The following is a 288,358-nucleotide window of genomic DNA, read 5'->3' on the forward strand; positions in this document are numbered from 1 at the left end:
AAGGAGAAGGGAAAACTTTGGAACCGTAACTCATGTTCCCTACAACAGCCTCCAAATTTTACAAATATGCTCCAAGCATTAAAAAAGGTGTTACGACAGGCGGAACCTCATTATACCCGCAATTAACTCCTTATGACACTCCCAGGTCTTGGAAAAATAGCCCAACATTGTTTTTCCTGATGAAGTAATAGGTGGAAAACATGGTGGTAGTGATGTTTTAAGTATCTGTTTTTGTCAGCCAGGGTTTGATTGTCTATTATAATTTCACTAATACTTACCGTTTAGATATGAAGTATCCTCCTGGTTTTAAGGTAAGCAGTAGATGAATCAAGAACCACTAGAGACCATGTTAATACACAAGGAATACTTTATTATTAAGTTTTGGTTACCGGTATACACATCACAATGTACTTATTCTCAAATTGACTGCATCCTGATTAATATTGCATTTCCTAGGTTAAAAAAATGCATCATCATCACACATTGCATCACTAAGCATCTATTTCCCAAAATGCATTTCTCTCACATACTCACACATGAATCAAAAGCAGTTCAATAATTATCACTTTTAAAATCAGTGTGCCTCATTCATGAAATAATCTGTTGAAAATAGGATACTTGCGAGTGAAATCGCACTCAAGTCCCCATTCGTCGATTCATGGAACACAATGAGCGAGACTTACTGTGGATATGCAAGGAATCCACGCCTGTACACCATGTCACTGCGACCCGACGACCGCCTTGCGCAAGACTCCAAGAGAAGCTCTGGCTGTGACTGAACAGCCACCTAAAAAGGGTGCAGAACACATGGAATGAGGAAAAACAAGCAAAATATATGAGCGTTACGAGGGACGTTCCACCATCAAACAATGGCACCACCCATAGGCGCGCAAGTCAACCTTATTCATGGAATTGAACAGGAAACGCAAGGTCGTGAAACAGTATGTGCAAATCCAGAAAGACCTACGCCATGTGATAGCAGGCGTAAAGGTCAACGCGCACCCTAACAAATGCATATAAAGCAGGCACACTCCAACAAACGTACAGATACTGCCATGATGAATGCACCATTTGTTGCAACAATCATCCAGGGACACAACAGGTGGAGAAGGATGGTCAGGGCCCGGATCATCCACCCAAGTTCAGGCTTTTTTGGGATGCCTGATGACCAGGTCTATGGCAGGTATAAGTCTCCCCCATATCATCCTAGACCTGGTCACAGAGTGGGAAGATAACCTCTCATCACCGACCATGTGCTCCCAAGCACTGAACCCTTTGCAAAAGGTGCTCACTGCTCTGCATTTTTTGGCCACACGATCATTCCAGCGGACCACCGCTATAGTAGGTGGCATCTCCCAGGCCATGCAGTCTTGCTGCTTACACCAGGTGCTGGCAATCATAACTGCACATCTGTCTGTCTGGCGGCACATCTATATGCCCAGAACATCGGCAAAAAGGAAATCAGTGGTCCTGGATTTTTATGGGGTGGAACACTTCCCAAAAGTCTAGGTGCCATTGATTGCACCCCTGTTGTTCTACGTCCACCTAGAGCAACAGCGCACCACAACCAGAACCATTGGCACGCCATCAATGTTCAGGTTGTGTGTGATGCCAAGAGCACCATTACTGAAGTGTATGTCAACTATCCTGGTAGCACACATGATAGTTACATCTTCAGGATGTCCCCACTACATCGGGCCCTGGAAGCTGGGAAGCATGGCACACATGGCTAATTGATTAGTATCAATGTCCATGCAATGCATGCATGTTGGACACAGAACAATAGACACTATCAACACATGACAATGACAACAATTCTAACCTCTACAGGGGACAGTGCCTACCCTCTGAGCACATACATGATGAAGCTCATACGCAACCCCAACACACCTGCCAAGGTAAAGGTACAACACAGCTCATATTGCAACTTGGCGTCTAGTGGAGAGCACAATCAGAGTGTTCAAGTCATGTCTCCTCCCCCTTGACCACTGTGGTGGTGTTCTGCAGAATCATTGTGGCAGCATGTGTCCTGCACAATGTTTCAATACAGTGTAGCATCCCAGTGGACATGGTGGTTGCACACCATCCACACCCACAGGCACACTGCTTGAGTATGGCTGGCCAAAAGGCACATGCAGAGGCTGCACGTACCCAGCTTGTGCAATCTTTTTTCACCTAAAATCCTTCCCCTGTGGAGTGCACATGATCCCGCCAAATGCCAGGTGCCATTCAATGATGACAATAGGCCAATCCACTGTTCCCACAAAACCACCCTGAGAAAGTGCCTGTGGAAGTACAAATTTGTGTGCATCCCTTACAACTAAAAAGTAATATCATTTTGTGTTTCCCAAAGAAACACATTGAAGAGAGAGGACACCACTACCACCATGCCAACAATGTAATGAAATCAGCCCTTTGGCACCAAAAACTTCCCATATGACTATCTAACATACCTGGCAAATGTGTAAACAGCGATAAATCCTGAAACATGTCTGAGAAGCAAGCCATACTTTGCCTCAAAAATTACATGGACACAAAATACAAGCACAAAGCATATTGCTGCACATATGTCCTAGAATTTGCATGATGCGCACAAACATGTACCTATTGTGGGGTGTAGAAAAGCAGTGCATTATCAATCCACATGTCACAAAATCTAGCAACATGACCACAATAAACCCCATCGCAAAAACAAATATTAACAAGAGGTAATTGAAAATTGTGACAAAGAGGGTGATGCATCAGAATGGATACATCTAGACATGCGGCAACTAATGTTGCCATTCCATAACGATAAAGATAAATGCACATCTTACCTGTCCCCTTTGCATGCAGTCGACAGTCAAATTTCGTCCATGAAATAACCATCATTTCCTGACGGAAGGATCTGCCGACAAAGAACACAATTAAACAGAGTGAAGCTAACACATCCTTGCACCCAAAAAACTCAAGACGTATGGGCCCCCCTCAGTGACAAACAACACATGCAAACAACTCACAAGAAAACCATCAACATGTGTCCCAGCACACATGCAGCAACACCTGCACACTGCATGTAAGCCAAACACACAAAACACCCACACTGATAAATAGCAACAACCCCAGCACTGCCTGTCCCGCTGAATGGAATGCAGCAAATGTGCATATCACAAATCCCCATTCAAAAGACAATGACACATACACAATGCAAGCATCAGTCAACATGCTGCATGAACATGAGAAGACATCACATAGGAAGATAATTCAGCCCCCAAAAAAGCAGGGACACCCCTGGAAGTCTAACAATGACATGACAAGGCATGCCATCACCTGCATAGTATTGGGACAGTGCACTGAACACGGTGATGGGAGGCCATGATGAAAAGCACAAGAATACAAGTACACAAATACCCACCTCTTGCACTCCAGGCAGGATTGTGCTTGACACAACAATTTACAGAGGCCGATGTCAGACTGAAAGGCTGACCACTGAGGCAACTGCCATGGGAGACATAAGCAGACAAGACAAAGCTGTGTGACACTGCAAGGATAAATGCATGCTAAACGTGGGACGCAAAGTAAAAGTGCAAGGTTAATGAATTTCATTGTGACAGAATACAATTGGTCCAAGTGTGCATTCAATTGAATGCAGCAGTACCATGCACCCAGCTGTGGCCAACTTGAAGCTGCGAGCACCATGGTGCAGCATGCATGGGACATGCACATGAAAACACCAACACAGCACAATGTAATGTGCTGGTTCACAACATATCATCCCAAAAATGTGCATAACTGGTTCCTTGGTTGTGGCTCGTAACTCGGGATGCACACCATAATTTTACGAACTCTATGCAAATGAGGCCAAATGTGCCGTAGAACCATTATCCCACATACAATGCAAGGCATGTAAAGTGTCACTCAGTACACATAGTCAAAGCGCAATGAGACAAACACCAGCACAACCATCAGCACCAGTCACAGGCTACAAACAGCTGGCCCTGCCACCCACTCCCAACCACGCAAGAAAGGCCCACACAGTTGGAAATCCCACTATTTTGAATATGACACCAGTGGCCCCAGCAATCCATAGAAACAACACCATGCCCAGACCTATCACCAGAACCACACCCTGTGAAACATGCACCCATGTAGTAGTACTGGTGGATCACATGACAAGTCAATTCAAAGTGATCACACACAGTGCAAGACTCCCAGGCAAACACCACACAAGCATCTGAAAGTGCCCTTCACTTACCTGAACAGGGTACCCACCTGCCTTGCATACGGTGCAACACATCGGGAGAGACACATCCCCTAAATGCAATGCAATGCATAGTAACAGAAAAAACATACTCATCATTGACAACACATGGATGGATCTGAAAATATGCAGAGCGCACCCACTGCAGAAGCACCACAGGGTGCAAGAGGGTGACAGGACACAGATTATGATCTGCCCATGAGTGCAGCGCAGCACAACAGAGAGAGGGAGAGAGAGTGACAGTGAGAGGGAAGGCCAAGGTAACCACACCTCAAAGTGTACACTACCTGGATTGGAGATGGACAATGATATGCACTACACCACAGTAGGTGCGGGCATAGATGGGTTGACCAAGGGAGGTAACACAGTGACATCAGTACCACGTAAAAAAAACATCCTGGCATGGTAGCATGCAAAGCACATATAAGTAAAGTTACAGATGCAGCAAACATGAGGAACAATGATGCATGCTCAACATGCAAGACAGTGCTCATGTTTACCCGCTGACTGCACCGGCATGGTGTGAATCCCGCATCACCTTCACCAGGAACTGTGTCTCCGAATTAGTGACAGGAGGGCCAGTGCCTGGTGGAGGGCATGGGGAGTATGAACGTCAAAGGGTGCAGGGTGTCTCCCCCAGGACAGCAGTCACCACCACATCATGGATTACTGAAACAACATGGGAGGAGACATCATAACGGGCACAGTGAAGTACCATTCACAGAGCACACATGTGCGAGGATACACTGAACCCATAGTTACTTGCACATGCCATACTGCGCACCACCATGCGGACATGCAAGTTGACCTCACTATACATGCCTGCATGTCCACCACTGCAAAGGGCATGGCCTTTCGAGGACAACTGCACAACTCAAGTTTAAAAAAATACATATATATAAAACTTGGAAAGAGCAACTCAGAAATAAGATGCCAACATCCAGGCCTGGGGTCTACAAAAGTATCAAACAATTACAAAAAAAAATAAAAATAAAAAATGTCCATCATGAACAGGGGTTCGGGGCAGCCCAACCAGGAGAGAGGAGGGGTAGGGTGCATGTCAACATCCACATGGATGGACATAATAAATAGATAAATAAATAATACCCCTCCACGGGCTCACGGATCACATGACTATGGTGGACTGGGAGGCATGTCTGTGTTGGCAGCCCCATCCTGTGTTGAATCTGAAAGTGGAAGTGGTGCTGGAGGCTCACCATGCAGTGACCTGACCTGGTCCTCAGTGGCAGCCACCATGCATGACACTGATGAATGCACCAGCAGACTGAGTGCTTGGAGGTCACTGTACACAACCTCATGGGTTGCACAGAGTTCCTCTGAGATTGTCTGCCTCAATGATAACATCTTCTGGTGGAAATCTTCTGCTGGCTGCCTCTTGTTCATGGCTTGCAGCTCTGTGGGACAACAACTCACACATCAGGGTATCCCTGTGTGCCTGACCCTCTGCAAGCAGGGATGCCTGCAGACACTGCAGATCTAAAGTAAATGTTAGGGCACCTGGCAATGCCCTGAAAAACCCAGGTGGGCGTAGTTGAGTAACAAAACACAACTTCAGGGTGAGAGGTCACACCAGTCCAACATTTTGACACATATGAAAAGTCAATAGCAGCACATGTTTTTGACTAAATGTATTTAATAACATATGGATAACAACAGAGTGGGGATAGAGCCCCCATGGATATTTGAAGACAATACAGGTAAGTATAATCCAGTGAAAAGGACTGGATTCAAATGAATAACAAACAAAATCTGCTGATATTGGTCAACATTTTCGGTTGTGCAGTTACAAAATGAACCAAAAACACAATTCTATGGACATATAACAAAGGACAAAGCAGGGCATAAACTGCGCACTGTACATGTGGTGTAATCATTGACGATTACACCACATGTACAGTACACTGTTGGACTGGTGTGACCTCTCACCCTGAAATTGTGTTTTTTTTACTCAACACTGCAGATCTGCCTGTCAGCCCCTGAATTTTGGCATCCATGCGCATCCTGTGGGAACGGCATGTGGACCACATGACGAGCAGCTGTTGCTCCACCTGTGTTGCTGGAGTGATCATGGAAGTGGCCACCCTATCCATGCCCTCAGCCAAACTCTCATAGGCAGCATCCTGTCGGTGTGCAGAAAGCAATGCCTGCTGCTCCCACTCTGTCTTCCAAGTCTGCACACGTACCCCACGTGTGCACGGCCCACGCCTGCCTGATCCAAGGGAGCATGGCCCTTGATGTGTTTCTCCTGTCCTTGGCTGCAGGACTGCAACACTCCCTTGGACATCTGTCCCAGTACCAGAAACCATTACATGACTGTGTGTCCTTGCAGACGTAACCACCAAAAACGGGCGTGCCACTACTGACAGGCCTTGTGAAGGCACCTCACCCCCTGCAGACTCATGGGCCCCAACTGCTCCACTCATTGGTTTACTCACCTCCACCAGCATTGAGGACTGCACATCCAGTTCAACATCAGAGCCAGTTGAGTCCAAAGAGTCAGAAGTGTCTGCAGCATGGCTCAGGATACTCTATAGCACCAGTGGGTTCTCGCAGCCTGCCACGCCACATCCTCCACTGGTGGTCTGCAGCACCAGAGACCCTTCTTGATCCTCTTCCTCCTCCTCTGCATCTGATGCCTCCTCACCTGCACATGAACAGAAAACGATATGTGGAGTCATGTACAATGTGTCTACAGTAAACAACTGTCTCATTTTGCTGTCATGCAAGAAAATGCAGGGCATGTCTCCATAAGAAACACAGTGTCCACACACTATGGACAAAAAGCTATCTGAGCATGGCATATGCATACTGGCAACACAATTCCCTGCTCAAGGGCATGCTGCCAGTGGACACATTGCCAACATCAGGGTTGTTAAGAAGCACATTATGGCCCCATGACACCGCAAACTGTTGACTAATACCTGTGAAATGGGCATGGACATGTGGCTCTGTGATGTGCAATTATCTCACATGGCAACAGGCAGACACACATATAGGCTTCCAAGACCGTATCCATCACATGTCACACCAATGTTGTCCTGGTACAGGGACTGTACACAATGGGAATATGCCGTAAGTCTGGGGAAAAGGAAACAGTCCAAGTTGATGTGTGGCTATAGGAGTACCACCTAGGCAAGGTCTGTGAAGTGTAGAGAGTAAGTCAATGGAGTTGTAGATAGGAACAAGGTACAGTGACCCACAAGAGGGGGATGGGCATGGACCCATGGAGTGTGGGCTGAGTGTGGGAGGGTAACAGGGAGCATGCCTCACAACGATTTGCCTTTGGGGTCATTGCCATTGGGGCAGCAGGGATGTGCACAGTCTAGACATATGCACAGTCACTCAGGGCATGACATAAGGCGTTTTGGTTGTTATCTTGTATGTTCTATGTAGCATGGAAGTACATACATACATGTGTGAACAGAGATTCTATAATCTGCAGGGCATGAAGTGCAAAAGTATTTCAGACACACGTACATGTCTAGCAGAGCAGAGTTACTGACATCAAGAATGCAGCAAACAACTGTGCAAGTTGTGGTATCATGTTGAAGATGTTGTGAGGGTATGCTTGTGGGGGGTGAGTACTATCACACAGACATGGTCAACTGATGTACAACACATGGTTTGTATCCACTTTTGTGTACACTGGACAGGAGTCGGTACACCACATGACATGGTTCACCCGGGGCATTCATTCCAATGCAGCCAGCTGTGCACCACAATTATACATCTTGGCGGATGTTTTACTTCACGTACTCCTCAGGATGCACAATGTTGGGCACTCACTGGACTCGTAATTTTCCAGACCTCCCACGGCTTGCATGTGTTCCAGTAGAATGAATTTGCTCATAGCCTCTTCATGCTCGCTCAGCTCCTATTCCTCTGGTGACACTCCTCCAGTTATCAGAGCAGTGGCTAGGCTGGCACCCAGCTTTGACTGGTGTGACAGGTGAGATCATTCCAGCACTTTGCTACCTGTGCAGCAGTGCACTTCTCAAACATTGATTTCATCTGTGACATGCTGTCAATGCACCATACACTGAGCTGGTGTATGTGTGCTCCCTGGTTACTGGTGGTGAATGGTCACATAGTCCATGGAGTTCTTCACCATGGAAGTTCTTCTTCCTCAAAGTGCTAGTGTGCTGTGCCATGTCATGGGGTTGAGCCTGTTCCTGCTGTGCAGGCTTTTCCTTCTTGCCGTTGGTGTTGGTGCCACCCCTGTGTGGCTGGGACCACTCTGGGGTCCAGATACTGGACTACAGGTGGGCTGGGGCATGGTATTACCCCCTTGGGCTGGGGAATCTGCTTCCACAGCATGTCCCTTAGCCTTTCAGGCTGGAGCAGTTGCTTCCACAGCATGTCCCTTAGCCTTTCGGGCTGGGACAGCTGCTTCCACAGCAAGTAACTTAGCCTTTTCGGCTGGGACAGCTGCTTATACAGCATGTTCCTTAGCCTTTCGGGCTGGGACAGCCGCTTCCACAACACGTCCCGGAACCCCTGGCGTTGGGACAGCTGCTCCCACAGCATGTCCCTGACACTTGCCCCTTCTCCCCCCTTTACCTTTTGGGGCCTTTCCACTCATGTTCCATGTGTAACGGAAATATGGAAGGCACACCAAGTAATTGCCCTGGTCAATTTGAGTGAGGGGTGAGTCTACGTGATGGAAGAGGTAGTTCTGTGGTCCAGCAAGGCTCAATTGTACCCCAGGTGTAGAAAATATGGTATGCATAACGCACAGGTACCCAAAATAGAAATAAATGTGGATGCTATAAGGGATAGATTCCTAAATAAGAAATAAGCAGTATGCGAAACACAGTGGTACCAGCAATACAAAAAATGTGTATGCGAACCTCAGAAAGATACCAGAAAGGTAAGAATAGTGGTACGCGATACACAGGGGCACTCAGAATTGGAAAAAAATGCATACACGACTCACCGTTAGACTTGCAAAAATCAAAATTAGATGCGCCAAGGCAAATCCTCCACTAAAATAAGACGTGTGTACGGTCCCTGCAGTGAAAGGATTGCGTGGCACACCAAAATATGCAATATCACACTTGTCCATCTCCCCCCTTGCATGCACGTTCAGAGTTGCTTCTACACATACTAATGTATCCCCGTCTATGGTGTGCTCAACGTCTGCATGCATCGCGTGTCATGTAAATTATATGATGAGTGCCTTTCCTCTGACACGTACACGCTTTTCTCATTTTTTATGCGCAAATTCCCTTCACTCTGTTCACGACTGCCATCATTGCGAGACACGGAAAACCCACGCTCCTGCCTCCATGTCATTTTACATGCCTCCCCCAGCCCTGTGCTGCCTCCAACGTTGCCATCTGCTGCTTCCTGTACAGTGTGTCTGCCTGCTGCCCACCTGCACTGCATTTGGAGTGCCTGCTGTCCAGCTATTGCCTGAGCTCCTGTCTCCGGCCCTGTGACCACCTAAGCTACTTTTTTGGCCTCCCACCATGCCATTCCACCACCACTGCTCCACAGTCCAGCTCTTGACCACCTTGCCCACCCACACATGCATCAGGGTTGCCATGTATGTATCATCATCCTCAGACCAGAGTGGCAACCCCTTTGCAGCGAGGCAGACGGCTGTCAACGTCAGCACCAGGGAAGTTGACAAACTGGTGTCGAAGGTCCAGGAGCATTTTGATGCCATCTTCAACCCTGTGATGCAACACAGCAAGGGCAGATGTCAGCAGATCTGGGAAGGGAATCACCGTTGCCAACAAAACAGAGGGGTTGGCAGTATGTTCCTTCAAGACCATGCACAAGCGCTGGGAGGATCTTAAATCTAGGACCCACGGTAAGGCCATGCATTTCATCCAGGCCGGTGCGACCGCAGAGGGGCACTGTGCGTGCAGGTTCCAGATTTCCAGGAACAACATGCAGGTCCTGGAGAGGTTTTACCAGGTGCTGCATACCCAGGTCTGCGAATTACGCCAACGTCTGGAGTCGACTGGTGAGCAGCCATGTGGTGCACTGCTGTACGATGTATGTGTGTTGTGCATGTGCCAGCATATTGTTTGCAGCGAGTATGCTTCTGAGACAGATGTCTGCTTGCATGTTCCAGACATTGCTCTCCATGTGTGAGACATCTTTGGAATTCAAATGTGCTCCTACTTGCATTGTGTGTTGTAGTGCTGTCTTGCAGACTGTGCACATGCATTTTTACTTGTGTCTGCGACATTCCAGGATGGCAAGTGTGCCAGTTGAGCTAGTGTTGCCCATGTCATGTGCATGCATGCTGCTCATGTGTATGTGCCGAAAATGGAATCACTCACACCTGGATGCAACACATGCATTTTGATGCCTGGTTTAGTCATATTGAGGCATTACAGTTCACTGTACTCTCATGTGATTGGCCATGGCACTGCTTGGGCCCTCTGAGTTGATGTGTGTGCATGACACGTGTATGTTCTGGTTGAGATGAAATGCTCACATGTGCATGTGCAATTATGGCATACACAATAGATTGGTTGTGACAGTGGCATGTAGTTTGATGTGATCTTGTGGAGTGATGGCCAGGCAGGTGTATGCCTGGATGTGCATTGCATGTAAGTGTGTGTGGGTGTAGAGGTTTATGATTGTTCCATTGAAAAGTCATGTTTCTGTGAATGTTGGTGATGCCACGCTGGCTTTGGTGCAGTACACTGATGTTGCTGTTCTGTGTCTCCTGTTCCACAGTTGCATCTGATAAAGAGTGCGGAAGCAGTGCTGTGGAGCAGGTATGCCTCCACCAGGCAGAGGCGCAGGCCACGGACACGCACCCATGACAACTCATCTTCGGGGAGCAATGTGGCTGTGGCAGCACCGGTGACATCAGGCATGACTGCTGGGGTTAAGTCCAAGAAGTTGAAGGTGGGAGTGGACTCCTCGGCAGTGGTGGAGCCAGGTGATGTTATCCATGGCGGAAGACGCCCCATAGTCATCTAGGTTGACAGAGGAGGAGGTGGAGGCGGTGGCTGTTGAATCTCAGCCCATGATGTCAGTAGGGGGTGTTAACGTGGGCGTGCATACTGCAGTCCTGTCGCACGGGAATGAGGATGGGGAGGCCACCACAGAGGTGCCTGTGCAATATCCTGTCCCTGGGCCATCAAATGCAGCAGTGTGCCTGTGCAATATCCTGTCCCTGGGCCTCCCCCATTGTTGGCTGGTGTGTCTAACCAGACCGACACCCCCTTACCATGTGATGTGTACATGTGGAATTATGTGCTTCCCGGGTTGATGAGGCGGACAGGTGTCATTCGTGATGATTGGCAGGCTGCTCGTATTCTGCTTGCACATCATTACAGTGATCTATACCACTTAGTGTCCTAGCTTGCAAAATGCATGTGTTGTGTTCTACTCCTTGGGATGTTCCCTGCTGCGACCACCTCCTTGTTTTCCTCCTCCCAGCCCAGGTACCAGCAGGGCAGCCTGTGCACCATTCCCACCCACAATGCCCCGTCTGGTAGAAATCACATCCCTGCCCACATTGGGAGTAGTCCACAACAGCTGAGATGGCCACCATACCTACCCAGGCACCCACAGGGGCACAGGCAATGGACAGACAGCAGTCACCCATGAACCGTGCAGGTGCCATACATTCTGGGTATCGTCATCAGCTCAGAGGGCGTACCAACGTAGCAGGCACCGGGCACTGGACCAGCAGGTGGCAATGAGGAGGAGGTGGTTTTTGCTGAGCTGACCACCCAAAGGAGGCAGTGGCAAGAGTGAGGCAGGGGGCATGCATGAGGCACAGATTGTCTTCCATGTTACGGCGATATGACAGGCAGCTCAAGGGAAAGAGCCAGCGGGAGCAGGAAGCAGGAGTGGTGATGGCCCGGGCTGGGATTGTGCTACGTCGTGCACACAGGCGGGCTGCCATCCTGGAAGCCACTTACAGGGACGCGCCAGTGATAGAGACATGGATGCTAGATGACCTGCAAGCCCTCCAGGTAACAATGGAGGCCCACCTGAGGGGGGAGACGTGGCATGGGACCCATCCCTGGGGGAAAGACTGATTGAGATCGTTGAGGGGGACTAGCCCACAGACTTTGTAAATAGTTATTTAGATGTAGGTTTCCTTTTTTAGCTATTATTTTCCCTGTATATTTGTATCTGTTTCATGTATATAGTTAGTTAGTTAGTTAATTAGTTAGTTAGGCGCTGGTTTTTATTTCTTTTCTTGTTTTCCCCTGGACTGCTTTCAGCTTCATTCCCCATTTTAATAGTAAATATGTATAGTCAATACATATTTGATTTTGCTACATTCCAGGCTTCATGCAGTTAATTTTTGTGTCAGCAACTTTGATAGTTCACTTTTGAGCCAATACATCTCTCCATGGCAAGTCATGTGTCTTGTGGCGTGCATGCATGCGTGTTGTTGTTGCTGTGGTGGTTGCAGCTAGATACATGTGCCTGACATGCGGGGGAAGGTACATCAGACTGTTGGGTCTGCACTGTATGTTTTCATTTGCTTCTAGCTGTGCAGCATCACTGTGTGTTTGCCATCAGTGTGGTTGGGCCGGAGGTAGGTGGGTTCACTGTGGAGTTTTTCCATGGTCCCATTAATGTACTTTTGTTTGTCATTGCTGTGTTAAACTCATGTTATGCGAACACACCCACCAGTATGTGCCTTCTCTCATGTATTGCTCCACCTCGGACACTGGAACGCAGTAGTGAGCACCTTTGCTCTTTTGCAGTGGCAGCACAATTCTCCATTCTCTGTGACTCATGCACTCTCTCTCTGACTGCCCTCCCATCACTCATGCATGGCTCTGTCATGTTATTGTTATTGTGGCAGCACAATTCTCAGTTCTCTGTGGCTCATGCACTCTCTCACTCATGTATGGCCCTGTCATGTTATTGTTCCCTGTCTGGTAATTTGACACCTTTTCCACCCGGGTCGCAGCTGCTCAGGCAGTGACACACATGGCCATTGTTTGTGTATATTTCATATTTATTAGTATGTTTACTTCTGTTTTGGGCACACATTCAGGTAGTGTGCTTTGATGCCTTGGCAATGTGCCATGGCCAACATGCACATCCCACTTGCCATTGCATACACTTTAACATGTGTATTGGGGGGATGGTCTTGAAGGGTGTTTCAGCAGATGCTCCAGTCCTGGATAGATCTCTGGTGTTTCCTGTTGATCATGTTTATGGTGGACATAAAAGTGTTCCACTTCATGGAGCTAGCAGACCATGGAGGTTCAGGTAAGCTGCAGACATGCATTGCACTGGAATTGTGGGAGACTGTCAGGGTGCTGCCTGGGGGTATCTCCAGTCTATTGAGGGCTGCCTGGGGGGGTGGGCTCCAGTCTGGAGAGGTCTGCCTGGGGGGCTGTCCAATCTGGAGGGGGCTGCCTGGAGGGGTGTCACAGGTGAGGGGGGCTGTGAGGTGGTGTCCAGTCTGGAGGGGGCTGCCTGGGGGCTGTCCAGTCTGAAGTGGGATGCCTGGGAGGTTATCAGTCTGGAGAGGGCTGCCTGGGGGGGGTCACAGGTGAGGGGGCTGAGGGTGGTATCCAGTCTGGAGGGTGCTGCTTGGGGGGTGTGCAGTATGGAGTGGGCTGCCTGGGGGTTGTCCAGTCTGGAGAGGACTGCCTGTGGGGGTTTCTCAGGTGAGGGGGCTGGGGAGTGGTGTCCAGTCTGGAGGGGGCTGCCTGGGGTGGTGTGCCGTCCAGAGTGGGCTGCCTTGTGGGGTTTCACAGGTGAGGGGGGATGTGGGGTGGTGTCCAGTCTGGAGGGCCTGCCTGGGGGGATGTCCAGTCTGGAGTGGGCTGCCTGGGGGGATCCCAGTCTGGAGTGGGCTGCCTGGGGGCGTGTCCAGTCTGGAGGGGACTGCCTGGGGGGGGTCACAGGTGAGGGGGGTTGTGGGGTGATGTCCAGTCCTCAGAGGGCTGCAAAGGGGATGCTCAGTCTGGAGTGGGCTGCCTGAGAGGGTGTCCAGTCTGGATGGGGCTGCCTGGGGGTGTACCGCAGACGAGGGGACTGTGGAGTGGTGTCCAGTCTGGAGGTGGTTACCTGGGGGGGTGTCCAGTCTGGAGGGGGCTGCCTGGGGGGTATCACAGGTGAGTGGGGCAGGGGGTGGTATCCAGTCTGGAGGGAATGCCTGGGGGGTGTCCAGTCTGGAGTGGGCTGCCTGGGGGGGGTCACAGGTGAGGAGTTGTAGGGGGTGGTGTCCAGTCTGGAGGTGCCTGCCTGCCTGGGGTGCTGTTCAGTCTGTAGTGGCCTGCCTGGGGCAGTGTCACAGGTGAGGGGGCTGTGGGGTGGTGTCCAGTCCGCAGGGGCTGCCTGGGGGGTGTCCAGTCTAGAGTGGGCTGCCTGGGGGGGTCCAGTCTGGAGGGGGCTGCCTGGGGGTATCATAGGTGAGGGGGGCTGTGGGGTGGTCTCCAGTCTGGAGGGGATTGCCTGGCGGTGTGTCATATGTGAGGGGGGCTGGGGATGGTGTCCAGTCTGGAGGGGGCTGCCTGGGGGGTGTCCAGTCTGGAGTGGGCTGCCTGAGGGGGTGTCACAGGTGAGGGGCTGGGGGTGGTGTCCAGTCTGGTGGGTGCAGCCTGGGCTTGCAAGGGAGGACCTGCGTTTTGTCTGGGGTGCAGTCTGGGCTTGCGAGGTGAGGACTGCGATTTTGCTGGGGTGCAATCTGGCTTTGCGAGGGGGGCCCATGTTTTTGCAGGGGTACAGTCTGGCTTTACGAGGGGGCCTTGCGTTTTCGGACTGAGGCAGTGCTGACATTCCTTATCGGGGGAGAACCAAGCAAGAGAGTTTTCCACGGTCAGCTGTGTCATGAATCTCACCAATTTCTAGGTAAATATGGTTCTTAAGTGAGCATGTGCTGCATGAATGCATGGAACGTAGCCAGGGAGGGTTAGTAGACTGTTTTCATGATTAATGGTTATTAATTTTTAAAAACATATCTCTTCAAATGTTCATTTAATAAAAAGTTGCTTTGCTGTTGTGATTTTCACTTACTCAAACTGCATTTCCTGCCAATTTCTCTGCATACAAGTACATTGGGTAAGATAATGTTTGGGGAGCCTTTAATGGGTGCAACTTTGTAATGTAAAATATAATCTTTTATGTTTTTCTTTTGTACACATGGCTTATACCGCATAGTGTATTTTATCAGACTAACTCTGAACATCATTAGCATATAAAACCAGAAACTGAAAACTTATTGAGTTGGGTTTCAATGCATGACTGCACTCATTAGCACAGAGACTGAGAGTTCACATGGGGTAGCCCAATTTTACTTTAGGTGGTAATTCATTTTACCACAGGTGATAAAAATGGGAAGTGAGCTTTTGGTTTTGCTAGTTAGTTTAGAAGTGTATGATGTGTGTGTATCCAATCACCTGTTTATAATGTGATATGTTTTGCACTTTGGCTGCGATACTGTCACATACTAAGTGTAATAAGTGTAATAAGTCTAGTATCTGACATTTGTAGGCGATATTGTCACATACTAAGTGTAATAAGTGTAATAAGTCTAGTAGCTGACATTTGTAGGCACACTCCCCGTCTTATACGCTCAAAATATAAAGAAATAAAACAAACCCCCGTGGGGAATGAGGCCTGGAGGACAGGGTGCAAGAGTTGATCTTTTATATAAGAGATGGCATCCAGAGAACTCTGCTGCCCGAGAGCACTCTGGCAAACATTACAAAGGTGGCAGCTTAGGTAAGAATATTGCGTCATAAGTGACATCATTGCATAGGGTCCTACATAGACACAGGATTGGATAAAGCAGTTAGATACATATACAATGTGTGATGTTGCTCCCGCTGGATTGGTTGTTCAGTTGGCGGGAGGGTTCGTACCACGAGGTTCAGCTGCCTGTGTCCGGGTGGGGTGAGGGTTAGGTCACGATGAAGCTGGGCGGGCCCTAGCTAATCTAACATAACATATTGTTTCAAGCATGCACTAAATAACAGTTACTGAGGCTCCTTTGAGCAAATCATTATACTCTATAAATTCTAAGATTACAACAACATCATTATTTACTGGAGTCTTAGTGGGTTTATCACAACTTGGGAGGGCTCAGTCCATGTGGGATCATTGATCATAGGGTAGGTCTAAATGCATCAAAGAGACTAGTGGGCATGCTGACATTTGTTAGTATTGCGGTGCAATATACTGTGACAGAGGTTGGCTTTTATTAGTCGTGGCACACTGGGGAGGGCATCGCACTGGGGTTACGTATCTGGCACATCAAGAGAATACCTATCGGGACCATGGGGTTGCGTTGGCAGTAATTTTCCAGTGCCGAGGATGAGACGGACAGAGGTGGGTTTTGTGGAGATGGATGTGTTTGCAAGGCATGGTTTGAGCCAGTTCACGCACAGGATAGTGATCTCAGAGGAAGGGTGAGGCGTTACATTTATATTGTTGCAATTACCTCCGGCTCAGGCGTGAGAACGGGGCTGCAGAGCCTCCAGAGACAGGGAGAAAAAGGTGGGGGCCTTTTGAGAGCCCTGTGCGTGGCGCTCCAGAGGGGAGAAAAGCTTTCTCATAGTATCGCGGTGAGGCCTAATCCAAAGATGGAGTCAGAGGTGTCCAAGATGGATGCCGAGTGTATCTACAACAGCCCCTCCTGTGTTGTCATCAGCACAGGGACTATTTATGTACACAGGGGCAAAAAGGAGGCGTCCCCCACTGTTGGTCGAGCATGTGGCATATACCTTAGACTGAATGAGTGAGGGGGCCTGATTGGCCCTGCCACTCACACACATATTATAGAAACCAGGGGTAAAAAGGACATTTGTTAGAATATAGTCTGAGGAGAGTGCCAACACTATAAAAAGGGGTTTACCAAAAGAGGTGCTATGCTACAATAAATACCACTATTTACCACCATAATAAGCTACCACAGAATTAGGTGTAAATCCTCCAGAAAATATATCTAACATATTCGGTGCGTTGGCCTTTGGGAACTTTAAAATAGTTACTAGGCATGGCATTGCATTAGGCATGGACATTCTGTGCACTTAAAAAGGAATTAGTGCTGTGAAGTGATAGTGCAGCATTGTGTTCAGTGTCACCATGTCCCAAGTTGAAGCAGATTTTTCTGAACTGGTGTTTAGTCTTCAGAAAATGCAACCCTGTGGAAAGACAGGATATGCAGGGAAGTGGAGAAAGAGTTACTTTGGGATATTTTTGAGGATGGGAGCAATGTACAATTATGCCCCATGAGACTGTTTAAAGCTCCAGACCGGAAGGGGGAGAAGGATTGTATCATACGGCTATGTGTAAAATTATGGTTTCTCTTACACCAGTCTTTGAAAGTGCAAGGAAATGATTCTGAGAAAATAAGTAAATTGCAGGCCAGTTTGGATGATGCAGTTGATCAAATAAAGTGTCTAAAAGCGGAATTAGAGCAGTCTAATACAGAGTTGTAGTCTAAATGTAACAATATGGATACTCAATTGACTCAGAAGGAAAAACAATTTAATGAGAGTGAGCAAGATTTGATGCACTTAAAGGAGATTTTAGATGCAATAAGACAAGACAAAGATGAAGTTCAGAATTACAAACACTTTGAAAGAATAACATGGAGCAAGACAAGGAATTCCCTGCTGTAGACCAAGAAATAGTTAAATTGTTGTAGGAAAATGACAGGAAAGACAGAGCGTTTGACCAGTGCCAGGTGCAAATAAATGAGCTGCTAGCCGTGATCGATAAAATTAGGGATGAGAATTCTAATCTTTGTCAGGAGGCAGAACGGCTTCATGGACAATGCAAGAATCTAGAACAGCAAATATTTAATCTTAAATCTCAGGAAAGGCTACAAGGCACTACATTCAAGAGTTGAGGTTAACCACAGCTCTGCCCAAGGGAACAGTGTTAACAATAGCTATTTCTGTGGCCAGACCTGATTATAGCCCACTTGTGTGGTATGAATCACCAGCCAGGGGTTACAATCATCCCTGCCCACCAGAGAACAGGAATGAGCGACATAATGATGCACGCCAAAATACACACCGAAATGCACCATGTAGCCCTATCAAAATCACAAAGACAATCAAATCTTTGATTAAAACATTCAAAAAGGGAGGAGATTGTTGCATGGGAGACCATTTAGAAACCATCCATGACATATTCAAAGTCCTCCAGATACCTAGGGAACAGAATAGACAGTACTTTCACCTAACGCTTGATCCAGCAGCACCTAGTGTCATTCAGGGTCGCAATGAGCAGGAAAACTTGTCATGGGAGAACTTTGAAAAAGAGGTTACACATGAATTTTCACCTTATCAGTCGGTAGAAGAGGTAAAAAAAGGCAGCTTATACAATGACTGCAAGGCCAGTTATGTCCCCTCGCCAGTTCCTCCAAGATTTAAAAAGAGCATGTTCACGCTTTGATGTGTCCTTTAATCCAAATTCTGTAGAGTTTAAGACTGCATACTTTTATGGTCTCCAAAAATACATTGCATCACAATTAATTTGTGAACTTGACAGGAAAATCATTAGAATGGATAAAAGAACAGGGGACCAAACTATATGAAGTAAGCTATTGTCAGAGAGAAGAAGGGTCTAAGATTAAAGAGACAAAATTGAAGTCTAAAGAATCCACACTAGTAATAATGGAGATAAAATCTGCAAAAATGCCATTTGAATCAGCCCAGATCCAGGCAAGAAATAAAATGACACCTAATCAGAGGGGCATACAACCACAGAGGACACCATCCCAAACTCCTATGTTCCAATCTGTTGATCCGGGCAACAGAGAGTCTTATATAAGTCCTAGGATTTTGCCCCGAAATGTCTGGCATGAATAACAATCAAAATCAAATGTACAATTGCCCGATCCAGACACTTGGGGAGCAGAACAGATTTAACCCTAATACAATGGTATATGGTCACCAAGAAAGACCACAGTATGTGGATATATTCATTGAAAATGGAAGCCAGCACAGGGGACAATTCACACCAAATAAAAGAAAAAATATGAACTATGTTCCGCGCCATAATAAACAATCACCACCACCAGTCGACCACGGTCAAAGGATGGTCACTCTGTGTTCCCCACCGCCTATGACCCATGCGTTCAGAAATAACACAAATAGAAATCAATCTCATGAGAGGTACTAGAATAGGCCCCATCAGGGTAAGTTTAACCAATACAGACCCAGGCTACAAAGAGAAGAATCCAGGCACATGGACAAGTTTCAATGCCTAGAGGCCCAAGACAAAATGTTGCCTGAACAAATAGGAAAACTCTGTGTTTTTCAAAAACAGCAGCCAAGTGAAGGTGCAGAATGGCATGTGAGCGATCTTGTGCATTCTGACAACAAGTGACTATGTAAAAGTACCTGCACAAATCAAAACTCAGAAAAGTATGAATCATCTTTGTATAACGGTCCTGAATTGCTTCCTGATTCAAAATTGGGGTGGGTGCAGATGAAGAACAAAAAAGTGAAAATGAAAAAGAAAAACCTAAAGAACAGAGAGACAGATTTAAAAAGAGCACCCAATGTGAAAATAAAACACCAGGTGAAGAGGTCGGATTAGTTGTTAGAATATCCTCCTTTTATTAGTCAGAATACTGTGGAGCTCCAGACAGAAAAAAACGGTAGCTCAAAATCAGGGTGCAGGTCAGTCACCTGAGGAGTATTTTGAATCTCAAATATTCCAATAGACAGGAAGGACAGAAACCATGCAAAACACAGATAAGTGTCATGAGCCGGAAAATGCCAGTCTGGCACGTGACATTAGGGAACATTTTCAGTCAAAAAGCTGCAGTGTGAACACTGGTAGTCCCAGGTCAAAGGGGCAGTCAGTGGCTACACTCCAGATGCGTTCTGAGCCCAGAAAAATAGATAAAGAAATCCCCAAAAAAGTGGCCAAAAATGGAGGGAAAAATATCGTTTTACATGCCCTTGTGTATAGTAAGGAGTGAAAAAGGGCTAAGAAAGGTGACCCGTGAAATCAGCAAAAACTCACACTCTTTGTGTGTGCTAGATAAAGTTGAAGACAGGTACTATGCTCCTATCACTGTGGACAAAAAATATAATGCATTTGCAATGATTGACAAGGGTGCCGAGGCCATGATAATGTCCAAGGATTTGTTAAAAAATATAAATGAAGGGATATCCCCACAAAATCAAATAAAGTGAGACAAAATGAAGCCCCTGGGCACAACTTCAATGGTGTGGAAATACCAATCGAAGGTGTCACTGAGGTTGACATAAAGATAGGGAAGCATCAGATGAGACAGGAAATATTGATCACATCCATCAGTGAAATACCTTTCCTCATGGGGACCAACTGCCTGAAGAGGTTGCCGCCCCTCATTGATGGGGTAAATGGGGTTTTATGGGCAGTAGCCAAAAAACCATTGCGGCCTAAGAAAGTGATGACACAAAAAAAAATGTAATGCTGTGGCTTAGTCCACAAGTGCATTGGAAGCATATCTTCAGAATGGCTGTGTGCCTAGTGTCACTGTCATTCTCCTGTGTCTGGATGAAATGTGGGGTGAAAAAGAGAAGCAGTCTATGGAAATTTATTTGGACCCCAAGAACAAATGGCAAACAGAAATAGATTAAAACACATTGCGATTTTATTTAAAGGAAGAGAAATGCAAGTCAAATGGCACTCCAGAGATAAACACAGAAAAACACATTTCAACCCTTTCTGAAATGCACATGGGAGATGGGCAGCCATGGATCCCTATCCATGTAAATGGACATTCTGAAATGATAGAAGCCACTTTAGCACTTGAGCATGAAACAGGTTTAATTAATGAGAACGTACTCCAGCAGATAATTGACAGGCAGAAGATCCCAACATTCAGAATAAAGAACCAACACATTTTTGGGTTGGATGATTCGGAGTCAGGACAAAGGGTTGCAGGAAGATGCATGTTAAATATTACAATTGGTCCTCAGAGTATCCATCACAATGTGTGGGTCATGAGTAAGGACCCACAATACATTTTACTTGGGAAATGATATCATGCACAGAATGGCCCTCATTCCGAGGTTGGTGATAGTCATGGTGCTATTAGCGCCATGACTAGCACCAATACCGGCACCGCCACCGACTAGGTGGTATGGGGACTTACTGGTCTTTTCCAACCATTGCGGGACCGGTAAGTCCCCATTTGAAAAGCCATTCCCCATTCCCATTTGAGCCTCCATAGGGCTCAATGGGAAGGCGTCAATAATGGTACCGTGAATAGCGGTACCGTTATTGACCCCGGTATCCCTTTGCGGGTCCCGTCCGTAATGCCTGGTAAAACCAGGCGTTAAGGGAGGGACCCGCAAAGGGACCTCGGAATAGGGCACAAAGGGATTACCGGCACCGGTGTCATTACCGGTGTCCTGTATCCCTTTGCGCCCAGGTCGTAATGACCGCCAATGTGTGTGGTGTTAGACTTCTATTAAATAATCCAGAACAATCAGGGTGAGAGATCACACACAAAGTCCTTTCATATGCTCCTACACAAAAACAAAATGCAACTTTTAATGTTAGGTCATAACATTTTTGACCCTGTGTTATTTATTAAACATACCTATTTTTTGTAAGTAAAAACCAAAACCAAACAGGACACTGTGTAGCTTTCAAATTTGTAGTACAGATGTGTACCATCCAATCAAATAACAAGGATTAAACACATACAAGACATGTTTCTTTCATATTCAATGACATATTTACAACAAAACATGTGCCATCCACAACGTTGTGCATTTCTGGAGTACAAAAAAACAGTGTGACACTGAATAATGAATATGACAAAAGGAGATCATTGACACTATAGTGTTTCGGCCAGATAAGGCTAATTGTTGGAGCTTATGTAGGATAGGCCTTCTTCAGGACCGGGGATGATGTGTTGTGGGAGGGACTGCGCCTGTATTTGAGGATAAAAGACAACCTTATCATTGCGGGCAGATGGCCCCATATGCAGTTCAATGACAGGTGAGAAAGGATATTACCATCCCGCATTCCCCAGGAAGGTTCAAATAGCGCTAAAGTACAGAAAGGGACACCAGTTAAAAGATGCTGATGCATTTGTATGCCTAAATGAATCCATGAGGCAGCAAGGGCTAAAATGTGATTATACACCACTGATAGAACTTGGGGATGGACCCATTAAAATTCTGGTAGACAATAAAGGATGCTAGGACATTCATTTAGATGGGAATTCAGTGATAGGGATGGCAATACAAATATCTTATTTTACTGCAGACTTCAGTAATGCAGTGATTGGGAACATCCCTGAAAGTTATCTGTCTGCACAGGGTGAGTTGCCAGAATCTTTGGAATTTCTACCTAAAGGAATATTTAGTTCAGTCTGTGTATCCTAATGAGTCAAGTGAAATAGTGTGCTATCATCAAGATGATTGCATCCTATTTGATTTATATGAGAAGAAATCTGAAGCAGCATATTGAAATGGAAGTCAATATGCCAAAGTATTTAAACGTGTTGACACTTTTTTTGATATTTTTTTATTTTATTGTTATAGCTGAAAATCAAATTTGTTTTTTATTTAATTTTTTATTTGTTTTTGGTACAATGCACCTTTACAAATATTTGATGAGAAAACATTAAAACATGTATAAAAAAAGAACAAAAAAATACATACAACATAAAACCTGTCATTAAATGTGCATAGAAGTAAATTGCCTAATAAAAATCACATTTAAACATAAAACATCACTTAATCACGAGTATTACTCTACACAAGTCACAAACCGTCTCAACATATTTATCCAAGGTCTAGTGTTCTTTGCTCTATTACTGCAATAAAGGGTGTTAAGGCTATTATTAATCTTTGAGATTTTCCCCACATGCATAGGCTCCACAACAATTCTCTAGAGGATGCCAAATTACCATTGTAGAATTGGCCCATATAGAAATTACAATTAATTTCAAATTCAGTACAATATATCACAAGATGTTTTAGTGACTCTGAGGTTTCTTACTATTACAGAATCTACAAAGTATCCCTTCTTTAAAGTCATAGGTTTTGGACCAGTACTTAGTTCTTTCTCCTGTGTTGATGACATTTAACTTAAATCTCAGGTAAACATTTCTGGCTTTTGGACACGGCAAAATAAGTAAATATTGCATTTTTGGCAATTGTTTATGAAAGACAACTGTATATTGTTCATATAGATCCTTATGGTCCATGGCAATGGAGGATAGAAGATCTTCAATTTTTCTCACATAGCGTTTTATAGATGTAGGATATTGATTTTTGACCATTGCGCAAAAGTCTTGATATAATGAATTTGGAGGCGGATACAACATTTTACCATAGGTCGTTATCTTGCGCCACCAACATTTCGAGGCTAAAGAGTTCAACCCAAATTCATGTATTATAATAGAGTTAGGATATGATTTTGGAATATTCAAGCCACTCTTTCATATGTTACCTTGGATCTTGTTGAGAATAGTAGATAAATCCAAAATACACAAATCGAGACCATAGAATAACACAGGTTCCACTTTCAGGATGTAAAATTCAAACAATGGTTTAAGAGAAAACTTACAGGGTAATTCATAGAATTTCGCAGAAAAGTGTCGCAAGCGGCTGGCGCAGAGTGTCCGCGTGCGATTGACTGCGCCAGGCACGTGCGCTAAAACCGATTTCCGCGCACAGCGTATTCATGGATTTCAGGCTCCCAAACCAGCCGTGGCGCAGAGTATCGCAGCGACCCTGCAGCAGCGCCAGTAACGCCCCCAAGAACGCCCTCCCGCAAGGAAAAGCCATCAAAATCGCTAAATCATCGCAAAGGGCAGCGCTAACCCTGGACCAGTCCACAGGGCTGCCAAACAAGGAACGCAAAGCGGGTAACGTGCATATCAGGGGTACGCGTGAAGTTTTACACGCGATTAGCCAGGGCACGTGTATCACAGGGGTACGCAGGAATTATCACACGCGATTTGGCTGGGTACGTATATTACAGGGGTGCGCGGGAATTATCACACGCGATTTGGCTGGGTACGTGTATTCCAGGGGTGCGCGGGAATTATCACACGCGATTTGGCTGGGTACGTGTATTCCAGGGGTGCGCGGGAATTATCACACGCGATTTGGCTGGGTAGGTGTATTACAGGGGTACACAGGAAGTTCTACACGCGATTCGGCTGGGTACGTGTATTACAGGGGTGCGCGGGAATTCTCACATGCGATTTGGCCAGGTACGTGTATTACAGGGGTGCGTGGGAATTATCACACGCGATTTGGCTGGGTAGGTGTATTACAGGGGTACACGGGAAGTTCTACACGCGATTCGGCTGGGTACGTGTATTACAGGGGTGCGCGGGAATTCTCACATGCGATTTGGCCAGGTACGTGTATTACAGGGGTGCGTGGGAATTATCACACGCGATTTGGCTTGGTACGTGTATTACAGGGGTGCGTGGGAAGTTCTACACGTGATTGGCCAGGGTACGTGTATTACAGGGGTATTTGGGAATTATCACACGCGATTTGGCTGGGTACGTGCATTACAGGGGTACACGGGAAGTTCTACACGCGATTCGGCTGGGTACGTGTATTACAGGGGTGCGCGGGAATTTTCACATGCGATTTGGCCAGGTACGTGTATTACAGGGGTGCGTGGGAATTATCACACGTGATTTGGCTTGGTACGTGTATTACAGGGGTGCGTGGGAAGTTCTACACGCGATTGGCCAGGGTACGTGTATTACAGGGGTATGTGCGAATTCTCACATGCGATTTGGCCAGGTACGTGTATTACAGGGGTGTGCGGGAATTATCACACGCAATTAGGCTGGGTGGGTCCTCACAGGTGTTCCCTGTACACCCTCCACAGCCCCTGCAGGCAGCCCACAAAACAGGGGACTACCCTGCACACCTGCTCATGTCCCCCTGCACCCCCACCCCCCAGCAGTGCAGGGGCAGCCTCCACCAGGCCCCCACTCATGTCACCCACCACCCCCACCCCCCAGCCACCAGGGTCACCCTCCACCAGGCCCCCACTCATGTCTCCCACCACCCCCACCCCCCAGCAGTGCAGGGGCAGCCTCCACCAGGCCCCCACTCATGTCCCCTATCACCCCCACCCCCCCGCCACCAGGGGCACCCTCCACCAGGCCCCCACTCATGTCTCCCACCACCCCCACCCCCCAGCAGTGCAGGGGCAGCCTCCACCAGGCCCCCACTCATGTCTCCCACCACCCCCACAAAAGTGCGTGTACACGCGATTGGCCTATGTACGTGTATATGAGGTGTGCGCGGACACTTACACACGCAAGTACGTCAGCGCACCTGTATCCCGGTGTACGGCCATTTCCACCAATCACACGCGATGAGACTCTGACGTGCAGTCTTTCCACGTGTGCTCTGTCATCACGTGCTGTGTGGGAAACACCCGTGCGGGTCACGTCACAGACGCGCCTACGCGCTGAGGGCCTTTGGTCCAATGGAATCGCGTATGCGTGCTGACGCGCTTACGCACTAAGGGCCTTTCCTCGGTTTTCACGCTGACGTGCAGGATTTTCACGTGCCAATTCACTCCGTACCAAGCTGGCCACGCGTGAGCACACGGGAGACCACGCTCCTGCCCAGAAGGCCGAATTACTGCCCCCCAGAGCCCCGAGCACGCTCCCACCTGCTATCTGCTGCTGCCTGACTGCCTGCTGCCCACGTGCACTGCCATTTGCTGCCTGCACATCAGCCAGGGGTGCTGTTGCTGTGACCACCCCTGCTGGAACAGAAGACTCCCGACTGGAATTCCATCGCTCCACAGCCCAGCCCCAGGACCCAGTTGCCCACCCACTCCTGCCTCTGGGGTTGTCATGTCGGGGCTAACACCATCTGTGACCACTGACAACCCCCGGCCAGAGAGGCAGAGGGGCACCAGCTTCAGTGCCACCGAAGTTGGTGTCCTGGTGGAGCAAGTCCTGGGGCAGTATGATGCCCTCTTTGGAAGTTCCCGCGCCGACAAGGAAGGACTGACTCGGATCTGGACTGACATCGTGACTGCCATCAACGCGGAGGGGGTGGCAGTCCGGGACTTACAACATGTCAGGAAGCGCTGGGAGGACTTCAGGTCCAGGACCCTGAACAAGGCCCGGCGCCTCTTGAAGGCAGCGGATGCCAAGGGGCGCCGGGGCCACTTGTCGGAAGAACAGATGGGGGTCCTGGAACGCATATCCCCAGCGCTCCACGTCCAGGTCCTAGAGAAGCAGAGCCGTCTGGAGTCGAGCGGTGAGTGTACATGCATCCTGGTTGTGAGCAGGGCGTGTGGTGATCATTCCCCATTGTGCCGGTTGCACATCTGTTTGTATGGGGTGGAGTATGGGTGGGGGTGTACAGGGCCGTGGGGCTGACACATGCGAGGGCTGTAATGTGTGAGACATGGATGGTGCTTGTGTGTGTGGGCTTGCATGGCAAATGCAGTTGTGCGTGCACACATGTTTGGATGAATGTGTATGTAAGTAGACATGTCCGTGATGTCAGGCATGTATGTTGTTTTCGGCTGCATGTATGAGCACTGTGTACATGTGCATGTGTGTGTATTTGTCAAAGGTGCAACAGTGATGCTACATGGATGCATGTGACAGCGGTATGTGGAAGCCTGATTGGCAGATGTGACATGGATGCCCGTCTGAACAGTGCGACACTTGGCAGAGGTGTAGACATGCATGCAAGTGTGGTGGTGTGTGTACATGTGTGGTGCACTTCCTGTGTTGCATGTGATGTATGGCTCCCCTTTGGCTGCTGATGCTGTTGTATGTGTAGGGATGGTGGTGGCAGTTGCGATATGGCTGTGGTATGGCTCATGTGTGCCAGTTGCAATGACATGTGTGTTGGGGATTGTGATGACATGTCTGAGGTTTGCCAATGCCACTCATGTGCAACTGTCATGCGTGTATGTGTCCATTGTACAGTGCCCTGATGCCTGTGTTTTGTTTCTCCCTGTCTGCAGCGTCAACTGATGAAGAGGGCGGAGAAGGTGCTGTGGAGCACAGCGGCGGGGATCCGACCGCCAGCCGGAGACGCAAGGCCCGGCTCCCCTCCCGTGTTGTCATCTCGTCGGGGAGTGAGGAGTCCGGTGCCGCGTCCCAGGCCGCAGCTGCCGGGGGGAGGTCCAAGAGGCGGAGGTTGCAGTTGGACTCCTCAGCAGCAGAAGGGGCAGCTGGGACCCCACAGGGCCCAACAGGGGAAGATGGCACAGAGTCATCCAGGTTGGTGGGGGGTTTGGTGGAGGAGGGGGCCGCGCAAGCACCAGAGACAGGGTCTGGAGGTGGGGATCCCACTGGTGCTAGTGGTGCAGTGCAGGACCAGGGACAGGAGGCAGCACAGGCGGCCGCGGAGGTGCCTGTGTGCAATCCTGTCCCCGATCCTGTCCCTGCATCATCTTGCACCAGCAGGGATGCCTACGTCCAGACCCGTTTTCAGGCAGGGGATGAGCTGACGTCAACTGGCCTTCCTCTGCCTGCGGACGTGGCCATCCAGGTCCGGGTTGAGCCTGTCCTGGCTGGTGTGGCGTTGCGTCAACGGGCCATGCGAGGTGACCTGCAGTCTTTTCATGGAGAGACTGCACGTCATCTCGAATGGCTCGTTGACCACGTCAGCCTGCTGGGACAGGTCACCCAGGCCGGATTCCGCTGTCTGATGGGGCTTGCTCCGACCCCCTCCTCAACTGGACCCCCTACGCGCCAGTCGTCCTCTGTGCCATCTTCCCACCCATCAGTCACCTGGGTGCCCTGTGGAGCTGCCTCTGACAGTGCGGCCAGGCTGGTGGAGGAGGCATCCCTGCCACAGTCGGGAGTCGGACGTCCAGCAGGGGTGGCCACATCAACAGGTGCACCCCAGCCGGCGGAGGATGTGCAGGCAGCAGGAGGCAGTGCACGGGCAGAGGCAGAGCAGCAGCAGCAGCAAGATGGTGGGAGCCATGAAGGCTCGGGGCCTTCGACATCGGAGGGGCAGGCATCGGCCGGAGGGCAGGAGGACCCAGGACAGAGAGTGTCTTCCGTGTGCCAGCGGTTGGGCCACGCCATAGGTGCGGAGCGGCGGCGGGCGGAAGAGGCGCGGCTCACAATGGTCAGGGCGGAGAACTCCATGCGGAGGGCCCTGAGGCGGGCCGAGTGCCTCGAGGCAATCCGCAGGGGGTTGGAGGAGGACACGGCGTCGTCCCTGCGGACCCTCGGGGCCATGGAACTGGACCGCCTCCGGGACATCGAACAGGAGTTCGATGATGCCCTGGCCCGGAACACCACAGAGTGAGCCGCTGGACTTGCCCGCCGCCTTTGTATATAGTTCTTTAGTTTTAGGTTTCCTTTCGTTCTTATTATTATTTGGAGTCGACGGACACTGCTCCACTTTTTGTATATAGTTGATATTTAGGTAGGTTTTTTAGGAGGTTTCCTTAGTTCAGTTGTGATGATGGACCCTTGTTATTTTTGTACATAGTTCTTTGTTGCATGGAGAGTTCTTACATTTCACTTTGGACATAATTTTTTTGATTTGATTTTCTAGTTTTGTGTTTTTATGCAGACATGCAGCTTATTTTTTCACATTTACATTGTAGTTAGTTTTCTTTCTTTGGCATTTGTATTTTTTTCAATACATTTTTTTTTCCATTGTTCACTGTGTGGTTTCATCTCATTGGTTTCATGCATGTCATGTTGTGTCTTTTCCCATTCTATTTGAAAATATGTGTGTGACGGACATGGGTTCATTTGCTTCATGTACATTGGGGGTGTAACATGTGATTTCCATTTCCATGTGGGTGAATGGGTTACTTGGTAGGGCTTTTTGGCTGTGGAGGCTGACCATTACGCACATGATTGGGGATTGTGAGGACCTGGTGGGGGCTGCACATGGTGGCAGGGGGGTGGGGGTGGTGGGAGACATGAGTGGGGGCCTGGTGGAGGCTGCCCCTGCACTGCCGGGGGGTGGGGGTGCAGGGGGACATGAGTGGGGGCCTGGTGGAGGTTGAGCCTGCACTGCTGGGGGGTGGGGGTGGTGGGAGACATGAGTGGGGGCCTGGTGGAGGCTGCCCCTGGTGGCTGGGGGGTGGGGGTGGTGGGTGACATGAGTGGGGGCCTGGTGGAGGGTGCCCCTGGTGGCTGGGGGGTGGGGGTGGTGGGAGACATGAGTGGGGGCCTGGTGGAGGGTGACCCTGCACTGCTGGGGTGTGGGGGTGATGGGAGACATGAGTGGGGGCCTGGTGGAGGGTGACCCTGGTGGCTGGGGGGTGGGGGTGGTGGGAGACATGAGTTGGACATGGGTGGGGGCCTGCTGGCAGGTGCCCCACAGTGCTGGGGGGTGGGGGTGGTGGGGGACATGAGTTGGACATGGGTGGGGGCCTGCTGGCAGGTGCCCCACAGTGCTGGGGGGTGGGGGTGCAAGGGGACATGAGTTGGTGTTCATTAGTTCAAGGAGACATGTGCCTTTGCTGGGGGGCATGCCCATGGTGGGTGGGCTGTCTGCGGGACATGACCAGGGATGCATGGTAGTCCCCTGTGGTGTGGGCTGCCTGCAGGGGCCGTGGAGGGTGTACAGGGTACACCTGGGAGGACCCACACTGTCAAATCACATGTGGAACTTCCCGCGCACCCCTGAAATACACGCGCCCAGGCTATTCGCGTGTGGGACTTCCCGCGCACCCCTGAAATACACGCGCCCAGGCTATTCGCGTGTGCAACTTCCCGCGCTCCCCTGAAATACACGCGCCCAGGCTATTCGCGTGTGGAACTTCCCGCGCACCCCTGATATACACGCGCCACCAGGCTATTCGCGTGTGGAACTTCCCGCGCACCCCTGAAATACACGCGCCCAGGCTATTTGCGTGTGGAACTTCCCGCGCACCCCTGAAATACACGCGCCCAGGCTATTCGCGTGTGGAACTTCCCGCGCACCCCTGAAATACACGCGCCCCCATGCTATTCGCGTGTGGAACTTCCCGCGCACCCCTGAGATACACGCGCCCAGGCTATTCGCGTGTGGAACTTCACGCGCACCCCTGAAATACACGTGCCCCCAGGCTATTCGCGTGTGGAACTTCCCGCGCACCCCTGAAATACACGCGCCCAGGCTATTCGCGTGTGGAACTTCACGCGCACCCCTGGAATACACGCGCCCCCAGGCTATTCGCGTGTGGAACTTCCCGCGCACCCCTGAAATACACGCGCCCAGGCTATTCGCGTGTGGAACTTCACGCGCACCCCTGGAATACACGTAGCCCGCTCCCCCAGGCCCGATCGCGTGAGGAACTTCACGCGAACCCCTGTAATACATGTAGCCCGCTACCCCAGGCCCGATCGCGTGTGGAACTTCCCGCGCACCCCTGAAATACACGCGCCCAGGCTATTCGCGTGTGGAACTTCCCGCGCACCCCTGAAATACACGCGCACAGGCTATTCGCGTGTGGAACTTCACGCGCACCCCTGAAATACACGTGCCCCCAGGCTATTCGCGTGTGGAACTTCCCGCGCACCCCTGAAATACACGCGCCCAGGCTATTCGCGTGTGGAACTTCCCGCGCACCCCTGAAATACACGCGCACAGGCTATTCGCGTGTGGAACTTCACGCGCACCCCTGGAATACACGTAGCCCGCTCCCCCAGGCCCGATCGCGTGAGGAACTTCACGCGAACCCCTGTAATACACGTAGCCCGCTACCCCAGGCCCGATCGCGTGAGGAACTTCACGCGAACCCCTGTAATACACGTAGCCCGCTCCCCCAGGCCCGATCGCGTGTGAAACTTCACGCGAACCCCTGAAATACACGTAGCACGCTCCCCCAGGCCCGATCGCGTGAGGAACTTCACGCGAACCCCTGTAATACACGTAGCACGCTCCCCCAGACCCGATCGCGTGTGAAACTTCACGCGAACCCCTGAAATACACATAGCCCGCTCCCCCAGGCCCGATCGCGTGAATAACTTCACGCGAACCCCTGTGATGCACGTACCCTGCTGAAATCGCGTGTTAGACTTCCCGCGCACCCCGGTATACACGCACACGTATTTTTTGTCAGCGGGTGTCCGTGTTTGTGGGTACCCCTTTGCACGTCATTTTTCCTGGAGGGCCACAGTATGGGACATTCATCATGGCAGTATATAGGTGCTATTTGTTGGCGCACCTTTTGGCGCACATTTCTTACAGCCGCAGAGACGCTACCGCCTGCTTTCTTGTGGCGGTCGTGTTTGTGCCTGTGCGCTGGTTTGAGCGTGCGCTTTTTTGCCCTATTCTATTCCATGAATACGTGTTGTAGGCGAGCGTGTGGGCGTTCCGCGCACTTGTGCCCTGTACTTCCCCCGTGACGCCCACGTTTTGACAAGTTGTTCCCCATTCCGAGTGTTACGCCCGTGTTCCGCCTACTTTTGTTGCGTGCGCCGCGCTATGTGCGAATTTCGCTGTGCCCTGTGCGATTTTCGCTGTGACCTGGTGCACGCTGTTAGATGGCCTGTGCGCCAATGTGCGCCGCGCACTTTTTTATCGCACGTCCGCTGGTTTTCTCGCGCACGGCCTTCCATGAATCGACGTGCGCTGCTTTTCGTGCGATTTTCGCAATTGCACTGCGATTTTCGCTATTCCACTGCGATTCGCACGTTTTTGCCCACTTGCGCCGCGCTAATTATTCCATGAATCGGCCTCCTAGTGTATTTGCAGTACAGCACCTTCATTTGTGAAATAAGTGGAATTACCTTTACGAGTTAACGAATCCTTCCACATAGATAAAGAGTTTGAGTCACACAATTTGTAGCCCAAATACCTTGTTTGTATCACACGCTGAATCACAATGTTGTTCATTTTCCATGTGTATCTGCAAACCTTTTTCCTATTTGCGAATACCATTATGTTGGATTTGGTGGGATTTATTGCAAGATTGTTACATTTTGCATATTCATGAAACACATTTACAAGCTGATTCATGGAATTAATGTGCGCCGAAAATTCCGGCGCAGAGGTGCCAAAACGTGCGATTCGCAGTAAAAGTGCGAAAATTGCAGTGCAACTTCGAAAATCTCAGGGAAACCAGCGCACATCGATTCATGGAAGTCCGTGTGCGAGAAAAATATTGGATGTGCGCTGAAAAAGTGCCAGCGCAAAGGTCATCCAACGGCGTGCGTCACGGCCGCTGCGAAATCACACATAGCGCGGCGCACATCACAAAAGTAGGCGGAACACAGGGCATAACACTCGGAATGGGGAACAACGTGTGAAAATATGGGCGTCACAGGGGAAGTACAGGAGGCAAGTGCGCGGAACGCCCACACGCTCGCCTACAACTCGTATTCATGGAATCGAATAGGGCAAACCAGCGCACGGTCAAAGACGCGCACAGGGCCAAACAAGTGCGCCACAAGAAAGCAGGCGGTAGCGTCCCTGCGCCTGAAATAAATGTGTGCCAAAATGTGCGCTAACAAAAAGCACCCATATACAGATATGATGAATGATCCGTACAGTGGCCCTCTAGGACAAACGAGGTGCAAAGGGGTACCGACAAACACGGACACCCGCTGTGTGAAAAATAGAGTGTGCGTGTATTACGGGGTTCACGGGAAGTTCCACATGCGATTGGCCTGGGCACGTGTATTCCGGGGTGCACGTGAAGTTTCCCACGTGAATTAGCAGGGTACGTGTATTTCGGTGTGCGCGTGAAGTTCCACATGCAATTTCAGCAGGGTACGTGTACTCCGGGTGCGCGGCAAATTCCACACGCGTATCCAGCAGCCTACGTGTATTTCGGGGGTGCCGGGGAGTCCCACACGTGAATTGGCCATGTGGGTCCTCCCAGCTGTTCCCTCTACACCCTCCACGGCCCCTGCAGGCGGCCCACACCACAGGAGACTACCCGGCACCCCTGCACATGTCCCGCAGGCAGCCCATCCACCATGGCCATGCCCCCCAGCCAACCCACATGTCACCTTGCACTACTGCCCACCAACACATGTCTCCCAGCACCCCCACCCCCCTGCATCCAGGGACACCCTCCACCAGGCCCCCACTCCTGTCCCCTGCACCCACACCCCACTGCATCCAGGGGCACCCCCCACCAGGCCCCCACTCATGTCCCCCTGCACCCCCACACCACCTGCGTCCAGGGGCACCCTCCACCAAGCCCCCACTCCTGTCTCCCAGCACCCCCACCCCCACCCTCCAGCACTGTAGGGCACCCTCCACCAGGCCCCCACTCCTGTCTCACTGCACCCCCACTCCCCTGCATCCAGGTGCACCCCCCACCAGGCCCCCACTCATGTCCCCCTGCACCCCCACCCCTCTGCATCCAGGGGCACCCTCCACCAGGACCCCACTCCTGTCTCCCAGCACCCCCACCCCCCAGCACTGTAGGGCACCCTCCACCAGGCCCCCACTCCTGTACCCCTGCACCCCCACCCCCAGCAGTTCATGGCACCCTCCACCAGGCCCCCACTCATGTCCCCCTGCACCCCCACCCTCCTGCATCCAGGGGCACCCTCCACCAGGCCCCCACTCATGTCCCCCTGCACCCCCACCCCCCTGCATCCATAAAGCAGGCGCACGTCCCGCGCAGCATAAAAGAGTGCACAAACAAGCTCAGACGCGAGGATGAATATACCGTTCCTAGCAGCAGTGGCCGTGGGATACCACAGGAGGAGGAGAAGGATAGTCAGGGCCAGAATCTTCACACCCAGAACCAGCCTATTTGGTATGCCTGATGACCAGGTGTATGGGAGGTACAAGTTTCCACCACACATGATACTCGACCTGGTCAGTGAGTGGGAGGATGACCTCACATCACCCACCCTGTGCTCCCAAGCACTCAGCCCCCTGGAGAAGGTCCTCAATGTACTGCACTTCTTGGCTACCGGATCATTTCAGCGGACAAGTGCCATAGTGGGGGGGGTGTCACAGGCCACGCAGTCACGGTGCCTACACCAGGTGTTGGCCATCATCACTGCATGCCCATCAGTCCGCAGGCACATATACCTGCCCAGAACACCTGCAGAAAGGCAGGCTGTCAGCCAGGATTTCTACAGGGTGGCACAATTTCCCAAAGTGCTAGGTGCCATTGAATGCACCCATGTGGCTCTACGTCCCCCCAGGGCATCTGAGCACATCTATAGAAACCCCAAGCAATGGCATTCCATCAACGTCCAGGTAGTATGTGATGCCAAGGGAATCATCACCTCAGTATATGCCAACTATAAAGGGTCCACCCACGACAGCTTCATTTACAGGATGTCAACCCTAAACCGGGACATAGAAGCTGGCCGGCATGGCGATGCATGGCTGCTTGGTGAGTCGAAATGCCACAGCACACGCATGCATGACAGATACAGAGTAATGCCAATACCCCACTAATGATCCCCATCACCACCTCCCCAGGGGACAGTGCCTACCCTCTGAGCACACACATGATGACGCCAATTTGGAACCCCATCACGCCTCCTGAGGTAAAATACAACACAGCCCATATTGCAACACGGGGCATAGTGGAGCGCACATTCGGAGTACTCAAGTCACGCTTTCGCTCCCTTGACCGTTCTGGTGGGCAGCTGTTATACGCTCCCCCAGTAGTGTGCAGGATCATAGTGGCAGCATGTGTCCTGCACAATGTTGCAACACACCGGGGCCTGGCTGTGGACATGGTGGTGCCCCCACATCCCCAGCCACATGCACGCCCGCTGCGCATAGGATGGGAAAGGGCACAGGGTGAGGCAGCCCGTACGCAGCTGGTGGCTAATTACTTCACTTAGAAAGCACACCCCTGTGGAGTGCACACAGCCCTGGCACATACCATCTGACAATCAATGATGACTCAATCTGACAATCTGATGAATTAAGGGACAGTCAACTGTCAGAACCATAGCAGCCTGAGATTGTTCATCTGGAAGTGTCACAATGTGTGCATCCCTACCTACACAAACACCACCAATGCAGTGTCATCAAAAGACACACTTCCATGCAGCAAAAATGAATACCCACTTGCAAAATACAACATGAGAACAGTGCCATGTCACCCAACCCCTCCCCGGCACGGCCACACAACACACCATGGCATGTCATGCAATGTGAGAGCAAACAAATTAATCCCCACAAAATGACCCAAGTGTCACCAACTACAGTGTCTCTAATGGAAACTGGCCACACATGAAATGCTCACAGTAATGCAGGACCTACAACACACATTAGCAAATACTTACCAATAATACCAATCACCTACACAATCTCCCACCTACCATAAACATGACATTACGGACTTAAAAAATTGGTAGCCTCACTACCTGATAATGCCAGCACTTTGAACACTTCCAGCTATACAGTGTTAGCGCCACGCAAAATTGTAGGTGCACTGCTTACAGAATGGACTCCAGTTCCAAAGTGGACCGCCATGTGAAGACATGAGAAATGGACCTCCAAATTAGGAGGGAGAGATGGATGCAGAGGCACATATCAATACACCATGCAGTGTACAATACAACAACAATATGCACTAGGAATGTATACACAGTATTGACTACAGACTGCCCACACATCAAATGGGTGTCCAACGTCACTGTGTAAGTCAATGTCACTTGGACACACCCTTCGCAAGCCCATGGAAACGGGAAGCAGGCGGGGTGTGTGTCACACAAACCCAAGCATCTGACCTAAATTCAGGACAAGCCTGCATGTGTCCAGCCACAATACAGCGTATGCCCACGGGAGCCACACAAGGCAACACACTGTCCAAAAAATCAAGAATAAAAAATCAAAAAAATCAAAATAAAAAATAAAAAATGGCCATGAATGGGCCCGGGGGATGGGAGAGGCCACCCAGGAGGTCCGAGGACAGGGTGCACACCAAAACCCACCTGTGTGGATCTTGCGAAAAAAAAAACACCTCCATGGGCTCATGTCCTGCACGGCTACCCTATTGAGGGACAATGCTGCTGTCACTCTCCTCATCCTCTGCAGCTGCATCAGGAGGTGGTGGTACTATGAGAGGCAGCCCACGCAAAGCCCTAGTCTGGTCCTCCATGGCAGCAGGCATGTGGGTGTCGAAGGTCTGGTTCTGGAGGATAATTGTGCGGAGGTCCCCATGCAACAACTCACGGGATGCCCGGACCTCCTCCCTAGTTGCCTGCATCTCAGCTGAGAGCGTACGTGTGAGCCGCTCCAGCTGCTGTTCTGTCCTCGTGTTAGCTGAAGCCTCAAGCTCAACCAGAGTTGCCCTGAGCTGACGGAGTTCCACCCTCAGGGCTTCCCTGTGGCCCTGCGACTCAATAGAAATGGCTTCCCGCAGAGTCTCCAGTGCTGCCCGCCTGTCCCTGTTGGACGCCAACATGTCCTCCCTGTGTGACTGGCTAATGGAGTCTGTTGCCTGCTGTAGTTGTTCAATTAGCTTTTCTTGGGGGACAATGGAAGTGGCCACCCTATCCATGGCCTGAGCCATCATCTCAGTTGATGCTGCCTGTTGGTTTGCCATACCGTAGATGGATTGCTCCCATGCGGTATTGCCAGGTGGCATACGGCCACTGCGTCGGCGTGCACCACACCTGTCTGGGGCAAGGCGAACTGCACCTTGCTGTGCCGGCACTGCCTGAGGCTGCAGGATGGCATTCCCCCTCTGATCTGCTGGCCCAGGAACAGGATCAGATGTAGCGGAGTGTGACCCTGCATCCGTAACCACCAAAGACGGACCTACCAACACTGACATCCCCATTGAGGGTTCTACCCCTGGTGCAGGTGGGTTGGACAGTACAGAATCCCTCCCAGAAACACTTACCTGCAACGGCACATAGGTCTCATCATCCGAATCGACACCTGAATAGAGCTCGGGGGAGGTGCACCCAGAGACACCCCTTGAGATGACGGTCTGCAGCAAGTGTGGGTTCTCACCCACCACCACACCACGTCCCTCACAGGTGCCCGGTTGGGCCTGAGACCCCTCCTGGGTCTGCCCCATCTCCACAACCCCAGCAGTATCAAGTGCGTCATCCCCTGCAAAGACATGAAAGAAAAGAAATGGGAACAGGCATTAGCACCATGGAACACAATTAGGGCTGAGAAGCAACAGAAACAGTACTTCATTGACACATGTCACACATGACTATAACCCTCCCATGCATGCACTGTCACTGCGTATGAAGGGGAGGCAAATGGCACACATTGATGACACCAAGATGGAAGACCAACAAATTTGCTGCATGCTGCCTAGCAGTGCCATCACACATTGGCCTGTGATTGGCATGTCCAATACACATACATGACACATGCCATCACGCAGATGGCATGTACCCTAGCCATGTCACACATGTGACAATAGGACTGAGAAAGCCTAGTGAAAGTGGTGGAATGCAGACAATCAGCCTGAATGAACACAGAATGACATGCAGCTATGTTGTGGCAAGATGACACTTCAAGGGCAACTGGTGTGAGGTTGGGCTGAATGTCTACTGTTGCCAGAAGGGATACTGCAACACCCAAATCCTGGTGCGCAGAATGTATTGGATGAAGCACATGGGTGACCCAAATCACTCAGGCACACACCCCCTCACCTGGCACTCAATCAGAAGCACTCACACACACACCATGCACATGGATGACACACACATGCATGTGCACTCACCGGACAATGCCTTGTAATCTGGCAGGTCTCCCACGCCTTGGATCTGTTCCCCCGTGACGTAGGTCCCAGCAACATACTCATGAGGAGTGAGTTCAGTGTCCTCTGCCGGAGACCCACCTCCAGTCACTAGAGTTGCGGCATGACTTGAGGCCAGCTTTTTCTTTTCCCTGCGCTTAAGGTCATTCCAGCGCTTGTAGCAATCATTAGCTGTGCGCCTCACGAATCCAAGGGCACTTATGAGTTCCGCAATGGTCTGCCAGTGTGCCTGACGTTGTGCAGGTGTGGTCTTGCATCCTGCAGTAATCACCATTTCGCTGTCATGTGCGGACACATACTCCACAAGTGCATCAAGTTCGGCCTGAATGAAGCTGGGCTTCCTTTGTGGGCCGGACTGTGTAGCCGTGTCTGGGGCATCAGCCTGTACTAGACGAGCACTCTTCTTCTTCCGCTTGGAAGGTGGTGGTGATACTGAGTGTCCTACGCCGTTCTGGACACTAGGGGCAGGAGCCCCGGTGGACTGTGGACTAGGAGTGTGGGAATGAACACTCACCATGGGACTTGGTGCAGGCATTAGCTGAAGTGTGATGTAGTCAGGGGGAACGTCAGCAGGATGGACTAGGACCGACACTGTCCTGGCTGGGACACTCAGAGCTGGGGTGGATGGAGCCGCAGTTGCCCCTGCAGCCTCCCCACCCTGCCTACTCGGGGCAGCAGATGACATAGCTGCCCTTGATCCACGTGGGCTGGTGACACCAACGTGCACTGCCACACGTGGCCTAGACCTGCTGACCTGGAAGTCATCCATGGAGTCACCCTGTGCCAGGTCTGGTGCCACAATGGGCTGGTCCAACAAGGGCTGAGCAGGGATGGTGTCAGCCACGTAACCCTCAATCAGGGGGGGGGCATGGGTGTCCCTGACTGGTCACCCACACAAGGGGGGCTAGGGGCACCCTGCAAGTCCTGTACACGTCCCCTACCGTATCCACCACGGCCACCTCTTGTGGCTCGCCCACCTTTGTCGCCCTTACCGTGTGCTCGCCTCCCAACCATGGCACTGATGTTGTGTGCGTATGGGAGTTGCAGTAAACTATTGTCCTGGGCAATTGGGGGTTAAAGGGGTAGGGTACTAGATGGAATTCGTACCCTAGTGCTCTAGCAAGGCTGTATGTTACCCCTGGGGGAAGATAACGGGTCACACAACGCACAGGCACCCCGAAAAAGGGAGATAATGTGCAAGCAACCCCTCCTAGACCACGTGCGTGGAAAAAAAAACCTGCACTACGCTGTGGCACTCAGAAACACAAAAATGAACGTATGCATGTCACACACAGCCTAGACTGACCTCTGAAGGGGTAGGCAACACACGGGGCGAGCACAGATGTCAAATACGTGCGCGACTCACTGTCTGCCAGGAAATATCACGTGAAAAATACGCACGTGTGCGCGTTGGCAACACCCCCACCAAAAGAAGAATTGTACGCTGTCTGAGGAGACAGGACAACAGGAGAAGTGAACGCTGTTTGAGGAAACAGGCCTAGGAAAAAGACAAGAAGAGAAAAAGCTGTCAGAGGTAACAGGAGTACGAACTTGGAACGCCGTGAAGTAAATCGCGTGTGAACCGACAAGAAGTACAGATTTCACACACTCGTTCTCCACAAAAAGCACGTACAAGGAGATGGCGTTCTACACGTACCTTTTAAAGATGCCCACACTTCCAGCGTCACTTCCGCGTGTATGCGCTAAGGCCCCATCCTCCAATTACACAAGCTGACTCTCTGACGTACCATCATTGGACGTGTAACATGCACCCGTGTACAGGGAAACGCCCGCACACGCACGTCACAGATGCGCATATGCGCTGGTGGCCTTTGGGCCAATGAATTAGCGTACGTGTGCTGACGCGCTTACTCGCTAAGGCCCTTACCTCGAATTACACGCAGACGTGCTGGATTTTCACGTGCCAAATCCCTCTGTATAAAACTGGCCACGCGTAAGCACACGGAAGACCACGCTCCTGCCCAGAAGGCCGAATTACTGCCCCCCAGTGCCCCGAGCACGCTCCCACCTGCCATCTGCTGCTGCCTGTTTGCCTGCTGCCCACGTGCCCTGCCATTTGCTGCCTGCACATCAGCCAGGGGTGCTGTTGTTGTGACCACCCCTGCTGGAACCGAAGACTCCCAACTGGGATTCCATCGCTCCACAGACCAGCCCCAGGACCCAGTGGCCCACCCACTCCTGCCTCTGGGGTTGTCATGTCGGGCACTGCAACATCTGGCACCACTGACAACCCCCGGCCAGAGAGGCAGAGGGGCACCAGCTTCACTGCCACCGAAGTTGGTGTCCTGATGGAGCAAGTCCTGGGGCAGTATGATGCCATCTTCGGAAGTTTGCGCGCCGACAAGGAAGGACGGACTCGGATCTGGACGGACATCGTGACTGCCATCAACGCGGAGGGGGTGTCAGTCCGACTATTCCATCATGTCAAGAAGCGCTGGGAAGACTTCAGGTCCAGGACCCTCAAAAAGGCCCGGCTCCTCTTGAAGGCAGCGGATGCTAAGGGGCGCCGGGGCCACTTGTCGGACGATTAGATGAGGGTCCTGGGATGCATATCCCCAGCGCTCCACGTCCAGGTCCTTGAGAGGCAGATCCGTCTGGAGTCGAGCGGTAAGTGTACATGCATCATGATTGTGTGCTGTGCATGTGGTGATGTGCCAGTAGTGTGCAGGTTGCACATGTGTTTTTATGGGGCCAAGTATGGGGGGGTGTACAGGGCCGTGAGGCTAACACAAGCGAGGACAGTCATGTGTGAGACATGGATGGTGCTTGTGTGTGTAGGCTTGCATGCCAAATGCAGTTGTGTGGGCGCACATGTTTGGATGAATGTGTATGTAAGTAGGCATGTTCGTGATGTCACACATGGATGTTGTTTTCAGCTGCATGTATCAGCACTGTGTACATGTGCATGTGTGTGTATTTGATAAGGGTGCAATAGTGATGCAACATGGATGCATGTGACAGCGGGATGTGGAAGCCTGATTGGCAGATGTGACATGGATGCCAATCTCAACACTGCGACAGTTGGCAGAGGTGTACACATGCATGCAAGTGTGGTGGTGTGTGTGCATATGTAGTGCACTCCCTGTGTTGCATGTGATGTCTGGCTCACCTTTGCCTGCTCATGCTGTTGTATGTGTATGGATGGTGCTGGCTGTTGCGATATGGCTGTGGTATGGCTCATGTGTGCGAGTTGAAATGACATGGGTGTTGGCGATTGTGATGCCATGTCTGAGGTTTGCCAATGCCACTCATGTACAACTGTAATGTGTGTATGTGTCCATTGTACAGTGCCCTGATTCCTGTGTTTTATTTCTCCCTGTCTGCAGCGTCAACTGATGAAGAGGGCGGAGAAGGTGCTGTGGAGCACAGCGGCGGGGATCGCACCGCCAGCCGGAGATGCAAGGCCCGGCTCCCCTCCCAGGTTGTGATCTCGTCGGGGAGTGAGGAGTTTGGTGCTGTCTCCCAGGCCGCAGCTGCCGGGGGGAGGTCCAAGAGGCGGAGGTCGGAGTTGGACTCCTCAGCAGCAGAAGGGGCAGCTGGGACCCCACAGGGCCCAACGGGGGAAGATGGCACGGAGTCATCCAGGTTGGTGGGGGGTTTGGTGGAGGAGGAGGCCGTGCAAGCGACAGAGACGGGGTCTGGAGGTGGGGATTCCACTGGTGCTAGTGGTGCAGTGCAGGACCAGGGACAGGAGGCAGCACAGGCCGCCGCAGAGGTGCCTGTGTGCAATCATGTCCCTGATCCTGTCACTGCATCATCTTGCACCAGCAGGGATGCCTACGTCCAGACCCGTTTTCAGGCAGGGGATGAGCTCACAACAACTGGCCTTCCTCTGCCTGCGGACGTCGCTATCCAGGTACGGGTTGAGCCTGTCCTGACTGGTGTGGCGTTGCGTCAACGGGCCATGTGAGGTGACCTGCAGTCTTTTAATGAGGAGACTGCACGTCATCTCGAATGGCTCGTTGGTCGCGTCGGCCTACTGGGACAGGTCGCCCAGGCCAGATTCTTCCGTTTGCTGCAGCTTGATCCGACCCCCTCCTCAACTGAACATCCTATGCGCCAGTCATCCTCCGTGCTATCATCCCACCCATTTGTCACCTGGGTGCCCTGTGGAGCTGCCTCTGATGGTGCGGCCGGCTGGTGGAGGAGGCATCCCTGCCACAGTCGGGAGTCGGACGTCCAGCGGGGGTGGCCACATCAACGACTGCACCCCAGCCGGTAGAGGATGTACAGGCAGCAGGAGCCAGGGCACGGGCAGAGGCACAGCAGCAGCAGCAACGAGGTGGGAGCCATGATGGCTCGGGGCCTTCGACATCGGAGGGGCAGGCATCGGCCAGAGGGCAGGAGGACCCAGGACGGGAAGTGTCTTCCCTGTGGCAGCGGTTGGGCCACGCCATAGATGCGGAGCGGCAGTGGGCGGATGAGGCACGGATCATGATGGTCAGGGCGGAGAACTCCATGCGGAGGGCCCTGAGGCGGGCCGAGCGCCTCGAGGCAATCCGCAGGGAGTTAGAGGTGAACATGTCATCGGCCCTGCGGACCCTCGGGGCCATGGAGGAGGACCGCCTCCGGGACAATGAGCAGGAGTTTGATGATGCCCTGGCCCGGAACATCCCGAAGTGAGCCGTCGGACTAGCCCGCTGCCCTTGTAAATAGTTCTGTAGTTAGTGTTAGGTTTCCTTTGCTTTTTTATATTTTTTGGACCTTTTGGACAATGGGCCACATTTTTGTATATAGTTATTTTTTATTAGGTAGTCTTATTGGATAGGTTTCATTTCTTCTGTTGGGATCATGGACCCTGGATTGTTTATCTGTATGTAGTTGACTGTTGGGATTTTTTTTTTCATTTTGATTTTACCCATGGAGCAATGGTTTTTGGTTTAAATTTTCCATTGGATTTACTTTTGTGAACTGTGACTTTGGATACCTTTCCTTTGGATTATGATTTGTGGTTTTACATTATTTTACGGACATGCTGCTTTTTGTTTTTAATTCACATTTTCGTTTGTTTCTTTTTGATTCGATTTATGTTGCTTTTAATACATATTTTTTCATCATACTTCAATGTGTAGTATCGTCTCATTGGTTTCATGCATGTCATGATATGGGTTTTGACATTCCCTGACACCCATTCTGTGTATGTGAGGGAGATGTGTTCATTTACATACTTGCCATTGGGGTTGTATCATGTAATTGGCATTTCTAAGTGGGTGGATGCAATACTTGGGTGGGTGTTTGGCATGTGGAGGCTGACCATAAGGGCCAGGGGTCTAGATTGTGATGACTTGTTGGCTGGGGGACATGTGTGGGGGCCTGCTGGCAGGTGCCCCTGACTGGTGGGGGCTGGGGGTGCTGGGAGATATGAGTTGGACATGAGTGGGGGCCTGGTGGAGGGTGCCCCACAGTGCTGGGGGGTGGGGGTGCAGGGGGACATGAGTTGGACATGAGTGGGCCTGGTGGAGGGTGCCCTGCAATGCTGGGGGGTGTGGGTTTTGAGAGCCATGAGTTGGACCTGAATGGGGGCCTGCTGGCAGGTGCCCCTGACTGGTGGGGGTGCAGGGAGACAGGAGTGGGGGCCTGGTGGAGGGTGCCCTGCACTGCTGGGGGGTGGGGGTGCAGGGAGACAGGAGTGGTGGCCTGCTGGCAGGTGCCCGTGACTGTTGGGGGGTGGGGGCGCTGGGAGACATGAGTTGGACATGAGAGGGGCCTGGTGGAGGGTGCCCTGCACTGCTGGGGGGTGGGGGTGCAGGGAGACAGGAGTGGGGGCCTGGTGGAGGGTGCCCCTGGATGCAGGGTGGTGGGGGTGCAGGGGGACAGGAGTGGGGGCCTGGTGGAGGGTGCCCTACAGTGCTGGGGGTGGGGGTGCAGGGGGACATGAGTTGGACATGAGTGGGGCCTGGTGGAGGGTGCCCTGCACTGCTGGGGGGCGGGGGTGCAGGGAGGCATGAGTTGGACCTGAGTGGGGGCCTGCTGTCAGGTGCCCCTGACTGGTGGGGGGTGGGGTGCAGGGAGACAGGAGTGGGGGCCTGGTGGAGGGTGCCCTGCACTGCTGGGGGGTGGGGGTGCAGGGAGACAGGAGTGGGGGCCTGGTGGAGGGTGCCCCTGGATGCAGGGGTTGGGGGTGCAGGGGGACAGGAGTGGGGGCCTGGTGGAGGGTGCCCCACAGTGCTGGGGGTGGGGGTGCAGGGGGACATGAGTTGGACATGAGTGGGGGCCTGGTGGAGGGTGCCCCACAGTGCTGGGGGGTGGGGGTGCAGGGGGACATGAGTTGGACCTGAGTGGGGGCCTGATGGCAGGTGCCCCTGACTGGTGGGGGGTAGGGGTGCAGGGAGACAGGAGTGGGGGCCTGGTGGAGGGTGCCCCACAGTGCTGGGGGGTGGGGGTGCAGGGGGACATGAGTTGGACATGAGTGGGGGCTGGTGGAGGGTGCCCCACAGTGCTGGGGGGTGGGGGTGCAGGGGGACATGAGTTGGACCTGAGTGGGGGCCTGCTGGCAGGTGCCCCTGACTGGTGGGGTGCAGGGGGACAGGAGTGGGGGCCTGGTGGAGGGTGCCCCACAGTGCTGGGGGGTGGGGGTGCAGGATGACGAGTTGAACATGAGTGGGGGCCTGGTGGAGGGTGCCCCACAGTGCTGGGGGGTGGGAGTGCAGGGGGACATGAGTTGGACCTGAGTGGGGGCCTGCTGGCAGGTGCCCCTGACTGGTGGGGGGTGGGGTGCAGGTAGACAGGAGTGGGGGCCTGGTGGAGGGTGCCCTGCACTGCTGGGGGGTGGGGGTGCTGGGAGACTTGCGTTGGTGGACAGTGGTGCAAGGTGACATGTGGGTTGGCTGGGGGGCATGTCCATGGTGGATGGGCTGCCTGCGGGACATGTGCAGGGTAGTCCCCTGTGGTGTGAGCCGCCTACATGGGCCGTGGAGGGTGTAGAGAGAACAGCTGGGAGGACCCACACGGCCGATTCACGTGTAGGACTCCACGGCACCCTCGGAATACTCGTAGGCTGCTGGATTCACGTGTGGAATTTCCCGCGCACCTTGGAATACACATACCCTGCTGAAATCGCGTGTGGAACTTCCCGCGCACCCTGAAATACACGTACACAGGGCAATCACGTGTGGAACTTCCCGCGCACCCTGAAATACATGTAACCAGGGCAATCACGTGTGGAACTTCCCGCGCACCGCGGAATACACGTACCCAGGGCAATCGCGTGTGGAACTTCACGTGAACCCCGTAATACACGTACCCTGCTGATATCGCATGTAGTTCACGCGGAACCATAATACACGTACCCTGATGAATTTGCGTGTCAGACTACACGCGCACCCCTGAAATGCACGTACCCAAGCGGATCGCACTGCTGGGGGGTGGGGGGTGGTACACAGGAGTGGGGGCCTGGTGGAGGGTGCCCCTGGATGCTGGGGGGTGGGGGTGCAGGGAGACAGGCGTGGGGGCCTGGTGGAGGGTGCCTCTGGATGCTGGGGGGGTGGGGGTGCTAGGGGACATGAGTTGGACATGAGTGGGGCCTGGTGGAGGGTGCCCTGCACTGCGGGGGGGTGGGGGTGCTGGGAGACATGAGTGGGTGCCTGGTGGAGGGTGCCCCTGGATGCAGGGGGGTGGGGGTGAAGGGAGACAGGAGTGGGGGCCTGGTGGAGGGTGCCCCACAGTGCTGGGGGGTGAGGGTGCTGGGAGACATGCGTTGTTGATCAGTGGTGCAAGGTGACTTGTGGGTTGGCTGGGGGGCATGCCCATGGTGGATGGGCTGCCTGCGGGACATGAGCAGGGGTGCAGGGTAGTCCCCTGTGGTGTGGGCTGCCTGCAAGGGCCATGGAGGGTGTAGAGGGAACACCTGGGAGGACCCACACGGACAATTCACATGTAGTACTCCCCGCGCACCCCTGAAATACACGTGCCCTGATGGAATCGCGTGTGATACTTCCCACGCACCCTGGAAATACACGTACCCTGCTGAATTTTCGTGTGATACTTACCGCGCATCCCTGGAATACATGTGCCCTGATGGATTCGCATGTATTACTTCCCGCGCCCCCCTGATGTACACGTACCCAGGACATTCATGTGTGAAACTTCCTGCGAACCACTGAAATACATGTTCCCCGCTTGGCGTTTGCTGTTTGGCAGCCCTGTGGACTGGTCCAGGGTTAGCGCAGACATTTGCGATGAATTGGGAATTTTGATGGCTTTTCCTTGCGCAAGGGCGTTCTTGGGGGCGTAACTGGCGCTGCTGCAGGGTCGCTGCACCACTCTGCGCCACGGCTGGTTTTGGAGGCTAAAATCCATGAATACGCTGTGCGATGAAATTGATTTTTTCACACGCGGCTGGCACAGTGTATCGCACGGGGACACTGTGCGCCAGCCGCGTGCGCCACTTTTGTGCAAAATTCTATGAATTACACTGTTAATTTGGTTTGCAGACCAAATGGCGTGCAATCGCATAAAATGATATTGTCGGCAAAGGCCAACCAATTTATGTGAGTATCTCCCAATTTTACTGGGAAGAGAACCAATTCATCCCATAAATTAGCTACATCACATAAGTATAGATTAAACAGAATGGTTGCCAATTGACAGCCCTGTTTAACACCTATCTCTGTGTGTATGGCTTCAGTAGTGGTACCATCCTGCTTAATCCTCACCATACACGATGTGTTACAATGCAAGAGTGCTATAAGTGCCACCAAGTGAACTGGGACTCCAAAGTCCAATAGCTTTTTCTACAACCTGTCCCTGATAATGCTATCAAAAGCAGAGGAGAGGTCTAGTGATGCCATATAGACTGCTCCTGATTGAGAGGTGAGTGTCGATTCTAGCAGATGTGCAAGAATTGTTGCATTAAGAGAGGTTCCCATAGACTTACAGAAACCTACTTGACATTTTGATAGGATATTATTCCTAACAACACACACCTCCAAATCCCTTAACAGCAATCTTGCGAAAACCTTTGCTGATACGTCAATCAAAGAAATGGGACGGAAGTTGGCAGGATTATCGATATGCCCTTTTTTGTGAATCGGTATAATGATGGCACATAACCATGATTTAGGTATACATTTAGACTCAATAATCAGTTCAAAAGGTGGTTTAATGATTTTGGCCCAAAAAAGGGGTCGTCCTTGAATACACATGCGGGAATTCCGTCAGGGCCCGCCGCTTTAGAGTAAGATAACTTTTGAATAGCCCATACAATGTTACTGATACACCAGGTACATTCACCATCCATCTTGTCAAAAGGATCATACATATTTGTTACCTTGAATTCTGAGGGTAATTGATATCTATGAGTCATATACTCAGACCAGGTAGATGCAGAGATGGCAGAGTGAAAGATCGGTTGCATCTTTTTCCCATTGGAGCGTAAAATCCCCCAAATGTCCTTTGTTTTATGCTTACATAGAAGTGCTATGAGATGTTGACTTTCTTCCAGGTGTTGAGAACGCTTAATCATTTTCATCTTTTGTTTGCATCATAGCTGCATTTTTTTCTTTGCTATTGCAAATTCACCATAATCTGCAAAGTGCTATGAGATGTTGACTTTCTTCCAGGTGTTGAGAACGCTTAATCATTTTCATCTTTTGTTTGCAACATAGCTGTATTTTTTTCTTTGCTATTGCAAATTCACCATAATCTGCAAAGTGAAATTTGGCTCTTCTAATATCAGTATTTCTATTGCATTTGATTACCACAATCTGATCACTAAATTTACAAGAACGTGGAGTCGCATGATTTTTTTGTGCGATAACCATAGCTGACAGGTGAGAATTTATCATGTTTCTGTTTAAGGTTGTGATCATGGATCTATTTGCGAGAAAATCTGTATTATGCTTAAACAAAAAGTCACGATTCACAAGATAAGCAAATTCCCGACATAGTCTCAGGTTCCATTTCACCGACATAACAGGTCGATCTGTTTCAATTAGTGCAAGATGACCGATTTGTTTGTGGTATTCCAAGACATATTTCATCTTTAAATTCAACATCAGATGATCACTACAATGTGTAATTGTCACTTCAAACTCTGTGATAGTGTGAAGCAAGCTTTCCGACACAACAAAGTAATCTATCCTCGAACGTGATAAACCTCTACTCCAGGTGTGTTGTTCCTGATTACTGGCATGAGAAATAATGTGCATATTCCAGATACTCAGAAACTTTGACAATGTGTACCCTTGATCAGCTACACAAACAGAATGATCATTATTTCTTGATTGATAGCTAGGACAGGTGTGGCTTGTAAGGGCCGCATTGAAATCACCTCCCAAAATGACATTATACTCATTTGACTTCAGGATTAAACCCTGAAGCATAGAGTCTAGTTCATTAATGGTGCTCATACAAGACCCTACACCAGGTTTACAATATACATTGATCTTGATAGTAGAAGTGGTACCAACTAAACATTTGATAATTGATAAACCATCATAGGAATAGAGCATGTTTGTCTCAATATTTTAAGAATTGTTAACCAGAGTCAGTAGACCACCAGAGGGTCGACCCAAAACCCCCCGCTTCGCTGGGTGGTTAAAAGCTGTATGCCATCTATTTCAATAGGATTAACAGCCATTGTTTCTTGTATCATTATTACACTAGAGCTGGATGCTAGCATATTATTCAAAACACATTTCTGTAAATTTTTGAAACTGCAACAATTCCAACTCACAAATGCGGACAAAGATTGTTACGAATGTGCTTTTGAAGAATACGAAGGACCAACTTCATTGAGGAGAGATTCAAGGCCTACCAATCCCTTAATAGCATTAACAACAGAAGTAAGCTGATGTATTGTTGAGTCACCACTCAAATTCGCCCCTACCCCAGGGGCAACAGATGTTTGCTTTTTCTGGTATTCTATAAAATTAGTCATTTCGTCCTTATTTCCAAACCCATGCATTTCATAACCCAACATTGCAAAATTTTCATTTTGTTCCCATAGAATTTTTTGAATTAGTGTAGATTGAACCTTACATACCATTCGATGGTTATTAGGTATGAAAAGTTTAATCCATTCAATATCATGAGTATTGAAGTTTCTTAGGGTAGGTATTTTTTTAAACACATATAGGAGATGTGAGCGATTGATTCTGTCATTACCGAAAGTCTGTGAATCACTACTCCATCCAATATTTAACTGCATTTCATTCACATTTCCTGCACATGCCCGTGAATCCATCACTTCACTTTGCTTCTGATTTGTTTCAGTGGCAGGGCTCAATTTGTCACCATCTTTGAGTCATGCATACTGTTGTTCCCCTCTCAGACTCACTGAAAATAAGTTTTTCAGCACATCACTATTGGGTACAACTGACTCCCCTTTATCTAGGTTAACAGGTGAGTTATCATCATTGATCTCTTGAATTACATCACTTTCAGATCCAGATGTCTGTGGGCAAGGAGGCTTCACAACAGTTTTCGCACTATTTACTTCCACAATTAATTGGGGACCTTTAAGATTGATTATCTCATCACTCTCACCATCCCTTCCATCTCTCTTAAAGGTGGTTTTGTTTTTGGTGACTTGGTAAAACCAAGCCAAATTCATCTGTTTCAATTTAACGACCTGTGCCTTGTTCTGTTGTATTTGAGAGACAGTTTTTTAGAGGCTGTTGACCTCCTACAGCCTCTTGTTCATCCTGTAGTCCCCTGTCCTGGTGTGGTATAATCTTACACTTCTGTGAGTGTTCCTGCTGTGGATCCACTTCAAGAAGGACACGAGATTCAGCATCCAACTGATCGAGATCTAAATCAGTTGCATGCGGCAACTGTTGTTCTACTATTTTGGATGTTTTTCCTTTTTTCTGTAACAATTTAACATTAGGATTCATTACACTATTGTTCAGTAATTTATTAATAGTTTTTTTTCATCTCTTTATTGCTCTTTGATGTATTTTTTTTGCTTTTTTTGACATGAAGAACTTCCAGCCATGGTCAGAATGACCGCCCTTTGACCCCAATACAATATTCTCCTCCACCTTACTAGTTTTTTCTTGTTGGTCAATAATCTCAAGTAGATCAGATGGACTGTCAGATGTTGATATTACTGTAATAATGGGCACTAAGGCGATTTCATTAGACTCAGTGTTCTGAACATTTTGCGATGCTTCTCTAGATTGTTTTGGTATTGTTGCTTTTGTTATCATCAATTTCTCTAACACCTTCAATCTCTTGTGATGTGATTTAGCCAATTTAATAAGGTCAATTTTCTCGATCTCTTCTTGAGTCGGGTAGTAGGTGTCAGACGTGGCTCTATTTTTGTCATATTTCTCACAGATACATGCTGATGTACATGATAACATCATGGTCTGTGTGGCTTGTGTAATCATGATGCCAGGACCTTTAACTAGGGGACACTGGGTCGGAATGGGGTTTGTCTTAGTAACATTGCGGATGAACGGAGGAGGTGAAATACCTTCATACGCAAACATAAACCCTTCGATTTTATTTAATTTTCCTACAATGTCAGACAAGGCAGATTTCATCTCTTTTATTGCGTAATGTGCATATTCGTGGCCTTTGTCGAGGAGGTTTAATATCCTCGATATGACAGGAAATGTGTGGCAGTTTTCTTCATTAAGGTCTAACATAGTCTCATCAGTTAGGTTTTGTGAGGTTTTGTCTTTCCCTTGAAAGTTACTGGAATCACCTTTATTACCGGAGTTGGAATTAAGTAGGGGATCAAACTCTTCATATACATTTTGCGCACATTCTTTAGGACTCTTCTGAAAAGGAGGAGCATGAACAATAACATCTGCCACTTCAGACTTTCCTGACACTAGTTTGACTTCCAGATCTGTGCTGCCATCCATATCCACATCTTTTGTGGTGTGTAGATGTATGAAATGTCTCTGTCTTCTCGGGGTGGAAACTGGAGTAGAGGGTCCTGTGGCTAAGGAGACTGGCCTATCTAATTCAGCCATTATCGTAGAGGCCAACATCGAGGTATCAGCAATCTCAGCTTTTCCCAACTGTTGAACTGGGGAGAGAATCTCATGTATATGATCCTTGTCATTTTTCATCACATTACCAGAACATTCATACGGCCCGTTTAAGTCGCTTAGATATAACACCTGTGCCTTCTCTTTATCAGCGGAAGGAGAGGCGTGTGGGGTCAAGCATGCTTGACTCTCTTCAATATGGGCGACAGAGGCATCATATGGTAATTTCGATAGAAATGGTATTATCGATGGAATGGTAAAAATCAACTTTACAATAGTATGTTATAGTAGAAAGCTTACAAATTGAATACGGTTACAAAATAATCAATGTTAAAAATCAGTTATGATAAGCATCCGCAGGTCATATGAGATCTACTAAGAATCTACTAAAACTTCTTGTCATATATTTTTGCCACTTCAATTAATTTGTATGCATAACTTATTTGTTTTCATAATGAAACCATCACCAATACACTTTCCCTAGTTCAATACACTTTATCATCATCTTACAATTTTGATGTATTCATGTATGCCACAAACACAGCTTCTAAGATTGATTGCAATACAAGTTATCATGCGTTTTGATGAGAAAAACAGAATCTACTTATCATTGTCTTCCAATGTTCTAAATTGCATTACATGTTTGTAGAGTTGTAACTCTCTCTTTTCCAGTAATTAATGTGTTGACTCTCCAAAGAGATACAGTCACACGTTTAGAAGAGAGTACAGAGGTTCATCCATTGGAGGATTTCGCAGAGTTCTCTAAGATGGTAGAGGAGCAGATTCAGGCTGCAGATGAGTGCACAAACGAAGAAGAAAAGGACCAATTGAGAAAAATATTTATGGAATTTAAAGAGGTTTTTGCCAAAGACGCACATAATTGTGGATTAACATATTTACATGTTGCAACATTACCAGATGGACATGGTAGGGAACTGGAATTTGTGCGATAATATAGGTTGCCCCTGGCATGTTTGGAATCACTAGCTGAACTAATAACAAATTTAGAATTCAGAGGAATCATTAGGCCAATTCATAGCACATCAAACATTCCCATATAAGGTGTGTTAAAACTTAATGGCCAATGCCGTTTGTGTGCAGACCTATGAGAATGGAACAAAAGGGTACCTTTTTCAATGTGGCCACTTTCGTTTATTGATCAGGGTCTTGCACAGGTTCATGGGTGAAAGGTGTTTCCCACATTTGATCTTTTTATAGCTGGATACTAGTGTGTACGATTAGCTGAAGATATCCAAAATGTATCTGCATTTTCTTAAGACAAATCACAGTATGCCTGGTCCCAGACACCTTTTGGCTATGTCAATAGTGGGAGTGAATTTAGGATATTTCTGAGCAAGTCGCTCCCAGATGCAGCAGAAAGGGGGGATGATAGTTTATGTGGGTGATGTGCTAATTAAAAATGAGAATCTGAAAAATAATTTCAATGAGATTAGACATGTGCTTAGCCAGTTACAGAAGGCTGGAGCCAAAGTATCTTTACAGAAAGCACAATGGTGTAAAAGGAAAGTGAACTGCTTAGGTCATGAGGTGAAAGAGAATGGGTTAAACCCACAACAGAAGAAGGTGGAGGCAATACATACATTGAAAGACCCTACCAATCTAAAAGGATTAAAAAGTTTATTAGGGATGACTGGTTACAACAGGAAATGTATTGAGAATTATGCAGCGATTACACAACCTTTAACGAGATTACTAAAGCAGGGTGTGCTCTGGAAGTGGTAAAAGGACCAAAGTGGGGCAGTGGCCAGGCTGAATGAATGTCTCATGAAGGCACCATGTCTGGCATACCCCATAAAGAACCAGGATTTCTTTGTAGATATAGGGTTCACCAATCAATGCATGTCAGAAGTATTATATCAAAAGCATGATGTAAATAACAAAAATATTGTGTATGCTACCAAGGCTTTGTCACAGGTTGAAACTAAGTTCAGTGAATGTGAAAAAGCACTCCTGACCACTGTCTGGGGTGTACAGCATTTCCGTCCCATAATTCAAGGGGAAAGAGTAATTATTGAAAGAAATCACCAGCCTCTGTAGTTTCTGCAAAGTAAGAGAATCAGATCAGGGAAGTTGCCTGAGTCCAGAATTACGTCATGGATATTGGCACTTCAGGCATTTCCTGTGGAAGTAAGATATGGACAAAATAAGAAGAGCCCAGTAGCCAAAGGGCTAGCAGATTTGCATGATTGTCCAGTAGAATGTGCGTCTAAGGCCACTGAATAAAGTTTGGATGAGTTTGAACAATTCCCACACAAAGCATTCAATGAAGAGGTATGTAGGGATTTACCAACTGTGTATGTAGATGGTTGTGCATACCATGCAGAAAATAACACAGAACAAGAGCTTGGGGCAGACATAGGAAATATCTGGTTTAAATGTGACAACGTTCCAAGAGTAAGTATGAGGATTTGGCCCAGAAGCAGTCAGGTAGCAGAATCGGCCACTATTTACAAAGAAGTCACTACCGCAGCAGAAAACTTAAAGAGATAGTGTTAGTAACTGATTCTGATTATGCACAAAATAGTTTTGAAGAATATTTACCTGGATGGAAGGTAAAAGGCATGATCACCTATAACAAAAGAATACTCAAACATGGCAAGAAGATTCAAGCCATAGACAAACTTGTGTCAGAAAATGATTTGGTAACACATTGGTTAAAGATAAGTGGCCATTTTAAGATGCCGGGTGAGGACAAAGAGCGGAATGACAAGGCAGATCAGTTAGCGAAAATTGGAGCTGTGATGGTAGAGTTATTTCCTATTGAACACCTGCTTGGTGAAATACAGGTAGATACAATAGCACGCTCCAAATCTGCAAAAGTAGTTGAGCAGCCTTGTGGTGCAATGCAGTTTTGATACTCCAGACCAGGACCTGGTGAAGGCGCAAAAGTCATATTCTATAATCATTTGTTAGATGATGAGCAAAATCCTCTGACTGAAGAAGATTGTAAAGGGAGGGAGGATTTGAGGGTGTTGCTAAAAAACAAAAAGAGAATTAGGATACAAGATGGACTGATGATTAGAGAATCCGTGACAGGTCAAATACAATGGGTAGTGCCCTTGTCATTTTGGGGATTGATGTTGCATCATGCCCATGATGCTATAACTGCAGGACATAGGGGTTCATAGAAAACTTTGGACATTTTGAAAGGTTATGCCTATTGGCCACAAATGTCCCAAGATGTTGAACTATGCACCAGAGGGTGTCTACTATGTGCACAATTTAAACCTGCTTCACCTACTCATAGGGCACCTTTAATGAAAAGAGGTTTGACTCTCCCATGGTCTGATTTCCAAATCGAATATGTTGGGCCTGTAAAAAGATCAGTAAGGGTAAATCGATATTTTTTAACTGTAGTTTATTTAATGTCCAAATGGGTGGAGTGCATTCCAGCCCCAGATTGCAGTCCACAAACAGCGGCCACGTTACTTATAAATCATATTTTTTCAAGATTTGGTTTACCTCAAAAGATAGCGTCAGACCGGGGAAGTAATTTCACTAGTGCATTGATAACAAAGATATGACAGATGTTGGGTGTGAAGAGAAAACTACACATTTCATACTGGCCTTCCTCTTCAGGACGAGCGGAACAGTGTAATTGGTCAATAGTGGATATGGTAAAGAAATGTGTGGCTGAGGCAGGTTCTAGTTGTGACCTTGGGCTTCCATTGATATTAATGGCCATCAGGTCGGCAACCGCTAAATCAACAAATCTCAGCCCTCGTGAAATATTGACAGGAAGAAAAATGGTGTTGCCACAGCATTTACTTTACAAGAGAAATGAGCAGGTCCTTGTAAATGCCTTCACAATTGACAAATATGTGGAAGAGCTGAGGAAGCACTTACAACATGTGTTTGCATATGTGCTGCAGAATTTTGGAAAAAGCTGCTGACGATGCAAACACATATTATGATAAGAAGACAGCTGCAAAGGAGTACGAGGTAGGAGATCAGGTATGCACATTTAATTTTGGAAAGAGAAGACATACGAACTCCAAATTTCTTGCAAAGTGGCAAGGGCCATATAAAATTACAGACAAGATCTCACCCGTAGTGTATAAGATAGCTAAAAAGGAGCGTGAGTTGACAGTGGAGCAGTTTGTCCATGTAAACCAAATCAAACCTTTCCACCTGAAACATGAGGTGAAGAGGCTTGAGCAAGTTGAGGCTAGTTAAAAATAAAATAAGATAATGGGGATCATTACAAGTTTGGAAGTAGCCATGCCGCTATTAGCGTCATGGCTACCTCCTTAACGGCTGCCGGGTCTGGGTTCCTCGAATGAGGAATTACCGGGCCATTCCAACCTTGGAGGACCCGGTAATTCCTCATTCAATGAACCCGGACCCGGTATATCCCCATTCCCATTCGAGCCCCCATAGGGCTCAATGGGAATGGGGAGGGTGCTAACAATGGGCCTGTTAATACGGGGCCCGTTGTTAGCACCCTGGTCTGCTCACGGGACCTGCTAAGGACGCCTCGTAATTGGGCGGTAAGGGGTTGATGGCTCCAGCAACTTTACCGGCACAATTAACCCCTTACCGCCTAACTCGTAATGACTCCCAGTGAGTGCAAAATGAAAGGTTGCCCTAGTCAGTGAGTAAATGTAAATAGTACTTGTACATGGAAAGTGCTGAGGGGTTCTGGTATAAAGGTATAATGTGGGGTGAGTGTATATTTTTTTTAATCGTTTTGGTTGCATGACATGTTATGGCTATGATTTGTGTAATAATACATTTATTCCCAGGTGTTCCAGCGTGGCGGACGAGTGCCTATGGTTGCGCTAAATAACAATACAATTTATTTCAATGTTCCAGAATCCAAGGGAATGCAAAATGTATTGTGCTTGGTACTTAATGTGTCTTTTTCTTTTGACTCTAGAAAATTAATTAAGTACCTCATCAGTGCCGGATCCTGGGAGGTCTGGACCCCTGATGGATGCCAAAGATTGGAGTCCCCTGGCTGTAAAGCCCCCGGGACCGAAGAAAGGGGGTGAAGATAAGGAGCCTGAAACACCATGGAGATGACGCCTTTGGAGGATGTCTCATGGAATCCCGGACTGGAGGAGTTCTGCCAACGACAGCAATATGTGTGATTGTAATACAATAGTTAATGGACATGACATACCTGATGCATAGTACCACAAACTATCTTACTACAGGACACATACAGTTTTTATTTTTGTTTATTTTTGTTTATTTTCATTTTATTGATTTTACATTTAATTCAATTTAGTTAACTCCTTCAGAAAATATATCTAACAAGTTAATTTGTTATTGGACTTTAAAACATGCGACATTAACAACCAATCACAATAGTCCATAGTCCATCCCTATAAATCCAGCCCACCATGTTGATTCCTCCTCTTTCTTTGCTGCTTGGGCAGCCAGTTAATTTGATGATTAATGTGTACTTTCAGTTAATGATTACGACAGTAATATGTGTGGTTGTAATACAATTGTTAATGGACAGGACATACCTGATGCATAGTACCACAAACTATCTTAATACAGGACACATACCGTTTTTATTTTTGTTTATTTTTGTTTATTTTCATTTTATTGATTTTACATTTAATTCAATTAAGTTAACTCCTTCAGAAAATATATCTAACAAGTTCATTTGTTATTGGACTTTAAAACATGTGACATTAACAACCAATCACGATAGTCCATAGTCCATCCCTATAAATCCAGTCCACCATATTGATTCCTCCTCTTTCTTTGCTGCTCGGGATGCCAGTTAAGTACCTATTGTTACTTAATTTGATGATTAATGTGTACTTTCAGTTAAAGATTAATATGTATACAGATTTATGTCAATTTCGGGCAAACAGATATAAGACAAGTGATAAAGCGCAGCATAGATAGTTATGGTGCAACATACCCAAAGATTACAATGTTGTGTTAACAAATTATTTCCTTGTGGTCGCCATAGGACAAACAGTTCCGGCTACCGCAGTGAGAAGTGCCAGAAGGGGCACTACAGTCATGGAAGTGTGAGGAGCACAACAGTGACTTGATAAGGTTCCGGTGCTCCTCATTGACACTTATGTGACATCGAAGTAGCCCGGAGAGAGTCTGAGAGCAGAACGTTAGACATACCTCAGGAATAAAAAGATGTTCTTTTCAACTATCAGATCCCACTGACAGATCAGCTGTTTAAAGCTACAGCAGAGTGTGAGAGGTTTTCCCTGATTGTACTGCACGAAGTATGGGAGGGATAGAACGGCGTTATACATGCAGATTAATAGAACAGCACCACCTAGTGGCTTCAAAAATGCAAATCAGTCGAAAAGAAGCTAATAGTGCATACAGAGCCTCCAGAGCACTAAATACTTTATACACTGCCGTAACAAAATATACAAAAGACGGTTACAGACCAAAGATACCTGTGGGTTTATTTAACAGTGGTACATATGTCCCCAGTCAATTACAATATGTCCAGCTCAAGTGAAGAGGGAAGGGCTCAAGTGAGCCAGAAAAGAATTAAACCGGGCAATGAGGGAAGTATTGCACCAAGCCCTGGGTCACAGTATGGGGCACAGCTCACAGCAGCTGGCAATCATGGAAGACTGGATAAAGTTTGCCAAAGGGTGGAGGAACATAGAGGGAGAGGTGGTTTTGGAATAGATAATGGGGAAGAGAGAAAGCCTGCAAAGCCAAAAAAGGCCAATAAACACCCCCTGCCCCCACCCTGTGAAAACAGAATCAAATTATCGAGGCTGAGTACCCCAAAAGGAAATACACTGAACACGGGTTACAAAGGAACATACAAAGTACTTTATTTTATACTGAATCCCGTTACAAAAACAGAGCAATATCAGATAGCTATCGGCCCTCAGTACAACACAACGAACTTCAGCGTGGTTCAGAGTGTTCATTGAGAGACGTTGTACATTACAATTCATTAGCTTTTTATACACTTGATGGGCACGATGTCCAGCCCCACTTTGGGTTAATATTCCATGTAATACATCACCGATCTAGGGTTCGGGCCAAGTCTTGAACAACCGTATATAACTGGTTTGCCTTTAATACATGTATCAACAAGCCTATGCAATAATTGTGTATTCTAAGATTTTTCCATGCAGGCCTTCTCAAACATTAATACAATGTAGTAAAACAAGTGTTCTATGTTCAGTATTTGAATATATTGTTTCAACATATGCTCGTGGATCAGTTTCGTTCCACGAGTAATCCTTTTACACACAGGTCAACGAAGGACAAGGTCTCAGTTCACGACCTCAACAAGTGGCCTGCAGGCAAGTTACATATTAGCTATGTACAGAGGTCAAGACGGCCATGTTGTATTTTGGAATGACATCGTCCACCATTTTAACTCACAGGGTGACTTTTACAAAGCGAATCCTAAAATGGCGGATTGGCCTAAAATGGCGGCTTACATTGATTTAAGGTCAGGACCTTGCAACACGGATTCTCTCGCAAGCGACTTTCGAGCAGCTTGGCGTAGGCCAATGTACATATATTTATTGCAATAGGAGGCACGATATAATTTCTCTTTTGACAACCCTGGCTCGTCACTAAAAGAAAAGGGGAAGAGAAGCGCAGCAAGCCAGAAAGATAAAGTGCGCAAATGGCGAGGTGAAACCTCTGACAGTTCAGAGGGGTATGATGAGGATGATTGGGGGAGTCAATCATCAGACAAAGAGGTTGAGATTATATCCTCAGAAGAAGAGGAAAGTAAAAGAGCTACCAAGAAAAAGAAAACAGAAGACAAGGAGGAGAAAGCCGGGAACAATTTGACACAGAAGCCTTGATACACCCACGTCCCGCCAACCAAGATAGCGGCATACATAAAAAGAGACTTAGAACCCCACTGGCAAAAGAAGACAGAAATAAATTTAGCACAGTGTGCCCAAGACACACCTTCTGGAAGGCATTACAGAGACCTCAGACATTGATGACCGCATTGTCACATTCATGCCGAATAAAATGCTAGAGATGTTTGGCCCTCTTATGAAAATCATGGAGATGGCTGATGAGGCAAAAGAAAAGAGTGAGGCTATAGATCCAGCTATACTGTCTGGTTGGGCCCATAGAGCAATATGTTTATTGGGCAATGGCAATAGTGTGATTATGGTGGAAAGAAGGAGATCAATCCTGGTTAAGATTGATCCCAAGCTCAGCGAGCTAGCCAAATCAGAGTCAGCAGCCTTCGCAAAAGGGAAAGTCTTGGCAGACAGGTTTCTGCCAGGGCTGGAAGATGTAGGGGCCGCTTCACCAGCTGCTTCACAAACAGGTTCAAAGCCGACAGATACCAGTGGAAGCAAGAGGAAAGGAAACCCAACCCGTTCTTCCCTTTGAGAGGATGAGGAAGAGGGCGAGGGTGGACAGACACAGAAAACCACCATCAAATCAACGCAGGTGATATTGAATGCGCAAGCGCAAATAACACAAACTCAAACTCCCACAGTAGGGGGGAGAGTAGCAAAGTTCGTAGAGAAATGGAGATCGATTTGTACAGATGCTTGGGTGTTAGACACCTTACAAGGTTTTCACATAGATTGTCTAAGTTTGCCACGGCAAGAGAAATGGCCAAAGACATTAGCACTCAGCACATCAAAGAATTACTAGACACAAACATAGGAGAACTAACAAGGAAAGACGCTTTAAGGCAGGTAACATATATGAGAGAGAGCTTTATAAGCAAAATGTTCATTGTGAGAGGCTGTCACAAGACGAGACTAAAAATATATCTAAGAGAACTAAACACATTCATAATATACACACATTTAAAGATGGAGGGTATACACCTCCTGCGAGACATATTACAACAAGGGAGGACAGATATCAAAGTTGCTTACCTGACCATTCCTATGGCTGCAGAGCAACAGACGTTTCTGAGATTTCAGTGGCAGGGGCAAATTTGGGAGTTTACTTGCCTACCCTTCAGGCTAGCCTTGGCCCCATGGTGTTTCACAAAGGTGATGAAACCAGTAGTGACATTCCTCAGAGAAAGAGTGTACAGACTGACCATTTACCTGGACAACATTTGCATAATGTGCCAGGACAAAATGCTGACCAAGGAACAGGTAGAAGTCACTTTAGACCTCCTTCAACAACTAGGGTTTTTAATAAACTGGGAAAAATCAAGCCTACAGGTGGATCAGAACACGCCATTTCTCGGCTTCAGATTAGACACAGTGCAGGGAACATTAAACCTTCCTCTGTACAAAGTGAACAATATCAAGAAAGAGATACAGACCAGATTAACAACTGTTAAGCGGAAAACCTGTGCAGTTCCCTCTGGGACCACTGCAAAAGATTTAGGCTTACAGGTGTTGGCAGTAAACCCACTTAGTAGCTGTCTGTACCACACAGATTCACCTTGTAGCTGTGGCTGAGCAGTCAGACTTCTCTCAAGAAAATTTAGGCAGTATGTGGAGTATACAAAATAGGGCAATTTACACAGTAGAACAAGCAAACACGGAACAGAGCTTGGGGGTAAAGATATATAGGTATTTATTTATAACAACACATCTATGAAAAACACTCTGGCACTAATACGGCAAACAACTTCAATTACAATTACTATAAGTAAATCAATCCCCCTAACAATAGTCTGACAAGTCTACGTTCAACGGCACCACTTATTTGCAGACAGAGGTGAATGCTTTAACCTAGATGGCACTCTAGTATTCGTTAGGATGGGAGAGAAAAGGTAGGGTATGAAATCAACTCGGTACCAAACACTTTTACAAACAAATGCAAGGCAAGTAAGGCAGGGTCTACTGTAGATCGCAAAGTTCAGAGGCCAGGCCCACTCGGAGAGAGGCAAGTATCACAGTGGAAATGCACTTCGAGTCTTTGTCGCAAATTGTTATCGAAAGATTGAACCAGTTCAGAACAGAAAGTTAAGAAAGCTTGGAGGCGACCCAATGGAGAGGCGAGGATTAAGACACCTCACGCTAACCGTCACAAGGGAAGCCAGGCGGACACGGTATCTTGTATGTGGAGAGACAGCTCCGGCGGGGGCAGTTGTTCCTGGTGGTGGATGCAAGTCGGGGCCTTGCCAAGAGATGAGATGATCTTGTCGTCTAAGGAAAGTTGAAGATCGTTGCACCACCAGGGAAGAGACCAGCCGCGGAGTGCTCCGTCACAAGGCACCACCTTTTGGTCGCGGTATGGGCTAGTGGCTATCCGGTTGCCGGGGTGCTCAGCATGGGCAATTCGACCACTACGCCCTGGAAGCGAAGAAAAAGCAAAGGGGACTGGTTGTTCCCACCAGTCAGGGGAAGAAGACTCTCCAGCCGGGAAATCTCCACTGTCGTCGGGAAGTGGTGAGACGGTTCAGCAGGGCTCCACCGGAGGTGTCATCGTTGCAGGTCGGCTCAGCTTTACCCTCGTCGGATTTTTAGGTCCTGTGGTGACCTCTGAAGATCCAGTCCCAAAAGCCCTGCTTTTATGCAGAAAAACCCCCATTCATTCAGCCTAGCTGTCAATCAAAACACGCTAAGTGGTGAGTGGGGTGGCTCCCCACTTGGGCCAATCACACCAGAGTGCGGCTTGAGTTGGCAAGGCAACTCAGTCCAGGGTGCCTAAACCCCGTACCACACCCCTTGTGGTACCCAGACAGAATGGCACAACTTTGGAGGGCTTCTGTGCGGAAGCCCGCCAAAAGTGGAACAAAGGGCTCAACCTTTGGTTTAGGAGTTACAGAGACGAACACAGACGCCATTTTAAAAACTGAGTTCTGGCAGAAAATACCAACCGATAGATTTGTTTAAATAAACCGGTGGTATGTTAGAGACTAACGAGAAAAAGTATTAACCTCCAACAATGGGAAGAATCCCATATAGTTATATTCGGGGTCTAATATAACAAGTAGTTTCCACTGCCACCAGCCAAAATTCGACGAGGGGGGACAGTGCCCCCTCGAATAACAGACCCAGGGCTAATCGAATTACCCCTACCAGTACATCCACATTAGGATGGTTTGTACTAGTTATGTTAGTAAATTTAGGTCTAGTAAAGCCAATGGTGACTTTACATGCCCTGGGAGACAGTAGTCAGTCCCAGGGTGTGGAGTCTATGGTGGGGTCCTCTAGGACGCCCCGTTGTTACGGCACAGAGGGTGCGGTGTAACACACATAGCAAAACATATGAGACCCTATGGACTAAAAGACCCCATAGCCCATAGAACACATTGACATTCAAAGGAATTAACCACATTCATGTCCAAGAGTGGGAGAAAAGAGTCTCACTATTGGCTGGATGGAAAAAAACAAACTCCAGAAATCCAGAAAAGCTGCGGGGGGACTCACTAGGTTAGGAAATTCAGCCTAAACAGAGAATTCTCCCTAACAACAACATAGACAATGGGCCTCATTCCGATTACGGCGCTAACCAATGGCCCTATTAACGCCTTGGTTGACGCCGTACCCGGACGGCAGCGCCTTGGTGGATGGTGGAATCACCGCCCCATTCCAAGGTTGGCGGGGCGGTGATTCCCCATTCACCAAGGCTCTTCCCCATTCCCAAATGAGCCCCCATAGGGCTCAATGGGAATGGGGAAGATGCAAATAACGGTGACCGTTCATTACGGTCACAGTTATTGGCTTGCAGGCCCCTTTGCGCCCTCGACTTTAACACCTGCTCAAAGCAGGCGTTAAGGGCGAGGGCGCAGAGGGAACTTGGAGTATGGCGGTAAGGGAATACCGCCACCGGTCTCGTTACCAGTGGCCGCTATCCCTTACCGCCATACTCGGAATGAGGCCCAATATCTCTGAAAGAGCGAGCAAGGCTAGTGGGACGCCTGGCTTCATCAATTCAGGTCATATTCCTTGGCCCACTACATTACACACCCCTTCAGAGAATAAAAATCCAACACCTCAAGAAGGGAAAATCCGACGAGCAAAGGATACCGTTCTCTATAGAAGCGAATGAGGAACTGGAATGGTGGTTATAACACATGGATGTCTGGAATGGAAGGGCAATATTTCGCTCATCCCCGGACCTAGTGATAGATTCTGATGCCAGCAGGTGGGGATGGGGAGCCAGAAGTGGAGATCTGTTGACAGGGGGCAGATGGTCAGAAGAAGAATTGAACCTTCACATAAATCGCGGTGAAATGTTGTACACAAGAAAGAACACTATGGACAAAGTGTTGGCCGTCCATTATATAAACAGACTAGGCGGCCCCAAGTCAAGAATGTTAGCGGTACTAGCAAAATAATGTTGCCAACGTTGCTTGCAGAGAGGGATATCAGTGATGGCAGAATATTTATCAGGCCATCAGAACAAGATACCAGACTGGAACTCCAGATTGCTCTGGGACGCAAGCAATTGCAAACTGGACGAAAGAGTATTCCAGACACTGATGGAGAGATGATGCCATGCAAGACAGACCTCTTTGCATCGAGATTGAACAGGCAAATTGCTTGATTCTTCAGTTGGAGACCAGACCTGGAGGCAGAAGCGATAGAAGCATTCCTCTCAAACAGTGGGTTCTGAGCAAAGAATATGCTTTTCCTCCATTTGCAATGATTGCAAGGACTCTAGCGCAGGTGAGGAGACATTGAGTATCCATGATACTGATTACACCAGAATGGAGGGGTCAAGCATGGTCCCTGGACCTGCTACAGATGACATATGACAACCCAATAGAATTGCCAATGATAGACCAAATAGTGAGGGACCCCACAGGGAGGGGGCATACTCAGCTGAGGTCAGGCAGTTTCAATTACATTGAGTGGGCAATTTAAGGTTATCATGGGCTAGGCCAGGATTATCGGAAGAGCCTGAACAGATTAACAATGAAGCCTGGGTGCCTGGGACCAGGAAAGCATGCAGAACAGCCTGGTCAGTCTGGCACAATTGGTGTGTGGAAAGGACCATACATCCCACTGGAACAGATGTAGTTCATGTAGCCAATTTTCTGGCACAGATAGCAGCTTAGGGCAAAGCATACAGGATGATCAACACAGCCCGTTCACCTATTTCTGCAGGACATCAGAGAATAGAAGGGAAAAAAGTGGGAGAACATCCTCTAATTTGCAGACTTTTGAAAGGAGTTGCAATCATTAGACCCCCAAGACAAAAATATGATTACGTCTGGGATGTAGATAAAGTCCTGAAAATGTTTATATCATGGGCAGATGATGACAAACTGACAAGGAAGGCATTATCAGCTATGCTCTTATGTTTATTGTTGTGCAAGGGGGTATCAGACGTCAGAGCACTAGAGATCAATACAAAGACCTTATCCCCTCAGTGAATAACATTTGATATAGTGAAAAGGACCAAAACCTGGTTGAGATCAATATCTTATCAAGCATTCCCAGATCAACCCAAATTATGTCCTGTGCGATGCATTGCAACCTATGAGTCCATAACTAGGGAAATGAGACCCCCGGGGGTGAATCAGTTATTTATAGCCATAAGGTAAACCTTTGGGGCAGTAGCATCAGCCACATTAGCTATATGGATTAGATGGGTTATGGCCCAAGCGGGAGTAGATACAGATTTCCTATCGCTCATTCAGTTAAAGGAGCAATGGCCTCTAAGGCATTTCAGACAGGGGCTAGACTAGAAGGCATCATGAAGGTAGCAGACTGGTCAAAAGAATCAACGTTTATATTTTTTTATTTCAAGCCATTGGGAAAAGTGGCAACATTGCTGGTAAGTAAGATTTGAAGAACCATAATACGAGCCTCTGTGTCTTGCCATAGAATCCAGATTTTCCATACATATGTTACAGAAAGTCATAATTCTATTAAAGACACAGATAACGACTTGATAAAAATGTTATGTTGTTCAAATGAATATGCAATGGTTTTTCTACTCCTGTCGATTACCCACCCTTGGGACAGAATTCTGAAATATGGTTTGTGTTTCAGGTTCTATGGCAGATAATAAATCAACAGGATCATGCTGTCAGGCAAAGAGACAAGATTAAAGCATCGACCGGTTGGGGTGCTACAGTTTGCAAGAAACCAGACAAAGAAAGAGGAGGAATTGACATAGTGGACTGGATTTATAGGGATGGACTATGGACTATGGTGATTAATTGTTAATGTGACATGTTTTAAAGTCCAAACAGATGAACTACAAAAAGACTATACACTGATGGTACTTGTAGTTTTTTCACTTTCTGAGTTATTGTTATTGTGTTTTAATGATGCTGCTCGTTCAGTAAAGTTGTGAGAAAGCATAATCGGGAGGATAGCTCAGTGGCAACGTGTTTGCCTTGGAAACAAGACGACACAAAGCAACATAGGTTCGATCCCCAGGCCCGCGCTTAGAAACCTCTGGGTATTTAAGCGTGTTATAAATACACAACTAAGCCAAAAATATAAAAACAATTACGCAACTAAAAAACAAACAGTTCCTGTAACAGCGCCTCGATGCCCACAGGCTGTGTGAGCACTTTAAAAAAATGCAAATATCCTTTGCCTCTGTGTCTTTCATAGAATTATGACTTTCTGTAATGGATGTACGGAAAATCTGAACACTACCGTATAAAATCAACAAAATACAATACAATCTCATCACTATCAGTGTTACATTAAAATATTAATCGATATATTGATTTAGCTCTAACCACTTTATAATAGAGGAAAAAGAAACATAATTGTCTCTATCAAATTTAGGCTACATTCTAAAGCAACACACACTAGTTTACTACATATCAAATAACAGCTCATGCATTGTTGGACATAACTTGCTTAAAACTCATGCACTTTTTAATGAATTTTAGCAACTCCTCCTCTGCCATCTCTGTACACTTTAGGGCTCCCTTTCCAAAGGCTAAGGTTCCAAAGGGCAATAGTGTTCAATGCCATGCATTGACTTCTGTCCTGCATGAGTAGATGGATGAGTAGAGGCAAAAACGCCTATTCAGACCTCACACTTCAACAATCCAAAAGCCAACATAACCATAAAGCAAATACAGGTACATTTAAGAGCTATACCGCCTTCACCTTTTGCAGCAACATGTGCCGAGGAAAGGCTTTACCCGCAATAGGAGTGAGAATGCGAAATAGCAGCAACTCAAACCGCGAAGCATAACAGTCCAAAACAAAGCAATGCCCAATGACAGACCTATAAAAATACATACTACATACACTTTAATTCAACACACAATATGCCATAATAACTAAAAAGGAAACACTTTAAAAAAAGCCACCACTGAGGAAATAACACAGAATATGCAAGATAGCATGATGCCGTTGTCCGGGTAATTTATCGGTGGAGAAACAGCAATGAATGCCACAATGTTCAAAAAGGATATGCTCTTGAGTTGCCAGAGGCATTAATATGACCTAGCCTGTCTCTAGGACCCTAAATGGACCCCGGGCAGTTATTAGTCACTGTTACACTTGCTGTGTATTGGCAGTATGTCACTGTGAACCAAGCTTCTTGGTGATGTTCGGCAGTTTGTTTTGGTTCCAGATGTGGCAGTTGTGGTAGTCCAGTGGCAAGTAGGTATTAAAGCATGGTTGAACAGAAGGATGGTGCTGTTCAAGGTGTTATTCAAGTGATCAGGATTGTGAGGTTCACCAGGTTCAGCTGTAAATGTTCAATGGTGGTCAAGCTGTTGGCGGGATGTGCGAGTGAGTCTTTTCAATGTGGGGACTGAAGGATGCGGTTCGGAGAGAAAAACAGGCACAGTTTGATCATTGACTGGAGTGGCAATGAAGATAGTGGGGGTTAAAACAGTGGTTGAAGTGATGCAAGTTCAGCGATGCTTCTTTGTTGGAGCCAAGGAATTGATGTGCTTCAGCTGGAGCAGTGCAGTGGCAAACTGTTTCAAATCTACAGAACTGTGGTTTGAACAGTGGTGAGTGGCAAGCACAGTACATTAGGATCCAGGTAGCTCAGAACAGTGTCAAACATGTTCAAATCATAGCTTGCAGCAACATAGCAGGGAATCCTGCCTGTCTCAACTTTAAGGAACTGATAATCCTTTTTCATGTTTTCAAGGGCATGAGTAATCCTTTCTCCCATACAAGGGGTAGGCTCGCACCCACATTCAGAGGTCCTTCAGTATGGTAAGGTCCTGGTCAGCAGTGCGGTTGGCTTATGTGCAGGTGTTACTCCATCAGCAGGTCACTCCCAATGGGCCATGTGGATGGTAGTGGACAGAGCTTGTGTCTGCCTTGGACTACCTGTCTTTACCTCACAACTGGAGGATTTTGAAAAAGGGCTACTCTCCAAACAGGGTCCAAAGAAATCTTCTTGAAGGTTTGAAGTCCAGAGATATTTGAAAGAAGGAGGGGGAGACCCCTTCTTTTAAAGGCAAATGTCTACAGGTGATTGCATCAAAACCAGCCTGCTTCAAGTGGTCCCACCCCTGTGCTTGAGACAAATGGTATTTGCTTCTGACATCAAACCCGAAGTGCTTTGTGCTTTATGAAGTGGGGGGAGGGGTACAGGAATAAAGGATATAGATAGAGAGAAGCAAGGTGCTGGACTCTTCCTCCCAATAAACTGAGTTCCACATCTCCTCTAACCCCGCCATTGTTCCTTGTCAATAGCATCATAGGTAATTTTGGTATGCTACAAATTGGCGTGAGGCTTGTACTTTTGAGATGGATGTTCACTTTGATTCTTGTCTCAAAGGCTAGCTCCTGCTGAGAGGCTGTCACGCTGGAGACAGGTGTTATTCAACCTCACAAAGAACATTCAGTCTCCTGTCCATGCACGTGGCAAGGTCCAGACTGTCTGACCAGAAAACACATAACCCCTCCAAAGCTGGGATAAGTTCCAAGGGCTGTCAAATGTGTGATATCAATGTGGTGTGGCTGCAATCATTATGAGAGATACTGGCCATGTAAACTCATGTCTGGCTTATATTTAAAGTTTACAACTGCCAACAGGATAGTCATTTTCTTAGTTATGCAATTTTGGGAACAGGGATGCACATATTAAGTGCAGCCCCAGTGGTGCAGTGACTTGGCTATCAGTGCAACTGCCAGGTGGTCACCTGTGACCATTGAACCTGCTCTGTGCCACTGGAATGTAGGTGCTAAGATCAGGATACTGATTTAGCAGGGAACAGGTTTACACTATGCTTTAGGCATGATGCTTATGAAAGGGAGATCTGATTAGCAGATTTCACCTCCTGGGATGGAATTACACAAATGATTTAATGAATTTAATAAAAATCAAACAAGTCAGGTCTTGTACACACAAGATGTCAATCAGCCATACACATTGGCCTGTATAGGTCAAACAGGAAGAAATACACTTTGTGGACACATACTTATCAGGAGAAAACAAGATTTATGTACTGAACTGCCAAAAGTTGTAATCATACTAGTGCAGGGGTCTGTAACCCAGAGTGTGCTTAATCCCTCACCACTGACTATGCACGCTAGGGCTGGTGGTAATTGTAGTTCAAAACATGTGAAGATCCAAATGTTGTAGAACCCTTTTCTAGTGTATATAATATTGTACCTTTCATAAGCATCAACTACATTCTAAAGGTATTCTCCTACTGTGTGGGGGCCTCAATGCACCATTTCCTGAGAGGGATCCATTGTCCAGCATCAGAAAGAAATTATTTCTTTTTGAAGTCAGAGACATCAGAGGTCAGAGCATTTCTTTCTGAAGTCAGAATGCATGCACTCCGACTTAACAAAGACATGTCCTGGTTGTTGAATTGATCTGCTTTGGGCAGCTGCACTGTGTATGTCAGGACCATGAAGATCTACATTCTTCCTGTTTCCTGTTGGTGAAGTGGAGGGCAGGAGTCAAACGGATTCTGGAAACAGCAGGTAAGAATATAAGAAGAACGTATTTTTTGAAACTGTGTTTGCGTGCATGCATCCATGCAAGGATTTTTCATCCCTATGATGCATTTTCTTTATATATGCCTACATGAATGCAAGTATTTGTTATGCGTTATATTATGTGGGTGAATAGGTGAGTGCATGATGTATGGGTGGCTGTGTGCACATGAGTCTGAGGAAGTGTATGGTGTATGGGAATGCAAGTGAACTTCGTGTGAATGGGGGTGGGCATGTGTTTTTGTACTAGGCTGGCTCCCAAGGAGATGATTTTGGTGAGGGGCAAGAGGAGTTGAAATTTAAGGATAATGCAAGCATGATGTGTCTTACGATGTGGCTAGACTGGACTTTTGGTGCAGTCATTCTGCCATTTCTTACGTTAGCATGACACTTCAACATAAAGCAAGCATGATATGTGTTATTTAGTGGCTAGAGTGGCATTTTGGTGCAGCCAGTTTAGGCAATTATTCTTCTTGCGTGTGCATGACATTTCTTTACTGGGAATCTATGATAATTCAAGCATGATTTGTTTTATTAGGAGGCTAGACTGGCATTTTGGTGCAGCCAGTCTAGCCAATTCTTGCAGCTGCATGACATTTTTTACCGGTCAGCTATGATAATGTGGGCATGCTAATTGTTATTACCTGGCATTTGGGATGCATCCAGTCAAGCCATTTATTACTGTGGCATAACATATTTCACTGAGCATCTATGAAAAAGCAAGCATGGTATGTGCTATTATATGACTAGAATGACATTTTAATGAAGCTATTACTGTGGCATGGCATGTATTTCTGGGCATCCATGATGCAGTAAGCATGACACATTTTATTATGTGGCTAGGCTGCTATTTTGGCACAGCAAATCTAGCAGTGTCTTGCAGTGACATGGCATGTTGATCTGCACATATATGGTAAAGTAGGCATGATAAGTGTTTATGTGGCTAGACTGGCATTTTCGTGCCTCCAGTTGGACATATTTTATTATTGTGGCATGGCATTTTTAATGGCAAAGTCAGCAGGAGTATGTCCTTGTGTGGAGATAAGACCATGTACAGGCAGAGCCAGACTGGGCACATTTTCTTACAGTATCATTATTGGCATATATATGGGAACTTGCATATATTATTGTAGCCATCATGGACATGTATGGGCAAATCCAGTTTGAACATGTTGTTGTACTGGCAGACAGACTTGTGCAAAAATGCATCATGAAAAATGTGTTGGGAGATGATCCTGTGCAATGTTGGTGAATTGCATTTATTGGACATTTGGATTGGAGTAGCCCTACAAAACCAAATGGAAAGTCTGTGGTTTTTTCACAAAAGTGTGCTGTATAATGCACCATTTGAACCCATTATTTTAAAAAAAAAACTTTCTAATGGAGGAAACCACCTCGAATTCTCTCTGGTTGGTTCAGGCTCCCTTGTCACACTTGGTCGCACTGACAATTTTGTGGGTTATGTTTATGCTCATCCAAGGAAAGAATTCACCATGTATTCACTTCCTTACACTCCTCCAAGACCATCATTAATGTCTATCTGAAGGGCACCATATTGGTCCTGGGCCCTCAGCCCAATCTCCTCTTTTTCAATAGGTGTCGTCCACATCTTATCAATTTCCTTCCTTCTCATGCTACTCTTACCAGCACCTCTCTGGCTCCTCTGCCACCCCACTGATAGCCTCCCCATCCTCTCTGGCTACGTTGCCATCTCCTTCTACCTCCTCTGCCTACTCTTGGGCCTCTCTGCCACCTCCGCAGGGTATACCTCAAGCCTGTACCCCTCCACAGAAGTCTTTCAAAAACGGCAACCTGCTCCATGTCTCTACTCTCAACTCTCGCTCTGCTGTCAAACACTCCCTTGACATCTGCCTCACCGTTGAAGAATTCGACCGGCATGTCCTCGCTCTAACCGAGACATAATTCATGGCCAGCTCTGTCACAAGTTTTGACACTCTCCTCCCTGATGGCTACAGGATCCTCTCTGAACCCAGAACCAAACATCCTGCAGGTGGTGTATTTATGATCTTTCTAGACTGGGTCCCTGCTTCTGTCATTCCTACCCAGGCCAACTCCTCCTTTGAATGCTTGTCCTGTAGGCTCTCTATCTCTCCTGGCCTCTCTCTGACTGTGGTCACCATCTACAGGCCACCTGACCAGTTTGTCCTCTTCCTCTCAGAGAGGCCTCACCTCTCCTCTCTCTCTGCCTCTACCTCTCAACTTCTCATCCTCAGAGACCTCAACATCCATTTGCATGCTTCTAATATGTCCTTGGGGCTCTTGGGTAACCGCTGCAACACTCTCTTTTACCATTCTACCCTGTGGTCCGACACACTCTGGCGGGCACACCTTGGATGTTCTCATCTCCTCGGGTATCCCCTTCTCACACCGTCTCACCACTCCTCTCTCTTATAATGACCACTTTCTGCTCTCCTCTAACTTGAAGCTCACTGTCCCCCAGGCAAAGCTGACCACAGTACTGCCACCTACCTTCTGCGTCATTCGGCCCATGAAGCATGTGTCAGTTTATGCCTTTGCTGATGCTTTCTCTGCTCCTCCTACACCTGCGACTGACTTACACTCTGACACATCCCTCTCTAACCTGCATTGTTCTATCTCCTGCACCTTGGATGTTGTTGCCCCTGTTATGAGAATCCATCTGAAGACTACCTCCAAGTGCAACTGTTGGTATGACTACATCTCGCCACCCTGAAATGCAAGTGTAGGGTGGCTGAGAGGAAGTGGAGGGCATCAGGCGCATCCTCTGACAAACTGGCCTGCCACCTGCTCCAAAGGCAATACAGACTATCTGTCCTGTCCAAGAAGAGAGCCCACATTCAAGCCTGCATCTCTGCAGCCTCTAACAACATGGCCACAATCTTTGAAATCTGCCAGGAGTTGGCCAATCATTCTGCAGTCTCTTCCTCCTTTCTCCTCTTTCTCTCCTACCAATCCTGATGATGTTTCTAGACAGGTCCGATCTATGAAAGTATCATCCAAGCAGGTGCTATTCCACACCTCCAGAACCATCAAGAACCACATTGACACCATCGCTCCATCCTTGGCCAATTTCTGCAATCACTCGTTTACCACTGGAACTTTCCCCTCTCTCCTCAAGCACTCCCTTGTGCAGCCCCTCTTGAAAATGCCTTCTGCCGATCCTTCCTGTCCGGCAAACTACCTCTTGATCTCTATCACTCCTTTGCTGGGCAAACTCCTGGAAAAGCTGGCCATCTCCCAGCTTACTCTCCACACTGAATCTGTTGGTTGTCTCCGGGCCATCAGTCGGCCTTCAGAGCAGCCACATGCACAGAAACTGCTCTCCTCAACACCTGTGAAGATCTGCTCACTAATCTTGATTCTAGCCTTCTTTCTGCCTTCATCCTCCTTGATCTTTCCTCTGCTTTTGACACAGTGAATCATGCCATAGTTATCAATGGGCTCCATGAAAACCTAGGCATCACGGATCAGGCCCTGGCTTGGTTGACCTCCTTCCGCCTGGATCCACCCTCTGAAGGTCCAATTTAGGGTACTTTCCCTCTACCACCTCTCTCTCCACGTGTGGTCTTCCCAGGGCTCTAAACTCACACCCCGGCTCTTTAATGTTTACTTGGCCCCTTTTGCCCCCTTATCTCTACCTTCTCCTCTAACCTTGAGTGTTATGGAGATGACACTCAGTTCTTATTCAGGCTCCTCTCAGCCTCCTCTCCTCTCTCAAGTATTCCTGACTCAGGCTTGGTGCACCTCCAGTGATCTCTACCTTAATGCCAGTAAGACTGTGATCCTTCTCATTGGGACCTCTGCTCTTGCTTTCCCTCTCTTACTCTGGCACCTCCTTGGGCTTGCTTCCTTTACCTTCCTGTGGGGCTAAAAACCTTGGTGCCATCTTCCAATCTACTCTCTGCTTCTCGCCTTAGATCACAGACCTTGACAAGTAGGCCCACTATCAGCTGCACCTCAGAGGTATTCTTCCTGTTCTCACTTTCCTCCAGAAACTCACTGTCTTCAGAGCCCTGGTTGTCTCTAGGCTGGACTACTGCAACACTCTCTTTCCCAATATGTTTTCCTCTACTCTATGCCCTCTGCAACTAATCCAGAACTGGATTACAAGACTTGTCCTTTCCCTCAAGCCCAGGGACCATATCTCTCCAGCACTGAAATCTCTCCACTGGCACCCGGGGGCTGCAAGGATCAAGTTCAAAACCCTCTGCATCGTCCACAAGGCTTTCCGGGACTGGGGACCACCCTACATCCAACTCTCTCTTCCTAAACACCTTCCTGGATGCACTTACTCAAAGCAATGTTGCCCTGATTGCACTTCTTTGCCCTCAGTTCCCCGTGGCACTTCCCCTTTTCCCACCCCTGCACTTTTGCATATTGCACTTGTACAATCTGAATGACACAAGGCCTCGTAAGATTGTTTGTTTTGTCCTCCCTCTGTCTTCCCTCCCTTGTCTAGTCACACCGAGAAACACTTGTGTACAGGCGCGTTATAAATGACTTATCTTATCATATCGTTCCTTACTGTAGGATTGCAAGTTTAAATGGCTTTGAGGGCAAAGTCAACATGAAGAGTATTCTTAAATGTGGTGCAGGCGTTTGGAAGTATTTGTGAGGCAGCAATGACATGGTTTCTCCCTGTGGCAGGAGATTTGTACTGACATTATAGGAAAGGCCAAGAAGAGAATATTCGTACATGGGGATACTCTCATATACTGGGACAGCATATAACATGTTTTGAACATGTTTTCTTATGATATCATTTAGTGCATAATATTGCTGACCATGCACAAGGTTGGCTGTTACATTTGGATGAGCACAGCTATAGAGTGTTATGTATACTACCTAATCTTGGAGCATGTGGAGTCTAATGAATTAGTAGATTGTTCAAAATGTGGTTTTAGACATATAAAAGACATGAAATCAGCACTAGTTCCACTTGGGAGAACTCAGAATCCCAGTAGATGAAAACATCACCTCAGCACTTGGACGCGTCGTCATCTCATCCGCCTTCTGCACCTTTAACCACATTTCACTATTTAGAAGGCTTTAAGAAACCAGGCTCCATAACAGAACTCTACAATGGATGAAATAATTCTGAAATGGACAGAACAGAAATGTCTCTCCCCTTTCAGTTGAAACCCTCAACCCATTGACTACAGAGTACCCTAGGGATTTAAGCCTCACAAGACTACTCTTATACATCTAAATGATCAAAAGATCATAAACTCTTATGGACTCACTTGTTACAACTATGCAACTTTGGAAATGGGTAACTACCTTAAACCATTTAAAGTGATAAAGAACATATACATATTGATGGATTACGGACTCGCGCTGGGACTCCAAGTCAACACAATAGTCAATAACTGCATCTAGCATCTCTGCTCTATCCAACTGATTGTACCCTAAATCTCCTTCAAATACATAGGGCTGGCCATAATCTCTCAGATAATTGAAAAATTGACTCTGCAAAAAGAATTCACCTATGTATGCCAGACTAGCTGGCAACAAATCTCTAACGGTTCGAAAACACAGCAGCCCGACTCATACTCTGATTCAACTAGAGGGTCACACATAACACCAGCTCTCAGAGTACTACACTGGCGCTACCAATGAAAAATAGATCTAGTTTAAGGCTTTTTGCATCTCTGACAGAGCACTTGAAGTTCATGGAGCAGAATTCCTCTAAATCAAAATCTCACCTTAACAACCTGAGATTGATAAACAACATACTTTTAGAAATCAGATATTTTCACGATATGCAATTATGATGGCCACCCCCTGGAACGTTCTACCAATGGAAATCAACACCCTAAAGACCACCTGAAATTCAGGAAAAGTCTAAAAACATGGCTCCTCAATTCTTTACAGAGCAAACATTTACCTACACCCATTAAACATCAGCAATAACACTTCTCAATAGTTACAATTTCAATCGCAGACACAACCTAAGGGAATTACATACTTGCCCCCGACCTTCTGCCTAGAACACATGGTACTCATGGTACTCATGAAATTTAAACAACTGAAAGAAATTACATCAAGGCATTGCAGAAACCCCAAGGTAATCTCTTCCTTGACTCCCAGAACATCTAAACTTTAGCACCCTTCATCATGCATCAACTTATTCCATAATGCAACTGTCAGCAAGACCAATAATTTGAAAGCCCTTTGTAAACCCAAAGACGATTTCCACCATTGGATTAACCCTCAATTTCGATCCACCTTACTCACCAGTCACAAACCCAAACCAGCAACACAAACATCACAAAATTACACCTCTATCTACAACTGATATATTCAGCCCCTGGCCAATGCATGCCTGCAACTACAGGCATGAGGACACCGTTCTAGACACAAAGCCTTTGAAGCCATCTACACTTCACATATACAAAGCTTACAATCATGCAGAGCTCAGCGTACATCTGATCTTCAAACTCAACAAAAAACATAACAATCTTGCCTTTCACTCTATACCCAACTAACCAATCCCACCAACTCTCTTCCAGATCTGACAGAGCCCCTGAAAACCATGCACATGGCAGGGGTGCATGGGTACAAATTCTAATAATATAACATAACCATAGAGGCAACAATGATAATATAATACAATATGTGCATGCTAGCTTTGCCTATATAGGCCAGTAGCCCCATTAAAGAACATACTAATGTTTACTCTGCCCATAACATACCAGTGATGATACCATTAGAAATGAAGTTCGTACTGGCTGTACCAATGTAGTCCAGTATGCCTATGTAAGAAATCTAAGAACACTGCTCATGTTGGTTTTCAAATAATGCATTGAAACTGATATGCCCACTCTAAGAAGACATGACCATGTTGGCTGCACAATTTCTGCCAGTATCAGCATGTATGAGCCCTGAACATGTTGACTTGACAATAATGCCAGCGAAAATGATATGTTACTAGGAAGACATACATGTCCTTGCTGCCTGTACCAATATCTGCAGGTAATACTACTCATTATATTGACTTTGTTTATAATGTGATGCAATTGTCATTTCTATAGCACTTTTCACCATTGGTATGGTCTCAACGCACTGTAGAATGAACGCCCTTGGGGGACCAGAGTCGAGGTATGGGAACATTTGTCAGAGGAGTTGGGAATGGGTGTGTGTATTTTAGCCACAGCAAAGTTGGGTAGGGCGACCAGGTCCCTACTAGCTACCAATGTCAAGCAGGCACATAGATAGGGGCTTTGAAATGATATGATAAGCTAGCGTGCAAGAGTAGTAGAAGTTCATTATGTGTCCAGTTATACCACATTTTTGCTGTGGGTCATGGCTGCATTCTAAAGGCAGATGTGTTGTGCATATATTGTTGGGAAAGGTGTATGGATTCAGATGCAAATGGGTGAGATGCCTTGCCTTTGGCTACCTTCCCTAAGTATGGAGTGAGATACATACCTGTCTGATGTTGCTGACTTCTTGGAGTTGTATCTGCAACATGGACTCCCTCCTGTGTTCTACTGGATATTGTTAATCAGGTTAATTCTTTCCTTCCTTGTATGTATGGGAGTGTATTCCTGCCCTGATCCTCCTAGGATGAATAGCTAGCTCAAGAGGTCACGGGTAGTCAGGATGCCAGGAGGAATAGCTATGTCTTGAGGGCCTTCCGAAAGGCCAGGTGGTCCTCTATGTGTTGGATTGCTAAACAGCATTGAATTCCAGATGGTGGGTGTTAGACACAGAAGGGGGAGTCTCCAATTCTGGTTGATTTGAAAGCAGGGATCACCAGGAGGAGATCAGTGCCAGTGTCAGGTTTCTATTTGGATGGTAGTGGGTGATATTCTGTTGAAGGTATATTGGAACTGTCTTGTGTAGGTCTTGGAGAATGATGCTTATGGCTTGAAAGAGACCCAATGTCTGACCGGAAGCCGTGGAGGACACAGAGGGTGGGTGTGATATGCTCTCTGGAACCCAGGATTGGAAAGAGCCGAGCTGCTGAGTTTGTGATCCTTTGAAGCTTTCAGAGTTGATAGCAACTAGAGAGAGTTGGTGTAGTCTTGTCGGGAAAGGACAATGGACATGATTACTGTCACTCTGTCGGGGTTGGAGAGGTAAGGTAAGATGCATCTAAGTATGTGGAGGTGTAAGTAGAAGGTATAGGCACACTGTTCATTGGGTTTGATAAGAGTCAGGACAGTGTCCATTGTACAAACCAGGTTTTTGACTGCAGAGAATGCAGCAGGGGGCTAGGGAGGGAGGCCAGGGGGTGGGTTGAGGAAAGATGGCTGTCTTTCTGCAGAGCAGGATTTCTCTTTGTAGGGATTGAGCAGGAGGTGGTTCACCATCATCCAATGATCAATGTAAGTGAGGCAGTATGGAAAGTCAGGGTGAGGGGTGGAGAGGAACTTGGGGATTGGGAGACATGGGATGGGACATGCAGGGGGGCCATGAATTCTGTGATATCCTTGCAGAGTTCCCTGTTATTGTAAAAAAGATGTTTATGCATTACAGATTTCGACTTTGTAGATATGGTACTGCTGGCCATATGCTGTTTTATTTTTGGGAGATGAGTCGGTCCACCATCTATGTTCCAGGTAGTGGTTGCATGTTTTGGGGGATTTGAGGAGGGTGTGAACCATCTGGGAAAAGTTGTTGTCTGGTTGGGTTATATCTTGAGACAATGAGAGGTAATAGAGCGTTGAAGAGCCATGAGTCGAAGTGGCTGATGGAAGGTAGTCCTCCTTCGACTTGTACGTTGGGGAGCGAGGAGAGTAGGGAGTCGGCCAGATCTTGGGTTACAGGTTGATGGTCTGGTGTTAGCCATTCGTAGAGGATCTGCGGGTGACAAGGGAGATAAAAGGATGGCTGCATGGTCTGTCCATATGAGCGGTCGTGGCAGGAGCATAGAGATGAGATTCTGGAGCTGAAGATAGCATCAAGAGTATGTCCTGCTGTTTCGCGGCACCTGTTACCTGCTGAGTCATGTTGAGGACTTCTAGAGTAGTCATGTCATGAGGTTTTTAGGGTCATCGAGTCAAATGTTAAGTTCTCCTAGTAGGGTTAGGGAGGATTGGCAGACCAGGATGGCCGCTAGAGAGTCATGTAAGGCATTAGAGAAGTGTCTGTTATAGTGGGGGCCCTGTAGGTTACCAGGAAGCTGTGGGTGAGCGAGGGGTTGATGATGAATTTCACTAGATGCAATTTGAAGTCTGCACTGCATGCCTGTGCCTCGGAGTGTGAGATAGATAGGTGTGGTTTGTAGAGGAAGGCCATTTCACTTGCTTTGATAACTTTTTGAGTGATGACTGTGCATTCGGGGGTGAATGTCTCATGTGCGATGGCGTCAGAAATCGGACTGAGAAGCAGGTATGTAAAAAAGCCATGTAACTGTAAGACAACTTTTCACTGCTGGATGCAGAATGTAGGCCAGTATATCTATTTGAGAACATTCATAATGTTGGCTTGACAATAATACCAGTGAAACTGGTATGCATTTCTAAGTAGGCATGTTGATATAGGTCCCACCAATGGAGGGCAGTATCTTTACTGTGGAACTGTGAAATAAGTGCAGTTGTATGTTATAAGGGTTTGAAATATGGACTGAATTGTTGGTGAATTCAATTTAAAGATTTGAAAAACAAATACTTCCTGATTACAGGATTGGCAGTAATTTGGCAGTAAACCACCCAAATCACCACCACAATTGTTTACCGTTACTGCCACTTGTTCCCGTTGACTTACCCCAGGATAATGAGTGGATGTCGGGAGGTTTAAAAAAAAATGTCTTTATTGTGGTTTAGTTCCATCAAGAACTTTACACAAAACAAAATAAATGAATACACAATCAACCAATCAATAATCACAATTACAATTCATGCTAAATATAAACAAACAATACATACATACTACAAGTAAAATTCACGTTCGGATTTCGAGTTCGCTGCAAGTATGTCTAAATAAGCAGCAGTATGGCCCAAATGTTCAAATACATTAAAGTTTCGTTGTTATAGTCATAAAATCGTACTCCTAAAATCTCATAGAAATCATACACATAAAAATGCATAGGCTCCATCCGCACAACAGAGCATCTATCAAGCCTAGGCAATAACCATCAGAAGGCAACGCGTGTTCCATGCCAATCCGAACTTGAAAACAACTCATTACTTATGTTTTAGTACCATCACCCCTCACTTGTAACATATCAGATCCATAGCTGTAGCGTCGCCTACCATCCCTACTGCAGGGTTATAAATAGTTAAAAGTTGTCCCAGGACCATTTGAATAAACGCACCTGGAGTGAACCCCTCATTCAACCAGCAGGGCTCGCACGTGCAGCCATACATGGTGCAAGGCAATTGGCACATAAATAGTGTCTGCATTTAAACAGTAATCCTAAAAAGAATCTGCTAAGATTCTCTCCTAACTATGCACCAGACCCCACTAATTGCACATGTAGGGTGGTTTAATTCACCAATTCTGAATTCCATAACATTCATGTGGATTTTGGCACACACTCATACATGAACAGTTAAATACTTTGTGTATGTTCACACATCAGTCTCTAGAAGCTGAATCAAGAAACTACAGCATGCCTGCAAACTTCCCTCTTTCTTCATGGTAAACGCCAAAATCATGGTCAGCATTCTAACTCAGCTATCTGTTTTATAGTGGGGTGGACAGCCCTTTATATTTTTCACTGACCAGATTTTGATGGCTCACTTATGGATACTATTCATGGAATCAATGTTTTCATAAGTGAAACGGGAAATGACATAGCACAGTCTTAACGATTGGGACGAGTATGTCAGAGAATTTAGCATATAACACAACCAGAAATATTCAAGCTGGGGGATGTACATAGTGGCATATAGTTCGAAGCTATATGCATTACTCTGATTGAAATTGGTTGCATTAAGACATCTCCTACTGTTTAAATGTGGTGGTGTGTTTGTTGAAAGCAATTTATCCATTTAATCTAAACAGGTTCTTCTGTATACAGACGTTTTAAGTAGTCTCTACAATCGTTGCTAATCTTATTTTCCACAACTGCATTGCCATATTTGTAACTGAAGAGATTAGTCCACAATGTCTAAAAATATAAACGCAGTACATGAGAACTAACGTTAACCCATGCTTAAAGACATTATTATTGCTTTGAACATCTTAGTCAACATACTCTGCCTCTGATGCAGGGAGCTGGACAGTTCAGGGTTTATCTCCTTCTGTACCCTAGCATGTCCTATTCGACAAACAGGAGCTTGCCACATTGGCCGGGAGCATACCTCTATTCCCGTTTCAGCCACTCGAATCTTAGGCAACACAGCCACATCACAAGCAAGACATGGTAGACCTGTTTTCCAAAGACCACTTTATAAAGTAGTTGCCGGATCTCCAACATCCACTTGGTATCCTTGCATGGTATCTTTAAACACGGACCCGTAAGTGCGAGGACCACAAGGGAATGACGGTTTGTATGTCCTAACAACAAAGAAAACAATGTCTGAAGAACTCCGGAACAGGGACGGGCACATTGTAAAAATAGCTTCCCCAGAGTTGTATAGTGTTCATGGCCAACTGTGCTTAAAGAGACTTCTATTTTACTAAGTTACTTGATCTGGAGAATAATACATAGCACTGATAAGATCCACAGAAAACATGAGAACAAGCACAGTTTAAGCAATTATATTCTAAGCCTACTAATGAACTATACTTCTATGTGGTTAAGTGAGTGTCATCCGCAGGGGTGGGGATCAACCCTTTATGTACGTCATGAGCCTTGTGAGAATGGTCGGGGTGTTTTGAGAAGTAGAAGGAGCTTTGTTGGGAAGTGGAGTCTGAAGGAGAAGCTGAAAGAAGGAGTCATACATTTAGGAGATTGAAGCGGATTTAAAGAGGGAGGAGGAGAAGAGGTATACATTCAGGGGGAGTGTGAAGAAGGCACTCAAGGTGGGGAGGAGGAATGTGCTGGAAAGGAGGTCAGAGAATATAATCAGGAAGAGATGAAAGAAGAACAGATGCACCCCAATGCTAAGGGGTGTGAGTGTGTGAGGGCTGGCAGGGTGAACATGTGGCAAAGCATTGGGGATGCGAGTGAGAAAGAGAAAGGAGTGCATGTGACAGGAGTTACAGGAAAAGTCCACATAGGCTCAAGACTAAAGTGACTTATTCTGTAAAGCAACTCAGCTGGCCACCTCCCTTATGTGGGTTTTGGGGTATATTGAGATATTAATTGGTGGTAACTACCAGGAGATCTGAAATTCAAGTGCATAATGAGGTCCCAGGCACATCCGAGTCTTAACACAGTAATCATGGATTGAATGAATGGGATCTGAAACAAGTGGGCAGTCAAACGTCCAAGATTTGAGTGACTGAAAGGTGAAGTTATACACCAGGGTAAGGAACCCTGCATTGAGGATTGTCAAACCCAGATATGATCTTGCTAGAACCCCAAGATGGTTCTAGCCCTTTGTTGAGTTCCATTTTCTTTTCCTCAGTTTCCTCGCCCCTTATATAACAACCCTGATAAGTGTGCATTGTAAAACGCTAAACCTCTGAGTCAAAATTAGTGTTATACTACTTGGCTTTATGACAGCATAGAAATGCACGTTTTGCTTTGACTTTTAAAACATTATTAAACTTAAAGTTTATTTGTGAAACATTCTGCAGGACTGATACATCTAGAATAGGCACAGAGTTTCAAGAGATTGTATTTCCATGTTAAATCTATTTTGATTCTTTAAACAATTACTTTGCATCAGATCCATGGCTAATGATTCTTTCCCTAGTACATATCTTAAGAACATTGCATGGTGTTCGAGTGTTAAAGTTGAACATCACATTTTCTGTCCAAAACCTGACAATTCACTTTTTTATATTTTCTTTAAACTCTATAGTACAAAGCACATCGAGTGTTCCTACTGGCTGTGTGGCATCATCACAATGCACATTTTGCTTTCTCGTGGAGAACAGTATTCAACTCAAAGATATTTCTTGACAAATTGTGCAGCTTTGAAAGATCTAGGATACAAGCATATTTTTTCAAGATATTTTGATTCCATATTAAATCTGTTTTCATTCTGTATAATTTGTATTCGCATAAGAGTCCATGGCTAATACATATTCCTGTAAAAGATTTTTAAGTGCTTTACATGCAAGACAATTGTACACAATTAACACGTAATTGTCTGACCAAAACCTGGCAAATTAATTTCTATACATTTGACAAATCCAGGAAATTCATCCCCTCTCCAGAAGGGGGAGCCTTCCCAATTAGGAACAGGGAGAGGGATACACCTAGATTAATCCCCCACAAAGGGGACAGGTCAATCAGGATACACCCGGGGTGATCACTCTTTTGTGCACTGGATATTCTGCAAAAGGAATATAAAAGATTCTCCCATTTCTGAAGATCCCAATTTCTTTGTTGGCTGTATGGAATTTACATTTTGTGATGACTTAAGACATCCATTCAGAATGTCTAATACGGCTTCTGACCTTTTGTGTGCATCTGACGCCTCTGGAATGAGGGAAAGCTGGAATGGCCAGTCAGCAAGATCGGTGGTCGTGATGATTAGACAGGACTGTGTCATGATGGCTGAGCAACATCTTTCAACACCAGGCCTGCTATTTTAAAGTAGCCACTGAAGCACACACAGTAGCAAAATACAATTTTAAATCATAAATTACCAAAAATAGATAAACCCTTTGACATTCTACCCTAAATCAGGCCTATAGTGAGCAGAAATGGTTCATTAATGAAGCATATGTCTGAAATTGTAGATGTCCTCTTACATCCTATAGTTCTTTCACTTGAATCATACATTAAAGATTCTCCAGATATTATACAAAAACTAAGCTTGACTACCGTACTACATACTGGTCACTCTAGATGTGTGTGCACTATACACCTTGATAGACTGCAATCTTGCTATTACAGCCATTAAATATTACTTCAACCTGGATTCTCAGTGTACTTCAAGTGTCAATAGATACGTATACAGCATAACTGGGTGAGATGTGGCTGAGTGTGAACACCATGAAAACAGCCATGTTACCATTTGGCAAGGTACATGTAAAGGACTTGAAGGGCTTTTAACAAGTGGTTTGTGATTGAAAAGTTGGAAGTTTATGACTACTTGGGTGTGCACGTTTCTAGAAACCTAACGAATGAGGTGCATTTTTGTAAAGAAAAGAAATGATACAGGCTGTTGGAGACATTTTTCATGTACCACTTTGCTAAAGGCGTTTCAAGTGGGGGCCCATTTTGAACATTAGATACCTCTGTAGAAATTGTCCCTCAAACACCATGAAAATCATTTCTACTTTTCAGGTGATGATGGGCCATACATTTAACAAAATACAGATAGGTTTTAAAAGGCAAAGGTATCTGCAGCCTGGTAAGAGGGAGAGAAACTTTACATGATCATAAAGATCGGCAACACCTAGAATTGAACCTCCATTGTACTAGCGAAGAGCCCAAGAAGGACGGTATTTAGGAAGAGAGAGTTGAAGGTAATGAGGTCCCAGGCCCCAGAAGGCCTTGTGGATAATGCAGAGGGTTTTGAACTTAATCTTTGCAGCCACTGGGAACCAGTGCAGAGATTTCGTTCCTGGAGCGATGCGATCCCTGGGCTTGAGGCCAAGGACAAGTCTCGCAGTCCTGTTTTGATTAAGTTGCAGAGGGCGGAGAGTAGACACAGGCAGATTTAGATAGAGGCTGTTGCAATAGTCCAGCTTAGAGAGAGGCCGGAAAAGGGACTCTTTAGAGACTTGTGTGGCATCTAATGGGATAGACAATTCTTTAATAACCCATTGATTGTCACACTGACCCTGGGTTTCTAGAGCAAACCGTTTTATATCGTCCTACTTCCCGTTAGTAAAAATAAGTTCTGTATGGGAAGTGGTGACTGTATTGTCTTTGTGTTGTCGGAATAGGAATCTATCCTCTTCCTTTTGTTTGTGTCATTTTAACCCTAGCAACCCAGGGTCAGTGTGACAATCAATGGGATATTAAAGAACTGTCTATCCCATTAGATGCCACACGAGTCTCTAAAGAGGAAGAATGTATCCTCTTTACCCTCCCTGGAGTGCTTCTTCTTTTACTTGTAGTCTCTTCCGATCTAAACTAATCTGGAGTAGAGTGGTATTGGACTTACAAGGCTGAATGTATTACACATCATAGAAGTTGGTAATTTCATTCTTATTCTGTCACTATTAGACAGGCGTTGTAACACCGCAACCTAGTTGAGAGTGCACTGTAGGCGGGGATAGTATCTCTTTTTCGCTCTATCCTTCTGTCTTCTGTCACAGCCATGTTACCCACTCTATCAATAATAATCAGAGTCCATACCACAGTAACTCTTGGGTTTGCTTTTACCAACTGGACCTCTCTTGGGTCCCTTTTTCGGCTGCTAATAACTTATAAAACAGATGTGTGTTGCCTACTCCTTTTGTGTGAACATTATCTACTAAGGGCAATACCCTGTCAACTTCGTAGAATGTGCCCTATTGTTTGGTTATAATCCCTCTTAGAGAGAACCAGGGATCTGGATACGGTGAGCTTCTGGGGGAAAGAGAGGAGAGGAAGAATACCTCTGAGGAGGTGCAGCTGGTAGTGTGACTTCTTAGAGACGTCAGAGATGTGAAGAGAGAAGGAGAGTGTGGAGTCGAAGATGACCCCGAGGTTTTTAGCCTTGCAGGTGGGAGCAGCAAGAGGGCCAAGAGAGGCCGGCCAGAGAGCTGAAGGGAAGGAGGGAGAGGGTGTGCCGAAGAGTAGAATCTCGGTCTTACTGGCATTAAGGCAGAGTTTGTTGGCAGCACACTACTCCTGGATAGCAGACAGACAGTCAGAGATGAGGGAAGGAGAGGAGGAGGCCGAGGGTTGCCTGAAAATGAGCTGGGTATCATCCGCATAGCACTGAAAATTGGGGCAGAGGGCGGCGATGCGGTGGGCAAGAAGTGCCAGGTATTAGTTGAACAGCCAAGGAGAGTGGTTAGAGGCCTGGGGGACGCCACAGGTAGAGAACAAGATATCGGAGAGGAAGGACCCAAGTTGGACCTGGGAGGGTCGGTCAGAGAGGAAAGAAGTTAGCCACGCCAGAGCCTGTCCAGTGATACCCAGGTTATCACGGAGACGGCTGAGCAGGATGGCATGGTTGACAGTGTTAAAGGCAGAAGAGAGATCAAGCAAGATAAGGACACACGGGGTGTTGGAGTCACGGTTGGAGAGATGGTCTTCACGGATGTTCAGGAGAGCAGTTTCCGTGTTCTGGCAGCCCTGAAGCCAGACTGATGGTCTGGATTTATTACATATTGGTAATAAAGCCCAGAAACTGTTTTCTTTGAATGAGAAGTGTACTTTTGGCCACTTCCTGGACTGCGCATTGATATGTCAATCCTTAATTAAAAAGTATTAATGATTATCTCCTAAAAGTTGTTGTATATCCATATAAAATATATTTCTCTGGTGGGAAATACAAAATACTAAACACAAGATCTGATTACTTCTGAAAGTGTAACATTCTGAACGTCATTTGCTGCTGTACTTTATATAAAAGAGCATTGTCTGGGTATATGCACTGCTCCTCTATCACTTGAAGCGTAGCTATTTGATCAGTTTGTGAACAAGGTATGCACAAAATAATGTTTTAGGGCTCTTCAGCTGACTATATTAGCACATTACTACTATACTACGTGCACAGCTCTCCTATTGTTAAACAGATATATCTTTCTAGTCGCACTATCCAGTACATCATGACATCTAAAAAATCATCTCCGTACATCACCCTCAAAAGGCAGAAAAGTGAATCACCCACGCTAAAAGAGGATATTCTTGACCCTGCCATGCAAACTATCCTGACAGAAATTAGGGCCCTGAAACCATTCACCGAAGCCACAAATAAAAATCTGCAACATCTCAATGATAAACGGTTTGCATTTAAGTCAAGAATAATTGTCGTTGAGAGACTAGTAAGTGATGCTGAGGATGTTACTGGCAGAGTGCAAATGCTGGAAAACACAGTCAAATCTCTACAAAAACAATCTGAAAACCTCAAAAATAGAAACAGAAGGAACAACCTGCAGATTGTGGGCCTTCCAGGAGGTATTGAAAAGGATAATTCTATTCTGTTCTTAAATACTATGCTTCCTAAGGGCCTTGACCTACCAACGTCTGTGCAACTAAATATCCAAAGGGTTAGATTAACTCAGTGCGCAACTCTAACATCTCCTCCAGAACTTTTATCTTTGCCTTACTTGACTATACACATGTTCCACTCATAATGGATTACGTGAAGCTGATAAAGCAGCTCTTATGGGATGGTAAGAAGATGTGTATATCTAATGAGACTGATGCCAGAAGAAAATAACTACTTGCCTTCAGACCTGCCTTAAGACAGCTAACTAAATGTGAGAAATGGTATAGACTTGAGACACTTTATTCAGAATCACAAAATAGAGGAAATGGATATGTCAAGACAAGCTATTTAAATATGGTTACATGAGTTAACTGATTAATACAGTGGAATATTCTTGTAATACATTCCATCGGAGTGGGGTGTGATGTGGGCATTCTGTTAAGTGGCTCTCCACCCTCTCTTTTCCTTACTTTTGAAAATTAATTGGTGCTGCTGCCTCCTGTTAGCCACAGTCTTTCCTCTAGTTATTTTTCTTAGTTTGATATCACAAATATCCATGTTGATTGTATTTGTCTTCCCACTTACCTTATGTGTCTCTCCTTCATTGTGATTTCCAATTTTGCAGATTAATCATTCCTTGCTTATCAGATGGCCATCTAATTGTTTTTCACATCACACTGTCATGTTCGTCTTTACTATAGTAAACACATTTATAATTTCAGCTACTCGGATTTGTATGTTACCTCATCCCAAACCATGCTACTTAGCATAACCTCAAGGAATGTTAAACGGTTACATATCTCTGTTAAAAGACAAAAAGTACTTTCTCAATTTAACAGAGCAAAGCCATCGTTTGGATTTATCCAAGAACCTCACATCTCACAGGCAAAAGCTGCTAAACTCAAACGTCTCTGGGTGGGTCAGGCTCTTTCAAGTGCAGCAAATGGCAAAAATAACAGAGTCATTACTCATATTAATAAGGCATTGAAATGCAAATTTACAGCAACTGAACTGACTTTTTTACGCAGTTGGGTGCTGGTTAATATGCTAGTAGAATCCATTGAATTTACAATTATAAATATTTATTTCCAACATCTCCAGACCTTTCCTTCTGGTTAGAATTAAGAAACCACATTATTCAATCCAATCTTAATAATCTAATTGTATGTGGAGACTGTAAGGGGATTATGGATCCTTTTAGGATAGAAAGTTTAGTGTACGGATAAAAAATTACAACTCTCATACACAATTTACCCATTTTGTAACAGAATTAGGCCTTATCGGTGCTTGGCGCATAACTCATCCCTCTGATTTGGAATTAATTTTTTTCTCTAATCCCTAGAACTCCTTCTCAAGATTACATTATGTATTAATTTCTAAATCCATGGCTAGCCTTCTTCTGGATGCCCAAATTGAATCTATAGCTCATTCGGATCATGCACCAGTCCATATCCAAATCACATCCTCCCAAAATACTCACAAATCCAATAGATGGAAATTGAATCCAGCCCATTTGATGGATAAGTACATCACCCTTCATCACTCAGGCATATAACATGTTTTTTCACAAAAGCAAGGATTTTTCTGTTGCCAATAATTGAGTTTACTAAAAGGCTGTACTTAGAGGTCATATTATACCCTTTGCTGCTAATAAAAAGAAAAAACACAAACAAGAATCAGAAAATATTCTCAAACAACTCAATTCCCTTGAATCCCAATATACAGGTACCAACTATATATGTCTATTCTTAACAATATTATGACATTTAGATTGCAATATAACAAAATTGTTACACAATACTCATGTGTTAATCTTTTAAAATATAAAGAGACAATATATATATTCTCTAACAAATCAAGTAAGCTACTTGCCTCATACCTCAAACTCAAAACAGAAAAAAACAGAATTGCGGTTATCAAATATCAAACTGGCAATAGGACCTTTTCAGAGAAGGAAATCATCCACGTATTTTGCCAGAAATTATACACGTCTGATAAAATGCATGTTCAATACTTTCTTCGACACGTACATTCTGTTACATATCCAAGGGTTGATATGCAGGCATTGAATGTTCCTATGTCTCCCAGTGACATTTTAAAGCTATAAAACATCTCAAAAAAGGTAAAGTCCCTTGTCCAGATGGCTTTCCTATTGATTTCTTTGCTCACTTTAATAATCTGTTAGTTCCTAAGCTTAATTAACACTTCTCTCATTTTACTATGAAAAACAAGCCACAGGGTTCCTTTTTATAAGACATGCTAATAGTTTTTTTCCCAAGGCATATACAGATCGTGAATTTCCCAAGAGTTATAGGCCTGTCTCCCTTATCAACACACACTGTAAGATTTTGCCCAAAATTTTAGCGAACAGACTCCTTCCTTTTATACCTAACTTACATAAAGATGATCAGGTGGGAAAAAGCAAAAGTATATTGTAATCCTATATCAGGCTATTTTTAGATATTTTAGACACTATTCATAACTTCAATGATCCCTGTGCATCTGTAGCCCTTGATGCGGAAAAAGTGTTCAATAGGGTTGAATGGGACTATATAAGTCCTCAAATTGATGTTATTGAAACCCCTTTTCCTTCCATGATAAGTGTACTATACTCTAACTCTAAGACAGCCGTCTTCATAAATGGACACATGCCATCATACTTCCCCTTATTCAGAGGCACACGCCAAGGTTGTTCACCCTCCCCACTTCTTTTTAATTTAGCTTTGGAACCCTTCTTAGAAGCAATTAGATAGGATAACAATATATTGGGCACTCAGTGTGGTGAAGTACACATCAAAACTGTGAAGTATACAGATGATGTATTACTGCGTCTAAATAACCCAGATATTACTGTGCAACACCTTTTGGGCATTATTTCACAATTCTCTTTAGCTTCTGGCTAGAAGTTGAACACAGATAAATCAGAAATGTTACCCCTTAACATACATTGCACCAAGCATTACACTCAAATTTTAGGCATGAGATGGTGTCCTACTGGCAGTAAATATCTAGGCATTCACATGTCTGCTTCCATCAAAGACATTATTAAACAAAACACTGGGGCTCTATTATCAATAATAAAAGAAGTAACTAACTCATGGTCCTTCCTATATCTATCCTGGTGGGGTTGCTTAGAATCTATTCAAATTATGATGTACTCAATTATTCTACATTCTCTTTATTTGTTGCCAAACTATATTTCATCTTCCTTCTTTAAATCTATAGATTCCTGTTTGCTTAAATTCCTACGGAAAAAAAGATGTAAAATATCCCTATGCAAACTTGAAAAAACATGTTTTTTTTTAAATTGTATTTGTCTTTGATTCAGATGTTGAATATTTACAAAATATAGTATAACACAATCAATTCACGTATTCTTAATCATAAAACATCAAAATTATAAAAAAATAAACAAATCTTAAAACAGAGAAATCCTAAAACAAGAACAAGAAAACCAATAGTTTCAGATATTTGCCAATAAATAAATGGTGCATCATTGCATTCCATAGTACATTAGTTTGTTTTCTATTTGTTCGGAAAATCTAACTAGGGCATACATCAGAGGCCTGTGATTCCCATACATCATTCTTGCCGAAAGAGACTCAAGACAATCTTCAAATTCTATATTTACAAATTTCATCAAAATATTGGTTCTCTTGATTTTAAAATATGGGCAGTATAAAATTAAATGTTTCTTATTTCTATTGGCTCAACACATAATTGAAAACGACATTTTACATCCATAATAACGTCTTTTTGTATGAAGCAGGTTAAATTTAAACCACATGAATCTCTTTCTCACATGGTTACAAGGAAAGGACTCAATGTGATTATATACTTGTAGAGTTTTTTCTTTGCATAGTCCGGTCTCAGGCATAGATCTTCTATTGTGACATTGAGGTCAACCAAAGTGACCTGCATTTCATTATGGAATTTGGTAATTGATGGAGTATTATTCAACAGAAGATTTGTTTTTAAATCATTATATAAAGAATTGGGTGAAGGAGTAGACATTGTTGCATAATTAGTCTACTGTCTCCAGTTCCTTCGAGACATAAGACCATGTGTTTGTGGTGGAGTGGGATCTCCAGATTAAAGAAAATTGAATATGGCCTTTGCTCTAAGGAAAACACAATTATGGTTTACCTTTGTAGAATCTAATAATGTGCCTAAATTGTTGGATCTGCAGAGCTCTATTGTTTCCCCTCTAACTCTTTTTGACTGCTGCACCATCAAGGGGAAAAATAGATTAATAAATTCTGCACGTATTCTGGCCATATTTTTATTCATTTGTTCATTTGTTTATTTATATGGCACCGTAGCCTGCAGGCATCAGGGCGCCTTCATGAAGACAAGGACAACAATTAGTAACGGGACATCCAGATTGTTTCCTGAGGTGGTGCTAACTGATTACATGAATAGACTTGTTTTCAATCTCTTTCTAAAGATCGTGTAATTAGCCTCTAGTCTTAAAGAGCAGTGAAGGCTGCTCCAGGTCAGTGCAGCAAGCAGTGAGCGTCCGACCAATTAGCTCTTTTGATGTCAGAGCCTATTATGAGGCCTTGAGCCTCTGATATCCGTGCCCGGGGTGTAGAGGGTAATTTGGTCTTTCAAGGATGTGAGGGCTAATTCATAGATGCAGCAATGTAACGTTGCATTTGAATATGATTTGTTCCTCTAATGCTAGCCAGTGGAGGCACTTTCGAATGGCTGAGATGTGCTCCCTTCTGGCCTTCTGTATGATTATTCTCACTACATTATTTTGTATGGTCTGGCAACGCTCTATAGATCCCTTACTGGCTCTCAAGAGAAGGGCATTGCCATAATCCAATCTGGAGAGGATAGTAGCTCTGGCAATAGTTGCACAGTTCTTTTCACTTAGATAAGGTCTGATGGATTGAGCAATATCAGGTAATACAGGCAGTTTTTATTTAGGTAGGCCATGTGTGCTTCTGGTCACAGAGAAGCTTCTAGGTATAAGCCCAATGTTTTTATTTTCCTGGAGATCAGGAGGAGAGAGTCTCTGATCTTGAAAGAGGGGTAGTTTGGGCTTAGCTTAAACCTTGGTTGATGAGAGCCGAATATCATCAGTTTGTTCTTGCTCCTATTTAGGCATGGCCAATTAGCCTTCATCCAGGCTTCGATAATGTTGTGAATATCCACTACCTTGCTGTTGTCAGTTCTATAGCAGCCACTCAGCTCGACTACCAGTTGGGTGTCATCTGCGTAGTTGGTAAAATACACCCCCATGTTGTTAAGAAGGTTATAGAGACGCTGCAGGTACAATATAAACAGCATAGGGGACAAACTTGCCTCCTGAAGCACGCCACAAGTGATGGACATATGCCGTGAAAATTAATCACCCCAGTGCATTTTAGAGCAACCGTTTGCTAAAGAATAGGTTGAATCAAAGGCCGCACACAGTTCTAATATTACCAGTGTGCCTGTTTTACCTTCATCCAAGATGTCCAGCATATGGATTGGAAGATCTAATAATGCAGTTTCGTGCTGTGATGCTTTCTGAAACCCGATTGCTGTCTATGTAGAAAATAATTTACCTCCACAAATGCCTTAATTTGGTGTGTGGCCGCCTTGTCGAGAACTTTCAATAGAAAGTTACAATTTGTTATAAGGAGAATTTTAGAAGGGTCCTTCTGATCTTGCCCTGGTTTTTTCACCAATGGAGTACAGTTATTGTTTTAATGGCAACAGGAACACAACAATCGCTAAAGGATGCATTCATCACTCTAGTAAGTATGGGTGCAAAGATGTCTTTGTTATCCAGTATCAATTTAGGGAGCAAGATATTCTCTAAGCAGGCAGTTTGTCGCATGGAGGAAAGAAGGATTTTCATATCCTCTACTGAAATGGTGCTAAACTTAAATTTGTTCATTACAATTGAACTTGTTTCTGTTCTCATGGAGCTGACCTGATCCTGCATGGCCACTTGGATGGAGCTTATTGGTTCTCTGGCGTTTTGGATTTTATTACTAAAGGCTGCTTGCCCTTTGTCACAGTTTTCCTGTGAAGGCTGAATGGGAGGAGATAGTGCTACTGGTTTTTCTATTGATTTTTGTATCTGAAAGAGCTTGTCCGTTGAGTTAGAGGATGCAGAGATTTGTTTGTTGAAGAAATGTTTGTTTGCCTCAAATGTCTTTCCTTTGTATTGTTTCACTGTGTCCTTCCACTTTATCTTATGAGCATCTGCGGGGTGTTTTAACCATCTTCTCTGCATTTTCCTCTATTCCCTCTTTAAGTTGTTAGAACATACATGTTTCTATCTGTTTCAAAAACCTCTCTGTTTATTTCATCATACATTTGGTTTAATTTGCTAATAGGAAATAATGGAAGCTCTATTTTTTTGAAGCTAAAACTCACTTTGGGCATTAAGTATCTTGATCAGCTATTTCCTCCTCATCATCATCAAGGTCGAACTGGGACAAGAAATAGGCCCGGACACTGAAAAATAAGTGGCCCAACCCTCGCCCCAAAAAAGTGGCCCACCCCTCGCCTCCATAAAAAGTGGCCCTCAAACCATCATCCGTGAATTTTGTCAATTCACAACTTTACAGAAAACACTACTTATGGAGGGTTCATGTGTCTGTTACATTACAATACAACTCAAAAATAACATAACTGTTATTTGTGTCCACTAGCGTCCCTTTAATTTGCAGAGCATGCATGGCACCGAATGGTTGTGTGGTGCACAGAAACCAAGATCCCAGACCCTGTCCACATCACAGAGCCCCCCTTCAATCCACAGCCCGTATCTACAGCCATCTAGCTGTCCTCGACAAGATATACATCTTCCCCACAGGCCTCGACAAGATATACATCTCCCCCACAGGCCTCAACAAGATATACATCTCACCCAAAGGCCTTCACCTCTCCACTGCCCCCCACCAAGCTCACCACAGCCAACGCCTGCAGATGGCTCAACCCGACCACGGTTGCCAAGGCCACCCTAGAGCGCAATACTCTCCCTGCCAGAGGGCGAGCTATTTGGACTAACGCTCTGCATCCTTTGCACATCACAGTAAGGCACTTTGGTGTCTCCCTGAGACAGCGAGGCCTTACTTGTGACACCTTGGACTTTACGCTGGACCACGCCCACCTCACTATGCGCCCCTTTCGAGATACTGATCTCATGAACACAACCACATGTCTGCGTCCTCGGATGCCACCCATGCGCTAGACTAGAAGGCCTCACATTTCTAACAGGTGGTGGAAGCACAAACTCTCAGTGCTATATTCTAAAAAAACATATAATAATACATTTGTTTCGTATAAGCGTTTCATGCCGAACTCCAGCCACGGAAGCATGGGAGCAAGTATCGAACTAGGGTATCTCTTCTACGAGCACCCTGCACCCGAGTTATCCTCCTTGTAGCACATTCATTTTATGTTCTAGAATATTTCCCTTTCAGCATTGCAGTGGATCCCATGCAACCCAGATTCGGACAGCTATATTACTTCAAGATCCTAGGTGCCCTATATTGAGATCACATCCTCAACCTCTGCGACTTCGTGAAATCACATTCTTTTCAGAAGAACGTATTTTTTGAAACTGTGTTTGCGTGCATGCATCCATGCAAGGATTTTTCATCCCTATGATGCATTTTCTTTATGTATGCCTACATGAATGCAAGTATTTGTTATGTGTTATATTATGTGGGTGAATAGGTGAGTGCATGATGTATGGGTGGCTGCGTGCACATGAGTCTGAGGAAGTGTATGGTGTATGGGAATGCAAGTGAACTTCGTGTGAATGGGGGTGGGCATGTGTTTTTGTACTAGGCTGGCTCCCAAGGAGATGATTTTGGTGAGGGGCAAGAGGAGTTGAAATTTAAGGATAATGCAAGCATGATGTGTCTTACGATGTGGCTAGACTGGACCATTGGTGCAGTCATTCTGCCATTTCTTACGTTAGCATGACACTTCAACATAAAGCAAGCATGATATGTGTTATTTAGTGGCTAGAGTGGCATTTTGGTGCAGCCAGTTTAGGCAATTCTTCTTCTTGCGTGTGCATGACATTTCTTTACTGGGAATCTATGATAATTCAAGCATGATTTGTTTTATTAGGAGGCTAGACTGGCATTTTGGTGCAGCCAGTCTAGCCAATTCTTGCAGCTGCATGACATTTTTTACCGGTCAGCTATGATAATGTGGGCATGCTAATTGTTATTACCTGGCATTTGGGTGCATCAAGTCAAGCCATTTATTACTGTGGCATAACATATTTCACTGAGCATCTATGAAAAAGCAGGCATGGTATGTGCTATTATATGACTAGAATGACATTTTAATGAAGCTATTACTGTGGCATGGCATGTATTTCTGGGCATCCATGATGCAGTAAGCATGACACATTTTATTATGTGTCTAGGCTGCTATTTTGGCACAGCCAATCTAGCAGTGTCTTGCAGTGACATGGCATGTTGATCTGCACATATATGGTAAAGTAGGCATGATAAGTGTTTATGTGGCTAGACTAGCATTTTCGTGCCTCCAGTTGGACATATTTTATTATTGTGGCATGGCATTTTTAATGGCAAAGTCAGCAGGAGTATGTCCTTGTGTGGAGATAAGACCATGTACAGGCAGAGCCAGACTGGGCACATTTTCTTACAGTATCATTATTGGCATATATATGGGAACTTGCATATATTATTGTAGCCATCATGGACATGTATGGGCACATCCAGTTTGAACATGTTGTTGTACTGGCAGACAGACCTGTGCAAAAATGCATCATGAAAAATGTGTTGGGAGATGACCCTGTGCAATGTTGGTGAATTGCATTTATTGGAAATTTGGATTGGAGTAGCCCTACAAAACCAAATGGAAAGTCTGTGGTTTTTTCACAAAAGTGTGCTGTATAATGCATCATTTTAACCAATTATTTAAAAAAAAAAACTTTCTAATGGAGGAAACCACCTCGAATTCTCTCTGGTTGGTTCAGGCTCCCTTGTCACACTTGGTCGCACTGACAATTTTGTGGGATATGTTTATGCTCATCCAAGGAAAGAATTCACCATGTATTCACTTCCTTACACTCCTCCAAGACCATCATTAATGTCTATCTGAAGGGCACCATCTTGGTCCAGGGCCCTCAGCCCAATCTCCTCTTTTTCAATAGGTGTCGTCCGCATCTTATCAATTTCCTTCCTTCTCATGCAACTCTTACCAGCACCTCTCTGGCTCCTCTGCCACCCCACTGACAGCCTCCCCATCCTCTCTGGCTACGTTGCCATCTCCTTCTACCTCCTCTGCCTACTCTTGGGCCTCTCTACCACCTCCGCAGGGTATACCTCAAGCCTGTACCCCTCCACATAAGTCTTTCAAAAATGGCAACCTGCTCCATGTCTCTACTCTCAACTCTCGCTCTGCTGTCAAACACTCCCTTGACATCTGCCTCACCTTTGAAGAATTTGACCGGCATGTCCTCGCTCTAACTGAGACATAATTCATGGCCAGCTCTGTCACAAGTTTTGACACTCTCCTCCCTCATGGCTACAGGATCCTCTCTGAACCCAGAACCAAACATCCTGCAGGTGCCATATTTTTGATCTTTCTAGAGTGGGTCCCTGCTTCTGTCATTCCTACCCAGGCCAACTCCTCCTTTGAATGCCTGTCCTGTAGGCTCTCTATCTCTCCTGGCCTCTCTCTGACTGTGGTCACCATCTACAGGCCAGCTGACCAGTTTGTCCTCTTCCTCTCAGAGAGGCCTCACTTCTCCTCTCTCTGCCTCTACCTCTCAACTTCTCATCCTCAGAGACCTCAACATCCATTTGCATGCTTCTAATACGTCCTTGGGGCTCTTGGGTAACCTCTGCAACACTCTCTTTTTCCATTCTACCCTGTGGTCCGACACACTCTGGCGGGCACACCTTGGATGTTCTCATCTCCTCAGGCATCCCCTTCTCACACCGTCTCACCACTCCTCTCTCTTATAATGACCACTTTCTGCTCTCCTCTAACTTGAAGCTCACTGTCCCCCAGGCAAAGCTGACCACAGTACTGCCACCTACCTTCTGCGTCATTCGGCCCATGAAGCATGTGTCAGTTTATGCCTTTGCTGCTGCTTTCTCTGCTCCTCCTACAGCTGCGACATACTTACACTCTGACACATCCCTCTCTAACCTGCATTGTTCTATCTCCTGCACCTTGGATGTTGTTGCCCCTGTTATGAGAATCCATCTGAAGACTACCTCCAAGTGCAACTGTTGGTATGACTACATCTCGCCACCCTGAAATGCAAGTGTAGGGTGGCTGAGAGGAAGTGGAGGGCATCAGGCGCATCCGCTGACAAACCGGCCTGCCACCTGCTCCAAAGGCAATACAGACTATCTGTCCTGTCCAAGAAGAGAGCCCACATTCAAGCCTGCATCTCTGCAGCCTCTAACAACATGGCCACAATCTTTGAAATCTGCCAGGAGTTGGCCAATCCTTCTGCAGTCTCCTCCTCCTTTCTCCTCTTTCTCTCCTACCAATCCTGATGATGTTTCTAGACAGGTCCGATCTATGAAAGTATCATCCAAGCAGGTGCTATTCCACTCCTCCAGAACCATCAAGAACCACATTGACACCATCGCTCCATCCTTGGCCAATTTCTGCAATCACTCGTTTACCACTGGAACTTTCCCCTCTCTCCTCAAGCACTCCCTTGTGCAGCCCCTCTTGAAAATGCCTTCTGACGATCCTTCCTGTCCGGCAAACTACCTCTTGATCTCTATCACTCCTTTGCTGGGCAAACTCCTGGAAAAGCTGGCCATCTCCCAGCTTACTCTCCACACTGAATCTGTTGGTTGTCTCTGGGCCATCAGTCGGCCTTCAGAGCAGCCACATGCACAGAAACTGCTCTCCTCAACACCTGTGAAGATCTGCTCACTAATCTTGATTCTAGCCTTCTTTCTGCCTTCATCCTCCTTGATCTTTCCTCCGCTTTTGACACAGTGAATCATGCCATAGTTATCAATGGTCTCCATGAAAACCTAGGCATCACGGATCAGGCCCTGGCTTGGTTGACCTCCTTCCGCCTGGATCCACCCTCTGAAGGTCCAATTTAGGGCACTTTCCCTCTACCACCTCTCTCTCCACGTGTGGTGTTCCCAGGGCTCTAATCTCACACCCCGGTTCTTTAATGTCTACTTGGCCCCTTTTGCCCCCTTATCTCTACCTTCTCCTTCTAACCTTGAGTGTTATGGAGATGACACTCAGTTCTCATTCAGGCTCCTCTCAGCCTCCTCTCCTCTCTCAAGTATTCCTGACTCAGGCTTGGTGCACCTCCAGTGATCTCTACCTTAATGCCAGTAAGACTGAGATCCTTCTCAATGGGACCTCTGCTCTTGCTTTCCCTCTCTCACTCTGGCACCTCCTTGGGCTTGCTTCCTTTACCTTCCTGTGGGGCTAAAAACCTTGGTGCCATCTTCCAATCTACTCTCTGCTTCTCGCCTAACATCACAGACCTTGACAAGTAGGCCCACTATCAGCTGCACCTCAGAGGTATTCTTCCTGTTCTCACTTTCCTCCAGAAACTCACTGTCTTCAGAGCCCTGGTTCTCTCTAGGCTGGACTACTGCAACACTCTCTTTCTCAATATGTTTTCCTCTACTCTATGCCCTCTGCAACTAATCCAGAACTGGATTACAAGACTTGTCCTTTCCCTCAAGCCCAGGGACCATATCTCTCCAGCACTGAAATCTCTCCACTGGCACCCGGGGGCTGCAAGGATCAAGTTCAAAACCCTCTGCATCGTCCACAAGGCTTTCTGGGACTGGGGCCCACCCTACATCCAACTCTCTCTTCCTAAACACCTTCCTGGATGCACTTACTCAAAGCAATGTTGCCCTGATTGCACTTCTTTCCCCTCAGTTCCCCGTGGCACTTCCCCTTTTCCCACCCCTGCACTTTTGCATATTGCACTTGTACAAGCTGAATGACACAAGGCCTCGTAAGATTGTTTGTTTTGTCCTCCCTCTGTCTTCCCTCCCTTGTCTAGTCACACCGAGAAACATTTGTGTACAGGCGCGTTATAAATGACTTATCTTATCATATTGTTCCTTACTGTAGGATTACAAGTTTAAATGGTTTTGAGGGCAAAGTCAACATGAAGAGTATTCTTAAATGTGGTGCAGGCGTTTGGAAGTATTTGTGAGGCAGCAATGACATGGTTTCTCCCTGTGGCAGGAGATTTGTACTGACATTATAGGAAAGGCCAAGAAGAGAATATTCATACATGGGGATACTCTCATATACTGGGACAGCATATAACATGTTTTGAACATGTTTTCTTATGATATCATTTAGTGCATAATATTGCTGACCATGCACAAGGTTGGCTGTTACATTTGGATGAGCACAGCTATAGAGTGTTATGTATACTACCTAATCTTGGAGCATGTGGAGTCTAATGAATTAGTAGATTGTTCAAAATGTGTTTTTAGACATATAAAAGACATGAAATCAGCACTAGTTCCACTTGGGAGAACTCAGAATCCCAGTAGATGAAAACATCACCTCAGCACTTGGACGCGTTGTCATCTCATCCGCCCTCTGCACTTTTAACCACATTTCACTATTTAGAAGGCTTTAAGAAATCAGGCTCCATAACAGAACTCTACAATGGATGAAATAATTCTGAAATGGACAGAACAGAAATGTCTCTCCCCTTTCAGTTGAAACCCTCAACCCATTGACTACAGAGTACCCTAGGGATTTAAGCCTCACAAGACTACTCTTATACATCTAAATGATCAAAAGATCATAAACTCTTATGGACTCACTTGTTACAACTATGCAACTTTGGAAATGGGTAACTACCTTAAACCATTTAAAGTGATAAAGAACATATAGATATTGATGGATTACGGACTCGCGCTGGGACTCCAAGTCAACACAATAGTCAATAACTGCATCTAGCATCTCTGCTCTATCCAACTGATTGTACCCTAAATCTCCTTCAAATACATAGGGCTGGCCATAATCTCTCAGATAATTAAAAAATACGACTCTGCAAAAAGAATTCACCTATGTATGCCAGACTAGCTGGCAACAAATCTCTAACGGTTCGAAAACACAGCAGCCCGACTCATACTCTGATTCAACTAGAGGGTCACACATAACACCAGCTCTCAGAGTACTACACTGGCGCTACCAATCAAAAATAGATCTAGTTTAAGGCCTTATGCATCTCTGACAGAGCACTTGAAGTTCATGGAGCAGAATTCCTCTAAATCAAAATCTCACCTTAACAACCTGAGATTGATAAACAACATACTTTTAGAAATCAGATATTTTCACAATATGCAATTATGATGGCCACCCCCTGGAACGTTATACCAATGGAAATCAACACCCTAAAGGACCACCTGAAATTCAGGAAAAGTCTAAAAACATGGCTCTTCAATTCTTTACAGAGCAAACATTTACCTACACCCATTAAACATCAGCAATAACACTTCTCAATAGTTACAATTTCAATTGCAGACACAACCTAAGGGAATTACATACTTGCCCTCGACCTTCTGCCTAGAACACATGGTACTCATGGTACTCATGAAATTTAAACAACTGAAAGAAATTACATCGAGGCATTGCAGAAACCCCAAGGTAATCTCTTCCTTGACTCCCAGAACATCTAAACGTTAGCACCCTTCATCATGCATCAACTTATTCCATAATGCAACTGTCAGCAAGACCAATAATTTGAAAGCCCTTTGTAAACCCAAAGACTATTTCCACCATTGGATTAACCCTCAATTTCGATCCACCTTACTCACCAGTCACAAACCTAAACCAGCAACACAAACATCACAAAATTACACCTCTATCTACAACTGATATATTCAGCCCCTGGCCAATGCATGCCTGCAACTAAAGGCATGAGGATACCCTCTAGACACAAAGCCTTTGAAGCCACCTACACTTCACATATACAAAGCTTACAATCATGCAGAGCCCAGTGTACATCTGATCTTCAAACTCAACAAAAAAACATAACAATCTTACCTTTCACTCTATACCCAACTAACCAATCCCACCAACTCTCTTCCAGATCTGACAGAGCCCCTGAAAACCATGCACATGGCAGGGGTGCATGGGTACAAATTCTAATAATATAACATAACCATAGAGGCAACAATGATAATATAATACAATATGTGCATGCTAGCTTTGCCTATATAGGCCAGTAGCCCCATTAAAGAACATACTAATGTTTACTCTGCCCATAACATACCAGTGATGATACCATTAGAAATGAAGTTCTTACTGGCTGTACCAATGTAGTCCAGTATGCCTATGTAAGAAATCTAAGAACACTGATCATGTTGGTTTTCAAATAATGCATTGAAACTGATATGCCCACTCTAAGAAGACATGACTATGTTGGCTGCACAATTTCTGCCAGTATCAGCATGTATGAGCCCTGAACATGTTGACTTGACAATAATGCCAGCGAAAATGATATGCTACTAGGAAGACATACATGTCCTTGCTGCCTGTACCAATATCTGCAGGTAATACTACTCATTATATTGACTTTGTTTATAATGTGATGCAATTGTCATTTCTATAGCACTTTTCACCATTGGTATGGTCTCAACGCACTGTAGAATGAACGCCCTTGGGGGACCAGAGTCGAGGTATGGGAACATTTGTCAGAGGAGTTGAGAATGGGTGTGTGTATTTTAGCCACAGCAAAGTTGGGTAGGGCGGCCAGGTCCCTACTAGCTACCAATGTCAAGCAGGCACATAGATAGGTGCTTTGAAATGATATGATAAACTAGCGTGCAAGAGTAGTAGAAGTTCATTATGTGTCCAGTTATACCACATTTTTGCTGTGGGTCATGGCTGCATTCTAAAGGCAGATGTGTTGTGCATATATTGTTGGGAAAGGTGTATGGATTCAGATGCAAATGGGTGAGATGCCTTGCCTTTGGCTACCTTCCCTAAGTATGGAGTGAGATACATACCTGTCTGATGTTGCTGACTTCTTGGAGTTGTATCTGCAACATGGACTCCCTCCTGTGTTCTACTGGATATTGTTAATCAGGTTAATTCTTTCCTTCCTTGTATGTATGGGAGTGCATTCCTGCCCTGATCCTCCTAGGATGAATAGCTAGCTCAAGAGGTCACGGGTAGTCAGGATGCCAAGAGGATGCCTTCCGAAAGGCCAGATGGTCCTCTATGTGTTGGATTGCTAAACAGCATTGAATTCCAGATGGTGGGTGTTAGACACAGAAGGGGGAGTCTCCAATTCTGGTTGATTTGAAAGCAGGGATCACCAGGAGGAGATCAGTGCCAGTGTCAGGTTTCTATTTGGATGGTAGTGGGTGATATTCCGTTGAAGGTATATTGGAACTGTCTTGTGTAGGTCTTGGAGAATGATGATTATGGCTTGAAAGAGACCCAATGTCTGACCGGAAGCCGTGGAGGACACAGAGGGTGGGTGTGATATGCTCTCTGGTACCCAGGTTTGGAAAGAGCCGAGCTGCTGAGTTTGTGATCCTTTGAAGCTTTCAGAGTTGATAGCAACTAGAGAGAGTTGGTGTAGTCTTGTCGGGAAAGGACAATGGACATGATTACTGTCACTCTGTCGGGGTTGGAGAGGTAAGGTAAGATGCGGAGGTGTAAGTAGAAGGTATAGGCACACTGTTCATTGGGTTTGATAAGAGTCAGGACAGTGTCCATTGTACAAACCAGGTTTTTGACTGCAGAGAATGCAGCAGGGGGCTAGGGAGGGAGGCCAGGGGGTGGGTTGAGGAAAGATGGCTGTCTTTCTGCAGAGCAGGATTTCTCTTTGTAGGGATTGAGCAGGAGGTGGTTCACCATCATCCAATGATCAATGTAAGTGAGGCAGTATGGGAAGTCAGGGTGAGGGGTGGAGAGGAACTTGGAGATTGGGAGACATGGGATGGGACATGCAGGGGGGGCATGAATTCTGTGATATCCTTGCAGAGTTCCCTGTTATTGTAAAAAGATGTTTATGCATTACAGATTTCGACTTTGTAGATATGGTACTGCTGGCCATATGCTGTTTTATTTTTGGGAGATGAGTCGGTCCACCATCTATGTTCCAGGTAGTGGTTGCATGTTTTGGGGGATTTGAGGAGGGTGTGAACCATCTGGGAAAAGTTGTTGTCTGGTTGGGTTATATCTTGAGACAATGAGAGGTAATAGAGCGTTGAAGAGCCATGAGTCGAAGTGGCTGATGGAAGGTAGTCCTCCTTCGACTTGTACGTTGGGGAGCGAGGAGCGTAGGGAGTCGGCCAGATCTTGGGTTACAGGTTGATGGTCTGGTGTTAGCCATTCGTAGAGGATCTAGGGTGACAAGGGAGATAAAAGGATGGCTGCATGGTCTGTCCATATGAGCGGTCGTGGCAGGAGGGTGGCTGTTTCGCGGCACCTGTTACCTGCTGAGTCATGTTGAGGACTTCTAGAGTAGTCATGTCATGAGGTTTTCAGGGTCATCGAGTCAAATGTTAAGTTCTCCTAGTAGGGTTAGGGAGGATTGGCAGACCAGGATGGCCGCTAGAGAGTCATGTAAGGCATTAGAGAAGTGTCTGTTATAGTGGGGCCCTGTAGGTTACCAGGAAGCTGTGGGTGAGCGAGGGGTTGATGATGAATTTCACTAGATGCAATTTGAAGTCTGCACTGCATGCCTGTGCCTCGGAGTGTGAGATAGATAGGTGTGGTTTGTAGAGGAAGGCCATTTCACTTGCTTTGATAACTTTTTGAGTGATGACTGTGCATTCGGGGGTGAATGTCTCATGTGCGATGGCGTCAGAAATCGGACTGAGAAGCAGGTATGTAAAAAAGCCATGTAACTGTAAGACAACTTTTCACTGCTGGATGCAGAATGTAGGCCAGTATATCTATTTGAGAACATTCATCATGTTGGCTTGACAATAATACCAGTGAAACTGGTATGCATTTCTAAGTAGGCATGTTGATATAGGTCCCACCAATGGAGGGCAGTATCTTTACTGTGGAACTGTGAAATAAGTGCAGTTGTATGTTATAAGGGTTTGAAATATGGACTGAATTGTTGGTGAATTCAATTTAAAGATTTGAAAAACAAATACTTCCTGATTACAGGATTGGCAGTAATTTGGCAGTAAACCACCCAAATCACCACCACAATTGTTTACCGTTACTGCCACTTGTTCCCGTTGACTTACCCCAGGATAATGAGTGGATGTCGGGAGGTTTAAAAAAAAAATGTCTTTATTGTGGTTTAGTTCCATCAAGAACTTTACACAAAACAAAATAAATGAATACACAATCAACCAATCAATAATCACAATTACAATTCATGCTAAATATAAACAAACAATACATACATACTACAAGTAAAATTCACGTTCGGATTTCGAGTTCGCTGCAAGTATGTCTAAATAAGCCGCAGTATGGCCCAAATGTTCAAATACATTAAAGTTTCGTTGTTATAGTCATAAAATCGTACTCCTAAAATCTCATAGAAATCATACACATAAAAATGCATAGGCTCCATCCGCACAACAGAGCATCTATCAAGCCTAGGCAATAACCATCAGAAGGCAACGCGTGTTCCATGCCAATCCGAACTTGAAAACAACTCATTACTTATGTTTTAGTACCATCACCCCTCACTTGTAACATATCAGATCCATAGCTGTAGCGTCGCCTACCATCCCTACTGCAGGGTTATAAATAGTTAAAAGTTGTCCCAGGACCATTTGAATAAACGCACCTGGAGTGAACCCCTCATTCAACCAGCAGGGCTCGCACGTGCAGCCATACATGGTGCAAGGCAATTGGCACATAAATAGTGTCTGCATTTAAACAGTAATCCTAAAAAAAATCTGCTAAGATTCTCTCCTAACTATGCACCAGACCCCACTAATTGCACATGTAGGGTGGTTTAATTCACCAATTCTGAATTCCATAACATTCATGTGGATTTTGGCACACACTCATACATGAAGTGTGTGTTAAATACTTTGTGTATGCTCACACACCAGTCTCTAGAAACTGAATAAAGAAACTACAGCATGCCTGCAAACTTCCCTCTTTCTTCATGGTATACGCCAAAGTCATGGTCAGCATTCTAACTCAGCTATCCAACATCTGTTTTATAGTGGGGTGGACAGCCCTTTATATTTTTCACTGACCAGATTTTGATGGCTCACTTATGGATACTATTCATGGAATCAATGTTTTCATAAGTGAAACGGGAAATGACATAGCACAGTCTTAACGATTGGGACGAGCATGTCAGAGAATTTAGCATATAACACAACCAGAAACATATTCAAGCTGGGGGATGTACATAGTGGCATATAGTTCGAAGCTATATGCATTACTCTGATTGAAATTGGTTGCATTAAGACCTCTCCTACTGTTTAAATGTGGTGGTGTGTTTGTTGAAAGCAATTTATCCATTTAATCTAAACAGGTTCTTCTGTATACAGACGTTTTAAGAAGTCTCTACAATCGTTGCTAATCTTATTTTCCACAACTGCATTGCCATATTTGTAACTGAAGAGATTAGTCCACAATGTCTAAAAATATAAACGCAGTACATGAGAACTAACGTTAACCCATGCTTAAAGACATTATTATTGCTTTGAACATCTTAGTCAACATACTCTGCCTCTGTTGCAGGGAGCTGGACAGTTCAGGATTATCTCCTTCTGTACCCTAGCATGTCCTATTCGACAAACAGGAGCTTGCCACATTGGCCGGGAGCATACCTCTATTCCCGTTTCAGCCACTCGAATCTTAGGCAACACAGCCACATCACAAGCAAGACATGGTAGACCTGTTTTCCAAAGACCACATTATAAAGTAGTTGCCGGATCTCCAACATCCACTTGGTATCCTTGCATGGTATCTTTAAACACGGACCGTAAGTGCGAGGACCACAAGGGAATGACGGTTTGTATGTCCTAACAACAAAGAAAACAATGTCTGAAGAACTCCGGAACAGGGAAGGGCACATTGTAAAAATAGCTTCCCCAGAGTTGTATAGTGTTCATGGCCAACTGTGCTTAAAGAGACTTCTATTTTACTAAGTTACTTGATCTGGAGAATAATACATAGCACTGATAAGATCCACAGAAAACATGAGAACAAGCACAGTTTAAGCAATTATATTCTAAGCCTACTAATGAACTATACTTCTATGTGGTTAAGTGAGTGTCATCCGCAGGGGTGGGGATCAACCCTTTATGTACGTCATGAGCCTTGTGAGAATGGCCGGGGTGTTTTGAGAAGTAGAAGGAGCTTTGTTGGGAAGTGGAGTCTGAAGGAGAAGCTGAAAGAAGGAGTCATACATTTAGGAGATTGAAGCTGATTTAAAGAGGGAGGAGGAGAAGAGGTATACATTCAGGGGAGTGTGAAGAAGGCACTCAAGGTGGGGAGGAGGAATGTGCTGGAAAGGAGGTCAGAGAATATAATCAGGAAGAGATGAAAGAAGAACAGATGCACCCCAATGCTAAGGGGTGTGAGTGTGTGAGGGCTGGCAGGGTGAACATGTGGCAAAGCATTGGGGATGCGAGTGAGAAAGAGAAAGAAGTGCATGTGACAGGAGTTACAGGAAAAGTCCACATAGGCTCAAGACTAAAGTGACTTATTCTGTAAAGCAACTCAGCTGGCCACCTCCTTTATGTGGGTTTTGGGGTATATTGAGATATTAATTGGTGGTAACTACCAGGAGGTCTGAAATTCAAGTGCATAATGGCGTCCCAGGCACATCCGAGTCTTAACACAGCAATCATGGATTGAATGAATGGGATCTGAAACAAGTGGGCAGTCAAACGTCCAAGATGTGAGTGACTGAAAGGTGAAGTTATACACCAGGGTAAGGAACCCTGCATTGAGGATTGTCAAACCCAGATATGTTCTTGCTAGAACCCCAAGATGGTTCTAGCCCTTTGTTGAGTTCCATTTTCTTTTCCTCAGTTTCCTCGCCCCTTATATAACAACCCTGATAAGTGTGCATTGTAAAACGCTAAACCTCTGAGTCAAAATTAGTGTTATGCTACTTGGCTTTATGACAGCATAGAAATGCACGTTTTGCTTTGACTTTTAAAACATTATTAAACTTAAAGTTTATTTGTGAAACATTCTGAGGACTGATACATCTAGAATAGGCACACAGTTTCAAGAGATTGTATTTCCATGTTAAATCTATTTTGATTCTTTAAACAATTACTTTGCATCAGATCCATGGCTAATGATTCTTCCCCTAATACACATCTTAAGAACATTGCATGGTGTTCGAGTGTTAAAGTTGAACATCACATTTTCTGTCCAAAACCTGACAATTCACTTTTTTATATTTTCTTTAAACTCTATAGTACAAAGCACATTGAGTGTTTCTACTGGCTGTGTGACAGCATCACAATGCACATTTTGCTTTCTCGTGGAGAACATTATTCAACTCAAAGATATTTCTTGACAAATTGTGCAGCTTTGAAAGATCTAGGATACAAGCATATTTTTTCAAGATATTTTGATTCCATATTAAATGTGTTTTCATTCTGTATAATTTGTATTCGCATAAGAGTCCATGGCTAATACATATTCCTGTAAAACATTTTTGAAGTGCTTTACATGCAAGACAATTGTACACAATTAACACGCAATTGTCTGACCAAAACCTGGCAAATTAATTTCTATACATTTGACAAATCCAGGAAATTCATCCCCTCTCCAGAAGGGGGAACCTTCCCAATTAGGAACAGGGAGAGGGATACACTGAGATTAATCCCCCACAAAGGGGACAGGTCAAGCAGGATACACCCGGGGTGATCACCCTTTTGTGCACAGGATATTCTGCAAAAGGAATATAAATGATTCTCCCATTTCTGAAGATCCCAATTTCTTTGTTGGCTGTATGGAATTTACATTTTGTGATGACTTAAGACATCCATTCTGAATGTCTAATACGGCTTCTGACCTTTTGTGTGCATCGGACGCCTCTGGAATGAGGGAAAGCTGGAATGGCCAGTCAGCAAGATCGGTGGTCGTGATGAACAGACAGGACTTTGTCATGATGACTGAGCAACATCTTTCAACACCAGGCCTGCTATTTTAAAGTAGCCACTGAAGCACACACAGTAGCAAAATACAATTTTAAATCATATATTACCAAAAATAGATAAACCCTTTGACATTCTACCCTAAATCAGGCCTATAGTGAGCAGAAATGGTTCATTAATGAAGCATATGTCTGAAATTGTAGATGTCCTCTTACATCCTATAGTTCTTTCACTTGAATCATACATTAAAGATTCTCCAGATATTATACAAAAACTAAGCTTGACTACCGTACTACATACTGGTCACTCTAGATGTGTGTGCACTATACACCTTGATAGACTGCAATCTTGCTATTACAGCCATTAAATATTACTTCAACCTGGATTCTCAGTGCACTTCAAGTGTTAATAGATACGTATACAGCATAACTGGGTGAGATGCGGCTGAGTGTGAACACCATGAAATCAGCCATGTTACCATTTGGCAAGGTACATGTAAAGGACTTGAAGGGCTTTTAACAAGTGGTTTGTGATTGAAAAGTTGCAAGTTTATGACTACTTGGGTGTGCCCGTTTCTAGAAACCTAACGAATGAGGTGCATTTTTGTAAAGAAAAGAAATGATGCAGGCTGTTGGAGACATTTTTCATGTACCACTTTGCTAAAGGCGTTTCAAGTGGGGGCCCATTTTGAACATTAGATACCTCTGTAGAAATTGTTCCTCAAACACCATGAAAATCTTTTCTACTTTTCAGGTGATGATGGGCCATACATTTAACAAAATACAGATAGGTTTTAAAAGGCAAAGTTATCTGCAGCCTGGTAAGAGGGAGATAAACTTTACATGATCATAAAGATCGGCAACACCTAGAATTGAACCTCCATTGTACTAGCGAAGAGCCCAAGAAGGACGGTATTTAGGAAGAGAGAGTTGAAGGTAATGAGGTCCCAGGCCCCAGAAGGCCTTGTGGATAATGCAGAGGGTTTTGAACTTAATCCTTGCAGCCACTGGGAACCAGTGCAGAGATTTCATTCCTGGAGAGATACGATCACTGGGCTTGAGGCCAAGGACAAGTCTCGCAGTCCTGTTTTGATTAAGTTGCAGAGGGCGGAGAGTAGGCGCAGGCAGATTTAGATAGAGGCTGTTGCAATAGTCCAGCTTAGAGAGAGGCCGAAAAAGGGACTCTTTAGAGACTTGTGTGGCATCTAATGGGATAGACAATTCTTTAATAACCCATTGATTGTCACACTGACCCTGGGTTTCTAGAGCAAACCGTTTTACATCGTCCTACTTCCCGTTAGTAAAAATAAGTTCTGTATGGGAAGTGGTGACTGTATTGTCTTTGTGTTGTCGGAATAGGAATCTATCCTCTTCCTTTTGTTTGTGTCATTTTAACCCTAGCAACCCAGGGTCAGTGTGACAATCAATGGGATATTAAAGAATTGTCTATCCCATTAGATGCCACACGAGTCTCTAAAGAGGAAGAATGTATCCTCTTTACCCTCCCTGGAGTGCTTCTTCTTTTACTTGTAGTCTCTTCCGATCTAAACTAATCTGGAGGAGAGTGGTATTGGACTTACAAGGCTGAATGTATTACACATCATAGAAGTTGGTAATTTCATTCTTATTCTGTCACTATTAGACAGGCGTTGTAACACCGCAACCTAGTTGAGAGTGCACTGTAGGCGGGGATAGTATCTCTTTTTCGCTCTATCCTTCTGTCTTCTGTCACAGCCATGTTACCCACTCTATCAATAATAATCAGAGTCCATACCACAGTAACTCTTGGGTTTGGTTTTACCAACTGGACCTCTCTTGGGTCCCTTTTTCGGCTGCTAATAACTTATAAAACAGATGTGTGTTGCCTACTCCTTTTGTGTGAACATTATCTACTAAGGGCAATACCCTGTCAACTTCGTAGAATGTGCCCTATTGTTTGGTTATAATCCAGCTTATAGAGAACCAGGGATCTGGAGACAGTGAGCTTCTGGGGGAAGGAGAGGAGAGGAAGAATACCTCTGAGGAGGTGCAGCTGGGAGACGTCGGAGATGTGAAGAGAGAAGGAGAGTGTGGAGTCGAAGATGACCCCGAGGTTTTTAGCCTTGCAGGTGGGAGCAGGAAGAGGGCCAAGAGAGGCCGGCCAGAGAGCTGAAGGGAAGGAGGGAGAGGGTGTGCCGAAGAGTAGAATCTCGGTCTTACTGGCATTAAGGCAGAGTTTGTTGGCGGCACACCACTCCTGGATAGCAGACAGACAGTCAGAGATGAGGGAAGGAGAGGAGGAGGCCGAGGGTTGCCTGAAAATGAGCTAGGTATCATCCGCATAGCACTGAAAATTGGGGCAGAGGGCGGCGATGCGGTGGGCAAGGAGTGCCAGGTATTAGTTGAACAGCCAAGGAGAGTGGTTAGAGCCCTGGGGGACGCCACAGGTAGTGAACAAGATATCGGAGAGGAAGGACCCAAGTTGGACCTGGGAGGGTTGGTCAGAGAGGAAAGAAGTTAGCCACGCCAGAGCCTGTCCAGTGATACCAAGGTTATCATGGAGACGGCTGAGCAGGATGGCATGGTTGACAGTGTTAAAGGCAGAAGAGAGATCAAGCAAGATAAGGACACACGGGGTGTTGGAGTCACGGTTGGAGAGAAGGTCTTCACGGATGTTCAGGAGAGCAGTTTCCGTGTTCTGGCAGCCCTGAAGCCAGACTGATGGTCTGGCTTTATTACATATTGGTAATAAAGCCCAGAAACTGTTTTCTTTGAATGAGAAGTGTACTTTTGGCCACTTCCTGGACTGCGCATTGATATGTCAATCCTTAATTAAGAAGTATTAATGATTATCTCCTGAAAGTTGTTGTATATCCATATAAAATATATTTCTCTGGTGGGAAATACAAAATACTAAACACAAGATCTGATTACTTCTGAAAGTGTAACATTCTGAACGTCATTTGCTGCTGTACTTTATATAAAAGAGCATTGTCTGGGTATATGCACTGCTCCTCTATCACTTGAAGCTTAGCTATTTGATCAGTTTGTGAACAAGGTATGCACAAAATAATGTTTTAGGGCTCTTCAGCTGACTATATTAGCACATTACTACTATACTATGTGCACAGCTCTCCTATTGTTAAACAGATATATCTTTCTAGTCGCACTATCCAGTACATCATGACATCTAAAAAATCATCTCCGTACATCACCCTCAAAAGGCAGAAAAGTGAATCACCCACGCTAAAAGAGGATATTCTTGACCCTGCCATGCAAACTATCCTGACAGAAATTAGGGCCCTGAAACCATTCACCGAAGCCACAAATAAAAATCTGCAACATCTGAATGATAAACGGTTTGCATTTAAGTCAAGAATAATTGTCGTTGAGAGACTAGTAAGTGATGCTGAGGATGTTACTGGCAGAGTGCAAATGCTGGAAAACACAGTCAAATCTCTAAAAAAACAATCTGAAAACCTCAAAAATAGAAACAGAAGGAATAACCTGCAGATTGTGGGCCTTCCAGGAGGTATTGAAAAGGATAATTCTATTCTGTTCTTAAATACTATGCTTCCTAAGGGCCTTGACCTACCAACGTCTGTGCAACTAAATATCCAAAGGGTTAGATTAACTCAGTGCGCAACTCTAACATCTCCTCCAGAACTTTTATCTTTGCCTTACTTGACTATACACATGTTCCACTCATAATGGATTACGTGAAGCTGATAAAGCAGCTCTTATGGGATGGTAAGAAGATGTGTATATCTAATGAGACTGATGCCAGAAGAAAATAACGACTTGCCTTCAGACCTGCCTTAAGACAGCTAACTAAATGTGAGAAATGGTATTGTACATACAGCCATTCCTAAAGTAACCCTCAATGAACATACTCCTACCTTTCAAAATCCAATAGACTTGAGACACTTTATTCGGAATCACAAAATAGAGGAAATGGATATGTCAAGACAAGCTATTTAAATATGGTTACATGAGTTAACTGATTAATACAGTGGAATATTCTTGTAATACATTCCATCGGAGTGGTGTGTGATGTGGGCCTTCTGTTAAGTGGCTTTTCCTTACTTTTGAAAATTAATTGGTGCGGCTGCCTCCTGTTAGCCATAGTCCTTCCTCTAGTTATTTTTCTTAGTTTGATATCACAAATATCCATGTTGATTGTATTTGTCTTCCCACTTACCTTATGTGTCTCTCCTTCATTGTGATTTCCAATTTTGCAGATTAATCATTCCTTGCTTATCAGATGGCTACCTAATTGTTTTTTCACATCACACTGTCATGTTCGTCTTTACTATAGTAAACACATTTATAATTTCAGCTACTCGGATTTGTATGTTACCTCATCCTAAACCATGCTACTTAGCATAACCTCAAGGAATGTTAAACGGTTACATATCTCTGTTAAAAGACAAAAAGTACTTTCTCAATTTAACAGAGACAAGCCATCGATTGGATTTATCCAAGAACCTCACATCTCACAGGCAAAAGCTGCTAAACTCAAACGTCTCTGGGTGGGTCAGGCTCTTTCAAGTGCAGCAAATGGCAAAATAACAGAGTCATTACTCATATTAATAAGGCATTGAAATGCAAATTTACAGCAACTGAACTGACTTTTTTACGCAGTTGGGTGCTGGTTAATATGCTGGTAGAATCCATTGAATTTACAATTATAAATATTTATTTCCAACATCTCCAGACCTTTCCTTTTGGTTAATATTAAGAAACCACATTATTCAATCCAATCTTAATAATCTAATTGTATGTGGAGACTGTAATGGGATTATGGATCCTTTTAGGATAGAAAGTTTAGTGTACAGATAAACAATTACAACTCTCATACACAATTTACCCATTTTGTAACAGAATTAGGCCTTATCGGTGTTTGGTGCATAACTCATCCCTCTGATTTGGAATTAATTTTTTTTCTCTAATCCCTAGAACTCCTTCTCAAGATTAGATTATGTATTAATTTCTAAATCCATGACTAGCCTTCTTCTGGATGCCCAAATTGAATCTGTAGCTCTTTCAGATCATGCACCAGTCCATATCCAAATCACATCCTCCCAAAATACTCACAAATCCAATAGATGGAAATTGAATCCAGTCCATTTGATGGATAAGTACATCACCCTTCATCACTCAGGCATATAACATGTTTTTACAGTGAACAAAAGCAAGGATTTTTCTGTTGCCAATAATTGAGTTTGCTAAAAGGCTGTACTTAGAGGTCATATTATACCCTTTGCTGCTAATAAAAAGAAAAAACACAAACAAGAATCAGAAAATATTCTCAAACAACTCAATTCCCTTGAATCCCAATATACAGGTACCAACTATATATGTCTATTCTTAACAATATTATGACATTTAGATTGCAATATAACAAAATTGTTACACAATACTCATGTGTTAATCTTTTAAAATATAAAGAGACAATATATATATTCTCTAACAAATCAAGTAAGCTACTTGCCTCATACCTCAAACTCAAAACAGAAAAAAAACAGAATTGCGGTTATCAAAGATCAAACTGGCAATAGGACCTTTTCAGAGAAGGAAATCATCCACGTATTTTGCCAGAAATTATACACGTCTGATAAAATGCATATTCAATACTTTCTTCGACACGTACATTCTGTTACATATCCAAGGGTTGATATGCAGGCATTGAATGTTCCTATGTCTCCCAGTGACATTTTAAAGCTATAAAACATCTCAAAAAAGGTAAAGTCCCTTGTCCAGATGGCTTTCCTATTGATTTCTTTGCTCACTTTAATAATCTGTTAGTTCCTAAGCTTAATTAACATTTCTCTCATTTTACTATGAAAAACAAGCCACAGGGTTCCTTTTTATAAGACATGCTAATAGTTTTTTTCCCAAGGCATATACAGATCTTGAATTTCCCCAGAGTTATAGGCCTATCTCCCTTATCAACACACACTGTAAGATTTTGCCCAAAATTTTAGCGAACAGACTCCTTCCTTTTATACCTAACTTACATAAAGATGATCAGGTGGGATACAGCAAAAGTATATTGTAATCCTATATCAGGCTATTTTTAGATATTTTAGACACTATTCATAACTTCAATGATCCCTGTGCATCTGTAGCCCTTGATGCGGAAAAAGTGTTTAATAGGGTTGAATGAGACTATATAAGTCCTCAAATTGATGTTATTGAAACCCCTTTTCCTTCCATGATAAGTGTACTATACTATTACTCTAAGACAGCTGTCTTCATTAATGGACACATGCCATCATACTTCCCCTTATTCAGAGGCACACGCCAAGGTTGTTCACCCTCCCCACTTCTTTTTAATTTAGCTTTGGAACCCTTCTTAGAAGCAATAAAACAGGATAACAATATATTGGGCACTCAGTGTGGTGAAGTACACATCAAAACTGTGAAGTATACAGATGATGTATTACTGTGTCTAAATAACCCAGATATTACTGTGCAACACCTTTTGGGCATTATTTCACAATTCTCTTTAGCTTCTGGCTAGAAGTTGAACACAGATAAATCAGAAATGTTACCCCTTAACATACATTGCACCAAGCATTACACTCAAATTTTAGGCATGAGATGGTGTCCTACTGGCAGTAAATATCTAGGCATTCACATGTCTGCTTCCATCAAAGACATTATTAAACAAAACACTGGGGCTCTATTATCAATAATAAAAGAAGTAACTAACTCATGGTCCTTCCTATATCTATCCTGGTGGGGTTGCTTAGAATCTATTCAAATTATGATGTACTCAATTATTCTACATTCTCTTTATATGTTGCCAAACTATATTTCATCTTCCTTCTTTAAATCTATAGATTCCTGTTTGCTTAAATTCCTACGGAAAAAAAGATGTAAAATATCCCTATGCAAACTTGAAAAAACATGTTTTTTTTTTAAATTGTATTTGTCTTTGATTCAGATGTTGAATATTTACAAAATATAGTATAACACAATCAATTCACGTATTCTTAATCATAAAACATCAAAATTATAAAAAAATAAAGAAATCTTAAAACAGAGAAATCCTAAAACAAGAACAAGAAAACCAATAGTTTCAGATATTTGCCAATAAATAAATGGTGCATCATTGCATTCCATAGTACATTAGTTTGTTTTCTATTTGTTCGGAAAATCTAACTGGGGCATACATCAGAGGCCTGTGATTCCCATACATCATTCTTGCAGAAAGAGACTCAAGACAATCTTCAAATTCTATATTTACAAATTTCATCAAAATATTGGTTCTCTTGATTTTAAAATATGGGCAGTATAAAATTAAATGTTTCATATTTCTATTGGCTCAACACATAAATGAAAACGACATTTTACATCCATAATAACATCTTTTTGTATAAAGCAGGTTAAATTTAAACCACATGAAGCTCTTTCTCACATGGTTACAAGGAAAGGACTCAATGTGATTATATCTTGGAACATGTTTTTTGGTGTGGTGTAGTTGAAGTATTCAGAATACATTTTATGTTTTTGGATATCAATGGGCATTTTACACCAATCATACTTGTAGAGTTTTTTCTTTGCATAGTCCGGTCTCAGGCATAGATCTTCTATTGTGACATTGAGGTCAACCAAAGTGACCTGCATTTCATTATGGAATTTGGTAATTGATGGAGTATTATTCAACAGAAGATTTGTTTTTAAATCATTATATAAAGAATTGGGTGAAGGAGTAGACATTGTTGCATAATTAGTCTACTGTCTCCAGTTCCTTCGAGACATAAGACCATGTGTTTGTGGTGGAGTGGGATCTCCAGATTAAAGAAAATTGAATATGGCCTTTGCTCTAAGGAAAACACAATTATGGTTTACCTTTGTAGAATCTAATAATGTGCCTAAATTGTTGGATCTGCAGAGCTCTATTGTTTCCCCTCTACCTTTTTTGACTGCTGCATCATCAAGGGGAAAAATAGATTAATAAATTCTGCACGTATTCTGGCCATATTTCTATTTATTTGTTCATTTGTTTATTTATATGGCACCGTAGCCTGCAGGCATCAGGGCGCCTACATGAAGACAAGGACAACAATTAGTAACAGGACATCCAGATTGTTTCCTGAGGTGGTGCTAACTGATTACATGAATAGACTTGTTTTCAATCTCTTTCTAAAGATTGTGTAATTAGCCTCTAGTCTTAAAGAGCAGTGAAGGCTGCTCCAGGTCAGTGCAGCAAGCAGTGAGCGTCCGACCAATTAGCTCTCTTGATGTCAGAGCCTATTATGAGGCCTTGAGCCTCTGATATCCGTGCCCGGGGTGTAGAGGGTAATTTGGTCTTTCAAGGATGTGAGGGCTAATTCATAGATGCAGCGATGTAACGTTGCATTTGAATATGATTTGTTCCTCTAATGCTAGCCAGTGGAGGCACTTTCGATTGGCTGAGATGTGCTCCCTTCTGGCCTTCTGTATGATTATTCTCACTACATTATTTTGTCTGGTCTGGCAACGCTCTATAGATCCCTTACTGGCTCCCAAGAGAAGGGCATTGCCATAATCCAATCTGGAGAGGATAGTAGCTCCGTCAATAGTTGCACAGTTCTTTTCACTTAGATAAGGTCTGATGGATTGAGCAATATCAGGTAATACAGGCAGTTTTTATTTAGGTAGGCCATGTGTGCTTCTGGTCACAGAGAAGCTTCTAGGTATAAGCCCAATGTTTTTATTTTCCTGGAGATCAGGAGGAGAGAGTCTCTGATCTTGAAAGAGGGGTAGTTTGGGCTTAGCTTAAACCTTGGTTGATGAGAGCCGAATATCATCAGTTTGTTCTTGCTCCTATTTAGGCATGGCCAATTAGCCTTCATCCAGGCTTCGATAATGTTGTAAATGTCCACTACCTTGCTGTTGTCAGTTCTATAGCAGCCACTCAGCTCGACTACCAGTTGGGTGTCATCTGCGTAGTTGGTAAAATACACCCCCATGTTGTTAAGAAGGTTACAGAGACACTGCAGGTACAATATAAACAGCAGAGGGGACAAACTTGCCTCCTGAAGCACGCCACAAGTGATGGACATATGGCGTGAAAATTAATCACCCCAGTGTATTTTAGAGCAACCGTTTGCTAAAGAATAGGTTGAATCAAAGGCCGCACACAGTTCTAATATTACCAGTGTGCCTGTTTTACCTTCATCCAAGATGTCCAGCATATGGATTGGAAGATCTAATAATGCAGTTTCGGTGCTGTGATGCTTTCTGAAACCCGATTGCTGTCTATGTAGAAAATAATTTACCTCCACAAATGCCTTAATTTGGTGTGTGGCCGCCTTGTCGAGAACTTTCAATAGAAAGTTACAATTTGTTATAAGGAGAAGTTTAGAAGGGTCCTTCTGATCTTGCCCTGGTTTTTTCACCAATGGAGTAACAGTTATTGTTTTAATGGCAACAGGAACACAACAATCGATAAAGGATGCATTCATCACTCTAGTAAGTATGGGTGCAAAGATGTCTTTGTTATCCAGTATCAATTTGGGGAGCAAGATATTCTCTAAGCAGGCAGTTTGTCGCAAGGAGGAAAGAAGGATTTTCATATCCTCTACTGAAATGGTGCTAAACTTAAATTTGTTCATTACAATTGAACTTGTTTCTGTTCTCATGGAGCTGACCTGATCCTGCATGGCCACTTGGATGGAGCTTATTGGTTCTCTGGCGTTTTGGATTTTATTACTAAAGGCTGCTTGCCCTTTGTCACAGTTTTCCTGTGAAGGCTGAATGGGAGGAGATAGTGCTACTGGTTTTTCTATTGATTTTTGTATCTGAAAGAGCTTGTCCGTTGAGTTAGAGGATGCAGAGATTTGTTTGTTGAAGAAATGTTTGTTTGCCTCAAATGTCTTTCCTTTGTATTGTTTCACTGTGTCCTTCCACTTTATCTTATGAGCATCTGCGGGGTGTTTTAACCATCTCCTCTGCATTTTCCTGTATTCCCTCTTTAAGTTGTTAGAACATACATGTTTCTATCTGTTTCAAAAACCTCTCTGTTTATTTCATCATACATTTGGTTTAATTTGCTAATAGGAAATAATGGAAGGTCTATTTTTTTGAAGCTAAGACTCACTTTGGGCATTAAGTATCTTGATCAGCTATTTCCTCCTCATCATCATCAGGGTCGAACTGGGACAAGAAATAGGCCCGGACACTGAAAAATAAGTGGCCCAACCCTCGCCCCAAAAAAGTGGCCCACCCCTCGCCTCCATAAAAAGTGGCCCTCAAACCATCATCCGTGAATTTTGTCAATTCACAACTTTACAGAAAACACTACTTATGGAGGGTTCATGTGTCTGTTACATTACAATACAACTCAAAAATAACATAACTGTTATTTGTGTCCACTAGCGTCCCTTTAATTTGCAGAGCATGCATGGCAACGAATGGTTGTGTGGTGCACAGAAACCAAGATCCCAGACCCTGTCCACATCACACAGCCCCCCTTCAATCCACAGCCCGTATCTACAGCCACCTAGCTGTCCTCGACAAGATATACATCGTCCCCACAGGCCTCGACAAGATATACATCTCACCCAAAGGCCTTCACCTCTCCACTGCCCCCCACCAAGCTCACCACAGCCAACGCCTGCAGATGGCTCAACCCGACCACGGTTGCCAAGGCCACCCTAGAGCGCAATACTCTCCCTGCCAGAGGGCGAGCTATTTGGACTAACGCTCTGCATCCTTTGCACATCACAGTACGGCACTTTGGTGTCTCCCTGAGACAGCGAGGCCTTACTTGTGACACCTTGGACTTTACGCTGGACCACGCCCACCTCACTATGCGCCCCTTTCGAGATGCTGATCTCATGAACACAACCACATGTCTGCGTCCACGGATGCCACCCATGCGCTAGACTAGAAGGCCTCACATTTCTAACAGGTGGTGGAAGCACAAACTCTCAGTGCTATATTCTAAAAAAACATATAATAATACATTTGTTTCGTATAAGCGTTTCATGCCGAACTCCAGCCACGGAAGCATGGGAGCAAGTATCGAACTAGGGTATCTCTTCTACGAGCGCCCTGCACCCGAGTTATCCTCCTTGTAGCACATTCATTTTATGTTCTAGAATATTTCCCTTTCAGCATTGCAGTGGATCCCATGCATTTCTGGCGCAAGAAACCCAGATTCGGACAGCTATATTACTTCAAGATCCTAGGTGCCCTATATTGAGATCACATCCTCAACCTCTGCGACTTCGTGAAATCACATTCTTTTCAGAAGTTAGAAGCCTCATCCTCCGCACTCAATCGGAGTTTCATTCATTTCAGCTCACAGAAGCCCTGGCACGCTATGTTCCATGTCAGAAAACATTTACATAGAATTCAAGAAGAACAAATATCACAGTGGTGAATTGTATCATTTATAGCTTGTGACAGAATAGATATGTTGCACTAATGGCAGGAAAAAGTGCTGGACAACACATGTACAAGGGTAAGTGGTTACTCATATACTTGTGGTTGTGGTGGATTTTATTCTTTTTTCTGTGTAAACACTATTTTGGGATATCAAACATAATTCACACTACATTCCTGGTAAAACATGGTTTTGGGTTGCAAAAGAGAAAAAGAAAAACAAATGGTTGTTTCCTATCTGGTCAACATATGTTTTGGCCTCTATTGTGTGTACTGCACCATCTCAAAATGCTGTCACTCAATTCAGTGTTTTGGCCATCTTCAGGACAAAACAATTTATTCATGGAGTTCAATCCATTCCCCAAATTCCTTTATCTTCTGATCTGTTGTCCACAAATGTTAACTTGGGGACATCTGAGAAAAAAGCAGTGGATTAGTGTTAATCGTGATTTCCTCTGCTTTTTTATTTCGTGTATAAAGAACAGCTGGTTATTAAATCCAAATGGACTACACCCCAATCCAGATGTATTGGATTTATCAAAGATTCCTTGGTGTGTGGTTGATCGGTTTCCCAACAGAACAAACCCTTTTATTTGGTCCAACAGTATCTTGGAGGGGCCAGTAATCACCGTCTGTGCGATCTCGCAAAGCGTTGCTGCATACTGGACAGTAATTTATGGTTTGTAAAGTTTTGATTTTATTTTTGTCTTTTAGTTTTACACAGTGATTGAGGAATTGCCGTAAATATTTAAAGGATTGTTGGAGTACATTAAACATTGAACTGCATGTGTATTTGTACACTGGATGGTTTGTTTGGGTGAAAGGAGCATTTGGTTCAACATTTGCTGGGGATTTTTTTTCTATAAGGGTTTGTTGTGCCATATTTGTTTGTTCCACCATTTCATACCATTTCATACCCATACCATTATTGTCTATGGCAATTGTTTTTTGTTGTTCTTGTTTATAAGCTTCTTCATTGAAGTATGGTTCTGTGCTGCTTGTGTGAATCAATTCACCATTAAAGAAATTTGAAAAGGTCTCTATATTGACAGTGCACATGTTTAGAAGTACTTGTTGCAATTTATTGATTTAGTTAGTGGTTTCATTCTTTTAAAATCAGTATAAACAATTTTCATTTCAGTAGAAAAGTGCTGTCAATTAGAGCTTTCAAGATTACTCTGCTGTGGTAGTTTTTAAGGGAAGATGGTAACATTTCACATGTTTTTATAAGATTGTGACAAACTCTAGGGTGGAACAATCTTTGTAATTTTTATTGCTTTACCGTGACTATGTTAACACTTGTTTTTGCAAGAGGGACCTTACTTTCTTTAGTCATAGTTCATTTTAGTTTTGTTGAGTGAGGTTACTAGCTCTTTTGTTTTAATGTTTTCTTTAAATTGTTTTAGGGGTGGATGACTATGTGGTGTACCTTTAGTCTTATCTGCTCTAGTTTTTCTTTCTTTTCAACAGAGTTGCTGATTAGTAGGCATATTGCTGTGTCTTTTGGGAAAAGAGAAAGGTTGTATTGGAAAGTTGCGCTGCTATAAAAACATACATATACCTGCTACATTATTGTACTTACTTTGTCGAATGCGAAGGGTATTCATTTTTCTGTTGTTGATTGCATTGATGTGCTTATTTCCTGTAATTGTAAAAAGAAAGTTAGTGGGGATATGTGATAATGGAAGTACGGTTACGAAGGAAAGGTCATATTTGTAATGGAAGGAGAAGTGGTGGGAAAAACGTTAATAAAATTGGTGGACGTTTACACATGGTTGCTTTTAAGAGCATTTTCATGAACTGTGTATGTGAATTTGCAGAAGCTCTGTAACACTTTGTAAAAGAGAAGCACATTTGATGGAAAAGATGTGTACTATATGTTTAAATGGCAGTTAGTGTGTATATGTTGAATGTGTTAGGAGTATATGCATACTTGCAAACATGATACTTTTTAATCTGTAGGTGTTTATGTTGTACTAGAGTTTTTCTTTGCCTTATGGGACTTGCAGTTCCACTGTTACCATTGTGAAAGTTGGAGTACAAGTCACAGGATGTACAGAAAACATTGGACTGCATACGTATTTGAGGATTTGAATGGGTTATATTAGGAAGTATTCATGTACTGTTAATATATTAAACTGGCACACACTGAGTGCCAATTACAAATGGTGTACAAATCATGTTTTTCTGCTTTTACTAGCTTTTATGAAAAATTGAGACAGTGCTGTTGGAAATGCAGATATGCATTTTTTAACTTTCTTAAAAAGACTTCCAAACAAATATTTGGAAAAGCAAAAGATTTTATATGTTTATTTGATATACATACCATAGTTTTGAATGTTTATTTCTTTGCTCGTTTCAGTTGTAAAATTGGGGGCGAAGTGAATAGGAAGTGACAAAATGCAAAGGAAAAAAGAAAGACTTAAGAAGCACCTATACATTGGAATGGGCGATGTTGGGGTGTATGCATGTGCTGCCAACATATTAAACTGACCGGCATTAAGTGACACTTCAAAATGGTCTACGGGTCTATTTTATCTGGTTTTGCCTTAATTATGGAAAGTGACACAGTGCTGCTGTACATGCACACATGCATTTTTTAACTTTTATCAAAATGCTTGTAAAAAGAAACATTTTGAAATGCACAGCATTCTAATTGTTTGCTGCTTCATGTGAGCGGTTGATGAATGTTGTCAAGCATGGCATTTGCTACAGTGGTTAAGTTAACAAATAGAATATGCTTATTGAGAAGAAAAAACGTTGTTAAAGGGACGTTATAGTTCAAAGTAAAACCGAAAAACCCTTGAAATTCTGCAGTTTGGGTAAGATAAGCAACCATAACTCGCGCCACCATACACTGCTAACACTAACACCCAGGACATCAAAGATGACATCACAAATGTCATATATGTAACACACTAACCATTCATTTAAATACAATATGTTTTAAAATGGAATATACCAAAAGAAGATAAAGTGGCTTCCACCATAATTACCTCACAGACGCTCCACAACCAACAGTAAGACCAGACGTATAGACTACTGATTACATATCTCACCAGACATAGTAAGTGCACTTCTTTTTACTCATATATTTATAAACTTTCTATATTAGAAAAAAAAACATATTACTTTTTTGTTTTCTCACAGAAATGTGTAGTACTCTCGACTGGCTAGAGGAGCATTTCCCACAAGAGGAAATGTTAGAAGATAGTCCACCTAATGGTACACACTTTACTATATAAACGAATTAATAAATATTATTTTGTATACATTTAACATATACATTTTTTTTATTACAAACCATACAAAAATTCCAAGCATCTCCACAACAACAATCAGAGGATATCACTCTACAACAGATTAATCAAAAAATGGACGACCTTATGCAAAATTTTATGGATTTGAAAAACTTTGTGGAAAATCATGTGAAACCACCAACAGCACACCATTGTCCAACCTGCACTTGTCCCCCCTCACCCTATTCCACTCAGTTAACCCCAAACGCTGTCTATGGACCAAAGCGTTTCGATGAGCTTTCCTTCCCTTCTTCACCTGATCCCAGTTATCTAGAAATCCCTAATTCTCCTGTTTTTGTTTCCGTTTCTGCCCCACCTTCCCAGTCATAATTGTATATATATATGAAATAAAGTTACTTTTCTTATATTCTGTTGTAATTACTTTCAGTTCTTTGTGATGAAACCAATTTAGGTGTCCACGGACAGCGCGGTTGTTCGGAAATGTTCGTAAAGAAACGAAAATCTAACTGTCCTGAGGACACTACATCTGTCCGTAATGTTCTCATGCAAGTTGAAAATGTTCTAAGAACACTCTTAGAGTTCTGAAATGTTCGTAAATAAACGAAAATGGAGGTGTCCTTAATAACACTATGCTTGTTCGTAGTGTTCGTTAGCAAGCAGAAACTGTTCTAAGAACACTCGTGGTGTCGTGAATTGTTCGTAAATAAACGAAAATGGAGGTGCTTGAAATGCTATGTCTGTCCGTATTGTTAGCAAATAAATTGAACTGTGCTAAGAACAAACGGCTGTCCGTAACTGTTCATTTTACATGTGACGCACCTTTAATTAGTTCAGGACCCGAACACTGTCCGTAGAACATCAACACGCATGCGCAAAACAATGTCCGTACATTCGGTTTCCTGCGGACGGCCGGTACCTTAGCGAACATGCTCACAAAACAATCATGTGACTGCGCCCACACTCATCTCGTGCTCTAAATGCGGACACTGTTCGTGTCCCCGAACAGTTTAAAAGTACATTTCCAAGTAATCCACAATATTTCTCATTGAAAAATCACCATACCACAAATACCACATACTAATCCTAACTTTCCACATAGTTTTTGTGACTTTTTGAAACTTTTTTGATGTTCGATCTGTCTTGCGGATGGCGCGCATGTCCGTGACCCGCTCACAAGCACCCCTATATAAGACCACGCCCTAGAGTGCATTCTCATTGTGTTTCTGACTATTCCACAGAGCACACTGCATTTTGCTACATACTTTGCAGATTTTGAGATTTCCATCTCCAAGCCTATGACATCCATGGCTCGACTATTACCACATGGTGCTACATCTGCCTCAGCACCACCCCCACCCCCCTCCTCCACAACCCCCACCCCCTCCACCACCATTTCCCCAAGGGCCTGAATTGTGATTCTTGGGTGTGGCGGTTGTTTACCGTTCATGGGAATGGTCCTAAGGCTTGTGCGAACCGTGCCACCTGCAACGAGTGCAAAATGGTACTCAGTCGCGGGAGGCATGGATCATATAGCTTTGGGACTACGACCATGAAGTGACACCTGAACTCATTCCACACTGGGGCCATTCACAAGGTTGTACCTTGCGAAGAGCGTAGTAGGTTGATTGCCTCTACTTCATCCTCCGTTTCTGATCCTGTCACCACAAGGAACACCTCTGTGGGACAGCGTCTTCCTCAAGCTGCCTCACAGGCCATACAGAATTCTGATGACCCTTACCTTTCGAGGGTCACAGTTGTATGTATGTACTGTGACACAGTACTCTGTAGGGGGGAGCGACTTCGGAGTGCTTTTGAGACTATCGTCTCAGAGCACGAGAAGACCTGCTCACTACCCAAATAAAACCCACTCTACATCTTCCGCTCTCAGCTCGCCCTTTCTTATCCCTGTGGTTGGTGTCCCCCCTGTCCCCTCCTTTCCCCTCCTCTCCTAGTGTGTCGTGTGTAAAAAGCCAAAAAAATACAAAATAACAAAAATCAAAAAAAAAAAATAAGGCTCTTTTCAGAGCCGCCTTTCACAGTTAAAAAATAGAAGTAACGATAAAGAATGCAGGGAACTTTCTATTTCTTGAATGTCCGCGGACAGTTCGCGAAAATAAAAAAATTGGGGTGCTGCCATATTGTAACCATTGTTTTTTCTCTGGGAGGAAGTGGTGGCTCTGAAAAGAGCCTTTGGGAGGTGTTTGTATGTCAAAAATGATAAATACTTAACATCTACTTCAAAATAGATGCTGCATTTCTAAAAAAGGTTGCAATGCATTTTGTACATTTCTCAGAAAAATCTGATTGCCAGCATAAGTAAGATGGACTCCATCTCTGCGAAAAATGTATGTACTACGAAACATAATATTTTCATTGTGAAAAGAGAACATGCCAAAATCTCTTAGGAAAGCACAAACAGCCTTATTGACATTACACCTTGCTTTCTCCATTTGTGGACCACATGAGAAAGAACAAAGCCACATTTGTCTCTGCGCAATCCGTGAAAAAATTACTTTGGAGTTTGGAAACATATCCATGATTTTCTGAAGTCCTTCTTTCATTGCAAATTGCAAAGAAATTCCAGACACATGTCCTAAACTGTTCCCTCCACAATGAACTACAATTATGTCTGGATGTTCCTCTATCTTCAAAGTTGCACAGAGAGGTAGCAAGTCAAGCCACTTCATTCCACGCACTCCATGCCAGTGCACTTCCACATGTGGGAATCCAAGATCTATAGATATTCCACAGTTTTCTGCATGCACCTTCAACCAATGTATCCACGAGTCTCCCAAAATCCACGCAGTCTGTTTTTTGAAACACTCAGCCATAGCTATCTGTTCTTCTCTCACCAAAAAGAATATCAGAGAAAACCTCTCCTAGCACAACACACTCACTAAACTTTACTGACCAATCCCCTTGCTACATTCAATCTCATTTGCATGCCTCCCTACCCCAAATTCCCCGGATGTAATACGCGGTGTCCTGGAACTACCGCCATGTCCGCGAACGTATCGTAACATGGACAGCCCTTCTACCATTTTCACTTCACTCTCTGTGCTATTCCCTCATTGGATGTAGCTAAGAAATCACATGACCATCCACCAATCAAATCCACGACCTGTACATGTAACTGCATCATCATAGATCAGCACTGCAAATCTATGGTGAATCTCTCGAACTACAAGTCTCATACCATTGGCAAGCACGATCTCCGAGAAATACTAGACAAATCTCCAAGATTTCTACTTGCAGTTTCGTCCATATCCATATGCATGAACACAAACTACAGGTATGCATATTTTCTATACAGTACATGAACACATTTTCTAACCGACTTTTACCTTGTATAATCTGTTAAATGAAACTACAATAATTTTTTCATTATCCTAAAATGAACTCTGATTTACAAACCTTTATACCGTTTAATTTCTTCATACACACACACACACGCAAATAATGTTAAACTAATCTTTTTCAAATAAAATATATAGACTACATATAATCAAACAAAATTACATGCACACTCTATGATCAAATCTCAAAGAATAATATTTGTACAAACACATATTTGGTTTTACTTTTTTTAGTTTATATAATGACTTACATTTATATCGGACAAGCAGGCTATGACATTCACTCACTATTACGTGGAAAAGCAGGCTATGACATGGACTCACTATTACATGGAAAAGCTTAGTTGCAGGAATAGAGGTATACAGTGGTACATTATGAATTTAACAAGCCATAGTGAAGATATTTTCTTTCCTACAGTTAGTCATAAAATAGTTTTAATGGTTTTAAGGAAAGCACTGAGCATTTCAATTTAAAAATCTATGTCTAAATTAAAAAGAGTGCTATATACAAAGTATGTAGAATGTTACCATAATATTTGAATTATTACTCACACTGTAAGCTTAATTCATGCTATTTCTGTGCCTAAAAATAGAGATTCTGCACCATTCTGACCAAACATCCCCCCGTCTTAAACAGTGATTTACTGGCAGAATGGCCCACAAATTCCTATTTTTCGACAATGTGTAACCTTCCCAAAAAAATGTAACGTATTTACGCCAATTCCTCAATCAATACGTGAAAAGCAAAGACAAAATCAAAATTAAACTACTGCAAAATATGGATGCTTGCCCAATACGCTAGTACACAGGACTACAAGGACAAGGACATTCCTTGACAAGGACATTCCTTGGCCTGCATTACAGGACCTACTTTCAAAACACCCTTCCATGATATCAAAAGGATATCAACACATCATGCAAGTATAAGAAATCTAGTTTATAAACTGTACTATGCTAAAAGTCCTGCTTTAGTACTAGCCAATTTAAATAACATTCTTCTACATGGTACAGCAAAAGACCTCCTAGAAGAAATCGACTATATCCAGATGTTAAGACGGATTTCTGAACTCTGTCCTGGAGGCGCAAAGGTTCAGAAGGCCAACCTAATTACTTGGAACAGGGTAACCTCTGGACAAGCCAGACCAATCAGGGTAGCGATCGCGGCGGTCAAGACTTGGTCTCAAGAGGGGTGAGGGTGACTGAAAGCCCGCAATGAGCACACAAAGCAAGGACACTTACAAATTACTCCAAACAGGTGTTATATTAAAAATATATACACATTTATTCCAAGGCCTTTGCAACAATGACCGTAGCGAGAAATCACAATAAAACTCTAGTAAACCAACACATACCAAACCAATACAATATATATACAAATACAAACAAGTCTAAAGAGTTAGACGCACGAAATATCTAGTCCACCTAGAAGGGGAGGAAAACAGGCAGTGCGAAATAATAATTAGACCCAGTCCGCCTTCAGAGGAACCTATCTAAAAGGAAGTCCAAGCCCTACGAAGAGTGGAGCCTTGTGCTCAAAAGTACCTGCACACGCTGGTGCCAACGGGCAAAAAGGGGAGTCTCTTCGAGGGAATCAGGCAGTTCAGTTCAGTGAACAAATGAAGATGAACAGAGCTCCGCGACTCAAGCGCAGCCTCCACCGTGGGCAGAAGCAGAGCGCGAGTACGGAAAGGTGTGCCTTTTGACACAGCGGGGAAAAGCTATGGGCTCCTGCAGGGGGGCTACCAGTTCCTAGCTATGCTACTCACCGGTCCCCGATGCAAGCAGACCCAGGCTTCTCCGCGTCAGTTTCAGTGCTGGCAGGTTCAGGGGAGCAGGGGACGTCTCGTCGTCGTGTAGATTCTGCAGCAGCAGAGTTGAGTTGAGGGTGTCCCAAACGCAGTGAACCCGCACAGTTTGTTACCACAGCAGGGCAACGGAGCGGCTGTGTGTATCTCAGCCAAATGTACACTACTCACTTCAGACCTGGGAATGCCAAGTGTACGAATCGTGTGAGAGTGACAAGGACTCGAAATACAACACAACCTGACGGCGGTTACAGAGCAAGACTCCTGGGTAGGCTGGTCAGTCTGCTGGATGGCCCAGAGACACTTCCAAAGGCTTACGTGCAGGAGATGGTGAAGATGTCGAGAATAGCTGTCCCTGTTATTCCAAGGGCCAAGTACCAGTACAGGCCTTCTGGTTAGATCAGAGGTAGCAGTGCAGAGGAGCAGTCCTTCAGCGGGGCCCCACGATTCCTCGGTTCAGCCTCGTGGTTGCAGGATACTTGGCTCCTGTATTCCTTTGTTCGTGAGAACTCAGGAGATCGACCTGGTAGTGGCGTTTCCAGCCCCCTCTTATCCACGGTTCCCTTCGCGCCAAAACGGAGGGGACCCAATGGGAGATCCGCTCATCAAACACTCACACCATACGTGGACCTATCACGGACCACGGTCGTCCCAGGCATTCATACCACACTAGACTCTCTGGCACCCAGGATGTGTATTGGGACCAGACATCCCAGCCCACATCCTGGAGGCACACACAAGGCCTGTAGAAGCCCGCGACAGCATCTGTGTTTCGCGGGAAAGTACATGCCCAAATAAGGAAGGCCCCGGGTCGGCTCGATCTGGGGAAGGTGAAGGGGCAAGCCGGTCAGCGGACAGGACAAAGAGCCTCGTGGTCTGGCCATTTTGGGAGCCAGGCCACCATTTTGGGCTAAGCACGAGAAATGTGGTTAAAATGCCAAAAGGAGCTCAAAAACACAAGAAACGATCGCTGCCACCATTCCCGTCCGTGATTCACTTGCACCGATCATTCACAATCCAAACAGAGTATATAGGGCCTGTAGAAGACTAGAGACTGTGGGATGTATTTACCCATGCATCCGAGCCCTACCTCAAAACTGTGCAGTACTGACATGGAAAACCTCATGATGGCCAGAGCTTCCCAGAAAATGCACAGGGAAATGCATGAAGAATAGGCTGCCACTCATTTTTGCCGATGTTATGGGCACAGAAGGACACTGCCTAAAATCACCATTGGACTACCCGCACAGTAGTCTGAAACCATTGGAAATGGCAATGCTGATTGCCAAAAGCAAACCCATAATTGTGAGGAATTCATTTCTTAAATCTCAAAAATGGGTGCAGTACCAGTACTCACCACTATCCAAAAGCCGGCAGTTTAAAACCACCCGGTGTTTCTCTGAAGGCAGGCTCAAACTGTCTATTTTAAACATTGCAACACATCTAAAAACTCACTGGACACCAGCAGACATATGGTAGAATGGAGTGTTGTGTGCCTACAAAATCTGGGAAATGAAGAGCCCAAAACAATGCTTATAACAAGACTGGCTGAGCTGTGGATTGCAGCAGTTTAAGTTGCACTGGATTTAAAGACACTAAAATCGAAAATGTTAGATTAAATGAGTGACCTATGTTTGGTGTCACATGCCTTTGTAACTGTTTAAATGTCATAGTTTTAAACTTAGAATCAGCCTTCTAGCTGCATATGTGAAAATGTTTAGTTTTATTTGAATGCAGAAACTGGGGAACAGAAATGACAGCTTAAAGAGATTCCAATTTGCCTGGCAACTACCCCCATCAGGAGTGAAACTTGAGTCACAGCTGCGTTCCCAGGCCTAGCTGCCCTTTTGCTGCTCACACTAAGGATATGCCATCTATCTGATAATTGAATTACCTGTGCTCTGCAGGAGAGTGAACAATGCAACTCCCTTCACCCAGGCAGAGGGTTTATTGAGAGGATCATAAATGGCTTCCTCTTGAACAATGAGCCTCTCCTGACTCAGGCAAAGGTTTTATTGGCAGGAGTCGTAAATGGTCGTAAAAAGTGGCTTCCTCCTGAGGAAAGGGGAGGGGCACTGCCTGTGAGAGCAAGCTGGCTTGGCAGAACTGGAAAAACCAGTATTTCTACCTTGTGCTGAGAGGAAACCACACCCCTTTGTAGCCAGAATATTGTTTAGAAAAAGATGAATAACTCATAGTACGGACATGTGAAAATTTTATAAATGACACCATAATTCTTGTGATTTTTCTGCCCACATTTTAAGAGGTTTTTCGACCCGGTGGCATGTTCAGGGGGGTGTTAGCGGAAAAGTGGATATTACTCTAAATGTATGCATGTTAAAAATCTGAAACTTCATCAGTTAATGTCCATACTCCCTGCGCACATGTATGTAAAGTTGGGTCAATGTCAGAAATTGAAAAATCAGTTAAAAAGTCAATTATCTGCCATTTCTGAATGCAAGCTCTTAGAAACAGCAGATTTGGACAGAGACATGGCTAAATTCAGCCACACCATGTATATGTAATTTCAAGCAACTGTGTAACTGTGAAATATGTCTTTTATTATCAAATATAGAATGTGTGCAATCTGACAGAGGAGTGTCCTATCTGCAAGCCATAAAATGACATCCCTCTGACTCACAGTTCATTCCCCAATCAAATGATAAATGGAAGTTTGACCAATTAGAAGCTGAGAGAGAGGTAGGGTCAGTAATGCTAGAACACACCCACATTCTAAACACATAAAAGCAGACAGACAGGACAGATAGGACGTTCAATTCCATCTGCAGCGGGACGCTCTGCCGGAAAAATCCATACTTTACCTCCATCAAACCTCCAGAGAGCCAAACTAGAGACTGCAATCTATCCAGAACTAGAGACCCAGACCAGAGAACCAGAGAGAGCTGACCCAGATCACTGTGAAGTGCAGAGACCAGAGGCGAGTTTAAAACCTGACCAGATCCATGGCGAGGCCCATTTCACTCAAGAATATAGTGTGAGTACCTAGAAAACTGTGCAGAACCAATCTCCTAGTTAAAATAATATAATTCAATCTATTTAATCTAAGTAGAACTGCCTCCTAACTGTCACCTGTCATTTGTAAAGCTGTCACTTGTCATTTCCTAGTTGCAAGCTGCACTTGTCTTTTTGAACTTTAAAATTTCAAATCTGAAAAACGACCTTCACAAAATCGCTCATATCTCCGCAACCGTTTGTGCTAGAGACTTGCAGTAACTTTCATTTTGAAGCTGAGATCCTAGGCTTTCCTAGGACCCCAAAACGATAGAGATCGTCCTTGTGGTTCCTCTGTAATAGCGCTCGGCACATCCGCGAATTTTGCCGCGATTTGCAAATTTCTCCACATGTAAAATCAGCTGCTGCTTGCCTTCCATTTGCCAGAAATTAGTTTAACCTGCTAACTATCCCTGCATCATTGCTAGTGTGAGCCTGGACTAATATTAACTAGATACCACTCACCCTGAACCTCTGAAAGGGAATTAAAAGCATTTCCAGCATACTTCTCATCCATTGCTCGCACATATAAAAACATTTGGGCCTGTGTTTTCAAAACTCCTATCTGTTTTCTTTAAGCTTGCTGGGGTGAACTGAATCACATTTGATTGCATTCTGAGAACTGTGTGTTTTCCTTCCATTTCCTTGCCTTGCATCAAAGGGGGGGAGGGGATTGCCAGAGAAAAGTGATTACATTGTGTTGTTGAAATCATATTGAGTATTTCTATACTGCATTTCATTCATTCAACCTTGCATCCATTTGAACTCTATAAAGCATTTTGTACCACCTTCTTCTTTTGTTCCTATTCACCTGTGTGCTACCTTATCCATTTCACGTCAACTCCTTATTGATTATAGAGAAGTGTGCTAGTGCCAGATTCTCCGTTGTTAATCTTTATCATATCAGATTAAGTGTGCTATTCAATTATTAATTTCTTATAAAGTGTAATATATATATATATTGTTTAAATTATCAATTAAACCTTTAAACTTGCAAAACAGAACTACTTCTTGGCTCAGTGGGGTCAGGGGGATTCCAAGAGAGGGGTGTTATATAGGGGTAGTCATCCAGAACGCATGAACTGGACCTAAAGATATATCAATAAGGGTTTTCATTCAGTATTATAGACTAGGCGTTGACTTAGCTGTAGTGTTGAATTGAATCCTCTTACAAATTGGGGGCTCGGGCCGGACGTTTGGGTTAGAATACCACTTGTGCAGCTTAATACAGTGTGCTAACTGACGGGATACATACATCCGGTCGGATCACCACGCTGCATTACGCTGTGAAGCATTCCTCAAAAGGGACACTCCAAGAAAAGTTCTGTTCTGCAAAAATAAAATACTAACTTCTGTAAGTCAGGACAGAGACCAATCTCTAGAATGACGACCTTAGTAGATATGAAAATAGCCAGAGAGCACTTCTTACATAAACTATTTGTGAGAGGTGAATGGGCTGAGCAGGGCCAGGATGCCTGGTTGCAGGCCATCACACAACAGGTCACTGAAACAGGGTCAGATATATATAGAGATCAGGGTCCCTTACATGTGGCCCTGAGTGAACTATATATGGCTCCTAAAGCCAAAGAGGAACACAATAAGATTGCCAGGATAGCAGCATACCTGTACCTATATATGGGAGACATGCAGGATAGATGTGCTGAAAGCCAAAATCTGGCAAATAGGCAACAGATGGCATTACAGAAGGCCCAATCTGACCTGGTCTCTTCTGAGCAGAGGCTGCAGAGGAGCCAGGAGTCAGAAGATGATAGTAGGCAGCACATCATTAAAATAAAGAAGGATATGGATGTGCTGCAACAGGAAAAGGTAGAACAGGATACCAGATTTCTGGCCTTGCAGAAGGAATACCAAGAAGGTTTGTACTCCCTACTGCAAAACCAGAAAAAGCTGGAGCAACAACTGGACTTCAACAGGGTATGTGCTGAGCAGGTAGTCACCCTGCAAGGCCACCTAGATAGAGTGAAGGCAGAGAGCAACAAACTAATTCTGAAAGACCTGGATACCCAGGCAGAGTTTGATCAGGAGCGCCAGAAAGCTGGTGCCTTCCAAAGGCAAAGGGACGACCTGGCGGCACAGATGCAGGCTCTTAGTCAGGAAAGGGATACCTTAGGCCAGGAAGTCTGCCATTTAAAAAGAAAAATGGAAGAAAATCACCTGGCCCACCAGGGACTGGGTGACCTCCCAAAAGAACACCAGAACTTGCTAGAGCACACCAGGAGGGTGGAGGATGCTCTAGCAAGAAAGGAGCAGGCCAATAGGGACACAGCTCAGGAGGTAACCCTCCTGCAGCAAAGACTGGCCCAGTTCTCCAGGACCAACCAGGAAGTACAGAGGGAAAATGAGGCTCTCTGCCAGCACAATGAGAGGCTCCAGCAACAGGTAGCGATGCAGGAGAAACTGATAGAGTCGAGTAAGGCCTTAACAGAGGAACTGAAAGCACAAATGCAGGCTCTTGCATTGCAACAGGGAGCAGGGGCGGATAGAGATGAGGTCCGCTGGGAAAGAGAGACTCCTGACCATAACCGCAGGAGCCCTAACCCCAGGGGCCTTCATCTCCCCCAGTCCCTGGACTCTACCACCCCCATGTCCCCTGGCGCACATGAGCACAGGGCCGCAGGGATGGCAGATTACTATCCAGCTAAGAGTATGGGGCTCATAGGCCAGTACCACTCAGGAATGGAGGGGTGGGCATCCGGGTATGGGCACCCAAGTACAGTACAGTTCAATGGGGAACCCCAGGAGAGTAGGCCCATTAAGGGCATCCTGAAAACCTCTGCCCAGTTAGGTCAGTGGAGGGGGTACCCATCAAATCCTGGCAGCAAGGAGGAATCTGAAGACTCCTCTGAACCGCGCAGGACACAGGAGACCAGGTCCCCACATTCTGCCAGCCATTCCCAGGCTCGCAGAATCCGGGAAAACCTGGAAGAACAGACGGGAACCTCTGGGAGCAGTGCCTCTGAGTCCGAGAAAGAATGGACAAGGGTTACCCGAACCAAAAAGGCCAATAAGGCAAAAAGGGCCTTGCTTAAGGACCCCTTAAAGCAGATTAAGGCGATCAGGAGCGTCATCACGCCTTACCATAAGAACGCTAAGTATTCTGTTTGGGAGCACTTAGAGTTGTTTGAACAAATGATGGAGACTTTCCATTTGAAGGACAGCCAAAGCTGTATTCAATATGTAAAGTGGACCTTCTCCCCGGAATACTCCAGTTTCTTTGCGGGGCTGGAGGACCAAAATCATTTAAGATGGTCCACCTATAAGGCGGCCATCATGAAACATTTTTCTGTTCACAGAAATCCTCAAGAGGCTCGCAAGGCAGCCTACAATTTGCAATGTGGGGAGGATCAGGCCCCACAAGAATTTGTGCAGGAGTTAAAGCGTGCTTTTGCACAGACCACAAGAAGGATGCGCACGGATAGCAGGGAATTTATTAATACGTTTTTCCATGCCTTGCCCAAATATATCATGACCCAGCTTGTGAGGGATGGATTTTCACGAGAAAAGACCTTTAGACTGGGTCATTGAACAGGCTACCCGGATCTATGAGGTGCAGAAACCGGTAGATAGCAAAAGTAATGCCCAGAAAAACCCCAAAGCCAACACCACCCCTGCTGCTGCCAAGGTGGCAGAGGTAAAGGTCACCCCCGTTTTAGATTTGGAGATGGGGGGGCCTAAAAACCTACCTGCACCTAATAATGCTAGGCCCAGAAGGTCCTCGGGCCAGTCACAGACAGGGAGCCAAGGAGGCAGCCCCACAAATGGGGTCCCTCGCTCTCCTGATTATGTAAGTCCCCGTTACAAGGGAAATCGACCCATCCTGGGTTATGTGTGGACTCCTCCAGCCCAAGGGGGGGGATCCAGCCAAGCACCTAACCCAGGGAACTTCCCTCCAAACTTCCCACAGGAGGGCAGAAATTTACCAAACCCTGGGCAGAACTTTTTCCCCAGATATCCACCCGACTTTCAGCCCCAAAACCATCCATCCTTCTTTCCCCAATTCCCTGAGCCCAGACCACTGAATCCGGGAGAGGGGAGGCCAAGGGTGGAGGGGTACCCAAATCTTCCCAACCCGGGGTATTACCAGAGGAGGGACAGCTACCCCTCCCGGGATCAGCCCAGGGGAGAAAACAGGGCCCCGTATCAGCCTGAGCGGGTTTCCCAGTTAGAGCGCCAGGTTCAAAACATGGCGCGGGTCCTGGGTCACATACTGAGGGCTCAGCAGAACCCTCAGATGGGCGTGCCGGCGCAGAACGCACCCAACTCTGGACCTGGTGCTCCAGAACAATGACGGGGGCAGCACCCCGATAACTCACCGGTTCCCAGGGAGGAGGCACAAAGGGAAGGGGGGTGTAAAGCCTTGGAGGAAGCTTCCTTCCTCACTTGTAAACAGCCCCTGGAAACCCAGGAACCGGAAACAAAATCTCTTGCCCCTGAAAGTCTGCCTCCTAAGGAGCAGAGGGGGGGTAGGAGAAACAAAAGACCCAAACAGACTCAGTTTGAGGAGGAGGTACAGATCTTCCAATTTGAGGGAGAGGGATCCTCAGAGGATCCTGGGAAAAGGATCTTCTCCTTCAGAGAGGGGGGAACTCCTCCCAAAGAAAAATGGGTCCCTAGGGATGCAAATCCAGACTGGGGAGATGTGGAGACTGAGCTACCGCCACCCACCATCTCATCCCAGAACCAACAGCAAGAAAATCCCCTGGTTCAAACCCATCCTGGTGACTGCCTCCAAAAAGGGGGGGGCGGCCCGGAACCGCAGCCAGGGGAACCCACAATGGCTCTGATCTCCAGTTGCCAAATTTTTCTTTCAGATTCCCAAGGCTCTCCACAGAATTCTGCCCAAATCTCTTCTCTAGCGATGTCCAAAACCAGAAAATTAGCCCACCAGTTGTCCAAAAATGTACATTATCTGTGCCCCCTTGAGGAGAAGGAGGGAAGATATTATGCCCCGGTACAAGTACAGGGGCAGGGTACAATCTCGGCACTGGTGGACACTGGATCTCAAGCTACCCTTCTGTCCAGAAGGGCCTTTGACGAACTGAATGCAGGAAGGGGAGAGAATTACCAAATTCCTCTCACCTCTCTTCCTGGACAACTACAGAACTTTGACGGGAAGGAAATTCCCGTTGAGGGGACTGCAGACTTGGACATTAAAATTGGGCGACACAAGCTGAAACACCCGGTCATAGTTGTGACCCCGGAGGGCACCCCTTGTTTACTAGGGAATGACCTCCTGAGAAGGTTGTCACCCCTAATAGATTGTGTAAACAAGGTCCTCTGGACCCAGACTAGCCGACCAATAAAATTAAAACAGAGTGTCAACCATGTTAGTTTAAACGGCACATGCCACATGGTTGAACAAAAATCTGACCAAGTAGAATTTCACTTCCAGAACAACCAGATTCCAGACGTGACAGTAATAGCAGTAGGACAACAGACTAGTGATGGGGGGTCCTCTATATTTCTGAAAATCAACCTTCCTTCCAGTTTAAGGTGGTATTCCACGCTGGAAGGAAACACTCTGAAATTCTTTACAAATCCACAATCAGATATTACCACTCCTATAGTCCAGGAAGATGTGAAATCAGCTCAGAGCCTGGCTGATATTCAGCAAATTGGAGAGCAGTTGTTCATCCCTGTTCAGTTAAATGATGGGAAGGACTCTGTTCTCGCTCGAGTGTGCGTGAACAACGGTAAGAGCTTCATCAGCGAAGCCATGTTTCGCCAACTCCCAAAAGATCCAGCCATTCCCACCTTCAAACTGATAGGCAAATGGGAAATGGACCTGGAAGCACCCAATTCAAAACATCTCCTGCCAAGCAGGTGTATGCTCAAAATCTCCATTGGCAACAAGAGCATAGTCCACAATTGTTGGGTCGTGCGAGACGTCCCTGCCGCCTTTTACTTAGGCAGTGACATTCTCAATCGTTTTGCCATTAGTTTGGACCTAATAAACTTCAAAGCTTGGTCCCGATTAGCGGATAATCCCATGGGCTTTGATGATCCAGAAAAAGCATTTAGGTCAGCTCAATTGCTACCTTATGCAGTTGAAATTCAGGTTAAAGAGGAAGTCACCATCCCAGAAAGGACCCGACAATTCTCCCTGGAAGTGAAAGTTAAAAGGGGACAAGAGTTGAAAAACCCTGATGCTTACATACATCTAAATGCTTCTCTCCAACAGCAAGGGTTGGGGGTAAACCCAACTCCATTAGTCAACATAGAACATGACACCATTCCAATAGAGGTGGATAACAGCGACTTAAAGAGTATTACTCTAGCCGCAGGCACCATTATTGGAATGGCGGTTGATGACCAACATTTCTCCATTGATCTTGTAAATGAACTGTTAGGACCAATCCCCAAGGACTGTTTTGACAGTGACAGTGATGACAATACAACACCAGACAGGATTTTTACCCGGCATGGGGGGAACTTCCTGGTGTACACTTCCTGCCCCTATGGTAAGGAAGATGTGACTTGTGACTTCAGGAGGGATGAGGTGATTTTCCAAGTCCATGAGGGCTGCCTTTCCCACCTGAAGCCTCCGGTCCAAATTAGCACTCTGACCAGGGACTTCTCCACCCAGCTGGAGGAGGCCGCGGAGATAGCCAAACCAGAAGTCTTTCCAGGCTTCAGGCAGATGGTGGAAGAGAGAGTCAACCTAGCTGATGCCTGTGTGACTCTGGAACAAAAGCAAAAGTTGAAACAAGTTTTCTTGGATTTCCAAGATCTCTTTGCGGTAGACTCATATGACTGTGGTCGCACTGACATCCACACAACCACAATCCCCACGGACCCTGGCATGACTCCTGTGTTTGTGAAGCAATATCGCTTGCCTCTCGCATCAATGGAGTCCCTTACTGAAATAATTAAGAACCTTGAGTCCCGGGGAATAATCCGTCCAGTCCACAGCACCTTCAATAATCCGGTGCTGGGAATATTGAAGCCAAACGGCCAGTGGAGACTCTGCGCCGACCTTAGGGAGCTCAACAAACGGGTCCATACTTCCCGATGGCCTCTGCCCTACATTGACCAAGGGCTGGCCCAGATTCAGGGGTCACAAGTATTCACTGCAATAGACCTGACCAATGGATACTGGACCGTGCCTGTCAGCAGGGAGGACCAATACAAACTGGCTTTTACCTTTGGGGGCCAGCAGTACACATGGACCCGGACTCCCTTCGGATACCTCAACTCCGGCAATGAATTCAACATTTTCCTACATAAGGTCATGCCCGACCTGGGTGCGAGGGGTAACCTGGCTTATGTAGATGATGTCCTCATCAAAAGTTCATCTGTGGAGGAACACATAGCGGAGATCCGTTATGTTCTGACACAGTTGAGGGCCGCCGGAGCAAAACTTTCCTTTCAGAAAGCACAGTGGTGTAAAACCCGTGTTAACTTCTTGGGGCATGAGATTACTCCTCAGGGTCTTTGTCCCCAGGAAAAGAAAGTGGAAGCCCTCCAAAAATTGAAAGACCCCACAACTCTGCGGGAACTAAGGAGCCTCCTTGGACTGACTAATTACAGCAGAAAGTTCATTGAGGGCTACGCAGAGATCACCAGACCCCTGATTCATCTCCTGAAGGGGGGGGTCAAGTGGGAATGGGGTCCAGAACAATCCGAGGCAGTAAGACAACTCAAGAGAAGCCTCTCACAAGCGCCTTGCCTAGCTTACCCTGTCAGAAACAAGGAGTTCTTCCTGGAGACAGGGTTCTCTAATACATGCTTGACGGCCGTATTATACCAAAAGCATGACAAGGTCAATAAAGTAATCTCCTATGCGAGCAAAACTTTATCCTCTGTGGAGGAAAAATTCAACGATTGTGAGAAGGCACTCCTGGCAACGGTGTGGGCATTGAAGAATTACCGCCCGTTTATCCAGGGGGAACACATCATAGTGGAGACTCCACACCAGCCTCTGCAATATCTCCAAAGTGACAGAATCCGGGCCGGAAATGTGAGTAATTCCCGAATTACTTCCTGGATTCTGTCAATGCAAGGCTTTCCTGTGGAGGTCAGATATGGCCAAAACAAGAAGAGTCCACTCGCGCAAGGTCTGGCTGACTTGCATGATTGTGCCAGAGAAAACTGTCTCGAGGACGAAAGCCTAAAAATCAAGGACAACACGGAGGCATACCTTAATTCCCCACACAAAGTCTTTGAAGAGGACAAGTGTGAGGGAATGCCCACTGTCTATGTGGATGGATGCTCTTACCATGTTGACAACAACGGGGAGAAAGAACTGGTGGCTGGCGTAGGGAATGCATGGGTGAATGAGTCCCCAGAACCCTCCGCTGGATACAAAATTGGTCCCCGAAGTAGTCAGGTGGCAGAATTGATGGCTGTGCATCAGGCCATCCTCACTGCTGTCCAGCATCAACTCCACGAACTGGTCATAATCACAGATTCGGATTATGTACGGAACGGGTTCGTGGAGCACCTGGTTAATTGGAAAACCAGAGGCATGTTATGTGCTAACAACAAACCCTTGAAACATGGGAAGTTGATCCAAAACATTGATGATCTGGTCACATCGAATGAGATGACCATCTATTGGAAAAAGATCAAGGGTCATTCCAAAGTAGAGGGACCAGACAAAACTGGAAATGACTTAGCTGATCAGCTGGCCAAAACCGGGGCCATCCAAGGGGATCTAATTGAGATTGAGTCCCTGTTGGGGGAAATCCAGGTCGCTGCTATCACTAGGTCCCAGACAAATGCTCACAACGACCTCTCAATTGCACAATGGAGTAAGGAGACCCCTGATGCTGATTTGATTACCGCTCAGAAGGGGGATCCAATTATTGGTAAATTTTACCAGCACCTTGAGGACCCTGAGAACTTTCCCCTGACGGATACCGATTACATTGGGAAAGAGGACCTAAGAGTGTTGATGAAATGTCCAAAAATGTTCCGAATCCAAGACGGTTTGCTGGTAAGGAAATCCAAAGCTGGCCACGATCAGTGGGTGGTTCCTACCTCATTCCGAAGCCTGATGTTAAGTCACGCCCATGATGCGGCCACTGCCGGTCATAGGGGGTTTCACGCAACATTGGAAATCTTAAGAGAGGTTGCATACTGGCCACACATGGGCCAGGACCTCAACCAATATTTGAAGGGTTGTCTTGTGTGTGCACAATTTCAGCCGACATCCCTCACACACCTGGCGCCTTTACAAAAGCGGGGGATGACACTGCCATGGTCAGATTTACAAATCGACTTTGTAGGCCCTGTGATTCGCTCGGCTAGGGGGAATAAGTACATGTTGACTGTGACATGCTTGTTTACCAAGTGGGTGGAATGTCTCCCAGCCCCAAACTGCAAGGCAGAAACTGCAGCTGCCTTCATGATTAACCACATCTTTTCCCGTTTTGGTCTACCTCAAAGGATTGAGTCAGACAGAGGTAGCCACTTCACCAGTGAAGTAATGACAAAGATGTGGGAGATACTGGGGGTCAAAAGGAAGTTGCATATTGCTTATCGGCCAGCATCTTCTGGGGCAGTAGAGAGATATAACCGAACCATTGTGAGCATATTAAAGAAGTTTGTGGCAGATTCTGGGCCAAGTTGGGATATCCGATTACCTCTGGTCCTAATGGCTATCAGATCTACCCCTTCATCTGCAACCAAAATGTCACCATTTGAGTTGATGACTGGGCGCAAGATGGTGCTTCCTCAGCATTTGCTCTATAGGACCCAAGAGCAGACACTGATAAATGCCTCCACTACTCATGAGTATGTAGAGAATTTAAGGAAACACCTCCAACATGCTTTTGCTTATGCTCAGCGGAATCTAGAAAGATCAGCTGATAGCATGAAGACCCATTATGACCTGAAAACTTCCAGGAAGGAATATCAGGTGGGAGACCGGGTCTATCTATACAACTTCCAAAGGAACCAGGCCAAGCAGCGCAAATTTTTGCCTACATGGAAGGGACCATTCGAGATCATAGACAAAATCTCCCCTGTGGCCTACAAAATCCACATCCCCAAAGGTCCTTTGGCAGCGGGGGAAGACAAGTGGGTCCACATAAACCAGTTGAAATGTTGCCATCCCAGGCACACTCTGCAACAACTGGAGGAATCCTCTGGAATCCTAGCGGGTACTGTATCAGACTAATTCAGTTCCAATCATAAAACATACCACATCTAGTCTCTAACATACTGTGATTTGTATGAAACTGTCTCTTAGTCATACTGTTTTTATTAAAATAAGAATGTAATGTTTCGTTATGATAAAATGCATATGCTGCCCCACTATCTCAACAGTGGTGGAAAAAAAAAAATCGTCTATGAGTAGATATTGCCGCTTTTGCTTTATCATCCTAGGAGAGATGAAACCATGAGGAATGACCAAGGAGGACGATCCGGAGACCGGGAGCAGAGACGCAACGGGCCCGGGGTACCGCCCAATATTCCCATCAGGACCGGCGAGGAGAACCGATCGATCCGACCGGATGGAGAAAAAGATGCTGAACTGTGCCATCTATTGGAAGAAGATGAGGAAACATCCCAGATCTTGCGAGTCCCATCAGTGAAACCGAATGGCCATCGCAAGAGGGGGGCTTGTGGGATGTATTTACCCATGCATCCGAGCCCTACCTCAAAACTGTGCAGTACTGACATGGAAAACCTCATGATGGCCAGAGCTTCCCAGAAAATGCACAGGGAAATGCATGAAGAATAGGCTGCCACTCATTTTTGCCGATGTTATGGGCACAGAAGGACACTGCCTAAAACCACCATTGGACTACCCGCACAGTAGTCTGAAACCATTGGAAATGGCAATGCTGATTGCCAAAAGCAAACCCATAATTGTGAGGAATTCATTTCTTAAATCTCAAAAATGGGTGCAGTACCAGTACTCACCACTATCCAAAAGCCGGCAGTTTAAAACCACCCTGTGTTTCTCTGAAGGCAGGCTCAAACTGTCTATTTTAAACATTGCAACACATCTAAAAACTCACTGGACACCAGCAGACATTTGGTAGAATGGAGTGTTGTGTGCCTACAAAATCTGGGAAATGAAGAGCCCAGAACAATGCTTATAACAAGACTGGCTGAGCTGTGGATTGCAGCAGTTTAAGTTGCACTGGATTTAAAGACACTAAAATCGAAAATGTTAGATTAAATGAGTGACCTATGTTTGGTGTCACATGCCTTTGTAACTGTTTAAATGTCATAGTTTTAAACTTAGAATCAGCCTTCTAGCTGCATATGTGAAAATGTTTAGTTTTATTTGAATGCAGAAACTGGGGAACAGAAATGACAGCTTAAAGAGATTCCAATTTGCCTGGCAACTACCCCCATCAGGAGTGAAACTTGAGTCACAGCTGTGTTCCCAGGCCTAGCTGCCCTTTTGCTGCTCACACTAAGGATATGCCATCTATCTGATAATTGAATTACCTGTGCTCTGCAGGAGAGTGAACAATGCAACTCCCTTCACCCAGGCAGAGGGTTTATTGAGAGGATCATAAATGGCTTCCTCTTGAACAATGAGCCTCTCCTGACTCAGGCAAAGGTTTTATTGGCAGGAGTCGTAAATGGTCGTAAAAAGTGGCTTCCTCCTGAGGAAAGGGGAGGGGCACTGCCTGTGAGAGCAAGCTGGCTTGGCAGAACTGGAAAAACCAGTATTTCTACCTTGTGCTGAGAGGAAACCACACCCCTTTGTAGCCAGAATATTGTTTAGAAAAAGATGAATAACTCATAGTACGGACATGTGAAAATTTTATAAATGACACCATAATTCTTGTGATTTTTCTGCCCACATTTTAAGAGGTTTTTCGACCCGGTGGCATGTTCAGGGGGGTGTTAGCGGAAAAGTGGATATTACTCTAAATGTATGCATGTTAAAAATCTGAAACTTCATCAGTTAATGTCCATACTCCCTGCGCACATGTATGTAAAGTTGGGTCAATGTCAGAAATTGAAAAATCAGTTAAAAAGTCAATTATCTGCCATTTCTGAATGCAAGCTCTTAGAAACAGCAGATTTGGACAGAGACATGGCTAAATTCAGCCACACCATGTATATGTAATTTCAAGCAACTGTGTAACTGTGAAATATGTCTTTTATTATCAAATATAGAATGTGTGCAATCTGACAGAGGAGTGTCCTATCTGCAAGCCATAAAATGACATCCCTCTGACTCACAGTTCATTCCCCAATCAAATGATAAATGGAAGTTTGACCAATTAGAAGCTGAGAGAGAGGTAGGGTCAGTAATGCTAGAACACACCCACATTCTAAACACATAAAAGCAGACAGACAGGACAGATAGGACGTTCAATTCCATCTGCAGAGGGACGCTCTGCCGGAAAAATCCATACTTTACCTCCATCAAACCTCCAGAGAGCCAAACTAGAGACTTCAATCTATCCAGAACTAGAGACCCAGACCAGAGAACCAGAGAGAGCTGACCCAGATCACTGTGAAGTGCAGAGACCAGAGGCGAGTTTAAAACCTGACCAGATCCATGGCGAGGCCCATTTCACTCAAGAATATAGTGTGAGTACCTAGAAAACTGTGCAGAACCAATCTCCTAGTTAAAATAATATAATTCAATCTATTTAATCTAAGTAGAACTGCCTCCTAACTGCCTCCTAACTGTCACCTGTCATTTGTAAAGCTGTCACTTGTCATTTCCTAGTTGCAAGCTGCACTTGTCTTTTTGAACTTTAAAATTTCAAATCTGAAAAACGACCTTCACAAAATCGCTCATATCTCCGCAACCAACTTTCATTTTGAAGCTGAGATCCTAGGCTTTCCTAGGACCCCAAAACGATAGAGATCGTCCTTGTGGTTCCTCTGTAATAGCGCTCGGCGCATCCGCGAATTTTGCCGCGATTTGCAAATTTCTCCACATGTAAAATCAGCTGCTGCTTGCCTTCCATTTGCCAGAAATTCGTTTAACCTGCTAACTATCCCTGCATCATTGCTAGTGTGAGCCTGGACTAATATTAACTAGATACCACTCACCCTGAACCTCTGAAAGGGAATTAAAAGCATTTCCAGCATACTTCTCATCCATTGCTAGCACATATAAAAACATTTGGGCCTGTGTTTTCAAAACTCCTATCTGTTTTCTTTAAGCTTGCTGGGGTGAACTGAATCACATTTGATTGCATTCTGAGAACTGTGTGTTTTCCTTCCATTTCCTTGCCTTGCATCAAAGGGGGGGAGGGGATTGCCAGAGAAAAGTGATTACATTGTTTTGTTGAAATCATATTGAGTATTTCTATACTGCATTTCATTCATTCAACCTTGCATCCATTTGAACTCTATAAAGCATTTTGTACCACCTTCTTCTTTTGTTCCTATTCACCTGTGTGCTACCTTATCCATTTCATGTCAACTCCTTATTGATTATAGAGAAGTGTGCTAGTGCCAGATTCTCCGTTGTTAATCTTTATCATATCAGATTAAGTGTGCTATTCAATTATTAATTTCTTATAAAGTGTAATATATATATATATATTGTTTAAATTATCAATTAAACCTTTAAACTTGCAAAACAGAACTACTTCTTGGCTCAGTGGGGCCAGGGGGATTCCAAGAGACGGGTGTTATATAGGGGTAGTCATCCAGAACGCATGAACTGGACCTAAAGATATATCAATAAGGGTTTTCATTCAGTATTATAGACTAGGCGTTGACTTAGCTGTAGTGTTGAATTGAATCCTCTTACAAGACCCAAGAGAGCAGTAACTTAGCTTACAGTGCCCTCTTGTGTCATGTTGCATGAAAGCTGCAACATGATAAAGAATCTACGGAAAACTGTGTTTCCCGGTACTGACTGTCTTAAGGGCATGTCAGTTTCCCTGTAAGAATGGAGCGAAAGCCCAGAGGAGTGCGGCAGAAGGCTGCACTTCTCTGCCAAAGTCTAGATCATGGTGAAAACAACAGCAAAAAGTTTAGGGGTTGCCACTTGGAAGGAAAATTACCCACAATTAGGAAATCTTTCCTAACACTCGCCCCTCCCAGACTATGGACAGGGGGGACTAATCCACCCCTGTATGAGTCTCTTGTTCAGGTCAGTTAAACATTCTGGACAACCCATCAGCATTGCTATGTTGGACACCTGGTCTATGCTCAATAGTGAAGTCGAAGCCTTGTAGACTTATGGACCACCTAAGCAACTTTGGATTCTCTCCCTTCATGTTCATTAGCCACTTTAAGGGCTTATGAGCAGTTTGCACAGTGAAGTGGGTCCCATAGATGTAGGGCCTCAGCTTCCGTAGGGCCCACACAACAGAGAAACATTCTTTCTCCACTGTGGACCATCTAGGGTGTTCCTTATCCGTCTCATCTACTTGCGATAGTACAGCTCCTATCCCAGTGTCAGAGGCGTCCGTCTGCACAATAAAAGGTCTTTGATAATCAGGGGCCCTGAGGACAGGGGCCTGGCACAAGGAGTCTTTTAAGCCATTGAAGGCCTTCTCACACTCGTCGGTCCGAGTTACCTTCTTGGGTTTCTTCGGAGTGGTGAGGGCAGTCAGAGGGGCAGCTATGGTGCCATAGTCTGCCACGAAGTTGCGGTAATACCCCGTGAGTCCTAAGAAGGCTCTCACTTGGGTCTGTGTAGTGGAGGTAGGCCAGTCTTGTACTGCTTGTACTTTAATGGGAAGGGGGTGTATCCTCCCTCCACCTACTTCATGTCCAAGGTAAACCACTGAGCCTTGTCCAATCTGGCATTTACTAGCCTTTATGGTCAAGTGTGCTTTCTGAAGAGCCTGGAGCACAATCCCGATGTGTTTCACATGGTCTTCCCAGGTGGCACTGAAAACTGCTATATCGTCCAGATATGCAAGACAGAATTCGTCCAACCCATTCAACACATGATTCACAAGCCTCTGGAAAGTGGCAGGTGCATTTTTCAACCCGAACTGCATTACCCTGAATTGGTAAAGGCCGTCTGGAGTAGAAAACGCTGTCTTCTCCTTGGCATGTTCTGCTAACGCTATTTGCCAATAGCCAGCAGTTAGGTCAAACGTGCTGAGGTACTTGGAGGCATCCAAAGTATCCACCAGCTCATCTGTTCGTGGCAAGGGGTGTGCATCTGTCTTGGTGACAGCATTCAGAGGCCTGTAATCCATGCAGAACCTCAATTCAGAAGTGCCTGCCTTTGGAACCAAAACCACAGGGCTGGACCAAGGACTACTAGAGGGTTCAATCACCCCAAGGTCTAACATCCTGTTGACCTCAGTCTTAATATAAGACCGTACTTTGTCTGACATCCTGTATCCCCTACTTTTGATAGGTACACTGTCTCCTGTGTCTATGTTATGTTTGCACCAAGGTGTCAAACCAGGCGACTGTGAAAACAGGGGGGAAAACTGCCTAAGCAAACTTTTCACCTGAGCCTGCTGATTGGAAGTCAGGTGAGGGGCCACTCGGACACCCTCAAAGGAGCTATCTGAAGTACCGCTTTGGAACAGGTCGGGGAGAGGTTCAGACTCCCCTTCCTCAACATCTGAAGCCAGTAGCAGTGCTGCGATTTTGACTCTTGGGACGAAAGCCTTCAACCTATTTATGTGGAATACCTTTGGAACCTGTCCAGGCCTTCCAAGGTCCACTAAATAATTAACCTCACCCAGGGGCTCCACCACTGTGTAAGGGCCTGACCATTTGTCCTGTAAAGCTCGAGGCCTTATGGGATTCATGATCAGGACTTGCTGACCAGGTGTAAAGTTGATGAGGGACACTTTCTGGTCATACCAATGTTTCACCAGTGCTTGTCCTGCCTTCAATTTATCACTAGCCAAGCCCATCAGAAGTACCATCCGTTTTCTGAGCCCCAGCACATAATCTACTACGTTGGTAGTAACAGGGGGAGTGGGCATCTCCCATCCCTCTTTGACTATGGCTAAGGGTCCCCGTACAGGATGACCGAACAGAAGTTCGAAGGGGCTGAAGCCAACACCCTCCTGTGGTACCTCTCGGTAGGCAAACAATAAGCATGGTAAAAGAAGATCCCATTTTCTTCTCTGAGGTTCTTCCAGAGCCCCAATCATGCTCTTTAACGTTCTGTTGAAACGTTCCACCAGAGCATTCGTCTGGGGGTGGTATGCAGAAGAGAACTTGTAGGTGACCCCACATTTTTTACACATAGCCTGCATATACTTCGACATAACGTTGCTGCCATGATCCAACACAACTTCTTTAGGGAAGCCAACCCTAGTAAATATGCCACGTAACGCTTTTGCAACTACAGTTTTCAATGGGATGGCCTCAGGATATCTGGTTGCATGGTCGACCAGCACCAGGATAAACCTATTGCCTGAGGATGTTTGCGGGTCAAGGGGACCAACAATGTCAATCCCTACCCTTTCGAATGGTATTCCCACAACTGGGAGTGGTACCAATAGAGCTTGGATTGTCGAGCCAACCTTACCAGATAACTGGCAGGAGGCACAACTCCTGCAGTGACTTTCTACTTGCACCCCCATATTGGCCCAGTAGAAGTGCATGGATAACCTTTGCTTGGTCCTCTTAATACCAAGGTGACCAGCAAGGAGCACTTCATGCACCAACTTCAGGAGGAAGGGTCTTACAGCAAGGGGTACCACCAACCTCCTATGGTCTCCTTCTGTAGACTCTGTGGGCTCACTATACAGGAGTCCACCTTCCCAATAAATCCAATGCATCCCAGGAGGTTCACCCTCAAGCTGGGAGCAGGCCTGTCTCCTTAGGCCTTCCAGAGATGGGCACTCATGTTGGCCTTTACTGAATTCTTCCCTGTCAGGACCACCTTCTACTAACAAGTCTTTTAGTTCCAGATGGTCGTTGGGGTCAAATACTTCAGGCATCGCCACCTCCTCGTCAGGCCCGGGCGATTGACCAACTTCCTCCACTGCAGTGGTAGGCGAGCTCGGGGGAATGTTCTCTTTCCCTCGTCTTGACTTGTTTTCTCCTTTCGCCTTGGGTTTCCCCTTTGGCTGGGGCGGCGTATTGGTCTTGGCCAATGCTGCCCGTGTTTGAGACCGTGTGCAGGGTCTGTCGGCAGTGTCTCCTACGAGCCCTAAAGATCTGAGATCATTGCCTAACAGGACCTTTCCTGGGACGTTCCTCTGAATGCTCACTGGAATCCTGACTGCTGTACCATTTAAAGTAAGATTCACAGGTATAACTGGGAACATGCGAGGTGGGCCGTCAGCCAATTTAGTGGGCATCAGAGTAGCTCTGGCAACTTCCTCTGAGTCTACCAAGGTAGAATCCACTACAGTTCGACTGCACCCACTATCCCTAAGAGCTGGAGTGTCTACTCCATTGATCAGCACACGGTCTTTAAAGTAGTGTTTGGTATTATCTGGAATCCTAGCATAAGCCTCTGCGACTTTCGCTCCCAGGAACCCAGGGAAATTAAAAATACTTCAGCTTCTATCCCACTGGGGAAGGAGTCTGAGGAGAAGGATGCTCCTGTAATCTCTTCTTCCTTGTAGGAGGAGAAGGCCAGATTAGCGGAGAGGACCCCCAAAGGTTTAACCTTACACCGGGGATCCCCCTTCACATGGTCAGTTGCTCCACAAGCAAAACAAGATCCATTGGGTTGTTTACATAGGGAGGCTTTTTGTAACCAGATTTCTGTTTCGGAGGCTGACCTCCACTACCCTGTGAGTTCTCTTGTGTCTTACCCTTATTTTTCTTTTTGTGGCCCTTTTGAGAAGACGATTTATCAGATTCTCCACCCTCCTTATCTTTGGACTTTTTCCCTTCCTCCTGCTTACCAGGATGAGTTTTGTCCTTATGGGACACTCAATGTGACACCCATAAGTCTGCTGCAATGGCCAGCTTCTTAGGATCTATCTCCTTCGAATCGGCCAAATGCTGCTTAAGCTCCGGGGAAGAAGATGCAAAAATGTGTTCCAGCATGACAAGATTTATCATGCCTTCAAAGGTAGAAACCTTATAACCTTCGACCCAGCCAGTCAAGTTTTTTAAGGATTCGGTTACATAAGATACCCGAGTACCACCTTCTTTTTTCTTGTACTCTCGGAATCGTTTTAAATATTGGCCAGGAGTCTTTCCAAACTTTAAAATGAGAGTTTGCTTTAACATTGCCAATTCAGCTCGCTCAGCCTTCAACATTTCCATAATGGCACTACAGCCAGAATGGGGCAGTCTGCTGAGTAACCAGGCAATCTTATCAGCATTGTCAACTTGTTGAACTTCACATGCATACTCAAACGTATACAGCCAGTCCATAATGTCATTCCTTTCCTCATACACACTGAGCAGATCTTTCGGAAACCGTGGATGAGAGGAGGCCCCAGACCCATGTGCAGGACCCTTGGATCCATTTGCAACCTGAAGCTTGGCCAGTTCCAACTGGTGATCCCTGTATTTCTGTTTTTCTGCCTGTTCAATGTTTAGCTTGACCCTATTGAACTCAAGCTCTTCCTATAGTTTGGCCATATTGAACTCAAGCTCCTTCTGCCTAAACAGCAGCTCTTGCTTCTTGAATTCAAGCATGGCCTTCCCATCGACACTGGCAGAGGAAACATTAGACATCTCATCCTCCCTTTCCTCGTGGTCGCGGTGGATCAGTGCAGCGGCAGAAACGTCGGTTGTACCAGCGAGAGCAGCCTCACCTCCTTCCGCACTGTTCTCAGAAGTTATAGCATCAAGCTGCGCTTCTTGCCACGCCACGATTCTTTGGATCATATCCAATTTGGTGCCTTGGGAGGAGACACCTGTCTCCGCACACATCTTTTTCAATGTTTCGGATTTGGAAGCATTTAAAGTTAACAAGGTATTTGTATCCATACTGTTAGATAGGACTATAGGCTTTTTAAAGTTATACTATGACAATTCACTACGTGTCCTGGTAGGAATAACTTGAAATGCCTTCGCTCGTGCGCAACACTTGATACCTTCAGTCGTATCCCACCACTGTACACCAATTTGTTAAGACGGATTTCTGAACTCTCTCCTGGAGGCGCAGAGGTTCAGAAGGCAAACCTAATTAATTGGAACAGGGTAACCTCTGGACAAGCCAGACCAATAAGGGTAGTGATCGCGGCGGTCAAGATTAGGTCTCAAGAGGGGTGAGGGTGACTGAAAGCCCGCAATGAGCACACAAAGCAAGGATACTTACAAATTACTCCAAACAGGTGTTATATTAAAAATATATACACATTTATTCCAAGGCCTTTGCAAAAATGACCGTAGCGAGAAATCACAATAAAACTCTAGTAAACCACCACATACCAAACCAATACAATATTTATACAAATACAAACGAGTCTAAAGAGTTAGACGCACGAAGTGTGTAGTCCACCTAGAAGGGGAGGAAAACAGGCAGTGCGAAATAATAATTAGACCCAGTCCACCTTCAGAGGCACCTAACTAAAAGGAAGTCCAAGCCCTACGAAGAGTGGAGCCTTGTGCTCAAAAGTACTTGCACACGTTGGTGCCAACGGGCAAAAAGGGGAGTCTCTACGAGGGAATCATTCAGTTCAGTCCGGTGAACAAATGAAGATGAACAGAGCTCCGCGACTCAAGCGCAGCCTCCACCGTGGGCAGAAGCAGAGTGCGAGTACGGAAAGGCGTGCGGTTTGACACAGCGGGGAAAAGCTATAGGCTCCTGCAGGAGGGCGACCAGTTCCTAGCTATGCTACTCACCGGCCCCCGATGCAAGCAGACCCAGGCTTCTCCGCGTCAGTTTCAGTGCTGGCAGGTTCAGGGGAGCAGGGGGCGTCTCGTCGTCGTGTAGATTCTGCAGCAGCAGAGTTGAGTTGAGGGCGTCCCAAACACAGTGAACCCGCACAGTTTGTTACCATAGCAGGGCAACGAAGCGGCCGTGTGTATCTCAGCCAAATGTACACTACTCACTTCAGACCTGGGAATGCCAAGTGTACGAATCGTGCGAGAGTGACAAGGACTCGAAATACAACACAACCTGACGGCAGTTACAGAGCAAGACTCCTGGGTAGGCTGGTCAATCTGCTGGATGGCCCAGAGACACTTCCGAAGGCTTACGTGCAGGAGATGGTGAAGATGCCGAGAATAGCTGTCCCCGCTATTCCAAGGGTCGAAGTACCAGTACAGGCCTTCTGGTTCGATCAGAGGTGGAAAGGGTTTCACAAAGCGACAGCAGTGCAGAGGAGCAGTCCTTCAGCGGGTCACCAGCGATTCCTCGGTTCAGCCTCGTGGTTGCAGGATACTTGGCTCCTGTATTCCTTTGTTCGTGAGAACTCAGGAGATCGACCTGGTAGTGGAGTTTCCAGCCCCCTCTTATTCACAGTTCCCTTCGCGCCAAAACGGAGGGGACCCAATGGGAGATCCGCTCATCAAACACTCACACCATACGTGGACCTATCACGGCCCACGGTGGTCCCAGGCATTCATACCACACTAGACTCTCTGGCACCCAGGATTTGTATTGGGACCAGACATCCCAGCCCACATCCTGGAGGCACACACAAGGCCTGTAGAAGCCCACGACAGCATCTGTGTTTCGCGTGAAAGTACATGCCCAAATAAGGAAGGCCCCGGGTTGGCTCGACCTGGGGAAGGTGAATGGGGCAAGCCGGTCAGCGGACAGGACAAAGAGCCTCGTGGTCTGGCCATTTTGGGAGCCAGGCCACCATTTTGGGCTGAGTGCGAGAAACGGCTTAAAACACCAAAAGGAGCTCAAAAACACAAGAAACGATCGCTGCCACCATTCCCGTCCGTGATTCACTTGCACCGATCATTTACAATCCAAACAGAGTATCTAGGGCCTGTAGAAGACTAGAGACCCAAGAGAGCAGTACTTAGCTTACAGTGCCCTCTTGTGTTATGTTGCACGAAAGCTGCAACATGATAAAGAAACTACGGAAAACAGCATTTCCCGGTACTGACTGTCTTAAGGGCATGTCAGTTTCCCCGTAAGAATGGAGCTAAAGCCCAGAGGAGTGCGGCAGAAGGCTGCACTTCTCAGGCAAAGTCTAGATCATGGTGAAAACAACAGCAAAAAGTTTAGGGGTTGCCACATGGAAGGAAATTACCCACAATTAGGAAATCTTTCGTAACACCAGACAAAATATTTTGGAAGTGAAACCCAGTTACAAGATGAATTAGCTGTCAACCAACTTCGTAACAATTCTGTACATGGCAACCTTTCACTACAGAAATACAAAAAAGAAATACTAAAATTTGAAAGTACTTCAGCTGAAGTACCAAACCACGCGTGTGCATGTTGCCGCAGAACTTTATATAAAAGTAGCACAAACACTATAGACCTATCATACAAAATAGAAGACAATGAAGATTCTAAATGGTTTGAATTAGCTCTCTACCTTATAGCAGAAAACAAATACGAAATAACTGACTCCATAATACTTTGCAGTTACTGCACTACAAAACTTGACAACAACCAAACTCCTTCACGTGCTATCACAAATAACTTGGAATTGTATCCACTACCAAAACCCCTTCAACAACTTAATTTATATAAGAGCATCATAATTACCTCCCTCTGAATTAGTGAAAGGTATTTGTGGAAAAGTAGTGTATTTACCATTAGATCTAAAAGAAAATGTGCACACTCTCGGAGTGCAACATCCAATGCAGCGAACTTTAATTATCTTGGTAAATGGAGTACCTACAAAAGACAAAATAAATTGGCAACAACTGGTATATTTACATAAAGTTAGAGAAGCATTACAATATCTTAAATAGAACAATGAATATTACAAAGAAGTTAATATTGAAGAAAACTTGCAAGATACAAGTGAAATAATTGAACAGACACAAGAAGCTGGTCAATTTGAGCTCCTAGATCCTGCTACAATATCAAACATTTTAGACCATTAGACAATTCATCCATTGCACTCTATTGACACCATAGAAGATGCACTGGAAACGTACCAAATGTGTCTAACAAAAGGATCACCAATCAGCATATGGGAAAAAAGTATAGAAGCACATGCTTTTCCTCTACTCTTTCCTAAAGGCAAAGGAGGAAGATACGATGATAGACCTATTCAAATATCAGCATCAGAATATCGCTCATTACGAATGTATTCTGAAGATCCCAAATTTCAACAAAATGTGGAATACATATTCCACCTACTCTTTGAAAGTGAACTAGCAACTTTATGTTACGGAGTTGCACACATATTAAAATCAGGATCACACTTTCAAAATATGACAGCTACACAATTATTACAAAACGTTCAACAAAAAGAAGAGGTTTTACAAGCAAATCTTTCAAATCTATTAGCAAATATGCATGGTAATAAAGAGTACTGGTTTCGATGTCATGGAGATGTACGTTGTATGATCAGAAACCTTGGCCCACCCACTTGGTTTGTTACATTAAGTTGCGCAGAATATGCATGGGAAGATTTACATGCTTTCCTACGCATATCAAACGAAAACAAAACAAACATAGATATACTAACACCTGGAGAACTTTGTTCACAAGATCGTGTTAATGTTTCATGATATTTTCACCATCGCTTCATTGCTATGCTACATTTTATTTGTAACAAAACTGTTCCTCCACTTAGAGAAGTGCAACACTTCTGATGGAGAAAAGAATACCAAGCCAGAGGAGCACCACATATCCACATGCATTTATGGATTAAAGATGCTCCTAAATTTGGTCAAGACAGTGATGCCACTGTTTTACACTTTATTGAAAAATATGTCACTTGTGAAATTCCATCAGAATCCACAAATAGTGATCTTCATGCAAACATTTTACAATTCCAAAGACACAAATGTGGCAAATATTGTCGTCGCAAATACAAAAACAAAGGGAAATACTACACCAAATGCTGATTTGGTTTCCCTAGACCAGTCACAAATACAGGTCAAGTGAACAACCTCATGTCTTCAGTTAGACATAGTGTTAAAGGTAAGTACCTAAAAATACATATTGCATAAAAAGAAAAGAAGAAGACAAATATATCAATGATTGCAATGCAATCATTGCCTACTTATGGAATGCAAACATAGATGTGCAGTACATTGCAGACAATTCTACTGCAGTTGCACGATATGTCACAGCATACTTAACCAAATCCGAAAAGACAGAGCTCCAAGACCTCTGGAATGACCTGTCATCAGATAAAACAGTGTATCAGAAATTATACAGCTTGGGCATAAAAATGCTGTCCCATAGAGAATGTGGATCCTATGAAGCAGCTGATAGATTAACTGGTACTGCATTGTATGGTAAATCTGCAAATATATTGTGGCTAAGTCTTGGTCCGGCTAAATCTAGAAAAAGAGTTCTAAACTCATACGAAGATATAGAAACAATAGCCAAACATGATCCCAACAGCCAAGACATTTTAAAAAACAATTTATTGGACACATACTACCCAAACAGGAGTACCACTTTGGAAACCATGAGTCTATACCACATAGCCCAAAACTACACATACAAAAATGATATAAAACCTGATACAAAGTGACAAACTGTGAAGGCAGCTTAGTAAAACTCACCAAACCAAATTTAATTAATCATATCAAATTGTCATTAAAGACTCCTCAACATAAAGAAGTATATTACATGTCTCTGCTACAACTCTTTAAACCATGGAGAAAAGAAGAAGAAATACTAGATAACTATGACTCATATGAAGACGCTTTCAAAGCAAATGAAAGCAGTATAACTGATGTAAACTTTGCACAGTACAAAACAATGTTGCACAATGAACAGCAACACGAAGAAGAACTCCAGGCCTAACTAGTCAAGGACACTCCTGACAGTAGTCAACCATCTGTCACAGGAAGGCAAGAACCACTGGGAGACCCACTAATAACACATGAGGCAGAATTAGCTATGATAGTACAAAACACCATGTGTCAGTATGAAGATAAAGAAGACTTAACTATACTAGAATCAATGCTAAACAATGAGCAACGAAACATTTTTCAAGAAGTAACAAAATAAATTGCACATGGTGTACAACATGAAAACAAAGAATGCAACTGTCAAAATTACAAACCTATACTATTGTATGTCAGTGGTGAAGCTGGTTCTGGCAAAACACTCCTAATCAAAATCATCAGTAAGTTCCTTCAACAATTCACAAACAACAAACTGTCACCTATTGTCACTGCCCCCACAGGTTTAGCTGCCTACAACATAGGTGGTGTCACTTTACACTGATTACTACTCCTGCCAGTAGAACACCAAAACAAATTAGATTATTACAAACTTTCTGCAGAATCTGAAATGGAAATACAGTATTAAAACAAATGAAAATGCTACTAATAAATGAAGTGAGCATGGCGTCCAACCTAATGTTGGCTTTGATTCACCTCAGATTACAGGACGTACTCAAAACAAACTATGAAGAGCTCTTTGCAGGAAAACACATTATTGTTTTCTGAGATCTTCTTCAATTGACACCTTTAAAAGGTGAACCTATTTTTAAAACATTAGGACACAAACTCTGTCGTAAAACTGTTGGCAGCATTGGAAATGTCAACCTTAGGCAACATTTCCAATATAGAGAATTAACCCAAAACATGCGCCAATCTGCAGATCTCACATATGCCAACATCTTAAAAAGTATCAGAGGTGGCATACTTTCTAGAGAAGCAGAAGCAATATTGAAAGCCCGGCACATTCATGCACTTTATGGTGATAATACACGTGCTACAGATTTTATGGAACAATTAGCCCACAACAATTTCAATTGTATGGCCTTAATGCCAACTCTTGCAAGCTGTTTCAAATTCAATGAAATCATGTTAAGTAAAGAAATGCAACCAATAATGGAAATTAGCGCCACAGACAAACTGGATGTACATGGAATGACACTACCAATGTGTGACCAAGTCATAGCAAGACTAAACAGTTTAGAAAAATCAATCTCAAACACAGCAGGCTTGGAAAAGATATTAAAATTATCCCTAAACTGCAGAGTAATGCTGAAACGTAACCTTGACGTTGACCAACGACTAGTCAATGGAGCACTGGGTACAGTTGTTGGCTTTCAAACATTCCCACGTGACAACAAAATTCAGTTTGTCAATATTCTCTTTGACAAACTTTCAGAAGTTAAAAGAATTGGACGCTCAACAGCTCGATTCCTTCTCTTCAAAGACATGTATGTACGCAGAGAACAATTTTCTCTAACTCTTGCATACGCAGTCACAATTCATAAATCACAAGGTTTTACCTTAGACAAAGCAATGATAGACATTGGTAACACAGTCTTAAAGAAGGCATGAGCTACGTAGCACTATCACGCTTACGTACACTTGACGGTCTATTTCTAATCAACTTTGATGCAAGTAAAATAAACGCTGATATTCCGTGCATTTTAGAATACAATAGACTTCGTTCACTATACACCGCCATCTACATATCCTGTTCCACAAAAATGAAAATGTTTTAAAAGAAAACTAAATCAAACAGAAATGCAACAGGATGTCACTACAAATCCTCCAAAAAGAGTAAATGAAATTAAAACTTCATCAAGTACCACAATCAAAAAAGAATCAATTAAGGAAAGTAAACCAGGTACTTCTTCAAAGAAGGAAGACAAACTCCAAAACAAGCAGTCAAATACAGAACTACATGGTCCATTTAAACTCTCAAATATAGTTGGTGTAAGTTGCTACGCAAATGTAGCAATGAATATTCTATTTCAATTACCACCAATTGTGGAGAACATTTACTTACACAGTGCATACCCATTGTGTTTGCAAATGTTAGTACTTCACAGAAATGCAGCAAACAATCCTGACAACACGTAGAGTGTTTATGGAATAAGACAACAATTGGACTACTGTGCTGGAATAGTGAAATTCACTATGAACTCACAGGAAGATCCACAAGAATTTCTAATGTACTTACTGCAAGTACTGGAAAACAAAATCATACCTATAAATGAAATCTTCCAGATTACATACGTGTGGAAACATACATGTACTCTCTGCAACAATGTGACACAAGAACAAATCCCCAATGAGCGCTTTGTGTATATATCAATACCTAATTGTGAATCCGTTCCATTTCAGCAACTTGTACAAAATGCAAGCCATGGTAGATTATGTTCCACCTGCAATTCAGATAATCGCTCCACGTTAGTAATACAAACATATAGTAAATATGTAATACTAATGCTTCTACGTTACAATGCAGATGGTACCAAAAGCAACTGCAAGCTGACTGGATTCACACATGGTCAAATATCACTTGGTAGGAAAACCTTCACAACAAAAGGTATCATCTACCACGCAGGAACCACAACCAACTCAGGACACTACACTGCATATATAAAAAAGAAATGTGGATGGTTGGAATGTAATGATAGTACCATTACTCTAAAGCAGAGATTACCAGCAAATCTTACAAACGCTTATTTAATCTTCTTAAAACCAAAATTTGATAACTAAACTGTACTTAAACCTTAAGTACACTTGTAGTAAAAAAATATAAACTGTCACAATATTCCAAAAGCTATCTAACTGCCCAAAGATGCTACAACAACTAAACAGATAAATTAGGACTACTCAAATAAATAAAAAAATAGACAGTTAGAATACACCAATTAGTATCTAACTGTCCCAAAATTGAGAAATTTTCAAACAGATAAATCAATACCACAAAATTATATAAAAAAATAAACAGTTAGAATACTCCTACTGGTATCTAACTGCTCCAAAACTGTACAATATCCAAACAAATACCTAATATCTTACTGCTCCCAAAAACTGGAACAATCCAATGTATAAACCATTAGCCAGAAACAACAAGTAAACACTGAAAACAAACAAACAAATAAATTGTAGCATAAAGGAAAAAGGTTTTTTTTTAATCCAACATGGTTTTTTTTTCTCCCACAGACCCAATGATTTTAGCAACAAACACAGAAACTGAGCAAATTGTACAGTACCCTTGTTTGTCATCGACTAAATATGAGGGTAAAAAAAAAAAAGAAAAAATGTTGATTGTACAATGTAATAACTCTTTATAAAATACTAATACTAACATGCTATTTTCATTTATCACAGAAATGAACAAGAAAAACATGGACTCCCGTTACTAAACCAAATAGTAAGTATAACATCATAAATACAACCATTGCAGCATATCACACCCATACTGGCTTATAACATCCTTCCTTATAAATTTGTTTTTGACCCAAAGTTATAAGCCACTCTGAGTGTGATATGCTGCGGTGCTTCTGGCCAGGGCATACACTCTTGGGTGCATGGCATATGACTGTGATATGCTGCAGAGCTTCTGGCCAGGGCATAGACTCTTGGGTGCATGGCATATGACTATGTCACACCCATAGATTCTAGCATTGCAACCATTTTAATGTCTGCGGACACAAGGAAGGTCCTAGAACACATTCAACTTGCCAGAGGACAATACGGAGAGCGTCCTCAGGACACCCCCATTTTCTTTGTGTACGAACATTTCAGGACACCGCGACTGTTCTTAGAACACTTTCAGCTTGCCAACGAACAATACAGACAATGTCTCCAGGACACCCCCTGCGAACATTCCAACACCCCACGAGTGTTCTTAGCCACTATGAGTGTGATATGCTGCTATACTTGTGGCCAGGGCATAGACTCTTGGGTGCATGACATATGACTGTGATATGCTACAATACTTCTAGCCAGTGCATAGACTCTTGGGTGCATGGCATATGACTGTGATATGCAGCAGTGGTTGTGGCCAGGCCATAGAGTGTTGGGTATATGGCCAAATGGCCATGCACCCAACATTCTATACCCTGGCCACAACCACCCTGGCATATCACACCCATATATTCAAGCATTGCAACCATTTTAATGTCCTCGGGCACAAGGAAGGTCCTAGAACACATTCAACTTGCCAGAGGACAATACGGAGAGCGTCCTCAAGACACCCCCATTTTCTTTGTGTACGAACATTTCAGGACACCGCGAGTGTTCTTAGAACACTTTCAGCTTGCCGACGAACAATACACACAACGTCTCCAGGACACCCCCTGCTAACATTCCAAGACCCCACAAGTGTTCTTAGAACACTTTCACTGTGACACCGAATCCATTCTGTTTATTTATGAACATTCCAGAACAGCTGTGTTGTCCGCAGACAAATCGAACACAACAAAAGCATCTAGCACATAAAAAAAATACAACATTGAACCTATCTCATACTCCCCCACCCTCCCCAAACACTCTTACACACCAACACACGCCACTAAATTCAATTTTTAATTCAAGTTTCACCGCGCTGGCTGAGATCGGCGGCGAATGCAAGATGGCGGGCGCGACAGAAAATCTGACGCGCATCACGCACCACACTGCCCAATCCGCGAACACGTTGCATGTCCGTGGACATGACGCAAGCCCATGGGCCAATCGGGGTGCTGTCCGCGTAGCGAACAGGGAAGTCCGTCTGCGAAGCGAACACAGATATCACTAATTTTTTTGCCTTACATTTTGGTCATTTTTAAAAAACTACTGGACGGATTTACACCAAATTTGCAAAAGCACGCTTTCTGGACCAAGCCGCCGCTCCTGCCACAAATTTGGTGTAAATCCATCCAGCGGTTCGGGCTGTAGCCGTGCACAAAGTTTGTTCCCATTATGTCTATGGGAAAAAACTAAAGTTTGGGACCCCCCCTATAACTTTGCCCCCCCTGGACCAAACCTCTTCAAACTTTGCAAAAAAATTCAGAGTAGGCCATATACTTGCAAAGTTTGGTGAGGATTCGTCCAGAGGGAGCGAAGTTAAAAGCCACCCAAAAAGTGTTCTTCCTATGGAAACACCAACTTAACCATAACTACCGCATCCATGTAATATATATATTTGTGTCTAAGAAAACCTTTTTTAAAATATAAGCAAACCTTTACTATGTTTTGTTAGATGCAGATGTTGTTGAATCTGGAAATAGATCTCTTGGGCACTTGCACAGTAGTTCTTGATGCAGATGTCTTTCATTAACAGGAGATATGTACTCTGAGAGTTCAAGTGTTGAAGTGAGATGAGAGGGTTAGGTGTAGAGGTTTTGGATGTGATTGGTGGATGGTGGATGGATGTGTGATTCCTTTAAAGCAGCCAATGAGGGAGTGTTGAGAACATGAAAGTGGAAAGGGTAGAAGCGCTGGACTCTGTAAGCAGGTCCGCAGACACTGTGGTAGCACACGGATGGCACATTCCATGTCTGGATCTTTTGTGGATGCCAAACATGGAAAGGGGACTGTGGGGAGTAGCCAATCTGGTTTGCTGGGTGTGGTGTACGGGAAGAGAGGGTAATAGGAGTTATGTTTGCAGGAGTTGTGAGCACAGTGATAATGGCTATGACTATTTGTTTGAGAAGGCACACTGTGTGGATTCTGGGGGACTCTTCAATTTAGTCGTTCAAGGTATATGCTGATAATCATGGCATCCTTGTAAATATTGGATTGTCACAAGTGGAAGTTTCCTGCCATGCAGTTTGGGCTCAAACTGGACACGATTGCTTTCATTCTGTGAGAGTATAGCTCACTTCAAATGTCCAGATATTGTGATTGTGCATTGTGGAGGGGACAGTTTAGGGTTTGTGACTCCAGTGTCTTAGGAAGGTTCACTGAAGGATCTTTTTTAAAAGTCTAATCCAACTGTTTCCTGCTGCTCAGATTATTATTTGGAAATAAATCAGAGACGCACATGGAGATGTCCAACACACATGTTCAGTCCTCAAGTTGAACAATCAAGGCAAATTGTTAATAAAGATGTATCTGCTTTTTTGTATGCTTCAGGAATGTCATCTTTTGAGAATGATAATATCAATTCTCAGGGTGTGAATTTTGTTTGTCCAGATGGAGTTCACTTCACAGATGTCGGTAATGCAATTTTCCTTTAAAATCTCAGGAATGCATTGAAGAAGTTGCTTTTCAGAGGCACCAGTAAAGATGAAATAACTTACATTGCATTTAATTTCCCTCTCCAACCCTTTCAAATGGATGATCTGTCTGCAAAAACTGCTGTAGTCTGCAGACAGCACATGCCACATCAGGGTCTTTTGAGGTGCCTGGCATGGAAAGGGGACTGCAGAGGCCGCAGACAGTTGAGGTGTCCGTAGACATCGTAGGAACAGCAAGTCAGGTTTCCTGGGTGTGGTGTACAGGAAGAGAGGGTAGCAGGAGTTTTGTTAGTGGGAGTTGTGAGAGGATTGAAAATGGCCATAGCAATGTCTTTCAGTACGCAGAGTGTTTGGATTTTGGGAGACTCTTGGGTTCACTGAGCATTGTGGAATAGCCAAACATATTGGATTCCCTGAATTGGAAGTGTTCTGGTACAGAGTGTGTGGCATGAAGTGGGTGGACTTGCTCCCATTTTTTGCAAACAGGTTCAATGGAAGCATCCAGACACAAATATAATTAATTGTGGTGGGAACAGTTTGAGGGACCGTGGCTGGAATCTCATTGCAGTTTGCAATGAAAGAGACATTGGACAAGTTGAAGGACATGTTCCCTAATTCCAAAATAATTTGTTCACGAATTGCCTAGAGACAGATGTTGATGCGTTCCAGTAAATGCGCTCCACAAATAGAAAAAGTGAGGCGCAATATAAATAAAGCTGTGTGTGCTTTTGTTTGTGATATTGGCATGACATTGTTCCATAATGAGATCATTCAATTTGATAGGGCCACAATTTTTTGGCAAGATGGTGTCCATTTAACTGTTGTGGGTCATCAGATTTCTGTGGAAAACATTCAAAATGCTTTGAAGCAGTTTCTGTGAAAGTGAGAAGAAATAACGAAAATTGGTGAAATGTTTTCTTAGTTCAGTATGTAAATCCAAAAATGTAACAAAACATGTAAAGGTCAAAACACCCCAAAAACATTTTTTTTATGAGCCACCCTTTTTGAGTGTGAAACAATGGCAATGATTTCAACTGTCCCCGTCTGGATTTTTTTAGATGTCTGTGGACTACCGTGCTTTCCACGGACTCTCTGGGCCGCACAGGTGTCTGTGACTTTTTTTCTCAATTCTATTTTTTAACTGTGAGAACTTTTTTTTTCAATTTTGTATATTTTTTGCCATTTTTTCTCTGAAGAGGCAAGGTAGAGGAGGGAAGGGAGGCAAGGGGCACCAACCACAGGAACGAAGGGGCATGTGTAGAGAGGAAGATGTTTGGCTGGCCTTAACCAGGTAGGTGGCAGTGTTTCTCATGCTCCTTGACCACAGCCTCGAAAGGACTTCCGAAACTGCTCCCCCCTACACATCAGTGCTTCACAGTACTTGCATAGCACTGTGACCTGTGAAAGGTAAGGGTCAACAACGTTCTATATGGTCTGTGAAGCCGTCACTGGGATCCTCTGCCCCAAAGGTAGTCCCTTTGTGGTGACAGGAGCAAATGAAGATGATGGGGTGGTATCGCCTTTCTCAGAGTACTGCAGTTGCCCGATTTGGTGTGGCGCCTCATGGAAGTAGTCCCGTAAGAATACAAGCCAGGTTTCCCAACTGAGTACAACTTTGCACTCATTGCATTGAACCTTGCTTGCAAGAGCCTTTGGGACATTTCCAACAGTCAAAAGAAATTGCCGCTTCCAGGACTCACCCCGAGTACTGGTGACAGGGATTACCTGCACTTCATCCTCTTCTTCTTCTTGATCATCCTCTGTATCATCACACCTTATCCCCTATCTGGGACCTCCAGGTTGCTGAGGTAGTGGTGGGGTTGGCTGGGAAGGAGGGATGGCCATAGCAGATACCATTTTCAGCAGGATTGCAGATCTGCCTAAGAGCTTTCAAAAACAGGTGCAGTCTCCTGAATAGCCAGATTGAGAATGAGGAAAAGTAATGCTTGGGTCCCTTTCGAGGAACTGTCCGCAGACAGTCGTACTGTCCACAGACTTCCAAGTCCCAAAAAGGCCTTGACAAGTTGTAAAAAGTGCCACATCAAATTAGAATGGGTCTGGGAGCTGTGCAAGGGTAGGGTTTCTGCTTGAAACACCCTGAATTGGCTGGAAAAGCACTTATTAGATATTCATGGTCTCAGACTCCATTCGCGAGCACAGCCGTCACACTGCGTGGGTGCAGTCACATGATGACATCCCCGACGTCCGTCACCGGACACCCGCCTGTCTGGGGGCACCTCCATTTTGAGTGCAGGCACACTGGACAGTCGCATAGTCCACAGACTCATAATGGGAGTTTTAAATAAAACAAGGGAATACCACACAACAATAAACTAAACATTTGTAGTACAAAACATATTTTTATTGAAGCAAAAAGGGTGGGGTATCGGAATGGGAAACATAAATGGGAGAGTTAGGAATGTGTGCACAATAATCATGAGGGGTGGAAGAGAGTGAGGTTTCATCAAATTGTCTTTGATTAAAATGTTCCAAACGTGATGGGGATGATTGCTGTGGACAAGGGGGACAGGTGTAAGAAGGACAGTGATAGGGAACATTTTTAATCACATGATTTTTAACGTATTGTAAAAGTTCCTTAAAATAATGACTTAGTTCATCCAATTTTTTAGACAAGTTCATGATTTCAGTATTTACACTAGGGGACAGGACATCTCTTTCTGATTCTATGGATTGTGAATGATTAAACTGGGGCATGGGTTCTTTATGAAAACTATGTACTGTAAGAGAAATAGAAATACTTATTGTAGTAAGGTGTGTACAAAGTACATTATTTGTTGACATTAAAATATCTATTGTATAGCATCTGAGATGTTATGGTTTATGATTGGTGCATTCCGTTGCAATAAATTTAAATTAAAAAAACTGTATTTTTAAACATGAGTGTTTGTACAAAAAGGTATATTTGTATGTTGTAAATATTAGTTGTGATTTTAGCTACATCTGTTTGTTGGTTGATGTGTACATCTTTGTTAGGTCTCCCCTATGATTCTGAGCCTTGTAAATACTGCCTGATATCCACGGATTACTGCCCTGTTTGCAGACTTCATAGCTGCCACATTAGGGGGGGGGCTACAATATAAGGACTTGTAGCAGAGTAAAGGTGCACTAGCAAAAACCTAAGCAATTCACTGAAAAAAAAAAACATTGTTAAAGGGACGTTATGATTAAGTCGAACATGCAAAAATCCATTAAATTCACTGAAGAAAAATTGTTAAAGGGACGTTATGGTTATGTTGCACTTACAAAAACCCATGAAATTCAGTGAAAAAACGTTGTTAAAGGGACGTTATCATTACAAGTAAAACCAAAAAACCTTAGAAATTCATCAGTTATGGTAAGCTAAGCATCCAAAACTCATGCCCCCACTGTTCACTGCTGAGACTAACACCCAGCATATCAAAGATGAAATCACAAATGTATCACATAACATCACTTTAAAAACGTTTTTTCAATGAATTTCATGGGTTTTTGTAAGTGCAACTTAAACAAAACATTCCTTTAACAACATTTTATCAGTAAATATATATATATATATGTATACATATATATATATATATATATATATATATATATATATATATATATATATATATATATATATATATATATATATATATATTAATAAAACTAAATAGAAAACACCACAAAAACCCTTCCCATAGGGAAAACATAGATGCATGGGGATACTTGTGGTCTCGTGCAGAAGGGATGTGACCAACCAGTTCAGACTGGACAGCCCCTTTTGGGGTGGGACCACGCCACCGAGTTGCATATGGTCTTTACCCTTTTGTGATGGTTTGGCAGGCAAAGAACGATGATCTAGAGGGTTGCCCTGAACAATGCCAGAGGTTAGGATTAATTCCAAATCTTCCAGCCATCACCACTTTTGTTTTCCAAAACAAAGACTCTTCACAGATAACAATTTGCAGCAATTTGGGTGAAGAATCAGTGGTGAAAGGCACGTAAAAAGAGCAATCTTCTTTAAAACCATATATTCTTGTGGCTAAAATGAATTAAGGTGATCTAATCACTCTCTAATTCACAAATGGAGCAAGGGGACTGTTATCAGTCAATAATATCCTATTGAGGTTCTTTGCGTTGAACCAGGATTCAATTTATTGTGCAAGCAGTTCAAGCCAGTTTCGGGTGCAGCGAGTCATGTTTATGCAAATAGCAAGCTAGCATCAAGTGTGTTCGAATGTGGTGTCTCAGAGCATTTTGAAGGTTGTGTTTGAATGCAGCAGGTTGGGAGGGTAACCAGGATTGATTCAGGGTTGACCAGGTGCAATTTGTGTAGTTAGTAACCTCCGGGTCGGGTTGAAGAGTGAAGGTTGGCGATGGTTGGAAGAGGCATTTCTGATGCTCTGCTGTGCGATTTGATGAAGTAGCAGTTCAGAGGCAACCCAGGTTGAGTTGTTTTGTAACTGCTGATGACACTCCAGCAGTTCAAGACTGTTTCTGGCAATGAGCAGTTGATTCCAGTTGAGCAGGTGATGGCCTGTGCGAATTACGATGCTGTGTGCAGCTTCGAAGATGCAAGCACCCTGGTTTGAAGGGTTTGGTCAATTGCCAATGGTAGCACCAGGAGATGAAGCAACCCCAGTTCTAAGGCAGATTGATAGGTTCAAGGTGGTGAAACCAGGCCTCATGGCTGTCTTGGCTCCCAGGATTCTGTCCAATCCAGGAACTCAGGATCAAGGAAAGTCCTTGTTCTCATTCTCCCACACATGGGGAGTCTGACCAGCAGGGATTATTCAGTACAGTGATCTCTTGGGTACCAGTGTGATTGGCAGAGAGGCAGGTCTTTTTCCAGCCGCAGGTCATCCTTAATGAGCTCTGGGTATGGTTAGGGAGCTGAACTTACCTCTGACATGTACACTCAGACTTCACCTCTGGTGCTTCCCCAACAGAGGTCCAATTAATTCTTCCTTGGTTGTTTGTTCCAAAGTAAATCAAAGAAGGAGTGGGAGTCACCTTATTTTAAAGACAAGAGCCCACTGATGTTTTGACTAAAGCAAGCCTGATTTAATTGGTCCAATCCCTGGCATTGAGACAAGTGCTCTTTGCCTTCTGAAATCACAACCAAAGTGCTTTGTGGCTGAAACAATTTGAGTGGGCAGGAAGGAAAAGAGATACTGAGTGAAAACACGATGGTGGAACATCTGTCTACACAAACCCTGCCCCCTTTCCTTGACAATAGTATCACATTCCTGTGTGTGAGGCAAGACTTTTTGTGATGATGTGCACTTTGATTCCTGTTCGCAGGACAGCTTCCTGTGGAGTGGCTGTCTCAATGGAGAGGGTGTTTCACGACCCTGAAAAAGGATTACATAGAGTCAACCCCCCCTGGCTGCAGTCATGCTGAGAGCAGCAGAGACATCGTAGCTGGGGGTGGGGTGTTAAACACATAAAACATATACATCTGAATTGGCCATAGAGGGAAGACACAATTTGATGTGGCTTGGCAAATTATGTGAGATGCTAGCCACTATAATCCAAACCTAGGAATTGATCAAATGTACGGTTTAACATGCCACCATGTTAGCAGTTCTCACAGTTATGTTGTTTTTGGAACAGGGGTGCATATCTTTAAAGGCGCCCCTGTGCTGTAGGAACTTGTTTGCCATTGCAACTGTCAAGAGCGCACCTGCGGCCTCCTCCTGCTGCGTGCCACTGTAGATCAGGTGCTGAAAATCAGGTTACGGATTCAGCTGGGCATAGGTGTACAGTATGTTTTTGGCATCAAGCTTATGAAAGTGAAATCTGAGATGGAATTACCCTCATCAGTATATTATAAGGCTCGGCTTCCACACCATTGCCGGATGGCAATTAGTCACAGTGGCAGCATTTGGAAATGTGGCATTTTACATGTTATGCTGCAAAACCAAAGGAGCACAAGATTTTTCAGGACATTCCATTCCTTTTGAAGCCATAGCCCACTCTACCTGCAAGCCAATTTTGCTTAACAGCCAGACTCTCAGCTACCCATAGCCAGCAGCACAGTAATTGCCCTAGAATGCAGAGGTATGCGTTTAAATAAAATATATATTGACTCTTCGTAAAAGGCTGTATAATTTGCCTTCAAACTGCACTGAAACATTGTGTCTGCAAATCAGGTTGAAGCTTTATCTTTGACTTTGCAGCCCACAAATCATAGGTGTGTACCAATTTACCCTTTATAATATCATGTCTAAAGCACAGAAAATGCAATTCAGATGTGCCTGCTGCAAATGGAAACGCTCTGATTTCGCACAGTTGGAAATGTAAAACCTACTTTATTTGTCCATTGTCACTGCACATGTCATTTATGCACCCTCGAGGGTAAGTAGATGTCATCACGTGTGTGAAGTGATCCAAAAATATTTTGGGGCTGGACATGCAAATTACCCTTAGGGATGTGCAGAAAAGGTGTTTATGATACATTGTATAAACACACTGGGCCTCATTACGACCCAGGCGGTAAGGGGTTTACGGCGGCATAAACAGCGCCGACCCTTACCGCCTGATTCCGAGGTTCCTTAGCGCCATGGAGGATTTAACACCTGCTTTTAGCAGGTGTTAAAATCCATGGCGCTAAGGGACCTTGTTGTTAATTACGCCACCGTAATTTACGGTGGCGTAATTAACGCCTTCCCCACTCCCATTATGCCCTATGGGGCAAAAATGGGAATGGGGAAGGGCAAATGGGGATTGGGGACTTACCGCCCCGCCAACCTCGGAATGGGGCGGTAAGTCCGCCAACCACCATGGCGTAAACATAGTTTACGCCATGGTGGTAAAGGTACGACCCAGGCGGTAACTTACCGCCTGGGTCGTAATGAGGCCCACTGTCCCTACTGCTTCTTGCAATTCCCTTTGTTGATTCAAACATTTTCGAGGAGAGAATTCACGGGGCGTAGCTATGATGGACAATTTTCCCTTCCATTCTGCAATTATTTTATTCTAGAACAAAAATCCAAATGAACATGTTGATAATAAGAATTCAGACGGGCGATGAAGAATAATGCACATGTAAACAAACCCAGACTTTTTCAAGAGAATCTGGATCTGCTTGGTTTACAATCAATACGCACACAATACACAAAAGAAAACATCCCCAAGTTTCTGTTTTCCAAATAGTAGCATATGTTCAAAATTCTACGCAAGTAGAGTGTAGTTTAATTCCCCCCTTTCAATGTTTCAAAAACAGGTGCATAATGGATCAATATATACTACATGTTGTATATAACCTGATATACTGAAAGAAAACATGATGCAACATCGGATCACAAATACAACTAGAAACGATTGTACACAAGGTCCACAGATCAGGTTCAGTGCTAAAATATGTTGGTGAGCTTTTTCCAACCAAGATCTTAATAAGATCACGTGTATGTTTACTGCATACATGATAAGTGTCACACAGATGGATTTGTGGTCCAGAAATATGTCAAAATTACATTTCTCTTGGTGAATTCTATACATCATGAGATAGTTTTACAACTTATAAATGAAGCACTGAAAAAATAACACATTGTGCAGAAACTGTACTACATGTTGAGTTTTAGTATTATTAGTTGACGCTTAAGCATGTCTATAAATTCAAACTATTGCATTGGAGTACAGATAGGATGAAGATGATATGTGAGGAGGGACATACAGCTTGTGGGCGTTATTTGGTTTGGTTATTTGTCAAACTCTTGGCTGCCCATGGCAATGCTAATTCCTATGGCCATAGACAGTACTTCCTCCTCCCCACCCAAAGCACATCCTCCTGGGATCTCTTTGATCTAGCTCTATCAAGAACTGAAGTCAAACTGTGTGCTGTAAAGGCCAGCAAGAGTTAATGGCTAAATCACTTCAGAAAATGCACTACTGGTTTAAGAATAATGCCATAACTAAGTGTGCCTTCAGCCACTTCGTATATAAGCACTGAAGTATCATTAAAACAAGCATTGGCAAAGCCCACAGTTTTGAACTGTGCAAACATATTAGATAGGCATTTGACAGGTTCTGATATAAATCCAGGCATTCTCACCATTACCCAACTGTCCCCGTGTTATGGCGTGGTAGTACCAGTATGGCAATGACTGGAAAAATGCCTATTTAACAAAATATGAACATGCACACTTCTGTTTAAACTAACAGGATCATACGATCTGCTAAGTTAGTGCCATGGTTCCAAAATTGAGTTATTGAAAATATAATGTAGCAAAGTACGATAATAAAAATACAGAAAGTGTGTATACGTGTGGGGGCAATCCACAGGGCGGTAATGTCTGCCAAAAAAGGTCTCATTTACATACTATTCTTTACTGTTGTGCCACTGAAATGGAGTGATTTATCTATTGTAAATACGGATAAGGCATGAAAACAAAGTAATTGTGCTGAGTCTGAATCTATTTATTTCAAGCTTCTGGCAGACACAAGAGGCTAAAATATCAGTCTAATAAAGATTGCAATAAATCAGCATGGCAGCTGGAATGTTATGGTGTAACATCAGTGACATCGCAGTAATTGTGTTTCCAGCAAAGTTTCCTGAGAGAAATCGGAAATCTAAATTCATCGCTCTGAAAATTAGTAGGACAGGCTGGAAGGCAGAGAATGTCACTTTGAAGCTGCCCAGGCAGAATGCTGAGTTTATATTAATGAAGGTGAGCGCCACCAGCGCTTGGCACTATTCCACGTTATGAAGGTCATTGGCAACACCAGAACAGTGATTGTTTGTTCTGCGCACACTACACAGATCTGTATTCTGTGGCCGCTAATGTCAGCTTGGGTTTGCAAGTGTGCATTTTCTTTTAACGTGGCACAGCTGGTACATGGCACATTTGTCCATCTCTTTTAAATCAACTTATTTTAAATGTAAATCTAAGGCTCCATATAATATTTCAGGGCTGGCTTAGAGGCAACACTCACATAGAAGCCGACACCTTTGTAAATTGTGTACAAGGGGCTCCTTTGGAATGTTATTGGAATGCAGTTTTAATTTGTTTTTGTTGATAAATGGGTGACATTTGTCTATTCAATATTCAGGAGTGCGGGAGCCCCTCTACTGAGAACGAACATGGGCCAAATACCCTGTTCTATGGAATTTCAAGCACTCAGGAGGGTCTGCAACCACGTTTTAGCTCACTGCACCCTTCACAGAGGAGAATACTATTTGCATATCACTCTTTGTCCCACCCACAAGGGCAGCCCAGCACCGAAATGCTAGGCAATTCTCCTCTGAACAAGAGTACCATCAGCAAAGCCAAACAAGTGTTTCGGACTAGTCGGGCCTCATCAGTGAGGTGAAGTTGAGCCTCTCTAATGCACAGTGAGCAACGAGTCCCCGTCTGGATTACCATGGGTTACTTAGGGTGAAAGCCCAAGTTTTTCAAAGGAGTGTGGGAGCCCCTCTACTGAGAACGAACATGAGTCTAATACCCTGTTCTGTGAAATACTTGTCTGGGGTTGCTGATGGTACTCTTGTTCAGAGGAGAATTGCCTAGTATTTCCATTATGGACTGCCATTGTGGGTGGGAGCAGACTGCTATGCAAATGATTGTTTACAAGCCATGACACATGAAGAATACATTTCTTTTAAAAAATACATTTCAATGAATTACTCCCATCCTCCGCAAACTGCAATGGCTTACTCACCAGACCAGGATACCCATGACAAGGATACTGTTTAAGACTACATGCATCATCTACAAAGGAGTCACAAGTAGAACGGCAGTGTCCCAAGTGGTGCCACATATCTGGTGGCACACTCTCACCACACAGCAAATTGACCAACTGGCTTGAACCCTCTCTTGTCCATATACAATTCTCCCTTTTGTCATGCACCAACCCTTTGGAACGTAATCCAGGTATTGCATCACAATGCCCCTCCAATTCTACAATTTCACAAATCTCTCAAAAGCTGTTTCTTTCACCAGCTCCTGACCAACGCTTAAACCCAAAGCAAGCACATACTGATGCACAGATGTGAACTCACAGTACATTGCTGCTTTTAAAAGATGTCAGCCAAATGCTGGCTACCCCCACTCTGTAAAGTGCTTCACTGCTCTTTAGCTAGGTCCATGCTTTAAACAATAAAATAACATAAAATGGTCTCTGTAATGCTGGAAATGCTTTGGAGGGACAGGGCCTCCTGGTTCATATCCTTCTAACTCCCTTTTGATGTTTTTATGTGTTTCTCTTCCGCAGGACTCCAGTTTGGACCTCTGGTAGTGCAGCTCTTCATTTTTATTGCTGGTGACCGATACCCATGGGTTACCCCTATCACACTCATGGGTAAAGGTTCACCTTGGTACCCTAAGTGTGTGTTGTTGGGCACTTGTGTGATGCCCACTGGGCAGGGTATGGGCTGGTGGCAGCTACATGCTGACTTTGCAGTGGTGCTGTGTCTCCCCCATTTTGAGACACATATGCCCTGCCACATGCCACCACATGCACTACCATAGCAATCAATGGATTCCTAAACTAGGCAATGGTTCCTGCATTTCCCTTCCTGTTTCTCAAAGTCCGGAGAAGCCCTCGCACTTTCTCCCTTTCCCTGATTCGATGTTGGGTGGAAGGACCATATATTCCCCTGGGGCTGCCCCTGCTAGACTGTTAGGAGCCTTCCCAGGGACTGCTTGTTTTGAATACACTCTAGGGTGGGACGCAAATCAAGAGAACGTGGAGTAAATTCATGTTCTATGTTTTGGGTGTCTGATTGCCTGTGGTCTGCCTGAGCCAGCCCTGTATGAAACTGGAGGGAATTATGTGTGTGCTCTGAAAGGCTAGGAGTTGCCCCAAATAAACATCCATGTTTTGAGTCTCTGGTTTTGGGAGAATTACCTCAATGTCTGTTAGCCTGATTGTGTGCTTCTCGATTAATGCCATAGTGTGTGATTGGCAGACCGATCCTAGTCCAGCATGAGTGAACTGGGGGACTTGTGTATATCAGAAGACCTCCTAACTTACCCCTGTCAGAAGTCCAAGTCAGAAGCCCGACACAGAAGCTACAAGTTGAAACCAGAAGTCAGAAGCTCAGATATTTGTGTCCTGAATCCAGCTGTAGGAAGCAGTCTGTGGTTGCAACTCTTTAAGAAATCCAAAGGCTGCTGTACTGCTTCAAGGACTAATCAAGAGAGGACCTGGACAGGTGACCTATTCCTGTAGCTAAGAGGGGACATCGTGCAACTGCTGTTCTACACCTGAAGTTTACTGGTAGGAAATCCATCCTATAGTGGTATTTTTGTAGGTCCAGAATCAGAGTAACTGGACATCTTGAGCCCAAGAAGTCCACCAGCATCTTCCTGTGTCCAGAGGCTGTCCGTTACAAGAAGAAGCCAGATTGCTGTTTACCTCCCTGAAGAGGGGTACCCTATCATAGTGCTGCTCGATGCCTGGAGCTTACAAAGTTCCAACAGACTGAAAACATCTTCAAGGGGCACTAAAGCTTCAACATCTGTCCACATTTCCATGGCCGAGAAAGTCCGTATTCGCTGTCTTCAGGGAAGTGTCTTCTTGTGGGTTTACCACTATTTCAAACCGAAGAAAGGGAGCCAAGGGTCCAAACTTGGTTGCTGCCTCCAGAGGATCCTGGTGCTCAAGGCCAAGCCACCAGAAGCCTTGTTGAGGTCCATAGTGAGTTTCATCTTTGTGGGACTTCCACAGCCAGCTTAGCATCCTGACCAAGAAGACCACAGCAAAATACCTGCACTGCTGCCTTTCCGACACTGCTTGGTTCCCGTCTCCTGCTTGACAGCAATGACTCAGCAACTTCTTCTTCCAGAAGGGGCCACCCTCAAGGTGCATCATCAAGTAAAGCTGAGAAACTCCACCACTTCACCTTCCAAGGCACCCAAGGTACTTTCATGAGGAAGAAGGGCTTCCTCCCTCAGGGTCTATTTAGGGTCCCAGATTCATCTAGGGCCCGCTCTCCTGTTGCTTCCCAAGTGATGGTATCTGTAGAAACAAAAGCAGACAGTTACTGAACACATAAGGACTGTGCAACAACATAAAATCAGGTATAACTTTGCTTTTCTTACAGGTTGCTTAGATGGGGAAATCCACACGGAATTGCATTTTTACTCTGAAAAGTATTCTGGCAGTGTTCTACCTGCATTTCTGCCCTTGTCTCTGTGGGTTCAAACAGTGTTTAGTAATTGCAATGCTTTTTCATATCATTAGCAGTTATAACCTAATAACCAGCCTGCATTGCCTCCTTTAAGCCCCAGCTTTCATTGCTCGTCCATTACTACCTTTAGAGTAATATGTTCCCTGACTTACTTTTTAATTGCCTATCCTGACAGGAGTTCTCCACCCCAGTCATCAAGCCACCCCATCTGTGGAACTGTCCAAATCATGACTCACACCCCACCAATTAGAAATGAAATCAATCTACAATGTTTTCCTGTAGGCCAGATTGGTTTATAGTGAAAATGACGAAAACAACAATGTTGAAAAAAATAATGTTGAACAAAAAAATTTCAAATGTTTTTTTTACATTTTTTTAAATGGTGGGGGTTCCCCCCCAACCCCCTGTTTATTTTCTATATCTAAACCCAAAAAAACATACAAATAAAAAAAACATCAGATTTTTTTTCTACATTTTTTTTTCTACATTTTTGTTTTCGACTTTTTGCAGTCGACATTATAACTGCACACCGGCCAGATTTAGGCGGCACCCCTGCAAGATCTGTTGTCTCCCAAGTCCCCTTTTCTCACCCATCACCATTATCTCATTTGCGAGCATGTTTGAAGATGATGTCCATATAATAAGGAGATATGCTTGAGGCAACATAGAGACATGAAGTGAAGTTGGAAGTTAGGCTACAGATTTGGCAATAGCAGGGGTAAAAGAAGGGAAGGATAAACAGGTCTGAATATTGTCAGAAAAGCATTGATAGTTGAAACAAAAATAATACATTATTTTCCAAATGAGATGTAAATGTTGTAGACTGATCCTAGTCCAATGCCACAAAGAGTGGATTGTAAGGGGAAGAGAGTGGTTTTAAAATTTCATGAGATGGAGGGAGGGTAGTTCAGAGATAGGAGGTCACCCAGTCATGTGTGGTATCCTTGAGGTGAAGGGAGGACAGAGTATGAGGAGGGAGGCATGCTGAAAGTGGTGGGCATTGGTTAAGAAGTTAGAGATGTGGGTGAGAGAGTACATGTGTAATGTTTCAGGCAGAAACCAGATTGAAAGAGATTGATGATAGTGAGTGCACTTTAAGATAGTGCACGTTGCAGTTAATGACATCCCCCACAATTGTTTTGTAGTGATGGGGTTTGAGAGAGACATGACTGTATAAAGAGAGAGGGGAAGGGTGATATAAATGAATGAACAGGGCACCATTTATTATGGTGATTTTAGAGTGGAACAGTTCTTGGGGGCCACGTATCCTGTAGGATAATGGATAACAATCAGATCAGTGTAATAGAAGAATGTGGCTGAGATTAAAGTAATTATGGGTAAGAAATCTGTCATTTTAGTATATAAGGGGAGTGAAACTGAATCTTTAAGAAAGTGGTGCAATCCCCAATGCATAGTTGTCCTTAACATTCAGATAGCTGAGAGTGCCGGCAGGATGGCGTGTGGCTTCAAGCAGGATGTGTTAACATTAAAAGGGGTAGGCAAAGACAAATGTAATTTTCCAAAGTTTAGTTCAATGGAGTAACAGGAGGCGAGACAGCTTAGGGCTAGACCTGAATATAGGGGCCTGTCAATGCATGCATACAAATAAAGATTAGAGCAGTGGTATGTGTCATAAAATGGTCAGTATTGGCTGTAACGAGAAGAGATGCTGAATATTTAAGGCGAGGATCTAAGCACTAATGCATAGTTGTCCTTAGCAGCTGGTTAGCTGGTGTGATCAATAGCTAAGTATGTGGGCAGTAGAGGGCGAAGTAGCGGGCAGCCTAGTGAACAATACAAGGGGGAGACAAGGAAGAATTGCATTTGTAATTGTTTTGTTGAATAAAGTGAGGAAGAGGATGTAGGCTAAGGCCCAAAAATCATTATAAAAAATAATCCAATGAGCCAATAAAAGTGCACGGAAGCAAGGACAGCAAATGTTTTTTACAGTCAACTGCAGCTGGGAACAATTGACAAATCATTAAACATTACATCATTAAATGACCGCTCATCTAATTAGAAGTGGAGTGAAGTTTTAAACAATGTTTCAGGATTCCTGTAAATTCACATTCGTGAATTGGACAGTCTTGGTTGTGCTATGTGTGATTCTATACAATACTTACACTATTGGCCTATCCTATCCCTTGTGACCATTTTAATGTCTACCTCCTGAAAATTATCACATGGTGGGGTTATTTAGTTTCACACAGATATGACTTGGAAGTTTACAGGTTTAAATGTTTCACATATAACTTGATTGCTGATTGGTTATATCCCTTCAGATGCCCTGGAGTGGTTCCCTTGCATCATAATTAGCCAAAAGAATTGTGAGGTGTGCACAGTGTGTCAACAAAAAAGAATACTTCACACCCTTTCACATGGGATCCTGAAGGTTGGCACCAATTTACCGTTCTCACCCTTGTGACTGTTCAACAGACTGTTCATATTGTGACTTCTTGCTGGAAGCACTTCTAAATATTGTATTCAATGAATGAGTAGGTGTGGGTGGTCTGGATATCTAAATACAGGTGTCATTTAATACATGCCAGGGCATTCAATGTGTTATATTCCTACATCACGTAATGTATTCCTTGGTTTCTGCAATCTTGTTTAACTATCTCTGTGTGTTCTCAGTAAAGGTGTCCCTATTGTCTGGTGCTTTGCTTCTACTTCTAGGTGGATATTTTCCTACAGGAGGTGATGTGAATCTTTTGACTGATTGACTTTATCCTGGGCACATCTTTGCACATTGCCTCGTTCCCACCAAACTTTGGCCGTGTGTATGTTAGCATCTAAGGACATGCGCCGGAATCTCGTTGGTTATATGTTTAATATGGTAAATGTTTAGCACCTTGCTGCATCTTTCTGTTCTTAACCAATCCCTGCACAGCTTTTACAAGTTCCACTTACAGGTTCTGCTCATAGTCACAGCATCTGATTTAGTCATGCTTTCCAACTCTGTGCCTGTGAACACCCTTCACCTCATAATTCTGACCAATCACAGTGATTTTCTGTTGCTGCTGACCTTGTCTGTGAGTCTCTTTGGCATGAGCTGAACTGAAAGCATTTTACTGTGTGCATTAATCCATATATTTCTGAGGCCTACTGTACCAATATATCTTTATTCAGAGGCCTACTCTCTGTTTTATACACATAAAGTATGTTAGATATAGGTATAGTGTGTTGTACATTTGCTACCTGTTAGTGTTTCTAACGAATGCTTACATGGCTACTTGAAGCACTCCTCATGTCTGTGCTCTGTCTACTTGCATGTGTGTATGTCTGGTTAAGCCTAATGTTTGCCTGGCCATTATTTATTTTTGCCATCATCCTACACATTCTACATTTTAAGTATACGTGTGTGTGTGTGTGCGCGCGCGTGCGCGCGCGTGCACATTGCTGGCTACTGTCTATCTCAGATCCAGGAGGTGTCTCAGAGATGGGTGTGTTCTCTTGTCGACTTCATCTGAGGTCTGTGTATTGTGCATATTATCTGGGCCTCTTCTGTGTAGATTCAATCATGTGTTTTAGGGGTTTTCTTAGTTTATATTTTCTCTCAGGTTTGGGACGTTGGACATTCACCCCTACAAGGAGAAGCAAGAACTTGGAGTGAGACCATAAGTTAGTTGTTATATTTGACTGTGGATCTAGACTTGAATATATGTGTAGATGAACAGAGGAGGAAGAGGCAAGTGTGGAGGATTGATGATCAAGTTGATGAGTGTGTGGCCTGAAGGATGAGGTAAATAGATATATCAGAGGAGTACAGCACATTTACGTTTGGTGCGGATGGGAAGGTTGTGCAGGTTGACTAATGAGTGACCAGAGAGTGTGAGGTCAAGTTGTAGCTAATGAGCCTGAGTTATAATGTAGATGAGGCCACCCATTATGGAGGCTGGGATATCAACTTGGAGTGTGTCTTGTAGTAAATCAAGATTAGAGAAGAAAATGTTAAGGTTGCCTGGTGGGCAGTAAATAGAAGTATAGCATCAATGGTGGGAGAGAGGAGTGAGATGGAGATGTGCTCGCATGATAAAGGATTTGGGTCAAAAGCATGGCTGTGGTGTGTCCTTGATGATTGTGAGAGTACTATCTGTATCCTTTTGATAGAGATGAGGGGAGTGAGACAATTAAGCATAACCAGTATGAATGGTTATCAGGGTAGCAGTGAGATGATAGGGAATCCAGACTTCAGTGATAGCCTTCACCCAGAGTTTAGTAAAAAAGGTTGTATTGCAAAGGGATTCCCCCTCCCGCAAGTTTAGTAATGCTGGAATAGGGTCACAGGTTACATGTAGGTGAAAGGAGACCATGAGGGTAAGTGAAGTTTGATTCTATGAGAAGGAAGGGAGGGTAAATCTACAGTGGCATTTTGGCGGAGAATAAAGCACAGGAATAGAGGGAGAGGGGAAGAAGAGGGATAAGAGGGGAATAGGAGAGAGATTTAGAAAAGTTAGCAGTAGATGAATGGTTGCTAGGCGAATCGGGAGTAAGAGTAGTAGGGAAGGAATGTCCAGGTGGTGATCTGAAGAGTACAGCAGGTAGTTATGATATGATATGGCATTTATAACGCGCCTATATACAAGTGTTTCAAGGCGTGACGAGGCAAGGGAGAGGGAAGAGAGGGAAGACAGAAACAACAATCCTACTAGGCCAGGTGATATTAAGATTGTGCAAGTGCAGGGGAGGGGGGAAAGGGAAAAGTGTGGGGGAAAGAAGGAGGGGGCAGTGCAGTACACAGGATTAACAGTGAAAATAAGACAGTTAATAAAAAGTGTGGCCAGCTGGTGGCAAGTGCAAGGGTAAGCGCGGACATCAGGTGTCAAGTGATGGTAGGAGGGTGTAGTGATACATAAACAGTCCCTGAGTGTAATGGTTGCCTAGGGGGCAGTGCAGGTTTGCGACTGGCGGGGAGGGGACCTGGGCCCGAGATCAGATGGTAGCGAGGTAACCAGTGCAGTTTCAGCCAGGAAATCAGCAGGGAAGAGGAGGAGAGAAAGCAGAAGCAAAGAGGAAGGTCTTGAGGTGCTTCTGGAACCTGATATGGTTCTCCTCAAGTTTCAGGGAGGCAGGAAGTTCCAGAGGGAGGCCCCAGCAGAAGAATGAGATCTACCACCAACTTGTTGCTTGGAGAAGCAACTGACCCAGAGGGAGTTGGAGAAAGATGAGCGAAGAGCTTGAGAAGGAAGATATTTAGGAAGAGAGAGTTGAAGTTATTGAGACTCAGGCCCCAGAGGGCCTTGTGGACAATGCAGAGGGTTTTGAACTTAATCATCGCTGCCACTGGCAGCCAGTGCCGAGATTTCAGTCCTGGAGGGATATGATCCCTGGGCTTGAGGCCAAGGACAAGTTTTGCATTCCTGTTTTGGATGAGTTGCAGAGGGCAGAGAGTAGAGGCAGGCAGATTTAAAAAGAGGCTGTTGCAGTAGTCGAGCCTAGAGAGAACCAGAGCTCTGGAGACAGTGAGCTTCTGGGGGAAGGAGAGTAAAGGAAGAATACTTCTGAGGGGGTGCAACTGGTAGTGTGACTTCTTAGAGACATCAGAGATGTGAGACGAGAAGGAGAGTGTGGTGTCGAAGATGACCCTGAGTTTTTTAGCCTCACAGGTGGGAGCAAGAAGAGAGCCAATAGAGGCCGGCCAGAGAGTGACAGGAAAGGAGGGAGCAGGTGTGCTGATGAGGAGAATCTCAGTCTTACTGGCATTAAAGCAGAGATCATTGGCGGCACACCAGAGCATACAGACAGTCAGAGATGAGAGAGGGAGAAGAGGTGGCGGAAGGGAGCCTGAAAATGTGTGGAGTGTCATCCGCATAGCACTGAAAGATGGGACAGATAGCGCCAATGCAGTGGGAAAGAAGTGGCAGGTATTGGTTGAACTGCCAGGGAGATAGGTTTGACCTCTGGGGAACACCACAAGTAGAGATAGAGATAGAGGAGAGAAAGGATCCAAGTTGGACCTGGGAGTATCGATCAGAGAGGAAAGAGGTCAGCCAAGCCAAGGCCTAATTGGAGATACCCAGGTTATCATGGAGACGGTTGAGCAGAAAGCATGGTTGACCATATCAAAGGCAGAAGAGAGATCAAGTAAGATGAGGACCCAGGGGGTGTTGAAACAAGGTTGGAAAGCAGGTCTTTATGGATGTTCAGGAGAACAGTTTCTGTGCTTTTGGCAGATCTGAAGCCAGACTGATGGTCATGGAGACAAACAACAGATTCAATGTGAAGATTAAGCTGGGAGATGACCAGCTCTTCCAGGAGTTTGCCAGGAAAGGGACTGATGGAGATTAGCACAGCAGGAAGGGTTTTTTAAGAAGAGGGTGCACAAGGGAGTGCTTCAGGGTGAAAGGGAAGACTCCAGTGATGAAGGAGTGGTTGCAGAAGTCAGCCAGAGCAGGAGCTAGGGTGTCAATGCGGTCCTTGATGGTTTTGGAGGAACAGGGGTGAACCTGTTTTGATGAGACTTTCATAGATTGGACTTGTCTAGAAACCTCCGTCTGGGGAGAACAGGGGAAAGGCAGAGAAGGAGGGAGGAGAGGTGGCTGAAGTAGGGCTAGAGGATGTGCAGCTAGGTTGGGGGAGTAGTCGGTTAGGTAATTAGACCTTTGATCTTTAGGGTCAGATTGGCATCAGACATGAGTAGCCTTAGTCTGACTACTCTACATTGTGAATGTCAGAGTTGGTAGCTTGACCAACTGTCAAGACCATTTAATCAAATAGGCCAGTTGTGATCAGTCACGCTCACAGTCAGGTAAGCATCTGGTGTGGTCTGAAATCAGCATGTCCAAATCCATCGAAATAGAGGGCCATGATTAATCAGATGCAGATAAATACAGTTCCATTAGAGCACAAAGACATTTAAATGCCGATAAGTAAAGGAATGTTTGGTCCCAATGCAGGGACTTGCAAGAAAACCAACTGAGTTAATACAGAGTGGCCGATAACCAAATGCAGTGGAATCCATTGACATAGGCTACCAAATCAAGTTGCATACAGCAGCTCCGGTGACTAACTGCAGTTAAATACAGGGTCACAGTCTGAACAAGTCAGTAGTTAGGAGAAAGATACCAGAGGGTGACACATTTGTAGGATAAAATAAGGGCATGGGGGGGCTGCTGCAAACAGTTGCAGCACTTCTATCAGAAAGGAAAACACCTAATGAAGAAGTTTGTAGTATTTCAGATGTGTGTATGTGGAAAAGCTGAAGAGGCAGAGGAGGCAGTGCACTGATGTGGTGGTCGGTCATAATTTCGCAATTTTGTTTTCGAAAGGCAAAAATGTCAAAAAAATAATATCGAAAAAAAAAGTTGAATTCTTTTTTTTAAATTATATATTTATTTTGGGGTCCGGGAATAAAAAAAAATGGGTAAAACAAAAAAAAAATTAAAAAAAGGGGGTTGGGTGGGAACCCCCCATTTAGAATAAAAAACGTAATTAAAAAAAATGCGACTTTCGAATTTTTTGTATTTGAAAAAATGACTATAAACCCATTGATGTATAATTGCGGGAAGGGAATTACCCCAGGACCTTACAGGCCCTGGCATAACCATAACCATGGCACAAAAGAGGACTTATCCTTTGGGGTGTTGCCCTTAAATGGGATCCCTCTTGAAGGGATGCCACGGGCATGGGATCACAGAGAGTTGATTGCAACCTTAATAGCTAATAGCACCATGGCTAAATCCAAAGTCGTAATGAGGCCCCCACAGTCTGACAGACAGGAGAAGAGATGAGAGAGAAGAGGAGGAACGAGAAGAGTCACTGGGTGACTGGGGAAATAGGCCCCGGAGCAGTAAAACCAGAATAATGGTAGCAAAGATATGATATGATATGATATGGCATTTGTAACACGCCTATACACAAGTGTTTCAGAGACCACAATGTGGCAATAAATGCAGAGCTTGCACACAAATGCCCCTTTTACAGAAAGTGAGGGGTGAGTTTCCTTGCATACAATGGCAGACAATGAAAAGGGACTATTAAGTTTACAGTTTACCTTTGTAGATGGCTGGGGCAAAAAAGTGGATTTATGTTTTTGAGAAAGAGACAGTGGAAATCCCATTGGCCATATGAGACTTAAACATTTTGTTGGCAGTCTTGGTTGGGGAGAAAAGTGGCAAAATATGGCAACAGGCTGGATACTCTGGGGTAAACTTAAGCTCTAATATACATGACGGATCACCCTTTATCAATTATCGAGCACATGTTTGGAAGGCTCTGAGGGAGCTGTATTCAGACACGTCAGATATGCGGTCCATCTTGGCTCGAAAAATGAAGCCTGAGGAGGACCCAGCGGAATACATATGATCCATAGAGGAAATATGGACACAGGAAAATAAACAGTCATGGGACAAAAAAATACCTTTGTTTTACCATATCTTAGTTGGGAGCTCCCCTTGGATGTGCAGGTCTCTTTAGAAAAGAGAGTGTGAATTGAGGCAAAGGGGTGGCCTGAGATACAGGTGACAATTACACACTTTTGCAAAAGAAAGCAAGAGAAGGATAAGGATAAAGTCGATGATGCAATCAAAGTGGAAAACAAATTGGTTCAGAAAAAACTGGCAAGAATACACGTGGAGGGAGCAGTACTTGCAGGGCGTGTCGTCGTTTCACAAGCTCAGCAAGCGGGGCTTCCGGTGGCTACGGTGATGCAGCCAGGAGTTTTCACTCAGGTGTCACCTAGCCAGCAATAAGGAACGGTACAGATGCAGCAGCAACCTGCATTCATAAATGTGCAGCAGCCAGGGGTTATGCAGGCAGGCAGAAGAAAAGGGTTAATGGGACTGTATCAGACTGGGAGAGCATACTATGCATGAGGAAGGGGAATGGGATAGAGGGCAATGAATCCACGCTTTGGAGTACAGTGCTTTTCATGTGGTAATTTTGACCATTTGCACAAACATGTCCATTCCTTGCACAGGTAGGGCAGCCAGAAAAGACATTCATGCAACAGACTCCACAACAGGTGCAGGTAATGCTGCAGTAACAGCAACTACAGATACAGTCTGCACAGATTCAGGGTATTACTACCCAAGGATAAGTGCATCTACAAAATGGGGAAATGACAGTAACTCGAGGTACAGTGAGAAAACTTCAGGCACCAGTGCAGACACAGATACCCGAAGGGGTAACTATACTGGGACAGAATACCATATCTCAATACACTGGAATGATGATGGTGGTCGGTAACCCATTTGCATCATCCGTGAACACTTTTTCACAATAGGGGTGCCCACATGAAATGCAAGTGTATCCTGTTCTAGCAGTAACTGAAGACCCCGGAAGGAACCGGATGTAGCAGTACAGATACAACAGAGAAGATTTCTTATGGTCATAATTCTGCCCTATAGCTGCCGGAAGCCATATATTATACACCAATACATGAGACCCCACCGTTGGCGTTTCTCCACACCTTGTCGGGTTTGTTCACTTTCCGAAACGGAATTATTCCCAACAGTCTACATCCTGCCTGTGTACTACTTTTAAGGAAGGAAAACAACTTTTTAATCAGGCAGCCTTGTTAAATGCTCAAGTAGCTGCCGAATGTGCTCAGTTATCTCCATAGTAACCTTTTAATTGCAGGGCGATTCTTAGGATCCTGCAGAAACACACAAATGTTAGTACTAGGCCAAACAAGATAAGGATGGGCGTGTAGTATGTATACAAAGATAGCAGTAAGTAGTTTATGTGCATCAACCTTAGAGAGAACCATGAGCTCCAGTGCCAAGATGCCTTTGGCTTATGCTCCGCTTTACATTAAGATAAGATAAGATAACCAAAGAGGAACTCAGTAAGGAATGAATCAGGACATTGCTTCCTTATCCAGTTGTCATACTCAAAATTTGGCATCTTTAACACATCAACACTTTCTAAAGTCTAATTCAAAGATTCATGCGGCTCGAGAATGTTTACTTTTGCACTCCTGCTAAAATATCTATGAAGAGTGTCTAAGGTGAGCCAGAGTCACTTGCATTTATTTTATCAGCAATCTTAGCATCCTTCTTCTGCGTCATTGATTGAGTCTGCACATGCTGAACTACTTCTTCTTGTCTTGCTTCTGAATCAATGGGTGGGGGTGCATCGGTCTAACCAGCATATGGTTTTACATCGCCCAAGTTTATCCAGGTGTGCCTTTCTTGGACTTTGACTGCTGAGGCAGTGACACTTTCAATGATAAATGTTCCACTAACATGGGGCTCGTTCCACTTCCTTGTGAAGTTGCACACTAAAATAAGGTCTCCAATAAACAACTTGGGTACATGTAATAATTTTTCACATCCGGTGGCTGAATGGTCTTCATCTTCATCCTGAGACCGACACCCCTTAAACTTGATTTGATCTGAAAAGACAGAGATACTATCCGTCATACATGCCAAAAACGAATGTAACTAATTTCCTAACAATTCTGCAGTCATCTGGGCATCTATCCTGCTCCTCGATGGAGGAGACAGGGGCATTCTCATCCACCTCCCTGTTACTAGCTCGTGGGGTGTGAGGTGTTGGTCTGAACCGGCTGATTCCTTAATGCATATAATACATATAATGAAAGGGGCAGGCAATATAGCCATCCCTTCTTCAGTGTCAAGTTGAGTTTAGTGATTCTTTCTTTGAGAAGACCGTTGAGTCGCTCACATATGCTGTTCACTTGCAGGTGACACGTAGAAGAAAAGTTGGGTTTTGTACTAAGCAATAGACTAATCTGTTCAAATACTTCATTTACAAAATGGGGCACATTATTGGATCTAAGCCCCTCACATACGCAAGTGGCATCAGGGTATGTACATGGACCATCTCAAAAAAGGGCATGCCACTGTACCTATACACTACATACTTGCAGCATATTAACAGAATCATTATGTAAATGCTGAAAAGGACTGTTCAGTCGAGGAATTACTCTGTTCCTGCATGAGATAAAGTCGGTTCTCCTAGTATGTGCTGCAAATTTAACTATTGCAATGGCTACTGGGAGTTGTAGTGCCTTAATAAGCCTGTCTAATAATGCTGCATGCTGCACTGGAGTACCCTCCACTCAGAGGTAGACCCTCCTTTTCCAACATGCTAGCCCTGTGTAGGCACAGTTAACGTCACCTAGGCAGAGTTACTGTATACCGTCACTCCCTGCCCTGCCCTGCATATTTCTAGAGCGCGAGAATAAGCGCCACCAATTCTGCTGCTTGTGCTGAAAAGTGAGACGGTAGTCTTGCACTCACTACCACTTCAAATTCCCCATTAGCTCTGTGCCTTACCACAGCTGAACCTGAATGTCTTTCCCCATAATTTTGATTGATTGTTGAAGACCTGTCAATAAAGAGAACTCCCCCTGATAAAGCATTCTCCTTTACCCTTGAGATATTGTCATAGAACTCCTTGTAGTTGGAGCAATCATGCATTTGCTCACACTCTGTCACAGGTTGAGCTACAAAGGTGGCACGGTTCACTATTTTATACCTCACTATTTTGATTGCTGGATTTGATATACCTACCTCATATGCAGAAGCCCTCTGAGATGTCAATGTATCCTTAGGTTTCTCCAAAACAGCAAACAATGCATGCTCAACAAACAACATCATAGAATACCCCATCACAATGCTGGTAGTCTTCTCAATGGCGAGTGGGGCTGCTGCCAGCGATTGTTGCCAAGGAAAGTCTCCTCTCATGACTGGATCTAAAATACCACTATAATATGCCAGAAGTGTGTACCCTAGTGTAGCCCTCTGTGTAAGCACCACTGTCATAACTGTCTGTGTGCGAAAATAATAAAAACTCTTCAGAATAATCGGGAATACCTAAACTGGAGCTGTACAAATAGATTTCTTCAGTTTTTCAAACCCTTCTTTCATTTCCTCAGTCCATTCTATTTTTTCCTTGTTCACTTGGGCTTTCTTCAGAGCCTGCAAAGGGGGTCTTGTGTAGGAACTATAATCAAATACCCTTGCTCTAACATAGTTGCACAATCCCAAAAACATCTGCATTTGCTTTATCGTGTGCGGTTTTACTTTCATAATCTCCTCAGCTGTTTCAGGTGTAACTTTCTTCCCTTCATGTGAGGTTAACTGAAATATGTACAACACCTATTCTTGAAAATGTTGAATTTCCTCCTTGTCCATATTATATCCCTTGTCAACTCGAATGATCAATAGCTGAATCGAGTCTTGCCTGCACTCATCTACTGTTGTGCTACAAACTAAAATGTCATCTACGTACTGCAGCACAACACTTTTCAAATCAATTCTACTTAGGTCCATCTGCAGGACCCTATTAAAGATCGATGGAGATTTGCGGTACGCTTGGCTTAAACGAGTGCTCTTCAGCTTAGTCTTATGAAAAACACATGACGTAAGGTCTTGGGACTCCTTATGCAACGGGATTGAGAAAAACACATTTCTGAAGTCAATCACTGTGAAATATCATGCCCCTGCTGGGATACTACATGTATTGTCGCTGGATTCAGAACTAAAGGAAACTCTGCTTCCACAATCTGGTTAATTGGCCTCATATCCTAAATGAGTCTCCACAACCCTCCCTTCGATTTCTTAATTGGATACTGTGGTATTAGACAGTGTCTCTGACATCACTAAGATACCCTGTTCCATCATGGCTGATATAGTCTTATAAAAACCATAATCCGCCTCTCGAGACACGGGATCTCATTATAACACTGGCGCTTCCAGATTGAAGGGGGCCGGTACCGGCTCACTTCAATCCGGGAGCACCGATTACGAGCTTCCCATTACGGGACCTGGATCACACGCCTGGTAAAACCAGGGATACTTTCCGGGTCGCGCGAGGGGAAGAGGGAGGCAATAAAGGGCAAGTTGTACTCTGCCCGTTATTACCTCCCTCCCCATTCCCATTGAGCACTATTGGGGCTCAAATGGGAATGGGGATGGGTTCCTGCATGGAGGACTTCCCAGGTCCTCCTATCTCGGAGTAACCCGGCAAGTCCCCATTTCATGAACCCGTATTGGAGCCCGGAACGGAGGCAGCCATGGAGCTAATAGCTAATAACTCCATGGCTACCTCCATTCTCGTATTGAGGCCCATGGGGTCCTGTCTTGCTTGAGGTATAATTGCTCCTGGCTTCAGCTTAATCTTAACCTCCCCTACTCCCTTCAATAGGCCTATGTCATAATGGCCTGTAGTCGATAAAGAGGTTGGCACTTTCTCCAAATCCTTGTCGAAAAATGCTGGGCGCTGCCATACTATCATCATTCGCTGTGGGACCTCTCTTTTCTCTATTCTGATCCAATATGTAATACTAATCTCGAATACTACTTCATCATCTGATGGATCATCTCTAAACATATCTTCATCTGTGACATCAAACAATATATACCCTTCCCCAATGGCAATCACTGTTCTCTATGCCTGCCCTCGTCATTTATTCCTTCGAGCATGGACAATTCCCCCCATACTATGGATGCATGCAACTCTAGGGGAATACTCTGCCCCCCCTCTTTGTCCATATGTACCTGTGGTCTGAACACAAACTCATCAGGTATTCTCATAATCTTTCCAACTAAGCCATGCATCCATGTTAATAAAATGTGCCCCCCATAAAGAAAGACTTCTGGTTCTAATGACATTCCTCGCAGAGCCATTTGCCCTGTAAATGCCATTATAAATTCACCCACGTTTAGATAATGTATTCCTGGAGTGGAACACAGTATGGGCGTCGTTACACGGTAGGCGGTAAGGGTTTACCGGTACCGGTATTTTACTGGTATCGGTAAACCCGTACCGCCTTACTATGAGGTCCCTTTGTGGGTTGGGGAATTTAACGCCTGCTTTTTGCAGGCATTAAAAACCAACCCGCAAAGGGACCAGGGAGCTAATTACGGTACCACAATTTGCGGTACCGTAATTAGCGCCTTCTCCATTCCCATAGAGCCCTATGGGGCAAAAATGGGAATGGGGAAGGGCAATGGGGGAAGGGGGAATTACCGTCCCACCAACCTTGGAATAGGGCGGTAATTCCCCTTTCCACCAAGGCGGTGCCGGTATTTTACCGGCATGGACCAAGGTGCTAATAGCACCTTGGTCCACCGCCATCCGTGTAATGAGGCCCAGTATGTCTTAATCAGTAAAAGATATCATCATATTTAACTTTGTCATTCATTCTCAACCCAGAATATTAACCAGTGTCTGCCTTGAATACAATAATGGAACTGACATGTCACATTCTCCTATAGAGACTCGTAATTCAAAAGTAAAAGGAATTCTACTTGTAGCTCGGGAGAAGCCTTGAGCATTCATGGCATATCCCGATAATAGATATTTTCCCTCTCGCATACATAACCGAGTTGCCCCTGTGACTACTAAAGAAAAAGATTTTCCTCCTATGGTAACATCAAACCTTGGTGCCAGTTGGGGGTCCGGTATAAGTCATGAACACATCAAGTAACCCTGTGAGCTGTCCTATTTTGGACACATACTTATACCTGTAAAAGGACTTCTTCCCACCACAGTGACACCCCTACTCTAGGTGTCAATAATGGCCCTGTGTTTTCACTCTGCTGTATCTGCATGGGTACGTACCGTGACTGCCCTTGCGGCAGATTCAATGGTGCTTGCTGTGGTTGCAATGCCTGTTGCATTTGCAGCGCTTGTGCTTGATACACTGTCTGATCTTGGGCAAACCTATCCCTATTTTGTGAGCTATATGCTGGAGGATAAGCTGTCCAATCTCTTGAAAATTGACCATTCTGTACATACCCTTGTCTCCCACATGTTTGCGCAATGTGCCCTGTCATTCCACATGTCCAACATATAGGAGGAGCTCTTCTGACTAGCCCTCTTTGATTAAAACCTCCTTGCACATTTTGATTATCGTTCTGCATATTCTGAAACCCGCCTTGGTTATTTTGAAAACTAGCTTGATTATTCTGGAAACCACTCTTCATCTGAAACCCATTCCTCTACACCGCAGTGCAAATCCATTCCCTCCTTGGTCCATCTGACATTGATTATTCGCCGGCGATGTACCCACTGTTGCTGCATTCCCAGCCCTTCTTCACTTGTCAGTACCGCCCCTTCAAAGGCATACTTTGAAAATGTCTTCTTAACTACTTGGCTTCCCCAAATTTTCTAGCGTCTTCCTACTTCCCACTTCTTATTTTCCTCTTGTAACAGCCGGCAGCGATGCGTGATAGTCAACTGTATCTGTTCCCATGACTACGCTTCCATTCCCACTAATTTCTTGAGCTGTCTCTGTACCTGTTCTGGCAATCCCTGACACAAAATGTGGTAGAATACTGGCACTGATTTCCCCCACTGCTCCCTCTTCTCCTGTTCCTGAATACTTTGAATGTAAGCAAGCTGAACTTTGTCATCTTTCATCTTACGTGCCATAATTACACGTATCAGGATACTATACCCTGAGTGCCCTCCAGATGTCTGCTCTACAATTATTAAATGGTACTCTGTCATGAGCTGTATTCTGTGGGGTGACACTTGAATAACCTGCTTGTGTCCAAATGTCAGCCCTTTCTCCAAGAATGTCTGCTAGGAGGCCCTTATAGCCAACGTATTTCCTCCTGTCATCTTTTCTAACTCATAAATCTATTTTCCTGCATCAGCTGTTAAACTAAGAAGTTTACATCTTAAATGATCCTTTTCCTTTTGGGGCAAGGGGATATCCTGTGGTCTGACCCCTCCTTACTCTAATAAAGGGAACTGTGTGTACCCAAATCCACAATCGGCTCCCAGCGTCTGCCTATCCATAGTGAGGACAAAGGTTCCTGCTTGCCTTTTACCTGGCAATGACCTCAGCTTGCTCACATACGGTGGCGACGCACCCTTCTCATTATGCAATCATCCTTTAGGTCGCTCTGGTATGCCATGGGATCTGGCGTCCTATCCTAAGGCTGCTCTATATCAGACCATCTCACTTCATTATCTGTCTGCAGACATCCCTCAGGGCTGCATGCACTTTCTCCCTCCTCCCCACGGAAAGTTTCTCTTTCTACATTTGACATATCTAGTCCCCAACTAGTATGACTCTCATCTCTTTCATCCCTATTTAAGGTCAGCCTGTCTAAAGACAAGGCTTTATGCTTGAGACTAAACAGACTTCCTTCTGTACCTTGTGATTGGGTGACTATAGATCGATCTCCTTTTCCTTTGCTTCCCGATTCACTTCTTGCCCTCATATCATGATAGGCTTTACCAATCCTATCTCCATTGCTTCCTATATCAAAATTCTCATCTAATGTAAATTTAAGTGGCCCTGACATTGCTCCCTGTGATGGGAGAAACTCCTCTAAGGTTATCCTAGATGGTGCTGCCGTTACTCCCTGCTACAGGAGGAACTTCTCTATATGACTCCACGATATTATTGTACTCAGCTCCATTAACTCTTTCGGAATGCGATCAATATCGCATTCCCTTTGCTTCTTTTTTGCTCCATTTATTTGTCTAAATCTTTTTGTTTTCTTGCTTCCCATCTAATCCTTTCCTCTTCTTTTCTTTTCTCTTCCCTTCTTTCATTTGCTCTATGCACTTCTCTTCCCTTCGTCTTTACATTTTTTTATCCAGTAATCTCTGTGCTTTCTCATCTTCTCTGTTCTTTTCCTGCCTGTATTGTTCTTCAATTGCTTTCTGCCTGTTGTCATACTTTCTTTGTTCCTCTGCCCTTCCCTCCTCCTTTTGCTGTTCCTCTTGATACATCTGTTCTCGCCTGTGTCTATTCTTTTTCTTATGTTCATCCTCCTTTAGTCATTTCTCTTGTTCCCTGTCTTTTTCTATCCTGTTTGTCTTGATCTTCCTTTTGCCTACCTTCCTCGATACTTTTCCCATCCAGCTTAGGCAATATATGTCCACCCATCCATTTGTTCTGTATGAGCGTTACCTCGTCATCTTTATACTTTTCATTTTTCCATCTTTTAATCTCTTGTTCTATATCTAGGGTTACATAGCTTTTGTTAGCTTTTCTCCTCCTTGTCTTGCAAGACCTTAAAGATCTCCTCTTCTCTCTTAATTTCCTCTGGGCTATCGTCACTACTATAAGCAGGCAGTTCATGTATCAGAATTCTATATCCTATTGCCGCTTTAAATTTCCTTAATGGATACAATCCTTTGTCTTTTGTACTATTGCCATTTACTTCAGGTGAGGTAAGGGGAGCAGAAGGCTCAGCACCTTCCTCCCAACACTGGTTAAATATCCAGTTCTCAGGAGGTGGATCTTCCCGCTCCTCCTGGTACATCTTCCAGATCTCTAAACTAGCTAGCCTTTTTTCCAATTTATTCCCTGTGTACGCTGCATGAAAGTATGTGGTCATGTGTTGCAAAACCGCTTTTGACAGCTATCCCCCTTGTAGCCATTGCATGAACATTTTGTCTGGTGTACGCTTTACCCACTTAGCACTATACTGTTTGAGCTTTGGTGCATGTTTTGGCAGTGTCTTGCACAGGTGCACCAGTGGAGTAACATCGCCCATTGTGACAAGTGTCAATTGAGTGTCGATACTTACCATTGCTTTAGACAGAATATGTTTCAGAAAAATAACAAATACAAGCACGCACCACCCCCGCCGCTCAAAGCCTCTCCTCAATTACTTCAAACTACCTGTTCAGTCAACGCCGACAATGACTAAAAAGATACATAACAACTTTTTTCTCTTCCTTAACCACACAATTTTACTTTTGTTGTTCCTCGACACTTTTTTCAATTTCAAAATACACAAACAGACAGACTAGCCAACTTTACATATATCTCGTTATGACACTCCTTTTCTCTCACCCCCTAAAATACTCTGATTAGAGTTTGAGTCATTCCCTATCATAAACGTTGGCTATGTGCAGCCTAAGTACCCGCTTGGGTTTTGAAATGATTCCTTCCAAAGCTCCTTGAGCTAGGACACCTGTCTCTTCGATGCTCCTTGTCATATATCTTTAACGCTCCCCATTGTATGTTAATCAATCCCCCTTACTTTTTTCTTTTACCACAATCCCCATTCTCTTATTTTGCCAGTCCCCTCAATATGCTCACCATTCACTTTTCAACTAAAGATCCTCGGGGTCGTCTCCTCCTCCAATCAGCCATCGTCACCTCGGTCCGCTCAGCACCTGTGGAAACCAGGAGGGATTTTATGAAAGAGGGACCCGTCCCTCCTATATTGATTTTCTTGCAAGAGTTCTATATCAGCCGATCTCCACAGGAAACTTCACGATCCTCTGGCTAAATGGCAGAGGATGTCCGATGTTCCGAAAATGCTAAAAGCCTACTCACTGACAGACCTGAACCATCCTTGTTCTGCTACCAAGTAAATCACTAGGCCCTTTAAGACAATGTAACAGTTTTTGAGATGCATGGGGATGCAGATCTTACTCATACTCTAGTAATCAGACCGACTCAGGAAGTTGTCAAAAACATGACAGTTTTATTTGCAATTGTCTAAAACAGGGAGTACAACGGCCATCAATGGACGCCACACAGTCATAAGTCTCTCTCAAGAGTTCACCAATAATTTAATTAAAAACACAGCGTTATACAAAAAAGTCATCATGAGTGATGTCATACTACGTGGCAAAATAAGAAAACCTAATAGGGGATAGGATAGGCTTAAGTAGAACATCCACATATACTTTCTATTGGGGAATGGACCGTGATTGTGTCTCTAATGTCAGGTGGACTACTAAACCCACAACTAGTGCAAGCATCTTCCATGTCATACTAATACTCAAACGTTCTATTGGCTTCTCAAACTATAGGGCTCCCTGCTACGTGGCCCTCTATAATTGGTTGGCATGCTTGTACCCTTCTGGAGTATTCCACTCACTAGCAATATGCAAGCTGGTACCCCAGGTGCTGGAGTGTTGGCTTGGTCATGCCTCCCACCAAATTAGCCCAACATCCATCATCACTACTGCAGTCTGCCATTCAATTAGAGCTTTGAGCTAGACCTTGCAAAGGATCACTGTGTCTGAGAATAAAAGGGAGTGAGAGCATGGCCTTATCTTCTGGTCTCGGTGTAGCTCACCCAGAAGTCTATTTTCTTCTGACCATTGGACAGGAGACCACGTTTTGAGCTCCTTCATGGTATTTAATACTATTAAATTAATAAAACCAGGCACTTCTAGTGTTTTTGCATAAACCTCAAACAGGAGCTTGGCTTGCTTCTCATTTTCATTGTATCTTCTCGAGTAGATAACCAGGTTCTTGACGTCCCCAACTTTTGACACAGGCCAGGCAAGCGTTCTCGAATTTACCTTTGCCGTCAGCTGTTTTATTCTACGGCACAAGACTTTCAGCCCTTCTATTCACAGGATTCAAGTTTGCTAAAATGATCCAGATTCTATACGCACATATATATGTTGGCGGCACCGCCTGCAGTCTATTCACTACGTATAGCCAGCCTTATGATTACTTAGTTCTACTTGCATTACTGCATTTGTACAATTATAAAATGCATTGCATTTTCTTCAGTGCTTCTTTGCACATGCAATCTTCATTTTGCTTGTAATATGTTACTCAATTCTTTACTTTGCCATCAGATTCTCTAAGATCTACTCACCTTCTTCATTGGCATCTCTTCTGGGTGCATCATTTCTGCTTCATGTGATGTCACCAGTCTTCTCTTTCACTCATCTTCACACTTCATCCGGAATTTCCTTCAGAAGACTGTCATTTCTTTGTGAATACATCATGTATGGTATTCTCAAAGTATACCTTGTTTCACGGACATTTCTCGGTATAGGTACCATCACTGTTGTTGCGCATGTTGCAATTTCCGATTGCCAACATATAGGCAAAATGGGTAGAGGCACTTGGCTCCTCCTCTACAAAAGGGAGTGTTCTAACTTAGCCTACCTTGCTGGGTACACATAAGAGAAAAGGCAGTGCCCCAGATAACCCAGAAAACAAAACTTAAAGCACAATACTTGCAGGAAGATTTGGAAAAGGTGCCAAAGAGTTTGTGGACAACAGAACCCCATGATGTAGGAATACTCAAAGTGGCAGGGGCAGTACACATCAAATTGAAAGAAGGAGCTCTATTGCCATAAGTAAAACAGTATTCACTTTCTCGAGAAGCAGATTAAGGTATATACGAGACACTGTATGCCCTCTGGCAGCAAGGCATAATACAGGTGAGCTCATCACCTTGCAACACAGCTATCTATCCAATTATGAAATCAAATGGAAGAGCGTGGTGTTTCATACAGGATTTATGACCTCAAAAGGACATTATTGAGGCAGTGTATCTATTGGTTCCCAATCCAGTGACAATTTTTGCTGTGTTTCCCTTGGAGGCACACTATTTCACAGTGGTTGACATGAACAATGCCTTTTTCTCCATTGCACTACACCTGACTCCAGGTATGTGACCGCCTTTATGTATCGTGGCATGCAGTTCGAACATACTAGAAGGCCTCAGGGGCACTGCAAAGGACCTAGCATCTTCAATAGAGTGATACAAATGGACTAGAGCAATTTGCAGGTTGCTAGTACAGTAATGCAGTATGTTGATGATGTATTGGTGTGCAGCAAGACAGAAGAGGAGTGTAGCGGGGACTCAGTCACACTACTGACTTTACTAGCAGACAAAGGCCCTCATTACGATACCGGCGCTAAACCATGGCGCTATTTGCACCATGGTTGGTGCCGGTATCGTAACGTGTCCGCCATGGTGAAATGGGGAAATACCGCCCCATTCCAAGATTGGCGGGGCGGTATTTCCCCATTTCCCCATGGCCCTTCCCCATTCCCATTTTTGCCCCATGGGGCATAATGGGAATGGCAAAGGCGCTAAGTATGGTACCGCAAATTGCAGTACCATACTTACCGCAAAGGTCCCTTTGCGGATCCCTACTTTAATAGGTCGGATCCCGCAAAGGGACCTCATAATTAGGTACTAATGGGTTAACGGCGCTGCATCCTTTTACGGCGCCGTTAACCCATTAGCGCCAGGGTCGTAATGATGCCCAAAGAATACCAAGTGAACAGAGAGAAGTTACAGTACTGTCAAAAAGAGGTGGGGTATGTGGCTCAGATTGTGTCAGCAGATGGGCAAAAACTAACACCAGAAAGAGTAGCGGCCATATACAAGACTCCACAACTAATAACAGTGAAAGAGAAGCAGCAATTTTTCAGGTTTGTGCAACTATTGCAAAGCGTGAATCTTTGATTACTCCACAAACACCAGGGTATTGTTGCAAGCAGTAAATGAAGCACAGAAAAACAAAAGACAAATAAAATGGAAAGTTGAGATGGGCAACAGCTTTGATCAGCTAAAACACGAGTTAGCACATGCACCAGTGTTAGCATCTCCCAATTCCAAAGAAAGGGTATGAAGTAATACTAACCAACCTAGCAACAGAAGTGGTAAGGTGCAGGACAATAAACCCAGCAGAGTTCATTGCAGAAAAAGTAGAAGAAGGGGATTTTGTGTAGCATGGATTGACAGGAGTGAAGATTACCTCATAGTTAAGGAAGTTCCAGCATTAAGCAAACCCCGGGGCAAAGGCACTCAGGGTGTGCAGTGGTGGGGTAGGGCTGAGGAGTAAAGAAAGGTGGGGGATTTGATAGTGTACTCACAGAAACGACTAGCGAAACATTAATCTGCACAAGCGGCAGAGCTAGTGGCCCTGATTGAATCACTAAACATGTTAAGCAGTGAATATCATCTCTGATTTGGCCTATGTTACCTCTACAGTGCATTCAGGATTAGCAAGGTGGGAAAGTCGAGGGATCAAAAGAAGTGATAGCACTACTATTTAGCATGCAGCATTACTCAGTACACTACTAGAAATGTTACTGCTCCCAGTGGAGTTAGCTTTATTAAGGTGCAAAGTCCATACATGAGGGTAAGATTTTATCTTACTAGGAAATGAAACAGTAGACAGAGAAGCAGAAAAACCAGCATATGTGCCAGAGGGATCACATGTGCTGTAACCTCGAGAGGAAGAAAAACACCCCTAATGGCAGTACTGAAAGTGAGAAAAGAGAAAGATGCACTACCAGAAAGTTTCAATGCAATACCAATATTGCAGATAATTGAGTTCCAGGGAGAAGCATCAGATGCTGAGAAAGAGTTGTGGAAAACCTATTGCCAATTATTTAAAACTAATTACAGTGTGAGGGATAGGGTATCAAAATAAAGGAAATACTGTACAAATAATATGTCAGGTGGTGATTGCCTTGAGGTCTTCCTTCCCCATATTTTTAGCACAAGAAAAGGTGGCACTTTGGAACACAGCACACACTCAAACCTTCCCAGCACGAGTTGACAGTTTAATTCCAGCTGGTACAGCACAAGCTCGAGCTTTATTGGCACAAGCCGACAGTTCCATTCCAGCTATCAAGTTCTTCAATGCTAAAGTCCCTTTGCATTAAAAAGTCTTTTGCCTTTGGGGCCTGCTGTATCCAACAAAGGAACAAAAACGCTCTTTTACACAGTTCACATTGGGTGATGGCTTCAACCCTGGGTCCCCCTCTTCTGGGCACTGACCCCTCATGTATCGTATTCAACCAATCAATTGAACAGTTCCTTTGTCAATGAACTTTGGGTGATGACTTTTCACCCCTGGATCTCCCTTGACCAGGCTCAGACCCACTTGACAAGGGGGACAATTCACTTCCCTTCATCTTCCAATACCTCCAACTTTCATAAGTTTAAATGTCTTTTTAAACAGCACTTCAGGCTTCATCTCTGATTGTCAGCTTCCGTCTTCCGGGTTCACTCTCGCCAACATTTACAGACAGTTTACTCGGTCAACTCACTGTTTATAGGCGCTTCAGAATGTGCCCCTTTCTATTAAAATCTCTCTGCCGGGTTCACTCTTGCCAACCTTTTACCACACAGTTCACTCGGTCAACAAACTGTTCAAAGGGACTTCAGACTTTTTCCCTTTCTGTTAGCTTCCCTCCACAAGGTTCACTGTTGCTTACTTCTGTAACACTCTATTCAAGGGCTCACTTCATCACGCAGGATTTGTTTTCCTTTCTTTCACAATCACCTGCAGGTCAAAGATTTTTGACGGTATAGAGGATTTTACACAAACCTGTATGACCTCTTTTTGTCTCTTCCCACAAGCTTCTGGTTCTGGTAGTGTCTACCATTGGGTAATCACCTAGAGTTTCCTGCCTGAGCACACACGTGATGCCGGCCTCCTCTGATGCTGCCCCCCTCCCCTTAGGTCAATCATATCTTTAAAAGTTTAAATTAGCCGTTGGCTACTTTTCGTTCAACACAGTTTGTTTTCTTATCACTTCGCCCCTTGACTCAACTGCTATGATGAACTGCTCATCTTTCTTTATCCTTAAGGTTAAGGTTTGTACCACTGAGACCAGCTTCCTTCACCGGCTTGGTTATCAGCATAGGAGGGTCTCTTAGAGCGCAAACATCTGCTGCAACACATGCTTTCTTTTGTTTGCGTCTTAGTTTCTATCTGCAAAGGTTTCACATGCTTTGATCCAAAAGGGCAAGTTTACTTCTCTCCTTGTCATCCTGTCGGTATTCGCCATCTTTCGCCTCCTCTTGAACTGTCATGCTGAGTTACTCTCATGTGGTGAGGTCTACCTTGCTCAACCACTGTTCTTGTGCTTCACGTTTTAACCCTGTGGGGCAAGGAATCAGCTGTCAGGTGTGTTTGATTCTGGTCAATTGCCTGACTCTGCCTGACCCTTGTGTTGGGACATGTCTATTAAACAGTTTCATTGCTAAACTTTTCTGTTTTAAGTCAGGAGAAAGTGCTCATGTCGGGAAATGGAAGATGTCAAGTTTTAGAATATTTGCGTGGTAGGAAGGGAAAGAGGTGTTACATGGAATTATAACCCTTGTATTAGGGTTTATAGTAACCTCAGAAGAGTAGGTTTTGTAAGGTTTGTTGAATGAGAATGAGGGTTTGTGGGAACTGTAGTTGTTTGTTACCTTTGACTGGGAGTTCGGCCAATGATAGTCAGAGGGATGGGATTGGTAGGGTTGGTGAAGCAAACAGGAATGACAGGGATTGTGAAATGAACAGAAGGGATTGTGAGAATGCAAGTGTTTTGTCAAGGTAGACTAGGTGTTTGGGAATGAATTATCAGATGGACAAGGAAAAGAAGGACTGCAAGTATTTTGATAAGACACAGAAAAAACAGGATTTTTGGAGAGATCATTTTTGGATGTAACAGGGTTTGGGATCTTAGGGGAATTCTTACATACAGAGGTGTTGATGGATTTCAGTGAGAGATATACAATGGGAGGAAGGGAGGCAGATGTGGTACAGCTTACACAGATCTGAGAAATTTCGTCATCCTCTCCTTCTTTGTCTCTGGTGCAATACCACGTCTCACCTGGGAAATTTCCCTGAGCATAACCCTGGGCTCCCCTATCCAGGTGATCCTCCTTTGCCCATCAACCCTCAGGGTTTGGATTTGAGTGTCAGCCCTTTCCTGGCCACCTGAATAAGGGATTTGTGAGGTCTGCTGTGGAGAATACCCTCAGGTTTCTCACAGTCCACATAATGGACATTCGCAGAGACAAAAGCTCATTCTCCCAAAGCACAACATAATAGGTTGTACTACAGAGTTTTCTTTTCATTTTCTAACAACACTTATTATTTTTAAAAAAGTATTTAAAAAGAACTGTGAAAGAGGGAGCTGAAGAAAATTATAATGCAAAATGTGTGGCAAGGAAAAAGATGTTTTTGGAGCGTAATAATGTTAATATGTTCTAGTATAGTTTTCATGCTTTGCTTTTATTTTTTCTTTAAAGAAAAAGGTGAAACACAATGGAATGAAAAATGAAAAATGAGAAAGAGAAAGGTGATGAATAGGGAAGGCTTCCACCTTGACACTGAGGAAGAGCATAATTCACTGACAGGCAATATCTGGTATGATGAAATGATGCATGTGGGAAGACGGAAAGTAACTGGCACATGCTATGCATGCTCCCTCATTCCACACGTAGTTGGAATGTCCAAAGTTCTCCTGCCCCAAGCTGTGTCCTATGAGGAGGCAGGGTGCCCAAAGCACTGGTCTCTCTGTAGATGACAACTGTCAAGTAACTTGGGGAAAGTATGTTCATGCTTTAACGTGGTTACATGAAAAACAACAACCAGTTGACATACGAAGCGTTACACAATTCCCTTTGTGTTTCAGGTCAAGTGGGTCAATTTTCCTGCGGGTAATTTGGAAAGCACCAAGGTGATGAAGAATGCAGCACTGATGTGGGGAACAGCAGCGGTAATGGATATTTGGTGAGCATGCAGATCCAAAGCATATGCCCAGCTTCCGCCTGGCTGGAGTGGAGTGCGTGCTCTCATCATGTTACACAGCCCTGCAATGTGGTGCCTCAAAATAGCACTGCCATTAACATTGCACTGGAGAGAAAAATGGCACAGCAAAATGAGCAGCAAAAAAACGATGAAAAGGAGAAAGCGGGAAAACAGTAATTTCTCAAGGAAAATCGCAGAGTACCTGACTGCTATCCTGGATGAGTAGCGGCTATTCTCCATGGCTGACACTTTTTTTCATCTTTGAAATTTCCAGGAGAACAGGCTGCATCTAATTCAAAATGGTTGCAGCTAACCTGTTACAAGCTATTGCAGTGGCTTATTCAACAGCAAAAGGGCTGAATTCAATAAAGGAAGCGATGAGGGCTTTGCGCTTGGTGGCCCTTAAAAATAGGTTTGTTCTGGACCTCCTAACAGCATCGAAGGAGGTGAATGCGCAAAATTCAGGTCTGGTTGCTGCACTTCAAAACCTGACGGTGATGCTTGCAATGGAATTCTAAGTGCAGCTATACAAGAGATACACACTCCATGGAAAAATGAAAAGTGAAGTTAATGAAGTGCCAGCAAAATACTGGCTGGACAGAGTATTCACAGGTGTGCACACCTGGCTTTCCAGATTGTGTCGAGTGACTGCCTCGTGTTAGTACTGATTCTCATCACCTTCTGCATTTTTAAGAATGTTTTAAGTACATTTTAACAAACAAATGTTACCCTTGAGTGTTGACAAAAGTAGTTATGAAATGAAGAACAGGAAGAAAATAATGTGGGAAAGTGAGGGGCAGGATCCTGATGGATGGGGTTTTACACAACCTGCTGATGCTGAGAATTATAAGGAATTCTGGATTCAATGTCTAAAATATGGGATAGGGTGTGTATGTGTTGGGTAAGATTTAAACGGTTTGGAGTAGACTGGGGAGACATGACACGGTTGGAGAAAATATAGATACATAAAGATGAAGTTGCTAAAAAGGAATGAGTGGCCCAAAAAGATGTAGTTATAACAAATTAATAAAAGGGGGAATAGTGTGATAAAACTGCAAGTTCAGCACAGTATAAAAGAAAATACTTATCAGCTGTAAGTGTAGCATTGTAAAACAGGAGGGAGCTCTTTCTAATATACGTTAAATGAAAAGTGTAATAAAAATAATCCATACATCTTGGGGCACATGTAGGTATAATTATGCAAAGTGTTGGGGGCGTGGCTAGGAAGCAATGTGAAAGGACGTGTCTGTACGGGGGCTCCCGAAGATCCGTACATTATCCGACTGAAAACCGTGCAAGGACCGATGTATTTTGGCTGAGACTGATATGACTGCGTACATGAATCTCAGGTGAACGTGTGGACACGTTTCGATACGGGCCTGCACCGTGAAAGCGCAACAAGAAGCTAAGAGAAGACTTGGAGGCGTGAGTGCGATGAACGTGAAAATGGCCGCCGCCGCTTAATGAAGGAACAAAGGAGTGATTGATCTGGGCGCCTGACGATCGCACTGGGGCATGGTGGTGGTGAAGGAGCATGACTCGGGTGCATCGTGGTCATTAAGGACACCCGGTCCCACGAGGCCGACGGCGTGGACCTGGGAAGGGAGCAGGGCCTGGCCGAAGGTACTTTGTAACCGGACGTGCGGATAGCAGGGGAGCGTGCGGTGTGACCTGGAACTGTGCCCCTGACTCTTCATGGCCTAAAGTGCGCTTCAAAGGGTGAGAGGCGACCTGGCCTAGCTAGGTAGTAGACAAGATGGCCGGGGGAGCCGGAGGAGAAAGGAACTTTGTGTCGGAGATGTGGCGATAGCGATGGGACACCCGAAGAGCGCACTGTGACACCCTGCCCCAGATCCGAGCGGGGATAGAAGGACGGGAGACATGTCTAATAAGCTCCTGAGAGCGAAGAACAAACAGCCCACGCTCGACGAATACGCTAAGACGCCTCCCGGCCCAGACGGAGCCAAAAGCAAAGATAAAACTCAGGCTTAGGAAATGGCCGCCGGGGGTGCGAACCAGGAGGTCCTAGCTGCGATCGCAGACCTGAAAGCGACCTGGGAGACTAAGCTCCAGCTCGCTGTGGCTGAACTGAAGACCGCAATGGAACTCCAGGTTGGGGCGGTGTAGGAGGATGTAAACCTCCTAAGGCAGGACGTGCGTACTCTGGCAGAGCGCACGGAGACTTTGGAAAAAGAAATGGGCCCTACCGCGGCGGACTGCGCTGTGCATAAGCGTGAACTCCATGCCCTGGTGCAATGTGTGGGCAATTTGGAGAGTAGGGCGGAGGAGGCAGAAGGACGCGCCCGGAGGAACAACATCCGTATCGTGGGCCTGCCAGAGGGAACTGAGGGCCATAATCCAACGGAATTTATCGAGAACATGCTACTGCAGGAGATCACGGGAGGCACCCTGTCGCAGGGTTTTGCGGTGGAGAGTGCGCACAGGGCCTTGACTAGGAAGCCACCGCCGGGAAACCCGCCCAGGCCGGTGATAGCCAAGATCCTTAATTACTGGGACCGAGAAAGGATCCTTGAACACTTCCGCAAGGGAGGCACAATACAACGAGGAGCGGCGAACATAACTGCCTATCCCGATTATACCCTACAGGTACAGCGCAGTCGTATGAACTTTGGATCGGTGAAGAGGAGATTGCGGGAAGCGGGGTTTAAATACATGTTGCTCTACCCGGCCAAACTGAAGGTTTTCTTTCAGAGCAAGCTGCTGTTCTTTGTCACTCCGGAGGATGCCATGGAGTGGCTGGATGCACAAAACTGCCCTCAGGAGCCAGATGTTCAGACGGCTGGTGGAAAATAAAAGACGAGATAAGTAACGCTGTAGGCCCGGTCGGGTCACGAACATTGGGACTTGAATATAGTCATTGAACTCGCTGGGGAACATGCGCGCGTCAGTGGTTATGAAACATGGTCCGTGAGCACGGACATGGTTGCGAAGGAAAGGAGCCTCCAGAGGCCGCTCTTTACACCCCTTTTTTGTGTTTAGTTTAGTCACTGTTAGTGGCGTGACACCCTGTCGGGTTCTCTATTTGGGTTTCCCAAGGAGGACCGAACACAGGGATGCTTGAGATCCAGGGATGGAGCTGGGCAGTTGTTGGGGGTAGGGGTTTGGGGGGGTGTTTTAATTTTTGTATGAGCCTGGGGGTGAAATCGGGAATGGGTGTCCGCAAAGTGGGGAGGGATTGCCTCGGATGGGGGGAGGAAACTACTGATAGGCCATGGGAGACCTCAGGATATTAACGTGGAACGTTAGAGGGCTTAACAGTTATCTTAAGCGAAATAAAGTCATGTTGTATCTTAAGAGGCAGAAGATAGACGTAGCCCTGCTACAGGAGACACATCTAAAGCGAGAGAAACTGGAGCTGGTAGGGAGGAAGTGGAAGGGGACAGTGGTAGGATCAACATACTCCGCCTATGCCAGAGGAGTGCTGGTGTGGGTGGCGCCACACGTCCCATTTAAGCTAATTGAGGAGGTAGTGGAGGAGGATGGGAGGTTGGTTATGGTGAGGGGGCTGGTAGAGAACAAAGTAGTGTGCATTGTAAACACATATGCGCCTAACCAGGACACAGCGACATATTTTAGGACGCTGTGCACCAAGCTCAGTGTCGGGATGGGGGGTACGGTGATATGGGGTGGTGACTTTAATTGCGTGTTGAATCCCAGGGAGGATAGGTCGGATGACAAGATGGCTAAGCCCAGTCCGGCGGCTAAGGTATTGCAGACGCTGCTGGCGGATTTTGGCCTGGTAGATGTGTGGAGAGCGAAATACCCGGGCAGGAGGCAATACTGGCATTATTCAGCCCCGCATCTACTGCACACGAGGCTTGATTACTTATTCGCCACGCCAGACATAGTCGCGGAGTGCGACCATATAGACTACAGGGCGAGAGTCCTCTCTGACCACTCGCCCCTGGTCATGCGATGGCAGCTGTATTCCCCAAGAGCGCGTATACCAACATGGCGCCTCAGGGCGGAGGCGCTCAAGGACCCTGCCTTCAGAGAGGATATGAGGGAAGAGATAACTGCTTATTTTGAGGTGAATACAGGGAGCGTTAAGTCGGCTGGCACCTTATGGGAGGCCTTTAAGGTCGTAATGCGGGGGATCGCCATTGCGAAGTCTAAGGGATTGATGGGGGGAGTCCTGGCGGATCTGCATAGAGCTGAGACTGAGCTGGAGGATGAGCTGGAAGGTGGTGGGATAGATGCGGAGGCGGTCTCCAAATTGCAACAGAAGTGTGCGGAACATTGGGATAGGCTCTGCAATCTGAACTATAGAAAGTATATTGAGAGACTGCATGCGGGGGGAGATAAAACGGGCCGACTCCTAGCTTCGCTGTACAAGAGCGAGACCCCATGATCCCCGATCAGATTGGTAATCAATGAAGAGGGTGAGGAGGTAGACACCCAGGAAGGCGTAAACAGGGCATTTATAGAATACTATAAGGTCTTATACGAAGATTGTGAGGGGGGCAGCCAGGAGGAGATAGACGAAGTGCTGGAAGATGTAGGCTTGCCCAGGGTCAGTGATGAGGAGCGAGAGGAGCTGGATGCTCCGATCACCCTGGAAGAGTTGAAGGAGATTGTGAGGCAGTTGCCCACAAGCAAGGCCCCAGGGGCGGATGGGTTCCCCAGTGAATTTTATAAAGTATATGCGGAGGAAGTGCTCCCGCCCATGCTGGAAATGCTCAACGAAGCGTACGAGATGGGACGGCTGCCGGAGTCACTTAGGGAGGCGATTATAATACCGCTCCCCAAGCCAAATAAACCGGGACATGATTGTGGCTCCTACAGGCCCCTATCGATGCTGAACCAGGATAGCAAGATCCTGACAGCTGTCCTGGCTACTAGAATGCGTAGAGTGATCAGCAAGTTGATCCACCCTGACCAGACGGGCTATGTTCCTAACAGGAACATTACTCACAACCACAGACGCCTCCACAGGTTGGTCGAATGGGGATGTAGTGATGACGGCGAAATGGCGATAGTGGCATTGGACGCGGTTAAAGCGTTCGACTCTGTTCGGTGGCCTTGGCTGCTGGTGGCTCTGAGATGGTACGGGATGGGACCAGGTTACGTTAGGTGGGCTGAGATGCTATACAGTGCACCACTGGCCAGGGTCCGCACGGGTGCAGTGGTGTCAGAGAGATGGCAGTTGGGCAGAGGCACTAGGCAGGGGTGTCCCTGGTCCCCAATGTTGTACATCCTGGCCCTAGAACTCTTGGCAATTTACCTCCGGCAGCAATATGACCCGGTCGGCATCGATGTAGGAGGAGAGTGTCACCTTATGTCCCTGTATGCAGATGATATGCTGCTATACCTAAGATACCCAGAAGAAAATTTGCAGTATGTTTTAGAGGTGATGGGGAGGTATGCCTGGTTGTCTGGTATAGCAGTAAACCCCCAGAAATCCACTCTATTTCCACTGGGAGGCTATGTGGGGACCCCGGTTGAGAGGTTGCCAGTGTTGCAGATCCCGTGGGCGACGAGTTCCTTTCGATACTTGGGAATTGACGTGTATCACACGATTGAGGAAGAGCACAAGCACAACACTGAACTTGCTGTGGGGAAGATCGAGAAATGCATGAGGTTCTGGGAAAGATTGCCATTAGCGATGATGGGCCGGGGAGCTATGCTTAAAATGGTGGTACTGCCCAGACTTTTGCATTATTTTAACAACATCCCTTACATGATTCCTAAGAAGTTTTTTGTGAGGCTACACAGTGTTTGCAGGGAATTCCTGTGGCACAGCACGCGTAACAGAGTCGCACTGTGGAAGCTGCAGAACTTCTATGAGAAGGGCGGAGTTAAACTGCCGAACTTTGAGGCATATTATGTGGCAGCGCAGCTGCAATATGTGTCCAGGTGGCTCTCTGACGACGAGACCCTTGAACACAGGCTGTTTGGGAGGGATTGTTCCCCTTTTTATCTGCGAGAGGTGATCTGGATGACTAATGCATGCATGAGGGAGCGGCCTGGAATGCTAGCTTTGGGACGGAACATGTGGAGACGGGCCTGCCGGATGATGGGTAACCCTTTGCCGTGTGTGTCGCAGTTCCCATTGGTCACACTGGCGAAGGGAGACGGGCAGCTCAGAGCATTCATCCGGACATACTGGGAGTCAGTGGGGTTGGTCACCATGGGAGATATTTGGCAGGATGGGACCATCATGGAGTTCGAAGAACTAGAGGCAAGGTCGGGATTGCACAGGGGTCAATATGTGACATATCACAGGATAGTGCAGGAGATTCGGAATAGGTGGCCTGAAACTACCCTGGCCGATGAACCGGACGCCACGGTGGAGATACTATACGACACATTGGAGGGCGGGCATGAGGTCTCTAGGTTGTATGAGATGTTGATGACAAAGGTTGGGAGTGATTTAGTGCACTTGAGACTGGAATGGGAAATGCAGATGGGGGCCCCGATGGCAGATGGGTTGTGGGAGCGTGCCTTGGGGTATCACAAAAAAGTATCGAGGAATGCCAGGTTTAAGCAAATACAGCTTTATATAACGCACAGGGCATACAAGACCCCCTTGAGAATATCCAAATTTCGGGATGTTGGACGCCAGGCGTGCCCCAAGTGTGACGAGGAGAATGCAGACATAATACACATGTTCTGGGCGTGCCCAGTAATTGCAGGCTACTGGGGTGAAGTGGCGCAGAAACTGGCAGGGAAGGGTATCACGCTCAAAGTGGATTCAGCCTGGGCCTGCTTGCTGGGGGGATATCCCAGAGCGCGTAAACTCAGACATGTTGAGAAATTGAAAGATCTGGCTTATGTGCTTGCTAAATTTAGGATTGCAATGGGATGGAAGGAGTGTCATAAGCCACGAGTGGAGGTCTGGTGGAGGGATCTCCAAAAATGGGCGGAGGCCGAGACGGCGGTGTGCCGGGATACCAGTATTGCAGGGGAGGAGGAGGAAATGTGCTCCCTCGCGGCATGGAAATTGATGATAGCCGAACTGTTTGGAACGGGGTCGGCTCCAATTGAATCTGAGAGCGATGACGCCCCTCCGTTCACAGCGGATGCCGATGGCGGACACCATACAGGCTCATAGGGGGGAGGGATGGGGATTGCAGTGCTTTTTGTTGTTATATGTGTTTATTTATGTTCTGCTGTATTGTCGTTTGGTTTATATATAAAATAAAAAATATATTTAAAAAAAAAAAATTATGCAAAGTGTTGGAATGATACATGGTAAATAGGCCTTAAAAGCTTGCTTCTGCTTTAAACGTGTGCAGGCATTTTGTTTGCGGCAAAGGCCATTGTAGCTGGTAAAATAGTGCAGAGTCTGTGATCCCAGGCCAGCATTAATAGAAGTCTACCAAAGATTAGCATACAAAAGATTAGAGTTCGCAGGTTCATGCAGTGAATAATGAATACATGACAATTTTATAATTCAGAATCATTCATGAAATGTGATTTTCTAATGAAGCAGGCAAGAACCACGGTTGTTTCAAATCACCCATAGAACGTTTTCCCTGGGAAAAGGGTTAGAGTGTCCCTGATATGCAACATTTGTGCAGCAGTGTGTTTGTGTTTCAAGCCTCTGGTGGTGCCATGGTGGGTAGCCAGTCTCATGAGAATCAGGATGAGATGACCATGGCAGATTAATAAAGTTCTGCTGGTCGCCTCAAATGTTTCAATGAAATATTTTTGTGCTGTGGGAATTGGGGGTGGATTGTGATGTCAAAGGGTAAAATTGAGGGTGGTCTGGGAATGTTTGTGGGTCCAATGGTTGATCACAATGTATGTTTTTCTATAAGGGGCCAAAGTATGCAGTCCAATCATTTTTGTGTGGGGAGATTTGTTCGTGTTGCACTATTGCAAATGCAAATTATTTTGCTTTATATAAAAGTCTTTATTTTGTGGGTGTTTCTTTGATCTTTGACAGGGTCTTTTTGTGCAGTTCTGTTCCACGATCTCGTTTGTATTTGCTGTCCCAGCTGCATCTGGGGTCCTGAATATCCCGTGTTACTTCTTACACCAACACACACTCCTTTTTGACTACCTTTGTAATTTGTTGGTGAGTTTTACAAAGGGACCCCCAATACACCATTCACAAATAACTGCTATCAACTAGTAATCATGACTAGTAATCACAATGTACAATTATTCACCATATCCCCAGTCCCAAATGTACCCTAACTTTCCTTTTATACCCTAGCTCACACATTTTTCTCGCAGCAAAATACAGCAAAATACCCATTATACCCAGTAAAAGATGGAATACATATGTTGGTAGAAATCACCATATCTCAACCCTCTGAGGATTTTCCTATGCTACACTATGGTCAAGAAGACGCATAAGGCATTTATATTGAACTTTTAAAATCTCTTTTTACCAATACTTTTTACTGAAACCTCATTTCCATGAACGGTCCACACTCTTTGTCCATAATGTGTGAGGCTGCATAACAGTTGTAAATACCATGTGCAACAAAAATATATTGCCTGCTGAAAAACATATTCCTCTATGATTCATCAGCTCCTCATCTCCTCTAGTTTCTAAATAACCATGAATACACCTTTTCACAGCTGAACCCCATCATTCTTTCTACAGTGTGATAGGCCCACCTCTTATTCGTCTGGGAAATGCCCTGACACGCCCTGAGGTCAGAACAAGTTGCATTGGGTGGTGTTTGTCCCTATTCAAATATATACCAGTGCACTTTTTGGTACCAGATCTGCCCTCTCACATTTGGTCTACGGATCAAACATTACAGGGTCTTTAATTCCTCCGGTCTGTGATAAGCTTAACACAAAACATCCAATCAGATGTGGCTGATGCATGGCTTTAAGGAATTATCTGTGGATCCAGCTCCAGCCATTCAAAATGAAGAATGTTCACTTTTGCCAATCCAATTGAAGTTTTCAGATCAAATTCCAAAATGAACACAAGCCAAAATGTGGCAGTGTTTGTAAAAATGTGTTTAACTACCCTAAATGAATTTTAACAAATATAGCAACGTAGTTCATTTGGTACAGACACCAGCACCCGGTGAAGGGTTGATGAAAATCCGACTAGCATTTATTTTCTATAATTGAGAAAAAATCTAAAGAGAAATGATGAAGTACTTTTGGTGCTCCCATCTATAACTTATACCTTGTTGTAACTTCAAACAATGGTCCCATAAACGTAGGGGTGTGTGTATACTTTGTCCCCAAGTGTTTTTGACATGCTTTGAACAGCCTCAAAGTTATTAGCATCTAAACATTGGCTCTTCCTCAGGTAATAGACACTTAAACATGACTACATACTTCAGACTCTGCATATTTTGTCCCAAACAAAATGTGTGAAAAGAACATGTACATGAAAAATGAATGGTGGCTTGTTGGTTATTCATACATATACGACTATAACTGGCAAATGTCTATGGCCCTCATTACGAGTCAGGCGGTGGACCATGGTGCTATTAGCACCATGGTCCATGCTGGACTCCGGCATGGTGGATGGCGGAATTACCGCCCCATTCCAAGGTGAGTGGGGCGGTAATTCCCCATTCACCATTTGCCCTTCCCCATTCCCATTTTTGCCCCATTGGGCATAATGGGAATGGGGAAAGGTGCTCAGTACGGTGCCGCAAATTGCAGCACTGTACATAGCACCAAGGTCACTTTGCGGCATGGGTTTTAACGCCTGCAAAAAGCAGGTGTTAAAGCCCGGGACCTCTTAATCAGGCGTTAAGGGTTAACGGCGCCGACGGCGCCATTAAACCCTTAACGCCTGACTTGTAATGAGGGCCTATGCCTTTTAGATTTTTTGCATCAACCATAACTAACGTTTTTTGACTGAGTTAGCATGGTTTGTAAATATAAACCTAATCACAACATCACAACATCGCTTAAACTAATGTGTGTAGTAGTAATAGTAGTTTATCATTTATATAACGCCTTTATCCCATAAACATGCCCTCGACAAACTTGCTGTGGGAATGTCCTCGGGGGTCCAAAGTCCAAGGTATGGCAAAGTTGTCAGAAGAATTAGAATGCTTTTGTACATTTAGACACAATGAGAACTGTATGCATGTGTACACTAAAGGTGTTTCATAATTTACTGATCGAAATGGCCCATATTAAAAACTCCCTCTTTTCACAAACATAACTTACCATAATGCCATTTTAAACGATTTGAAATGATATACCTTCATCCAATTAAGACATTGTACTATTAACAATCCATTGATGTGGCCACCATGTAACCTATTCTCAATGTCTACACATTGGAACTGTACATCCCCAGCTGAATCTCCAATTCCTGCAATGTGAATGCAGGAATGCAGAGAATGATTTTCTGAGATCGTGTTGTGAAGATTATCATCACCTGTACATTACTGATGTGGGTTGACTTCCACATATAGTATCCCACAAAAGAACAAATTCACTTTATGGGAACAATGGATCCACCTGGATCCTTAGATCCCTTGTCTTCAAGTAAAGAGTACCATTGTTTCTTTATACAGTAGTACCTGCAGTTTATTTCTAATACTATAAACAGGAATAGTACCAACAGTTTATGTCTAATACTATAACAGGAAACAACAAATCACTTAACACTTCAATACAGGCTTTGAAATCACAATTTGGTATAGCCAAATACATGTTTTGTTAGCTAGAAATAAAACGGCAGACATGTTATAGATGCAGCAATAGGTTGTTCAGAACAATGATCTAGCTGCTTAGGAAGGTCAATATTCAGGGCATGAACAAAAAGCACCTGAGTCAACTACAAAATTCAGGATTTAGAAATGCTGGCACATTGAAGAAGGCCTTCAAATGAAAAAGCCCAACATGTTGTCTGTGATTTGTGCAAGCATACATTAAATTATGTTATAGGAGGTGGAAAGCCTTAACTTTCCGATCATCTTCACACGCACCAAAAGATACCAGTGCCAAGATTCCAAAAACACAGAAAACGGCATCAAGACGATGAAGGAAAAAGAGGCACACGTCGAGTTCCTGCAACATGGTCATGAGGAACATGCTGATATAATCCAGTAGTGAAATGAAAACTATAAAGGACGTGTTAGCATTGCTCAAGCTGCAAATAAATAATGTCAATAGATGAATGTGATATTGGCGCGTTAAGGAAGCTATTTGCCAACATAAGTATTTTTTTTTTAAATTTTATTTTTTTATTTTTTTTTTATTTATAGTATACATACAGTCACCCACATTGTCCCCAGACTATTACATACATCTATCACATACACTAATATATATCACCATAAATATAAAATGATCTATCTACAAGATCATTCAAAATCCCATCACGTAATCACACATTGTGCACATCAGATCTGTCAGCTGCATTACAATATTGGTGCATAAACCGTGATCTTATTCGATTTAGACCAACGCGTTCAACTACAAGATGCTTGGCAGTTTTGATAACTCCATCACCACATAAACAACAGGTTCTCTGATGACTTGGTACACCCTGCCAGGCACCTATGATTTCAAAGTTATTAATCCTGTTGAATGTAATCCTTGGGTAACTTCTAACAATGTCACTTTGTGGATATGCACGTGTATACTCAGTAGTCCAATCCCACCTACTGATATAATCCATTAATGGGCCACTACTCATCTTTGTTGCAATTTCCGCTTTAACCCGCTCATGGTCATAGGTTTTAAAAACCCTCTTTATATTGCCTTTATACATAGCAGATGTCAAATGAAGATTATGTCTGCCAAGTGTATCAAGGCAATAATTAGTATTGCAACATAGTCAACCAAAACAACATTTTGTCACCTAGTCATCCATATTCAAATACATATTCATCAATGTATGAATGATGTCAGTATTCCTTGTCTCAAGAATCTTCATATACAAAATCATGCATTTTTATTTTATTTTTATTGGTTTAAATTGAAAAACAATTTTTACAAAATATCAATCACTTAGAAAGTACACTCAAAGAGTCAATTTCATAACAATCTCCATAGGTAGTTATTTTTAACGTCATCCAGCATGAATTACTCTTGGTTTGAATTTGTCCCCTCCCTCACTGTTCCTTCTAGTGCCTCATGTCATGCCTTTTAGCTCAACCATTGTCTCAATGCTAAACATATTCATTTCCATATAGACATCATCCGTGGGCAAGAACTAATGCAGCCATGACAATATTCTGCCTGCAAGTCTACTCAAAGCCCCTTATATTTCCACGCCCAGACCTCGGCACCATAGAGAATACCAGGCAGAATTCCAGCTTTATAGGTTTTTAACACACTGTGAAAGTGGTAGACACCATTTCTACCTATGACTTTACTAAGGGGTCCCAGTGTGCTGCTCTGCTTTAATACCTATGAGGTCCCAATGGTCTTTCCAAGTCAATATATCATCAACTATCACCCCAAGGTAGTTATATGAGTTTACCTTCTCTACCCGCTTATCATTAATATACCTAGTGAAGACCTGAGTTTTTATTCACGCAAGGGAGAACACCATTACTTTTGTTTTACTGATATAAATCACGAAATCATTAGTTTTGGTCCAATCCTCAAGCACTTTCTGCTTGATCTGTATGCCCCTGAGAGTATAGTCCACTATCAACAGACATCGGCGTAGCTGAGCCGTGAAATTAGTAGATTGCCCCATTTTACCAGTTAAGTAGCCAGCAATGCCAAGGCCTCTTGTAGATATGCAAGATACAGACTGAACAGGTTAGGGGCAATATTAAAATATTTATTAACTCCCTTATAAGTCGAAATTCACTGGGAGAACTCATCCTGCTGCAAGTTTCTCCCAGAGTAGTCCCCTCATCACTGTATCAAATGTGGCACTAAAGTCGATTTCGGCAGCAGATACAAGTAACCTGCTTCCCTTAGCAACATTTGATTAGGTCATACTTCCTTGTACTTTTCACTGGGAAGGGGCTTCACCTCATAATTATAACCAATAGTTGCACAACTTTATACTGTGCTCAAGGCTGCTGACCTTGCCACTGCATTCCTTGGCAATTCCCTAAAGTGACTGCATTTGTTGTGTAATATTATTTTGAATGCTTCCAGGCCTACTATTCGACTGGCTTAGGCCCTGTCTTCAATGACAAGGCCTACTAAAGTTTAGGTAACTCTAGAGTGTTGATGACTGCACATATATACGTCTGCATGCATTGTGTGTTATATTCTCTATCACTTAGTGTTGTAGCACACACTCCTACCTACCTAGTGTGTTTCTTAGTTCATACTATATCTGTTATCATGCGTATATGTGTTTGGTAAGGGCCTAACTTCTGTCCCTATGTTATTCTGTCATCGCTATTACTTGCATGGCTTACTCTATCTATGTATGTTTTTCTCCCTGTATGTTTGTTTGCTGGTTGCAATTCTTCTCGTGTGACAGTGAGAACTATCCCTATTACTGGCAAATCATGTCCATAGCCTAAATCTATTGCAGTATTTTTTTCTAATAAAAGGTTGCTCTACCTTCTATCAGGCTTATCATGGGCCTACTTACGTTCACCTATCCCCACGTGCCTGCCACATTGACCTTTGGGGTATATTTGTTGGTTCATGATGTCTTTCATATTTTGCCACAACTCTTCCTACAGTACAGGTGTTTGCTGCTTTTCCAGTTGATCTCTCAGAGAAGTGGTACAGTGGGAATGACAGGGTAATCTTGGGCCTTTGATGTGTGTCCTGACTAGTGCTTCCTGGGTTTTCGTCCCAACATTCCCTTCTTTTATTCCTTCCATAACGAGTCCCCTCATGAACTCATAATTTTCTAATTCTTGTTCATGTGTCCAATCATAAGGGTCTATTGGAACCTAAATCCTACTGACATTGCTCAAGTTTCCTCCGATCTTTTGTTTGAGCCCAGGGTCTATATTCTAAAAAACAGCATCCTCCATCTTCTGTGGGATCTGCATAACATTTAAGGTAATTCTCTGGGTCTGGAGGTGGTCACCCCAGAGTTCCTGTATTACATATGGGTCGATCTATGTGTACCACCTTGGGTACTGGCTTTATTTCTACCTCATCTGTTTGTGTGTTCCCATGTTTCCAAGGAAAAGTTACCTCTTCAAACGTAAATGCAAGTAATTTTATAGCATATTCACGGTGCACACAACAGGCTCTGATGATTTGAAAACTGGTCAATATCAAAATTAAGAACATCAAAACTGCTTCTTTGGTAGACCTTATTTAACCAGTTTGACATCCGTGAATACATGTCTGACATCCAATCATTGTCTTTTTTGAATGCCCCCTCATTTCCCATTTCCACTTTTAGGTGATGTACGGCCTTTATTGTTTTGGTGAGAGAGCCATTAGCCACCTCATTTGGGGGGGTTCGGTTCAGCAAGAGCTTCCAACCATTTTGCAGACACCAACATCGATGGCAGTGAGGAGATCAAGAACCATTCTGTTCTGTAGGGTCATTATTTTAATTGCCCTCAGGTCATCCCTTATAGCATTAAGTTAATGTTCAGTTGCATTGGCCAGCTGGGCCATGTTCCAGCAGGTCATTAGCAGCCATTTTGAATGTGTGGCTGCTTGTATTCCAGGGACTAGGAGTGAGGCAAAAAAGGTCTCAGTTTTATTAAAAAGCTGATATTGGGTTGGGACTTATTTGAGGGCTTTGTCAGCATTGTTACTAATGTAGTTTGAACATATTTCACCAGCCAGTGTTGGGGGCACTGTAGAGGGGTGATTTCTTTTTTAGTTTTTTGGTATCTACATGTGTTCCTCATGGATCAGGAGAATTGGGTGTGCAGATTCACGAGGGAGCACTCCCCATTCCAGGATGATGGTAGATGGAATTAGGCATTGGGTCCACACTGCCAATAAAGATCTCGTATGGCAGTCATTCCTTCTTGTAACAATGGCATCGTGATGGTTTGTTTACAGCCTTTAGTATGACCCACAGGCACAGTTCCTTTGCCTCTGAAAGAGAATGAAGATCGAGTTAGTACATGTGCTATTAGTGGTTGCTGAAACAGTTGCAAATGTGTTAACTTATTCACATACGATCCTCAAACTTCTCAGCATTCCCCATCTATTTTCTTTATTACTTCTTCATCGCACCCCACCAGTCCCTCTGCTTTGAATACTGCTCGCCCCTTTAACCATTGCTTATTCCAGTGTGTTTATCCTTCGATACACACATAGGGTTTGATTGCACACGTGTTGTAGTCCTATCTTTTTTCCCTTCACACTTGATTTTATCTGTTTCTTCGAGTCGTATTTGAACTGTGAGTCCATGGATCTGCCTTTTCACCTTGCAAAGTACCAAATGTGCTAAGCACTGTGATTCTAACAGTGATATCTCTCGGGGGATAAAAAGTCTGGGGGTTCAAGCTGAATGTGGAATAAATCCAGACACAACACATGATTCATTATACTCAGCCCTGCTGATGTCTTTCATGGTCATATACCAAACATTGCTCCCTTCAGAGTAATGCTGTTCAAATATTCTAGCAACTATACTTTCTTCCTCTTGTATACTTATTTTATGTCTGGTCACAAGGCTAGTTCTGAATTTTGTTACATTCATTACTTGTTTTGTTCCTATTGCTACTTCTAGCGTCTACTGTCAGTAATTCTATCATTAAATAGGTGAGAAAAAGATAGAAAAACAAACAACTAATCCCTTTAGACAGTTGCTTGATTCTGCTAGTTTCTATTACTTGAGTCTCTAAAGTGTGAGTCAACCTTTCAATCTTTGTCTACCCAAATGATCATACTCTCCTAAAACACAAGCCCATAATGGTTTTGCTCAACTTTGGCTGAGGGTGCTTGTCTCAGCCTTGGGTTCTCGATGGAGCTCTGTTGCTGTGCTGGTGTCTTTCCTAATGACGGACCCATGTAGCCAGGCCTTGCGGTTATTCAGCTTCACTGCCTGCAGTGGGGTGGCTTGGATGATTTCGCACAGTCCTGTATACTTGGGTTGATGCCACTTAAAGTTTTGCTGTCGCATGTAGACCTCAGCCTCATCACAAGTTTGGCGGTAACACCGCTGGGATACCGCCCAACTCGTGATGAGGCCCCTTGTTTCCTTGATTCAGTTAGACTGATGTTGTTGTTGCTGTGTCACTGGAGCTCGTTAGGGACCTTTGCTGTGTCTTGACAATTACCTGATGAGACAAAACCTTTGCACATGTTGACAAATTCCAAAGATATACATTGAACTCTGGGCCCATAATGTCAGCACTGCGTTACATATCTGTCAGTGTTCGAGTGTGAGCTGATTGTAAACTGAACAGGGCCTTGGGCACACATCTTGGCCAACATATTCTTAAGTAGGCCATTGAGAATCTTTACAATTCTGTTGGCTTGTAGGTGGTACACTGTGCATAGCTTGTGTTTATTCCCAGTAATTTTGAAATCTCATTGAAGAATTTATTTGTAAAATGAGGGCCCTTTTCAGACCTAATGACACTTCATGTTCCCCACCTTGGAAAGACCACCCTCACCATAAATGTGGCAGCACATTTTGCATAAGCGTTCACACAGTGCCTAGCCTTAATCTAACGAGAAAATTGGCATATTGTCACAATCATATACCTCTACCTACTGCACCTGTTCACCATGTTGATAAAGTTGACATGGATGTCTTTGAAAGGTCCTAATGGGTGTGGCCATGTTCTGCATAGTGTTTTCATTGCATAACCTGAGTGTACTTATGAGATATTGTACAAGTGGCCATAAACTTATCCACTTGTTCTAAGAGGTTTAGAACAAACTAATCCTCACTGATGTCAGTGGCACTATGCTGCTTAGGTGAGTGGGTCGGGTAATGGAGCTGTTCCAAGGCAAAATTCAACAGCTCTAGTGGCATTACTACTTTATTGGTGTGGTTTTGTCTCCACAACATGTCGGTGTGTGGTAAGGTGGATCCTCTCTTCACCCAAAGTGCTTTATCCTCTGCTGGTGCTTTTTCCTGAAGCTCTACAATCTGCACCATAGGCACTGAACTTTATGCTGCTGCTAGCTATTCCTGATGCACTGCTATAACAGGCACATTGTTTTGCTTTGGTAAGGCCATTTAAGCTGCCTGTTTGGCAACTGCTTCCGCAGCTGCATTTCCACCGGAAATTATATTTTTCACTTTAGTATGTGCGGCACACTTCACAATTGCTATGTGAAGGGGACATTTTCAGTGTGTCCATTAGTCTGAGGAGTAGACCAGCATGCTGGACTGGTGATCCGTCCAACCTCCTGTAGTCTCTCCTTTTCCATTGTGATAAACCTGAATGGACAGTATTTGTTACATAAGTTGAATCCGTGTATTTGGTGACATCATTGTTCAATGATCCCTTGAGTGCTTCTATGACTGTGACAAGTTTTGCCACCTGTGCTGACATGTGTGAGGGCAATCATTTTTGGATAACTATTTGAAATTCTTCATCCTGATAGTGGGCATATCACACCACTGCTGCACCTGTATCTCTCTGACCATCATCCTGGTTTATTGACGAGTATCCACCTACATAAAGTGTTTCTCCTGTCCCAAGTGCATTTTCACTTACTTTGCTTCTCTCTACTAATTATCCTTCATACACTGCACAATCATGTACCTGATTTTGTGGCTCTACTGGCTAGGCCACAAATGTTGCTGGGTTGACAATGTGACATCTTACTTGTATTTGTTTTTGTATTTGTTTTATTTGTAACACACACCATCAGGCCCGGAGGCATCAGAGCGCAACTTTGGACATGGTTACATAAGCATACAATTACATATATTCAACACATTCTCAGTACAAAGAATTAGAGGAATACAGCAATATACATATTTACAGGTCGTAGATATGGACAGGCATTTCCCGGGGATGGTTCAGACATCATGGCTGATTGAAGAGCCAAGATTTGGTTTTAGATTTGAAGGCGCTGAAGCATTCTTCAGATCAGATGGTGAGAGGGAGGGCATTCCATAACTTGGAGGCTAGGACGGGGAAGCTAGATCCACCCGCCTTTTGAAGTTTGAACCTAGGAATGTTTAGCCAGTGGGTCTGAGACATTCTTTGCAGGCAGGAAGGCGCGTGTCGGGATAGCCAGCTGCAAAGGTATGGTGGTGCTAGGTTAGCTAAGCATTTGTGAGTGAGGCCTAAGACTTTCAGTGAGATTCTCTGTTTGACCGATAGCCAGTGTAGGTTGGATCTGGACTCTGAGATGTGATGGTTTCGTGGGATGTTTAGGGCTGCTCTGATAGCGTTATTTTGGGTGATTTGCAGTTTGTTCACATTCTCTTGGCTCATTCTGAGGTAGAGGGGACTCCCGTAGTCAATTTTGGCCATGATGAGAGTTCTGGCCAAGGTGACCGTGTTGGGGGTGGTCAGAAATGGCCTGCACGCTGTAATTAGTTTGCAGCTGTAGGCTGAGGAGGATCTGACTGCATTTGTTTGTCGGGATAGTAAAAGAATGACCTCAAGATAGACGCCTAGGGTTTTGGTGTCTTTCGAGACTTGGATGGTGTTGCCATCAATGATAAATGATCAGTAGGATGGCTCAAGTTTACTAAGACGTTGCGAAGTGCCCAAGATGAGGAGCTCGGTCTTGTCATCGTTGAGGCATAACTGGTGTTGAGCTGTCCAGGCTCAGCTATATTAATAGCTGGGTTGGACCATATCATCTCATATCCTTATGCTCTCTCTGTTGTGAGGGATTTGCTTCTTTTCAATATGCTGAAGACTGCATGTTCAAGATACAGAGTTATTGGGCTACCCATGGTAATCGCAGCAGATTTCTGGATTGCAATTGGAGTGGCTGCCAAAGCCTGCTAAAAGGAAACTGTCCCTGTATAACTGGGTTCAAAAGCCCACTATAGTAGGCCAGGGGTTTGTGTTTCTGAGATGCTTTCAGTGTTAGTATTGTTGTCATTTCCGGTCCATTTCAATGTGAAAACAGATACAGCTGTTATACTCCGGTGTTGCTAACACTGGGGCATTGCTGATGGCCATCTTCAGGTCATCGAAGCATTATGTCTTCTCATGTGTCCACTGAAGGGGCTCTTTCCTTTTCTGGGCATCTCTGAGTGCTTGCAATAAAGACCTGACATATGTGAAGTAGTCAATGTTCTGCAATAGTTACATAGCCCTAAGCATTTTTGGGTTGTTTGTTCCTGACTTCTGTTGCTCTGTCTGGGGTTACTTTCCTCTGTGCTACTGAGCGTATCTGCCCCAAGTACACTACTTTTTTTCTGGCAGTATTGTAACATCTCCTTGTCTACCTTGTATCCTTTTTCTGCAAGTGGTTGCAGGAGCGTGATAGTGTCCTACCTGCACTGTTCTTTTGTGGGGCTACATACTAGCAAATTGTCTACATATTATAGACTGTGCTTGATATTTGTATATTTCCTGCGTCCATCTGAAGGACTCTGTTGAAGACACTTGGGGACTCGCAGGACCCTTATGGTAAACAAGTGTGCTGGTAGCTCTGGGCATGGTATGAGCACACAGTAAGGTACTGAGAATCTGGGTGTAAGGGTACTGAGAAAAAAACATTTTTGAGGTCACTAACTGTGAAGTACGTAGCGTCTGCGGGAATATTGCAGAATATTGACGCTGGGTTGGGCAGTAGTGGATACTCTACCTCCACTGTTTCATTAAGGGTCTTAAGGTCCTGTATACATCTCCAAAATGAGCCTTTTGCTTTATTCATTGTGTTCAATTACATGTTACACAGTGACTTGGATGGTACTATGATGCCTTGCTCAATTATTGCTGTAATTTTGACATATATTCCACCATTTGCTTCTCTGGAAAGTGGGTATTATTTAACACGTGGAAGTATTGCTCCTTTTTTTAGTTTCATTCACACTGCTCCTGTGCTGTTTAATAGCCCTATGTCATGGGGATTATCTCTCCAAAGTCAGTTGGGTACTGCTTCCAAATCCTATTTGTTGTGTGGGTGTTGATGTTGCTGCTAACACTGCCTGTGGTATCTCTCTATGTTGTATTACCATGTGGGATGGGACGCAGATCTCAAATAATATTTCTCACTCGGATTCTGTGTTGGCAAATAAAAGATCATCAGTGATTTCTCTTAATGGTAATGTGGGGTCTATGCGCAATACTGTGCCAGATTCTATCCCCTCTTTATCTGTACCTGTGAGAATGATAGGATATTTTGTGGTAATTACTGCATCAATGTTTAACATGAACCTTGTACCTGGTGCTCTTTCTTGTGGGACTGCTGATCTGAATAGGAATTCTGCTGGCAAGTGACATATCATGTTCTGGAGGGTAGGGCTTGAATTGCGTTAGTGCTGCATAGTGCCTGGACTACAGTTGCTACACTAGTGTAATGCATTCCTGGTGTGAGGCATACTGTTCCTTTGATTGTGAATGAGATTGTCATGTTCAACCTTTGTAATAAATCCCTACCCAGTAAGTTTACTGGTGTCTCACTGTTGTATACTAATGGTGCATGCATGTCCTGTGTCCCTCTTGTGATGGGCACATTTTCTGGAAAAGGAACCTTTGTTACTGCACCAGAGAATCCCTGGTGTCCATATAGATGTTGGTCAATGCAAACCTTCCTTTTTTATTCAGGACATTGTAGCTCACATATCCACCATGCGGGTGAACATTCTGTCTCCAATCTTCACTTCTACTTTAGGTTCATTCTCTGGTTTGGGGTGATAGATAAGACTGGGCACAACAGGGCTTGGTGTGGGCTGTCCTATTCTGAATACATTTTGGTCCCTGGGAGTGGGAATATGTTGTCTCCCATGACACTTACTTCTGTGTAGTGCGTCACTGTCCCTCACAGCAGTGTATTGTGTTCTCAGGATGGTGTAACATCTTTGGATGTTGCCTGCTGTGCAGTGTTCTGTGCAGCATGTTGGGTTGTGTACTGTATTGGCCATCCTTGTGTGAAGGCTCCCATCTACTGTGGGTCTGGCTATCCTCTCCCTCTTTGGGAGTTTCTGCATGCTCCTTGTACCCATTACATGTTCCTTCTATTGTTATCCATATTACCTACCCTTCCTGGTTGAGGCTTTTCGCAAAATCGATTGGCACTAGCATGCATAACCATTGCACCTTCCATACTCACCTTTGCTAACTTCTTCTGCACTAGCTTTGCTTCAGCATGCTGTGCCTGGTCTTCATTTTCTCTTTCTTTAACTCACTTGCCCTTACAATAATGTACTATGTGTGCTTGAATTTCTCCCTATTTTAGCCTCTATGCCCACTATTTTGACTAACTATGATTGTACCTCTGTTGGCAAACCCCTGTGTAACAGATAATAAATATCTGTATGTGCATAACACAGATTGGTATAGCCTACTAGAGGTGCCGCAGCAAGGGGTAAATTAAAAGGCTCCGCAACACCTCTCCTTTGTGTCTAAAGTATCAGCAAGGTCCTGGTAGGGATTGTTCTTATTGCAAATATCCCTCACACAAAAATATGTATTCCCAAGGTGTGTTTTAAGTGGTGACGAGGTAGCTTAAATGACATGGGGTGCAGAAACTAGACATGGCCACCTGCCGCTGCAGGGTTAAGGGGGATTTTGCACGCAGATCGAAAATACCTTTTTATGTCTTTCATCGTGCCATCCATTATCAGCAAATAATGAAGGATTGTTTGATTAAGGTTCACTAAAACCTTCATGATTGGATGTAACTTGTCCCTCAAAATATCTGCTGTGGAGTGAATGTATTTTAATAGGAAGCCATGGGCATCTAGAACAAGATTTTCATCTTCTGTACTTTTGCATGGGTGTTGGTTAATTTGTAAATTATCCTGAATGATTGAAGTGAAGTTATCAGTAGCACAAGGCCAGCATGTATCAACAGTCATCGTTTTTAGTGTCCTCTTTATTGTAGCATGTGTTGCTACTTCTTCAACAGAGCTGGCTCAGGATTAAGGAATGAACAGCCACATTGTTTTTAATGCAGTCACTAGAGTCCTGTAAGGCCTGCTGAGTTAATTGGTCAGCAGCCTTGGGCCTACATGATAACACAGTCACAGATTGGGAAAGATCACGTTTGGTGGCTTCCAAAACTCTCTCATTAACCAAAATTATGTCCTCTAGTTTGCCAGTGATTTCTTTAAAAAAAGAATCCAGTAGAGGTTTGGAGTTGTCATTTCATTTCATCTGGCCTTTTCTTAATTAATTTCCATGGCAGCCTCTTGCATATCTTTTTTTGCATTTGCCCTACACTCCTTCACCCTACTTCGCCCACAAGAAAGGAAGTAGTGGATCGTCTAAATGTTATTGCAGTCTCCCACCATATTCTCTTTAAATAAAACATGTGCAATGTGCTAAGTGCAGTTAAATGTTCAATTGTTAATTTAGAGGGCACTACAATAAAATGTAGGCCAAAATCCATATATAAAGGTATGCAACAAAAAACACTAAATGTCAGCAATATTAAAATTAGAGGGACATAGTTAAAAATGGAAGATAGAAATACAAAACCTATTCCATCAAATTCTTTAAATTTCTAGGAGGAGATCTCAATGTTATGTTCACAGCGTTTCCATACTATGACTATTATTAGTACCCTGTGAGGGTCAATGAGCGTGTTACAAGCAGGCTCATTGAACCTCGCCTGGGCCTTGCCTTGCTGAGAAGGCTCTGAAGCCTCTGCTTCACCACCACGGGTCTTGGTTCCTTCTGTGACTGGACACCATGGAAAGGGAGAAGGGACTACTTTCAGTCCCTTCTCCCGATACCCAGTGGCCATTTTCTTGCTTTTTTTTACTCGAGTCTAGAAACGGTTGCAGCACTATTTCTTGACTCGAGAACAATTGCGATTAGCACACCGGTACAACGTGCCAGGGTACTAATGGCATTAAGACCCGAGGAGGGTGGCCATTACTGGCCGGGTAATGCCTACGGGATCTAACTATGGCCCCAGGGGAAATTCCTGACCATAATAGCCCCCCTCCAAAGGCCGTATTGCCTAAATACTGCCTGCAGTATCAGCTCCAGATGAATGTCTGAGGTTCCATGGTTCCAAGCTTGAAAAATATACCGAGCAACAGCAGAGAAATAGCTAACTGGGGCAGAAGGAAAAACAGTGAGAGGGAGTGGCAGAACATTGTACTCGCTCCTTTCACAAGGATCATTTATGATTCAAACTACATCAAGAGCAACTTGAAGGCAGTAGATAGGTGGATGGCATCCAAAGTAAAAGAGTTGGTACATCAATTAGTAGCCACAAGGCAGGACAAACAGTACAGTATGGGGCTTTTGAGTTGGCAACAATGCTGAATCCCATTCTGAGTCTGGGGTCACTCTATTTTTCCCACACCATTATTAACTGTAATTCAGATTCCAACCTCCAGCAAGCGCACCAGCAGAAGCAAGGGCCTGCCCCAACAGCAGCTTCAGCTTAAATGGAAAATGAATGGGAGCTAATCATGCACAGAAAGCAGGTTCCCCCTTCCCCATCCTCCAATCAGGACAATAGCATATCCTGTTTGTTCTAGCAAAACACAGCAGCTGGCCCAAAATGTCTATGCTCAAAAACGTACAATTGCCCTTTACTGTGGAGATTGTGCAGCAAAAGCTGCTCCCTGCTGTTCTATTCATTAATGATACCTGTCGTTGGTAGTACTGCTTTAATTTAATTTAATTAATCGACTATCAAGCTGAACATGTACTCAACTTTTCTAAAAGTAAGGCATATGATTATATTATGGGCCCAAGCATGTATGCTTACTGCAGCTAATCTAGTTAAATTGGGGCCAAGAACTGAGCAGCCCTGGCCTGAAAGTGGGAACACTGCGTAAAAATGATTGTTTTGAGTTTTGTTTTGTGATGTATAAAAAACTGTGTTGTGCAACTTTTATAGTGTTTATAGTGTTCAGCTGAAATAAAGTAAAATGATAATGATGATTTAATTCTGAACTAGCAGAAGTGCCGGTACTCTGAACAGGTTCTGTAGACAGACATGATAACACTGATCCTGTAGGTTAGTGTTCCGATTCGCGTATCACTTGATGTGCTTTGCAACCTTCAGTAAACTGCATTGAGAAAGGGCACGTGTGGCTGGCTGACATACCTGAGAGCAGATGTTGGGGGAGGCGAGAGTTTATGTGCTGCTGCATACTGGCACCTTCTGTATTGCTCCCCATCTGTCACCTCAACTTGGTGTGGTGCAGTTTATTGTGGTGCATTGCAGTGCAAATATCTAGGAAACTGTGTATTCTAGGGCCTGTACTTCGAGTTTTGTTCCTCATGTTGGGACCAGTCCTTATACGACCACATTGATGGTTCACCGATTTCAGGCAACCACCTCATGTGCAATAATCTCCAGAGGGTCCTTTGAGGTAACTATGCAACATTTTGTGCAAATTGGTGAAACAATGTGGACTTGTATAAGGAACAACTCTTTGCCAAGCCACAAACACATTTTGATTTATACTGAAATCCAAGGAATGGTGCGTGGTGTCCAAATGTCATGTAGCCAGTAATGTTTTGGAGGGTTTTAACAGGTAACTATGCAAAAGTTGGTGCAGATTGGTAAAACAGTGTGGAATCGTATAAAGAACAACGCTTCACCAATCCGCAAATCCACAAATAAATGTTGACTTGTGCTGAAATCTGGGGGACAGGGTAGGGTATCCAAATGTCATGTAGCCAGTAATGTCCAGGTTAGGGTTCTAACAAGTAACTAGCAACATTTGGTGCAGATTGGTGAAATGGTTTGGAATTGTATAAGGAACAACACTTCACCACAAATCCCTCCACAAACAAACACATTTTGACTTTCATATATAGATGTATATTTTGCATGTGTCGAAGATATACAGACCAGGAAGATAATATCGTGTGTAGTAGGCAATGTGTGATCTCTCACTCTGCAACCTTTCATACAGTGATATTTTGCTTCATTGAATGATATTTGTCAAAATGGCCTACACACTTTCTTGAGAAGGTGAATTAAATGATGCCTTTTCCTTGAAAAATCTTCTTTCAAAATAACAAGAGTGCATAGATATGACAATTTAGCATGCTCCTAATACCAAGAGAATAAAATGTGGACACTCAAAGCGGTGTCTGATATTATTTTACCTGGAAATAGGCACATTACATTTCAATTTATTATAGTTGTTGGTAATGATACTTTACTGTTCTTATTCTCAGGAGATATACTCTGATGAGCCCCACCGTGTATTCTATTTTGAAATTTCCATGTGCATCCACAGACAGTTTTTTCAAATGATAGGCATAATCTTGCTCTTCACTTCGGAATGCAATGTAAAAAACACTTAAAGAGATGATCTGTTTATACTCCAATGTATTTGCAAGTTAAAGCACCGAATTTCCCTAAACAATTCCCTTGAAAAAAATGCAGGTTTATGAACCGTCAGGTTAACAATCACATTGCAGCCTATTCAGTGTTCTGGTCAGATGGTCTTTGCAAGAGCAGGTTATAGCAATCTATCTTGTACCCAGTATTGTATGGCACTTATTCGTTTTCAAAACAAAAGAGGTGATGGCTGGAAGGTTTAGAATTAATCTTAACCTCTGACATCACTCTGGGCAACCCACCAGACCATTGTTCTTCACCTGCCAACCCATTACAAAAGGGGAAAGACTATATGCAAATCAGGCTTGGTCTGATCCCAAAAGGGGCAGTCCAGCCCGAACTGCTTGGTCACATCTCCTCTGCACGAGACCACAAGCATCCGCAGACATGTTTCAACCTCATTGGATCTCATCAGTGTGTAGTAGCTTGGGTCTCTAGGCCCAGCATGCATGGGACCCATGTATGGGCATATCCATTCACTCACTGTGACTATAGCAAATCGAAAGAGGTGATGGCTGGAAGGTTTAAAATTAATCTTAACCTCTGGCACTGCTCTGGGCAACCATCCAGACAACGCACTTCACCTGCCAAGCCATTGCACAAGAGGAAAAACCATTTGCACATGAGGCATGGTGCCACCCAGAAATGGGCAGCCCAGCCCAAACTGCTTGGTCACATCCCTTCTGCTCGGGACCACAAGCATCCTCAGATATGTTTCAGCTTCTTTGGGCCTCATCAGTGATGAGTAGCTTGGGTCTCTAGGCCAAGAAGTTAGAGAATCCATGTCTGGGCATATCCATCCACTCTTTGTGACTATAGCAAAACAAAAGAGGTGATGCCTGGAAGGTTTAAAATGTATCTTAACCTCTGGCATTGCTCTGAGCGTGGCTCCAGACCATCGTTCTTCCAGTTTCATACACAAAAGAAAATGAAATGTTTCTCACAGATGCAGTCTTTTATTTTGGGAAAGTTGTGCTTAGTTAAAGTGTTGTATTTTAAGAAAAGAGATTTAATCAATTTCTCTAAAAGTCAATATAATAAAGTGAATACATTAAGAATATTGCAAATGAATAGTTCAAAATATATATGTCATCACAATAACTAAACTAAAAGTTTACTTATTGAAAACATCCTGATATATATTTATTTTGAACAATTGAAAACTATATATGCACTTGCAGGAGAAGTACGGTGTGGTTCAGGTGAAGAGGGAGGAGGATAGTAGGTATGGTTCTTAACGGCACGCTGCCGGCACCCTGTTCTGAAAGAATGCATTAAAAATAGAAATCAATAGTGTTTAGAGGGGTTTTGCTCAAACTACAGTACTAAATCATTAAGCAAATTAAGAAACCAAAATATGGTTTAAAATCAATAGTATATTTGGACGGAATTACCTTTTTTGAACAAGAAGTTTTTTTGCTGTCTTTATTCTATTGTAAATAACGTTCTACATAACTTTGAATGTTAAAGATGTTACTTTTACAGTTTCAGTTTCAGTCCTGGTTATTACTACTATGATATTATTATAAGAATACACCACTAACTCCCATTATGCGATATTTCGGTAATTTGCTACTCTAGCTGATTTGCAAAGTGTCTCTGCCAGACTTTACATTCAACCAGGGTGTAAAGCGTTTGGCTGTTAGTGCAGTTAGTGCACTACAGAGTTCGGCAAGGTTTGTGGAGTTCGTAATGATTGATATTGCTGTCAAAGCTAGTCCCACTGAGAAAAGGGGATTGAACATCATCCTGGTCTAACCCTTGCAGAAGGAAGTTTGGATCACGTAAGACTTGGACATAAGATGTGGGTGCACTGATTCCAATTTACAATCAGTGGGTCACTTTCATTCATATTTCTACAGCCGCATTCAGACTTTGTAGGAATCTTCATAGGTCTTTTATGGTCTTGTCTTGAACAAAACCCAAAAATCACTGGCTTGAAGAGGAATTACCATAAATATTCACATATCCGTAACACATAGTCCTTTGCAGCCATAGCCTAGTTGCAGGACCTTGTAGGGTCATAACATATAATGATTGATTGTTTTAATTAGATAGGAATCTGCCACCTGCCAGTTAAGGCCTCTTAGGCAACGATAAGCCTACAAGCATATACAAACACAGTACATGGTGTAAACCTGACGCTGTGGGATTTACAGCCTTCCAAAATATTCATCAATCATTGTGTCTTGATGAGCTCTAGCTTGAGAACTCATCTGGTACAAATGTAAAAACTCGCTAGGAATACAATAAATAATATAAAGACTCCTCCTCCTTTTCACTGTTTAAGACCATTATTCACGACAGTAATACAAGTGTTAATGTTTCTTCCTGATTACCAGTGGATGGATATTGTATGACAATATGAACTGTGTAATTCGGCAAAAAAATATTGAGTTTGCATATTATTTTTTTGGTAACTGGCCCTGCTCAGTTTTCCTCACAGTCTTTGTATTTACTCCAGAGTTTCTCGATTTCTCTATCACTCCCTCAAGCAAATCCTTCCTCCTTGTTCAACCTCTGCCTCAACAAATTTAGCAAACTTCTGACTCCTTGTCTGTCTGCAAGACTGGTCACACACTCCAGCCATACGTGTCCTACATAAAACCACCTGAACAAAAAAACAGAAGAAAGTACGGGAAAGTTTGTTTCGGCTGAATCAGTAGATATTTAGATGATTCAGAGATTTCCTAAATATGTTTGCCTGGGATTAATCATCAGTCATAAAATTCAGAGTTCATCAATTCATGTTGCGAAGCTGACATGCTACTAAATACAAGGGTCAAGCATTTCCTGTAGTCTACAAAGCCTTTACTTATGAAGTCCTACTACCAATTTCTAGGCTGGAACAAGTGGCAGTGAATTCTTTCAAAAGGAGCATTACAATGGTACTTATTAAAATGATATATGTATTGTTCAAGAGATTATCTGTATGGAATTGAGACACTAGTTTAACAGTCCCTCCAATGCAACCATTTCATCCCACAATCTGTGACAAGAAAGAGGCGATTTGAATAAGAATATCGAAATTGCATTGAAAACAATAAATCAAAGAATTAAAGGTGTTTTCATTCCATTTCGCACAAACATCCATTGTGACAGGGTCATGGGTTTGACAAATTCAAGTTGGTCTACGAGAGCAATGCCAGAGTCAGAGCCAGTAGCCACCAGAGGCAGTATGTGGGAGATGAATGGGGCCCCTATCCACAGCTCAATCGATTGCAAGGATTAGTGCATGGAAACGGGTTCCTCTGCCTGTGAAACTATGCCTATCAGACATTGCCCGAGCCAGGTCCCTTTGTCTGTTCTGTCAAATTGTTCTCAAGAACCTACAACAACGAACAGCCACTAGACTCGTCAGACCTGTGAGGTGGATAATGGATCATTGCAAGCAGCAGCATCTGGAGAAAAATGACATGTACCTCAATGCACCTGGGCCAAATGAATAAGAGCCGGCCTGAAATCAGCAGAAACAGTAACAGGCTGATAAACCAAGATGGAAATGACTAGGCTTTGCCCTTCAATAACTGAAAAGGGGAGCTAACATATACTCCATGAAACCCAGACTGGCTACCCGGGAGCCTTGTGGCATCAGCAGAGTAACTGGTACCAGCTGTGAGCTGCCACAGCACTAGAGGAGATCAGGGTGCCCTCTCCAAATCTTTTTTTAGATCAAGACATACTTGATCCAGGAGGGAATCAGAAAACTAATGACCACAGTGACCACACTGACTGCATGGCAAAGAGGGAGGCTAGAAAGGGATCTGGATAGAGTTCCTAATGAAGACTTCCAGGGGAAGTCATGACCCATATGGGGGTAAAACTCAGACTTAGAATGGCACTGGGAATGAGCTGTATTGAATAGCCAAAGGGAACAAAGTGTAGCTTCTAGAAAAGAAGGGGAGACATATAAAAACCGTTGGGTCAGTTTACACTGAGAGGTGTAAGGGTGAGGCCAGAGAGCATGTGAAAGATGAACAATAGCCCAGAGAGGATGGAGTGTCAGCTCAAAGTGATCTTGAAGGAGACTTTGGAGTATTTACAGAGAGAGAGGATTTAAGGTGTTGGAGTGAGAAAGGGGTACCAATTCAGTATGAGTGGTTGGAGCTAATTATTTTAATGGAGATTAGGGGCAGACTGCGTGTAAGTGGAAAAGTGGTTGCAAGTAAGTAAGGAGGGAGAGTAGGAAGCAGATTGAGTGTGATTGTATTTATTTATGTATTTATTTTGTATTTATTTATTTATAGGGAGCTGAAGCCCGCAGGCATCAATGCGAACAAACACAGAAAACAGCAACAAAAAAGATGGGACAGGTGACCAACATGGGCAAGAGAGTCAGATGCGGGGCAGGTTCTACTCAGAGAGGTATGGCTGTAGAAAGCGTTATTTGAAAAGGACAGTTTTCAGTCTCTGGCGAAAGGGATTGTATTCCTTTACCAGTCTGAGCTCCAAAGGCAAGGCATTTGAGATGTGTGTGGCCTTAAAGAGGAAGGATCTGTCTAGGCAACTGGAGGGAGAAAATTTAGGGCTGTTGACCAACGCCAAGGCCGAGGAGCGCAACTTCCTTGGTGGCTCATAAAAGGATACCATTTCTATAGACTGGAGTAGAACCATGTAAAGCTCTATGGGCTACAGAGGCAGCCTTACATTCCAGATGGGAGGCCAAAGGGAGCTAATACAGATCTTGCCAACTATCAGAAATATAATCTCTTCTAGATCTCTTCATGATAATGCGAACTGCATAATTTTGAAGAGTCTGGAGGGAATGTATGTTTTTTTTGTTGGCCCCAATTAATAATGCATTGCCATAATCCAATCTGGACCTCACAACCGCACGGCCACTGAGGAGCAAGTGGATGCCAACAGAAAGGGACGCAGGTTTCGCAGCAGCCTAAGGTAGCAAGAACCATTTTTTACTATCTGGTTAATATGAGAATCTGCAATAATCAGGGGATCAAGATAGAAGCCCAGAGTTTTAACACTCTGTGAGACCAGAATTGGACAACCACGTATGGCGAATGATCGGTAGGTGAGATCTAATTTTGCTCGAGCATGCTTGGTGCCAAAAACCAACAGCTCATTCTTATCCCCATTGAAACACATCCAGTTGTTGCTCATCCAGGTCTCCACATTAAGATAGATGGTCTGAAGAAGGACAGCGTCCTAGGCATAATCCCCTGATAACTCAAGAACTAGCTGGGTGCCATCATCATTGTTCAAGAAATACACTCCAAGCTCATTCAACAGGTAACAGAAAGGTTGTTATTCAGTCGTATGTCGTTTGGGCCACATAAAAGCAATAGATTTGGCTCACCATGAGGGCAAGATTCTACTGTCTTCGGTTGAAGATAAATACTGCAAGTTGGTCTGGTTATTCTAACAACCCCAGTTGTCAGTATGTGGGGCCCCAAGAGAGGATTTAAAACATTATCTGGATATGGAGGAATAAGAACACGCACAATTAGGCAGATTATAAAGCAAACTGAGCACACTGTTATTGACCTGCCTTACTGTTGCTTCTGTCAGTGGAATCTATTTGGATTGCAGGGGCTTTGCTGTCTTATCTAAACAATGCTTTGTATATTACAAACGGGATTTTTAAGGGATAAGTCTAGGTTTTACTAGCATCATGTTGTGGGATGTGAAAGTATGTGTATGGTATAGTAATTTTGTAATGGTAAAAAGTGTTTGTATTATGACTAATTTTAAATTGTATATTGGATGTGTTTAATTTATGTTTTTATATCTGAATAAACATTGTTGAACTGATCTAAACAGAAAGGTTGAATATGAAGGTTGAAAAGAAGGAGGGACATAAATGCTCCCCGAGGGACCTCACAGGAAATGGGGGAAGAGGGAGAAGTGGACTCACCCCAACATACTCGAGCGGTATGATTCTGGAAAAATAATCTCACCCATAGGATTTAGTCAAGAGTGCAGCGACCATGTTTCTCTAAGGTGAGCAGAAGTTGGTCATGGTCAAGAAGATCAAAAGCCACTGATAAATCCAGCAGAACCAGCATTCCAGAGCGACCTCCATCCGAGATTCTCAACATGTGCGGCGGCAGATCTAAAAGAGCAGTCTCAGTACCGTGGTGGGATCTAAAGCCAGACTGTCTGGGATGCAGGATGTTAGTCTTCTCAACAAAGGTTTGTTGTTGGTTAGTAGTACATTTATCAATTACCTTGTGGAGAAAATGGCAGTTGGAGATGGGGTACAGGTTACCAGGGTCACTTTGGTCCAGTCCTGTTTTTTTAACCAGAGGGTTGATGGTGGCTTTCTTTATGGAATCAGGGACTTGATTACTGGCAAAAGAGGAGTTGACCGATGTTATCAAAAAGGGTGCAAAGATATCCTCTTGAATGGAGGTCAGTGGAAGGTTGGGAGCAGCGAGATTTGGAAGGAAGTGGATAGGATCAGAAGGGTGTTATCTAAAGGAGACAGGCAAAGGTGGAGAAAGATAAAAGACTAGGATACATAGCATAGTGACATTGAGAGACTAACAGGGATCCAAAGAGTGGAGACAGAAGACAGGAGAAGGGGGCGCGAGCAATAAGACCATCTGACAGAGTATGACAAGACAGAGTGAGGGAGAGCGAGGCAGGGAGGAGGCTGGATATGAGAAGTAACTAGCAAGTGTGGGGAAAAGTTGAGACCTGGTCCTCTGGAAGAATCAGAAACTTTGATCGTATTACCCTGCTACGTCACCTAGTAATTTCCTGAAAAAGTCGTAATGCCCTCACTAGGACAGACATAGAACAGAATTAGGGGTACCCTGACTCTAGTGAATTGGCACTGCATCACAACCGGTTATAAAAGTGATAAAGGGATAGAGAGCTGGGAGCTCGATCCAAGTTTTAGAGACGTATGTGCAGGGAACATGTCGAGACTATAAGTTCCAATTGTTTGTTTTTATACAATTTTTATAATAAAAATGAAGAACCTATTGGTTTATCTTGTGACAATTGCTAGAAATACATTATATTGAAACAAAACAATGTACTTCGTTTTCTCTAATAAATCTAATGTATTCTTGGACTGATTCAAATTTTCAATGCTGGACAATATTGGTTACAACACTTTGGTTTCTAGCTTCGGCATATATATAATTCCATATCTTTTGTGATGTTGAATTGGGTTTAAACTATTTAAAATTCAGATTTTCTTATGATGTCTATTTCTTTTTGAATGCTCGGACACCATTCTTGTGGAATCAGCTTCACCCTAATAACAGCCCAGTTCCACATGTTCATTAAGGAATATGTTTAAAATACTTAGTTGACTATGGTGGACAACGTTCAAGTGACCTGTCATTCCTTGTTTCTCCAGGAATTGTCCATCAGTTAACAACTTATGCACAATTCTCTGCATAACCATGACCTAAGGTTCTGCTATTACAATAAATATTACAAAAAAATAGAATTGACATTTTTGTTCTGATGACACACCATTTGGAGGCACACAGGCACGTCATCTGTCCTACTTGTTTATTAATTTTGGTGGCACCATCCTGTGCTCAGATGTATTCTTGAATTCACATTATTATGTGATCAGGGATGCTAGAGACGACTCTCAGACAATTTCAGTTTTCTTACTTTTAGTTACTTCATAAGAGTGTGCATCATAGGTTTGTGTTTTAAGAGCATGTGCTGTGTGTGTGTGTTGTAAGAGGGGTGTCATAATAGTGTGTGTCATAAGTGTGATTGCTTAAGTGTATTTCGTAAGTGCATGTGTCATGAGAGCATGTGTCTTAAATGTGTGTGTCGTTAGTGTGTATGTGTGTCAAAAGAGGGTGTAAGAATATGTATCATAATTTCATGTGGTTTAAGAGTGTGTGAGTTGTGTGTTTGTGTGTTATATCAGCATGTGTCATACATGTGTTGGTCGTAAGACGGGTGCCATAACAACGAGGGTCATAAGTGTGAGTGATGTGGGTTTGCCTATTATAAGAGCATGTGCCACGGGAATGTGTGTTCTAAATGTGTGTTTGGGTTTTGTAAGCGTATGTGCTGTAAGATCGTTAAGCATAGGTGTGTGTGACATAAGTGTATGTTTCATAAGAATCTGTGCTGCAATAAGTTAAATGTTTTGTTTGCAAGTGTCACACATGTGACTATTGCCATTATTATAAATTCAGGAAAATGAACGTGCCCTATGTGCGTCCATTAAATATGAAAACTTGTATTAAAGTGAGGTTTGATTTTAATGCAACTTTTTATACATACAGTAGTCATATACATTTTGTATCTGAACCCAATTTGCATGTCCTGAAAACTGACCACAAATCAGTCCTGGCTTCAATGTGCATTTTTTATACATATGTTAGTGTCCATTTATGAAACATACATCTCCCTCAGGTACATATACATTTTTTACATTAGATGTACATTGATTCTGTTCATGTTTTATATGCCTTCTATATATGTTAAAATTAGGTTTAACTTTGTTGTGAGTTTTAAGTATGTACAACAGGAGTATAGGAGTTTGAAAATGTGTACTTGCATGCAATTTACATAAACTATGCAACTTGTTTGCATATGAAAACTCAAATAAAAGTCAGTCCTGAAATGTAAAACCTCTACACATAGTTGGACAGGTTGTACAAAAGAAGGACATTCATTGTGCACATGAGTGAGCATATAATGCTAAATCCTAAAATGTGAATATCTCGAAATTAGAAAGCTTAAATGTAATTTTATTTTCAGTGCACAATTTAATGATTTTACCTAGGTGCCTGCCAAATGTCTTGGAAATGAAAACAACCAATTTCAAGATAGTTGGGGGAAAAATGCTTTCCCCCACGATAAAATCCCAGATTAAGCAATGTTTGCCCTTGTGCTAATACCTTTCCGTAATAGCACTAGGGCAAACGTTTTTCTAATGTTTTGTAATGTGGCCCCTGGTAGCAAAACTGTCATTTTCAAGGGGAAAAATACTGGGCTGAACAGGTGAGGTGACATGTGCAAAGCAAGGGGAAGGGCTATTCTTGAATGACAGCAAGAGCTTTTAAAATAAGCTGGGAGAGGGTGTGAGTTCAGACTTGCAGTCAGACGTGCAGGAGTGACTTGAGAAGCAGGGAACCTCTGCCACAAGCTGGTCTGAGCCAGTGCTGGTAGCTTCTAGCATAGTTACCTTCCTTATCATTGGTGAGCCAAGAGAGAGGGGTTTCCACGGTCAGCAGTGCAAGGAATCTCATCCATTTCTAGGTAATTATGGTTTTAAGTGAGCTGATGCTGGATGTGGCTATCCGATAGTCAATCAGGGGGGCTCATTTCATGTGTAATATTTCAATGTCAAAAGTAAATGCAGTTCTGAATTGACAAGATCCTGTTTTTATAGTTGGATATTCATAAAGTGTAACTCCTGCAAAGTCCTGTTCTTCGAGGTCAGGTTAACCGGACTGATTACAGTTCATTCTATTCTTGAGATGTATCTTTTGCAATTGTTTTTTTTGTCTCAACATTCCAAATATATTCATTGCAGAGCTGTCACCAGGTGTAATTGGTAAGTGTATCTGTCATGATAAAGACACAGTATAAAAAGTACTTTGTGTGCTGATGTACTTTGTGACCTTTGGATATTCTATTTAATCTGCACACACAGAGAAGTGCGCGATACTGGACACTTTCATGCAAATGATTTGATGTGAATTCTATAGGTTATAAGTGAGCAAGTGTGCTTTGTTTTATTTTGCATGGTTACAACTGTACAAATCTGCCATCTGGACATGTTTTCAGCATTGTAGATAAGTTGCTAAAGAGAAAATGTCCTGCCTAACCCAAGTGTATTGAGTCTAGAATCTGATATTACAAAAAAAATGGTTGAAAGAAGACATTTGTTAGAGTATATTCTGAGGGGAGTGCAGACATTATGAAAGGGGATTATCACAAGAGGTGCTATGCTACAGTAAATACCAATATTTACCACCATAATAAGCTAGTACAGAATTAGGCATAACTTCTTCAGAAAATATATCTAACAACACGTTGCCTCACCACTGAGGAACTCTCTCTCCTTCTTGCGTCTCAGCCCCTGCTGTGCTTGGATTTCCTTGAAACTCCCACGTGAGGTTGATGTAATGCTCTGGACCAATCACTGGCTTCAAGAAGCTAGACCACTCATTCTGCTTTTCACATGTGATCCCTGGATGTGCAGACAGCTGCGTCCCTTCCAGGATTGGATGTTAGGTTAAACGGAAAAAAATTAGGAAAATGTTGTGAATAGGTATGGGGGACTACAGAGCAATTGTCCTTGAATCTTGGACATCTGCGCACTCACTCACACATATGGTGTTTGAACACACTCTATTTTTATCAGCTTCTTGCATTGCGCCATGCTAGATACATTGGTGTTCTCAATTGCATAGTTGCATTACCTCATGCAGAGTACATTAATTTTTTCAGTAGCATTACCTCATGCAATATAAATTGGTGTATTCAGTTGCATTACCTGATGCAGAATGCATTGATGTGCACTGTGAAAAAACATAAGCTGTTTCACAACCTAGTCCCGGGGATCCTGTACTCAGGTGGACAGGGGAAGGCTAATGCTTTTGGATCCTGAACCTGTAGGTGGACAAGCGAGGGAGAATCACCTGAATAGGGGTCCTCGTGGAGTTGGGGAGAAGCCCCCAATGGTGAGACATGGTATCCCCCTTTTTCCATAATCCATCTAACCCCTAGACCTGCTAACGTTATGCGAGACTACAACTCCCATAATTCCCCCCACTTTTTACCTTGACAAAAGTACTGCAACAAGTAAGATGAGAAATTAGGTTAGAATGATTACCTCCCCTGACTTGCATTGGCCTTGTCACTGTAATGAGGTCAGGCAGAATCAGGCACTTGACTCTAACAATGTACACTTGACACCTATTTCCACTCCCTGTGAAGATAAAAGGTGGCTCCCACAGGCACACTTTGAGAGAAGCTGGGTACAAGATGGAACAGCTCTTCAAAGGCTTATGCGAACGAGGCTGTGGAAGGCGGAAGGACAACGGGCTGATCGAAAGTTCAGAAGATCAAAAGAAAGCCGGGCAAGATTTCCATGCTTTCGGGAGGCTGTGAGCATTCGAAAAACAAAGCTGAGCAAGTGGAGGAAAGAAACCTTCAAGATGTCAGAAAGCTGCCTCCCTGGTGAACAGCAGAGTTGGGAGATGCAAAAGAGGCATTGGTAATGGCCTTACACCGCAGGAAAGTGATAACAGAAATACAATTAACATAGCCGGTGAGGTATTGAGGGAAACAAAAGTCTGGCTGATGTTAAAGGGAAAATAACTGTAATGTGAAAGTTGAAGGTTGCACGTGTGCCGATAAAATGCAAATGAAGAGAACAATTGTTAAAAGACATGGATTCAAAGTAGCAGAGTGGTACTGGGAGGTGAAGTTGCACATTCAAGAGTCTCTGTGAAATGTTTTTGGATATTAAATGATATTGCAAATGGAGATCACAGTTAACCACTATATGGAATGAAGGTTGAATAAGAGGAAAGTGCCATTTGTCAACTGTAAAATATGGCAAGAGGGCAAATGTAAAATATAAGAACTTTGGAGAAAGGCCAAGAAGGCAAGTGAAAGAAAATAAGAACTACAAGTACCAAAATGCATTGGTGCTACCAGAGAAAATTGTCAATCAAAGGATTGTTGAAAGATAGGTCGAAGTGGTCATGCAGAGATCTATATAAATTCCTTGTAGTCTTGAAAGTCTTCAACAGAGGAAAGATGTATGCGATAAAATGTGGGGAAGGGAACCCCCACGAAGGAGAGACAGGCTCAAGCCCGGCAGAGGGAAGCCTGTGCTGAACTGGGAGAAACTGAGAATATATTAACTGAGCATTGATGCCAAGGTTGGCAAAGCCTGAAAGTGATTGAATTACCATAAATTGAAAGACAAAGAGTGAACTGTTGAATTGTACCAGTAAGCCAAAGTATGCACCACTGACTGAATTGAGCCATCCACCCATACGTTTGTTTTTTTGAGAGACTCTCTGGACCCTTTCGGGTTGAACCTGGGTAGTTGGTACTGAAGCCATTAAGACATTTAATTTTGAGACACTACTTTCATTTTGTATTCCCTTAACTCATTTGTTATTCTAAGAAGGAGGGCAGGGTTATGTTTTCTCAGTATAGACCTTTTATTATTTTGACTAGACTGACTTGGACGTATTCGTTATTGTTTAATAGTCGAGATTACTCCCATTTTAGAGCTAGGCCCAGTTAGGAATTCGACCGTCCCAGTCAGAAGTATAAATACAGGTTTTCAAAATTTGTATCCAGTTTGTCTATGTCTACTGTTGATCCCATGCCTTCCTCACATATGGTGTCAGCAGTGGGATGTGACTCAATTGAAACAAATTGGGTCACCATAAAGTTTCAGAATCTAAGTGTTAGAGCCTCAAACCCCACTGTAGTCACAAAAGGTTCTATTGGATTTGACATCTGCAGTAGTAGGGAAGTATCCATCCCTCCAGTGAAAAAAAGTGTGATTCCCACTGACTTAGTTGTAATACCTCCCCCTATATGCTACATCAGACTAGCTTCCAAAGCTGCTTTAGCGTGCAAATTCAGACTGGATGTATTCGCACGAGTTATTGATTGGGATTTCAGGAGAGAAGTTAAAGTATTTTTGCATAATCATGGGGAGACATCTTTTGAGATACATCCTGGGGATAAAATAGCCCAAGGGATTCTTGAAAGGGCTTTATCGCCCCAGTTAAAAGAAGAGACAGAAAAGGAAGTGAGGGAGAGGAGAAATCTAGGTTTTGGAGAGGCTGATGAGAGAGCTGATATCATTACTAGCCATGATGATAATCCAACTGTCCTGCCAGATTTACCTTATGACCCATTACTAGCAGAAGCTTTCCTGCAGGTAATCCCAGAGTCTGAAGGCAGTTATAAAGGAGGCCCCTTCTTTTTTTGCAAAACAAGGTCTGCTTTATCGAAGGGAATCCTTAGGAGTACAGATATTTAAAACCCAGTTGGTAATTCCCAAAACCCATCGGAAAATAGTCCTGGAAATTGCCCACTCACATTTAACAAGGGGATATCTAGGACAAATTAAAACTCAATCCCATAAAAGTGGAAGGTTTTATTGGCCAGAAAGACAGGCCTGCTATTAAACCCTTTGTACAGGTGTGTGAGATATGTCAAAAGACCACCACAAATATTCCTCCACCTGCCCCTTTAAATCCACTACCTATAATAGAAGTCCCATTCTACCAAATAGGGATGGACATCATTGTGCCCCTTGAAATTTATAATCTGGGCAAAATGTTTGTCTTAGTGATTGTTGCTTATGCTACCAGGTATCCTGAGGATTTCCCCATGAGGAATAGTATGACCCAGAAAATACTAAAACAGCTACCATTTTTTTCCCCCCGAGTCGGGTTCCCAAAAGAAATTCTAGCAGGTCAAGGAACGAATTGTATGAGTAAGCCCATGGGAGAAGTTATTTAATACACATAAAGGCATTAAGAACCTCATTTATCATCCTCAAAAAGACAGATTGGTAAAATGATTTAATACGACCCTGAAGACCATTCTAAGAAAGTTAGTTGATGAAGGCGGGAAATATTGGGATCACAAGATTCTATGGGCCTTGTTTACAGTGTGAAATATCCCTCAAACATCTACCAGATGTTTACCCTTTGAGCTGCAGTACAGCAGAGAGCCAAGAGATGTCTTGGGCATGCTCAGGGAAACCTGGGAAGAGAGGGAGGCGATCCCAATACCACTGTCTCAAACCAAAAATCAGTTATGATGACATATGAACCTAGTCAGGTCTTTAGTCCATACCCACATGGAGAAAGCTCAATGCCAACAGAAGCTTTCATATGGTAAGAAAGTAAGTCTAAGAACATGTTCAATGGGTCAAAAGGCTCTGGTTCTCTTGCCATATTCAGATAATAAATTCATCTTGAAGTGGCACTGACCTTATGAGGTATTGGAACAGGTGGGAATATGCAAATACAAAGAAGCCTGACCTGATAAACAAGCTGGGAAATGCAGTTATCTTGTCAACATTAGATTTAACTAAGGGATACTGACAGGTTCATTTACCTGGCCCAGACAAAGAAGAAAAAACTGCCTTTTCAACACTGATAGGACTTTTCCAATTCAAGGTCCTACCCTTTGGTTTACACAGTGCACCAGTGACTTTTCAAAGATGAATGGATGGGACTGTACAGCCCTATTCTGATTTCTGCAAGGTGTATATTGATGATATTATTATTTATAGCCCAACATGGCAAGACCATCTTTATCATCTCTATACCATTATAAGAGCCCTATGAAAAGCCGGGCTGACAGCTAACCTAAGTAAATGTAGTTTAGCTCAATCAGCTGTGAAATGTCTAGGCTTTTTTGTAGGAAATGGTAGTATACAGCCTGAGCAAGAAAAAGTAAAAGTCATTCTAAATGAGCCACCACCTAAGACCAAACGAGACCTTAGAGCATTTTAGGGTTTAATTGGAAACTATCACAGATTTGTCCCTAATTTCTCGGCTAACCGACAAGCTAAAAAATGCTGAACCACAAAAGATGTGCTTGCTGATGAGAGAGAGGAACTATTCTGTGTTAGAATATGTAGTGTTAGCTGACAAATGGGCTATCCTTTACCTTAAATATTACATCTTGGAAAGAAAATCCATTCTGGTTACTGATCATTCTCCCCTAGTCTGGAAAAGTCAGTGAGAATAATCTAACTCAGGTGCTATGTAAAGGTTTCTGGACTTACAGCCATATTGTTTTGCAGTGCCACACCGGAAAGGCATATATAAAAGCAACATGTATGTTCTTGCATGGTTCCCCTGTGAAACAGATTCACCCAAATTGCATAGAGAAGGGTATGGGAAACACCAGAGCATGTTTCACAACATAGTCCATGGGGATCCCATACTCAGATGGCCAGCAAAAGGCCATCACTTTTGTATCCTGACCCTGGGGATGGAAAAGTGAGGGAGGATCACCTGGGTAGGGGGTCCTTGGTTAGTGGGGGAGAATCATCCATTGGCGAGACATGGTATCCCTCCTTTTTCTGCAAACCCATGTAACCCCTATCCCTGCTTATTTTATGGGAAACTACAACTCTCATAATTCCTCCTCACTTTACCCTGACAAAGGTACTGCACCAAGGAAGAGGATGAATGAGGTTAGAAGGATTACCTCTTCTGACTTGCATTGGCCCTGTCCCTGCAATGAGGCCAGGCTGAGTCAGGCACTTGACTCTAACAATGTACACCTGGCACTTATTAGCACTCCCTCCTGTGCAGATAAATGGTGATGTACATGGGCACACTTCGAGCGAGGCTGGGTACGAGAATGAACAACTCTTCCGAGGCTGATGCGAACCAGGCTGTGGAAGGTGGAAGTCCAATGGGCTGATCAACAGTTGAGAGGATCAAGAGAAAGCCAGTCAAGATGTCCATGCTTTCTGGAGACTGTGAGGGTTAGAAAAGCAAAGCCGAGTGAGCAGAGGAAAGAAAGCTACAAGTTGCCAGAAAGCAGCCTGCACCCTCCAGGGTGAACAGAAGAGTTGGGGTAAGGAAAAGTGGTCTGGGGGCATGGAAGGATTGGGTACAGAAGGTGTTTTGTGCACAAACAGGGAAACAACTATGATCCCCATGATCCTTGTGTGACAGTTGGTCTGAGGGTGGCAGGTGCAGCAACTTGCTATTTAATGAAGTCCTCGGCTCGTGCAGCCTGTTGGTGATTGTTGGTGTGGCAGGCACGGGCCGGAGGATGCAGGTGCATGGCAGAGAAGTGTGGGGAACTCTACCATGCAGGACCCAGGTTGGACAGCGTATTATTCTCAACCCGGGCCCAGCGGTGAAACTCTGTCTTTTCTGGCAGCGTCTCGCTCATGTGGGGAAAGGAATGAATGCACAGCAGCCGATCGATTCAATGCTGGATTTTACACTGCCTGGGGTGGAGCAGGCCTTCTTACCCCGGGCGTCAGTTAAGTGCCTTGTAGTATGAATCATGTTATCAGTGTTTGTTTTGTTAATCAAGCATGGACTACTGTTCTTGTGTGAATGATTGCTGAGCCTGCATTAGCAGCCGCTGTTCTGATAATGTAGACCGCACGCAGTAATTTTGTGCTCCTTGCCTTACGAACTAAGGTCTCAGACCGCCAAGTTTTCAGAGTGCTCCAAAAGGCCCTGAGCGTGTGGGGAACTGTAAATCATGCATGCGTGATATAACGCAAAGTTGTATGTGGTAGTTCCATGTTGATTCTCCATGTTTTTGGTATCACGTGTTACGTGTGTAGTCATATGTTGATCTACCAGGCGCAGTGCCTCATAGGTAGGAATGGGGTACAAGATTGATATTGTACTACTAGAAGTGCAGCACAAGTATTTTTTTGTTATCATTGTGTATAAAGTTACAGTGTGAGGATTCCATTTCACTCATGCTATATGTGCTTCTGTATGTTCCTTTATGTCATGTGGTGAACTCTGTAAACTAATTAAGAAGGCTTGCTGAGTGACGAGATTAGGAGTACAAGGAAGGATATGTGCAAGTCTGGATCATGTTACCATCCAAATACCTTTTCATGGTGATCTAAACACCCTCTCCCTATCCACAACCTCTCCCTAACCCTCTTTCCCCCATTGGCTGCCTTGTGATGCCTGTATATTCTAAAATCAGGAGCCCGTGCCAACTAAGGTGCCACTACATTTGGCTTCCGTGGCTAGGAAGGAGTTGTGTGATACTCCAAGGGTGTGATAGGTGGGGAGGACCAGAAGAGGCATTGGCAACGGTCTTGAACTGCAGGAAAGTGATGAAAGAAATCCAATTAACATAGCGGTGAGTTATCGAGGGAAATAAAAGTCCAGTTTATGTTAAAGGGAAAGGATACAAAGGATACAAAGGATACAAAGTAGCAGAGTGGTCCTGCGAGATGAAGTCGAAAGTCTCTGTCAAATATTTTGGGATTTTGAAAGATAGTGCAAATGGAGATCAAAGGAAACCGCAATAAGGAAAGACATTTGTGAACTGTAAAACATGCCAAAAGGGCAAAAGTAAAATTTTAGAACTTTGGAGAAAGCCAAGAAGGCAAGTGTAAGATAATTAGAACTACAATTACCAAGAGGCATTGGTGCTACCAAAGACAATTGTGAATCAAAGGATTGTTGAAAGAGAGGTTGAAGTGGTCATAAAGAGGTGTATGTAAATTCCTTACAGTCTCAAAAGGGTTTGACAGAGAAAAGATATATGAGCTCAAATGTGGAGAAGGGAACCTCCATGACAGAGATACAGGCTCAAGCTGGAAGAGGGAAGCCTCTGCAGAACTGTGAGAAATTGTCTAATAAAGTGACACAATGCAGGCTGAAGCCTGACAGAGGGAAGCCTGTGCAGAACTGGGAGAAATTGAGAATATATGAAATGCGTATTGATGACAAGGCAGGCACAGCCTAAAGAAGTGATTGAACTACCAGAAGTTGAAAGCTTAAGATTGAACTCTATATCCCATGCGGTTGAACTTGGGGATGGGAGTTGGCGCTGAGGCAATTCGGAAACACTATTTTCATTTAGTATTCCCTTAACACATTTGTTATTTTAAGAAGGAGGACAAGGTTAGGTTTTCTTAGTATAGGCCTTTTTAATTTGACTAGACTGATTTGGATGTATTTGTTATTGTTTGATGGTTTTGATTACTCCCATTTTAGAGTTAGCCAATTAGGAATTCTATCGTCCCAATCAACAGTATACTAAAAGTTATCAAAACTTGTATCCATTGTGTCTGCATCTACTATTGATACCATGTCTTCCTCACAGCACTCATAACACATGCATTGATATTCTGGTTGCATTACCTCATGCAGGACATAGCGTGAATGGATACAATCAGCCCTGATAGATAGCAGGCAAAACATCTTGACTGTGGTTGTGTATTCACATTCACTTGTGCTCTGACACTGCCTATTGTCCATGGTTGCTTGCAATCTGGCGAGCAAGAAATGACAAAAGATATCATCAGATATGTCTCTTGGCTAGAAGTTACTTGGGGTACCAGTATAGTGTTTACATGAGTTGCTAGGCTAATGGTTAGTCGGGCAGTGTATCAATTCGGACCATGCAGTATGGGCTGGCCAGTGTTGTTAATGCGCCGCTAAGGCGGCACTCACAGGCAGAACTAGTCACGTTATTAGAAACACTTTCTTCCTAATATAGTGAAGCAACAAAAGCTGTATATCTGCAGGTCGCAGGATTGAATCCCGGCAAGGCCAACTCAGCCTTTCATCATGCCGAGGTTGGTAAATGGGTACCAATTTCGGTTGGGTGATATTGTATGCAAATATGTGCTCTGTAAAGCGCTTTGGATGAAGGTGCTATATAAATAACACATCATTATCATTATTATTATAACTTATCTTTCATCAGAGCGGGACCTGAGGAATAGGCAGCAGTGGCACCGGCACCACTGAAGGCTTGCCAATACTTGGATGTGAAGTGATGTGCATCCGTTCAGCTTTACTTCCTAAGAGTGAGCGAATTTCTGAAATTGTTGCATGTGCATAAGATTGGGCGTGTTCTGGGCTTTGCAGTAGCCTGTGATGAGAATGCCCAGGCTCACTGGGAATTGTGGTTTTCTGCTGCATGTGTAGTCTTGCGGGCTGATGTTCGCTGGGAATTGGGGTTTTCTGCTGCCTGTATGTTCTGGTGGGCTGATGAGTGGTTTTTTCGCTAGAACACATGCAATTAAGGCAGACATGGCATATGCTGTAGTTGGAGGCTTGATCTCTGGTGTATTTTGGAGCTACATCATTGCTAGTGACATGTTTGTCAATTTGACCCCTGACAGAGGGAAGGAGGATTTACAGTAGGAGCTGGGGTTGGAGGTTTTAAAGCAGAGGGATACTGCATTTCTGGTGATGATTGTCCCCAGTCCAATTGAGGGATTCCTTTCCCATGTGATCCTCCCTCAAGGTACCATCCCCAGGGGGACTATTGTACTATGGACTCACCAACCTGGCACCATGGGAAAGGTCTCCCCCTAGGGGAGAGCTGATGACATCTTCAGATTTGTTGCAAACCTTTCCCTTGATGCCACTGGTATCTTCATCTCCAAGTGCAAAATGGAACAACATATCTACCCAGCCCTGCTTTTTATCCTGCCTGTTTTCTACCCGAAACCAATACATTTGGAGGTCAAGAAACCAGTGCATAGTTCTGGGGTTTGTGTCTTTATGGAGACTTATCCAGAGGAGGGATGAGTAATCTGTTACTAACCAGAATGTCCTACCATTGAGATAGTACTTCAGATACCCCACTGCCCACATTATGGCTAAAGCCTCCAATTCAATTGTCACATAGTTCTTTTCCCTTGGGAAGAGCCTCCTGCTGATGTAGAGTATCTAGTCCCTCATATTGCTGGGACAAAATGTCTCTTAGGCCAAACTTTGAGGTATCTGTTTGAAGAATACATTCCTTGGTAAAGTTAGGTACTTTTAATACCAGGACCTTACAAAGGATATATTTTATGTGTCGAAACAAGCCTGGTCAGTTTTATCCCATTCAAGCTTTTGGGGTTCTGCTTTGGAGTACTGCATTTCTTAATGTGTCAGTAAGAAAATCAGTAATGGCAGAATAGTTTGGAATGAAATGTCTGTAATATCCCATCAAACCGAGAAAAGCACTTAGGTCTCTTTTGATTATGAGTACTGCTATCTCCTGTACTGCTCTCACTTTCTCGGTTTTAGTACTTTAAAAGTCCATTACCAACAAGAAAATCCAAATACTTAACAAAGGACTGAGACAAATAGCACCTTTTTGGGTTGATAGTAAGACCACCATCCGCAGAGCTCTGGTAACCTCAGAGATTCCTCAAGTGTTCCTATCAAGTGTTACTATGAATAACTATGTAGTACAAGTAGGCCCGCAAAACCCAGTGAATGGTCATAGGAGTTGATCCATTCATCTCTGAAAGGTTGTGGGTGTCCCACAAAGACCAAATGGCAGAACCTTAAACTGGAATAGTCCCACAGCAGTGGAGAAGGTTGTTTTTTCTCTGTCAGATGGATTTACTGGTACTTGCCAATAGCCCTTAGTTAGATCAATCACGGATAGGAAATGTGCAGATCCCAGTCGATCAACAGTCATCTATCCTAGGCATAGGAAACTGAGGTAATGCATTTAACTTTCTAAAGTCGATACAAAATCTCCATGACTGGTCCGGCCTTGCTATGAATACTATTGGTGAGCACCAGGTGCTTTGGCAAGAACCAGATGCTTTGCAATGGTTCTGTAATGTTGGAAGTCAGCATTGTGCTGCTCCCAAGAGTTGTAATGCACTTCCCCCTGACCTGAGACTGTTCAGTCTCTCTGTAAGTTTAAATACAGACTACAAATGACTTTTTTTCTGCTGACCACTGCCCTATCACTGGATCAGGTGCTGTATTTCTGATTTTCAGTTTTTTGTTGTGTACTTAATGTTTGTGTTACTACGTCTATATATATATATATTACATGGCCACGGTAGTGGCCATGTAGTTATGGTTAAGTTGCCGTTTCCATAGGAAGAACACTTTTTGGGTGGCTTATAACTTCGCTCTCCCTGGATGGATCCTCACCAAACTTTGCAAAAAAAAGTATTTGGGTCACTCTGAATTTTTTTGCAAAGTTTGGTGAGGATTCGTCCAGGGGGGGCAAAGTTATAGGGGGGGTCCCAAAACTTTCTTTTTCCCATAGACTGAATGGGAAAAAAATGTTGCTCGGGCCTACAGCCCAAACCGCTGGACGGATTGCCACCAAATTTGGACCATGAGCAGCGGCTTGGTCCCAAAAGCGTGCTTTTGCAAATTTGGTGAAAATACATCCAGTAGTTTTTTTTAAAAATTACCAAAAAGTAGGTAAAAAAAAATTAGTGATATCTGTGTTCGGTTCGCGGACACACTTCCCTGTTCGCTCCGCGGACAGTGTCCCGATTGGCCAATCGTCTTGCGTGATGTTCGCGGACATGCAATGTGTTCGCTGATTGGACGGCGTGGAGCGTGAAGTGCGTCAGATTTTTCGATAGCGCCCGCCATCTTGGATTCGCGGACGTCCGTGGACAGCGCGGTGAAACTTTGTTCAAAATGTGTATTTAGTAGAGTGTGTTGGTGTGTAGGAGTGTTTGGGGAGGGTGGGAGTGTATGAGATAGGATGAAAGTTGTGTTTTTTATGTGTTAGACGTTCTTTTTGTGTTTGATTTGTTTGCGGACATCACGGGTGTTCTGAAATGTTCTAAATAAACTGACTGGGGGGTGTTCTAAGGACTCAATATGTGTCCGTTTTGTTCGCAAGCAAAGTGAAACTGTACTAAGAACACTCGCGGTGTCCGAGGAGTGTTCGTAGGGGGTGTCCTGAGGACGCTGTCCGTATTGTTCTCTGTCAAGTTGAATGTTTTCTAAGAACACCTGCGGTGTCCTGAAATGTTCGCAAATAAAGAAAATGGGGGTGTTCTGAAGATGTTTTTGGGAACACTCCCGGTGTCCTGAAATGTTCGTAGGGGGTGTCCTGAGGACGCGGTCCGTATTTTTCTCTGTCAAGTTGAATGTGTTCTAAGAACACCCGCTGTGTCCTGAAATGTTCACAAATAAGCAAAATGGGGGTGTTCTGAAGACGCTTCTAAGAATACTCGCGGTGCCCGGGGAGTGTTCGTAGGGGGTGTCCTGAGGACGCTGTCCGTATTGTTCTCTGTCAAGTTGAATGTGTCCTAAGAACACTCGCGTTGTCCGGGGAGTGTTCAGAGGGGGTGTCCTGAGGACGCTGTCCGTATTGTTCTCTGTCAAGTTGAATGTGTTCTAAGAACACCCGCGGTGTCCATAAATGTTCGCAAATAAACAAAATGGGGGTGTTCTGAAGACTTTTTTGAGAACACTCCAGGTGTCCTGGAATGTTCGTAGGGGGTGTCCTCAGGACGCTATCCGTATTGTTCTGTGTCAAGTTGAATGTGTTCTAAGAACACCCGTGGTGTCCTGAAATGTTGGCAAATAAACAAAATGGGGGTGTTCTGAAGATGCTTCTAAGAACACTCGTGGTGTCCGGGGAGTGTTCGTAGGGGGCGTCCTGAGGACGCTGTCCGTATTGTTCTCTGTCAAGTTGAATGTGTCCTTAGAACACTTGCGGTGTCCTGAAATGTTCGCAAATAAACAAGATGGTGGTGTTCTGAAGACGCTTCTAAGAACACTCGCGGTGTCCGGGGAGTGTTCGTAGGGGGTGTCCTGAGGACGCTGTCCGTATTGTTCTCTGTCAAGTTGAATGTGTCCTAAGAACACTTAAGATGGTGGTGTTCTGAAGACACTTCTAAGTACACTCGCGGTGTCCGGGGAGTGTTCGTAGGGGGTGTCCTGAGGACGCTGTCCGTATTGTTCTCTGTCAAGTTGAATGTGTCCTAAGAATACTCACGGTGTCCTGAAATGTTCGCAAATAAACAAGATGGTGGTGTTCTGAAGACGCTTCTAAGAACACTCGCGGTGTCCGGGGAGTGTTCGTAGGGGGTGTCCTGAGGACGCTGTCCGTATTGTTCTCTGTCAAGTTGAATGTGTCCTAAGAACACTCGCGGTGTCCTGAAATGTTCGCAAATAAACAAAATGGGGGTGTTCTGAAGACGCTTCTAAGAACACTCACGTTGTCCGGGGCGTGTTCGTAGGGGGTGTCCTGAGGACGCTGTCCGTATGGTTCTCTGTCAAGTTGAATGTGTTCTAAGAACACCCGCGGTGTCCTGAAATGTTCGCAAATAAACAAAATGGGGGTGTTCTGAAGAAGTTTTTGAGAACACTCCCGGTGTCCTGGAATGTTCGTAGGGGGTGTCCTTAGGACGCTGTCCGTATTGTTCTCTGTCAAGTTGAATGTGTTCTAAGAACACCCGTGGTGTCCTGAAATGTTCGCAAATAAACAAAATGGGGGTATTCTGAAGATGCTTCTAAGAACACTCGCGGTGTCCGGGGAGTGTTCGTAGGGGGTGTCCTAAGGACGCTGTCCGTATTGTTCGCTGTCAAGTTGAATGTGTCCTTAGAACACTCGCGGTGTCCTGAAATGTTCGCAAATAAACAAGATGGTGGTGTTCTGAAGACGCTTCTAATAACACTTGCAGTGTCCGGAGAGTGTTCGTAGGGGGTGTCCTGAGGACGCTGTCCGTATTGTTCTCTGTCAAGTTGAATGTGTTCTAAGAACACTCGCGGTGTCCTGAAATGTTCGCAAATAAACAAGATGGTGGTGTTCAGAAGAAGCTTCTAAGACCACTCCTGGTGTCCTGGAATGTTCGTAGGGGGTGTCCTGAGGACGCTGTCCGTATTATTCTCTGTCAAGTTGAATGTGTCCTAAGAACACTCGCGGTGTCCTGAAATGTTCGCAAATAAACAAGATGGTGGTGTTCTGAAGACGCTTCTAAGAACACTCGCGGTGTCCGGGGAGTGTTCGTAGGGGGTGTCCTGAGGATGCTGTCCGTATTGTTCTCTGTCAAGTTGAATGTGTCCTAAGAACACTCGCGGTGTCCTGAAATGTTCGCAAATAAACAAGATGGTGGTGTTGTGAAAACGCTTCTAAGAACACTCGCGGTGTCCGGGGAGTGTTCGTAGGGGGTGTCCTGAGGACGCTGTCCGTATTGTTCTCTGTCAAGTTGAATGTGTCCTAAGAACACTCGCGGTGTCCTGAAATGTTCGCAAATAAACAAGATGGTGGTGTTCTGAAGAAGCTTCTAAGAACACTCCCGGTGTCCTGGAATGTTCGTAGCGGGTGTCCTGAGGACGCTGTCCGCATTGTTCTCTGTCAAGTTGAATGTGTCCTAAGAACACTCGCAGTGTCCTGAAATGTTCGCAAATAAACAAGATGGTGGTGTTCTGAAGACGCTTCTAAGAACACTCGCGGTGTCCGGGGAGTGTTCGTAGGGGGTGTCCTGAAGACGCTGTCCGTATTGTTCTCTGTCAAGTTAAATGTGTTCTAAGAACACCCGCGGTGTCCTGAAATGTTCGCAAATAAACAAAATGGGGGTGTTCTGAAGACATTTTTGAGAACACTCCTGGTGTCCTGGAATGTTCGTAGGGGGTGTCCTTAGGACGCTGTCCGTATTGTTCGTTGTTAAGTTGAAAGTGTTCTAAGAACTATCGCGTTGTTCTGAAATGTTCGTAGGGGGTGTCCTGAAAATGTTGTCCGTATTGTTCGCTGGCAAGTTCAAAGTGTTCTAAGAACACTCACATTGTTCGCGGACATTAAAAGTTTCCCATAGATCATAGTTGAAATGTTTGACTCTATGGATGTGATATGCTGCGGTGGTTGTTGCCAGGGCATAGAGTCTTGGGTGCATGGCCATTTGGCCATGCACCCAAGAGTCTATGCCCTGGCAACAACCACCGCAGCATATCACATTCATATTTGCTTATAACTTTGGGTGAAAAACAAATGTATAAGGAACAAAGGTATTAGATACTATGGATGTGATATGCTGCTATGGTTGTCCTTATTATAGTATACTTACTGTTTGGTCTAGTAATGGGAGTCCATGTTTTTCTTCTTCATTTCTGTGATAAAAGAAAATAGCATGTTAGTATTAGTATTTTGTAATGACTTATTACATTGTATAAGCAATATACTTTTATTTTTTTTCGACCCTCATATTTAGTAGAGTACAAATCAGAGTACTGTGCAATTTGCTCAGTTTCTGTATTTGTTGCTAAAATCATTGGGTCTGTGGGAGAAAAAAAAATCCATGTTGGATTAAAAAAAAAACCTTTTTCTGTTATGCTACAGTTTATTTGTTTGTTTGTTTTCAGTGTTCACTTGTTGTTTCTGGCTAATGCTTTATACTTTGCTTTGTTGTATTTTTTTTGGAGCAGTAACAGATTCTTCATTTGTTTTGATATTATAAAATTTTGGAGCAGTTAGATACCAATTGGCGCATTCTAACTGTCTATTTTTCTAATATATTTTAGTGGTTTTGATTTATCTATTTGGATATTGTTAAATTTTGGGACAGTTAGATACCAATTGGCGTATTCTAACTGTGTATTTTTGGCCTAATTTAGTGGTATTCATTTATCTGATTAGTTGTTGTAGAATCTTTGAGCTGTTAGATAGCTTTTGGAGTATTCTAACAGTTTATATTATTTTAACACAAATTTATAATTTTGGGACAGTTAGATACCAATTGGCGTATTCTAACTGTGTATTTTTTGGTCTAATTTAGTGGTATTCATTTATCTGATTAGTTGTTGTAGAATCTTTGAGCAGTTAGATAGCTTTTGGAGTATTCTAACAGTTTATATGTTTTTAACACAAATTTACTTAAAGGTTTAAATACAGTTTATTTATCAAATTTTGGTTTTAAGAACATCAAATAAGCGTTTGTAAGATTTGCTGGTAATCTCTGCTTTAGAGTAATGGTACTCTCATTACATTCAAACCACCACTTTTCTTTTTCATATATGCAGTGTAGTGCCCTGAATTGGTTGTGGCTCCTGCGTGGTAGATTATACCTATTGTTGTGAAGGTTTTCTTACCAAGTGATATTTGACCATGTGTGAATCCAGTCAGCTTGCAGTTGTTTTTGGTACCATCTGCATTGTAATGTAGAAGCATTAGTATTAGGTATTTACTATGTGTTTGTATTACTAACGTGGAGCGATTATCTGAATTGCAGGTAGAGCATAATCTACCATGGTTTGCATTTTGTACAAGTTGCTGAAATGGAATGGATTCACAATTTGGTATTGATATATATATATGAAGCGTTCATTGGGGATTTCTTCTTGTGTCACATTGTTGCAGAGAGTGCATGTATGTTTCCACATGTATGAAATCTGAAATATTTCATTTATAGGATTGTTTTTGTTTTCCATTACTTGTAGTAAGTACATTAGAAATTCTTGTGGATCTTCCTGTGAGTTTATAGTGAATTTCACCATTCCAGCACAGTAGTCCAATTGTCTTCTTATTCCAAAAACACTATGTGTGTTGTCAGGACTGTTTGCTGCATTTCTGTGAAGTACTAACATTTGCAAACACAATGGGTCTGTACTGTGTAAGTAAATGTTGTCAACAATTGGTGGTAATTGAAATAGAATATTCATTGCTACTTTTGCATAGCAACTTACACCAACTATATTTGAGAATTTAAATGGTCCAGGTAGTTCTGTGTCTAACTGCTTTTTTTGGAGTTTGTCTTCCTTCTTTAAAGAAGTACCTGGTTTACTTTCTCTAATTGATTCTTTTTTGTTTGTGGTACTTGATGAAGTATTAGTTTCTTTTACTCTCTTTGGAGGATTTGCAGTGACGTCCTGTTGCATTTCTGTTTGATTTAGTTTTCTTTTACAACGTTTTAGTTTTGTGGAACAGAATATGTGTTTAGATGGGGAGTGTATATTGAGCGAAGTCTATTATATTCTAAAATGCAAGGAATATCAGCGTTTACTTTACTTGCATCAAAGTTGATTAGAAATAGACCGTCAAGTGTACGTAAGCGTGATAGTGCTACATAGCTCATGCCTTCTTTAAAGACTGTGTTACCAATATCTATCAATGCTTTGTCTAGGGTAAGACCTTGTGATTTATGAATCGTGACTGCGTATGCAAGAGTTAGAGAAAATTGTTCTCTGCGTACATACATATCTTTGAAGAGAAGGAATCTAGCTGTTGAGCGTCCTAACCGTTTTACTTCTGAAAGTTTGTCAAAGAGTATATTGACAAACTGAATTTTGTTGTCACGTGGGTATGTTTGAAAGCCAACAACTTGTAAGGATATTTGGCATGTTACAGTACAGAGTACAGCACTACTGCACAAGTAGCACATTGCTATATGGGTTGCCAGATTAACAAGGAAAGACAGGCTATTCAGTCAAAAACGATTTTAACATATAAGATGCAAATCTATTTTTACAGTTAAAAGCACACGTGCTCATTTAAAAATGCACACTATTTTTCACCTGAAATGCCTATATTGCTAGAGACACATTTGAAAATTAACAGCTAACCTATTAACAATTAACCTGACTAATAAAACCTTATTTAACATAACCCACTAATAAAATGTGTTCTCCACTGCAGAATTAGGCATACTCTGAAAACCATTTAAATGCGTGTGCAGAGATTTTTTCTTCTCTTCTCTGCCTGATTCTCCGTGTTTTTGTGCACAGTAACTGCAGGAAGAAGGAAGTCAGATTTGCAACAATTGCAAATGTATAAGCGAAGCTATTGTTGAAGAGTAGGAGGATGAGAGATGATGGATTTCATTGGGACACGTCATACAGAGGGCTGAGAGGAAAGTTTTAGTGGGCAGTATCAGGGAAAAAGACAGGCAGACATCTTTCTGCACTATTGGGGAGAAGACCTGGCTGTGGGGCTCCTGACTGAATGCAGATTCCTGTGTCCTGCTGCAGTCGAGATTGGGGAGAGCTGAAAGAAGGACCTTTCCACTGGCTGAGGCATTCCTATCTGCAAAAGCTGAGAATTCCAGGCAATGACCCCGGTTTGAGAAGGCAAGCGTTCCTTTTTGCTGGAGTTAATCCAAGAGAGCCACATTCACAAAGAGAACAACTAAAAAGATAAGGTAATGAGAAGTGTGGGAGCTGAGTGTGTACGGTAATATGCAGTCAGTGTAGGATTCCTGTGCGTGTCTTAATCAAGTGCTAATGTTGCAATTTGAGTTCTGTTCTCCGCCACTATCTTTGCAGAGTGTCACAGACAATGCTTTGACTGTACCATTTTATTTCTGTAAAGAATGAGATCGTTTTTAAATACAACTTTTATAATACAGAAAAATATTTGAAAACAGACGGGTGATGTTTATTGTTTACCATTACAATGCTGATGATGTGGGGAGATTTTTAAACAGTGCAATGGTCATTTTAAGACAGATGTGTGCATGTCAAAATCAGTATGAATAATTGTGAGTGACTGTAGCATAGCTTGTTGGAGGTACATGAGCCAACGAGAAGAGAGACTCTCTGAACATAGCTCCCTACCGTATATAAGGTAGTGGAAATTACCACAAGACTACCACATATAGCTCTCTGTCGTAAATAAGTCAGTGAGTTCGCCCATGGTGGCACACCAACACTATCACTGGAAAATGTGGTATTCCTAGAATGCAGGTCTGAGGTCTCTCTAGTGATCACATGAAAAATCTAAGCAAAGATAAGGGATTCTGGACATTGGGGCCACAAATAAAACAAGGGAATTATGCTCACCAAAATACAACCAACCACGTATACCAAATATGCAGGTCTGGGTGCTGAAATAATGCATGTCCATTGTATTATTGTTGCACATGGCCAAATCTGAATACAAAGAGTGATTATTGCTAAGTTATTTTTCGGCGGTAATAAAATACCGTCAGGCCCCAAATCTCCACAAAATACCCTACATATTTATGGTGCGTTGCAGGCCGGGAAAGTGATCATAGAGTACCTACTGGGCGTGGCAAGTGTGTCTCACACTGCCATTTGCACATTAAAGGGAACCCATTTTATAATAGCAGTGTGCCACTAAAAACGAATTTCAGAATGTCACAAAGGGAAACCACATTCTCAGATCTAGTGCAATATTTAGAGGCAAAGTTATTTGCACATGGGAATTGGTCTTCGAATAGCACGTTAGAATGGAGTAACCGCATTCAGGGTGAGGTGCAGAAAGAAAAACTAGACAATATTTTTGCAGAAGGCAGCATAATCCAGGTCTGCCTTACAAGATTATTGAATGCAGCCGATAAAAGTGCAGAGAAAGACTGTTTAATACGGCTATGCGGCAAAATATGGTTTATTTTAAACAAATCCCTGCGAATGCAAGAGAATGATACTCAGCTAATTAACAGGTTAAAGACTGAATTAGAGGGGGCAAGTAAAAATCAGGAAATGTTGAGAGCAGAATTGGATGTATGCCAAAAAGACATGCAATTAAAATGCAGAGACTTTGATACTCAGTTATCCAAAAGCAATAAACAATTTGAAGATTGTGAGCAAGAATTGACACACTTAAAAGCCTTAGTGGATCACATTAGGCAGGATAAAGATGAGGTTTTTTCAGAAATGCAGATTTTACAAAAAGAACATTGTGAAAAAGAAGGTGATCTCCAGAGTGCAGAACAAGAAATGATTAAAATGATTCAAGAAAGAGACAAAAGAAATAAAGAGTTCAATGAATGCCAAATGCAAATGTGCGACATGCAGGAGGCGATTAATAAAATGAGCGATGAAAATAATTATTTGCAGAATGAAGCAACCAGACTCCTTAAAAAGTGTAAGGACTTAGAACAGCAAATGTGCATTCCCAGGTCCCAAGAGAGGCGGCAGGGTACCACATTCAATGGAGTGGAGGTGAATTCTAGCTCTGCCCAAAGAGCTAGTGCCCCAGTGACTGGGCCGGTGACTGAACTTGGTTGCAGCGCCCTTGGGGGATTTGATACTCCCATTGGGGGCAGTCACCAATCTCATACACCTGAAAACAGGATTGACTCACAAAATAGTGCAATTCCATGTATTGCAACAAGTAGCCCCATAAAAATAATGAAATCCATTAAAGCCCTGATCAAACCATTTAAAAAGGGAGGTGAATGCTGCATTGAGGATCACTTAGAAGCGGTGCATGACATTTTTAAAGCACTCCAGATACCTAAGGAACAGTACAGACAATATTTTCATTTAACTTTAGATGCCCCGACGGCCAGCATCATAAGAGGATTAAATGAACAGCAGAATATGACATGGCTGGAGTTTGAAAAAGAAATTAGGCGTCATTTTTCTCCTTTTCAGTCATTGCAGGAGGCAAAGAAAGTCGCGTACACAATTACTGCTGGACCTAATACATCCCCTCGCCAATTTTTACAAGACTTAAAAAGAGCATTCTCTCGCTTTGATGTATCTTTTGACTCAAATTCCAATGAGTTTAAAACTGCATACTTCTATGGGCTACAGAAAGACATCATATCCCAATTGGTCCGTGAATTTGACCGTGACAAGTCCCTTGAATGGATTGTACATCAAAGCACAAAGCTATATGAGGTACTCTATTGTCAGGGTAGAGAAAGTGATAAAATGAAAGATACCAGGCATAATTCTAAAGAACCCTCAGCCACAGTAATGGAAATCAGGTCAGCCAAAATGTCCCTTGAGTCTGCTCAAAGTCAAGGTAAAAATAATGTGACACCTGAACAAAGGGCTAATCAACAAAGATCGCCATTGCCTGTACCAATGTTCCAAACACATGATCCTAGTAATAGAGAGAGCTACATCAGCCCTAGGTATTTAGGGGAAAGACCCCGGGTAAGATACCGGTCTGATATGGCAGGTATGAACAATAACCAGAGACAAAATCAAGATCAAAGAAATGATGGTCCCTACCAGTCATTGGGGACACAGAGTAGGTTTGATCCCAACACCATGATATATGGTAATCAGGATTGGCCCCGATATGTGGATCGATTTACTGATAATGGAAATCAACATAGGGGCCAGTACCCACAATCTGAGAGACAGGACATGAGGCAAAACGTGAACTACAGTCCACGCCAGTACGATGATTCCCCACCAAGGGACTATAATCAAAGGATGGGTGCAACCCGCTCCCCTCCACAAATGAATCAAGAGTTCAGAAACCATCCCAACCGGTATCAATCACCTGAGAGGTATCAGAATAGATCCAATCAGGGGGAAAACAACCAATATCGACCTAGGCCACAGAAAGAGGATCCTAGAGAGATGGAAAGGTTCCAGTGCCTTGAGGCCCAAGTGAAAATGTTAGCTGAGCAAATAGGAAAGCTCTATACAGCGCAAAAACAACCTTCCAAAGAGGGGGCTGATGGCCATAGCAATGACCGGGGGGCTTCCGAAAAGTGACTAAGTACTCATGATAACTGCAGTGCCAAAATGACAGATTGCTCTGATATAATTTTGCATAACGACTCTGAGATGCCTAATGGATTAAAAATGAAAGTACCAGTAAATGAAATTGTGACAGAAAGTGCAAATACTTCTAAAAAAGAGGTACGGTTTAACTTAGAGCTAAATAAAACAGTAAAGATTTGCACAAATGAAAAAGAAACATTAGGAATTCCAAAAGAACAAAGGAACAGATTTAAGAAAAATGACTCATGCATGGGGAATACCAGTGAACAGGGAGTAACTGGGGATGCCATAGCTCCTTCCCTGGGCAAGCAAAACAATGACCAAACACAGACAGAAAAAGGAAATACTCACAAGGAGGGTACAAGTCAATCACCTGAAGAATTCTTTGAGCCACATATTTTTGAAGAGGCTGAAAGGGCTGGTATTACACTAAATGATCACAAATGCACAGAATTAAAATTGCTGAATGATGTTGTTACACATGTTCAGTTGGAAGGTTGTAATGTGGTCTCTGATGTTACCCAGATGGATGGGCGAACAGTGGCCACACTCCAAAAAACCTCTGAACATGGAGAAATGAATAAAATATCTCGCACAGAAATGGGTAAAAAGGAGGGAAAAATGTCTTTTCATTTACCAATGTGCTTAGCCAAAAGTGAAAAGGACCTGAGAAAGGTGAGCCCTGAAATCAGTAAGAATTCACATTTCTTATGTGTATTAGAGGAAGTTGAGGACAGATATTATGCACCCATCACTGTAGAAGAAAAATGCCACACGTTCGCTATGATTGACACTGGCGCACAGGCCACAATTATGTCCAAGGAGCTGGTAAAGAGTATCAATGAAGGGAGGCCTCCACAGAGTCAGATCACAGTGAAGGCAAATCAAGGCCCAGTGCATAACTTTAATGGGGAGGAGGTGCCCATCATAGGTGTAACTGAGGTTGACATAAAAATAGGAAAGCACAGAATGAAACAAGAGGTATTGATCACATCTATTTGTGAAATTCCATTTCTGATGGGGACAGATTGCCTGAAAAGATTGTCTCCTCTCATAGATGGGGTGAATGGAGTGCTGTGGTCCTTAACCAAAAAACCATTGAGGCCTAAGAAACTAAAATCACAAAACAGCAATATAAAAGAATGTCACACCGTTGCCAAAACAAATGATGCTGTGGAGGTATATCTCCAGAATAGCTGCATACCTAGTGTCACTGTTATATTAATGTGTCAAGACAAAGATCAGAGCGACAATGAAAAAATACCTGTACAAATATACTTGGACCCAAGGAAAGATTGGCAGACTGCCATAGATGAGCACACATTACGTTTCTATTTAAAATAGAAAACATGCAAACAGAATATTATTCCTAAAACAGATTCAGAAAAACACATTACCACTCTGGCAGAAATACACATGGAAGATGAGCAACCATGGGTTCACGTTGGTATAAATGATTATCTTAAAACAATAAAAGCCACTTTAGCGCTTGAACATGAAAGGAGTTTCATTAATGAGAAATTGTTGCAAAAAATTATGGAGAGGGAAGAAATCCCGAAATTTAGGATTAAAAACCAATATGTTTCTGGGTTGGACAGTCCAGACTTTGAAAACCGAATTGCAGGCAGATGCATGCTTAAAATTAGCATTGGGCAGAAAACAATTTACCATAATGTATGGATAGTGAATGGAGCACAAAATGAATTTTACATGGGCAATGACATCATGCACAGAATGTGTATGGTGTTAGATTTCCTTAATCAAAAAATATGGTCACGCCTAGGTGGGCCGGCACCTGAATTTGAAGACAAAAGAAGGGCTTATCATTGTGCACAACTGGTTCCTTATGCCATCGAATTACAAATAAGGAAAGATACTATTATTCCTGCATTTACAAAACAGTTTGCAATAACACTGAAATGCAAAAATGGGCAGCAGATGAAAGGCTCTGATGCATTTGTATGCCTGAATGAATCCATAAAACAGCAAGGCCTGGATTATGAATACATTCCATTGGTAGACATTGGTGAGGGATCTGTAAAAATCATGGTAAATAATAAAGGTTGTCAGGATATTCATTTAGAGGAAAACTCCCCATTAGGAATGGCCATACAAAAATCACATTATACGGCAGATTTAAATAACATGGTGATTGGGAATATTCCTGAAAAATATGTAGATGCCAAGGGCGAGTTGCCAGAACACCTGGACTCTCAGCCCAAAGGAATATTTAAAATTCATTCTGTGTATCCTTATGATTCAAATGAGACAGTGTGCTGCCATCAAGAGGATTGCATAATATTTAATTTAAATGAAAATGAGACAGGAAATCAGCCCATCGAAGTGGAAGCTGATATGCCAAAATATTTAAAAGTGGCAGCTCTACAAAAAGACACAGCCACACAGTTAGAGGAAAGCGCTGAGATTCCTTTACAAGAAGAGTTTCCAGAATTTTCCAGAATGGTAGAAGAGCAGATCTCCTTAGCGGATGCATGTGACAGCGATGGGGATCGAAACGACCTGAGGGAAATATTTATGGAGTTTAAGGATGTATTTGCAAAAGATGCTTATGATTGTGGTTTAACTGATTTACATGTGGCCACACTACCAGAAGGTTGTAGCAGAAATCCAGTGTTTGTACGCCAGTATAGACTACCGCTGGCATGTTTAGAATCATTGGCAGAGATTATTAAAAGTTTGGAATCACGGGGAATAATTAGGCCCATTCATAGCACATCCAATACGCCTATTTTAGGTGTGTTAAAGCCAAATGGTCAATGGCGGCTGTGTGCAGACTTAAGAGAGTTAAATAAAAGAGTACCAGTATCTAGATGGCCACTACCATTCATTGATCAGGGCCTAGCTCAGATACATGGTTCAAATGTATTTACCACGTTAGATCTCACCTCTGGATATTGGTGTGTGCCATTGGCAGAGGAGATACAACACTTATTTTCCTTTACATTTGACAGGACTCAATATGCCTGGCTTAGAGCTCCGTTCGGGTACATCAATAGTGGGAGTGAATTTGGCATATTTTTGAGAAAGGCCATGCCGGATGCAGCGGAAAGAGGAACAATAGTTTATGTGGATGATGTCCTGATAAAAAATGAAAACCTTAAAAGCCATTTTGATGAAATAAGACATGTGCTTGGCCAATTGCAGAAAGCAGGCGCCAAAGTATCTTTGCAAAAAGCACAATGGTGCAAGAAAAAAGTGAACTTTCTAGGGCATGAAGTGACTGAACATGGGCTAAATCCACAAAGGAAGAAAATAGAGGCCATACAAAGATTAAAAGATCCTAAAAATGTGAAAGGAGTAAAAAGTTTATTAGGGATGACAGGCTATAACAGAAAGTTCATTGAGAATTATGCAGAAATCACTCAACCATTGACTAAACTGCTTAAACTAAATACTCCCTGGAGATGGGAAAGAGAGCAGTCTGATGCAGTGGCTAGATTGAAGGAATGTCTTGTAAAGGCACCATGTTTAGCATACCCCATAAAGGACAGGGATTTCTTTATAGAAATAGGCTTTTCTGAACATTGTATGTCAGCAGTGTTATCACAAAAACACGATTTGAATCACAAAACCATTGCATATGCAAGTAAGGCATTTTCCCAAGTTGAAATGAAATTTAATGAATGTGAGAAGGCCCTATTAACCACTGTGTGGGCGCTACAACATTTTCGCCCCATTGTTCAGGGAGAAAAGGTGATTATTGAAACAAATCATCAACCTTTGCAATTTTTAGAGAGTAAAAGAATTAGATCAGGTAATCTAGCGCAATCCAGAATCACTTCATGGACGCTGGCATTACAAGGTTTTCCCGTAGAAGTAAGATATGGACAAAATAAAAAGAGCCCAATTGCTCAAAGGTTAGCTGACTTACATGACTGTGCAGCTGAACAAATACCAAATGAAATGTAAGTGGAAGCTAGTTTGCAGGAATTTGAACAATCACCACACAAAGCTTTTGATGAAAAAACATGCAAGGATTTGCCAACTGTATATGTGGATGGTTGTGCTTTTCACATTGAAAATGACAGTAATAAACAATTAGTGGCAGGAATAGGAAATGTCTGGTTGAAATGTGAAGGCGTTCCTAGTATAGGGATGAGGATTGGAGATAGGAGCAGTCAGGTGGCGGAATTGGCAGCCATCTATAAAGCAATTGCTACTGCAGTTGATAAAAAGTTCAGTGAAATTGTCCTGGTGACTGATTCTGACTATGCACGGAATAGCTTTGTGGAGTATTTGCCTGGTTGGAAAGCAAGAGGCATGGTTACATACAACAAAAAACCACTTAAACATGGAAAAATGATACAAGCCATAGACAAATTGGTGTCAGAAAATAATTTAACAATATACTGGAGAAAAATTCGTGGGCATTTAAAAACACCAGGAGAGGATAAGGAGGGAAATGATAAGGCAGACCATCTGGCTAAGATTGGGGCTGTGATGGGAGAATTGCTACCTATTGATTATTTAATGGGTGAAATACAAATTGATGCAGTCACACGTTCTAAAGCACCAAAGGAGGTAGATCAACCGGTGGTGCAGTGGAGTCATGACACGCCAGACCAAGATTTGATTGAGGCACAAAAGAATGATCAAATTTTGGGAATCTATTATAATCATTTGATAGATCCTGAACAAAATCCTTTAACAGAAAATGATTGTATGGGAAAAGAAGAGTTGAGGGTGTTATTAAAGAACAAAACACGAATTAGATTACAGGATGGACTCATGATTAGAGAGTCCATAACAGGGCAAATACAGTGGGTAGTACCCCTTTCATTCAGAGGACTAATGCTACACCATGCACACGATGCCATAACTGCAGGCCATAGAGGTTCACAAAAAACATTAGAAATACTAAAAGATTATGCTTACTGGCCACATATGTCCCAAGATGTGGAATTATATACTAGAGGATGTCTAGTATGCGCCCAATTTAAACCTGCTTCACCAATGCATAGAGCACCATTGATGAAAAGAGGCCTAACTCTCCCATGGTCAGATTTGCAAATAGACTATGTAGGTCCTTTAAAAAGGTCGAGCAGGGGACACCGTTATATTTTGAGTGTGGTATGTTTGATGTCAAAGTGGATTGAATGCGTTCCTGCACCAGATTGTAGTGCGCAAACAGCAGCCACATTGCTGGTGAACCATGTGTTCTCAAGGTTTGGGTTGCCACAAAGAATTGAGTCAGACAGAGGAAGTCATTTCACAAGTACTCTAATGAGTAAGGTATGGCAAATACTAGGTGTGAAAAGGAAACTACATATCGCATATCGGGCGGCGTCTTCAGGTACAGTTGAAAGAAGCAATAGGTCTGTTGTGGATATTTTAAAGAAATTTGTGGCAGAAGCAGGTTCCAGCTGGGATTTACGTTTACCGTTGGTTCTGATGGCAATCAGGTCGACTCCTGCCAAAGCAACAGGTGTTAGCCCCCATGAGGTCTTGACAGGTAGGAAAATGGTGTTACCACAACACCTACTATACAGAACACATGAGCAAACTCTAGTGAGTGCATCCACGGTTCATGAATATATTGATGAACTGAGGAGGCATTTGCAACATGCATTTGCTTTTGTGCAGAGAAATCTGGAAAGGGCTGCTGACAGTGCTAAGTCATATTATGACAAAAAGACATCAGTAAAGGAATACAATGTAGGGGATCAGGTGTACAAGTTTCATTTTGGAAAAAGTAAACAGAAAAATTCTAAATTTCTAGCAGCCTGGCAGGGGCCATTTCGAATTATAGATAAGGTTTCTCCTGTAGTGTATAAAATTTTGAAAAATGAAGGTGAAACAGCAATAGAGCAGTTTGTCCATGTAAATCAAATCAAACCATGCCATCCCAGACATGAGATCAGGCGGCTTGAGCATGTAGAAACAGATAAAATCACTTGAACACAAAAAGAGAAAATAAATGGGTACAATCAGGAGGCAGTGACAAAGAAGTTAAAAAGTTGATTGTTATGATGGCACATAAACACTGTAGTATATGTAAAATATAATATAAAATAAATATAAATAAATAAATAAATAAATAAATAAATAAATAAATAAATAAATGCACATATAATGGAAGCTCATGGTTGGTGTGCAGAGAGAAAGTGTATTAAATATTGAATGCTGTTTTATATGTGTTTGTTTTCTTTTAACTTGTGTTTAATTTCAGAAGAAAGAAAAAAAAAAATGAAATATTTTTACCAAGCATGTTTTATTTTTGGCAAAAGGATGAAGTTAGTATTGTGCTATGTACTTAATCTGTTTATTTTCTATTTTGATTTAGACAATTAACATTATTTGGTCGGAGGTTCTGGGATCAGAGCCCACGGGAGACGATGGAGTCCTGGAGCCCACGAGGACGGATTCCGGGAAAGCCCCAAAGAGGGGTGAAGACCAAGGCTACAAAGCGATCAGCATTGAAGATGATACCAATGATCTGTTTAATGATGATGATATTTGGAGGGATCTTCAAGAATTCAGAAGCACAGGTTGTCATTGAACCTGGACCAGCATCTGGTATCGCGGTGGAAGAGGCACCAGGATTCATCATGAGTGATAGAAGGATGATTTTCCAAAATATATACATTCCGTTAAATCCTGAGATTTTGATTGAAAAACACTTGAACAATACCGGAATTAAGATTGAACAGACTAAAGAGTGGCTGGAAATAAGAAAAGAGGACACTAAGCAGTCAATAAGAGATATATTAATGCAATTGGAAAAAACATTCGTGAATTCAGCAGACATTAAGAAGAAGAGAGGAAAGAGAGGTGCGGTGATGCTCGCGATATCAATGGTAATGTCTATAATTGGAGCAATAATAGGTACCACAATATCAACAGCCAATTCTATTTCGGTAGGAACACTGAGTACTAAAGCACAACAACTAAGTATTGACCTAGAAATAATACAAAAGACATTAGATGGAATTAGAGGGGGACTGGATGAACAAGTAAGATTCATAAATGAAACTGCAATCATTCTAAATGAACAAGCGGATGTGATGCAACGGGCGACTAAAATAATACTTAAGCATGACAGAACTTTAAATGAAATATTGAACATAATGAGTCCTGTTGATAGACTATTAACGAATTATATGAGAGAAGTTCAAACTGCAGTTTCACAATTGATTCAAGGACATATTCCCTTGTATTTTGTTTCGCAGGATATCATTCGTCAAATGATAGAAAGATTGACCAGGAGGGAAATTGACCTTATACAGGTAAAAATTGCATTCGAAATGGGGAATGCAATGCCGTTATATGTGGACTTGGAAAGACTAGAGATCGGATTTTTGCTATGCATCCCATTTGTAGCCCCTGAACTTATTTATCAAACGAAGTGGGTACACAACGTGGGATTTTGGCAAGAGGACAAATTCATTAAGATTAAGACTCCAAAAGTGGTGGCATTTCAGTCATGGGAACCTGAAGTTTATTTAATACCAAACCTGGAAACATGTGTAACATTTAAAGAACAAAATTATATGTGTCCAGGTAAACCGTTTGTTCCTGATGCCACAGATGCTATTTGTGGATTGAAATCTGACCCAAATATATCAGAGGGATGTGAAGTGATTATTAGTAATATGGGGAGTGAAGAAATGGCACAGGCTAAGATGGTCAGAGGTAAATGGCTGGTCAGCACCTGTTTAAAGAACATGACGGTAGTACATTTAAACCATGGAACATACGTGGTTAAACAGGTAAAATATAATGTTTTTTATTTACAGGTTCCAAAGGATGCAATTGTGTCAATTGGGGGATTAACATTGTTTCATGTAACAAATGATGTTTGGGAAAGCCAAGTGGAAAATATCGATTTTTTTCCAAGGGATACTTTTCCAATAGATCCAGATGTGGAATATTTATTGAATCACAAAGAAAGACATGTTATGAAAATGAATTTGCGAAAAAACAATATTACAATTAGTAATCTGGGCATAATAGAAGTGGAAAGATTTAATTGGGGAACCTGGGGGGAACGCTCAATAGTGGGTTTGGCTATCCTGGTGCTAATCATGGGTGGATGGTTGATTGTGCTATCAGTAAAAATGAAAATGTTACTGATTTTACTGACTACGTCAGGAAGAGAAAGATATCCCAATACACATGCATTTTAAAAGAAAAAGAAAGAACAAGTTGTTTTTAGGAATTGGCTTGAATCGTGGCCAGATTCTAAAAACAAAAGGAGGGTATATGTAAGGATATTTGGCATGTTACAGTACAGAGTACAGCACTACTGCACAAGTAGCACATTTTTTTGCAGCACCACCACAAGGGTGCGGTGCATTGCTATATGGGTTGCCAGATTAACAAGGAAAGACAGGCTATTCAGTCAAAAACGATTTTAACATATAAGATGCAAATCTATTTTTACAGTTAAAAGCACACGTGCTCATTTAAAAATGCACACTATTTTTCACCTGAAATGCCTATATTGCTAGAGACACATTTGAAAATTAACAGCTAACCTATTAACAATTAACCTGACTAATAAAACCTTATTTAACATAACCCACTAATAAAATGTGTTCTCCACTGCAGAATTAGGCATACTCTGAAAACCATTTAAATGCGTGTGCAGAGATTTTTTCTTCTCTTCTCTGCCTGATTCTCCGTGTTTTTGTGCACAGTAACTGCAGGAAGAAGGAAGTCAGATTTGCAACAATTGCAAATGTATAAGCGAAGCTATTGTTGAAGAGTAGGAGGATGAGAGATGATGGATTTCATTGGGACACGTCATACAGAGGGCTGAGAGGAAAGTTTTAGTGGGCAGTATCAGGGAAAAAGACAGGCAGACATCTTTCTGCACTATTGGGGAGAAGACCTGGCTGTGGGGCTCCTGACTGAATGCAGATTCCTGTGTCCTGCTGCAGTCGAGATTGGGGAGAGCTGAAAGAAGGACCTTTCCACTGGCTGAGGCATTCCTATCTGCAAAAGCTGAGAATTCCAGGCAATGACCCCGGTTTGAGAAGGCAAGCGTTCCTTTTTGCTGGAGTTAATCCAAGAGAGCCACATTCACAAAGAGAACAACTAAAAAGATAAGGTAATGAGAAGTGTGGGAGCTGAGTGTGTACGGTAATATGCAGTCAGTGTAGGATTCCTGTGCGTGTCTTAATCAAGTGCTAATGTTGCAATTTGAGTTCTGTCCTCCGCCACTATCTTTGCAGAGTGTCACAGACAATGCTTTGACTGTACCATTTTATTTCTGTAAAGAATGAGATCGTTTTTAAATACAACTTTTATAATACAGAAAAATATTTGAAAACAGACGGGTGATGTTTATTGTTTACCATTACAATGCTGATGATGTGGGGAGATTTTTAAACAGTGCAATGGTAATTTTAAGACAGATGTGTGCATGTCAAAATCAGTATGAATAATTGTGAGTGACTGTAGCATAGCTTGTTGGAGGTACATGAGCCAACGAGAAGAGAGACTCTCTGAACATAGCTCCCTACCGTATATAAGGTAGTGGAAATTACCACAAGACTACCACATATAGCTCTCTGTCGTAAATAAGTCAGTGAGTTCGCCCATGGTGGCACACCAACACTATCACTGGAAAATGTGGTATTCCTAGAATGCAGGTCTGAGGTCTCTCTAGTGATCACATGAAAAATCTAAGCAAAGATAAGGGATTCTGGACATTGGGGCCACAAATAAAACAAGGGAATTATGCTCACCAAAATACAACCAACCACGTATACCAAATATGCAGGTCTGGGTGCTGAAATAATGCATGTCCATTGTATTATTGTTGCACATGGCCAAATCTGAATACAAAGAGTGATTATTGCTAAGTTATTTTTCGGCGGTAATAAAATACCGTCAGGCCCCAAATCTCCACAAAATACCCTACAAACTGTACCCAGTGCTCCATTAACGATTCCTTGGTCCACGTCAAGGTTACGTTTAAGCATTACTCTGCCATTTAAGGATAATTTTAACATCTTTTCTAAGCCTGCTGTGTTTGATATTGATTGTTCTAAATTATTTAGTCTTGTTGTGGCTTGGTCACACATGGGTAGTGTCATACCATGTACATCTAGTTTGTCTGTGGCGCTAATTTCCATTATTGGTTACATTTCTTTACTTAACATTATTTCATTGAATTTGAGACAGCTTGCAAGAGTTGGCATTAAGGGCATACAATTGACATTTTTGTGGGCTAATTTTTCCATAACATCTGTAGCACATGCATTATTGCCATAAAGTGCATTAATGTGCGGGGTTTTCAATGTTGCTTCTGCTTCTTTAGAAAGTATACCAACTCTCAAACTTTTTAAAATGTTGGCATAAGTTAGATCTGCAGATTGGTGCATGTTTTCTGTTAATTCTCTGTATTGGAAATGTTGCCAAAGGTTGACATTTCCAATGCTGCCAACAGTTTTACGGCAGAGTTTGTGCCCTAATGTTTTAAAAATAGGTTCACCTTTTACTGGTGTTAATTGAAGCAGATCTCCAAAAACAATAATGTGTTTTCCTGCAAAGAGCTCTTCATAGTCTGTTTTGAGTACTTCTTGTAATCTGAGGTGAATCAAAGCTAACATCAGGTTGGAGACCATGCTCACATCATCTATTAGTAGCATTTTCATTTGTTTCAATGCTCTGCGTAATTCCATTGCAGCATCTGCAGAAAGTTTGTAATAGTCTAATTTGTTCTGGTGTTCTACTGGCAATAGTAGTAATCGGTGTAATGTAACACCACCTATGTTGTAGGCAGCTAATCCTTTGGGGGCAGTGACAACAGCTGACAGTTTGTTGTTTGTCAATTGTTGAAGGAACTTACTAATGATTTTGATTAGGAATGTTTTGTCAGAACCAGCTTCACCACTGACGTACAGTAGTATAGGTTTATAATTATGGCAGGAACATTCTTTATTTTCATGTTTTACACCATGTGCAATTTGTTTTGTTACTTCTTGAAAAATGCTACTTTGCTCATTGTTTAGTTTCGATTGTAGTATAGTTAAGTCTTCCTTATCTTCATACTGACACATGGTGTTTTCAACTTCTATCATAGCTAATTCTGCCTCATTTGTTATTAGTGGTTCTCCCAGTGGTTCTTGGCTTCATGTTACAGAAGGTTGACTACTGTCAGGAGTATCCTTATCTAGTTGGGCTTGGAGTTCTTCTTCATGTTGCTGTTCATTGTGCAACATTGTTTTGTACTGTGTAAAGTTTACATCAGTTATAGTGCTTTCATTTGCTTTCATATGAGTCATAGTTATCTAGTAATTGTTCTTCTTTTCTCCATGGGTTGAAGAGTTGTAGCAGGGACATGTGATATACCTCTTTATGTGGAGGATTCTTCAATGACAATTTGATATGATTAATTAAATTTGGTTTAGTGAGTTTAACTAAGCTGCCTTCACAGTCTGTCACTCTATATTTACCTTTTTTCATCAGGTTTCATATTATTTTTGTATGTGTAGTTTTGGGCTATTTGGTATAGACACATGTTTTCCAAAGTAGTACTTCTGTTTGGGTAGTATGTATCCAATAAATTGTTTTTTAAAATGTCTTGGCTGTTAGGATCATGTTTGGCTATTGTTTCTATATCTTCATATGATTTTAGAACTCTTTTTCTAGATTTAGCTGGACCAAGACTTAGCCATACTATATTTTACCATACAATGAAGTACCAGTTAAGCGATCAGCTGCTTCATAAGATCCACATTCTCTATGGGTGAGCATTTTTATGCCCAAGCTGTATAATTTCTGAGATACTGTTTTATCTGATGACAGGTCATTCCAGAGGTCTTGGAGCTCTGTCTTTTCTGCTTTAGTTAAGTATGCTGTGACATATCGTGCAACTGCAGTAGAATTGTCTGCAATGTACTGCACATCTATGTTTGCATTCCATAAGTGGGCAATGATTGCATTATAATCATTGATATATTTTTCTTCTTCTTTTCTTTTTATGTAATATGTATTTTTAGGTGACTTACCTTTAACACTATGTCTAACTGAAGACATGGGGTTGTTTACTTGACCTGTATTTGTAACTGGTCTAGGGAAACCAAATCGGCATTTGGTGTAGTATTTGCCTTTGTTTTTGTATTTGCGATGACAATATTTTCCACATTTGTGTCTTTGAAATTGTAAAATGTGTGCATGAAGATCACTATTTGTGGCTTCTGATGGAATTTCACAAGTGACATATTTTTTCAATAAACTGTAAAACAGTGGCATCACTGTCTTGACCAAATTTAGGAGCATCTTTAATCCATAAAAGCATGTGGTTATGTGGTGCTCCTCTGGCTTGGTATTCTTTTCTCCAAAAGAAGTGTTGCACTTCTCCAAGGGGAGGAACAGTTTTATTACAAATAAAATGTAGCATAGCAATGAAGCGATGGTGAAAATATCTTGAAACATTAACAGGATCCAAAGAACAAAGTTCTCCAGGTGTTAGAATATCTATGTTTGTTTTGTTTTTATTTGATATGCGTAGGAAATCATGTAAATGCTCCCATGCATATTCTGCACAACTTAATGTAACAAACCAAGTGGGTGGGCCAAGGTTTCTGATCATACAACGTACATCTCCATGACGTCGAAACCAGTACACTTTAGTACCACACATATTTGCTAATAGATTTGTAATATTTGATTGTAAAACCTCATCCTTTTGTTGCACTTTCTCTAATAATTGTATAGCTGTCATATTTTGAAAGTGTGATCCTGATTTTAATATGTGTGCAACTCCGTAACATAAAGTTGCTAGTTCACTTTCAAAGAGTAGGTGGAATATGTATTCCACATTTTGTCTAAATCTGGAATCTTCAGAATACATCCGTAATGAGCGGTATTCTGAAGCTGATATTTGAATAGGTCTATCATCATACCTTCCTCCTTTGCCAGTAGGAAAGAGTAGAGGAAAAGCACTTGCTTCTATACTTTTTTCCCATATACTGATTGGCGATCCTTTTGTTTGACGCATTTGGTAAGTTTCCAGTGCATCTTGTACGGTGTCATTACAGTGCAAAGGATGAATTGTATAATGGTCTAAAGTATTTGATATTGTAGCAGGATCTAGTAGCGCAAATTGACCAACCTCTTGTGTTTCTTGAATTATTTCAGTTGTATCTTTCAAGTTTTCTTCAATATTAATTTCTTTGTAATATTCATTATTCTCTTTAAGATATTGGAAGGCTTGTCTAACTTTATATACATTTACCAACTGTTGCCATATGTTTTGTCTTTTGTAGGTACTCCATTTACTAATATAATTAAAGATTGCTGCATTGGACGTTGCACTCCTAGAGTATGCACATTTTCTTTTAGATTTAATGGTAAATAAACTACTTTTCCACGAATGCCTTTTACCAATTCAGAGGGAGGTAATTTTGCTGTTTTTGGTTGAAGGCGTATTATTGCTTGAAATGGGTGTACTGTTTGAATTATGATGCTCTCATATACATTAAGTTGTTGTAGAGGTTTTGGTACTGGGTATGATTCCAAATTATTTGTGATAGAAAGTGAAGGAGTTTGGTTGTTGTTAAGTTTTGTAGTGCAATAACTGCAAAGTATTAAGGGCTCAGTTATTTCATATTTGTTTTCTGCTACATGGTAGAGAGCTAATTCAAACCATTTAGAATCTTCATTGTCTTCTATTTTGTATGATAGGTCCAGTTTTTGTGTTACTTTTATAAAAAATTCTACGGCAACATACACATACATGGTTTGGTACTTCAGCTGATGTACTTTTAAATTTTAGTATTTCTTTTTTGTATGTGTTTAGCAAAAGGTTGCCATGTGTAGAATTGTTGCTTAATTGGTTTAAAGCTATTTCATTCTGTAAATGGCTTTCACTTCCAAAATATTTTTCTGGATATAATGAAATTCTTCAAGTAGGTCTTTTGCTGTACCATGTAGAAGGATGTCATTTAACTTTGCTAGTGTTAAAGCAGGACTTTTAGCATAGTACAGTTTATAGACTAGATTTCTTATAGTTGAATGATGTGTTGATATCCTTTTCATATCATGGAAAGTGGTTTTACAAGTAGGTCCTGTAATGCAGGCCAATGAATGTCCTTGTAGTCCTGTGTACTTGCGCACTGGACAGGTATCTATATTTTGCAGTAATTTAATTTTGATGTTGTCTTTGCTTTTTACATATTTATTGAGGAATTGGCGTAAAGATTTGAAACATTATTTGGGAATGTTACACATTGACGTGCATGGCCATTTGTACACTAGACGTTCTGATTCAGTTGAATGGAGAGGTAATTCTAAGTTTTCAGGGCATATTTTTGTAAGGAGTACTTCTTGTTCCATTATGGTATTATTCACTTTTTCATAACCTTGACCACTGCTATTTATGGCAATTGTATTTGCTTGCTTTTGTTTGTACGCTTCTTCATTAAAATATGGTTCTGTGCTCGTAGTGTGATTCCATTCACCTCCGCAGATACTTAAGACGTTCTTTCTGTTGATATTTCGCTTATTGAGAAGTCTTTTTTGTAATTTAGTTATTAGTTTTGTTAGTGGTTTCATTTTGTTTAACAGTAAAATAAATACATTTCTTTTGAGAAGAATTGCACTGTCCATCAATGCTTCTAAGATTAATTTCCTACGATAGGTTTTAAGCTTTGAACCTGATTTCTCTCCTGTTTTTATAAGATTTTGAAGGACTTTGTGACGGTATATCTTGGCTAAAATACTTTTCTTGGTATGCTTACTTTGCACTATATTAAAAGTAAAGAAGTAGTTTTATCTGTACTGATAGCTGATTTTCTGTTAATTGTTTTTTGGTTTGTTTTACATTTTGATAGAGGAAGCGAATTTGTTGTACTTGAGACTTCTTGTGTTTCACTAAATGATTGTATTAGCTGTTTTGTTTCAACTTTTTTTACAAATTCTGCTAGAGATGGATGCTTATGTTGGACACCTTTATTTTCATTTGCTCTACTTTTGCATTGCTTTCTACGGACTTGACTTTTGGTAGGCATTCTTTAGGGTCTGTTGAAAAAAATAAAGAAGATATGGGTTGGGGTGTTCTGGAATGTATGTGTGCTGTGTGCATGAGTGTTTGAGTAAGATGATAAAGATGTATGTAATGGTGTGTGATTGTGCATTGGGAACTAAAACTAGTAGGGATAGGTATTCTTGAATTTATGTGTTACTAAACTGGGGTTCAGATGACAAACAGAAAGTAAGCTAGTGGTGTGGAAAAGTACAAATAGTAAATATAATGTATACAATTAAAACAGTTGTTTGTTCTATAACATGAAAATTGTAGTGGTCGAGTTGGGTAATTTGTGTGTCCAAAAATAGAAATTTGTGGGCCATTCTGGCTGTAAATCGCCGTTTAAGACATGGAAATTTTTGGACAAAATGGTACAAAATCTCTATTTTTAGAAACCAAAATAGCTCGTATTAATGTTATAGTATATTTGATTAATAATACAAATATTATGGTGATATTTTACGTACTTTTGTTTTAAATTAACAGGTAACTTCTTAGTTTTTCTTTCTTCTTCGAATTCGGCTGCTTCTTTTCAGGAAACTGGTCTTCACTGCAATTGTAAAAGCTTCAAATTAGTAACTTTGTTTGTATATAGCACAGTTTTTAATTTAGATATTGATTTTTTTTAATTGAAATCCTCAGTGCCTTCTGTAAAACCATTAAACTAATTTATTTACATAAGATACATTGCATCAGTTCAGTACATATGATATGATCTTAATGAACAAATTGTATTGAATGACTAACTGTAGCAAAAAAAAATATCTTTACTATTTATTTATTTTTTTATTTATTTATTCGCATTTGTATAGCGCACTTGCAGCCCATGGGCATCGAGGCGCTGTTACAAGTAAGTGTTGGATTCTTAATTCAGCAGATATGCATGAGACCAGAGGTCTTATGGATACAAAATTACAGGCATAGTTGCAGGTGAGGCACGATATTCATAATACAGTAACAGAATGCATTCAGGTACGTTTCATACAAAGAGCTTGGTTTTAACTGCTTTGCATAAGGCTTGGTGGGATTCAATCATTCTGATGTGAGGTGGCAGTGCATTCCAGTGGGTGGCGGCCCGAGTGGGAAAGCTGGCACCACCAGCGCGCACCTTGCGTGATTTGGGCGTGACAATTGTGTTGGAATAGCACATTCTTAATGGTCTGGTGGCAGAGTGCTTGGGGATTCTTTGGGTCAAGTAGGGTGGAGCAAGATCATGGAGGCATTTGTGGGTGAGGGCGAGTGTTTTGAAAACAATCCTCTCTTTCACCGGAAGCCAGTGTGCCTGTCTTCTGACTTCTGAGATGTGGTCTTTTCTCGCGGTGCCTGTGGCCGCCCTAAGTGCATTATTTTGAACTAGATGAAGTTTGGCCAGGTTCTTATTGGAGATCCCAACGAGTAGGGCATTACAGTAGTCCAGCCTGGATCCAATTATTGCCCTAGCAATGGTGAGGCAATTCTGGCGTGACAGGGAAGGTCTGGCAGCGTTGAGGACTTTCGAGTAATAGGCTGAGGAGGAGGCAATGGCATTGACCTGTCTATCCATTGACAAGTCCGAGTCTAGGTAGACTCCGAGTGTCTTCACATGTTTGGAGACCTTGATGGGAATGTTGTCAATAGTGAAGGAAGTGTACTGTTCACCGAGGTTACCCAACGTGGAAGGTGCTCCTATGAGGAGGAGTTTGGTTTTTTCACTATTAAGGCATAGCCAGTTATCTGCCATCCATGATTGGATAGTGGAGTAGATGGTGGTAATAGTTTTAGTATCTGCCAGGTAATCGCCTGTGAGTGGGATGAGGACCTGGGTGTCATCCGCATAGTTTGTATACGAGATGCCCAGGGAGTCAAGGATGCTGAACACTGGCCTCGTGAAGAGGTTGTAAAGCATGGGCGTGATACATGAGCCCTGAGGCACACCGCAGGTGATGAGGCTAGGGGTGGCACAGGCTGAGTCGGAGAAGACTTTCATGGCCCTTTCTTGGAGGAAGGAGGTAATCCATTCGAAAGCTTTGGGGGAAAAGTTAGCTTGGGTAGCTAGATGGTGACACAAGGTGTTGTGGTCCACCAGGTCAAAGGCGGCGGATAGATCCAGGAGCAGAAGGAGAGCAGGTTTCCCTGCGTCTTTTAGATCATGCATTTGGTTCTTTAGGTCCAAGAGAGCCGTTTCGGTACCGTGTCGTGGGCGGAAGCCAGACTGCCGCAGGCCGAGGAGACGGTTTTCTAAAAGGAACTTTTGGACTTGCAGGTAAGCTGCTTTGTCCAGGATTTTCAGCAGGAAGGGTACAGTGGTGATAGGTCGATAGTTCCCCGGGATCGTTGGGTCCAGCGAAGGTTTTTTGAGGAGTGGGCGTACCCAGGCCTCCTTAAGTCCCGTTGGAACGTGGCCGGACTGGAAGGATGAATTAATGAATGCTGTGAGAAATGGAGCTAGGATCTGTGCTGAGTCTTTAATGAGACTAGCTGGACAAGCATCTCCCTTACAGTTGGAAGGTTTGATGGACTTGAGCAGGGTGATGACCTCGTGCTCAGTAATGTCTTTGAAGTTAAAAGATGGAGAGGGATTAGTGGTGGAGGGTGTGGTGGGTTGACTATGCAGGTTAGCTATGAAGCGGGAAAGGGCTTTTTGGTGGCCACGAATTTTAGCTTGAAGAGTGTTAAGCTTGTCTAGCATTGCGGATTGAATGCTATTGCACCAGTTGTCATCTTTGATGAGAGCGGGAGGAGGAGAGGATGGTTTTTCCAGTTCCCTGAATATGGTGAAGATTTCCTTTGACCCCGATTTGGCGTCATAGATCCTAGCGTTGAAGGATGCAGCTTTAGCTAGGGTGATGTTAGTTTTGTAGGATTTAGAGATGGCTTTGAACGCATTTTTGGTGGTTTCTGAAGGGTTAGTTTTCCAGGTGGAGAGGGCAGTCCTCTTTTGCGCACGTTGTTCAAGGAGTTCTTTGGAGAACCATGAATTAGTGTGTTTGGTTTTCTTGGCTTTTTTGAGGGTCAGTGGCGCAACGGCGTCAACTGCTTGGGTGATGACTTCTTTGAAAGTGTTGGCTAGGGTTTCTGGGTTGTTAGAGAATGGGGCCTGCAAGGCCGGGTTGCGGAAGTAGGGTGCTAAATTCTCGACTGTGAGCTGGCAGGAGCTCCTGGCGAGAGTAGCTGGGCATGGGGCGGGAGGTGAGTTGGTCTCTTTTTTGGTGCGAAGGTTGAATTGGATGTAATGGTGGTCAGACCATGGGATGGGCGTGTTTTCCGTGACAAGTAGTGAGCAGCTATTTTGACTGATCCAGTCGAGGGTGCGCCCTTTGATGTGGGTGGAGTCAGAGACAGATTGCGCAAAGCCCAGGGTGGATAGGGCGTTCTTGAGGGTTTTGGCATGGGGGTCCTTGGGGTCATTGAGCCCCAGGTTGAAGTCGCCCAGGAGTATGACCTGGGAAGTCTTTTTGATGTTATTGGACAGTGCGAGGATGATGGTATCATGGAAGTCAGTGCAAGGACCCGGAGGTCTGTAGACAATGTGCACAGTTATGGTGCAGTTAGGAGAGACATTAATTTTGAGTGGGAGGTAGTCACTATTGTGGTCAAGTTGCCCTGCCATTTCCCTAATAGCAAAGGATTCCCTGGCGATGAGGGCCACGCCACCACCTCTCTGAGAGGTGCGGTCCTTCCTGAATATGGAGTATCCAGACGGAATAGCCAAAGATAGTGCCGGGCCTGAGCTTTCATTGAGCCAGGTTTCTGTGAGGAATAGGAGGTCAAGATTGTCCTTAATGATCAGGTCGTTGATGTCGAGGGCGTGGGCAGGTACGGAGCGGGCATTGAGCAGGGCGCAACTAATGGTGTGGACCGTTGGAGGTGTGATGGATGTGGGTGGTCTGGTGGGGTAGTGGGTGGGTCAGGGATAGGGGGTAGTATGTTTTTGGACTTGGTCGTGGTGTCAGCACTAGGCATAACAGGCAATGTAGAAACAACATTGGGCATAAGGGCAGCAGTATCAACAGTGTCAACAATATCAACATTTGGCATGGGGGCATCACTAGGCATAACAGGCAATGCAGAAACAACATTGGGCATAAGTGCAGCAGTATCAACAGTGTCAACAATATCAACATTTGGCATGGGGGCATCACTAGGCATAACAGGCAATGCAGAAACAACATTGGGCATAAGGGCAGCAGTATCAACAGTGTCAACAATATCAACATTTGGCATGGGGGCATCACTAGGCATAACAGGCAATGCAGAAACAACATTGGGCATAAGGGCAGCAGTATCAACAGTGTCAACAATATCAACATTTGGCATGGGGGCATCACTAGGCATAACAGGCTGTACATAGTCCACATGAGGTATAAGTGCAGCAGAGACAGTAGTGGCAACATTGGGCTTGTAAGCATCACTTGGCCTGGGCGTGTATGGTGGTTCCGCGACAGTGTTAGTAATGGGCCTTTTGATTTGGGCGTTTGATGAGTTTGGGCTGAGATGAGGTGCGATGGCTTCAGTGTACAATGGTGCCATGGTGCAGGCAGGTCTGTGGGGCACAAGAGTGTCATCCGGGTAGGTCGAGTTAGAGTTGTGCCTGCGTGACGGCGGCAAACATCTGAGACCTACCTTTAGGTTACGGTCTACTATATTCGGGGTGTAGGTGATAGTGGGGCGGGTACGCGACCGGAGTCATGCGTTTCTGAAGCTGCACGGCACTGTGCGCAAAGTAGTAGGGAAGGCCTTCCCCCATGATGGGGGGGACATGCAGATATTGAGGCAAGTGGCCTTACCTTGTGTGGGGCAGCATAATGGCGCCTTGCGCGCCGTCGAGCAGCGGAGAGCTGCAGAGAGCGGCGTCGGCCTTTGCCAACGGCCTTCGCCAGACTGCGGCTTCGCCTGCCAGTCTGCCTCCTCTCCCTTTAAAGCAGGAGAGGAGGGCTGGCGGGCGCGGCAGGCAGATCAGCTGTGCTGGGACCAGCTGTACGGAGTCGCGCTGTGTGGGAGGGGCTCTGCTCCTCGATGAGCACCGCGGGCCGGGCCGCGTGCATCCCAATGGTGGCGGGGTGGGGGCTGCAGCTGTGGTTCCTGGGGGGGTTCCTGGCGTGAGGCCCTCGCAGCGGAGATGCAGAGAGCGGCATCGGCCTTTGCCAACGGCCTTCGTCAGACTGCGGCTTCGCCTGCCGGTCTGCCTCCTCTCCCTTTAAAGCAGGAGAGGAGGGCCTGGCGGGCGCGGCAGGCAGATCAGCTGTGCTGGGACCATCACTATGTCTTGTGAAATGTATAATATATTAGTGAATACCACTATTTCTGTAAGTAAACTGTTCTAGGTTATAGCGCCTCAATGTGATGTCTAATTTAAAGTAATTGAGTAAATAAATAAATAAAAACAAAAAATATGAAATTGTATAAGTATTTTTATAAAGGTTTAAACATAGATTGTGTTTGCATGCAATTTTGTTTGAATATATGTAGTCTATATATTTCATTTAAAAAATGTTATTTTAACATGATTTGAGTGTGTGTGTATAAATAAAGTAAATAGTATAAAGGTTTATAAGTGATAGTTGATTTTAGGAAATTGAAAAAAGTACAGTAAATTCATTTTACAGATTTTACAAGGTAAAAGTCTGTTTGAAAATGTGTTCATCTACTATACAGAAAATATGCATACCTGGAGTTTGTGTTCATGCATATGGATATGCATGGAGCTGCAAGTAGAAAGCTTGAAGACTTGTACAGTATTTCTGGTAGATGCTGCTTGCCAATGATATGACACTTGTACTCAGAGAGATTCAGAGTACATTTGCAGTGCTGATCTATGATGATGCAGTTAGATGTAGAGGTCTTGAATGTGATTGGTGCATGGTCATGTGATTTTTGAGGTACATCCAATGAGGTAATGGCAGAGAGAGTGTAGTGGAAATGGTAGAAGGGCTGTTCATGTTACGATATGTCCGCGGACATGGCGGTAGTTCGCGGACATCGGGAGTTACATCCAGGGATTTTTGGGTTCAGAAGTCATGCAAATGAGAATAAGCACTGAAAGGGTTTGGTCAGGAAAGTTTGGTGGGTGTGTTGTGCCAGGAGAGATTTTCTAAGATACTCTGTTTGCTGAGAGAACAAAAGATAGCTATGGCTGTGTGTTTCAGAAAACAGATTGTTTGGATTTTAGGAGATTCGTGGATACATTGGTTGAAGGTGCATGCAGAAAGCTGTGGAGTAGCTGTAGATCTTGGATTCCCACATATGGAAGTACACTGGCATGGGTTACGTGGAATGAAGTGGTTGTACTTGCTACCTCTCTGTGCTACTTTGGAGACAGAGCAACATCCAGACATAATTGTAATTCTTTGTGGAGGGAACAGTTTAGGACATGTGACTGGAATTTTTTTGCAATTTGCTATGAAAGAAGGACTTAGGAAGGTTATGGACATGTTTCCTAATTCTCAAGTGATATTTTCACGGATTGTACAGAGACAAATGTGGCTTCGTTCTTCTTCATTTGGTCCACAAATGGAAAAAGCAAGGCGCAATGTTAATAAGGCTGTTTGTGCCTTTCTAAGAGATTTTGGCATGTCTTCTTTTCACAATGAAAATATTATGTTTTGTAGTACATACATTTTTCGCAGAGATGGAGTCCATCTTACTTATGCTGGCAATCAGATTTTTCTTGAGAAATGTACAAAATGCATTGCTACCTTTTTTGGAATTACAACAACGATTTTGAAGTAGATGTTAAGCATTTACAATTTTTGACTTACAAACACCACCCAAAGGCTCTTTTCAGAGCCACCACTTCTTTCCAGAGAAAATTACAATGTTTGTGATGGAGTAGCAACCCAATTTTTTTAATGTTCACAAACTGTCCGCGGACTTCTAAAAAATACAAAGAGCCCTGCTTCATTTATTTTCACTTCTATTTTTTAACTGGGAAAGGCGGCTCTGAAAAGAGTCTTATTTTTTATGATTTTTGTAATTTTGTATTTTTTTTGGTTTTTCAGACACGACACACTAGGAGAGGAGGGTAAAGGAGGGTAAAGGGGGGGACACCAACCACAGGGATAAGGAAGGGCGAGCTGAGAGAGGAAGATGTAGAGTGGGTTTTAGTTGGGTAGTGAGCAGGTCTTCTCGTGCTCTGAGACGATAGTCTCAAAAGCACTCCAAAGTCGCTCCCCCCAGCAGAGTACTGTGTCACAGTACATACATACAACTGTGACCCTCGAAAGGTAAGGGTCATCAGCATTCTGTATGGCCTGTGAGGCAGCTTGAGAAAGACGCTGTCCCACAGAGGTGGTCCTTGTGGTGACAGGATCAGAAACAGAGGATGAAGTAGAGGAAATCAACCTACTACGTTCTTCGCAAGGTACAACCCTGCGAATAGCCCCAGAGTGAAATGACCTCAGGTGTTGCTTCATAGTAGTGGTCCCAAAGCTGTACTTACCGTGCTTCCCGCGACTGAGTATCATTTTGCACTCATTGCAGGTAACACGGTTCGCACAAGCCTTAGGACCATTCCCATGAATGGTAAATAACCGCACACCCAAGACTCACGCCTAGTGCGGGAAGTAGGGATTTCCTCTACCTCATTCTCATCATCCTCTTCTTCCTCCTCCGCATCCTCACTCCTGTTCCCCTCTTCAGGCCCTTGGGGAGGTGGTGGTGGTGGAGGGGGTGGGGTGGTGCTGAAGCAGGTGCAGCACCAAGTGGCAGTTCAGCAGCCAAGGATGCCATCTCGATGATGGTGTAGTCTGCAGGTGGCAGCAAAAATCACTGTGTTCTGAAGAATAGCAAGAAACACAAGGGGAATAAGCCCTTGGGCGTGGTCCTTTATAGGGGTGCTTGTGCGCGGTCCGCGGACCTGCGCACTGTCCGCCGACAGATCGAACACAAAAAAAGGATCGTAAAGTTTCAAAAGGTATATAGAAACTCAAGATTGCTATGTGGGACTTGTGCCATGGTGAGATTTTATTGAAAAATATTATGGATTAACTGAAAATGTACTTTTAAATTGTTCGGGGTCACGAACAGTGTCCGCATTTCAGGACACACGATGAGCGTGGGTGCGGTCATATGATCCGTTCGCAAACTAGTCCGCGAAGGAAGCGCCTGTCCGCAGGACACCAAGTGCATGGAGATTGGTTAGCGCATGCACATTGATGTCCTACGGACACTGTTCGGGTTCTGAAGTAATTAAAAGTGCGTCACACGTGAAACAAACATTTCAGGACACCCTGTGTGTTCTTAGAACAGTTTAAACTTGGTAGCGAACAGTAAGGACAGATATAGTGTTCTTCAGGAAACGTGTAATTTAGTTTATGTACGAACATTTCAGGACACCAATTGTGTTCTTAGAACAGTTTCAATTGGGTAGCGAACACGATGAACAGGTATAGTGTTCTTCAGGACACCTCCATTTTCGTTTATGTACGAACATTTCAGGACACCAATAGCGTTCTTAGAACAGTTTGAACTTGCTAGCGAACAGTACCGGACAGGTATAGTGTTCTTTAGGACACTTTAATTTTTGTTTGTTTACGTACCATTCAGGACACCGCGTGTGTTCTTAGAACAGTTTCATGTTGCTAGCGAACACTACGAACAGTTGTACTGTTGTTCAGGACACATCATTTTTGTTTATTTACGAACATTTCAGGACACCAATTGTGTTCCTAGGACAGTTTAAAGTTGATAGCGAACATTACGGACAGATATAGTGTTCTTTAGAACACTTTAATTTTTGTTTCTTTACGCACATTTCAGGACACCGCGTGTGTTCTTAGAACAATTTCAACTTGCTAGCGAACAGTACGAACAGGTGTGGTGTTCTTCAGGACACCTCCATTTTCGTTTATGTACGAACATTTCAGAACACTCGCACTGTCCGCGGACACTTTTATTGTTTTAAAAAAAAAAACGGAAACTATTCACAATACAATATAAAAATTAAACTTTATTTAACATATATTAATAATTTATGACAGAGAAGGTGAGGCAGAAACAGAAACAAAAACAGGAGAATTTGGGGTTTGAACATGATTGGTATTAGGTGAAGAAGGGATGGAAATCTCATCAAAACGTTTTGGATTATGGAGAGGGTTTGGGGATAATTGACTGGGATATGTTGAGGAGGGACAAGTACATGTGGGGCAATGGTACGAGGTTTTTGGTTTGAAATGATTTTCTACAAAAGTTTTTAAATTATTAAAATTAGCCAATAATACATCGATTTTTTCTTCTATATTGTGAAGACTGTTATCCATAACAGGGTTTTCTGAAGTTTTTTCTATTTGGTATGCTCTGTACAAAAAAATAATATATATGTTAAATGTATATATACAAAATAATAAATAAATGGTTTATATTATTAAGTGTTTACCATTAGTTTCACTATCTTGTGACATTTCTTCATGTGGGAAATTGTCCTCTATTTTTTAATCTAATACAGAAAGTTTATAAATATATGAGTAAAATGAAGTAAACTTACTATTCCTGGTAAGATAAGTCCTATGTATTCAGTGGGTCTGGTCTTGTTCTCAGTTCTGTTGTGTCTGTGAGGTAATTATGTTGGAGGCCAATTTATCTTCTTGTGGTATATTCCATTTCAGAACATATTGTATTGAAATGAATGGTTAGTGTGTTACATATATGGGTTACATTTCTTATGTATTACTATATATAATGTGTTTGTGTGCTGCTTTTTGAATTTGTTAAATGTTCCTATATTATAATATAACAATCAAACATATCCCCCCATCTCCCACCCACAGTTTTTAGGTAGTGGTACTGTTCTCCGAACATGTCCGCGAACATTAAATAAGTTCGCGGACATCAAGTTCATAAGAAGAGATCTAGTCAGTTCCATATGACATGTATATAAAGTCAAAGTCATTATTGTTAAGTTGTGCTACTAAAAAACTATGAAATTCAGTGAAAAAACTTCGTTAAAGGGACGTTATGGTTAAGTTGCGCTACTAAAAACCTATGAAATTCAGTAAAAAAAACTTTGTTAAAGGGACGTTATGGTTAAGTTGCGCTACTAAAAACCTATGAAATTCAGTGAAAAAACTTTGTTAAAGGGACGTTATGGTTCCAAGTAAAACCGAAAAACCCTTGAAATTCGCCAGTTATGGTAAGCTAAGCAACCATAACTCGCGCCACCACCGTGCAATGCTAAGACTAACACCCAGGACATCAAAGATGACATCACAAATGTCATTGATGACATCACTGAAGACATCACATGTCTGGCTCACTATTTTTTCTTTTGCTGACATATCTAGGCCACATGGTTTTCTTCAGTAACAGTCAGAAACTAAGAATTTTATTTTATTTGTAGACATATCCTTCTAGTAGGTTCTTACAGTAATTCCCTTAGAGTACAGTCACATCATATGAAACATATACATATGGGAAAACACAAGCTTGAAAGACAGCAATCCTTTTTGTGCATAAAGATAATCACTAGACTTATGAGCACTTTCTGATAGTTCTGTTGTTTTTTTATGGCTGTACTTTCCCTGTATATGGTCATATTTGTATACATTGTACTCACATTACTTTCCTTAGGGTCCAATCACATCAAGTGATACATATACATAGGGTAAATAGAAGCTTTGAAACAGAGCAATCATTTATTTGCATGGAACTAATCAGTTAAGTTATGAATTGTTTCTGCTACTACTTGTGCTTTTTTGCTAACTTCACTTTCCCTGTATATACCCATATTGGTATGTGTTCTTGTGTCTTTGTGTTTTGTCTATAGTAACGCAATTATGTAATACATGGGTTTTATTAGCTACTCATTACATATTTCACAGTACACAAAAATCTATTAAGAAAACAATTATCATTTCATTATTCAACATATTAACATTACGAATATCATACCTTCATCTTGTACGCTGCACACAATGTTATGTTTCTGTATGAGTAGCTTAGTATACTAGATAGAACCCCATAATAGGATGCTATTTATATCAATGCATCGTTCAATGCACTTATTAGGGTATATTTCTTGCAATGATTCTTGACACTTTTTTCACAACATAATAAGAATCCCTTCTACACATATTTCATGAGAAGTACATACACATGTGATGTCATCAGTGATGTCATCAATGACATTTGTGATGTCATCTGTGATGTCCTGGGTGTTAGTCTTAGCAGTGCATGGTAGTGGCGTGAGTTATGGTTGCTTACCTTACCATAACTGGCGAATTTCAAGGGTTTTTCGGTTTTACTTGGAACCATAACGTTCCTTTAACAAAGTTTTTTCACTGAATATATATATATATATAGATACAATAAAATAAATACATGTTATCCACTCTCTGCCAGACTATTTCTCTACGGGCCTCTGGGATGCGGTAGGGTTTTAGGTTAGCATTTTTCTCAGGAGAAGTGTGGATGTAATGATAAAATCATTCTACTCTTCCTGGTTCAGTGTCAAAAACATCTGGGAACTGATCTAACATGGTTGTATTGCCTTTTTTCTACCGGATGGCAAACAGTTGGGACTAAACTAACCACATCTACTTAATCAGCCAGGAAACTTGCCATCCCTACTAAGGTTGCCTGAACTGCATCCTCCCTCCACTTCTCTAACAGATTGGTATAATAAATCTGTCTTTTGGCCGATCTAACAGGTTGTGAAGGACCTGGTGGAAGAGTATGAGTGCTGGTTTTCTGACATAATGGGCAAGTAAGAATAACATTTTTGGCCTTTGGATACACCCCATGCCAATAGAAACCATTCAATATTTGGCCCTTTGTCTTGACGGCCCATAAATGTCCGACTGCAAGGTGAGTGTGGGCAATGTCTAGAACCATTCTCCTATTGCTGCGGGGTACTTCAATTTGGGATTGAGGAGTCCCATCTTTTCCTACCTCGCCCCTATAGAGTAACATGTGCTAAGGAAAAAAATGACCCTCTCTTCCCATTTCCTCAGGTATAACTTTGAAGAGGTTTCTACTAGTACTCAGTCATTATGCTGTGCGATGGCTAAATCAGGGATGGTTTCAGTTTCATTTTTGTACGGAGAAATCTTTTTCATGTGAGGGTCAAGTAAGGGTTCTATGCCCGCCTTCCCAAAACCTTTGGTTCCTCTCTCAATTTCTCTTAGTTGAATTTTCACCATTATTCTAAGGAACAGGATCTTTTCTAAGATACCTTGAGCTACATTGTCCCCAGGTTTGACATGATGGGTTTCTCTATCTTTTCGTTCACAGGGTCCCCAACCCTCCTGGCTTTAAATTTGGTTTTAACCAAAGTAAAACACTAGGCACACATAACGTTTGGTGAGAATAGTTGATTGTTTAGATAGGTCATAGTATTATTTTTGAATCAAGTTTTTAGAAATGTTGAGGTGCGGGGGAGATAGTTGCAACCTTGGCATCTAGGTTGGAATTTGCACAAAAAAGAAGAGGGTGTTCCCAAGATGGGGAACTCCCGTCCCCTGCACACTATCTAATATCTGTATAGACAGATCAATAATTTGTGCAAGTGGTGGGCGTATTACCCAGTACAACCATGTGCTGTTGCTAAGTACAATTCTGTAAAACAATTTATATAAATATATATATATATATATATATATATATATATATATATATATATATATATATATATCATGTGAAAAGGTTTAAGTAAGACCTGATAAAATTCACCATCGAAACAGGCAAACCCACCATCAACTTCCTGGACACAACCATGGAAATCACAAACCAAGAACTCAAAACCCGGATTTACAGAAAACCTGCAGGTGTGAACAGTTCTCTTCACTTCCATAGTTTTCATCCCAAACACCTTAAGGACAACTTACCATATAGTCAACTTCTAAGACTCAAAAGAATCACCTCTGATGCTAAAAAACTGCAAGAAGAATACACAATCTTGAAATCCAGATTTACAGACAGGGGTTTCCCTGAAGAACTCTTGGACAAACACATTTTAAGAACTGAATCACAAAGCCGGGAAGACCTTTTGGACCCAACATCAAAGAATGCAAATGCAGATGTAATACATACGCTAAAATACTCCAGTCAAAGCTTCCAAATCAAGCGTATAATACACAAGAATTGGGATCTAATTAAGTCAGATCCTAATCTGAATTCATTATTCCCACAACCACCTATGCTAGCATACAAAAGGGGCAGCAACTTCAGTGACAGATTGATAAAAGCTGAGAGACCGAAACCCTCCATCCAAATCGGTCTAAGCCAACCAAAGAATGGTACTTTCCCCTGCCTCAACTGCCAACACTGTTCAAGTGTAATCAAGGGAGACCACATTACACATGCGAATACGGGCAAAGAAATACCTCTAAAACAGTATGCCATGTGTGCTTCAAAATATGTCATCTATGTGTTATAATACCCATGCAGGATATACTACGTGGGAACAACATCTAGGAAAGCAAAAGAAAGATGGACAGAGCATACATCTAATATCAGGACAAAAAACAATCAATCACCTGTATACAGACATTTCAGAGATCACCATCACAATGTTGCTCAAATGAGGGTAGTAATACCTGAAGTAATATATCCACTCCCGAGAGGGGGAGATCTGCAAAAAATACTAACTCAAAAAGAACTATACTGGATCCATCAACTTGATTCACTAAACCCATTAGGGATCAATGAGGATTATTACCTAGGTGAGTTTTTATAACAACACAATACAATACATTTTATTTGAGTTATCCAAACAGTGCAAGAGTAGCTAGACCTTTCCATACACTGTATTTTGGAGTATTCCGCAGAGGAAAATGTACTAATGATGCACATACGTGTATAGGGTTCACAATTGGTATTTTATGCATATTTGTCCAACTGTCTTTACATTATCCATAGGTGAATATATCTCTCAAATAGATTGTGAATCACTAACTGGAGCAGTATAAGGAGGATTGCAAAAACATTGTTATATTCATTACATGTGAATATAATCCAAGAAAAACTGTCCAATAAGCTTAATGGGTAAGACAACAACTTAGAAAGAACTCCTTCCTTCAAAAAGTCTTCCTTTAATTGATCATGTTCCTCAAACACACACTTTTTTGGAATTTAGACTGTAGCCCATAAAAAGATGGGCCTTAAGTTATCATGTGTGTCGCACCATCACTTAACATGACATCCCTATCACAAACTACCTTGTTCCTCCTGGGACCCTACACGGACCCCTCTGAAATTCAATTCTTAATCTCTTATTTGTACCATGACTTGTACATCTTAGTCTAAAAAAGCACTTAAAAACATTAACATCAGCTGGACTGATACAGCATGACGTCATTATCATTGACAGACACTCAGATTGTATTACCAATATGCATGCAGGCTATTACGCATCATATCCTTTTCCTCATCTTTAGGGCTTTGGTAACCCTTTAGATAGAATACACACCGATCATGGATATACATCGATTAGGGTTATTCTTTACGGATTGCATGGAAGGAAGGGTCTTCAAGGCCTCCCTCCCCTTCATTCTCACCAACGTGCAGACTATGGGCCTGATCATGACTTTGGCGGTAACCCTTAAATCTGGCGGTAGCGCTATTACCACTGGATTTAAGGGTCCACCAAATCAGGACTTTGGCGGATTTCGCCCCATCTCTGAGCTGGGGGGAAATCCGCTGAAAATGTGCGATATTACCGCCGGCGGGAAATCCACCGGTGGTAAGAGCGCACATTTTCTCCATGGAGCCCAATGGGGAATGGGGCATTCCCGAATGGGCTCAATGGGGAATGGGGAATTACATTACCGCCAAACACGTGATCCGGTGCTATTAGCGTCGGGGAGTTCGGCGGTAGGGCTAATACCAAAGTCGTGATCAGGCCCTATGACTCGTCCAGCAGCCACCCATATGCCTGTGGCCAGGGATGCAGGATGGCTGTGGTTCAACACATATGGCTGCAACACTCAGCCAGCAGCATGGTACCAGACTCCATTTTGTAGCACTCTCAGACTCCATTTTGAACATAATAACTTAGGCCTCACAACACAAGCGGTCTGCAGGACTGCAGCTATCCCCTCCTGATCGCGCACAGCAAGCAAGGCCCTTCCCTCGCCCATCTCCCCTCTAAGTCCCTGCTGCAGGCCTGTACTAGCGGGAGACAAGGCACAAACAAGTTACATGACAAACACTGTATCTTTCACCTTCCACAGTCCATCATTGACCCGCAGATGACCGGGCCGAAGCTGGGTTTTGAGAAAAACAAGCTATCTCCATAAAACATTTCCTGTACCCTCGCAGACACCACATTTATGGCATATGCTGTGGATAACCCCTAGCCCTGTTCTCCGTTTGAAGTGCCAGATACGCATACATAGCCCGTGTGCCACCCTGTTTACCCATACAGGTAATCCCTCTGAAGGGACTATAAATTCACTTCCGTTGTTGTATGCCACGAGATTGATTGTATACATTGAAATAAGGTGACCCTCACCGACCCCAGATTGCACACAGAGCCATGAATTGTATGTTTAAGCCTTTTTAACACCAAGCAAGGATTATTGGTTGTTACAGAATACACAAAACAATGTATGACATCAATATATACTCAATGATTTTCTAAAAATGTACGATTTCGAGTATATTCATTTAGTATCACAATATGTATGGTTTATTATGATGTGTGTTGACTGTATAATTGAGTGTCCTTTGTAGCATATGTATAGCCCCTGAGCATTGAATCATGCACCCCATATTGTAAGCAGAACTTTGCACACCTTTTAAACGTACCACTACACACAGTATCCTAGTTCTACCTCGTTTGGATGCTCCATGTGTGCCCTCTGCAACATAAACAATATACGGCCCAACATGCTACAGAGTCTTTTCTCCCCTCTCATGTAACACTGCATGCTCAGCCCCCGCCTTCTCTCCCCCTCTGGCTGGGCTGAGATGTAAAGCCCTGGCCCTATGGATGATGTGATGCTATAATTGCAACCCCTCGCCCTTCCCTGGTGCTTGCACCTAACGAGCACCCTCCTAAGCCACCAGACTCTGATTGAAAGAAATATGGGTGACAAGCCTCTCATCCCACCACCTCTTAATGTACCGGCTAAGGTCCCTCTGACCCGAGAGTATCCCAGTTCACCCTAACCCCAACTGACCATAGAAGCCATATATTTTTTCTTGTACTAGCATACTACAAAGGTGTCCCCCACTAGATCTAACAAAGGGGAATGATAGATATATCCCTACCTGTGCCCCCTGATAAGCCACCTAAGCCCATGAAAGCTGCGCACCTATTGCTCACCCCGTTTATAGTATTTTTTAGAATGATGAAATACTCACACCTAGAGTTATGTGTAATATGTCTTGTGATGTTAGAACAACGATTTGTAGGATTTACAGGGCATAATGAATTACAATTAACACTGAACAAGTATATGTGGCCACAAGGGCAAATGTAGTGTAGTGAAGATGTATCAATCAACCATCGTCTGACCAGAGCTCCACCCTGATGAGTCCAGCTGACCTGCAAGCATCACCATGACACCTCAAGGAGCCTCGCCAATCCTGAAGCTTCAAACATATACATCCATATGTGCCCTTCCCCACTGCTCAATCTCATCGATTCATGTATCCCTTTGCTCCCACGTCATAGATGACGTGGATTTGTAACAAAATGTAAATGTTTGCTGATGTTTGGCAGAGCGCTGTCGGAGTTTGCAGAGTTCTCTGCTTGTCCTATATTGGTTTGAATAACCTTTTACTTTTTGACTTCACCCACACTTGGTCTTGGTCTCATTCCCATCTGGGGTGTGTCCATCATTGACTCTCAATTGGGAGTTATCAATGCCTTTTGGGGGGACGCTCACTTTCAGCATTTACGGCCGCTTTACCGCATCTTTATATTTTGATCATTCCAAAACTATTGCGCATGCGTAGCAGGACATCATAACCAATGATGCGGCCACGCATCTCACGCACGCATGTCATCATTATGACGCTATAAAATTTAAACACGCAAATTCATTTTGTATCGTAATCTCGCGGTGGAAACAATCACAATGGGTGCACCTGTGCACAAACAGCGGACCTTCTGCACCAATTAAGTTTTTGTGTAACAGAGTTGGTCTCTGTTCCTTATTACTCGCTAAATCTATCAGAGCCTGATGGGGACATTTTCTTCCTTGTCTTTCGGGCAGACCAGCTCTGGAAAGGTCCAGGCTAGTTGCCTCGTAATCTCTGCAACCTCGTTTGCTCCTTATCCTCTTCTCGATCGGGTTAACCTCCACTATAGAGATGTATCATAAGGACACCTAGCAGACATTGGCTAAGCATTGGTTGAATTATGTCAATAACTGAATATGAGGAACACAATTTGACAAGGTCAGCACACGTTTTTAAAACATTTTAAAACAATATTCAGATATTACACTCCTGCTTTCAGCATATCTAAATTAGTGTTTACTCAACATATTTACAGGGACCTACATTTTCATGGAGTGGAATCTCTCTACTCTCGAGTCACTGACCGAAACAGAAAATACATCCAGACAAAAGGATACATAATCTATAAAACACAAGGTCATCATTATGTATTGTGCAATTTTTTCTCCTAAAATTTGTTTTTCTCATTTGGGCGTAGACCCAGACGTGCAAAAAATGTATTGTACCTGCATGGTTCACTCTCCTGCCAGGTATACAACTTAATTAGGTTGTCAGACCCTCCAATTCTCGTTCGCCTATTTGGGTGTGAGTCCATACTTGCGATTCTCACACGTGCGCTGGATTTTTCTCGCTTGCGCCACCCATTTCGGCACACAATAATTCCATGTATTGGCCCCTAAATATCACACTAAATCAACAAAATAAAAAAAATACTTTTTAAAACACCCCAGAATTCACTTTAACACACACTGTAAGTGATTAAAAAAGCATTGTTGATAAAATCACATTTCTACTGCTCTGTGATAAATCTTTTATTTTGAAAACAACATGCAAACTTCATGATTCTATATCATGCACCTCACTAAAATGCAATTCCATTCAATTCAATTAAATTCCTTTCCTAATAAACAATTTCAATAATTATTTCCACCTTGTTTCTACATATACAGCAGCAGCACTTCATTGTTAACAAATACAGTAAAAAGCAAAAAGCAAATCACAGAGCCCCATTTTGAACCTATTATTAAATCAAACTGTCAACACAACAATCACCAACAACTGATTAATGCCAAGCATATGTTATCAGAGGTAACATGATCTGCACAGTGTTAGGTCTGCAGTGATAATGAGAAAAGTAGACAAAACGGGGAGTTTCATACTTTCCAAAATCAACACCACAAAAAGATGAGTACATTACAAGAAAACAAATAAAATATCTGACATGTTCAATGTTCACTGCAACCTATCACAATGAAGTACACATTAACACATTTAACACTACCCTTTTAGAAATACCTAAATACATACAAACCCAGCTCAGCATCAAACGTAGCCACGGATATTGAACGCGGCTACAAACCTCACTTGTAGTTGCGGGTACACAAACATTTTTCTCCAACGCCAAATCAAACTAAATTGCACTTGAAACCTTGAAATCAAATAAGTAAACAACCAAGTACATGAAATAACATACATGAAATAACATAAAGAAATACAAATCTGTTAAGTATCATCCACATAAATGTATGATTACTGCATGTAAAATGTATATTTATAGATGCAGCTTTAAATATACCTGCAGCTCCAGTCGCAACAAATGAAATGCAGCACCGATGGGCCTATGCCCATGCTTTTTTATAGACACAGCTATACAAGAGCCCCTCTTAGAATTCTGCTGATAGCTGTGGCTATCTGTTAATCATTCATTTCAAAATTGCATTTCCACTACACCAAACTTCCAAAACTGCCCCCAGCATGCCTACCAGCCCCCTCCCCTCCTCATAATCCCCCCCCACTCCCTTAGTCTCTTATAATCCCCAAAACACTCAATGATTATAACATGCCTCCCCATCCAAAAATGTGGATAGCCGTGACTACCACACTTACGCAAACAAACAACGTGTCACTTGCTCTAATATAGCTGCGGGTGCAATTGGGGAGGTCTTTACCCATGACTAGCATGTCACATCCCATCCTCGGTGGCTGTTTGTTAGCCCTGAATACTAACAATAGTACCATCCACCAATTACAAAGTAGAACACATACACATCATACATACCCTACTCATACAAACTGCTAGAAATTCAAAGAAGGAATCATTTTCCTGGAAACATATACTCCAGTTATCATGGCTGCTTTCAAAACTCTGTGGCTGATTGGAGACAGATGGCTGTTGGTTCCACGTTTTTCCAAAATTGTTAAGTCTGAGAAGTACTGGGCATCCAGACTTCATCCTAATTAATTGTGGAGGCAATGATTTGGGGAATGTACGAGGGGTCTCCCTTACTTTAATGATGAAACAAGACATGTACAAACAAATGGAACTATTTCCTCACACCATTATACCCGCAGCTACAGTTCATTGGTGGTCATTACGAGGTAGGCGGTAAGGGGTTAACAGCCCATTATGAGATCGGCTTGCGGGGAAACCAGCATGCTAACAACGGCCCCGTTATTAACGGGCCCGTTGTTAACATCATCCCCATTCCCATTGAGCCCTATGGGGACTTGGATGGGAATAATATTGTACTGGGTCCGGGTTCCTTGAATGAGGAATTACCGGGCCCTCCAAGGTCGGAATGGCCCGTTAATTCCTCATTCAAGGAACCCAGACCTGGTACCCAGTAAGGGGGTAGCCATGCCGATAATAGCGGCATGGTTACCTCCTTCCTCGTAATGACCATCATTGACTTTTATCATAGCCGCGGTTACAAAAAGTTAGTTGAGAAGGTAAGTGACTTTAACTTTTATACTACTTTACAACTTGAATAATCAGTACAGGAAAACAATGCTCTGGTACCTATATGAAATAACTGAAAACAAATTAAAATATGTGACTATAAACTAGGTGGGCTACAATTCCATAGCCACACAATATAAAACCATAATTGAAATTACAGACCTTAAAATACATTCTATTGTACATCTAAAACTTCACAACAATTCCTGCTTTTCATATTAATTTTTTTAAACTATTTTCTTCTATTTCTCTCCAAAGTCTCACATGCTCAAAAGTATGAAAACACACATCCAAAATAAAAAAGACTCTCTAATACCTGCCAAGTCTCTGACCATGGCCCTTGGCCATGGCCAGTGATTTTTTACCATTGACAAGACTATACCTAAACATAAAAATATAAAACGCTGACACCCCATGCGCATACCGAAATACATATACCTCTCCTTCCCCCAGAAGCTCACTGTCTCTCAAGCTCTGGATCTCTCTAGGATGGACTACTGTAATAGCCTCATTCTAAACCTACCTGCCTCCATGCTCTGCCCTTTACAACTAATCCATAACAGGACTGCAAGACTTGCCCTTGGCCTCAAGACCTGGGATTGTATCTCTCTAGCTCTGAAATCCCTTCATTGGCTTCCAGTGGATGCAAGGATTAAATTCAAAACCCTGTGTATTGTCCACAAGGCTTTCTGGGGCCTGGGACCAAAATACCTTAAACAATCCCTCCGTAAATACCTCCCCCCCTCAAGCCCTTTGCTCATCTTCTTCTAACTCCCTCATGGTCATTTGTTTTTCAAAGAAACAAGCTGTGTGTAGATCTCTGTCTTTGGCTGGGGCA

Source organism: Ambystoma mexicanum, chromosome 11, assembly GCF_040938575.1.
Source record: "Ambystoma mexicanum isolate Mex_15411 chromosome 11, UKY_AmexF1_1, whole genome shotgun sequence".
In the NCBI taxonomy this organism is placed as follows: Eukaryota; Metazoa; Chordata; class Amphibia; order Caudata; family Ambystomatidae; genus Ambystoma; species Ambystoma mexicanum.